Genomic DNA, 285877 nt, shown 5'->3' with positions numbered 1-285877 from the left:
CTTACCAGCAATTGGTATTTTCTGTTTGTGTGTTTGGTATTTAAGGCATATTGACATCTTATCATTTTGTTTTGTGTTTTACTTGGAACATTTATGTCAACGGCCTCATCTTAGCTCTTTGTATGTTGAAAGGGCTATGTCTGAGAAATGCAAAAAACCAGAATATCAAAAAGTAAAGAAACTGCACCTTCTCACAAAATGAGTAAAGGATGGTGTCTGAAATGGGGGCTATGCTGCTGCTCCTACATCAAGTTACAAACTAAGTATAATCTTCACTTAGGAACACAGAGATCTGTTCCCTCTTAGATTCTAGTAACATTGTATAAATGCCAGGAGGCTAACTAGTTGTTAGCAGAATGTCTATTAGATTAACAAGATAAGATGTCTCTATGGGTTTAAAAACCTCCAAGCATAAATCAAGCAAAGTCAAACAGTTCAAAGATAAATTAGCAGGCGGCTCCTCCTGGTGAGCAGAGTTTGGCAGTTCAGTTAGGTGATACCAATTTAAGAAGTTGTCATTAAAATCCTGGTACACTCCATTTCTTAAAATATGAACTCTAAGATCACCAGCCCAGGTGGGATGCATGAGACAAGTGCTCCGGCCTGGTGCACTGGGAAGACCCAGAGGAATCTGGTGAAGAGGGAGGTGGGAGGGGGGATCGGGATGGGGAATAAGTGTAAATCTATGGCTGATTCATATCAATGTATGACAAAACCCACTGAAATGTTGTGAAGTAATTAGCCTCCAACTAATAAAAAAATTAAAAAAAAAAAAATATGAACTCTAATCTTTGCACAGGAGCCCCAACAGAAGCAAGGAAGACACTATAATTTTTAGGGAAAAGAGATAACTAGAAATATTTACAGAACTTCGACATGAAAGTCAGTACCAGTAGTTATGAACTGGAAAAGATTACAGAGATTTGGGCTTGAAAAAGTAGGCTACAAAAGGGTATTTACACTCTTCATTGAAAAATAAAACATGCAAGCTGGGCTACGAATCTCAAGAGATCAAACGTTGGGAAAGAAAGCTGGCACTCTATGCTCCTCTTGCCTTGAGTCCTGTGGAAACACAGTTAAGATTTTTGGAAGGGAGATCAATGTATTTTTCATTCAAAATTTGTAGACGTTGGAGGAAGAAAAAAATGGCACAACATTTTGACACAAGAATTAGTCTTGGAAAGATGATTGTAGTTGCAGTGGAAGAAAACTATAAGAGACTTTTTTACATATACATGAATCTATTATTTTTCAAATTCTTTTTCCATTTAGGTTGTTGTATAAGTACTGAGCAGAGTTCCGCGTGCTATACAGCAGGTCCCAGATGGATATTCATTTTAAATACAGAAGCGTGTACATGTCAATCCCAAGCTTCCTAACTGCCCCTTCCACCCATTTCCATCCACCTTGCCTCCACAGTAGCCACACATTTGTCCTCTAAGTCTGTGAGTCTGTTTTGTAAATAAGTCCATTTCTATACTTTAAAAAAAAAAAAAAAATAAAGAGCTTAGTACAAACCAAGCAGCAAGAAAATTAGCTTTACTATAACTTATCCACATGCCTGGAACCAATCTAAGAATTTGTCTGGATAATTTAATCCTCACAAGCATCCTAAATGTTATACATGTTTCCCCCTTTTAGAGATGAAAAAACTAAGTCAAACACTATGCCCTGTATCTTACCTACTCTTCACAGCTTGGTAAACAAAAAGGCTCCCCAAAATGGCACAGTTAGGCATTATGATATGCTAAATTCTAATGCCCCAAAAGATTTTCGTAGATTAAACTATGAAAAGTAGAGGAAAATACAGATGAACAATTGAGTGACAAATGCATTGGTATCTAAACTGTGTTTCACTTTATTCCTGTCATTGAACCAGGTAGATACAGATCATAATCCATCTAACATTGAATATAATGCTTGTGTTAACATTCAAGTATTTTAGACATTAAAAATCTACAATTGAGTAGGAAAGACTGTGATTATCATATTGTTTCTTTTCTGAGAAAGCTTCTTTTTGTTTTAAGATAGCCTGATAGTTATAGTAATGGTATCTTATGATAGAAAAATATAGCCATCTAGAAAATAAGCTTTACAAATCTATTTAAATTATTGGTAATTTCATGCATGTATTTCCCACTCTGACATACAAGAAACTAGTGATCATTCAAGTACTGTAAAGACAATTGAATAATTATTTTATCTAACTTTTTTTTTTTTTTTTTTTTTTTTTATTAGTTGGAGGCTAATTACTTCACAACATTTCAATGGGTTTTGTCATACATTGATATGAATCAGCCATAGATTTACACGTATTCCCCATCCTGATCCCCCCTCCCACCTCCCTCTCCACCAGATTCCTCTGGGTCTTCCCAGTGCACCAGGCCCGAGCACTTGTCTCATGCATCCCACCTGGGCTGGTGATCTGTTTCACCATAGATAATATACATGCTGTTCTTTGGAAACATCCCACCCTCACCTTCTCCCACAGAGTTCAAAAGTCTGTTCTGTACTTCTGTGTCTCTTTTTCTGTTTTGCATATAGGGTTATCGTTACCATCTTTCTAAATTCAATATATATGTGTTAGTATGCTGTAATGTTCTTTATCTTTCTGGCTTACTTCACTCTGTATAAGGGGCTCCAGTTTCATCCATCTCATTAGGACTGATTCAAATGAATTCCTTTGACGGCTGAGTAAATTCCTGGTGTAATATTGTACCACAGCTTCCCCTTATCCATATATCTGCTGTGGGCATCTAGGTTGCTTCCATGTCCTTGCGCTACTATATTAAACAGGTGCTGCCGATGAACATTGGGGTACATGTGTCTCTTTCAATTCTGGTTTCCTCGGTGTGTTTGCCAAGCAGTGGGATTGCTGGGTTGTATGGCAGTTCTATTTCCAGTTTTTAAGGAATCTCCACACTGTTCTCCATAGTGGCTGTACTAGTTTGCATTCCCACCAACAGTGTAAGAGGGTTCCCTTTTCTCCACACCCTCTCCAGCATTTATTGCTTGTAGACTTTTGGATAGCAGCCATCCTGACTGGCGTGTAATGGTACCTCATTGTGGTTTTGATTTGCATTTCTCTGATAATGAGTGATGTTGAGCATCTTTTCATGTGTTTGTTAGCCATCTGTATGTCTTCTTTGGAGAAATGTCTGTTTAGTTCTTTGGCCCATTTTTTGATTGGGTCATTTATTTTTCTGGAATTGAGCTGCAGGAGTTGCTTGTATATTTTTGAGATTAATCCTTTGTCTGTTTCTTCATTTGCTATTATTTTCTCCCAATCTGAGGCTGTCTTTTCACCTTGCTTATAGTTTCCTTTGTAGTGCAAAAGCTTTTAAGTTTCATTAGGTCCCATTTGTTTATTTTTGCTTTTATTTCCAATATTCTGGGAGGTGGGTCATAGAGGATCCTGCTGTGATTTATGTCGGAGAGTGTTTTGCCTATGTTCTCCTCTAGGAGTTTTATAGTTTCTGGTCTTACATTTAGATCTTTAATCCATTTTGAGTTTATTTTTGTGTATGGTGTTAGAAAGTGTTCTAGTTTCATTCTTTTACAAGTGGTTGACCAGTTTTCCCAGCACCACTTGTTAAAGAGGTTGTCTTTTTTCCATTGTATATCCTTGCCTCCTTTGTCAAAGATAAGGTGTCCATAGGTTCGTGGATTTATCTCTGGGCTTTATATTCTGTTCCATTGATCTATATTTCTGTCTTTGTGCCAGTACCATACTGTCTTGATGACTGTGGCTTTGTAGTAGAGTCTGAAGTCAGGCAGGTTGATTCCTCCAGTTCCATTCTTCTCTTTCAAGATTACTTTGGCTATTCGAGGTTTTTTGTATTTCCATACAAATTGTGAAATTCTTTGGTCTAGTTCTGTGAAAAATACCGTTGGTAGCTTGATAGGGATTGCATTGAATCTATAGACTGCTTTGGGTAGAATAGCATTTTGACAATATTGATTCTTCCAATCCATGAACACGGTATGTTTCTCCATCTGTTTGTGTCCTCTTTGATTTCTTTCATCAGTGTTTTATAGTTTTCTATGTATATGTCTTTTGTTTCTTTAGGTAGATGTACTCCTAAGTATTTTATTCTTTTTGTTGCAATGGTGAATGGTATTGTTTCCTTAATTTCAATTTCTCTTTCTGTTTTTTCATTGTTAGTATATAGGAATGCAAAGGATTTCTGTGTGTTAATTTTATATCCTGCAACTTTACTATATTCATTGATTAGCTCTAATAATTTTCTGGTAGAGTCTTCAGGGTTTTCTATGTAGAGGATCATTCATCTGCAAACAGGAGAGTTTCACTTCTTCTTTTCCTATCTGGATTCCTTTTACTTCTTTTTCTGCTCTGATTGCTGTGGCCAAAACTTCCAACACTATGTTGAACAGTAGTGTTGAGAGTGGGCACCCTTGTCTTGTTCCTGATTTCAGGGGAAATGCTTTCAATTTTTCACCATTGAGGGTGATGCTTGCTGTGGGTTTGTCATATATAGCTTTTATTATGTTGAGGTATGTTCCTTCTATTCCTGCTTTTTGGAGAGTTTTAATCATAAATGAGTGTTGAATTTTGTCAAAGGCTTTCTTTGCATCTATTGAGATAATCATATGGTTTTTATCTTTCAATTTGTTAATGTGGTGTATTACATTGATTGATTTGCGGATATTGAAGAATCCTTGCATTCCTGGGATAAAGCCCACTTGATCGTGGTGTATGATTTTTTTAATATGTTGTTGGATTCTGTTTGCTAGAATTTTGTTAAGGATTTTTGCATCTATGTTCATCAGTGATATTGGCCTGTAGTTTTCTTTTTTTGTGGCATCTTTGTCAAGTTTTGGAATTAGGGTGATGGTGGCCTCAAGAATTGAGTTGAAGTTTACCTTCTTCTGCAATTTTCATGGAAGAGTTTGAAGTAAGGTAGGGTGTTTAGCTTCTTCTTCTAAATTTTTGGTAGAATTTAGCTGTGAAGCCATCTGGTCCTGGGCTTTTGTTTGCTGGAAGATTTTTGATACAGTTTCGATTTCCTATGGGCCTTGTGGGATGGTCTGTTAAGATCTATCTATTTTCCTGGTTCAGTTTTGGAAAGTTATACTTTTCTAAGAATTTGTCCATTTCTTCCAAGTTGTCCATTTTTATTGGCATAGAGGTGCTGGTAGTAGTCTCTTATGATCCTTTGTATTTCAGTGTTGTCTGTTGTGATCTCTCCATTTTCATTTCTAATTTTGTTAATTTGGTTCTTGTCTCTTTGTTTCTTAATGAGTCTTGCTAATGGTTTGTCAATTTTGTTTATTTTTTCAAAAAACCAGCTTTTAGCTTTGTTGATTTTTTGCTATGGTCTCTTTAGTTTCTTTTGCATTTATTTCTGCCCTAATTTTTAAGATTTCTTTCCTTCTACTAACCCTGGGGTTCTTCATTTCTTCCTTCTCTAGTTGCTTAGGTGTAGAGTTAGGTTATTTATTTGACTTTTCTCTTGTTTCTTGAGGTAGGCCTGTAATGCTATGAATCTTCCCCTTAGCACTGCTTTTACAGTGTCCCATAAGTTTTGGGTTGTTGTGTTTTCATTTTCATTCATTTCTATGCATATTTTGATTTCTTTTTTGATTTCTTCTATGATTTGTTGGTTATTCAGAAGCGTGTTTTAGCTCTCATATGTTTGAATTTTTAATAAATTTTTTCCTGTAATTCAGATCTAATCTTACTGCCCTGTGGTCAGAAAAGATGACTGGAATGATTTCAATATTTTTTTGAATTTTCCAAGACCAGATTTATGGCCCAGGATGTGATCTATTCTGGAGAAGGTTCCGTGTGCACTTGAGAAAAAGGTGAAGTTGATTGTTTTGGGGTGAAATGTCCTATAGATATCAATTAGGTCTAGCTGGTCCATTGTGTCATTTAAGGTTTGTGTTTCCTTGTTAATTTTCTGTTTAGTTGATCTATCCATAGTTGTGAGTGGGGTATTAAAGTCTCCCACTATTATTGTGTTACTATTAATTTCCTCTTTCATACTCGTTAGCGTTTGCCGTACATATTGTGGTGCTCCTATGTTGGGTGCATATATATTTATAATTGTTATATCTTCTTCTTGGAGTAATCCTTTGATCATTATGTAGTGTCCTTCTTTGTCTCTTTTCACAGCCTTTATTTGAAAGTCTATTTTATCTGATATAAGTATTGCGACTCCTGCTTTCTTTTGGTCTCCGTTCCTTCAAGGAGGAGCCAAGATGGCGGAGGAATAGGATGGGGAGACCACTTTCTCTTCTACAAATTCATCAAAAGAATATCTGAACGCAGAGCAAACTTCACAAAACAACTTCTGATCGCTAGCTGAGATCATCAGGCGCCCAGAAAAGCAGCCCATTGTCTTCGAAAGGAGGTAGGACAAAATATAAAAGATAAAAAGTGAGACAAAAGAGCTAAGGATGGAGATCCGTCCCGGGAAGGGAGTCTTTAGAGGACGTTTCCAGACACCGGGAAACCCTCGCACTGGCGGACCTGGGGGAAGTGTCTGAATCTAGGAGGGCAACCTGACTGGGAGGGAAGCAATAAATAAAACCCACAGATTACTGTGCCTAAAAGCAACTCTCAGCAGAAAAGTACCCCAGACACCCGCATCCGCCACCAGCAAGTGGGGGCCGCACGGAGAGGAGCTGGCAGCATTGCTTGGGGTAGGGTCCGGGCCTGAGTGCCCTGAGAACAATCAGGGAGCTTTTGTGAGTTGCCAACTTGAACTGTGGGATAGCGAGAGAGAGAGAAAATTAACCAGCCCGAACTCGCTGCCGGCTGTTCGCAGAACAAAGGGACCGAGAAAGTCCAAAGAAGAGCTCGCAGACTGCGGAAAGGCCCAGACCCGCCGGAGGCGGGAGCAGGTCGCGGCGAGACACAGGGCGCAGGCACCCAACCGGCGCGGGCGGGGACTGGGGCTGGGGACGCAGAGGGCAGAAGGCGCACGCACCCGACTGGCTCCGGCGGAAACCGAGATTGGGACCGTGGAAGGGAGTGGGCGCGCCGCACCCCAGGGAAAGTGCGCCTGTCAAGCCCCTGGCTGCCTGGACCGCTCTGACGGGGAAGGCACAAGAGCGGATGCAGCCTTTTGTTCCGCGCTTTTGTGGAACACCGGAGGGTTGGAGCTGCACGCAGCGTGGGGCGCGCTCTATACGGAGCAGCCAGGAGCCTGAGCAGCGCAGACAGAGAAAGCAGCGCCAGCCTCTCCCCGCAGCGCCAGCCCCTCCCCACAGCACCAGCCCGTCCCCGCAGCGCCAGCCCCTCGCCGCAGCGCGACAGAACTAGCTACCTGAATAAGAGTCCACCTCCGCCCGCCTGTGTCAGGGCGGAAATGAGGCTCTGAAGAAACCGGCAAATAGAAGCCAAATAAACAAAGGGAACCGCTTCAGAAGGGACCGGTGCAACAGATTAAAATCCCTAAGTGTAAGCTGGAACGAGGAGATATCTGAAACTGAGCCGAACCCACACTGACCGCAACAGCTCCAGAGAAATTCCTAGATATATTTTTACTTTTTTTTTTTAATTTTTTTTAAATTTTTTATTTATTTTTTATTTATTTATTTATTTTTTTTTAAGGAAGAAAAAAAAAATTTTTTTTATTTTTTCTTTTTTATTTTTTCTCTTTTATTTTCCTTTAAAATTCCCTATTACTCCCCCATTACTCCTTAACTTTCATTTTCATAGATTTTTACGATTTTTTTAATTAGGGAAAATTCTTTTTTTTTTCTTTTTTTTCTCCTTTTTCTCTTCTATTTTCTATTTTTCTTTTTCTCTTATTTCTTTTAAAGTCCTCTAGTACTCCTCTACTACTCCTTAATTTTCATTTTCAATACACTATAACCTTACCAAAAAAAAAAAAAGAAGAGAAGCCCTATTTTTAAACTGAACTTCATATATATTTTAAAAATTTTTTCTGTGTGTGTTTTGGTTTTTGTTTTTAATATAGTATTTTTAAGAGTCTAATCTCTACTCTAGATTTTTAATTTTTGTTTTTCAGTATATGATATAAATTGTGAACATTTAAGAATCCAATATTCAGTTCCCATTTTTATTCAGGAGTGTGTTGATTACTCTCTCCCACTTTTGACTCTCTGTTTTCTACCTCAGAACACCTCTATCTCCTCCTTTCCCCTTCTCCTCCCAATCCAATTCTGTGAATCTTTGTGGGTGTCTGGGCTACAGAGAACACTCTGGGAACAGACAACTGCATAGATCTGTCCCTCTCCTCTTGAGTCCCCCTTTTTCTCCTCCTGCTCATCACTATCTCCCGCCTCCCTCTCCTCTTCTTCATGTAACTCTGTGAACCTCTCTGGGCGTCCCTAACGTGGGAGAATCTTTTCACCATTAACCTAGAAGTTTTATTATCAGTGCTGTATAGTTGGAGAAGTCCTGAGACTACAGGAAGAATAAAACTAAAATCCAGAGGCAGGAGACTTAAGCCCAAAACCGGAGAACACCAGAAAACTCCTGACTACATGGAACTTTAAATAATAAGTGACCATCCAAAAGCCTCCATACCTACACTGAAACCAACCACCACCCAAGAGCCAATAAGTTTTAGAGCAAGACATACCACGCAAATTCTCCAGCAACGCAGGAACATAGCCCTAAACGTCAACATACAGGCTGCCCAAGGTGACACCTAACACATAGACCCATCTCAAAACTCATTACTGAGCACTCCATTGCTCTCCAGAGAGAAGAAATCAAGTTCCACGCACCAGAACACCAACACGAGCTTCCCTAACCAGGAAACCTTGACAAGCCAATCGTCCAACCCCACCCACTGGGTAAAACCTCCACAATAAAAAGGAACCACAGACCTCCAGAATACAGAAAGCCCAGTCCAGACACAGCAATCTAAACAAGATGAAAAGGCAGAGAAATACCCAACAGGTAAAGGAACATGAAAAATGCCCACCAAGTCAAACAAAAGAGGAGGAGATAGGGAATCTACCTGGAAAAGAATTTAGAATAATGATAATAAAAATGATCCAAAATCTTGAAAACAAAATGGAGTTACAGATAAATAGCCTGGAGACAAATATTGAAAAGATGCAAGAAATGTTTAATAAAGACCTAGAAGAAATAAAAAAGAGTCAATTAAAAATGAATAATGCAATGAATGAGATCAAAAACACTCTGGAGGGAACCAAGAGTAGAATAATGGAGAGAGAAGATAAGATAAGTGAGGTAGAAGATAAAATGGTGGAAATAAATGAAGCAGAGAGGAAAAAAGAAAAAAGATCAAAAGAAATGAGGACAACCTCAGGGACCTCTGGGACAATGTGAAATGCCCCAACATTCGAATCATAGGAGTCCCAGAAGAAGAAGACAAAAAGAAAGGCCATGAGAAAATACTCGAGGAGATAATAGCTTGAAAACTTCCCTAAATGGGGAAGGAAATAGCCACCCAAGTCCAAGAAACCCAGAGAGTCCCAAACAGGATAAACCCAAGGCGAAACACCCCAAGACACATATTAATCAAATTAACAAAGATCAAACACAAAGAACAAATATTAAAAGCAGCAAGGGAGAAACAACAAATAACACACAAAGGGATTCCCATAAGGATAACAGCTGATCTATCAATAGAAACCCTCCAGGCCAGAAGGGAATGGCAGGACATACTGAAAGTAATGAAAGAGAATAACCTACAACCTAGATTACTGTACCCAGCAAGGATCTCATTCAGATATGAAGGAGAATTCAAAAGCTTTACAGACAAGCAAAAGCTGAGAGAATTCAGCACCACCAAACCAGCTCTTCAACAAATGCTAAAGGATCTTCTCTAGACAGGAAACACAGAAAGGCTGTATAAACATGAACCCAAAACAACAAAGTAAATGGCAATGGGACCACACCTATCAATAATTACCTTAAATGTAAATGGGTTGAATGCCCCAACCAAAAGACAAAGACTGGCTGAATGGATACAAAAACAAGACCCCTATATAAGCTGTCTACAAGAGACCCACCTCAAAACAAGAGACACATACAGACTAAAAGTGAAGGGCTGGAAAAGAAAATGTTAAGAGAATGAAAAGTGGAGCCACAGAAAATGTTTGCCAAAGACACATCTGATAAAGGACTATTATCCAAAATATGCAAAGAACACAATGTTCAACAATAAAAAAATAAACAACCTGTTTAAAAAAATAGATAAAAAACCTGAACAGATACCTCACCAAAGAAAATATACAGATGGCAAGTAAGCATATGAAAGGATGTTCAACATCATATGTCGTTAGGAAGTTGCAAATTAAAACAACAGCAAGATACCACGACACACCTATTAGAATGTCCAAAATCCAAAACACTGATAAACACCAAATGCTGGCAAGGAGGTGTAGCAATAGCAACTCTCATTTACTGCTGATGGGAATACAGAATTGTACAGCCACTTTGAAAGTCAGTTTGTCAAATGTTTTTAGTTTAGTTTTAGTTTAGTTTACAAAAGTTTAGTTTTGGTTTAGTTTTAAAAACTAAACATACTCTAACCATGTGATCCAGTAATAGCCCCTCCTTGGTATTTACTCAAAGGAATTTAAAGTTTATGTTCATGCGAAAACCTGCATATGGAGGTTTATAACATCTACGTTCATAGTTGCCAAAACGTAAAACAACCAAGATGATCTTTAGTAAGCAAATGGATAAATAAACACTGGTACATTTAAACCGAGATGTTTATTTAGCACTAAAAAGAAATGAGCTATCAAATTGTGAAAAGTCATGCATATTACTAAGTGAAATAAGTTAATCTGAAAGGGCTACATATAGTAAAATTCCAACTATATAACATTCTGGAAAAGGTAGTAAAAAGATTCATTATTGTGGGGAGGTGGGGAAGGGAGGGATGAACAGGCAGAGCACAGAGAAGATTTAAGGCAGTGAAACTTCTTCTGCATGATACTGCAATGGTAGATACATGTCATTACACACTTGTCAAAACCCATAGAATGTTCATCAAGAGCAAACTACAGGGACTTTCCTGGTGGTGCAATGGCTAAGGCTCTGCACTCCCAATGCAGGGGACCCTGTTTCGATCCCTGGTTGGAGAACTAGATCCCACACTCTGCAATGAAGATCCCACTTGCTGCAACTAAGACCTGGCACAGCCTAATGAATAAATAAATTTTTAAAAATATTTTTTAAAAAAGGTAAACCACAGACTTTGGGTGATAATGATGAGTCAATATAGGTTCATCTATTGTAACAAATACACCATTTTGGTGTGGGATGTAGAGAGTAGGGAAGGCTATGAATGTGTGAGGAGAAGGGGTATATGGGGAAAACACATGTATATAATATAGCTTTCACAAATGGTAATCTACTTTTAAGAGGGGTGAAGTAGGAAAGAGGGAGCTACAGAATCAAGCAAATATAATGGGTATGAATCTTAGTTTGCTAAATTTATTTTCCTTAAGTCACCTTAATTATGACTCTAAGACTTCATCCTTCCTACAAAATCCATCTCGGACACTCTGGGGCCCCTCCCCCTGATGCAGAAAGCTCAGCTTCTTTGTGTTCTGGTGCCAAATTGAATCTCTGAGACAGAGTTTAGGATGAAGTAGAAAAGGATTCTTTTGTTGACTAAGATGGCTACTCTATTTCTTCTAAGGGATTCTTGCCCACAGTAGTAGATATAATGGTCATCTGAGTTTCCAGTCCATTTTAGTTCACTGATTCCTAAAATGTTGACATTCACTCTTGCCATCTCCTGTTTGACCACTTCCAATTTGCCTTGCTTCATGGACCTAACGTTCCAGGTTCCTATGTAATATTGCTCTTAACAGCATCAGACTTCACCTCTATCACCAATCACATCCACAACTGGGTGTTGATTTTGCTTTGGCTCCGTCTCATCATTCTTTCTGGAGTTATTTCTCCACTGATCTCCAGTAGCATATTGGGCACCTACCAACCTAGGGAGTTCATCTTTCAGTGTCCTGTCTTTTTGCCTTTTCATACTGTTCATGGGATTCTCAAGGCAAGAATACTGAACTGGTTTGCCATTCCTTTCTCCAGTGGACCACATTTTGTCAGAACTCCCCACTGTGACCTGTCCATCTTGGGTGGCCCTACACAGCATTGCTCATGGTTTCATTGAGTTAGACAAGGCTGTGGTCCATGTGATCAGATTGGTTAATTTTCTGTGATTGTGGTTTTCAATCTGTCTACCCTCTGATGGAGAAGGATAAGAGGCTTATGGAGCTTCCTGGTGGGAGAGACTGATTGAGGGGGAAACTGGATCTTGTTCTGATGGGTGAGGACATGCTCAATAAATCTTCAATCCAATTTTCTGTTGATGAGTGGGGCTGTGTTCCCTCCCTGTTATTTATCTGGGGCCAAAGTATGGTGGAGGTCATGAAGATAATGGCAACCTCCTTCAGAAGGACCCATGCATGGACTGCTACACTCCATGCCCTCAACCCTGCAGCAGGCCACCGCCAACCCACGTCTCTGCTAGAGACTCCTGGACACTCACGGGCAAGTCTGGGTCAGTCTCTTGTGGGGTCACTGCTCCTTTCTCCTGGGTCCTTGTACGCACAAAGTTCTGTTTGTACCCACCAAGAGTCTATTTCCCCAGACCTGTGTAAGTTCTGGTAGCTCTATGGTGGGGTTAATGGCGACCTCCTCCAAGACAGCTTATGCCATACCCAGGTCTATTGCACCCAACCATACCCGAGTCTGCTGCACCCAGAGTCTCTGCCCCTGCGGCAGTCTACTGCCGACCCGTATCTCCACAGGAGCCACTCAAACACAGCTCTGCCTCAGTCTCTGTGGGGTCTTTGTGTCCTGGTGTGCACAAGGTTTGTTTGAGCCCTTTGAATATCTCTGGCAGGATGGGGTTTGATTCTAAACATGATTTCACCCCTTCTACCATCTGCCTAGGGCTTCTCTGCCCTTGGACATGGGGTATCTCCTCACAGTCACTCCAGCACCATGCAGCTGTGCAAAGAATAGCAAGGAGAGATGAGAAAGCCTTCCTCAGTGATCAATGCAAAGACATAGAGGAAAAAAATAGAATGGGAAAGACTAGCGATCTCTTCAAGAAAATCAGAGATACCAAAGGAATATTTCATGCAAAGATGGGGGCAATAAAGGACAGAAATGGTATGGACCTAACAGAAGCAGAAGATATTAAGAAGAAGTGGCAAGAATACACAGAACTATACAAAAAAGATCTTTATGACCCAGATAATCATAATGGTATCTAGAGCTAGATATCCTGGAATGTGAAGTCAAGTAGTCCTTGGGAAGCATCACTATGAACAAAGCTAGTGGAGGTGATGGAATTCCAGTTGAGCTTATTTCAAATCCTAAAAGATGATGCTGTGAAAGTGCTGCATTCAATATGCCAGCATATTTGGAAAACCCAGCAGCGGCAACAGGACTGGAAAAGGTCCATTTTCATTCCAATCCCAAAGAAAGGCAATGCCAAAGAATGCTCAAACTACTGCATCTCACACGCTAGTAAAGTAATATTGAAAATTCTCCAAGCCAGGCTTCAACAGTATGTGAACCATGAACTTCCAGGTGTTCAAGCTGGATTTAGAAAAGGCAGAGGAACCAGAGATCAAATTGCCAACATCTGTTGGATCATCGAATTAGCAAGAGAGTTCCAGAAAACATCTATTTCTGCTTTATTGACTATGCCAAAGCCTTTGACTGTGTGGATCACAACAAACTACGGAAAATTCTGAAAGAGGTGGGAACACCAGACCACCTGACCTGCCTCTTGAGAAATCTGCATGCAGGTCAGGAAGCAGCAGTAGAACCCAACTTGGAACAACAGACTGATTCCAAATTGGGAAAGGAGTATGTCAAGCCTGTATATTGTCACCCTGCTTATTTAACTTATATGCAGTGTACATCATGAGAAATGCTGGGCTGGAGGAAGCACAAGCTGGAATCAAGATTGCCGGGAGAAATATCAATAACCTCAGATATGCAGATGACACCACCCTTTTGGCAGAAAGTGAAGAAGAACTAAAGAGCTTCTTGAAGAAAGTGAAAGAGGAGCGTGAAGAAGTTGGCTTAAAACTCAACATTCAGAAAAGTAAGATCATGGCATCTGGTCCCATCACTTCATGGCAAATAGATGGGGAAACAGTGGAAACAGTGACAGACTTTATTTTGGGGGGCTCCAAAATCACTGCAGATGGTGACTTCAGCCATGAAATTAAAAGATGCTCGCTCTTTGGAAGAAAAGTTATGACCAACCTAGACAGCATATTAAAAAGCAGAGACATTACTTTGCCAACAAAGGTCCATCTAATCAAAGTTTTTTTTTTCCAGTAGTCATGTATGGATGTGAGAGTTGGACTACAAAGAAAGCTGAGCACCAAATTATCAATGCTTTTGAACTGTGGTGTTGGAGAAGACTCTTGAGAGTCCCTTGGACTGCAAGGAGATCCAACCAGTCCATCCTAAAGGAAATCAGTCCTGAATATTCATTGGAAGGACTGATGCTGAAGCTGAAACTCCAGTACTTTGGCCACCTGATGCAGAGAGCTGACTCATTTGAAAAGACCCTGATGCTGGGAAAGATTGAAGGTGGGAGGAGAAGGGGACGACAGAGAATGAGATGGTTGGATGGCATCACTGACTCAATGGACATGGGTTCGGGTGAATTCTGGGAGTTGGTGATGGACAGGGAAGCCTGGCATGCTACAGTCCACAGGGTCGCAAAGAGTCAGATATGACTGAGCAACTGAACAATAACCAAGAGGGGGAACAACGTAGGGGGTGAGGTGGGGGGAAACACTACATTATCCATAAAGTGAGGCTTCCAGCTCTTGGTGGTGTTCTTATACAGCCATGGTCACACCACTTTCTAAGGCAGCATCCCCTTGATAAGACCGAATGTGACCCTTGGAGGTTAGCATTCCTCTTTTTTTAATCTAACTTCTGTACCTTCTAGGGGAGGTGGGCTGAGGAATGTGTGACTGGCTGTTCCCTCAACACTATGGAAAGAGTCATGGGAAATTAGGGGAAGTTGTCCTAGGACCTCTGTGTCCCTGTCATCCCAGCCAGCCACTTTTCCTCTATGGCTGCTACTGCAGGAAGGCTTGAGGAACTGCTGTATGGTGCCAGAGTTCTGGAGAGAAAAGTGGAACAGAGCTCTTCTGCTTTCCGATCTCTCAGATCTCCAAACTTACATCTCTTTCTGTCCTGCCCATACAGTAGCCACTAGCCACATGTGGGTTATTTAATTATAAATTCATTTACATAATGTAGAATCTGGGAGAAGGATAAATCAGGAGGTTGGGATTAACATATACACATTACTATATATAAATAGATAAACAACAAGGACCTACGTAAAGAGCACAGGGAACTGTATTCAATACTCTGTAAAACCCATATGGGAAAAGCATCTGAAAAAGAATAGATATATGTATATGTATAACTGAATCAATTTGCTGTATGCCTGAAACTAACACATTGTAAATCAACTATACACCAATATAAAATAAAAATTTTTAAATAAATTTTAAAAATTAAGTAAAATCTGAGACTTCCTAATGGTCCCATGGCTAAGACTCCACGCTCCCAAAACAGGGGGCCTGAGTTTGATCACTGGTCAGGGAGCTAGATCCCACATGCTGCACCTAAAGATCCCAAGCACCACAAATAAGGGGCCTCAGTGGTAAAGAATCTGCCTGCCAATGCAGGAGATGTGAGTTTGATCCCTGGGTGGGGAAGGTACCCTGCAGGAGAACATGGCAACCCATTCCAGTATTCTTACCTGGGTAATGCCCTGGACAGAGGAGCCTAGTGGGCTACAGTCCATGGGGTCGCAAAGAGTCGGACACGACTAAGCACAAGCATGGTATCTAAGACCTGGAGCAGCCAAATAAGTAAATATTTTTTAAAATGAAGTAAAATCTACAGCTCACTCCTCAGGTACACTAGCCACACTTCAGGGGGCTCAACAGTCACATGTGTCTAGTGGCCACTGCATTGGATAGTACAGAGATAGAATGTTCCCATCAGCACTAAGAGTCCCTCTAGACACCTCTAAAGTACTGTTTTCCATTTCATTTGGATCTGAGTCGGGTGAGAAACCACCAGTTCCCCTGCTTCCTCACTAGCTGTCTTCTATTCCACAGGCCAGGGAGAACTTTTTATCTCCTTTCATCTCCTGTCAAGAGCATGTGTGTGTGTGTGTGTGTGTGTGTGTGTGTGTGTGTTGCAGGGGGCACACATTGGTTAATGACAATACCCCTCTCCTCAGCTTTCCCATTCTTCTTTGTCCATTATTTCCTCAGTGATTCCTGTCATTAAATTGCTGACCTTTCCTCAGACTCATGAGAAGAGGAAGGAGTCGTCACATGGTGATTTATTAAAAGTGTCGTATCACAATGCAATTCCTTTTATTATAAAGGAAGCTATTAAAATAACTATTGATTACTACTCTTTATTGTTCGACATGAACATTAGACTTTATTGTTGTGTTGCATGCATTTCTTTTTACCATAACTGAGGTCTGTTAAAAAACAAGATTCTTGGATTGCTGATCTGGCCATTCATCCCATCCGAGTGGTTGTTTCAGAGGGAACACTGAAAACAAATGAATTGGTAAATATCTAGCAAATCAGGAGGAAGGTCTTGAGGAGGGAGGGAAGCGGGGGTTCTGCAGTTAGTTAATAAACCAAAATGCCCTGCTGTCAGCTGTGACTCTCAGACACAGAGTTTTATGAGATCATGTTATCATCCTGCTGCATGATTTTGCTCTCTCTCTCCTCTTGCACAAAGAGAAGAAAGATTCAAGGGAAACGAGAAGGGCAGAAATAGACCACTGCTCTCATCCCAGTGGACTGTAAATAGTTCAATGTCTGTGCCCCTGGAGGGAAATCAGGTCTTGAATGTAAGGCTCCAGAAGGAATTGTGAAGTCAAGCTTTCCTCCTGCTACTGAATGCTGGAGATGTGCATATTCCTTAAAATGTACCATGCATTTTCTTTTTTAAAAAATGTGTATTTATTTATTTTTGGCTGTGCTGGGTCTTCGTTGCTGCACAGGCTTTTCTCTAGTTGCAGTGAGTGAGGGCTACCCTCTAGTTGCAGTGCTTGGGCTTCTCATTGCCATGGCTTCTCTTGCTGTGGACCACGGGCTTAGGGTGCATGGGTTACAGTAGTTGCATTTCCTGGGCTCTAGAGCACAGGCTTGATAGTTTTGGCACATGGGCTTAGTTGTTTCTTGGCATGTGGGATCTTCCTGGACCAGGGACTGAACCCATGTCTCCTGCATTGGCAGGCAGATTCTTTACCACTGACTCACCAGGTAAGCCCCACATTTTCTTTTAGTTATGAAAGTCACATATGCTCAGTTTAGGAAACATGAAAAATATAAATAAATATGAAAAAGAAATGAAAAATTAGTCACGATGCAGAGATAAACACTAGTATGATTTCCTTCTGTTTCATTATACAGACACCCACACACCTTTTTTATTTGAACATAATTGGAATATACTATACATAATTTGGATCCTTTTTCTCTTTTTACTTTGCATCCTCTTTTCCCATTTCATCAAAAAATCATTTTAAAATGGCATTCATTTTTAATGACGACATAATATTCCATTCTGTAAACACACAAATCATTCTCCTGTTGTCAGACTTTTAAGGACTTTTTTTTCTTATAAATAGCATGGTGGGAATTCCCTGGTAGTTCAGTGGTTAGGACTTCACATTTTTATTGTCAAGGGCATGGACTCAATCTTTGAAAGGGGAATTAAGATCCTGCAAGCTGAAAGGTGCGACCCCCCCAAAAAAACCAAAACAAAACATGGGCAATGAACTTTTTTGTTTGTTTGTTTTGCATGTGCCTATTGTGAGTCTTCAGAAGCAAAAACTCTTCATCAAAGAACATGAATTTTTATATAGTTTTTGGTGCCTTCACAGTCAGGTACTCATCAGGCAGGTCTTCACCTGCCAAAATTACAATTTAGACAAATTTAAGCTGTTTTCTGGGCTTCCCTGATAGCTCAGTTGGTAAAGAATCCGCCTGCAATGCAGGAGACCCTGGTTTGATTCCTGGGTTGGAAAGATCCCCTGGAGAAGGGAAAGGCTATCCACTCCAATATTCTGGCTTGGAAAATTCCATGGACTGTATAGTCCATGGAGTTGCAGAGTCTGACATGACTGAGTTTCACTTTCACTTTCAAGCTGTTTCCTAAGGCAGTGTGCATGTATGCGTACGTGCTCAGTCATGTCTGACCCTTTGTGAGCCCATGGGCTACAGCTTGCCAGGCTCCTCTGTCCATGGAATTTTCCAGGCAAGAATACTGGAGTGGGTTGCCATTTCCTTCTCCAGGGGACCTTCCCAACCCAGGGATCAAACCCATGTCTCCTGCATCTTCTGCATTGGCAGGCAGATTCTTTACCACTGAAGTACCTGGGAATCCCAAGGCAACATGAGTTCCATGAAAATCAAAGGAAACTATTTTTTCCTGTCCTGAACATTCTAAAATTGTTACAGAGTATGCCAGTTATCAGTTGATTGCGTCTCAACTCCAAATTCACCCTTTTTGACTGCTCTCTGAAAATGAGGCTGGGACCTTGAAATATTTTTTTCCTTTCCCGACTGGCTGTAAAGCTTTGTCAGTAGAGGGTGCTGGAGAGACACTGCAGGAAGCTTTGCTTCCTCATTCCAGTGTGCCTGTCCAGCAGGTTCCTGCAGCAGGCATGGTGTCTCCAGCCCCAGGCTCTGCCAGCACGGAGGGGTGTAGCTTTCCCAGGCACCCTACCTCTGGTTATTTGTAGCAGAATTCCTCCTGTGTCACCTTCCAGAAGCAGCTTTCCCTAGTGCCCTAGACAGCTGATTCCCAGCAAGTTCTGCTGCTGCAGTATCCGCACCCCTGCCATCCTGTGCATCATGGCAGCCCTAGGGGTCGCAGCTGCTCCTTGTATCTATCTGCTACAGCTTTATTCCCTTTGCTTCTTACTAGCCAGTCCTTTGTTATTCCAATCCACTATTATAGTTAATAATTCTTTGCATTAAACCCTTCTTATTCAAATCACTCTGTGGGTTCTCTTTTCTTTAAGAATTAAAAAAATCTGGGGGGCTGTGCTGGGTCTTTATTGCTGTGCAAGGGCTTTCTCTAGTTGCAGCAAGTCAGGGCTACTGTCTAGTTGCGGTAAGCAGGCTTCTCATTCCAGTGGCTTCCCTTGTTGCAGAGCAGTAGTTGTAGCTCTCAGGCTCTACAGCACAGGCTCAGTATTGTGGTGCACTGGCAAAGATGCCCCATGACACGTGGGATCTTCCCCCATTACAGATCAAACCCAAGTCCCTTGCACTGGCAGGTGGATTCTTAACCACTGGACTACCAGCAAAGTCCAGTTTCTCTTTTCTAATCAGACCCTAACTGATCCTGGGGCTAGATTGCCCTGATCTCTCTCATGTGTGATACAGCCTTACTCCTCAGGCTTACTCCTCCTTACTCCTAGGCTCCAACCTAGATCTCAGCTCTGACCCAGACCCAAATATTCTGTGTTGCAGTATTAAATAATCAAAACACTGATTTAAAAGTCGACACGACTGAGCGACTTCACTTTCACTTTTTCACTTTCAGTTTAAGGATATATTAAGTATTATTGAATGTGTGCATGCTAAATCACTTCAGTTGTGTCTGACTCTTTGTGACCCCATGGAATGTAACCTACCAGGCTCCTCTGTCCATGGGATTTTCCAGGCAAGAGTACTGGAGTGGGTTGCCATTTCTTTCTCTAGGGGACCTTCCTGACCCAGGGATCAAACCCACATCTCCTGCTGGGGTGATGTTGTGTTGTGCTTAGTCGCTCGGTTGTGTCTGACTCTTTGCAACCCCATAGACTGTAGTCCACCAGGCTCCTCTGTCCATGGGGATTCTCCAGGCAAGAATACTGGAGTGGGTTGCCTTGTTCTCCTCCAGGGGATCTTCCTAACCCCAGGATTGAACCGTGTCTCTTATGTCTCCAGCATTGGCCTGCAGGTTCTTTACCACTAGCGCCATTTGGGAAGCTCTTAAATACTATTAAGTAATAATAAATTCCTCCTTCTCTGGCTTGCTGGAAATTGCACAGTCCTTCAAGATCCAAATCACATGTCACTGTTTTGTTACCTGAAACCTAGGTTTGTCTTTGATGAGTGTTGAGCCTAAAGACACAACCAAGCCAAAAAGCAGAAGGAAGGATTTATTACTTGCAGCAAGTAAGGAGAACCCCAAGGATCTTTCCCAAAGCAGGTCTCCTGGACAGCAAAACTGGAGGAGTTTTAAGGTAAGAGTACCTACATACTGAGGGAGGCTTGAGCAGCTGAGAATTCAGCATAGAATTGGGGCAAAGGTTGACAGAATCCAAGCTGTAGTTGACAGAAGTCACAATAGTCAGGAAAATGTCAAGTCATTATTCCTTAGATTCCAGTTGATCTGGTTGTTGAGCACTGGAGGGGGTTTTGCACTTGGGGAAACAGCTCAGGAAAACGCTTCAGGCTACTCTTTACTATTGAAACAGAACTGGGAGTCTTTAATGTATTACCTTTGCTTTCATTATTTCTCTTGCCTGAAAACAGTTGTTTGTTTCTGCATTCTTTTGTTCCTTTAAGATCACTAATTACTGAGACCTGTTTGAGAGTAAGCATTGTGACCAGGCTTAGACCCCAAATGGCTTCTCTTATGTCAAGAAAGTCATGCCTGGTTCTCTTCCTCTGGGACCTCTTACCCTACGTACTCACATTTCAGTGATGCTTTCTCTCAGTTTATCAGTGGGAATAAATTCCTTCTTTCCTCTGTGTCCTTAATATGTTTACCCCTTGGCTGTAGAGCAGATCATAGTATGTCGATGGTATGTTTGTCTTGATGGGAAATCAAGTTTCCCATCAGATTGTGAATTTCAACTGAGAAGTAACCATATCTTGTTCACTTCTGTGTTGACTCTTAAGTGCCTAGTTAATGAATACTATGTTGTTATATTAATGGGTAATAAAATTGATACTATGTGATCAACATTTAAGGACAAGAACAACTAGTATAAGATGCACTCTAGATAAGTGGTTCTCAAACTGTAGCTTGCATCAGAATCTTGGAGTGGAGGTGAGGTGGGATTAGGGTGAAGAAGGGAGGATTGTTAAAACACAGATTTCTGAGCCCTACCAATTTAGAGTTTCTAAATCAGTAGGTCTGAGTAGGGGTCCCCAGATCTGCATTTTCAACAAATTCCCAGGTGATGCTGAAGCTGCTGGTTTGGAACCACATTTTGAGAACCTCTATGAGACAAGAGGGCAGGGGGCAGGGCACAATCATTAAAAGAATGACATAGCCACTGAGAATTGGATTCACCAAAAACTGATTAGAAGTGATTAGGTGCAAGATGACAGAAGATTGACTTCCAGTGGATTTCAAGCCTCATTATACTCTCATTGTAACACATCAGCTAAATGACACAGTACAGGTCCATGATAGTTCCGAGACCCAGCAAAAGAGGCTAAAAATGGGCAGTGGCTAACTTCCTGGAAATCCATGCCCCTTCCCTGAAATCCTCCCATAATCCTCCCACTCATTAGCCTATGACATTAGCCAGCCCGTAAAAATGAACCACTCCCCAACACCTTGAGGTTCTCTCACCTTTTGAGATAGATCGCATTCAGCCTCTGGATTGTGTACCTCTGCTTTCACTTTACTGTGACTGCCTTTGAATTCTTTCCAGCTCACCTGGTTACCTGTCCCAGGAACTTGTCAGAGACCCAGGACACAACCATCCTCTCACACCCCATTTTCGTGTAACTTCTTTACAAAAGATATCAATAAATTTGCTTCTTACCTCTTACTTGACATCTTGCTGAATCCCTTCTGCATGGAGACTTAAAGAACCTGAGCTTCATTAAGTCCTGAGATGAGTTTTATAGTTTCAGATGGAAGATTGTGTGTTCGAGTCCCGTCTGAGTTGAGGTTTCAACTAGGTTAGCCCACCCCCATCTTTCTCAATCTTTCCTCCAAACGTGCTTCTGTCAGCCTCAATGAACCCCAGGTGTGAGAAGACTCCCAAAATGTGCTTTTCCCTAAAGCAGCACCTGTCATAGATTATTTTATTATTATTATTAATTTTAATAAATAAGCCACCTGGCTTGCTGGATCTTAGTTCCCCGACCAGGGATTGACTCCAAGCCCTTGGCAGTAGAATCACAGATGTTTGATACAGAAACTTCAATTAGAGGAAGTTCAAGGACTTCCCCGGTGGCTAAGATAGTTAAGAATCTGCCCTTAGTGTGTGAGACTTAGGTTCAGTCCCTGGGTGGGAAAGATCCCCTGGAGAAGGGAATGGCAACCCACTCCTGTTTTATTGCCTGGAAAAATCCCAGGGACAGAGGAGTGTGGTGGGCTGCAGTCCATGAAAACCTACTAGCATGAATACCAGACAAACCTAGCAACTTTCACTTTCAGAGTTTTCTATTAATTCCTATTTTGTATCCAATTCGGGAATCCTTTTGACTGTCAAGTGGTCCACTACACTTAAAATTTCACCTTCTGTAACAGTCTGTGGCCCTATTTCCCTCCAGTTCTGACACTCTCTGAGTTGGATCTCACGTGGCCGCTTCTGACTAGCTCCGGGAACCTCCCCTGTTTTGTTATTCTCACCCACCTATTCCCGATTCATTCTAGATCCTCCCAGGGCATAAGTGTTGGAGCGGTCCGGGTTTGAACTTGGGTTTCACTCAGGGACTTGACTGAATTGCCCTGCCTGGTGAAGAGCAGAGCTCCTCCTGAAGGCAAGCGGGGTCCTCACTGTCCTGCCCTTCCTCCCAACCCGGCCCGGTGACTTTTTTCGAGCCCTCCCCTCAGGCTCCCCTAGGGGGCGCACGCGCCCCAGGCCAGTCCCAGCGGTATCCCTTCTCAGGGAGCACAGTGCGGGCTTTCTATTAGCGAGACTGTCTTCATTGGAAGAGAAATTGGGTCCGCTTGGGCTTAGGAGTCAGATTGCTGGGTCCTGTCTGACCCTGTATTTTTGCGTGACCATGAACAAGTTATTCACCATTTCCGAAACCTTAGGAAACCTTGCAGGATTAGTGTGAGAAAAATACATTTAAAGCACTTGCCACTAGCCTGGTAGATAACGATATTGTAAAACACCTACTTCTGCTTCATTGACTATGCTAAAGCTTCTGACTGTATGGGTCACAACTAACTGTGGAAAATTCTGAAAGAGATGGGAATACCAGACCACCTTACCTGTCTTCTGAGAAATCTGTATGCAGGTCAAGAAGCAACAGTTAGAACCAGACATGGAACAATGGACTGGTTCCAAATTGGGAAAAGAGTACGTCAAGGCTGTATATTGTCACCCTGTTCATTTAACTTATACGCAGAGTACATCATGTGAAATGCTGGGCTGGATGAAGCACAAAGCTGGAGTCAAGATTGCTGGGAGAAATACCAATAACCTCAGATATGCAGATGACACCACCCTGATGGCAGAAAACGAAGAGGAACTAAAGAGCCTCTTGATGAAAGTGAAAGAGGGTGAAAAAGCTGGCTTAAAACTCAACATTCAAAAAAACTAAGATCATGGCATCTGGTCCCATCACTTCATGGCAAATAGATGGGGAAACAATGGAAACAGTGACAGACTTTATTTTCTTGGGCTCCAAAATCGTTGTAGATGGAGACTGCAGCCTTGAAATTATAAGACACTTGCTTCTTGGAAGAAAAGCTATGACCAACCTAGACAGCATATTAAAAAGCAGAGACATCGCTCTGATGGCAAAGGTCTGTCTAGTCAAAGCTACTGTTTCTCCAGTAGTCATGTATGGATGTAAGAGTTGGACCGTAAAGAGAGCTGAGCACCGAAGAATTGATGCTTTTGAAATGTGGTGTTGGAGAAGACTCTTGAGAGTTCCTTGGACTGCAAAGAGATCCAACTAGTCCATCCTAAAGGAGATTAGTCCTAGGTGTTCATTGGAAGGACTGATATTGAAGCTGAAACTCCAATACTTTGGCCACCTGATGCAAAGAGCTGACTCATTTGAAAAGACCCTAGTGCTGGGAAAGATTGAGGGCAGAAGGAGAAGGGGACAACAGAGGATAAGATGGCTGGATGGCATCACCAGCTCGATGGACATGAGTTTGAGCAAGCTCTAGGAGCTGGTGAAGGACAGGGAAACCTGGCATGTTGCAGTCCAAGGGGTTGCAAAGAGTTGGACACAACTGAACAACTGAACTGAAATGTTAGTGGTTATTAAGTTTAGGGGCTTCCCTTGTGACTCAGTGGTGAAGAACCTTCCTGCCAATGCAGGAGACGAGGGTTCAATCCCTGGGTCAGGAAAATCCCATGGAGAAGGAAATGGCAACCCACTCCAGTATTCTTGCCTGGGAAATCCCATGGACAGAGAAGCCTGGCAGCCTGCAGTCCATGATGATCACAAAAGAGTCGGACATGACATAGTGACTAAACAAGAAAAATTTATTTTAGTCACACATCTGTTTTCTCCATCTCCATATTCAGTGTAGACACATGACTCCAAAATAAAATACTCACTCCTGAATCTCTACTTTTCATTGAATAATCTTTCCATCTAGAAAGTTCTAGCTCTCTGCCCTACTCATTTTAATAGTAAATGGAATACCTAGTATTTATTGACAGCTTACTCTCTGCGAGATACTTTAGAAAAAAATCCTCTGAAGCATGAGCTCCTTTAGACTTCAGAACAACCCATGAGGTTGGAATTAATTTTGTCACTATTTTACAGATTTCTCTGCACTGAGTGTTGATCATGTTCTGAAAGTGTTAGTCGCTCAGTCGTGTCCAACTCTTTGCGACCCCATGGACTGTGAAGCCCTCCATGGAATTCTCCAGGTAAGAATACTGGAGTGGATAGCCATTCCCTTCTTCAGGGCATCTTCCCGATCCGGGGATCGAACCCAGGTCTCCTGCATTGAGGGCGGATTCTTTACAGTCTGAGCCATCAGGGAAGCCCAAATCACATTCTAAGCACATATTATCTTCAGCTCTGTTGTCTATTTCTGTTTATGTGCACTTGTCTTATCTGCCCTTCTCTGTTACCTACTGGCTTTTTTACTTTGGGCATGTTATTTATTTCCAAAGGCCTGATGTGAGGCTAAAATGGGATAATGCTTGTAAAGTGCATAGCACACCTCCTGGCATGCTAAGTGCTCAGTAAATGGTAGTTTTTTATCATTACATTATTAACAAGAGCAGGATCATAACCTCTAAGTGCTTTTGCCTCCTCATTGTCTCCCCAGCACCCAACCTTGCCTATTTTTAGTAACAATCTGCTCATTCACTAATATCACCTACACACTGGCTCATTTCATCACCTCTACAGTAGAGAGGGGATGACTGAGCTGTGGATGGCCTCCTGGCCCTGGGCCCGAGACTGGACTTTGCATGGAGCTGTTTTCAGAGGGCGGCTTTGTGGCTGGCTGTCACAAACCCAGGGCCCTGTATGCTTTGCTAACGTGACTGTGATTCCCACTCTGTGCCTTGCCAAGGATGCAGCAAGAGCCCAGCCTCCAGAGAACACGGAGAAAAACAAAGGCCGATCTCCCGGAATTTGGAAAGTACTTGCCTGTATCAGTTTCCTAGAACAGCTGTAACAAATTATCACAAACTTGGTGGCTTAAGACAACAGAAAGTTATTCTCAAGACTTCAGGCTAGAAGTCTGAAATCAAGGTGTGTGCAGGACTGGTTTTTGGAGGCACTGGGGGGCAGTGGGTTGGGGGGCCTCACTCATGCCTCTGTTCTAGCTTCTTTCTTTCAATATTCACTTTTAAATTTTACTTGTTTATTTGGCTGTACTGGGTCTCAGTGGCAGGAGGCAGGATCCTCGATCTTCACTGTTGAATGCCAGAACTATAGTTGCAGCATATGGGATCTAGTTCCCTGACCAGGGATTGACCCTGGGCCCCCTGCATGGGGAGCTTAGAGTCTCAGTCACTGGACCACCAGGAAGTCTCTGCCTTATCTTCCTATCGTGCCTGGCGATCGTTGGTATTCCTTGGCTTAGAGATGTATCATTCTCAACATCCCGGTCTCCATCATCACAGGGCCTTCTTCCCTGTGTGTGTCTGTGTGTCCTTGCGTCTTCACCTAAGGACAGCAGTTATCAGATTTAGGGCCCAGCCTAATCTGGTATAGCCTCACCTTAACCACTTACATCTACAAGACTCTATTTCCAAGTAAGGTCATATTTTGATTTCCCAGGGGGATATAAATCCTGGGGGACCATTAGTCATCCCACAGTATCCCCTCCCCTCCCCAACTCACCAGTGGGGTTGCTGCTGTTCCTAGGGTGCGGTCCTGGTCCCTCACAGAGAGAGGGTTACATGGTCTACAGAGCCGAGGCTGCACTCAAGTGCGTGTCTGCTCAGTCATGTTTGACTCTGCAACGCTATGGATGGTAGCCCACCAGGCTCCTCTGTCCACAGGATTTCCCAGGCAAGAATACTGGAATGGGTTGCCATTTCTTTCTCCAGGGAATCTTCTTGACCCAGGGATCAAACCTGAGTTTCCTGCACTGGACATAGTCCTGAAAGTAAAGAAAGAACAGGTCTCAGGAAGCAGCTCTAGGGAAGACTCCTAGGTGACTCAGGGAGCCTTTTGACCAACTGCCCCCCTCCCCCCTGCCCCCCCAAACCCCTCAAATGGATTTCTCCAGTGGCTTAGCAGTAAAGAATCTGCCTGCAATGCAGGAGACCCAGGTTTGATCTCTGGGTCAGCAAGATCCCCTGGAGGAGGGCATGACTGAAGTGACTGGGCACTCACGCACACCACCTCAAATGGGGAGAATGGGGGGAGGTCTGTGCGTGGTGGGGCATGCTGCCATGAGGAGATCCTTGGGGAAAGCAGAACAGAAAGTGAGATGGAGCCAGACTGTCTAAGGTCTGTACTAAGACAAAGGTTTCTAACCTTTTGGGGTGGGGGTGAGCAGGTGGAGGTGTCCGTGACAGTTCTGAGAGTCGTGGGAACTCTTTGGAACCACTCCCCAGATCGAAGCTCAAATGCACACATAAAACAATGTTTGCGGGCTACCCTAGTGGTTTGGTGGTAAAGAATCCACCTGCCAATGCCAGAGACTCACTTCAATCCCTGATCTGGGAAGATTCCACATGCCTCAAAGCAAGTAAGCCCATGTGCCACAACGACTGAGCCTGTGTTCTAGAGTCTGGGAGCCACAACTACTGAGCCCCTGTGCTGCAACTACTGAAGCCACGCTCCACGAGAAGAGAAGCAATGGCAGTGAGAAGCTCACACACCACAACTAGAGCAGAGCCCATGCAGCAGCAACGAACACCAGCACAGCCATAAATGAATCAGTAAAATTAAACAAATATCATTTTCACAGACTTTCTGGGGTCAACAGAAAACCTGTACTCTGGAAAAGAGAAACATTACACCAGCACCATCTCCCTGCCTCCCACATGGGCAGGCTCCCTGCTCCTGGGTTCCAGAATTCAGGCTGGAACACTCAGCTTGGAGGGGTCATCAGAGAAGCAGTGCTGTTCTGGATGGAGCGTCAGTTTCCATGGGGAAATGCAAGCCTGCCTCTGTAGAGGGCTTCTGAAGGGCTCTTGCAGCACGGCTGAGTTTGTCATTTGGGGCTTGGTTGTCCTGACGGTAATCCACTTTAATGAGCTCAACAGTAAGAACAGACAAAGCAGCCTTTTCACGTGGTCTGGCTCTGAGTTGAAACGCTTCCCAACTTCACATCCAAGTGTCCCACAAGCATCACTCTGCCATGCCTTGGCTAGCCAGCGCTCCTCACAATAGCGGGGCTCTGGGTGGATTAATTAGAGTTTATGGTAACAATTCAGCCACCTTCCATACAACCTGCTTCTGCCTGGAGAGCAAAAGAAAAGGCTTTAATTAATTCTGAATTAAAATAACTAGAAAGAAATCTCAGCAGTCTACCAATCAGAGAAGGCAAACTTAAAATTAAGCTAATCACAGAAGCCAGAATTTCACACACTCAGATAGCTCAAATTATGAGTGTTGGTCTTGTATTTGGAGGAACTGTTTCCAACTAAATCAATTAAAATATGAAAGTAAAAGATTTGTGTTGTTAAAATAATAGTACACAGTCATTGAAAGTAAAAAAATCAAATATCCAGAATAAATGTGTGTGTATATGTGTGTGGGGAGGTGGGTATATCCATTTAAAGTTATTATTTATGAAGAATTCCCTGGTGGTGCAGTGGTTAGGATTCTGTGCTTTCACTGCTGAAGGCCCAAGTTCAATCCCCAGTCAGGGAACTAAGATCCTGAAAGTCTTGAGATATGGCCAAAAAAAAAAAGTTATCATTTATGGACTTTCATTCTCCAGTTCAGGAAGATAGGTGCTGGTTGTGTCAAGTAACAGGAGAAACTTAAGAGTGCTTCCTTTGTGTCTACTCCCATATTTGCTTCATATATAGGGAAAGGAAAGGGAAGGGAAAGTGCTAGTCTCTCAGTATTGTCTGACCATTTACGACCCCATGGACTGCAGCCCACCAGACTCCTCTGTCCATGGAATTCTCCAGGCAAGAATACTGGAATGGGTTGCCATTTCCTTCTCCAGGGGATCTTCCCAACCCAGAGATTAAACCCTGGTCTCCTGCATTGCAGGCAGATTCTTTTACCCTCTGAGCCACCAGGGAAGCCCTATTATGAAGTCATATGTATAACTTAATTTAAATCTTGTAAATAATCCTGTGGGAGATCACCATTTTGTGGATAAGAAACTGAGTTTCTAAAAGCAAATGTTCAGATAGCTCAACATCATCATTATTGCTGTTGTTGTTTCTACTGAGGTAGACTCTTCTTTCCTGGATAGCCTAAGTGTTATGTTCCCTGAAAGTCAGGTGGATGAACCAGGTTTCCTCTGATCTGGAAATTCTCTACGTGTAGAATCTGCACAGTTCTCACTTGTGGAGTGAGCGCTGCTTGTTTTCCCGGATGTGTCAGCCAGGTGTTCTGGAATGATGGCATTGCAGGGAAGTGTGAACTTCCTTCACTTTTCTCAGCAGGACATTACCCTGAAAGCTAATCAACTCTCTCTGGGCTCTGGCCCAGAGGATCCTGGGCCTTTGGGAAAAGAGGGGTGTGCAGTGAGCTCAGTTCAGCCCTTGCCCAGCCCAGCTGTCTTAGTCCATTCAGGTTACTATGACAGAACACAGTAGGCTGGGTGGCTTAATCAACAAATGTTTATTTCTCGGAGTTCTGGAGGCTGGAAAGTCCAAGACCAAGATGCAGTTTCCATGTCTAGTGAGAACCCACTTCCTAGTTCATAGTCAGCAGTCACTTTGCTGTGCCCTCACTTGGCAGAAGGGGTGAGGTGGGCAACCTCTTTTTTCAGGGCACTAATCTCATTCATGAAGACTCTGCTCTTATGACCCAATCTTGTCCCAAAGGCCCCACATCCAATGGGGATTTTTTTTTTAGTCACATTTAAAAATTTTTTTTAATTGAAGGATAATTCCTTTACAATGATGTGTTGGTTTCTGCCATACAACAATGTGAATCAGCCATAAGTATGCATGTGTCCCCTCCCTCTTGAACCTCCTTCCCATCCCGCAACACAAGTTCCTACTAGCTATCTATTTTACACATGGTAATATACATGTTTCAAAGCTACTGTCTGTTTGCCCCACCCTCTCTCTCCTTCCCTCACTATGTCTACAAGTCTGTTCTCTATGTCTGAGTCTCTGTTCCTGCCAATGGGGATTATTAACATATGAATTTGTGACATGATGAGGGGAGGACACAAACATTCAGTCTATAGCACCAGCTTCGTGAAGTAGTAAATGAACCCCTTAGATGGTCTCACTGACCAGACTGTAACACTCTTGGAAACTGTTAACAGTCTTGAAAGATGTCAGAAAGCTAAAGAGGTTGGGTTGAAGTTGGGGATGGGGGAGAAGCAATCAGCTTCTCCTCTGAGTTTGATACAAGGGAATAGAGATTCTCTGTCTTCTGGAGCGGCTAACCTGGGAGGACAGAAATCTGGGGCTGCTGGACCATCTGTCTTCAGCCCTCTGTGTGGCTACCACCTCCACACAGACACAAATATCAGAGAGGCAGAGTGAGGGAAATACAGCTCTGGTAAACTTGGCATAGCCTGGGAGCTTGTCTAGTGTGTGTGTGTGTGTGTGTGTGTGTGTGTGTGTGTGTGTGTAATTGCTTTACAAGATTGGTTTCACTTCTGACGTACATCAACCTGAATTAGCTATAGGTGTACATATGTCCCCCTCTCTCTTGAATCTCCCTCCCTCCCACTTCCCACCCTAGTGTTTTTCATTCTATACTCATTCAACAAGTTTATACGTAATACCTGCCACATGCCTACCATTGGGTCATGAACCAAGGAGCCCAAAACCATGGATGGATAAACTAGGCCTATGTTCTCCAGAATTTCCCAATCTGCTAGGATTGAAGGATGTGTCATCAAATATAAGGCATCTCACTACCCCCTGCTATGTGTGAATGAAACTTCAGAAGAAACAAAGTAAGGAGCAGGTTTGCTCCAGTGTTTATGCGTGCTCAGTCATGTCCAGCTCCTTGTGACCCCATGGACTGTAGCCTGCCAGGCTCCTCTGTCCATGCTCAAGACAGGATGCTATATAATGTATAACAGTCAGGGTGATGAGAATAGGATCTTATTTGTGTGCCATAGAGAGACAGCCAGCAGTGGGGAAAGCAATATTAAAATCCACCTACAAGGGGGCATGTGCTGTGGATCGAAACTCCACTCTTCCATAGCTGAGCTGTGGGGAGTCTGGGCTGTGGGTGTGGGCAGCAGGGTGCTCAGAGAACCAGTACCTGGAGCTGGGTATGCCTGTAGTTGGCTATTGATGGATATCCTTCAGCATTCTGGTGTCCCCAGCAGTCAGAATATCTTTGATGGGAACTGGTGGCCCTTTGCACACCTTTTTGTCCCTATGTGATTTCATTTTCGTTTCCGTTCTAGGAATGAACAAACATCTCATGGGAATAATGGGAATCATGTTAAAGACTTTATGAGTCAGTTTCATTTGAGCCTCACAGCCTCACAGGTAAGCAGGGCAAAGATAATTTTCCCTACGTTCCATGTGGAAAACAAAAACCTGCGGCTCGAACAGGTAGTAATTTGTTCCAAGATCAATGGCTCACTTGTTGTGCAGGCAGAACTCTGGAAATTCTGACTTGCAGCACAGTCCACATTGCTTAATCGGCATTGCTTGTCTGGCATGTTATCTTATGAAGCATGCATTAGTAGCTTCACTTGTGTGGGATGAGTTCAGGGGCCCCATAGGTCCTATGGACCCTGAACCGTTACCCCCAAAGAACTTCCCTTCTTGCCCAAGTTGAAGTTTTTGTCTCCAAATACCTCTTTTTTAAAATGCTAGGCTCTTGGGACTTTCCTGGTGGTTCAGTGGTTAAGACTGGGCTTTCAATGCAGGGGGCTGGGGTTCAATCCCTGGTTGGAGCACTGGGATTGCACATGCCACACCACATGGAAAAAAAAAAATTTCAGGGTTCTTACCTTGAAGACCTTGAAGGTTGGGCTGTTATAACAGGAATACCATAGGCTGTGTGGCTTAATCCATAGGAATTTATTTCTCACAGTTCCAGAGGGGGGGAAGTCCAAGGTTAACGTGCCAACAAAATGGACAAATGTCCTTATTTTCTTGGAGCTTACATTTTAGTGATGATGCTAAACAAGAAAATTAAGTAAAAAGACAGTACACTGCAGCCGCCACCTCTTTAGGTCACCTGTAACTCATGTTTGCTGAAGGCAGCCTGGTCTAGAACAAAAAACATGGAAGGCTGTCCTGGGTCCCAGGGCTGCCCCTTGCTGGCTGGGTGACCTGGGGTCTCAACGGCCACATCTGTGATTCTGAATGTATAGGCTGTAGAGGTCAGGGGCAGGTGTAACCAACAAGATTACAACTCCCCAGCTGTAGGAACATTTAAACTATCATCAAACATTTCAGGCAGGGGTTTCCCTGGGGGTTCAGTGGTAAAGAATCTGCCTGCCAATGTAGGGGACAAGGGTTCAGTCTCCGGTCCAGGAAGATTCCACGTGCCGTGAGGCAAGTAAGCCTGTGCACCGGTTACTGAAGCCCCACACCCTAGAGCCCGTGTTCTGCAACAGGAGAAGCCATCGCAAAGAGAAGCCTACACACCGCAAGGAAGAGTTGTCCCCATTTGCCACAACTAGAGAAAGCCCACTGGCAGCAACGAAGGCCCAGCACAGCCAATAAATAAATAAAATTATAAAAAATACATTTCAGGCATACAAAATATATAGGGAGAATAGCAACATGAACACTTACGGAACTACCTACCAGCTTTAAGACATGAAACTGTACATTCAGGGTTGGCTTTGTAATGTGTCCCCTTGACTGGCCTAACTGAGTTTCCTGGAATTCCCTTCCCTGGATGTTTATGCTGAATTGGGCCACGAGAGACTTTTCCTGAGATTTGGAGAGGCGAACTGAAGCAGCAGTCATATTATTTCTCACATGTGGGAGGTCAGGACGGTTGCTTTTATTGCACACTCTTGCGTCTCACCTTGGTGACTGGGGCAGCCATCCAGGCCTGCACTGCTCCATCGGGTCCTGCTTTTTCCTTCAGTTTCTCTGACTGTTGAGCCAGGTGTGTGCTAAGCTCTGTGACAAAGGAGGTCAGCTTCTCCTGCAGGATTCCCTTCATCGGCGTTGGAGGTGATGAGTGACTGACATGGCTTTCTGCCCATCCTTGTGGGTTTCAGCTCAGGCCCATGGGTTCTACCTCATTCTCACTCTCCCCAACTTTATATCTGTCTTCCCTTCCTTAGCCCAATTTTCAGCTAGAGCATCATGTTATACACAAATAGGTAGCTGTGTTTTTTTATTTTTGTTACTTTTGGCTGTACTGAGTCTTTGTTGCAGCACAGGGCCTCCATCAGTTGAAGCACAGGGGCTTAGCTGCCCCCTTGGCATGTGCGATCTTAGTTCCCCAACCAGGAAGCGAACCCGTGTCCCCTGTTTTGGAAGGCAGATTCTTCTTTTCTTTTTTTTTTTGGAAGGCAGATTCTTAACCACTGGGCCACCAAGGAAGTCCCAAACAGGTAGATTTTTAAAAAATCAATTTACTGAGGTATAATTTCCACATAATAAAATTCATGTATTTTAAGTGTATGGTTGGTTGTATTTTTTTTATTTTTAAATTTTTAATTGGAGGATAATTACTTTACAATATTGTCTTAGTTTCTGCCCTACCTTAACATGAATCAACCATAGGTATACATATGTCCCCTCCCTCTTGAACCTCCCTCCCAGGTTGTATTTTTAAAACTGCATACACTAGGCTGCATCCATCACAATATATATAGAGAGAACATTTCTTTTTTTTTTTTCATTTATTTTTATTAGTTGGAGGCTAATTACTTTACAGTATTGTAGTGGGTTTTGTCATACATTGACAAGAATCAGCCATGGATTTACATGTATTCCCCATCCCGATCCCCCCCTCCCACCTCCTTCTCTACCTGATCCCTCTGGGTTTTCCCAGTGCACCAGGCCCAAGCACTTGTCTCATGCATCCAACCTGGGCTGGTGATCTGTTTCACCATAGATAATATACATGTTTCAATGCTCTTCTCTCGAAACATCCCACCCTCGCCTTCTCCCACGGAGTCCAAAAGTCTGTTCTGTACATCTGTGTCTCTTTTTCTGTTTTGCATATAGGGTTGTCGTTACCACCTTTCTAAATTCCATATATATATATGTGTGTGTTAGTATGCTGTAATGTTCTTTATTTTCCTGGCTTACTTCACTCTGTATAATAGGCTCCAGTTTCATCCATCTCATTAGAACTGATTCAAATGAATTCTTTTTAATGGCTGAGTAATATTCCATGGTGTATATGTACCACAGCTTCCTTATCCATTCGTCTGCTGATGGGCATCTAGGTTGCTTCCATGTCCTGGCTATTATAAACAGTGCTGCGATGAACATTGGGGTGCACGTGTCTCTTTCAGATCTGGTTTCCTCAGTGTGTATGCCCAGAAGTGGGATTGCTGGGTCATATGGCAGTTCTATTTCCAGTTTTTTAAGAAATCTCCACACTGTTCTCCATAGCAGCTGTACTAGTTTGCATTCCCACCAACAGTGTAAGAGGGTTCCCTTTTCTCCACACCCTCTCCAGCATTTATTGCTTGTAGACTTTTGGATAGCAGCCATCCTGACTGGCGTGTAATGGTACCTCATTGTGGTTTTGATTTGCATTTCTCTGATAATGAGTGATGTTGAGCATCTTTTCATGTGTTTGTTAGCCATCTGTATGTCTTCTTTGGAGAAATGTCTGTTTAGTTCTTTGGCCCATTTTTTGATTGGGTCATTTATTTTTCTGGAATTGAGCTGCAGGAGTTGCTTGTATATTTTTGAGATTAATCCTTTGTCTGTTGCCTCGTTTGCTATTATTTTCTCCCAATCTGAGGGCTGTCTTTTCACCTTGCTTGTAGTTTCCTTTGTTGTGCAAAAGCTTTTAAGTTTCATTAGGTCCCATTTGTTCATTTTTGCTTTTATTTCCAATATTCTGGGAGGTGGGTCATAGAGGATCTTGCTGTGGTTTATGTCGGAGAGTGTTTTGCCTATGTTCTCCTCTAGGAGTTTTATAGTTTCTGGTCTTACATTTAGATCTTTAATCCATTTTGAGTTTATTTTTGTGTATGGTGTTAGAAAGTGTTCTAGTTTCATTCTTTTACAAGTGGTTGACCAGTTTTCCCAGCACCACTTGTTAAAGAGGTTGTCTTTTTTCCATTGTATATCCTTGCCTCCTTTGTCAAGATAAGGTGTCCATAGGTTCGTGGATTTATCTCTGGGCTTTCTATTCTGTTCCATTGATCTATATTTCTGTCTTTGTGCCAGTACCATACTGTCTTGATGACTGTGGCTTTGTAGTAGAGTCTGAAGTCAGGCAGGTTGATTCCTCCAGTTCCATTCTTCTTTCTCAAGATTACTTTGGCTATTCGAGGTTTTTTGTATTTCCATACAAATTGTGAAATTATTTGTTCTAGTTCTGTGAAAAATACCGTTGGTAGCTTGATAGGGATTGCATTGAATCTATAGATTGCTTTGGGTAGAATAGCCATTTTGACAATATTGATTCTTCCAATCCATGAACACGGTATGTTTCTCCATCTGTTTGTGTCCTCTTTGATTTCTTTCATCAGTGTTTTATAGTTTTCTATGTATAGGTCTTTTGTTTCTTTAGGTAGATATACTCCTAAGTATTTTATTCTTTTTGTTGCAATGGTGAATGGTATTGTTTCCTTAATTTCTCTTTCTTTTTCTCATTGTTAGTGTATAGGAATGCAAGGGATTTCTGTGTGTTAATTTTATATCCTGTGACTTTACTATATTTGTTGATTAGCTCTAGTAATTTTCTGGAAGAGTCTTTAGGGTTTTTTATGTAGAGGATCATGTCATCTGCAAACAGCGAGAGTTTCACTTCTTCTTTTCCTATCTGGATTCCTTTTACTTCTTTTTCTGCTCTGATTGCTGTGGCCAAAACTTCCAAAACTATGTTGAATAGTAGTGGTGAGAGTGGGCACCCTTGTCTTGTTCCTGATTTCAGGGGAAATGCTTTCAATTTTTCACCATTGAGGGTAATGCTTGCTGTGGGTTTGTCATATATAGCTTTTATTATGTTGAGGTATGTTCCTTCTATTCCTGCTTTCTGTGAGTTTTAATCATAAATGGGTGTTGAATTTTGTCAAAGGCTTTCTCTGCATCTATTGAGATAATCATATGGTTTTTATCTTTCAATTTGTTAATGTGGTGTATTACATTGATTGATTTGTGGATATTAAAGAATCCTTGCATTCCTGGGATAAAGCCCACTTGGTTATGGTGTATGATTTTTTTAATATGTTGTTGGATTCTGTTTGCTAGAATTTTGTTAAGGATTTTTGCATCTATGTTCATCAGTGATATTGGCCTGTAGTTTTCTTTTTTTGTGGCATCTTTGTCTGGTTTTGGAATTAGGGTGATGGTGGCCTCATAGAATGAGTTTGGAAGTTTACCTTCCTCTGCAATTTTCTGGAAGAGTTTGAGTAAGATAGGTGTTAGCTCTTCTCTAAATTTTTGGTAGAATTCAGCTGTGAAGCCATCTGGTCCTGGGCTTTTGTTTGCTGGAAGATTTTTTATTACAGTTTCGATTTTCTTGCTTGTGATGGGTCTGTTAAGATCTTCTATTTCTTCCTGGTTCAGTTTTGGAAAGTTATACTTTTCTAAGAACTTGTCCATTTCTTCCAAGTTGTCCATTTTATTGGCATAGAGCTGCTGGTAGTAGTCTCTTATGATCCTTTGTATTTCAGTGTTGTCTGTGTGATCTCCCCATTTTCATTTCTAATTTTATTAATTTGGTTCTTCTCCCTTTGTTTCTTAATGAGTCTGGCTAATGGTTTGTCGATTTTGTTTATTTTTTCAAAAAACCAGCTTTTAGCTTTGTTGATTTTTGCTATGGTCTCTTTAGTTTCTTTTGCATTTATTTCTGCTCTAATTTTTAAGATTTCTTTCCTTCTACTAACCCTGGGGTTCTTCATTTCTTCCTTCTCTAGTTGCTTTAGGTGTAGAGTTAGGTTATTTATTTGACTTTTTCTTGTTTCTTGAGGTAAGCCTGTAATGCTATGAACCTTCCCCTTAGCACTGCTTTTACAGTGTCCCATAGGTTTTGGGTTGTTGTGTTTTCATTTTCATTCATTTCTATACATATTTTGATTTCTTTTTTGATTTCTTCTATGATTTGTTGGTTATTCAGAAGCGTGTTATTTAGCCTCCATATGTTTGAATTTTTAATAATTTTTTCCTGTAATTGAGATCTAATCTTACTGCACTGTGGTCAGAAAAGATGACTGGAATGATTTCAATTTTTTTGAATTTTCCAAGACTAGATTTATGGCCCAGGATGTGATCTATTCTGGAGAAGGTTCCGTGTGCACTTGAGAAAAAGGTGAAGTTGATTGTTTTGGGGTGAAATGTCCTATAGATATCAATTAGGTCTATCTGGTCCATTGTGTCATTTAAAATTTGTGTTTCCTTGTTAATTTTCTGTTTAGTTGCTCTATCCATAGTTGTGAGTGGAGTATTAAAGTCTCCCACTATTATTGTGTTACTATTAATTTCCTCTTTCATGCTCATTAGCGTTTGCCTTACATATTGTGGTGCTCCTACATTGGGTGCATATATATTTATAATTGTTATATCTTCTTCTTGGATTGATCCTTTGATCATTATGTAGTGTCCTTCTTTGTCTCTTTTCACAGCCTTTATTTGAAAGTCTATTTTATCTGATATGAGTATTGCAACTCCTGCTTTCTTTTGGTCTCCATTTGCGTGAAATATTTTTTTCCAGCCCTTCATTTTTAGTCTGTATGTGTCCCTTGTTTTGAGGTGGGTCTCTTGTAGACAGCTTATATAGGGGTCTTGTTTTTGTATCCATTCAGCCAGTCTTTGTCTTTTGGTTGGGGCATTCAACCCATTTACATTTAAGGTAATTATTGATAGGTGTGGTCCCATTGCCATTTACTTTGTTGTTTTGGGTTCATGTTTATACAACCTTTCTGTGTTTCCTGTCTAGAGAAGATCCTTTAGCATTTGTTGAAGAGCTGGTTTGGTGGTGCTGAATTCTCTCAGCTTTTGCTTGTCTGTAAAGCTTTTGAATTCTCCTTCATATCTGAATGAGATCCTTGCTGGGTACAGTAATCTAGGTTGTAGGTTATTCTCTTTCATTACTTGAAGTATGTCCTGCCATTCCCTTCTGGCCTGGAGGGTTTCTATTGATAGATCAGCTGTTATCCTTATGGGAATCCCTTTGTGTGTTATTTGTTGTTTCTCCCTTGCTGCTTTTAATATTTGTTCTTTGTGTTTGATCTTTGTTAATTTGATTAATATGTGTCTTGGGGTGTTTCGCCTTGGGTTTATCCTGTTTGGGACTCTCTGGGTTTCTTGGACTTGGGTGGCTATTTCCTTCCCCATTTTAGGGAAGTTTTCAGCTATTATCTCCTCGAGTACTTTCTCATGGCCTTTCTTTTTGTCTTCTTCTTCTGGGACTCCTATGATTTGAATGTTGGGGCATTTCACATTGTCCCAGAGGTCCTTGAGGTTGTCCTCATTTCTTTTGATCCTTTTTTCTTTTTTCCTCTCTGCTTCATTTATTTCCACCATTTTATCTTCTACCTCACTTATCTTATCTTCTCTCTCCATTATTCTTCTCTTGGTTCCCTCCAGAGTGTTTTTGATCTCATTCATTGCATTATTCATTTTTAATTGACTCTTTTTTTATTTCTTCTAGGTCTTTAATAAACATTTCTTGCATCTTCTCAATCTTTGTCTCCAGGCTATTTATCTGTAACTCCATTTTGTTTTCAAGATTTTGGATCATTTTTGTTATCATTATTCTAAATTCTTTTCCAGGTAGATTCCCTATCTCCTCCTCTTTTGTTTGACTTGGTGGGCATTTTTCATGTTCCTTTACCTGTTGGGTATTTCTCTGCCTTTTCATCTTGTTTAGATTGCTGTGTCTGGACTGGGCTTTCTGTATTCTGGAGGTCTGTGGTTCCTTTTTATTGTGGAGGTTTCACCCAGTGGGTAGGGTTGGACGATTGGCTTGTCAAGGTTTCCTGGTTAGGGAAGCTCGTGTTGGTGTTCTGGTGTGTGGAACTGGATTTCTTCTCTCTGGAGTGCAATGGAGTGTCCAGTAATGAGTTTTGAGATGGGTCTATGTGTTAGGTGTGACTTTGGGCAGCCTGTATGTTGACGCTCAGGGCTATGTTCCTGCGTTGCTGGAGAATTTGCATGGTATGTCTTGCTCTGGAACTTACTGGCTCTTGGGTGGTGGTCGGTTTCAGTGTAGGTATGGAGGCTTTTGGATGGTCTCTTATTACTTAATGTTCCGTGTAGTCAGGAGTTTTCTGGTGTTCTCAGGTTTTGGACTTAAGTCTCCTGCCTCTGGATTTCAGTTTTATTCTTCCAGTCATCTCAAGACTTCTCCAACTATACAGCACTGATAATAAAACTTCTAGGTTAATGGTGAAAAGATTCTCCACCGTGAGGGACACCCAGAGAGGTTCACAGAGTTACATGAAAAGGAGGAGAGGGAGGAGGGAGATAGAGAGGAGCAGGAGGAGAAAAAGGGGGACTCAAGAGGAGAGAGACAGATCTACGCAGTTGTCTGTTCCCAGAGTGTTCTCTGTAGCCCAGACACCCACAAAGATTCACAGAATTGGATTGGGAGTAGAAGGGGAAAGGAGGAGATAGAGGTGTTCTGAGGTAGAAAACAGAGAGTCAAAAGTGGGAGAGAGTAATCAACACACTCCTGAATAAAAATGGGAACTGAATATCAGATTCTTAAATGTCCAAAATTTATATGACATACTGAAAAACAAAGATTAAAAATCTAGAGTAGATGTTAGACTCTTAAAAATACAATATTGAAAACAAAAACAAAAACACAAAAAATTTTAGAAATATATATGAAGTTCAGTTTAAAAATAGGGCTTCTCTCTTTTTTTCTTTGCAAGGTTATAGTGAAATGAAAATGAAAATTAAGGAGTAGTAGAGGAGTAATAGAGGACTTTAAAAGGAAATAAGAGAAAAAGAAAAAAGAAAAAGAAAAGGAAAAGAAAAAAAAAACAAGGAAAAAAAATTTTTCCTAATTAAAAAAATCATAAAAATCTATGAAAATGAAAGTTAAGGAGTAATGGGGGAGTAATAGGGAATTTTAAAAGAAAATAAAAGAGAAAAAAGAAAAAAAATTTTTTTAATTAAAAAAAAAAGTAAAAATATATCTAGGAATTTCTCTGGAGCTGTTGTGGTCAGTGTGGGTTCGGTTCAGTTTCAGATAGCTCCTTGTTCCAGCTTACACTTCTCGATATCTATAGGCCCCTTCCAGTATAGTCGGTGTCATCTACAGGGATTTTAATCTGTTGCACCAGTCCCTTCTGAAGCGGTTCCCTTTGTTTATTTGGCTTCTGTTTGCTGGTCTCTTCAGTGCCTAATTTCCGCCCTGACACAGGCGGGCGGAGGTGGTCTCTTGTTCAGGTTCGCTAGTTCCCTTGCGCTGCGGGGAGGGAGGGGCAGTGCTTTCCCCATCTACGCTGCTCGGGTTCCGGCTGCTCTATATGGAGCATGCCCTGCGTTGCATGCAGTTCCAGTTTTCGGGTACTCCACAAAAGCGCGGACTCGGTTGCACCTGCGCTTTGTGCCTTCCCAGGCCCAAGCAGCTCAGGCAGCCAGGAGTTTGACAGGCGCACTCTCCCCGGGTGCGGCGCGCCTTCTCCCCTCCGCGGCCCCAGCCTCAGTTTCCGCCTGCGCTGGTCAAGTGCGTGCGCCTAGTGTTTAGCTGTGACCCTCCCAGCGGATGTCGACCATCCAGAATCTCAGGAAGTCTTTGGTTAGAAACTGGAGGCCTGTTTGCAGTGTGGTAGGGGGCGTGCCGTCTTTGGGGCCGAGTTTGTCCCTTTCCCCTCCCCCCTGCCTCCTGCCTCTGGCGGCGGGGCTGGGCCAGTCCACAGCTGGCTAGCTCCTCTGGACTTGCTCGGTCCCTTTGTTCTGCGAACGGCCGGCAGTGTGTTCGGACCGGTTAATTTTCTCTCTCTCTTTTGCTATCCCACAGTTTAAGTTGGTATCTCACAAAAGCTCCCTCCGATTGTCCTCAGGGCACTCAGGCCCAGTCCTTACCCCAAGCAATGCTGCCCGCTCCTCCATTCTGCCCCCACTTGCTGGTGGTGGATGCGGGCATCTGGGGTCCTTTTCTGCTGGGAGTTGCTTTTAGTCACGTAATCTGTGGGTTTTGTTTATTTTTCCTCCCAGTTAGGTTGCCCTCCGAGATTCGAAAACTTCCCCCAGACCCGCCAGTGTGAGGGTTTCCTGGTGTTTGGAAGCTTCCTCTATTAAGACTCCCTTCCCTGGACGGGTCTCTGTCCCTAGCTCTTTTGTCTCTCTTTTTATCTTTTATCCTATCTCCTTTCAAAGACAATGGGCTGCTTTTCTGGGTGCCTGATGTCCTCAGCTAGCAATCAGAAGTTGTTTTGTGAAGTTTGGTCTGCATTCAATTGTTCTTTCGATGAATTTGTAGGGGAGAAAGTGGTCTCCCCGTCCGATTCCTCCGCCATCTTGGCTCCTCCAGAGAGAACATTTCTATCATCTCAAAATTTCCTTCTGCTCTCCCCCAGTCTTCTCTCTCCACCCTATATAAATAGCAGTCTGCTTTCTGTCACTCTAGATTAGATTTGTCTTCCCTAGAGTTTTTTAAATAAACGAACAACCCTTTTGTTGTTGCCTTTTTAAATTTTTCTTAGCATAAAGTTTTTTTTGAGATTCATTCATGTTGTTGCATGTATCAGTAGATCCTGCCTTTTTACAACTGAGCAGTATTTCATTGTATGGAAACACCACATTTTGTTTATCCACCCACCCTGTGGATGGCCATTTACATTGTTTACATTTTTAGCAGTTACAAATAATGCTACTATGGCTCTGTGGTAAAGGATCTGCCTGCAATGCAGGAGACTGGGGTTAGACCCCTGGGTCAAGAAGTTCCTCTGGAGAATGGAATGGCTACCCACTTCAGTATTCTTGCCTAGGGAATCCTATGGTTGGAGGAGCCTGGCGGACTACAGTTCATGGGGTCACAAAGAGTTGGACACAACTGAGCAACTAAACACACACACATGCACAAGAACATTTGTGTACAAGTCTGTGTGATCATATGCTTTTATTTCTCCTAGGTAAAATATCCAGGAGGTAAATGTATATTGGGCCATTTGGTAAATACATATTTCTTTTTTTTTTGTAAAGACATGCATCTTCTAATATTTATGCATTGTATGTGTTTTAAAATACTTTATTTTATGAATGAAATTTTTAAAAAACATTTGGCATTTTATAAACTGCCAACATGTTTTCCAAAGTGGCTGTGTCATTTTTCATTCCCATCAACAATGTATGAATTCTACTTGCGCTTCCTGTTCATTAGCATTTGGTATTGTCATTCTTTTTCATTTTAGTTGTTCTCCTGGGTGGGTGGGCTATCTCATTGTGGGGTTTTTTTAATCATCATTTTTATTTTTGGCTGCCCTTGGTCTTCATTGCTTTGAGTGGCCTTTCTCTAGTTGTGGTGAGCAGGAGTTACTCTTTTTGCAGTGTGTAGGCTTCTTGTTGCAGTGGCTTCTCTTGCTGCGAAGCACAGGCTCTAGGTTCATGGGCTTCGGTAGCTGCAGCACGTGGGCTCAGCAGTTGCACCTTGCAGGCTGTAGAGCTCGGGCTCAGTAGTTGTGGTTCACTGGCTTAGTTGCTCTGTGGTATGCGAAATCTCCCCAGACCAGGGACCAAACCCATGTCCCTGGCAATGGCAGGCAGGTTCTTATCCACTAAACCATCGGGGAAGTCCTCATGTGGTTTTTTTTTTTTTTTTTTTCCCTCATGTGGTTTTAAATGGCCTTTCCTAGGCCCTATTTGTGTTTTTCTGGGGACTGTACCAGGCCTCAGTTTCAGCATGTGGGGTTTTGAGTTGTAGCAGGTGAACTCTTAGTTGGGGCACATGGGATCTAGTTCCTTGACCAGGGATCGAACCAGTGCTCCCTACATTGGGAGGCAGAGTCTTAGCCACTGGACCACTAGGGCAGTCCCCAGGCCCTGTTTCACGACCAACTCATGACGTATGTTCTACTACTATCACCCTCACTTTACATATGAGGAGACAGAGACCTAGGAAGGTTCGGTAGCTTGCCCAAGGTCATGATACACCTAGTAAGAGGCAGAACTAGGGTTCAATCCAGGGACTATTCCTCCAGAGATCAGACTCTTAACTCTTCTGCTACATTATTCTCCCAAGAAGTTTTGGGGTCCTATTACGGGTAGTCATTTATAAGGGGGGTGACAAGAGCACTCCGTCACCTGAAGGGAAGAGTGTGGCCCAAGGCAAAGCTTTACAGCCTAAAGATAGACTTCTGAAGAACCACATGCCAGGAGACAGAAGCTGCAGCTGCCGGTCCACAGTTGAGGGCTGGCCTGGGACGCGTGCCAAGGGCCCCTGGTCTCAATCTCTGCCTTTCCCTGCTGAGCTCTGCCAAACGGCAATGTGGCAGCTCTGCCTGCAATAGATAGTGCAAGATCATGCCTCATCCTCCCACTCCTGCTGCTTGAATCCTGTCGGCACCCAGGAAAGGGCCCCATCTGACTCAGTAACCGTTACAAGAGTCTGGGGGGATGCCAGGGGAAAAACTGTCTTGCGGCCTTGAATCCTTCTGGAAACAGGTGGGGTATAAATTATAAATCAATACATATGCTAGTTCTACAAGGGAAGATGGGAAAACAACAACAACAACAACAACCACAGAACCCTACAACAATGTCAAGTGTCCAATTATGCACCTCTTGAGTCCACGGTACCCAAGGACTAGGGCAGAGCAATGGCCCCTGGACGTTTGAATTTCAAGCAACAGTGACACTTGAAAAAAAAGAAAAAAGGAAGAAACTGAAGGGAATGACGTTAGTTTGGTAGTTTTTTACTTTGCCAGGAAGGACATTAATAAAATAACAACCACAAATTGCTATCACCATGATGTCATAAAAGAAAGGACATATTAGGAACCCCAAAGGTATAAAAGACAATCTCAGATTAAGAGATGGTCTTTTAGATGGCATGCATTAGCTTTATGAAAAGTGCACTATATTGTCTTGATATTTCTCACTGAAAATGCTATCATTGTCAATTTTTTTCATCACCTAAAAGTTCCTTCTTGCCCTTTTGCAGTCAATTGCCTTCCCCCATTCCTGGCATCTGGGAAACACTGATGTATTTTCTGTTACTCTGATAGTTTAAGCAGGAAGCTAGAATTTGCAGAGTCAAAGGTTTTGTCTTGACTAGAATTTCATATAAATGGATAAAAAATTAAAGTCTCTCTTTCCTATTTTCGACTTTAAAAATCCCAGGGGAGAACTTTGGCTCAGCTGATGTCCAGTGCTCACCCGTGGCCAGTCAAGGTAGCAAGGACCTGTGAAAAATGACACTTGAAGGACCAGACAATTAACACAACATTGTAAATTAGCTATAAACTTTAATTTAAAAAAAAAAGATTGGAGGATAGGGAAAATCACTCCTCGATGCAAAATGGATTGATCTTCTCAGAAGAAAGGGTACAGGGAAAAACAGAGTGTAAGTATCCACCTAAGTATCCATGGCAATAGCAATTCATGTGAGAAATAACTTAAAGCGAACCAGCTGATAGGGCTGTAAGAGATTCATTGTTACAAAGGCTCCATCTATTCCCCTGGCTTGAAGTTTTCCAGGGTCAAGGACGAACTGGAAGGAGTCTATGAAGGAGAGAGTTAATATATGTAACAGTTACCCTGAAAGAGATAGAAAGAAATAGAAAAGCAACTTTCTTCTCTGTGTTCTTTCCTCTCCCCTGCCTGTTTGTGCTGTTGAACATGTTTTTTTTCCCAACCCTTGAATGAAATCTGGTTGGTCCCACTAGCTTCAGGTAACAGAAAGATCTTCAGATATTCTAATCCCAAGAATAGTCTCATTTCATTAATGAAAATGTCCAGTTGTGTGCATCAGTCAAACCCAAGAATTCTATTTCTAGGAATAGGGGGCATCTTCAGGAGAGAAGGGCTTTCCTGGTGGCTCAGTTAAAGAACCCTCCTGCCAATGCAGGAGATGCAGGTTCAATCCCTGGGCCGGGAAGATCCCCTGAAGGAGGAATTGGCAAACCCACTCCAGTATTCTTGCCTGGAAAATCCCACAGACAGAGGAGCCTGGTGGGCTACAGTCCATGTGGTCACAAAAGAGCCGGACATGACTTAGCAACTAAACAACAAAACTAGGAGAGAAATAGCATGTGACCAGCTTCTCTAATTTCCAACCAAAAGTCTCTCTTTAAACTACAATATTCCTCCCGTATCCACCCCTCAACACCACTAGCAGCATTTTCTGACCTGGGTGTGGGGAGGGGATGGAGAAAATTCCTATTAGCTTGGTACTGTCCTGATCTGTCTAGCAGGCATTCCAAGCTTTTTCCTGTGGGGTTCTGTTTTCACCAGGCTTCTCCGGTGGCTCAGTGGTAAAGAATCCATTTATCAATGCAGGAGACATCCGTTTGATCCCTGATCCGGGAAGACCCCCTGGAGAAGTAAATGGCAACCCACTCCAGTATTCTTGCCCGGGAAATCCCATGGACAGAGGATCCTGGTGGGCTACAGTCCATGGGGTCACGAGGAGTCAGACATGACTTAGCAATTGAACAACAACAACTATGTTCACCATATTATCTTGAGTAAAGTACGATGAGGCTGGATCAGGAGGTAGAAAACAAAATGTTTTACAGTTTTGTTATACTCACAGTTCCCTGGACAGAGCACATCCTGCACATAGGGCTACTCGCTGTAAACATAGGGGTGGATGACACGGCAGACAGACAGAGGGAAACTGTGGTTTCCGTGGGAAGGAAAAAGCAAGGCAGGATAAACAGGTTTAGGACTAGCTAATTTGAATAATTTCGGTGGGCTCGAGGATATAGAAGCTGTCCCTGGCCATCTGGTACTTGGCCCTGGAGCGATAAGCTGGGTTATGGTGGCCTGTGCCAGAGTCTGATAAGGCAGGTGGTGGGGTGTGGACTTGCTTGGCTGCCGACGAAGGGGAACTGACTAGTCCCTGCTGGACCTCAAACCTGGGTCAAAACAGCGTTAAACAACAACAACTACTATTCTATTACAGGTATTTGATGGGTTCTTTGGTGGTTTAGATGCTAAGTTGTGTCCGACTCTGGTGACCCTGTGGACTGTAGCCTGTCAGGCTCCTCTGTCCATGGGATTTCCCAGCAAGAATACTGGAGTGGGCTACCATTTCCCTCCCCAGGGAATCTTCCCAACCCAGGGATCGAACTCAGGTCTGTTGCATTGCAGGCAGATTCTTCACTGACTGAGCCACCTGGGAAAGCCCATGCACTCTTTGGAGACCCCTTATTATAGAGAATGTCTTGTCTCCCGTTCCCTTATTGTGGGCCAAGTCTTTTTTCTGCCTGTATTGCACCCTTGCTGTCTCTCTGCTCCCTCTGAAGGAACATTTCAGCCTCTTTCTAAGGTCTGAGGTCTCCTCTCCTCTGCTAGGGAGCTGTCTTGGGCAAGTTTCCTTTAAAGAAGGCTTCAAGCTGGCTCTTTCCTGTGTCTCTGGCATCTGACACTGAATTATACATGACATCGCATCAGCAAAGAAGAGGCTCTCAGAAGGCACCATGGAGGCAGTGAGGAAAGCAGCAGCCAAGGGCAGGCGCAGTAGACAAAGGTTTTTCAAGCGCACATGGAACAATGTAACAGGGAGCACGTCTATAATAAGGGCCAGGGTGAGAAGGTTGAGGCACTTTTTCAGTGGCAAAATATAAGGGAGTGCCACAAGACGCAGTTATCAAGATAAATCACATTTTGTGCAATGTTTAAAAACAAAACAAACGCTATAGATGCACATTTTCCCGTTTGCTTAAGACTCCAAAATGGCTCCACAGGGCCCTGGCGCTAGGCAATACCAGCTTCTCTCTTCCTCCAGGGCCCTGGGAGCCACTTCGACACAGAGACGCTGGAGCAGCCTCCAGGAAAGGCTGTCCTTAGGAAATAACCCTTATCTGAGCCTTGAAGAAGGAGACAAGGCATGGGGAGTATAAACAGGGGAGAGGGGACAACGTGGTCTAAGTCCAAAATGCCTGAAGCAAAAAGGCCCGGAGAGGGGATCTGGGCCATGGTGGTAGCTGTGAGTTTGTAGGCAGAGACCAGATTTTGTAGGAACTCTTCAGAATTTTAACCTCGGGAGACACAGGCCCAGATTTGTTTCTTAGGCAGATAACGCCTTGTGAGGGACAATTGGAGAAGTCAGATGTGGATACAGCTAAGTCCCTTACGCGGCCAGCGCGGTATCCGGGCGAGGGATGGCTGTATTCTACTCAGAACAGGTGGACACAGGTTCCCAAAGTCCACGCCTCAGTTTCTCCCCCGGAGCACAGAGGGTGGGGAGGCCCCGGGGTCGCTGCCCTGCCCACTAGGCCACCGCAGGGTCCCCTTGTGAACGGCGGGGGCACCGGGGCGCGCGGAGGAACCGCCCGAATTTAGCCGGGGGACGCGGGGCCAGCGGGGCGGGGCGGGTCCCGCGGGTGCCCGAGCCGCTCGCCGCCCAATCGCCGCGGGCCCGCGGTGCCCCGGGGGGCTGGGGCCGCCGCCGGAACGTGCCGCGGCTGCGCCGACGCGCGAGCGCCGGGCAGGGCGGCGGGCGCGTTCAGTCTGGCGGCGGCGGCCGTGCGCGGACGGACGTGCCCGGAGCGCCGCAGCCGAGCCGCCCCGCGTCGCCGAGCCGCGCCCGCCCGGCCCCCGCCATGGTGGCATGGATCATCTCCAGGCTGGTGGTGTAAGTGGCCTCCTTCCCCGCGTCCCTTCCTTCCTTCCTTTCCCTCCTTCTCCGCCGCCGGCCCCGGGGGCTGCGGGCGCCCCTGCGGAACGCCGGCCCCGGTGGCTCCGGCTATTAATACCCGGCGGCCGCTAAATTTAGCAGGTACAGTAGCTGCCGAGGTCGCGGGCGATCTGGCGGCGCAGGACGCGGCTGCTGCCCTGCGGGGCAGGGCCTGGGGCGCGGGGGACCGGCGGGTGGGGCCGCGAGGGCTGGGGCGCACGGGGCTGCGCCGGGGGACGCGTGTCGCCGCGCCCGGCCGCTTTGTTTCCCCGCTTGATGGGCTTGGTAGAGGCCCCGAGTGGGCGCGCCGCGGGGACACGCGTCCCTCTCCTTGGGGGAGAAACGCTGGCCTGGGATCGCCCCGCCGCTACGCTTTGGTCGGGTGAAATTGACGGCAGAGCCTGGGCGCTGCCTGGAGGGGTAGTCGAGGAGAAGGGCAGAGAGGCAGAGGCGGGGCTCCCCAGGGGGTTGAAAAAGACTCCTTTTTAGGGTTTTCAAATTGACAGCGGCCAAGGGAAGTGGAACGGAGAAGGACACCTCTGAATCTCGCGTCCCCTTGTCTGAGTCCTTTGGCGGGGGGTTTGAAGGAGAGAGAGAGATAGACAGGTATCTCCGGGAAATTTCCAAGTGACAGACGGCCACCCTGACGGTGGCGATGACACCTCCCCGGCCTTGCAGGAGAGCGCAGAGTCATCCCGGGTGAGGCCTGCGTGAAGTCATCGCGGGTGGGCGTGGGGGGCGTTTTCTGCTCTGACAAGCCCCAGAGCTGACTAGACCTTTGAAGAGTTCCTTCTCTCGCGGATTTGCCCTCCTTTGGAGGTAGACATAGCCATCTATTCGAGTTCCTCCCCTTCGTTGACCAGCCTCTCCTGAGTCAGATTTGCCACCTGCTCGGGGAACCGGGGTGAAATTGGTCTGGGAACGGGGGCCAGGTGGTGCGATTCTGGTTTTTTCTTTGTCTGAGAAAGAGGGGCTCCCGACTCTGGTTGATTCTGCACCATCAACCTCCACGTTTGGAAACACCTCCCATCTCCTATCCTTCTTTCCTGATTTTCAAAGAAGCCGGTCAGGGGCCGCTTTCTGAAGCAGTACTTAGCATTGTCTCATGGCCACCATTCTGGGCTTTCCTCTGAAAGCCAGTGCATGTGCCTTTCAGCCCCCCGAGTTGCTCATTCCTTGCGGGCCTGTCCGCAGCTGTTGCCGCCTGCTGGGGGTTTGTCCTGTACCTAGAGGTGGCATGTTAAATATTTAGAAGATTTCTGCAGGCGGGGCTGGCATGAATAACCCAGGGAAGTGGCTGGCACAGCTGGCCCCACCTCATGCCCGATCAAGGCCTATCTTGCCTTCTGGGTGGTTTTATTTTTTTTTTTCTCTCTGTCCTGAAGTAGTGCTGTGATTGTCATATTTTCAAGTGGCTTCTGGGGGAACTTCAGGGTGGGGCCAGAGAGTTGAGCTGGCCAGGCTGGAGGGCTCACTCTCCAAAGGTCCTGCTGGGCTGGGGCTGGAACACTAAGGAGCCAGGCTTTCTGGGGTCCATGTGTCATAAGGGGTCCGTGTGACCATCTTTAATTTTATTAGCACCCTCAGCCTGTATATGAGGCCACTGAGAGGAGTGGAGAAGAGAGACATAGGTTTGGGTGGGGTCTTAAGGACTTGCTGTTATTTTTGAAAATAACCACACTTTCTAGAAGTGAACAGTTTCATTTCAGAGAATGTTTTGTTTATTTATTTATTTTTAATTGAAGGATAATTGCTTTGCAGTGTTACGTTGGTTTCTGCTGTGCAACAACATGAATCAGCCATAAGTGTACAAATATCCTCTCCCTCTGGAGCCTCCCTGCCCCCTCCCTTCCACACCTCTAGGTCATCACAGAGTACTGGCCTGAGCTCCCTGTGTAATACGGCAGCTTTCCAGTAGCTATTTTACATATGTGTGCTTAATCGCTTAGTCATATCTGACTCTTTGCAACCCCATGCACTGTAGCCCACCAGGCTTCTCGGTCCGTGTGGATTCTCCACGCAAGAATGCTGGAGTGGGTTGTCGTGCCCTCCTCCAGGGGATCTTCCCAACCCAGGGATGGAACCCAGGTCTCCTGCATTGCAGATTCTTTACCGTCTGAGCCATAGTAATATATATATATGTCTCTTCTACGCTCTCAATTCGTCCCACCCTCTCCTTCCCCAGCTGTTAAATGACCATGAGAACTGCTCCTTAGCCCAGGGCCCTCTACTCCAAGGGAGAGTTTTCAGAATTTGGGGTTGTTATTCCCACTGTCAACTCCAAAAGTTCAGAGATACCACCTATCCCTCCAGCCCCCAATTCTACAGAAACCCAATATGTGTCAGTTGTGAATTGTTAAAACCATTTTAATAAGCAGTACCTGTTTTGTATAAAAATGCCTATTCATTATAGGAAAATTAGAAAATATAGACCAGATAGACTATAAGTCATCTACATGGCTGCCATATGTGTGTGCATGCTAAGTCACTTCAATTGTGTATGACTCTTTTCTGCCCCAAGGACTGTAGCCCACTAGGCTCCTCTGTCCATGGGATTCTCCAGGCAAGAATACTGGAGTGGGTTGCCATGCCCTCCTCCAGGGGATCTTCCCTACCCACCCATTAAATCTGCCTCTCTTGTCTCCTGAATTGGCAGGCAGGTTCTTTACCACTAGCGCCACCTGGGAAGCCCAGCTAATGATAATTTTAAGAGGTGTATTTGTCAAGATGTGTTTTCCTAGGCATATATGCATGTATGTTTGTATTTACCATTCAAGGAGATTATTGATTCAGCCCACATTTCCACACACCCCTTAGCAAAGAGTAGAAATCCCATGTTTGGAGCCAGAAAATCGATTCAAAACCCAATTCTGCCTCTTGCCAACATCCCAGTTCACAGCTCAGATCCAAGGAGACACTAGTTCACAAGCACTAGTTGAACTTATGTTACTGTTGCAGATATTTCAATGATCCTTGACTGATAAATTGTCGGGCACCACAGAAAGCATTCAGTCAACGAGAATCCCCTCCTTCTATCCTCCAAGCGAGGGTGTACAAATTCTGGAAGGAGCTTTCAGATGTTATTCCTACAGATTTCAAACCGGCTGCCTTGGTGGCCACCTAGCGTTAGTGGGTTGGCTCTGGGCTTGCAGCCCTGACCCCTTTTCTTTGTTTTATATATTGAGGTTCTAGATCAAATGTAATTTGGAGACTATGTGGGTTTTCCTGCTAATAAAAATCGCTGAACCAGTCCTTCCCTCTGTAAAACTCTTAGTGGAGTGTGCCTTGCTTCAGGGCAGGAGGTGAGCTGGAGAAAAACATAGGCACTGTGCCTGTGCCTTTTCCACCTCTGCTGGCCCTTGACCTAAAATGATGTCTTTCAAGCTTTCGAGACTTCTAGTATGAAGTCCTGTGATTTTGTCCACAAGTCCCTTTTCCTGTAAGCAATCTTTTCATGATTCAGTAAGCCTCTGTCACATCAAAGAATGTGTAAGGAAGACCTATCACTGTGTTCTGAGAATGGGGAGGGAGTATCTTCCTTCCAACCAGAGGCATCAAGACAAGCTGATGGCGTCTGGGGACAGCCAGCTGTGTTTGTGGCTGTCTGTGTTGCCATGGACTGTGAGCATTTTGAGGGCAGTGGTGGTAGCTTTTCTTCCTCTTCCACCTCTTGCCCCTTCCCAAGGCTCTTTTGTGAAGTCCCTGGCACCTCAGTGCCCTCAGTAAATGTTGGTTGTGTTGAATGAGGTCAGAGGCCCTGGGATAAGCCAGGGAGCTGGTCAGGGATATTCTCTGGGGATGGAGGTTAGTGGGCACTGGGACAGACTTGTGTCCAATGGGCAAAGCTCTTGGAACAGGAACCAATTTGAGATTCTTCTCTCTTGCCAGCTGTCTTCCTCTTAACTCCCTTCACTTAGCTAGGAAGAATTAAGGAAGAAATATTAGTGCAGTAGCAAGGTAGCCCTTAGGGCTTCCTTGGTGGCTCAGTGGTAAAGAATCCTCTTGCAGTGCAGGAGATGCATGTTCCATTCCTGGGTCAGGAAGATCCCCTGAAGGAGAAAATGACAACCCACTCCAGTATTCTTGCCTGGAAAATCCCATGGACAGAGGAGTCTGGTGGGCTACAGTCTGTGGGGTCACAAAGAGCCAGATATGACTTAGCAACTAAATAGCAACAACAACAAAGTTGGCTTTGTTAAAACCTGGTTGATATCTGCGTGAAACTTGGAAGCTCATTTAGGCCTGGGCTGCCTGCCTTCTTTAAAATACTTTGTTTTCTTTCCAGACAACTCAAGGCCTAGGTGTGAAAGAATTTCACACTGTGGAGGGTAAATTCATGTGCACTGGAGGGAATTGGGGGCACACAGAGCGTGCTCTGTGCCTTCTTGGGAGAAAGCACTGTCTTGAAGCATTTATTCCAAGGAGCAGGTGTTGCCTTACTGTCTCTGGACAGACTTTTTTTGATATTGTACATTTGATTACCTGGTCTTAGTTGTGGCAAGTGGAATCTTTAGTTCAGCATGTGGGATCTAGTTCCCTGACTAGGGATCGAACCTGGGCCCTCTGCATTGGGAGCTCAGAGTCTTAGCCACTGGACCACTAAGAAAGTCCCTGGACAGAATTTTGTCTGAGACCCAGGATGTTGGCTAAATGGATCCAGAGCTTCCCACCACTTAACTGGGTTGTTGTTGTTTAGTCACTAAGTTGTGTCTGACTCTTATGTCTCCATGGACTGTAGCCTGCCAGGTTCCTCTGTCCATGGGATTTTCTAGGCAGGAATACTGGAGTGGGTTGCCATTTTCTCCTCTAGGGGATCTTTCTGACCCAGGGATTGAACCCTAGTCTCCTGCATTGGCAGATGGATTCTTTACCACTGAGCCACCAAGGAAGCCACTTACTGGGTTAGTAGACCACAACTCCAACTCACTGCAGGGGGAGGAAAGAGAGTCCTAATTCAACAATAATTTTAAATAACCAATAGCTATGCCAAAAAATGGGCTTTCCTTGTAGCTCAGCTGGTAAAGAATCCTCCTGCAATGCAGGAGACCCTGGATCAATTCCTGGGTCAGGAAGATCCCCTGGAGAAGGGTTAGGCTACCCACTCCAGTATTCTTGAGCTTTCTTGTTGGCTCAGATGGTAAGGAATCCACCTGCAATGCAGGAGACCTGGGTTCGATCCCTGGGTTCAGAAGATCCCCTGGAGGAGGGTGTGGCAATCCACTCCAGTATTCTTGCCTGGAGAAACCCCATGGACAGAGGAGCCTGGTGGGCTATAGTCCATGGGGTCACAAAGAGTCGGACATGACTGAGTGACTAAACACACACACATGTGCTGAAAAATGCCACTTTTCCACATTGCACATCTTTTAAAAAATGTTAATTTTTAGAAAGTGAAAGTCTGATGTTTAAAACAGAGTCTTGGATTGATAGCTGAAGATCTAGCTGAGTCCTAGGGTTGGGATTTGGAGTGTAAAATCTGTGTGCTCTGGGTCAAAGATGGACACATAGAGGAATCTGGAAGGAATGTGGGTTGTCCTTGAGATATTCCCCAACTATTGCAACATAAATGGAAAAAAGAAAAAAACCATACACTCTTAAATATAAGCTTGCTTTTCTTTGGGGCCTGCTCTGAAAAGTGGAATGCAGAAATGTGATCCTGTTAATGGAGGGTTCAGGTGGATTAATGATTTTGTTCCTGGCACTGGGTGTGGTACAGGGTAGGAGCCTGGTGAACGTTTCAGTTGAACTATTGAGAGGAAGGATGCCAGGTTCTAGTCCAAGTGCTGATCTGACCTGCCGGCAGAGTCCTAAGGGCAACTCATACCCGTGCTAGGGCCCTGCTTCCGGTCTGTTGTTGTTTAGTCACCAAGTCACGTCTGACTCTTTGCAATCCCATGGACTGTAGTCCACCAGGCTCCAGTGTCAATGGGATTTTCCAGGCAAGAGTACTGGAGTGGGTTGCCATGCCCTTCTCCAGCTCCCGGTCTATGAGACAAGATTTTTGACCAGCATCATTCTTGGTGACATTCCAAGAGCCATTGCTCCTCTGGGCCCCTTCTTTTCCCCAGATCCCCTAGCTGGCCCTTATGCACCATGTTTGTTTATAAACAGGGGCAAGTATCCGCAAAGAAGTGAAAAATATCAGCTTAGATTCACTGATGTTCTGTTGCCCTGATTTTTGTTTATTAATCCTGCCTGCCTGCCAGGAAGTAGCTTTTGTGCCCTTCTTCCTGCTGGGTCTTAATTTGAAGGGTAGCTGACAAGTGACGGTCTCACCAGGCTGTAATGGCTCAGTCCTCCCCTTCCTTTTAAAGCTAGCTGTCCTCTTTGGGGTATATATTATCTGCAGGGAGATTGAGCCCTGGGAAGAATGAGAGAAGGGAGGATCAGGCCCTCAAGTAGCCACCTGGAGAGGTTGTTATTTTGTATTGTGTATGTGTGTGTGTGTTGTCCAAGGGACTTCAAGAGGGTTGGAGGTGGGGTACACTTGACTGTGCAATAGCCTTTGGAAATTTTAGAAAATATTTATTTTTGTTTATTTATTTGGCAGTGCCAAGTCTTACCTTCAGCCTAGTGGGATCTAGTTCCCTGACCAGGGTTTGAACCTGGGTTCCCTGCTTTGGGAGCACAGAGTTTTAGCCTCTGGACCACCAGGGAAGTCCCTGGCATCTTTGGAATTTTATTGCCAACAAAGAGCCATGCACATGCCCAACTGGTGACCAGGATTCTTGGTGTCTATGGAAATTTTTCCGAGAACCAACAAGTGTTAAGAGAGTTTGCATTTGGGCCAAGAGAATATTTTCCTCTCACTTCTGGGCCTTGGGAAGACCCTGATGGGTTGGAAGTTGGATAGGTACATGCATATGGTTTGTTCTGAACTTTCACATCTCAGCCATCTTCACACAGAAGTGCATTGTTTTCCCTTTGGTTCATTTCAGTTGCCCTGGGGGCCTTTCCTTTGATTTATAGAGAAAAAGTAAATATGAAGAACCAAGTATCTGGTACACAGTAGGGGTGTCTGAAAGAATCTTGACAGGTAACCTGGTATAGTAGCTCTCAAGTGCGGTATGCATACCTCAACCAGGATGGCCGGTGGGTTTCATCTCTTATAATTGACAGGGGGTTGCTTGGGACCAGTCTTGAGATGGGGTATAAACCTGAGTTGGGCTCATTGGTGAAGGAGACCAATAAGTGATTCACGCAGGGAAGACGGTAATGGAGCTTACAGGTTAGTTCAGTGTTTGCTCTTCCAAACTTAGCCTGTTCCGCGTCACAGAAGGTCCATCCCACTGTTCCCTAAATTAGTAAACAGAGAGCAACATCCCTTATCTGACTTAACATCCCCTCCTCATATCCTGTCTCCACCAGGCTTTGAAAATTACATGGCAGTACTACACCCCGGGTGCCTCCTTGATACCAGTTTAGGGAGCTGTCCAGCCAGTGGCTCTGTAGTCTGCCTCTGTCCTCTTCGGCTGATCACACATATGCCACGTTTTCCTTTGTCTTTCACCGGTCTCAGCTCAGTTACGTTCTCCCTTGGCTTCTCTCATGTACTTGTACACTCATAGCCTTTCCACTACCTTTATGGATGTGGATGGTACTTTGGGCTTCAAAACATATATCCCATTCCCACTTGGTAACATACCCCATCCTACCTCCCTCCACTCCACTCCGCTGTGGACATGGGCAGTAACTCAGGCCTAGCTGCACATTTCCTTGGGCACAGAGATTGGTCCAGAGGTGGGTATGTGACCCTAATGGAACCCCTAGGCCCTTCCCCTGGGTTTCTTGATTTGAAGCTGAGAGAGAATAGACTTGCCTGGGGGACCCAGAACTGGAAAGATGTGAAGTTGGGACTGCTGGTGGCTACCTGGCACATGAAGAACGTGTAGAGACCGAAGAGGGTAATTATGGCAAAGCAGAGGTAAACAGGGATGAGATGCAGGAATAGAAGCAGGAAGCTGGCACCAGAGTCTTGATTCTGGTTTCTCAGGCTCTGGTTCCTGCAGCTCCTCTTTTGAGTCCTTGATCTATCCCATATCCTACAATGCAGGCCTTGAGTAGTGCTTGTAGGTTTTTTTGGCTGTGCCTTGCAGCATGTGAGATCTTAGTTCCTTGACCAGGAATCGAACCTGCATACTACATTGGGAACTCAGAGTGTTAACCACTGGACCACCAGGGAAGTCCCAAATAGTGCTTGTGTGAATTAAATATTTATTGTAGTGGTAAGGATGGGCTGGGTTATGCTGCAGCAACAACCCTTAAATCCCAGTGGCTAGAGACAGCAAAGATTTATTTCTTGTTTTATGCTGCCTGTTCACTGTGGGTTGGCAGAGGCACTCTGCTCATGGTCATCACCAGAGGCTCAGGGTGACTGAGCATTTTTTGTCTCCAGGTGCTATTATTACAACATAAGGCACCAGGATTCACTGGAGTAGGGAAAGAAAATGGAGAGTCATGTACCAGCTCTTAAGTACCTCTAACCAGAAGTGACATGTGTCATTTCTGCTCACATTTCATTGGCCAAAGATCATATGACTAAGCCTGAATTCAACTGGGTGGAGACTTCCAGTCTCACGAAATATCTGTAATCAGCTCCAGTGACCCCATATGTATTGAATGAATGAATCTTCACCAGCTTTGCAAACCTCTACATGGCCTTTTTTTGTTAAAGTTGGGGTAAGATGGGATTTTTTTTCCTTATTGCTACCAGGACAGTGCTAACATACTCCTTTACCTCTTCACAGTAGAAAAATCTTTCTCTCTCCTTCTGACCTACTTTCTTTATCCTGTTGGATAGTTTTAAAAGGAGGTCTTGGGACTTCCCTAGCAGTCCACTGGTTAAGACTCCATGCTTCCACTGCAGAGGGCACGGGTTTGTTCCCTGGTTTTGGAACTAAGATCCCACATATGGCACAATGTGGCCAAAAAATAAAACTTATATATATATATAAAAACAAGAACCTAGTGTATAGCACAGGAACTATATTCAGTATCCAGTAATAAACCATAATGAAAAAGAATATGAAAAAGAATACACACACATACATATAACACACACACATATATATTTATATAACTGAATCAGTTTGCCATAGACCAGAAACTAACACATTATTGTAAATCAACTATATTTCAATAGAGACTTCCTTGGTGGTCCAGTGGCTAAGACTCCATGCTCCTAAAGCAGGGGCCTGGGTTTGATCCCTGGTCAAGGAACTAGATCCCACATGCCACAACTAAGAGTTTGCATGCTCCAACTAAAGAGATCCCACTATAATTAAAATATGCTGTGTGCCACAACTAAGACCCTGTGCAGCCAAAAAAAAAAAAAAAAACCCACAAAGCTATACTTCAATAAATAAATATTATAAAGGAAATATTTTTTTCCTTTTTAAAAAATTATATATTCCTTGTTAAAATTAATTTTTATTGGAGTATACTTCATTTGGGGAAAAGATTTCAAAAAATAAAATAAAATAGATCTTAGCTTTCCCTACTGTTTAAAAACTGTCTAAAGATCTCCCATCACACAGAGAATAAAATTCAGACTCCTCACCATTCTCAACAAGACTCAGCAAGGCCTAGCCTTGCCCACTGCACCTACCTCACTGGTACTGCTCCCCCATTGCTCACTCAGTTCCATCATCTTCTTTATTCCTGGAGGGCGACAAGCTTGTCCCACCCAGAGGCCTTTGCACTTGCTGTGCCCTCTGCCCTGAACACCCTGGAGTGGATGGGCCGTGGCCCTGAACACACTGCCCTGGATCACGCATGGCCCTTTTCCTCTCTCTATTAGGTCTCTGCTTACATGTCATGTATTCAGGAGAGGCCTCTTTTGATCACCTTCTCCAAGATATCCCCCACCCACACCTCTGTGCTCTTGTCCCTCCCTGAAACTATGCTTTTAATTCTTTTCTTACTTGTTTCTGGTCTATCTCTCCAGAGGATATGATCTCCGTGGTTTGTTTTGAGACTTTTTTCTTGTTTTATCTTGTAGCTGTTTTTCGAGTGTCTAGAGCAGTTCTAAGCTCATAGTAGGTGTTTAAAAAATATCCAGGGACTTTCATGGTGGTCCAGTGGTTAAGACTCCTTGCTTCCACTGCGGGGGGTCATGGGTTTGATCCCTAGTAAGGGAGCTAAGATCCCATATGCCGCAAGGTCATAAATAAATAAATAGATAAAAATGTGAATGATGACTTTGTATTCCCTTCGGGGTTAGAAGATCTTTTTAAAAATTTTTTATGATGTCTTGATCCTCTTGATGTGTTGTCATGCCCTATCCACCATCTGCACGCCCCACAGAGAAGCTCCTGTCCCTAAGATTTGAGATCAGAATAAGTGATGTCAAAAGTGAAACTGTATAACTCAGATTGGGACTTGAACCCACAGTCTTTTAATTGAGGCTACACCTCATCTCAGGAGTTAATGAAGCTCGGGTTCTTGATATCTTATCATGGAAAGAATTCAGTGAGAGACAAAGTGATCGGTAAGAAGTGGATTTATTTAGAGAGAAACACGCCACAGACTCAATGTGGGCCATCCCAGGAGGTAAGAGCAGCTAGAAGATCCCTTTTTAAACCTAGGTTTGTAGAACCCTGATTTGTGACCATGACACATAGCTTAACCTCTCTAAGCCTCAATTTTTTTCATCTGTTAAGTGAAAGATTTGGCATCTACCTCTGGCAGTATAGAAAACTATATAGCTTGAAACTCCTCCCATAAGAAAACTGAATGAAACATTTTTCTAAAACTTTTGGATGAAATCTAAGTGATCCCCTAAAAACATAGCCAAACTTTTAAGTAAGTAAGAAATTTGCCAAGAGACAGGACAGAGAGAATTGTTTTGCTGGGCTGTAAACCAGTCCTGCAGCAGCCGCACAACAGTCTACCCTGAGATTTAGCTTCAAACAGCAGCCGTTTTGTTATCATCTCCTCTGGCTCTGTGTTCAGGAAGTTGGGCAGGACACGAACCACAAAACTCATTTCTGCCCCGTGATATCTGGGCATCAGCTGGGATGATGCAAATGGCAACGAGTGGCAAACTAGCCATCTCTCACTTTTCATGTGTTCCAAGACCTCTCCACTTGGTCTTTTTATGTGATTTCTCCAGCATGGAGGCCTTGGAATAGTCAAGTTTCTTACATGGTAGCTTGGAGCTGCAAAAGTGAGTGTCCAAGAGGGACTTCCCTAGTAGTCCAGTTGCTAAGAGTTTGGCTGGTCTTGGTGTAGTACAATGTGGGTTCAATCCCTGGTTGGGGAACTAAGATCCCACTTGCCATGGAGCAACTAAGCCTGCATGTTGCAACTACTGAGCCCACAACTGAGCCTGCACACTCTGAAGCTCGTGTTCCACATCTAGAGAGTCCCTGCACCACAGTGAAAGATCCCACATGATCCCACATGATACTGTCATACGGGATCTTTCCTTGTGGCTTGCAGACTTTATAGTTGTGCCACCCAGGCTTAACTGCTCCATCTCATTGGGGTTTTAATTCTCCCACCAGGGATCAAACCTGTGTTCCCTGCCTTGCAAGGTGAATTCTTAACCACTGGACCATCAAGGAAGCCCCCTGCAAAACTTTTCATCAGCTGGTCTCAGAAGTCCCAGGACAGTATTTCAGCTGCATTCTATTGGCCAAACAAGTCACTAAGGCCATCCTAGATTTGAGAGAGGGAGTTTACTCTCCCTCTCCATAGGATGGGGAGAAGTAATTTGCAGCCATCTTTAATATACCATCCTATAGCACTGGCCTAACTTGGTTTTAGTATCTCAGTAGAGAAAAGAGGGGCCTTGAGTCTGTGGGGGTAATAAGTCAGAGCTGAATGTTGAATACAGCTCAGACTTGAAGGGCATTTTGCAGCCTAGTCCTGAGTAAAAGCATAGACCCACTGGCAAAGGAAGATGACAGTGAAGTTTGTCTGTCTTGCCCAGGGTTCTTGGTGGGGGGAAACTCTCCCTTGGGAATTTGAAACCTTCTATGGCCCTGTCCTTATATGGATTTGGGGTTTAAATGAACACATTCTGCATGGTCTCTGTACCCTTAGCTGAGAGATTAACATAAACATTGGTCCTGGGACAGCATTACTCCTGCAGCATCTGATAGAAATTAATCCAGCCTCTTTCCTGGTGGCCTAGATGGTAAAGAATCTGTCTGCAATGTGGGAAAACAGGGTTCGATCCCTGGGTTGGGAAGATCCCCTGGAGATGGAAATGGCAACCCACTCTGGTATTCTTGCCTGGAGAATTCCATGGACAGGGGAGCCTGGCAGGCTACAGTCCATTGGGCCGCAAAGAGTTGGACACAGCCGAGCACAAGGACAATGGAAACAAAATTCAGCCCACCAAACTGCTGGTTCTGGTGCTGCTAAGCTGAGGGGAGTTAAGAATAGCCTAGAAAGGGACTTCCCTGGCAGTCCAGTGGTTAAGACTTCACCTTCTAATGCAGGGGGTGTGGGTTCCACACCTGTTTGGGGAACTAAGATCCCACATGTCTCGGCGCCAAAAAAACAAAACATAAAACAGAAGCAGTATTGTAACATTCAATAAAGACTTTTAAAATGGTCTACATAAAAAAAAGAATCTAAAAAAAGAATAATCTAAAGAAAGAACACTCTGATGTCCTTAGTTTGTGTCTATTTCCAGAGTTTCCGTGATTTGTAAGAGTTAATTATTGAGTCAGTAGAAAAGATTACAAAGAAGTGGTTAGGATACACATTAGTAATGGATAATAGATGAATGCTTCTTTACTCCCCAACCAGTTTAAGAAGTAGAAAATTACCTTCATTTTATCAATATATCACTGTTTACAGACATTTGGGGTCTTCCTAGATTTTTGTTTTTCTCTTTTGCTTGTGAAAAGAAAGGATTTCTGCAGTGGACATTCTTGTGTGTGTTTCCTGGTACACCGGTGCACAAATTTCTTTAAGAATGGAATGGCTGACACATAGGGTATATGTATCTTTCACTAGGCCAAATAACATAAATTAAGTTTCCTAGATGTATGGGTCTCTTTCTGGGCTTTTTATCCTATTTCATTAATCAACTTGTCTGACCCTGCACCAGGATCACACTGTCTTCAACACCATAACTTTTACGAAAATTCTTGGTATCTGGCCTGGCGAGTCTCCACATTTTTTCACTATAAATTGCTATCTGAAATGATTTTTCTCCAGCGAAATATATTATTTCAGTTGTGCCATATCTTTACCATCTCTTGCTATTGTCACACTTGGGAATTTTTGCCAGTCTGGTGGGTACAGAATGGAATCTCATTATAGGTTTTAATTTGCATTTCCCTGAATACTAATGAGGTTGAACATCTTTTCATATGTTTATTGCCCATTCATGTTCTCTTTTCTGTGAAGAGCCTGTTTAAGTCTTGCCAATTTTTCTCTTATCCTTATCCGACTGATTTGTAGGAGTTCTTTAAATATTTTAGATGCTAATCCTCTGTCACTATGCATTACACATGTTTTCTCCCAGTTTCTGGTTTATTTTTTCATTTTCTTCGTGGTGTGTTCTGATAAGCAGAAGTTCTTAATATGAGTGCAATTGATTTAGCAATTTTTTTCATTTACAATTTGTACTTTTTGTGTCCTAGGAAAACCATACTTACCTGAAATCATGACGCTATTCTCCTTTATTGTTACTATCGAGCAGTTTTATAGTTTTGTCATTCACATTAATTTCTTAATCCATTTTGAGATGATTTTGGTATATGATGTGGAACAGGACTACAGAACTTTTTTTTCTATTAAAAAAAAATCAATTGTCATAGCACTGTTTATTATAGAGTGTGTCCTGTCTGTCTACATCTGTGATTTCCAGCCTGTCATAAAGTAAGTTTCCATGATGTGTAAGTCTATTCTGGGCTCTTTATTCTGTTCCTTTGAACAGTTTGTCTGGCCCTGTACCAATACCACTGTTTTCATTACCATAATTTTATGAAAATTCTTGGAATCTGTCCTGGCAAGTCCCCCCCCGCCACCTTCAAAAGTGCCTTAGCCCTTTCTCTTCCATATACATGTTTTGAATTATCTTAAAATTATACGTTACAGCACAGATGTATACACACAGAGACATACACATACTCACTCAAAAATCTTTTGGGGGTTTGATTGTGGTAACATTGATGTTCTTGAGGTACTGAATGTTCCAATCTATTAAACTTGGTCTCTTTCTATGTTTATGATCTTTAGTGATTTTCAATATAATTCTATAATTTTTAATGTAAATATGTATCATTTTTTAGATTTATTCCCAGTTACTTTATGTTTGTTGATGCCTGTGTATTTGGTATCTTATTAAAATTTTCACCTTCCGGTTTGTTAAAATTCATCCTTGTCAAACTATAGATTCTTTTGGGCTTTCCAGATAGTCATGCCATCTGAGAAGAGCAGCGTTGTGTCTTTCCAATAATTATCCCTTTTTTCCCTACCCCTGACTATCCTGGTTAGGATCTCTAGTGCAAGATGAAAAGCAGTGATGAAGGCAAACCTTCTTGTCTTGTTCCTGATTTAAAAAGGAATGCTTCAACGTTTTCCCATAAAGTATTGTGCTTGCCATAGGGTTTTCAGAAAACGTTAAACAGTAAAGAAAACTTTAAAGACACTTTTAAAGAAAACTTTAAAGAAACTTTAAACGATAAAGAAAACTTTATCATTGTAAGTTTTGTTTTCATCCTAGTTTGCTGAGAGTTTTTTAATGAATGATATGGTATTTTATCTGATGCTTCCTTGGAGATGATAATGATTTTTTTAGCCTTTAATTTGTTAAGCGACAAATTAGTTTTACCTTTAATCAATTTTGCCTTCTTGGATAAAGGCAATTTGGTCATAAAGTTATTTTTCTTTTTTGTTGTTAGAACAACCTGAGATTCAGTTTATTAGTATTTAGTTTTTCTTTTTAAAATTGTATTTGGAGTGATATTAACTGTGTTATCTTGTCTGGTTTGGTTAAAAAGATTATGCTGGCCTTATAAACCAAGTGGAGGGCAGATATATCCTCCTTTTTATACTCTGGAATAATTTGTGTAATATTGAGTTTCTTTCTTGTGTGTAAGATAAGTGACCTTACCAGTAAAATTGTCAGGGCCAGGTGTATTATTCTATGGAAAAAACTTAACATACCTGTTTGATTTCTTTGATGATTTTAGATTTTCTCTATTTTCTTGAGTCAGTGTCAGTTTAGAGTTCATTCATTTTACTAATTTTTCAAATTTATTGATAGTTAGCAACACTGCTTCTGTCCCCCACTCCTGTTTTCCTCTTTTTTTTTTAAAGCAACATTTATGATTGGGATTAATGTCACTACTTCAATAAGCAAATTACCCCACTGGCGGAAAAAAGGGAATTAAAAAAAATTTTTTTTAACCTAGCTCTCATTAGATATATGGTAGGTGTTCTTACTCTGTCTTCCATATCTCTTCCATTTCTTATTTCTGATTCCTCTTTTCTCTTTACTACTAAAAAAAATTATTTATTTATTTGGCTGCATTGGGTCTTAGTTGCTGATCTTCCTTGTGTCATGAGAAATCTTTTCTTGTGGCCCATGGGCTTTAGTAGATGTGGTGCATGGGCTTAGTTGATCTACAGCAGGTGGGATCTTAGTTCCCCTACCAGGGATCGAATCCTGTGTCTCCCACATTGCAAGGTGGATTCTTAACTACTGGACCACCAGGGAAGTCCCTCTGCTGCTTTATGAATAATTTCTCCACGTCTGTCTCTAATTAGCTGCTTATTTCTGTTTGGTCATACTTTATGGCCTCTGTTCCCTCCACATATTTAAGGATTTTTTAAAAACATTTATTTAATTATTTGTTTATTTTTGGCTGTGCTGTCTTGGTTGCTCTGCGGGCTTTTTTCTAGTTGAGGTGAGTGGGGGCTATTTTCTAGTTTCGGTGTGTGGGCTTCTCATCTTCATGGCTTCTCTTGTTGTGGAGCACAGGCTCTAGGGTGCACAGTCTTCAGTAGTTGCAGTGTATCGGCTCAGTATTTGTGGCTTCCAAACTCTAGAGCACAGGCTCAATAGTTGTGGTGCATGGCCTTAGTTGCTCTGCTGCATGTGGGATCACACCCACGTCTCCTGCTTTGGCAGGCAGATTCTTTGCCACTGAGCCACCAGGGAAGCCCCCTTCCACATATTTTAAATTCATGGATCTTTTGTCCCTGCATTATTTGTAATGTCACACATGAATCATTTAGAAACTATTGTCTCACCAAGTTAAATGCAGATCTTCTAAATGTTGACAAATATATGATATCAAAAAATCACTTTCATTAATGTCACCATCAGTCTCATCAGAAAAGTCTTTTAAGTGTTAGGACACTGTCAAATTCATGGTAGGAGAGGAACATTTTCAAAAATTCTAGTCTTTGGTTGAAATATCAAATTTTATCATTGACAACAAACCTTATTTGTTTTTCTTGAAGAAATGGACTCATTTCCTAAAACATGCTTGCCAGATGAATAACCATGGTTTGTTAGTCAATCAAGTAGCCATAGTGTTCTCTGGAAAATAGTGGATAATCAACACATAACTCAATGACACAAGGGCTTTTCCTCATGACAGTGATCATACGTTGGCATGCAACAGTGCTTAATGCATACTTCCCTTTTCATCATGAAATATTAAGAACAACTGTACTCCAAGGTCAAGATTTAATAAAATCGATGATTTCTGCTTCATCATCAATGACATTCTTAAATGAAACAGGCATTTTTTTTTCCCTGCTGGGTCATGGTGAGGAATACAGTGACTACTGCCAAGGTTTAGTGCCATTGCCTTGATTCATGCAAAGGCCGTGGTTTTACCCTCTATTGTTTTTGCACCATCAGTGCAAATTCAACGCAGTGAAAAAGGCAGATGTCTTCGTATAATTATTAAAATTGTTTTGACCTCATGAACCCTCTGACAGGGTCCCAGAAACCCCTGGAAAGGGTTTGGGGGTCTCCCAGAAGTCTGTGGAGCCAGCTTGAGAACCATTCACTGTTCTATACAATCAACAATCATCTCCATACTTAAGAAAATCAACTGTCACTCCAGGGCTTCATCCAACATGTGGTCCATACTCAAATTAACCCCAGTTTTTAAGCAACTCTTTATTTTTTTTCTTGTTTCTATTTGGATCCAGTTAAAGCTCACACATGGAATCTGGCTATTGCATCTTTGACTAACCTAGAACAGTCCTCCCACGCATATGTGTTAAGTAACCTCAGTTGTGTCCAACTCTTTGCGCCACTGTAGACTGTAGCCTGCCAGGCTCCTCTGTCCATGGGATTCTCCAGGAAAGAATATTGGAGAGGGTTGCCATGCCCCTCTCCAGGGGTTTTCCTGACCCAGGGATTGAACTTGCATCTCTTCTATTTCCTGCATTGTCAGGTGGGTTCTTTACCACTAGCACCACCTGGAAGTCCCAGCAGTCTCCCCACTACCCCCCAAATTTATGGAGACTCTGACTGTGATATAGATGTTCTGGACTTGTCAGACGTGTCCTCATGGTTAGACTCAAGTCAAACATTGTACAGATGGTGAGATGCATTTCCCACTACCTTCTGTCAAGCGGACAGAATGTCAGGCTGTCCTGTGATTGATTATACCAAATTTGTCATCGTTGTTGTTGTTTAGTTGCAAAGTCATGTCCAACTCTTTGTAACCCCATAGACTGTAGCCCACCAGGCTCTGTCCATGGGATTTCTCAGGCCAGAACACTGGAGTGGGTTGCCATTTCCTTCTCCAGGGGATCTTCCCAATCCAAGAATCGAACCCACATCTCCTGCATTGGCAGGTGGATTCTTTACCACTGAGCCACTGAGGAAGCCCACCAAACTTGAGCACTTGGTAAAAAAAAAAAAAAAATTTACAGTTTCTTTAAATCCAGAATTTTTGGTTGTTTTCAATTGGCGGGTAATATCCAAATATCTTGTCTGATACCATTGGAAATAATGATATCCTTTTGAGTGTTCATTTTTGAGGTTCAGAGGTGTAGCAGATAGAATTCTTTTGGTTCCAAGAAAAAAAAAAATACAACTCATGGTGGCTCATATAACTTAAAAGTCTAGGGTGGGGCTGACTTCAGATGAGGCTTGATCCAGCAGCCCAGGGTCAGCACCAGAGTGGCAGGTTCTCTTGGTCTCTCCCCTGCACTGATGTTAGCTGGTTCCCGTTGTGGACATATGGTGATTGCCAGCAGCTTCTAGGGGGTTTGGGGTCCAGGAGGAAGAGGGCATCTCTGTGAGTATCTTCGTGGGACACAAGGAAGCTTCATCCTCAGAAGTTCCTAGCAAGCATCTCACTCTCCTGATTTTGGTTACACACCTGTCTGGTTAGATAGCATCACTGTCTCAATGGGCATGAGTTTGAGCAAACTCCAGGAGTGTGGGAGATAGTGGAGGACAGGGAAGCCTGTCATGCTGCAGTCCATGGGGTTGCAAAGAGTCGGACTCAACTGACAACTGAACAAGCCCAGGTGCTGTCTTTCCTGGCCTGGCTGGCTCAGCCCTGCCTACTTGCTCCCCCGACCTGTGCTTGCCTCATCTCAGGAGAGGTGGCCTCCAAACTCTGAGGTCAGCCCAGCCCTGCAGTCTCCTCCCAGTTGTGACTGAGGCTCAGCACTGCCCTAGGGGCAGCTCTTCGAGCTTAATGAGGCTCTGAGGGAGCAGATGCTTTCCCTGCAGGACATGGTGCCGGCCGGGGGCAGGGTGAGGTCAGCGGTGGTTGCAGCAGGCCTGTCACCGGGCTGGGTGAAGTCACTTGGAGTGGGAGCTCTGATCCTGGGAAGACAGTTTGGAGGCAGCTTTCCAGGTGGATGGACCATCCCACTCACCGTGGGGCAGTCCTTACTTTACCCCACAGTGTGTACATGCATGCGCAGTCGCTCAGTCGTGTCTGACTCTTTGAGACACCACGGACTGTAGCCCACCCATCTACATGAGACTCTGTCCATGGGATTCTCCAGGCAAGAATACTGGAGTGGTTGCTGTGCCCTCCTCCAGGGAATCTTCCCGACCCAGGGATTGAACCTGCTTCTCCTGCATTGGCAGGTGGATTCTTTACCACTGAGCCACCAGGGAAGCCCCTCTCGTTGGATACAGAGTCACAAACATGGTGGCTTGCAGGCTGAGACCAGCTCACCTGTGCTTATTTGCCTTGTGGTATTTGAAACTTGCGTCATTCACCACATTTAAAATTGAGAGCTGTGGCACCCACATCCAGATTTCTGTCTTCTCTGGAAGACTCGGACAGTCGAGGCCCCAGGGTGATTTGAGCAAGGCAGCATCAGCTGAGCTGAGCAGTGGCTGCCCCTGGGGCATGTGCCCCCGGGTCTACTCAGCCCCACAAGGTCCGGTTACTGAAGGCTGCTGGAGATTACCACTGCTCATCGTACACCTGGTCATTTCCCTCACCAGCCTGATGCAGTATTTCCAAAGCAACCTGGGCAGGTAGGCATTAGTATCCCTGTTTTAACAGTGAGGTAACCAAAGCCCAAACTGATTTCAACATTTGATGTAGGAAAATAGTCATGGCCCAATTCATTCGTGGCTCTGCTGCTTAACAGTTCTGTGAGCTTGGGTGAGTCACTTTGCCTGCCTGGGTCCCAGTCTCCCCATTCATAAAATGAAGGGCTGCTGCTGCTGCTGCTAAGTCACTTCAGTCGTATCTGACTCTGTGCGACCCCATAGACAGCAGCCCACCAGGCTCCACTGTCCGTGGGATTCTCCAGGCAAGAACACTGGAGTGGGTTGCCATTTCCTTCTCCAATGCGTGAAAGTGAAAAGTGAAAGTGAAGTCGCTCAGTCGTGTCTGACTCTTCACGACCCCATGGACTGCAGCCTACCAGGCTCCTCTGTCCATGAGATTTTCCAGGCAAGAGTACTGGAGTGGGTTGCCATTGCCCTCTCCAAAAATGAAGGGAGTGGCAGCTAAATGCTACAGGGTCCTAGACATATGCCACCTGATTAGTCTTTGGCTGTGTGCTGCTTGGTTCTGGAGGGACACATATGTGCCTTGGTCCCCAAATCTAAAGGCAAAACTTGGGTCCAACCTGCCTGCCAATGCAGGAGACATAAGAGATGTGGGTTTTGATCCCTGGGTTGGGAAGGTCCCCTAAAGAAGAAAATGGCAACTCACTCCAGTATTCTTGTCTGGAGAATTCCGTGAACAGAGGAGTCTGTTTGGCTCCAGTCCATAGGGTTGCAGTCTGTCTGCAGAGTCAGACACGACTGAGGCGACTTAGCACAGCACAGCCATGATATAAGCAAGTACTTTAAAAAATATATTTATTTATTTATTTGGCTGCACCAGGTCTTTGGCTACACCACCTCATGCAACTGCAGCGTGAGGATCTCTGATCTTTGTTGCAGCAAACAGGTTCTTTTAGTTTTAGTGTTTTTTTTGTTTTTTTTTTTTTAGTTATAGCATGCAAAATCTTTAGTTGTAGCATGCAGGATCTTTAGCTTTCGAACTCTTAGTCACTCTTTATTATAGCATATGGAATCTAATTCTCTGACCAGAGATCGAACCCAGGCCCCTGCATTGGCAGTGCAGAGTCTTAGCCACTGGACCACCAGGGAAGTCCTTTGAGTCACTTCTCATGCAGGATAACGGAACAGTTGCTTATGTGGCTGTTACTTTCTTGAACCAGCACGTAAGGATGGGAGTTACTCAGTGTCTGTGCTGATGTGAATAGAGTCTCCCCAAAGTTCATGTCTACCTGAGACCTCACATACAAAAGACACAAAGATGCGTGCATGCTCAGTCATGTCTGACTCTTTGTGATCCTATGGATTGTAGCTCGCCAGGCTCCTCTGTCCATGGAATTCTCCAGGCAAGAATATTCAAGGAATGGGTGGCCATTTCCCTCTCCAGGGGCTCTTCCCCACTCAGGGATTGAACCCACGTCTCCTGCATCTCCTGCACTGCAGGCAGATTCTTTACTGCTGAGCCATCAGGGAAACCCACCCGAGACCTCAGAATGTGACTTTATTTGGGAATAGAGTCTTTGCAAATGTAGTCAAGTTAGGATGAGTTCACACTGGATTAGGGTTGGCTCTAATCCAGTGACTGGTGTCCTTATAAGAAGGAAATTTGGACCCAGCCTGAGCCATGCAGGGGGAGGATACCATGTGACAGGTGAGGCATTTTACAGCGATGCCTCTGCAGTCCAAGGAACACCAGGGATTGCTGGCAACCTCCAGAAACTAGGAAAAGACAAGGAAGGATTCTCCCTTTAAGCCTTTGGAGACAGCGTGGCCCTGCCGATACCTTGGTTTCAGACGTCTCCCCTCTGGAACTGAGAGAATAAATTTCTATTTTAAGCCATAAAGTTTATGGAAATTTCTTATATCAAGTTTATGGGAACTTGTACTCATGACCGTGCAAAGCCCACAGTCCCCTGCTGGCCTCCCTGTTTTAAGAAGCAGCAGGGCTGCCTGGCCTGACTGTCCTCAGAACACCTGTTCAGGGTCCGGGTACTTGTTCTCGCTCCTTCCCAGTGCTCCTTTGTGTACTCAGTTGCTCTGTCGTGTCCAAGTCTTTGTGACCCCATGGACTGCAGCCCACCAGGCTCTTCTGTCCGTGGGATCTCCCATGCAAAAATACTGGAGCAGGTTGCCATTTCCTCCTCCAGGGGATCTTCCCGACCCAGAGATTGAATCTGTGTTTCCTGTGTTGACAGTGAATTCTTTACCACTGAGCCACCTGGGAAGCCCTTCCAGTGCTCACAGTCATTCAGTTATCCAGTCTAGATTTTGCAGTTGTTTAGGGCCCTCTTGATGTCCTTCTAAAGGACCATATGCACTGTTCCCTGTGACTATCCCTACATATGTCATGTGTTTTCTATGCTTTGACTTGAGTCCCTGCTACCCTATTCCTGAGGCCGCATCCCTACCTCCCCAAGCTGTATCCCACCCATCTTTAACATCTGCCCTTTCTTCCTGGGCCACTCTAGACCAAGGTGGATTCCGTGTCCTGCCCCCTCAAAGCACACTCTGCTTGCCAGCACCAGTCTTTGGGCAGTATTCTTCCCAGCCGTCTTGAGACATATCACCTGTTTTCTTCTTAACTCATATTTTGTTTTACTTCACCAATATTGTTGGCTTTTCGGTTGGGCTCAGGTCTCAGTCCTTGAAGGTAGACAGTCTATCTTTTGATCCTTTTTCTGCTCTGTACACTTTATACATTGTTAGTATTCAACAGAAATGTAGTGGAGTTTCTAAGCAAGGTAGGTGATAATTTCCTTTGCCTGGGAGAGATTAAAAAACAAGAAAGTTTGACTCAAAGGAAAGTCTTCTTGACGTTTAGGGTGGAAATCATACTCTGGCTCCAAGAAGGTGATGGTATGTCTGTATATATCTTTGGAGTACAAACTCTTTATCCTTCTCCCATTTTAAAAAATGTATTTACTTTTCACTGCACTGGGTCTTGGTTGCTGCACGTGGGCTTGCTCTAGTTGTAGCGAGTGGGGGCTATTCTCTAGTTGCAGTGCACGGACTTCTCACTGCGGTGGCTTCTCCTGTTGCAGAGCATCAGTTTGTGAATTCGGGCCAAGTAGCTGTGGTGCTCGGGCTAAGTTGCCCTGTAGCATGTGGAATCCTTCTGCACCAGGGATTGAACTTGTGGCCCTTGCACTGGCAGGTGGGTGCTCAACCACTGGACCACCGGGGAAGTCCATCCCCATTTAGCCAAAAAGCAACCACTAGGCATTGAACATCTTCTGTGTGCCTGTGTGCCTATGATGGGCTTGAGAAGTTGGTGGTAGATAAGGCAGAAATGACCTTTATCCTCCATGAATGCTTAGTTTTGTGGGAAATATTGACCAAGAGGAAATGAACAGTTCTTGACTTGCTGCTTTATAGCTTTTCATTCAGGTGACAGGGTAGAGATAGGACTGGGGAATCAATCCTGGCAGCCAGGATTGTGCTGGATGACCACATGACTCAAGACTGAATCAATTCTGTTTTCCCTCTCTTGGCAACAGAGAAGTGAGATTCAGAGGTAGCCAGTTGCCATGGACTGAATTGTGTCTTCCTCCAATTTATATAGGGGCTTTCTAGGTGATTCAGGGGTAAAGAACCTGCCTGCCAATGCAGGAGATGCAGATTTGATCCCTGGGTCAGGAAGATCCCCAGAGGAGGGATCCACTGCAATATTCTTGCCTGGGAAATCCCATGAACCAGAGGAGCCTGGTGGGTTATAGCCCATGGGATCACAGAGAGTCAGACACGACTGAGCATGCAGGCACAAATTTATATATTGAAGCCCTAACGTCCAATAAGAAGGTATTATATTTGGAGGTGGGACCTTTGGGAAGTAATTAGGTTTATTTATTAATAATTTTATTTATTTAGTTTTGGCTGTGCTGGCTTGTTACTGTACACGCTTTTCTCTAGTTTCGGTATCAGGGCTTCTCCCTTTGGCAGCTTCTCTTGTTACTGAGCTTGGGCTCTAGGGGGTGCGGGCTTCAGTAGTTGTGGCTCCCAGACTCTAGAGCACAGGCTCAATAGTTGTGGCATATGAGCTCAGTTGCTTCACATCATGTGGGATCTTGCTGGATCAGAGGTTGAACCTGCATCTCCTGTATTGGCAGGTGGATTCTTTACCACTGAGCCACCAAGGAAGCCCGGTAATTAGGTTCAGGTGAGGTCACAAGGATGGCACCCCCATGATGGGATTAGTGCTGTTGTAAGAAGAGGCACCGGAGAGCCCTCGCACCACCCCCTGTCTCTGTGATAGGAGGACCCAGAGAGAAAGCTGGCCATCTGTCAGTCCTCACCAGATCCCAGCCATGCCAGTGCTCTCGTCTTGGACTTTGAACCTCCAGAACTGTGGGAGAATAAATTTCTGTGATTTAAGCCCTCAGTCTGTAGTACGTCGTTATGATAGCCTGAGCTAAGACACCAATTATTTAAGAGGCAGGAGCCGTAATAAGTAAGCATGAGGAGGTGTGCAGGCTGTGTTCTGCCACAAAGAGCATGTGGAAGATGGGTTAGCAGAGAAGGAAGAGTGACAGAGATACTTGGCACAGAGGTGTCAGAAACACTGCCTGCTTTCCTAGGCTCTCCAGTTCCTGGTTCCAGATGCTCCCAGAGCCCAGCTGCCCTGGGGTTCTGACTTTACCCCAGTGTCTTCCCCACAGATTCCCTTTGTTGCTTATGCCAACTTGGTCAGTTTCTGTTACTTACAACCAAATGACTCTCTTCCAAGACCCTCCCATTTTACAGAGGAGGACAATAAGAGCCCAGAGGCTGACTAGTTCAGCTCTCCATTAGCGAGTGACAGAATCTGGGCTGCAGTTCTGGTCCTTAGACCAGCTGTCTGCAGTCCTGCCCTTCTGGGCTAGCGGGATGAACTTGTTAAGCAGACCTGGGAGGCTCTGAGACCCCGAGGAGAAATGCTGTTATTCTCTCACTGCCAGCAGTTTAAAACACGATCTGTGTTGGGTCATCCTTGAAAATGCCTTCCTAACATCACATGTGTTTTCTCCCCTTTTTCTGTAATCCTGTCCAATTGAGCAGCAGGGCTGTCACCACTCATGGTTTGTTTTTTTTTTTTTTTTGGCCTTTGAATCTTGCATCTAAAAGATTCTTAGCAGCGTGCACTTGGCTGACAACAAAGATCTCCCCAGTCCTTCCTGCCTTCTCTGCATTTGTCTGCCTTTTGTTCTCGTAATCAGATACATGTTTCTATCGAGAACAGGTGATTTTCTCCAAGCTATGTGATAGGGAACACCTGACGCCCATACCCCCATTTGGTTTCTATATTTATGTTAAGCTATGTTTTAAAAATGAGCTCATTGTTAGTTGGAAGATGTGTAAAAATAGAAAGGAAAAAAATATTACTATTTCCATGTTCCCACCGGGACTGCTGATAACATCATAGGGAATCTTTCTGGTCCTTTTCTTCTTATGAAGTTAATTTGTAAAAATATACAGTTGTACTTATACATAGTAACAATTTTGTGTGCTACTTTTCACCTGAAGATAATGTTCTAAACAGTTTTGTGCTGTTTCTGACATTTTGTAAATATCACTTTTAAGGGCTGTTATCCATTCTAGTAAATTGAGCACAATTAAGTGTATAGTAAATCCTTTTTGGCATGTGCTAAGTCACTTCAGCTGTGTCTGACTCTTTCCAATCCCATGGACTGTAGCTCACAGGCTCCCCTGTCCATAGGATTCTCCAGGCAAGAATACTGAAGTGGGTCACCGAGCCCTCCTCCAGGGGATCTTCCCCACCCAGGGATGGAACCCACATCTCCTGCATTGGCAAGCGGGTTCTCTACCACTAGCGCCACCTGGGGAGCATGAGTGACAATAAATAAATATATGAATGTGAAAGCCATGCTCATGTGAGATGTCTTGTTTGTTTCTGACTTTGTACATGTGTGTGACTATAGGGAATGGTATTGTTGGCCTTTGTTTTTCAGATGTTTTCCTTATACAGATAGAATTAGGGATAAACAGGTGTTAGTCTTTGAAAAGCTTTTGATGCGTGTCATCAAATGGCTTTCATACACAGAGCACTGATTCCCCTGCAACCAGGAGAGTGAGCGGCCCTGTCAGAATTTCCTGTATGGTTCTCTGCCCAAGACCCTGAGTGAGAACAAATAGCTGTTTCTATTAGCGTTCTTTGAGGTCTGTCCGGAGAACTCCCAGCCGCCCGTTTGTAGATCGCATGACCCTTAGCAAGAGGGAGGGACATACATTTTGTTCTTTCATTTGATAAAGTTACAGTAACTGTTTGTCTCCAGCATGTGGAAAAATGTTGCCAGTGTGATGCTGTAGATTGTTTTACATGAAAAGCCATCAGTCCTTTTTTTTTTATTTATTTATTTTTTTGATGAGTGGTTAAAGACTACCTAACAATGTAAGCCAATTGGAAGTATTTTATTATGATCACACTTTTTCAAGCAAAGGTGGGAAAATGGGAAACTAGATTATCTTTACTCAACTATTTTTGTATATTCTGCATTTCAGGAAGAGAGTCCTACAGTTTTGTTTTTTTTTTTATGAGGGTGGGTGGGAAATGTCTTAATTTAGAGTAGGAGCAGAGCACAGGGAACATCATGAGGACCCTGTGAGAACTCCTGTGGTGAGCTGGGCTTGGCTGGATCGGCCAGACTGCACACGTGTGTGTGTGTGTGTGTGTGTGTGTGTGTGTGCGCGCGCACGCGCTTAGTTATATCCAACTCTTTGGTGACCCCCTGGACTGTAGCCTGCCAGGCTTCTCTGTCCATGGAGTTTTCCAGGCAAGAATACTGGAGTAGGTTGCCATTTCCTCTTCCAAGGCATCTTCCTGACCCAGGGATTGAACCTGGGTCTCCCACATTGCAGGTAGATTCTTTAGCGTCTGAGCCACCAGAGAAGCCCCTGAACAAGGGCAGATGCCCTGTTTCTGTGGAAGGAAATAGGGCAGTGATCTTCAACCTGTGCGTCGGGCCAGCAGTAGCACCACCTGGGATCTTGCTAGAAAGGCAGGCTTGGGCCCTATGTTAGACCTACAGACTCAGACACTCTGGAGGTGGCCCAGCAGTCTGTGCTTTAACAAGCCTGCTGAGAAATTCTGATGTACCTCACATTTAAGAGCCCCTGACATAAGGAAATGGGGGTTGAGGGGAAGTATATGATCCAAGAGGAAATACTGACAGGATGTTGGAGATTGGAGGAGGAGGTGGAAGCTAGGGAGAGGGGTGGTGGGGCCGGTGTGATCACTGGCCTTGCCCGATCTGTGCACCCAGGAGTGTAAGGAGTGTTCTGCCTAGGCAGTTTTGTAGGTGTCTCAGTAAAACTCTGGTTGCAAGTAACAGAGTCCCTTGGACTGCAAGGACATCAATGCAGTCAATCCTAAAGGAAATCAGTCCTGAATATTCATTGGAAGGACTGATGCTAAAGCTGAAGCTCCAATACTTTGGCTACTTGATGTGAAGAACTGACTCATTGGAAAAGACTCTGATGCTGGGAAAGATTGAAGGCAGGAGGAGAAGGGGACGACAGAGGATGAGATGGTTGGATGGCATCACTGACTCAATGGACATGAGTTTGAGCAAAGTCCAGGAGAGACTGCAGGTGTGCTGCAGTCCATGGGGTCTCAAAGAGTCAGCTATGACGGAGCGACTGAACTGAACTGAACAGAGATGTGTTTCTGATCAGCTTCAGTGAGAGAGGACGTTTGTGGGAAGGATGTTGGGGTGGCTTCCGGAGTATGAGAGGACAGAGTCCACCTGGACTTCAGGAAGGACTGAAACCAGGAGCTGAGCATGGTGAGAACCCAGAGAGAATATGAGCTTAAAAAAAAGAGACTCAGCTCTGTCCTTATAGAGGATGTCTATCTGTTTCTTTTAGCATGAAATATTGTCTTTGCTTCTCTGTACTTCTTTCTGTCTCTGCAGACATCCTTTTTTGCTTTGGTGAGCATTTGGTCAGACATGGCTATTCAGTGTGTGTGTGCTCAGTTGTGTCTGACTCTGTGCCCCCGTGGACTGTAGCCTGCCAGGCTCCTCTGTCCACGAGGTTCTCCAGGCAAGAATACTGGAGTGAGTTGCCATTTCCTTCTCCAAGGAATCTTCCTGACCCAGGGATTGAACCTGTGTATCTCTTGCTTCTCCTGCACTGGCAGGTGGATTCTTTACCACTGTGCCTTCAGTCCTCCTTTTCAGTAACCTGCAGATCTCTCAGCTCTGATTCTAAATTCCTGGGGGTAAAAATCAGAGAGGTCCAGCTGGGGGCCAACAGTGGCGGAATCAGCTTTGGCTGGAGGCAGGGTCCTCTGTTCGTGCCTGGGGGTGGGGATGGGGGGTGGGGGGTGGTCCTTTTAAGAGAGGTGAATGGGCAGCATGGCTGTGCCAAACTCTGTTCCTCAATGCAGTGTTTTCATGGTTACTAGGGTGATCCACGGAGAAGGCAATGGCAACCCACTCCAGTACTCTTGCCTGGAAAATCCCATGGGCAGAGGAGCCTGGTGCAGTCCATGGGGTCACGAAGAATCGGACACAACTGAGCAACTTCACTTTCACTTTTCACTTTCGTGCATTGGAGAAGGAAATGGCAACCCACTCCAGTGTTCTTGCCTGGAGAATCCCAGGGATGGGGGAGCCTGGTGGGCTGCCGTCTATGGGGTCAGAGTCGGACACGACTGAAGCGACTTAGCAGCAGCAGCAGCAGTGTGATCCACTAGTATGGGGAAATGGTTTTTGTTTTCATTCATAATGAACTTAACAGCACACTCTTGCAACGCTGTGGGACCCCTTTGAGGGTTTGTGTGTACTAATTATTAGAAACACTTATTGTTGGTGGAGTCAGGAGGAGGGGATGGGAGGGGAGGAGCTTGTTGGTGCAGAGGGACTGACACAGTGATTCTTTTCCTTTCGGGGGCAGAGTGATAAGTTTTTAAAGCTGCTCTGCCTGAGAGTCTGTGATTACAAATGAAACAACGGAGTTTGGGCATCTAAGCCTGATGGAGGGGAGTGGAGGGAATGGCAGTGACTTGTGTGTTCCTTCTTGAGCACAGTAGACTCACCTTCATCTGGTTGGTGCTGTGGTGTGTTCAGGTCCATGCATCTTTCTTTCCCATGAAATCTAGGGCTTGGTTGCTAATGGTTTTACAAGAATTGTTCTTTTGTTTTATTGGAATATTTATAAGTTCTGGGAGACCATAGGGCATACGTGTGAATGGATCTCTACCCACTCTCCAAAGAGGGGAAACTCCAACTCACTGGTTTCCTTCACTGTCTTGGTTGTAAACTGCTTCTCTAACCGTCTCTCTGCCCCTGAGTCATTCATTCATTCATTCATGCATGCATTCACTCATTCCTTCACTCATTATTCATACCTTCTGTGTGCCAAGCACTGTGTAAAGAGATAGACTTTGTCCTACTTCAAGTGTGTTTTATTTAATTTTTGGCCACGCCCTTCAGCATGTGGAATCACAGTTCCCCACCAGAGTTCGAACCCACATCCCCTGCGTTAGAAGTGGGGGAGGTTCTCAACCCTTGGACCTCCAGGGAAGTCCCCTAGAGTTGTCCTGCTTCGTATTTTCGATCACCCGCCTTGGCACTTCCTTTTTAGTTTTCCCTCCTCTGCTCAGCCTTTGGAGGGACCCCCCCTGGCAGAATGTGCCCTGGAAAATGACAGCTCCCCCCAGTCCATATCCAGCTGGCCTGGTCCCAGCTTCCCTGAGCCCCTGGTAGCCCAAACCCACGATGCTCTCACTTGTTTCTGGGATTTCCTCATGTTTTCTCCCTTCCTAAAGTGTCCCCTTCTTCCTGCCAAATCTACCAAGCTCCTGCTCATCGTTCAACATCTGGAGCATCCCCTGCTAATTTAGCAGCCCAGCCTCAGCTCACAGAGCATGGCTGTGGGTGTGATGATCTGTCATTCAGCTAGACTTGAACTTGGTGATGTCTAGGACTGTCCCACTCATCTTTAGATCCTGACAATGATGGATAAAATGCTACTCTGGGCAATAGGATGAGGAAGAAAAGGAAAGGATAAAGAAGATAAAGTCACTCATAATTCCATTATGGAAATGCATTCTGGGGGATCCTTAAGGCTTTTTGAACACAAACATTTTGTGTGGTTGGAGTTACTGTGTATCTTGCTTTCCCATTAACATTAATATATTAATATATCCTTGTGTCCACAATATTTCTAAACAGAATTTTAGTGACCTTTTAAAATTGTACAGTCAGTTCCTTTTTTTAAATTTTTGGACAGCTGTATTATTTTCAGTTTCTTTTGTAATAAAAAGCCATGGGATGTGTTTGTGCCTTAATTTTTGTTTGCCTCCAATGATTTCTTTTGGGTGGGTTCTCAGGAGTACAGTTATTGGGTCAGAGGGTAGCAAAGCTGTAAAGATTTGAGAGATAAGGGCAACTTGCCTCCCAGAAAGATCATACCAATCTCTCCTCCCATCTGCAGTTCTGGATGATTGGGTTTGTAAATTCCTAAAAAAAAAAAAAAAATGGAGGCAGAAAAAAAAAAGAAGCACTGATAGCCTCTTTTTTAAAAATTTTAATTGAAGGATAATTGCTTTACAATGTTGTGTTAGTTTCTGCCATACTTCAACATGAATCAGCCTGATATCCTCTTAACTGGCTGTGACTTCCACCTGGAGGGGGCTTTCCAGGTGGCGCTAGTGGTAAAGAATCCAGCTGCCAATGCAAGAGACAAAGGAGATGCACGTTTGATCCCTGCAACGGGAAGATCCCCTGGAGAAGGAAATGGCAACCAGCTCCAATATTCTTGCCTGGAAAATCTGTCTGGAGGAAGTGGCAGCTTTTCCTGTGTTTGGAGCCCCTGTGTGGAGACAGGCTTGTTGCCTTGCAGTCCGGGGCTGGGAGCTTGGCCCTCAGTGACAAGGGCCAGGGCTCTCAGCATAGCTGCCCCTTCCATGACCCCAGAGCCTCCCAGAGAGACTCTGTGGCTTTCCGAAGTAGGGAGGGAAAGAAGCTGCTTGCTGACCTGTGGGTAGGGCGCTTCAGACAGCAATGCATTGGCTGAACATCCATCATTGAGGAACTCAAGCTTCAGCAAGCCCATCTGGCTTTATAAAATCTACCGGACATTAAAGGAAAATGGAATGAGGGTGAAGCATTCGTTGCTGTCATGGTGCAGGGAGGTCACTACTGTGCATTCATCCGCCTGGGGCTTCCTGGCCAGTTAAGCCCAGGAGCAAACAAAGATGGGTTTCCAAGAGGTCATTCATTTCCAGATAGGAAATTGAACCTGCCTGGAAGCTGAACTTGCACCCTGTTGCACGTATACATCTGTTGAAATATTAAGTATACTCTGCATTAAGCAATTCAGGAGACACAGAGATGTAGTTTCGATCCCTCGGTGGGGAAGATCCCGTGGAGGAGGAAATGGCAAACCACTCCAGTATCTGGCCTGAAAAATCCTATGGACAGAGAAGCCTGGTAGGCTGCAGTCCACAAGGTCTTAAAAAGTCAGACACAACTGAGTGACTAAGCACACAGAACCTGCAAATTCACTTTGAGGGGCACAATTGTAGCCCCCCAAAGGCAATAAGATCCACTTGCTTTTGGCACCCCTGTTTAAACCATGGTATTGCTTATTTTTGCTGATATACTTCTGGAATTGGTGCCATTTTGAGGATACTTAAAAAATAAAATGAACCCTAATCAAGTTTTTATTTTCCAGCTGAGGAGGATCTCACATAGATTATGTTTTTTAAATTGACATTATATTGTCACCTAGTAAACTGAAAAAAATTACTTAAAACATTTAATATGAATGGGCTTCCCAGGTAGCACTAGTGGTTAATAACCCTCCTGCCAATGCAGGAGACGTTAAGATGAGGATTTGATCCCTGGGTGGGGAAGATCTCCTGGAGGAGGAAATGGCAACCCAATCCAGTATTGTTGCCTGGAGAATTCCATGGACAGAGGAGCCTGACAGGCTACAGTCCATAGGGTCACCAAGAGTTAGACACAGCACACAGTACAAATTGAAAAAGTTAATTAAAACATTTAATATGAACAAAATCATGAAGTCAGTATATGGTAGAGATGAAATGCCCTTCTCGGTCTTTAGGGGGTGGTTTTTCTCCTGGCTCTGGCAGGAGCTGGACTAAAGAGGGTGGTAAGCCAGCTGCCATTACCTGGTCCTGGGAGGGACAGGGCTCTGTGCTCCTAGGAGAAAGCCTGCTGTGGTTTCTGCTGAGGATCTGCTCTGAGAGGAGCTTAGAGGCCCTTCAAAGGGAACCAGATGGAGAAGTTGGACAGCTCCCAGCTTCTCTGGCCTTTGACCTTCACTGTGGGTGCTTGTGTTTAGTTGGGGTGATCTGAATCCTTACACAAACATACACTCTGGGTGGGTACTGCTGTACTGAATTTCCAGCTCTCTCAGCCCAGGATCTAGAGCCTCACCTTTTGGTACCATCATAATGAGTTTGTCAGTAGTACTGCAGTGTGAATGGCTTAATGCACATGGGTGCATAATCTACCCTCAGGAGGCCTCAGTCAGCACCAGAGGATATGAGTTCAGGTTGGAGAGGAGAAAGTTAAGGGGTTCTGAGTTTTTAGGCATCAGTTGTCAGAGGCTTTGTCTTAGTCAAGTCTTCACCACCCCCACCCCCAACCCCCCACTGCTCCCTCTGCATGAACCAGGAGAGATAAAACCAACTGGACGATTTAGCATCATCCAAAAAGGGGAATTGGGGGCTTCCCCGGTGGTCCAGTGGTTAAGATTATGCTTCCACTTCAGGGGGTGGGACGCACAGGTTAGATCCTTGGTTGGGGAACTAAGATCCCACATGTTGAGTGGTGCAGCCAACAAGGAAAGAAAGTATGCATTCTGCTAATTCCTAAATCAGCAGAGTTTAAACTATTACTGGTACACATCCCTCCTCAGGGCTGCCCTGGTGGCTCAGTGGTAAAGAATCTGCCGGCCAGTGCAGGAGATGTGGGTTCGATCCCTGGGTCCGGAAGGTCCTCTGGAGAAGGAATTGGCAACCCACTTCAGTATTCTTGTCTGGCAAATCCTATGGACAGAGGAGCCTTAAGTCTAAACTATTCCTCAAACTTAACAACAAGAAACCAAAGCTTGCCGTAAGATTCAAACTCTGTAAATAATGGAAATAGGGGAAGAAGTAAAGTAAAAAAAAAAAAAAATTTTTTTTTAATTAAAAAAAACAAAAAACAAAAAGGGGAATTCTCTGTAAAGAGTTAGGGAGTTGCAGCTGGACTCGATGGGGTCCTAGAAACTAGGCTGGAAGCTATTGAAAAGCCTGCTGTTCTCACTTCCTCCCCCTCCCCAAGACCCTGGTCTCACATCTCTGCTTCGTTTTCTGTGTATATATGTGTATGTGTGTGTGTTCACTGTTCTCTTTCTGACTCTGACTCTCTCTCTAGACTTCAACTTTTCATGTGCGTGCATGCTAAGTGACTTCAATCATGTCTGACTCTTTGTGACCCCATGGGCTGTAGCCCACCAGGCTCCTCTGTCCATAGGATCTTCCAGGCAAGAATACTGAAATGGGTTGCCATTTCTTTCTCCAGGGGACCTTCCCGACTTAGGGATTGAACCCACATCTCCTGCACTGGACGGCAGATTCTTTACCACTGAGCCGCCAGGGAAGCCCTGAGGAGGGATGTGTACCAGTATTTTATTGGTATACCAGTATTAGAAGGACATATTTAGTATAACAATTTGTTTTAACTACTGTTGTTGGTGTATGGTGGGATTCTGGGTGATTTTTATTTTATTCTTTTTTTTTTCTTTTTTAAGGATCTTAGTTCCCTGACCTGGAATCAAATCTGTGTACCCTGCAGTGGAAGCACAGAGTCTTAACCACTGGACCACCAGGTCCAGGTCTTGTCCTTTTCTGTCTTAAAATTTTTTTCTACAATAAGCATAAACAAGTAACGTAGACAGGTTATGTTTATGTTAACAGTAAGCAAGTTAAACCCAGAGTTTCACTAGGCCAGTAGGTAATGAGTGGCTTGTAGAACAATAGGCTTGTAGATGAACAATGGGTGATCTCTGCCCTCAAGGAATTTATGGCCTGATGGGGAGGGTGATATAAACACATATAAATCAAGCTGAAAGGAAGCTATGTTAAATGCTAATAGGTTATTACAAAGCGTGTAAAAGCCATTTACACTTCTAAGAAGTTCAGGGAAGGGCTTCATGAAAAGAGTAGCACTGGATCTGAGTGTAGAATAGGGGTTCTCATCCAGGGGCTCTTTGGCCCCCAGAGGACATTTGCCAGTATCTAGAGGCATTTAAAAAAAAATTATGTATGTATTTAGCTGCACCAGATCTTAGTTGCAGTATGTGGCATCTAGTTCCCTGGCCAGGGATTGAACCTGGGCCCCCTGCATTGGGAGCACAGAGTCTTAGCTTCTGGACCACCTGGGAGGTCCTTCTCGAGGCATTTTTTTTCCTCTTTTTAATTTAAATTTATTTATTTTTAATTGGAGGATAATTACCTTATAGTATTATGTTGGTTTCTGCCATACATCAACATGAATCAGCCACAGGGATACGTATGTCCCCTCCCTCTTGAACTTCTCTCCCTCCTGGAGGCGTTTTTGATCCTCACAGATGGGGTGGAGGGAATGCTACTGGCATCTATTGGAGAGACCAGGCTTGCTGCTGAACATCCTTCAGTGCCCAGGACGGCCCCCTCCCTGACCAGCGAAGAATTACCTGGCTCCAGATTCAAGGCTTCTCATCCAGGGCACGGGGTTTTGGCAGACAGAGCCGGGAAAGAACCTTCCAGGCAAAGAGAATGATGGCAGAGCACAGTGGCAAAAACACCTGATGTGTGCCCAGGAGTTAGCGGAGGGCACACGAGGCTGGCGGGGTGGGCCCAGCTGGATGGTGGGGGCCCTCAATACCAAAGCAAGCAATTGGATGTGTTCTGCGGTCAGTTGGGAGCTGTGGAAGTTTTGCGTTTTTATTTATTTGGCCGTTCGGGGTCTTAATTGCAGTGTGGAGGGGGTTTGTTGCAGCATGCAGGATCTTTTAGTTGTGGCATGCAAACTCCTAGCTGTGGCACGTGGGATCTAGTTCCTGGACCAGGGATCAGACCCAGGTCCCCTGCATTGGGAGGGTGAAGTGTTAGCCACTGGGCCACCAGGGAAGTCACACCATGGAAGATTTTGGAGCAGTGGAATCACTCCATCAAGAAGGGTATCATTTCTCATCACCCCAGCTTTGCCTCATTGCTGGCTCGTCTGCACACCCACAGATCAATCACACCGTATGTTCCTGTTTTCCACCTCAGGCCGTCCATTCTTTGTTTTGCATGCATCCGAGGGAAAGCTGTGTCAGCATTCTGCCTTGCTGACCCGTGATTCCCATCTACTGGTGACATAGGGATACAGCAAAAACATGATCCCCCTTTGGACCGCTCTATTTCCTGCTACAGTTTCCCAGGAACCTACCCTGGCGAGGGGTAACTGTCCACATCTGTGCAGATGGCCTTGGAGCAGCTTTGCTTGTTTGCTCATCACCACTGTTTGGGTGTTTGCTGACATCCTCGTGCTCTCTCAGGATGCAGAGTGGGGCGGGGGTGGTGGCCAGGGGACAGTTCACACTCAGCAGTGTCCACACGGGGCAAGTGGCTAAGCAGAGGCCAGGACTGGAGCTGGGTCAGATTTCAGTCATCAGATGAAAGAATGCCTGAGCCAGGGGAAGGGGTACCCCAGAACTCAACAGGGTTCTATCCCCATCTGTTCACCGCTGGTTTGTCATCAGAGCAGTGCTGGACACTTGCTGGACCAGGTCAGTACAATAGGTACAATAGGTCAGTGGGTCAGTGATTTCTTTCTTTTTTTTTTTTTCTTCATATTTATTTATTTGGCTTCACTGGGTCTTAGGTGGGGCACTTGGGATCTTTGGTTGCTGCATGTTCACTGTTAATTGTGGCATGTGGGATCTAGTTCCCTGACCAGGGATTGAACCCAGGCCCCCTGCACTGGGAGCTCAGTGTCTTAGTCACTGGACCACCAGGGAAGTCCCAGTATGTCAGTGATTTCTGAATGAAAGGATGAGGAGAGGTTCCAGGAGGGATGGTGTGATGGCTCAAGATCATACTGCCAGTTGGGATCAGAGCTGAGTCTAGAACCGTGGTTCCTGACGCCCAGCTGGGAGCCGTCCTCCTGTGCTGCACCCCGTTCAGTGCATAGGGACCCAGAGATGCCACCCTAGGCCCTGACTGATGCAGAGCTTCCTGAAGACCAGGCCCCTGTACCCAGCACTCTGCGCCCTAGTCCCCTCCTGTTGAAGTCCACGGCTAACCAACTAACCAACCCACCCTAAAAAGTAACTTGCCTTCTCTACCTGAAAACGAGCCACAGAACCACCCCATACTACATCACAGGCTTGTGGTCCCTTTAGTTATCCCTCCCAGGATAGCATACCCCCAGGGACACCTCCAGGAGTGGTGCCTTGTTGTTTAGTTGCTCAGTCGCGTCCAACCCTTTGTGACCCCGTGGACTATAGCCCGCTAGGCTCCTCTGTCCATGGGGTTTCCCAGGCAAGAATACCTGGGAATGGCAAGTGGGTTGCCATTTCCTTCTTCAGGGAATCTAACCCACCGAGTGATTAAACCCACATCTCTTGCATTGGCAGGCAGGTTCTTTACCACTGAGCCCCCTGGGAAGCTAGCCTAGGCTTAATTCTTCACAGACCAGTCAGGGCTGGGGTTTGAGGAAAGATCCTATCAACGCCGAAGTTTGGGCCAAACTATACCATTCATGGACTTCCCAAGTGGCTCAGTGGTAAAGGGTCCATCTGCCAATGCAGGAGACATGGGTTCAGTACCTGGGTTGGGAAGATTTCCTGAAGCAGAAAGTGGTGACCCACTCCAATATTCTTGCTTGGGAAATCCCATGGACAGAGGAGCCTGGCAGGCTATGGTCCATGGGGTTGCAAAGAGCTGGACATGACACGTGAGCCCATGAGCACGTGTACCATTCATAGTAAAACCTTCTTGGTCAAATGCACGCAGGGAGAGGAGGCAGTGTGAACTTGTCCATCGTTTTCTCTGTTTTGGGATGGAGGCAGTATGAATACAGGTGTTCCTGATGCCCCCAGAACCTTCTGGGAAGAGGCATTTCCCTGCTGTCACGCAGCCAGAAGGAAGCAACGAATCAGGGTGGGATGCTTTTAAGAGTCCACTGGGACAGCAACACTCCTCCCTGTGCTCTGAAAACCATGCTCATTGGATGTTAGTGTCCACTAACCCCAGGGAGGGGCTTGCAGGCAGTGCTATCCCTGTTCTCCCAGCCACAAGGCATCCCTGGGTCTTATAGGCACAAGGGCTGGGCTCAGCCCCACCCAGGGCTCCTCAGGTATAACTCTCACGGTGGCTCCTGCTTCACCCTGCTGTTAGTGGGACACCATCATCCTTTGCTTGCAGCCTCCACCGTAGGGAAATAATGTCACAGGTCTGTGCAGCATTTCTTTTCAGTGTATTTTCTTGTTGTTGCTCCGTTGCTCAGTTGTGTCTGACTCTTTGTGACCCCATGGACTGTAGCATGCCAGGCTTCCTTGTCCTTAACAATCTCCCAGAGTTTGCTCAAACTCATGTCCACTGAGTCGATGATGCCATCTAATCATCTCATCCTCTGTCTCCCCTTTCTCCTCCTGCCATCAATCTTTCCCAATATCAGGGTCTTTTCCAGTGAGTTGGCTCTTCACATCAGGTGCCTAAAGTATTGGAACTTCAGCATCACTATTTTCTTGTATATCATCCATTGACAGGACTCCCAGCTCTGGTGGGGACACCCCGTTGTGTAGAGGACATAAACCCAGTGAGTCTCCTGGGTGCTTGTCCAAGGACTGTCACCCAGTGAGTGGTGCAGCACAGACCGGCACTGAGGTCCCTGACCTCCAAAGCCTCCCGTTTTGCTCACTCCTTCCATTGGCAGCTGTGGGTTCAAGCAGCTTTCTAGCCAGGTCACATCCCCCATTAACAGATACTGACCAGCTCTGTGGACAGCGAAACCTCTGGGCATCATGAAGATGAGAGGAGATGGAATGGGGGGTTTACAGTGCAGTGCTGGGCGCAGAGCAGGCAGTGGGTCTGCCTGGGAGAAGGGCATGCTGCACACACTCTCTGGGGAAGGTCGTGAGGCTGGGGGAGTAGACTCGCAATGCTGTGGGAGGTTCTCCCGAGCTTTTGTTTGATTTCAGCAGAAGCCAAGTTATGTTACAGTTTGATAGAGCCTTGGGAAGTGGGCTAATGTATTAGATAGGCTCATTTTAGATAAAACCAGCCTTCATGATGCCTTAACAGGATTTCCTCAGCAAAGCCTGAGGAATATCATAATATTTTACTGATTTTGTGCTGCCAAAAAAAGTCGGGACATCCGTTTAGCACCGAGGTCTTCAAATCTCACATTCTAGTTTCAGTTCTGACGTGGACTCCCTGTGTGACCTACAGTTCAGTTCAGTTGCTCAGTCATGTCTGACTCTTTGTGACCCCATTGACTGCAGCACATCAGGCTTCCCTGTCCATCACGAACTCCTGGAGCTTGCTTAAACTCTTGTCCATTGAATCAGTGATGCCATCCAACCATCTCATCCTCTGTGTGACCTTAGCCTGATAATTTAACTTCTCTGATCAACATCTTCAGTGTGAGAAATGGAGATGAGAATCATGCCTACTTCTTAGAGTGGTTGTACTTGCAAATGCACGTAGGGTGCTTAGGGCTGTGCTCAGTAACCAGCACCACTTATTATGGGATGTTAACTTTTTTTTATTTTCCAAAATGTGAAGCGTTTCTGCTTGCTGTTGGTTCCCAAGATAGCAGGCCATCCCTCACCAGGACTTGCCTGTCTGTCCGCCCTGTCTTCATGGCCATCTGGAGCTCACAACAAATGGAAAGAAAGCATACTGTTTTCATTCTGAATTGACAAAATTTCTTATTTCACCCTCCTCTAATCCAACTCTTTGTGTTCTGTGTTGGAACTGTTTTCTCCTTAGTGACCTAGCTTTATCCATTCTTTTCAGATCTGCAAAAGCAAATGGAACAGATGTTCCAAAGTAGTTCTCATTCTGTGTAGTTGAGAGGAATATCTTCTCTAAACAAAGCAAACTGTTTGATGTATTTCAGCTTGTTAACTCCCAAGCATCATTCTACCTCATCTGTTTTATAAAAAATAATTTTATTTATTTATTTTTGGCTGTGCTGGGTCTTCTTTGCTGCATGGGCTTTTCCCTAGCTGCAGCGAGCGGGGGCTGCTCTCCAGTTGTGGTGCACAGGCTTCTCACTGCGGTGGCTTCTCGTTGCAGAGCATGGGCTCTAGGGCCGTGGGCTTCAGTAATTGTGATCAGTGGTTGTGGTGAACGGGGCTTAGTTGCCAATGGCATGTGGGATCTTCCCAGACGAGGGATAGAACCTGTGTCCCCTGCATTGGCAGGCAGACCCCTACCCCCTGTTTAAAAAAACTTTTTTCCTTTTTGGCCGAGTGGCTTGCAGGATCTCAGTTCCCTGACCAGGGATTAAATCCAGGCCACGGCAGTGAAAACCCAGAATCCTAACCAGTAGCCAGTAGGGAACTCCCTCCTCCACACCTTTTAGAGCACTACCAAGGATTACCTTTTCAAGCGTCAAAATGTTGTTACCCAAACCAGGGCCTTGCCTTCCTCTCTGAGGTTCCATCTGCTCTTGATGGCTGGACCCCAGGAGTTGTAAGCAATCAGCACAGCTGGGAGGCTGGCACGCGCTGATCTTCTCCCAGGGGAGCCGTGGGCTTCCTTGCATCACCTGAAGCACAGGTGTTCTTGATGATGGATTGGCCCGCTCAGGAGCCCAGTTCACAAGGCCCAGCCAGATCCGTTCTGTAGCAGTCATTAGCTGCATTTTTTCCTTAACTGTCCCTCGTAATTAACAACTCCCTCACGATTGAGACATGTGCTGGAGAACCTCCTCTCAAATTGAAATTTCACTCACCAAAGAAAATCTGGCTGTTTTCCACTCTGCTTTTTCTTTTCTTGGGCTTTTGTGGTCTCATCAGGGAGGCGTTCTGGGCACTGGCCAGACAGCCCTGCTGCAGACAGTCTCCTTTCTTCCATGAGCAGGTGAGTCAGGCCTGGATGTGATTAGCCTTCCTCTAGCTCCTCCCACTTTGGGTAAGGTGACAGTGATTTTGTTGGCTGCCCAAGCCTTCCTGCAGACAAGCCCAGGGGCCTGGAATCGTGATAGTTTCTTATCCGTCACACGATTTATAACCAAGTCACCTCCAGATCTTTTCTGGAGGAAATCAAGGTGTATATGTCTATGTGTATATATATATATATATATATATATGACTTCCCTGGTGATCTTAGGTTAAGAATCCACTTGCCAATGCAGAGGACACAGGTTTGATCTCTGGTGCAAGAAGATCCCATGGGCCGCAGGGCAACTAAGCCCATTCACCACAACTACTGAGCCCGTGCTCTAGAGCTTGTGAGCCGCAACTACTGAAGCCCATGCACCCTAAAGCCTGTGCTCCGCAACAAGAGAAACCATTGCAATGAGAAGCCCGTGCACTGAAATAAAGAGTAGCTTCCACTCACTGCAACTAGAGAGAAAGCCTGTTCGCAGCAACGAAGACCCAGCACAGCCAAATATACATGTGCGGAGTGTGTGTGTATGTGTTTGTGTCCATGCTAAGTCAATTCAGTCGGGTCCGATTCTGTGCAACGCTGTGGACTGCAGCCTGCCAGGGTCCTCTGTCCATGTGATTCTCTGGGCAAGAGTACTGGAGTGGGTTGCCATGCTCTCCTCCAGGGGATCTTCCCGACCCAGGGAGTGAACCCAGGTCTCCAGAATTGCAGGCAGATTCTTTACCGTCTATCAATAGGAGGAACATACTTAGTAGTGAAACTTCTGGATATAACATAATATACAGGCTTTGCTTTTTCCTCTACAACCAGAACCATTTAAAAAATACGATTTTTGCATTGCTTGCTAATTTTCATTCATCTTAAATGTCATTATATCCTCTATAATGAATTGAGATGAGTTTACAATGCCATCTAAAATTGGTAAATTTTATTTTGTTAGACAATTTCAGTAAATTAAATAAATGACATTGTACCATGAAGCAGAACAGATGTAACTTGAAAAATTATAAATTCTGTTTTCCTCTAAGTTTGTTACAGTGAACCATTTATGGATTAAATGAGCTAATGGCCTGTACTCAATATATTCTGTTTCTATAAAATTACATATATATATATATAAATATATATTTATATATATATATGTATGTATGTATGTATGGGCTTCCCAGGTGGGTCAGTGGTAAAGAATCCATCTGCCAATGCAGGAGACATGGGCTTGATCCCTGGATGGAGAAAATCCCCTGGAGAAGGAAATGGTAACCCACTCCAGTATTCTTGCCTGGGAAAATCCCGTGGACAGAGGAGCCTGGTGGGCTACAGTCCATGGGATTGACACAATTTAGTGACTGAACAACAATAAAAATAAATATACATTGCATTTTGTTTCTCCTTTCATCTGTCATTGGACATTTAAGTTCCTTCCATCCCTTGGCTATTGTGAATCATGCTGCTATGAACATGGGTGTGCAAATATTTTTCTGTAATAGAATTGCTTTAAAATTGGAGCTGCATTCTACTGATAACTTGGCTGATTTTAACCATTAAGAAATCAGTAACTCCACCCACAAGACCAGCCTCACTTGGCTGTGTTTGTTCTTGTAGTATATGAGATTGTCCTCATGAAGGATGAATTCTTGGAGTCAGAGGGCTGCAGGGACCTGGGTTCATACCTGGGCAGGTGTGTCTTCACAAACACACACCCCTGCTGGAGGGAAGGCTGGAAAAGTGGACGTCAACCATTTTCCATTTCAGAAACATAATGTAAAATTTCCCTCTTTTGGGCATTGGGGGGGTCATTGCTGTGTGGGTAGCCAGAAGAATGATACAAGCTTGTTACACTGGCATCTAGGATTTTCACATCCTGTTAGGTCACAACTCTACCTGCCTTTAATGGCTTGATGTGCCTGAAGAGATCACACCATGACATCTGTGTCTGAGTAGTGAGCATAAGTGTTGGGACACCAGTTTCCTGATGCTCATGACATCACCGGGAACCATGAGAAACCCCTGAACTTGTGTCCATGCTGGTTCTGCTCCCTGGGTTGTCTTCCTTACCTCCTTCTGCTGGAACCAGGTCTTGCCTTTCTTTAGGGTCCCACTTGAGTCTTAATTCCTTGGGAACCCACCATTCTTCTCTTGATCTGTTCTTATACTTTTATTCAGGCATGGATCTAGGTTTAATAGATCTTGAAGCATTTACAGTGGAAGAAAGGCGCCTTCTCTGAAAAAGTCATAAAAAATTTGATGAGTACGCTTACTAGGACCCCTCCCAGGACCCATGCAGTTGAGGGGTCTTGAAATTTAAGCTTCTTTAGCTTCTCTGTAAATCTGCTTCTGCTTATATTCATTCTCTTTTTCTCTTTCTTCCCCCTTTAAAAAATTAGAGTATAATTTATATACAATGAAAGTTACCCTTTTTACCATGTAGTTCTATGAACTTTAACAGACGCATACAATCGTGTAACTGTTATCACAGTATATAGAACCATTCCATCACATTCAAAAATTTCCCCATACCCCTTTGAAGTCAACTTCTCTCGCATCCCCAGCCTCTGGCAGTGCTTTCTGTTTCTGTCTCTAATAGTTCTGTCTTTTTCAGAATGTCATATAAGTGGAGTCAAGCAGCACGTAGCCTTTTGAGTTTGGCTTCCCTGGTGGTTCAGAAGGTAAAGAATCTGCCTGCAATGTGGGACATCCAGGTTTGATCCCTGAATTGGGAAGATGCCCTGGAGAAGAGAATGGCTACCCATTCCAGTATTCTTGCCTGGAAAATTCCATGGACAGATGAGCAGGGCAGGCTATAATCCATGGGGTCGCAAAGAGTTGAACACAACTAAGCAACTAACACCTTCACCTTCTTTCACTTAGCATAACACATTTGAATTTCAGCATGTTATTGCATGTCTCACCCATTCTGTGCCCAGCACTGAAGATGAAAGGAGGGGAAAGTCCCAGTTCCTGCCATCAGAGAGCTCACAGTCTAATGGAGGAAGCTCTTGGGCCCACCTCCATAGGCTTTTCCATCAGTATTTAGCACATGCAGCTTTGCTCGGCTAACTATCTCATTCTCATACACTTGGCACTCCAGGTACTTCTGATGACCCTGAACATAAAACCTTTTACCTTCTTGAGGTATCATGTTGGACTGGAAAGAGCAAAGGGTTTGAAGCCAGGAAGTGATGGCACTTTGAATCCAGCTTACCCACCTGGCAGCTCTGTGACTTTGTGTTAGACTCAGAATTTGGCACAGTGTGCTGAATGAATATCTGATGAACGGATGTAAGAATGGAACCTCCTTAAGTACCGGGCCCTACCTGTTTATAAAGGGGATAATAGTCACGACTTCACCCGACTGCCGTGGGCATCAGTGAGCACCTGGCGGGCAGCAGTAAAGATCTGTCCTGTTCCCCTCTCTCCCCTGGAGCCCTTTGATACCCCCCTTGGACAGATGTGTGCACATTGTGTAGACCTCCAAGCTGGGCACGGCAACACCAGCACCTGCTCTGTGGGAATGGTGGGGGGCACAAGCTGAGCAGACAGGTTCCCAGAGAATCCCACAGGTACCCCACAGCTACCACCTCAAATCTAGCTCAGAGTACCCCTCAGGCTTATTCCCCTTCCCCCTCTCTCATGGTGCAGGTAGGAAGGTCCATCACTACTTTCCTCTCACCAAGTATATCCCTTGTGCGTGCATGCTCAATCACTTCAGTTGTGTCTAAATCTTTTCAACCCCATGGACTGTAGCCCGCCAGGCTCCTCTCTCCATGAGATTCTCCAGGCAAGAATACTAGAGTGGGTTGCCATGCCCTCCTCCAAGGGATCGTCCCAACCCAGGGATCGAATCCAGGTCTCCCTCATTGCAGGCAGATTCTTTACCCACTGAGCCACCTGGGAAGCCCCATATCCCTTGCAGGGTGCTTTAGAGATAAGTTCACCAGGAGGAGAGCCATAACCCTTTACGAGGGGGCCATCTGGCCGAGAATAACTTTTCTGGCTCTCAGACCCTGGGAGGGGTTGTGAGCTGGGAAGTGGGCAACCACAGGACCGTCATTGTAAAGGAAACCCATTCTCTCCTTCAAAACACACTCAGTGAGACTCAATGCAGCAGTTATCAGCCAACTATTTGTATAATTATCTGTTTGCTGGCTGCCTTCCCTACCAGAGGACCCAGGGTAGATAGTAGATGCTCAAGAAATAATGATTGGATGAAAACTATTTTGTGCCTAAACGAATTGGCATTTGAAGCCACTATTTCTGTAAATACAAGTGATCCTTTTATTTCTGTAGAAGGGAAGGAAACTAGTATTTGTCATCCTTCTACACTGCCTCTGAAATGTTAAATTCTCACCTACAGTCTCCTTGTTTAATATGTGCAGTGGCTATTGACCATAGGTGTTTTTCTTCTCTAGCCTCAAGGAAACTGGTCCAGAGGAGTTAAGAAACACACTCCCAGTCCCATAGGTAGTCAGTGATGAAACTGGATTCGGACTCAGGTCTGATGCCAGAGCTTGGCTTCTGGATTTCTTAAGAATAGAAATCTCAATCATATATATTTTTAAAAAAATACTCAGAGCGATACTTGAACAGGACTTGAGTGGGCTGGATTGCAGAGTTTAACACTTAACAGCATGAACTGAAATCTGCAGCATGTCTGTTCTGTTTTGTTTTTCTAAATTGGACTTTGGAGTATTTCTGTAATCCAATTTAAATTTGTATTTTTGCCACACACATTATACACCACTCTAAATAAGTAATAAACTCTTCTCTGTGCCAGGGCGATGGCTTCAGGATGGTTCTGGACTTCAGGGCAGGAGACCTGGGTTTGAGTCTTGTCAGATAAGGAAGGGGCCTTTGGTGGGTCTCTGAACCACTCTGAGCCTCAGTTTTTTATTGACTGTGAAAAGAACCCCAGTTGACTCAGAGGGTTGTGGTGTAGACCAAAGGAGCAAATAAAAGAATAAGGTGTTGGTTGGGGTGTTCCCCCAGGAACAGTTTTGTATGTTAGTCTCAAGTCTGCAGAGAGGAGTTGGACTTGAAGCACCCTGAAAAGAAAGTCTACGGGACTTCCCTGATGGTCTAGTGATTAAGACTCTGTGCTTCCAATGTGGCGGGGGGCAGCAGGGGGCATAGATTTGATCCCTGTTTGTAGAAGTTCTGCGTGCCTCCCAGTGAGACCAAGAGAAAGAGAGCAGGGTCTATAGGCAGGGGCTAGCAGAATCACATGCCACGTTGAGAAAGAAGGACATGGTTTGTTTATTTTTGGCTGAGATCAGCTTTGTTGTTGTTCAGTCACTAAGTCATGCCTGACTGTTTGTGACCCCATGGATTGCAGCACGCCAGGCTTCCCTGTCCTTCACTGTCCCCCAGAATTTGCTCAAACTCATGTCCATTGAGTCGGTAATGCCATCCAACCATCTCATCCTCTGTCACCCCCTTCTCCTCTTGCCTTCATTCTTTCCCATCCTCAGGGTCTTTTCCAAAGATTCTTTGCATCAGGCTAAAGGATTGGAGCTTCAGCTTCAGCATCAGTCCTTCCAGTGAATATTCAGAGTTGATTTCCTTTAGGATGGATTGATTTGATCTCCTTGTAGTCCAAGGGACTCTCAAGAGTCATTTCCAGTGCCACAGTTCAAAAGCATCAGTCCTTCAGTGCTCAGCCTTCTTTATGAGATTCCTTGTCTGTATTATAAGAAAAACAATTTCTCTCTCATAGGACATATGAAGATGAATAGTGATATTGCTTATAAAGAAGTTTGCACAGTCCCTGGTAACTAATGGATACTCAATAAATAAAGAGGAACTTATAAATCATAGTCATATAGTCTCCAAGGAGCCCAAATGCCCAGTGGGCCAGTTCTGCTGTTCTCCTGTTTTCTCCCTCTAGCCTTTTAGAAGGTCACAGTGGGTAAACAGAAGCAGGAGCCCAAGGGGTGGGACCCATGGCAACCAGAGCCCAGCTGGCTTGCCGTGCCATGGGAACCTTGAGCTCTGCACCCGGCCTGAGAAGCGGCCCAGCTTAGGCTTGTGGATAACCACTGTGAATAAGGACGTTCCCTACACAGCATGGTAAAGATCAGGCTTGCTCAGTTGCATGTAGCACCCAGGCCCATAGTGTGTCCAAGACAGTCCTTTCAGAGCTATAGTATTAACAGCCCCTAGAGGTATATTATGTTTTTTGCAAATCGTTGTTTTGTCACATTGGACCCTCCTATATCAGGAAGTTGTGTCGAGCTTGGAGGCTAATACCTGGCCAGCTTTATGCATTTTTGGACACTAATACACACACACACACACACATACACACACACACACACACACTTACACTTATGAGTGTGAATTCTTCCAGATGTTTTTTCTTTTTAAGGTCAGGTTTTTTTTTATTTTTTTTTATCGATTTAATCAGTTTTATTTTATCTATTTACTTTAAAATTTTTTGCCGGCATTGCGTGGCATGTGGCCACACATGGTTAGTTTTTCCCTGACCAGGAATTGAACCTGTACCCCCTGCCTTTGGAAACTTAGGTTCTTAGTCACTTGACTGCCCCAGGGAAATCCCAGTATGAGTGTTTTAAGTGTGAGTTTGAATTCTGAGTTTTGATAAATGGACAATTATGTAGCTACCACTGCAGTCAAGATACAAGAAGGTTCCATCATTTTCCATAATTCTTTCACTCTACTTTGTAGTCACCTCTCTCACCATCTCTAGTCCTTGCACAGCTACTGATTTTTTTTTTTATCCTTGTAAACTTTCCTTTTTCAGAATAGCATATAAATGGAATCATACAGTATATTGGTTTAGGGTTTGACTTTTTTCATGGAGTTGTAACGCATTTGGGACTCCAAATGCTTTTGATTGCAGCAAGTTGAGTGGTTCTGAGATCCACATGGAAAACCAATGGCATTCCTGTAGAACATTAAAAACCAAGAGAAAATCTAATTTTAAAAACTCATAATACCATAAAAAAACCTCTTGAAATATATACTTAAGAATAAAGAAAACAAAACAAGTCCAAGGTCTTTATAGAGAAATCTGCAGCATATCTTGAAAAGACGGTGAGGAAGACTCAGTGGAAGGGACCATGTTCATGAAAAGGAAACCTGATGGTGACTCTTCCCAAGCAAATCTGTAATTTCAGTGTACTCTCAATCAGAATAGATTAAGTTTTTCATGGAATTTGGCAAGCTGTCATGAAATTCATATAGAAAATCTAAGGGCAAGAATAGGCAAGACAACGTTAAGAATATCAGGATTTAGGGGACTTCCCTGGTGGTCCAGTGGCTAAGACACTGTGCTCCCAATGTAGGTTCGACCCCTGGTCAGGAAACTAGATCCCACATGCCACAACTAAGAGTTTGCATGCTGCAGCTAAATCCTGCATGCTGCAATAAAAACTGAAGATCCCATATGCTGCAACTAAGACCCAGTGCAGCCAAATAAATAAACATTTTTTAAAAAAGAATACCAGGATTTATTATAAAGCTATGGAAATTAATACCCTGTGGTATAGGTGCATGGTTGGTTGGTAGACCAGGGTAAGGGAATGAAGAACTGAAATAATATCTATACATATTAGAAAACATTACATGTGATGGTAGAATTGAAAATCAGTGGGAAAGAATTTGGTAATTGTTATTAGAACAGTTGGGATCCTTACAAAAAAGCATGAAGTTGAATCCCTAACTCATAACGTACATAAAGATAAGTTCCAGATGAATTAAAACCTAATAGTGAAAAAGTGAACCTGAAAAACTTTTATGAGAAGATATATGTGGCCAGGATTTCCTCAACAAGCTATAAAAAAGCAAGCTATAAAAGACTGATATATTTATCATTTAAAATTTAAAACTTCTGTACAGCAGAAGGGACCACAGCAAAGAAAGTTAAAAGGGCCTTTTATTGGGAAAAGATGTTTGCAATCCATATGTCCGAGGCATAATTTATACCCAGAATTCACAAAGAAGTCCTAAAAATCAGTAAGAAAAAGATAAAGAACTGAGTGGGGTGGGGGAGGGAAGCAATATAAATAATTCAGTTAAGGGGGCCGAATGGCCAAGAGGCATAAAATGTTAATCCACTTCACTTGCAATTGAGGAAATATGGATTAAAACAAACTTGAGATACTGTTTCACATCCTTCAGATTGGCAAAAAAATTTTAAACCTGACTGTATTAGTTTGGCAAGACTGGAGAATCCTGTGCTTTCCGACGCAGGGGAACAGGTTTGATCCCTGGTTCAGGAAGATCCCACATGGCACGGAGCAACTCGGCCCATGTACGGAGAACCTCGGCCCATGTGCCACAACTGCTGAGCCTGCATGCTTCTACTGAAGGCTGTGTGCCTGGAACCAGTGCTTTGTAACAAGACAAGCCACTGAAATGAGAAGCCCACTCACTGCAATGAAGAGTAGCCCCCTCCTCATTGTAACTAGAGAAAGCCCAAGTGAAGCATTGGAGACCTAGCGCAACCAAAAATAATAATAATAATGGAGAACATCAGAACTCATTTATACTGCAGGAAGGAGTAGAGACTGGTATAACCTCTCTGGGGAGTGGTTTGGCATTGTCTGGAAGAAGGTGCTGTGCCCTGCAACTCAGCAGTTCCACACTGTGTGTAAACCCTAGAGTAAGTCACATGTGCCCAGGGAGACTTGTATGAGAATGTTCATTCTGGCTCTGTTTGTAATAGTGACAACTTGGAAAGGACCTAAATATGCATCAATAGAATGGGTAAATAAGCTGTGATAAATTCACATAATGAAATGGTATACAGAGGTTTACAGTGAGCTAGAGTGACTTCCCTGGTGATCCAGTGGTTAAGAATCTGCCTTCCAGAAATAGATCGCCAGTCCAGGTTCAATGCATGAGACAGGGTGCTCAGGGCTGGTGCACTGGGATGACCTGTGGGATGGGGAGGGAGGTGGGAGAGAGGTTCAGGATGGGGAACACATGGACACCCATGGCTGATTCATGTCAATGTATGGCAAAAACCACTACAATACTGTAAAGTAATTAGCCTCCAATTAAAAGAAATTAATTAATTAAAAAAAAATGAATCTGCCTTACAGTGCAAGGGATGTGGGTTTGATCTCCTATCAGGGAACTAAGATCCCACACACTAACTAGAGAGCCTGTGTACGGCAATGAAGACCCAACACAACAACAAAAAAGATCTAGAAAGACAAGTCTCAGTATGGATCAAAATTTCAAAACCATAAGTTTGAATGAAGAAAGATTTCAATGGAATACATATAGTGTGATTCCATTTATATAATGTTTAAATAGAAATACATTTTTGTCTGTTTCAGCATGGCTTACAGAGTTAGTAAAATATTAGTGAGAAATAGAATGAGAAACACTGAATTCAGGAGGTTATTTGGGGGAAGGAAAGAAAGAAAAATATGAGAAAAGAGTACATATAGGAGACTTCAGGTCTCTCTCTCCTGTTTTAAGTTTTTTCCATCTTAAAAATTATAGCATATTTATTGAAATGCCAGTAGGCACTCTAGCACCAAGGAGGACCCTTGTGTGACAGCAGCAAGTAAAAATGGTCTTGGAAATTAATTCTCTTGGAAAGTAATCAAAACTGATTTGTAGGGACTTCCCTGGTGGTCCAGTGGCTAAGACTCCATGCTCCCAATCCAGGGGACCCAGGTTCAATCCCTGGTCAGGGATCTAGATTCCACGTGCTGCAACTAAGAGTTCTCATGCTGCAGCTAAAGATCCTGCATGCCACGACAAAGATCTAAGATCCTATGTGCTGCAACTGAGACCCAACACAGCCAAATAGATAGATAAAAATAAGTAAATATTTTAAAAAATTGATTCATAAACTTTCATAGAAAAACCTACATAGGACGATAATCAGAAATTGTATATTTTGCATCAATGCCAAGGGTGCATATTGCTGCCAGTGCTAGGGTCCCAGCAGGGCTGGGAAATGGTGAGGCGGCTGGAAGCAGAGCTGACTGAGTGTTGAGGGGGGAACCTGTGGACTTGGCCAAGATGAGATCAGGCATGGGCTCAACCTCTTGGACCCTCCACTGTTGTTTGGCTTGGTGAGCCCAGGGAGGGGCTCAGTGGGGCTCAGTCAGGCTTTCAACAGACCCCTTACCTCTCTTCTTGTGCAGTGCTAAGTCGCTTCAGTCGTGTCCAACTTTTTGTGACCCCATGGACGGGCCATGGCTACTAGAGTAGCCTGCCAGGCTCCTCTGTCCATGGGATTCTCCAGGCAAGAATACTGGAGTGAGTTGCCATGCTCTCCCCCAGGGGATTTTCCCAACCCAGGGATTGAACTTGAGTCTCTATGTCTCCTACATTGGCAGGTAGGTTCTTTACCACTAGTGCCACCTGGGAAGCCCTTTCTTCTTAGGAAATTTTAACTCCTTGGAAGTTAACTGGAGAAAGAAGAGAGGCCCCTGGGTCCTGCTCAAAGCAGTTATCTTATGTCATTTAAGCTGAAGGAAAGGAGCAGGGCCCAAGGATTGAAAAACAGCACCTAGACAAGGGTTTCTCCACCTTGGCACTTCTGATGTTGTGGACCCGATCAGGCTTTGGGGGGCTGTCCTGTGTGTTGTAGGATGTTGAACAGCATCCCAGGCCTCCCCCTACGAGATGCCAGTAGCGTTCTCTGAGTTGTGATGACCTGCATGTTTCCAGATGTTGCCCAGATGTCCCACTCCCAGTTGGGAACTGCTGTCTCAGAGGTTAGCGTTCACAGGAGGCACATTGCGGCGCCCACCCACCCCCTGCAGCTGGGGGAAAGCGAAGGAGGCAACCCAGATGAAGCTCCTAGTTTGGAGCAAGGGGAGGAATGAAGGGCAAGATAGCAGGGATGCGGCAAGCAGATACATGGAGGCAACAGGTTGGGTTGGGGGCTTCCGGGGAGCGGTAAATGGCCATGGGCAGAGGGTGGGTGGGTGCAGAGCTCTGTGGCTCTGGAGCGCCGGGTGGGACTCCGTTCACAGACAACCAGGTGGAGTGTGTGAGCACAGAGCCTCGTTTCCCCTCTACAGAAGGCACTCAAGCCTTCCTTCCCATGCTTGAGCCAACCTTAAGCACTTAAGTGGCTTTATTCCTCCTAAGCATTGTACAGCTTTTCTCTTGACCTTGTAGAGAGAGTTATGTGGATATGAAGTGGGCTGAAGTTCCTTGGAGAGAGGTTGCAGTTGTTTGATATTTATTCATCCATCAGACGTTCATCCAGCACCCACTTGGGCAGGGGCTGTGTCCGGTGCTGGGGACCCCACTAATCCCCTAGGCCTGGATGGTCTGACCCAGTCAGCACAGGCCGCCCTGGGAGAAGACAGTCAGCCTGTTGTCAGGCTGCCCGGGTCACATCCCAGCTTAGCTCCTGGCTGTTTGTCCCTGTAAGCCTCAGTGTCCTAGTCTGTAAAATGGAGTAGTAAGAATTCTTCCCTGTAGAGAGAAAGGGCAACCCACTCTGGTGGGTTGCCTGGAGAATTCCATGGACAGAGAGGAACCTGGCGGGCTACAGTCCATGGGGTCGCAAAGAGTCAGACACGACTAAGCACCTAAGCACAAGAATTCTTAGGGCTTCCCTGGTGGCTCAGATGAAAAAGAATCTGCCTGTAATGCAGGAAGCCTCGGTTTGATCCCTGGGTCAGGAAGATCCCCTGGAGAAGGGATTGACAACCCACTCCAGTATTCTTGCCTGGAGAATTCCGTGGACATAGGAGCCTGGTGGGCTACAGTCCATGGGGTCACAAAGAGTCGGACATGACTGAGCAACTAACACTACAAGAATTCTTATCCTGTTGATGTTGAGAGGACTGAGAGAATAGACAGCCTATAGAGCAGTGCTTGGCATGGGTGAACACTCAGTGATTTTAATATCATTATTTTTAATGTCTTATTATTAAAACATAAGAGCTGTAAGAGACTTAACACGTGTCAAGAAAATCCTGAGAGACAACAAATCAAAGACTCACACAAGTGGCTCTGTTGAGATGGTCTTAAAGGATTAGTGAGACTTGGGGGGGGTGGTGTTGGTAAGGTGTGGATTTGTGGGAAGGTCATGCACTAAGATGCAGGCAGAAGAGCAAGCTGGGGGACTTCCCTGGTGGTCCAGTGGCTAAGACTCCAAGCTCCCTTGGTCAGGGAACTAGCCACAGCTGAGTTCGAATGCTGCAAGTAAGACCTGACACAGCCAAATAAGTAAATTTTTAAAAAATTGAAGAAGAGGTAACCAATAGGAAGTCACACACGTTTTTTAAAAAGTTTATTTATTTTTATTCTTTTGGTTGTACTGGGTCTTAGTTGTGACATGCAGGAACTTCCATCTTTAGTTGCAGCATGCAAACTCTTTAGTTATGGCATGTGGGATCTAGTTCCCTGACTGTGGATAGAACCTGGGCCCCCTGCTATGAGAGCATGAAATCTTAGCCACTGGCCTACTGAAAGGTGGTTGCTGAGCCACGAAAGACGCTTCTTGGCCTCTGGAAGAGAAGAATTCAGTCCGGGGCCAGTGACGAAGACAAGTCTTGATCACTCAGAGCTTTTGTATAATAAAGTTTTATTAAACTATAAAAGAGATAGAGAAAGCTTCTGACATAGACATCACAAGGGGGTAGAAAGAGTGCCCCCCTGCTAGTCTTTAGCCAGATGTTATATAGCTATTGGCAAGCTGTTAATTATAGAAAGGAGATGTCTCAAAACTCAGAGTGGCACCAGGCCCCTCACCCACAATATTCATTTTGAGATAACATTGGCACTAGGTGAGTTATTCTGGGCCATAAAATTATTGACTTGAATCTTGAGGAAAGGCAGGTTTCCAAGTAAATATATAGTTTCATTAACATAGATTAGGAGAACAATGTATGTGTTAAATATACAGGTTTGAAAGACAGAGTCTAGGGTAAACTCATAGCTCATTAACATAGCTTAAGACAAACATTTCCATAAGAAAAGTGCATTGGTTAGCTCAAGGTTTGAGAAAAGTTAAGTTCAGGTAGAACCAGGTGTCATTATGGCAACACAGAATTTTAAGAGAAACCTTTTTAATATTTGTATAGAGAAGGGGAAAAAAATCTAACACTTGTTTGCTTCCTCCTGCTGCTTAAGAGAGAGAGAAAAAATATCTGACACTTGCAGCCTATTTCCTCCCTTTGGAGACCCCTGGCCTTCCTTCCTGTTACCCACTCATTACCAGGGAAGTCCCAGGAAGTGACACGTTGTAAGCCTGCAAGCATGGCTCAGTGGGGAACAGCCACTGGCCAGGAGGTTAGGGTTAGGTCTGGAGCTGAGGGAGGCGGGGAAAGAGAAGGGCCTGGCCAGGGGGACTTGCTCTGAATGGACATCAATCCCAAACCCCTTTGGCATGGACCTGCTTCATTTATTTTTTTTCTCCAAAATAGATTTAGGAGAACTTGCCCTTTTCATTCCATTCTCCTTCCTCTGGGCAGTGAAATACTGGGTCTAGTCCCTTACATGCCGGTGTTTCTGAGCTTTTGGAGACTGGAAAGCACAGGCACATTTGTCTTGCTGTCCCTGTGCTGTCAAACGGGGGGATGCTGGTAGCCATTCACACCTGAGTCCCCCAGGCAGATGGAGCACAGGCCTCCTTTGTCTTGGCCCTCGTGAGGCTTTCCACCTCTCTGTCCACTCGGGGGGTGTCACTGGCCTTTGGGGTTCACAGAAGAGCTGATCCATGGGTTGTCAGGTCAAGATGCACTTTCCACCTGTCTCCTGCAGCTCACACGCTGCCTCAAGGCAGGGGCTGGACACCCTCCTGGCCATTGCTGTTGTTCAGCCTTGCTTGTTGTTCAGTCGCATCTGACTCTTGGCGACCCCATGGACTGCAGCATTGCAGGCTTCTCTGTCCTGGCAGACGTGACTATTGACCAGGGCCTCTGTGCCAAAGGAGGGCGTGTTTGTTTCTCTGGGGCCTGTGACCTTGTGCTGGAGGCTTTGCTGAAGCAGCCTGGTGCTGTCCAGCATCTCCCCACTACTGAGACCTCAGCCCCAAAGTCATGAGCATTCCTTGGGTGGCTCTGACCCTTGCTTCACCACTTTCTGAAACTTCCCAGAGGCGACACATATTTACCAAGCACTTCCTCTGCCCAAGGGGTGTGGGTTAGACTCATAAGCAGACAACATCAAGTCAACTTTGTGGAACTTGTCTTGTGGGAGAGAGAGACATGGAAAAAACTGATGCAAGTGATATGGATCAGAGCTAAGAAAGGAGACCATCCAGGGTGTGGCAGTGAAGAACAGAACAGGAACCTAATCTTCAGGGGATGCTGAGGTCAGGAAAGGTCTCATGGATGAAGGGGGATTCTCCTGAGTATCTGAGAATATTGCTTAGGGGTGAAGTGGGGCTAGTGGCCGGGGGGAAGGGGGGAGGTTGGGGAAACCTCCTCCTCTGAGCTGACTTGTGACAGATCCCAGTGGACTTCTTTGGGCTGCCTGTGTCTTTGGCACTGTGGCCATCTTTTTTTTTTTTTTTTAATTAATTTTTTGACATTATATTTGGCTGCACCAGGTCTTAGTTGCAACACACAGGATCTTGGATCTTCACCGTGGCATGCAGGATTCTTTTTTAGTTGAGGCATTCGAACTCTTAGTTGCGGTATGTGGGATCCCTGACCAGGAATTGAACCTGGGCCCCCTGCGTTGGACTCAATGGACATGAGTTTGAGCAAACTTCAGGAGATGGTAAAGGACAGGGAAGCCTGGCGTGCTGCAGTCCATAGGGTTGCAAAGAGTCAGACATGACTGAATGACCAAACAACCCCTGCATTAGAAGTGCAGAGTCTTAGCCACCGGACAGTCAGTGGAGGTCACCCTCTCTTTTTGAATTTTCTTGTTTTCTTTCAGACTATGTTTTTGTCCCTTTGGCTGTCTTATCTAGCTCCTTAGATACAATTTCAGCCTTCCCAGGGCGTGGCCTTGCTCTCCAATGCGGTGGACAGTGTTGGTAAGGAGTCAGGCACAGAGGAGGCCAGTCTGGCTTCCCCTCCTTTATCCCTTACTGGTCATGGAACTAGGCAAGCTCGGACTAGCCGCTCCAGCCTTGGTGCCATGTCTATGGACGAGGTTCTTATTACCAAGGCTGTCTGAGCTCGTGTCTGCAGAGCATTTAGTGCAGGGCCTGTGTGAGTCAAGGTTACAAAACCCTTTCCCCTTCCCATTCAGCACCAGAAACAGACTTGGTTCAGTTAGCTTTCTGTTTTTCCATGGAAACCTGATGAATGTAGACTGTCAAGGTATTACCTGCCACAGCTTATTGTAAAACTAAGCCCTGCTTGATAAATAGCATCTGATGGGAGTCCTCTGTATGACAACCACCCCCCCCTCCACCGCCTCCTGGTGAACTAGCCATGGCTTTGGGCTTCCTGAGTGTGGTGTCCCCTTGCATGGCTCTGTCCATAGGGTTGTCACATGCGTTGCTGGCCCTTGTGGGGACAGAGCCAGGATGGTACAACAGCTGGCACCTGAATTGACACGTAGAGGTGACTTCACCTGTCAGGTGAAAGGATGAAACCCTTCCAGTGCCAGCATCCTGTCAATTCATTCATTTAAAAATATCTATTGAGGGGACTTCCCTGGTGGTCCAGTGGTTAAGAATCCACCTGCCAATGCAGGGGATATGAGTTCAATCCCTGGTCTGGGAAGATCCCACATGCCACAGGGCAACTAAGCACCACAGCTACTGAGCCTGTGCTCTAGAGCCTGCAAGCTGCAACTACTGAAGCCCGCACACCCTAGAGCCGACGCTCCACAGCAAGAAAAGCCACCACAATGAGAAGTCCAAGCACCACAACTAGAGTGTAGCCCCCACTCACCACAAGTAGAAAAGCCTATGCCCAGCAATGAAGACCCAGCACAGCCAAAAATAAATAACTGAATAAAATTAAAATAATAATTATTAAAGTATCTACTGAGTCTCCTATGTGGTAGGTGCTGGAAATACACTGTTGAACAAAACAGATCCATTCTGTGCCCTGAGGCACTTAGAGTCCAGTTGGGGGATGCTGTCAATCAAAACATCACATGCCCTGGTCAAATTGTGCATCATGCTTTGAGAGCGTAGTGGGAAGATTTAACTTAGGGGGAGAGGTCAGGGAAGGCTTCCAGGAAGAGGTCATATGGAGCTGGCATCTGATGAGTGAATAGGCACCAACCTGACAAAGAAGGAGGTGGGGGGGGTGTGATGCAGAGATTCCAGAAGGAAAGGACAGAACAGGCAAAGACTCGGCTGTTGGGGGTGGGGAAGGGACAAAGTAGAGAGAATGAGGGCAAGTGGAGCTGTGTTATGCAGAGTCTGATTATTTAATGACCTGGTGCAAGGCCCCAGGTGTGATGACTCAGTGAGAGCTGAAGCCCAAACAGTCACACTGGTGTCATTATTTTTGCTTCTACATCTTCAGAGCAGCGGGACGCAGGTTAATGCAAGGTGGGGATTTAGCTGTCTGGTGGGAGGAAGGGTTGGCTTGGTTGGATTTACAAACTGAACAGCTGATTCTGACTGCAGGATGCTGAAATCCAGTCTGAAGGGGGTGAAATTTGAAGAAACTTGGAGTGGTGTGGTTTTGGTAGAAAAGGAAGCCCAAGGTGTAGGTGGGCTTAAGAGAGCATCTGATGGGGACCAGCAGCAGGGAGGAACATCAGGCCTTTTAAAAACATCTGTATAATTATTAATTTGTAGCTTTGGCTGTGCTCCATCTTCGTGGCTGCAAGGACTCTTTCCTAGTTGCAGAGTGGGGGCTGCTCCTCCTTGCGGTACATGGGTTTCTCTTTGTGGGGGCTTCTCTTGCTTCGGAGCACAGGCTCTAGGTACACAGGCTTCACAAGTTTCAGTGTGCAGGTGTGGTTGCTCCACGGCAGGTGGGATCTTCTCAGACCAGGGATGGAATCTGTGTCCCCTGCATTGACAGGTGGATTCTTATCCACTGGACCAGCAGGGAAATCCACTGGGCCTCTAATTTCAGGGGTCTTGGCTGCTCAGCTTGGTTTCCCACCTCCAGAGCCCCTGATCCTCCCATTTTTGGCTTCCATGACCCCAAACCACCCTCCTGTGTTGCCAAATGACAGATGGAAGGAGGGTGGGTGTAGAGTTGTAACAGATCATAGAGGTTCCTAAGCATGTCCCAGCCATGAGCAGAAAAGCTTCAGGGTCTTCAGAAAAACAACCCAAGCCCCACAGAAGCATGTTCCGTAGCTCAGAGGATGCTCTGGCACTGAAGACAACATTTTCCACCAAACAGAATGAGTGAAAATCACATTTCTCACTTTTTCCCTCTTTCTCTTCCCTCCAGGCTAATATTTGGCACTCTTTACCCTGCGTATTATTCCTACAAGGCTGTGAAGTCAAAGGACATTAAAGAATATGTAAGTAGCACAATTTTTGAGTGGGTGGGGTGGGTGATGATGGGGTTAAGTGGGGGAGGCTGAGCGTGAAGTGGAGGCAGAGCAGATGCCCTCTTTGGTGGGTGCTGGGAGCAGCGTGGTACAGTGACCTGCCAGATATCACCCAGGAGTCCTCTCCTTTAACCTTGCTACCCTTTAGCAAGGTTAAAGGAGATTCCATACCCTTTTAAGAAGAGTCATGAGGTAAAGGCCATAGGAAAAGAGATGATTGCCTATTCACACAATTTTTTCATTGACTGGTGGTCATGACTGTGACATAATGAAGCATTATTTTAAACAAATGAACTACTATGCTGAGTAACAGCGATGTTACAAGTAGAGTGTGAAAGTGATGAGAGCAGGGAGGCCTGGCAAGAGGAAATGGTAGCTAGAGTTGGAGGCTGCCAGAGGCCACAGGCCACGGGCTTGTAAGTATGACTTCATCCTCTGAGTGTCAGTTTCCTTGTCTGGAGCGGAAGGCAATGTTACTGGGAAACAGTCTTGCACTGGGGGCAGGGACTCGGATCCTAATGTCCAACAGACCCGGTTCAGCAACTCTGAACCCCACTCCAGTTCTGTGGTTTGAGCACCCCACGATCTAAGCACTGTTGCTTTATAAACTTTTAGAGAACAGGAGCTACCATCCTCCTATGGCCGTACCATCCTCCACATATACCTCCTATACTATCTTCCACAACACCTGGCCAAGGGCTGGAAACACAGGTAGGGGATTAGGAAGACTTACTGGTGGGAGGATTGTGGCACTGTTGGGTGATCTGGGTGCCCCAGTCACAGCCCTAAGTGTTCTGGGCACCTCCAGGCAGGAGAAACCTCAGACTACCACTGATCGACAAAGGCCTGTGGGGAGTGGGGGGTGAGGGGTGTCCCTCCCCAGAGGGGACAGAATCCTCAGTCAGAGTACAAAGGATAGAGATTTTTGTCATCAAAAGACAAGTTAAGTCCTGGCTCCGATGTTTGATTGACAAAATACTAGATACGAACTTTAACTTCCAAGAGCCTTGATTTCCTCATCTGAGCAGTGGGTTGATATCAACAGTCCCAGCCCTTAGCATTGGGAGGGAAAAAGGATCTTTGCTCTCCTTTTACTCAGAAGAGGTCACTTGGCAAGTTAGGCACAGCTAAAGAAATCACTCAGAGCAGTAACCTGCCCTGAAGTTATTTTCTTGGCTTTCCCATGATGTCTTTAGGATGGAACCAGCCACCTCTAGATCAACTCAGCCAGACCTACCTCCACCCCCTCAGAGTTTCCCAGAACGGCTTGCCTGGCTTGCATTTGCTACCATGCAGGGGATCCAAATGGGGCATGTCCCCTCTGGAGGCTGGGTCCTGGATAAGCGTACGTGAAGGAATCTCAGAGTGTGAACTATAAATAGCAGTGAAGTTGCAAGCACAAAACTTCATGATTCCTAGTTGACTTGGCCTGGGGGACAGCACTGGGCAGCCTCCTCCACGTCTCCCTCCCTTTCTCTGACCCCTTCCAGCCAGGGACTTGGGGACGCTGTGCCCAGGAAGGAGGCGAAACTGGGGTCACCACAGTTCAAGGTCTCCTTGATCCTCCGCTTTGCAGGGGTACAAAACTCAATTCTGTCCACTCATCCGGGAGACAGTGAACCCCGGGGAATTGTTTTGCCCTGATTAAACTCAGGGGAACCTGGTGCAGGACTAGAATGGCAATTCATTAATTTAAACTGAAAAATATAACTGACAGGCAGAGCAGCTGTTTATGTTGGCTGTGCTGTTCTCAGGAGGGAAAGTTTGAGAGTTAAGATTAGCCAGTTTCTCGGTAAAAATGGAACTGCAAAGAAAGAGCCCAGTGGTATTAAGGGAGACTCCTTCCTTTTTCTGGGATCTCTCACATGCCTTCAACTCACACACTTGCATGCACACTTACACATTCTCTCACACTCAGACTCACACTCACTTCTTTCCTTCCTTTTGACCAACAGACCCCTTTGTCCGAGAGAGAAACCTGAAAACTTCTTTTGACTCCTGCCTCTCCTCACCACCCATCCCCACCCACACACCCGGCTGGTAACTATGACCCTCCCTCTCTATCGTCCCAATAATCTTTCAAACCAGGTCTCTCCTTTTGTGCTGCCCTCTCTCTTCAATGAGATCTTCCCTGGTGGCTCAGACAGTAAAGAAACCACCTGCAGTGCAGGAGACCCGGGTTCAATCCCTGGATGGGGAAGAACCATTGGAGAAGGGAATGGCCTCCCACTCTAGTACTCTTGCCTGGAGAATTCCAAGGACAGAGGAGTGTGACAGGCCACGGTCCATGGGGTCTCAAAGACTCGTCAGACATGACTGAGAGACTAATACTTTCTCTTCAATGAGGCTCTCATCATTGTTCACCTGAATATCCCAGTGTCTTCCTATATCCTTTTTTTTTTTTTTTTTTTTTGCCCCTGTAACAAATTACCATGAGCTTTGTGGCTTGAAAGAACACAAATGCAGGCATCCCCTGGTGGTCCAGTGTTTAGGACTCCATGCTTCCATTGCAAGGGCAGAAATTTGATCCCTGGTCGGGGAACAAAGGTACCACAAGCCCTATGTACAGTTGCCCCACACCCCTGCCAAAAAAAGACTAAAAGCAACCAAACCAAAAAAGCAAAAATGTGCTATCTCACAGTTATAGAGGTCAAGTCAGATGGGTGTCCCTGGTTGAAATCAAGCCTCCATTTGGAGGCTGAAGGGGAGAGCCCACTTCCTCGCATTTTCCAGTTCCTGGAGGCCACCTGCGTGTCTTGGCTTAAGCCTCTTCCTGCACCTTCAGGGTCACCAGTGTTGCGTATCTGACACACAGTACACACAGTGTTGTGTATTCTTCTGTAATCCCGTCTCCCTCTGGCTGGGAAGGGTTCTCCACTTGCAAGGATTCCTGTGATTACATTGGGCCTGCCTGGTTAATCCAGGATAATCTTTCCATCTGAAAGCCCTTAACTTAATAACTGCAAAGTCCCTTTCATCATATAATGTGACATATGCACAGGTTCTGGGGATGCAGAAGAGGACATCTGGGGGTGGAGGCTGTTGTTCTGCCCCCTGGATCCCTCCCTGCTTCCTCCGCCTCCTGTCTTCTCAGGCTCTGTTGTCTACATCACGTCTACAAGCCCTCGAGAAATGGAAATCTATTCATCTCACTCCCCCGGGTCCTTTCATGGCTGCTTATCCCCTGCAGGATCAAGTCCGAACTCCATTAGATAGTGTTGAACCTTGTTGATCTTGCGCCTTCCTACTCTCTAGCCACTTCTATACAAGCATTCAGCACTCCTGAGTTCAGCACCCAAGGAGTGGTCTGTGGACTGGCATTATCCCACATCATCTGGGAGCTTGTTAGAACTTGGAATCTCAAGCCCTACCTAAACCTCTGAAATAAAAATTGGCATTTAAAAAAGTTATCATTTAAATTTATTTTTATTGTATTTATTTACTTTCAGTTTTTTAATATTTATTGGCGTATAGTTGATTTACAGTGTTAGTTTCAGGTGTACTTACCTGTACTCTGCTCAAAAATCGGCATTTTTGACAAGATCCTTAATTTGAGAGACACTGCTCTCGACAGTCATAGCTTTTTATGTCTTTCCAAACTTACTACACTAGTCAAGGTTTGATGGGCAAATGCTTAAACAGAAAGGAATTTATAGGGCTTCCCTGGTGGCTCAGACGATAAAGAATCTGCATGCAGTGCAGGAGATCTGGGTTTGATCCTCGGGTTGGGAGGATCCCTGGAAGAGGAAATGGCAACCCACTCCAGTATTCTCACCTAGAGTATTACACAGATAGAGAGGCCTGGCAAGCTATAGTCCACTGGGTCAAAAAGAGACACGACTGAACGACTAACACTTTCATAGAATTAACTAGAAGGCTAGGGAAAGATACTCAGAAATTGGGGAAGGTCTGAGAAGGCTGGATGATGGCCAAGCTTGTGCTGCAGGAAGGGTCTGGTTAGGAATCTGCTGCCCAGGTCACCACTACCAAATTGGCTGCCAACTGCCCATGCCTTTGGAACATTCTTGCCTTTGGAACATCCCATGAAGATTCAAAACCCTGGATAGGGACATTTGATTTTTCCAACTCTGGGTAATAGACTTTGCCTTCCATAAAGACCCACATTCTGGGAGATGCCCTCCAGATTAGAATGCTTTGGATGCTAGTAGTTCATAATTTTTTTTTTGGCACACCATGAGGCATGCAGGATCTTAGTCCCTTGACTAGGGATTGAACATGTGTCCCTGCAGTGCAACCCAGGAGACTGCCAGGGAAGTCCCTGGATGCTAGGAGTTTTAAAAATACACACACACACACACCCTACACCTCAGAGATACTGCCTGTTTGATTTCAGACTACAACAATAAAATGAGTATCACCAAAAAGCAAGTCACATGCACTTTTTATTTTCCTAGAGCATACAGAACTTGTGTTTACACTATGCTATAGTCTATTAGGTGTGTAATAACATTATGTCTAAGAAACTATATACACCCTTATTCAAAAATAACACTGTTGGGAAAATGGTGCCAGTATATCTGCTTAACTACAAATTTTCAATTTGTGAAAAAACTCAGTGTCTGCAAAGAGCATTTAAAAAAAATAAAAGGAGATATGCCTGTATATTATATATATGAAACTATATAGTGATCTATATTACAGTTATTTCTTGGGCTGCACAACATCTGCATCCACTCCTTTACCTAGGTTTCGGCTTTTTAAAAAAATCCTTCCAGAACAAGTGGAGGATAGAACACCCTTGATGAAGTATTCTTCAGAGAAGATCAGGAGACCACTGGAGGCCAGAATAAAACTCCTCACCGGTTCTTTCCAGGTTGGGACACACAGTTTTGAGAGGCACAATCCCACTGTGTCCCCCTTTGCCTTGCAAAGCAACAAAGCTATTTTTTTCTGCTTCACCCCAAAACAAAACAAATTCTTCCAATAAGAATTGTATACCATATACTTGCCAAATCCAAATTTCTTCATTTGAGTCCAGCTTCAGATCCATATCTCTGGCAAAGTCCTCTCTCTTCTGGCTCTGACAGGATCTAACCTTAATAGTCAACACTCTAAAAATTAAATTGTCAAGTGAACCATCACTGGCAGAGCCCATATACTATGTTAAGGGGAGAAGGAGAATAAATAAAAATAAAATTAGTTAAAATATGTAAATCTATACATGACATAGAATGAAAGAAAATATGAATAGAAGCTAGAGTCCTTATTTAAGTCAGTGGTCATGACTTCATACTTATATGTATGTCTTTTATTAATATGCCAGCAAATTTGGAAAACTCAGCAGTGGTCACAGGACTGGAAAAATTCAGTTTTCATTCCAATCCCAAAGAGAGGCAGTGCCAAAGAATGCTGAAACTACCGCACAATTGCACTCATCTCACACACTAGTAAAGTAATGCTCAAAATTCTCCAAGCCAGGCTTCAACAGTACGTGAACCATGAACTTCCAGATGTTCAAGCTGGATTTAGAAAAGGCAGAGGAACCAGAGATCAAATTGCCAACATCTGCTGGATCATCGAAAAAGCAAGAGAGTTCCAGAAAAACATCTACTTCTTCTTTATTGACTATGCCAAAGCCTTTGACTGTGTGGATCACAACAAACTGTGGAAGATTCTGAAAGAGATGGGAATACCAGACCACCTGACCTACCTCTTGAGAAAGCTATATGCAGGTCAGGAAGCAACAGTTAGAACTGGACATAGAACAACATTCTGGTTCCAAATTGGGAAAGGAGCACATCAAGGCTGTTTATTGTCACCCTGCTCGTTTAACTTATATGCAGAGTACATCATGAGAAATGATGGGCTGGATGAAGCACAAGCTGGAATCAAGATTGCCAGGAGAAAAATCAATAACCTCAGATATGCAGATGACACCACCCTTATGGCAGAAAGCAAAGAAGAACTAAAGAACCTCTTAAAGAAAGTGAAAGAGGAGAGTGAAAAGGTTGGCTTAAAACTCAACATTCAGAAAACTAAGATCATAGCATCCGATCCCATCACTTCATGGCAAAAAGATGGGGAAATGGTGGAAACAGTGACAGACCTTATTTTCTTGGGCTCCAAAATCATTGCAGATGGTGACTGCAGCCATGAAATTAAAAGATGCTTGCTCCTTGGAAGAAAATTTATGACAAACCTAGACAGCATATTAAAAAGCAGAGACATTACTTTGCCAACAAAGGTCCATCTAGTCAAAGCTGTTGTTTTCCAGTAGTCATGTATGGATGTGAGAGTTGGACTATAAAGAAAGCTGAGTGCAAAAGAACTGATGCCTTTGAACTGTGGTGTTGGAGAAGTCTCTTGAGAGTCCCTTGGACTGCAAGGAGATCCAACCAGTCCATCCTAAAGGAAATCAGTCCTGAATGTTCATTGGAAGGACCAATATTGAAGCTGAAACTCCAATACTTTGGCCACTGGATGTGAAGAGCTGACTCATTTGAAAAGACCCTGATGCTGGGAAAGATTGAAGGCAGGAGGAGAAGGGGATGACAGAGGATGAGATGGTTGGATGGCATCACCAACTCAGTGGACATGAGTTTGAGTAAACTGGCAGTTGGTGATGGACAGAGAGGCCTGGCGTGCTGCAGTCCCTGGGGTCGCGAAGAGTCGGACACGACTGAGCGACTGAACTGACTGAATTAAAAAAAAATAAGGGGTGAAATCATGATTCTTATACAAATATAAAATTAACACATGTTGAAAATTTTACTTAACTCATTGAGTAATGTGGGAACCAATAAGGTGTTAAAAAAGAAAACAGTCCAAAGGAGACTCCAAAGAACAGATACATATGTAAGCAATGAGGTATGATGAAATGTTTGTTCATAGATATTCAACTGATTTCTTGGGAAATGTGATCATTGGACCCAGTTGTATCTCCACTGGACAAAATTATTGTTCACCTCTATAGACTAAATTATCTGCATTGCAGTCAGCTTTTGGTCACTCACAAAGTTGGAAAATAACTCAAAGATATTGTAAAACAGCACACCTGCAGAGTTAAAATAATTCAGGAGGCTGCTCTGGTTAGCACCTAGCAGTCCACAGGACACCCATTCCGAAGTCTTTCACAGAGTTTCCTATTACTTTTCCTTTTCTACCATCCAGTCCATGCTCCCTGTGCCTTCAACTTTAGTGAGTGTGGTTTCTTCTCCAAGTGTTAGTGTTAGTGGCTCAGTTGTGTTGGACTCTTTGCAACCGCATGGACAGTAGCCTGCCAGGCTCCTCTGTCCATGGGAATTCTCAGGCAAGAATCCTGGAGTGGGTTGCAATTTCCTTCTCTAGGGGATCTTCCCAACCCCGGATTGAACCCAGGTCCCCTGCATTGCAGGCAGATTCTTTACCATCTGAGTCACCAGGGAAGCCCTCTTCTCTTCTCCAAGGTTGTGGCCTAAATCTTCATTCCTGGGGAATCTGAGGCCTTAGTGGTCTTGTCTCTGGAGGCTTGTGGTAATGATCCATTGACTTTTACCTCTGAACAAAACGATGCTTGCAGATCCCCTAGAGCAGAGGTTCCCAACCCCCAGGCCACAAACCTGTATTCATGGCCTGTTAGGAACCAGGCCACACAGCAGGATTTTGGTAGTGGGCAAGCGAGTGAAGCTTCATCTGTATTTACAGCTGCTCCCCATCTCTCACATTACCGCCTGAACTCCACCTCCTATCAGATTAGCAGTGGCTTTAGATTCTCATAAGAGCACGAACCCTACTGTACTTGAACCATCCTGAAACCACCCGCCAACCCCCATCCATGGAAAAATTGTCTTCCAAGAAATTGATACTGGTCCCTTCTGTCAAAAAGGTTGGGGATGGCTGCCCTAAAGGATTCTTAACCTCCATCCAACCTCCTTCCCACCACATGGTATAATAGCAACTCTAGTTCCCCTTCATAAGCAGTATCAGTTACCCTACAAAAGCCCTGTTCTGTTCAGTTCAGTTCAGTCACTCAGCTGTGTCTGACTCTTTGCGACCCCATGGACTGCAGCATGCCAGGCCTCCCTGTCCATCACCAACTCCCAGGGTTTACTCAAACTCGTATCCATTGAGTTGGTGATGCCATCCAGCCATCTCATCCTCTGTTGTCCCCTTCTCCTCCCACCTTCAATCTTGAAAAGACCAGCATCAGAGTCTTTTCAAATGAGTCAGCTCTTTGTATCAGGTGGCCAAAGTATTGGAGTTTCAGCTTCAGCATCAGTCCTTCCAATGAATATTCAGGACTGATTTCCTTTAGGATGGACTGATTGGATCTTCTTGCAGTCCATAAGCCCTTTACTATCTGTTTCCTAGTGACATAGTGGTCTTGAAATGGCCAGGTGACCTTCTAGTCTCTGCTTCTACTTCATCAGAACCATTTTATATCCCTGGTGGAAGCATCCATCCTTCAAGTACTAAAATTATTAAAAACCAGAGCTCAGAAGCTTGAGGGTGAGAATTGAAGTGTTTTGAGTGGGTTAGACCAGTGATTCTCAAACTTTAACATGCGTATGAATAAGCAGAGAGTTTTATTAAAATGTAGAACTGATCCATTAGCTCTGGAGTGGGACCTGAAACGCTACACTTCTAACAAACTGATTCTACATTTCTGACAAACTCCTTGGGGATTCCAGTGTTGCAATCTCATGAACCGTATTTTGAATTGCAGGGAGCTAGCATTAGGCCTAATTCTAAGAAACACCACCCTCATTTCCTTGGTTCCTGAACCTTTAGATTCTGGCTAAGATGTAGTACCATGTGTTGGTCACTAGTTCAGAGAGGAAACTACATTGTCTAGGAGAGCATAGCAACTTCCCAGAATGCTAATTACCACCTGGCTCTTTTCTGGCACTCTCCGAAGCTCCTGCAGCATTATATAAGGCCAGCTGCTTCTGGGCATTGGGATACATGATTAGACCAGAGATTCCCCAAAACATCAGCCTATTGTTGCATTTCTTTGGCTGTAAAAGAGGTCCCTTGGTCAGAGGCAGTGTTGGGTATGTGTGTGTGTGCTCAGTCGTGTCTGACTCTTTATGACACCACGGACCTGCCAGGCTCCTCTCATGGGAATGTTGGGTGGAATACATCAAAATGAGAAGGATATTCAATGGAGTTCACAGTTTCTTGTGTGGATGCCAGAAACATGGCAGTGGGGAAAGCAAGCCCATATGCCCAATAAATGAATATTCCAGAAAGACTCTGTGCTACCCTTACTATGAAGGAAGGGGCTTGGTAAGATGGCCTGCTCCCAGGAGGCTGGCTGGTGCCTTGAGTTATGGTACCATCCTGGAGATGCTTAGTCACTGCTGTTGGCAACTTGCTGTCTGAGCAGTGGTCATGGCCAGGTCATCCTTGGTGAGAGAAATGCACATTGCTGAGCTAGTGTGTTTCCTCTGTCCACATGACCACTGCTACATAAGCCCATTGATCAAGCAATATCATGCCTGAAGTAAAAGGCTCACAGACATCGACAGAACTGGTCATCTCATCCACCTGATTACCAAGAGCCTCCTCTGCCATTGGGACCTTCTGGTGAGCATTAGCATGAGCCACAAATATCTGCATTCTATGGACCCATCCACATAATTTCTAAACCACCTCAACACCAAATTCTCAGTCTTGCCCCTTCCAAGCACCTCATCATCTATCCAGATTCTTACCTGGTGTTTTAAAATGTATCCCATATTTGTTCTAATCAGCTATGGTAAGGCATGCAGACACAGAAGTGACTCATGGAGGAAGAAGTTTTTACTCACAGTTCCTTGGAAGTAGGAGGTTCAGCACATCATGCAGGGCCAGTGGAGAAGCACCAGGGTCAGTTAGGAGTTAGAGGGAGAGCAAGGGGAAAACATGGGCATTGACCTTTATTACAGTTTCTGTGGGGAATTCAAGGCAAAGCAGAGTGAGCAATCTTATGACTGGCTAGTTTGAATAATTTTAGCAGGCTCTGGGGTATGGGATCTGCTTCCAGTTATCTGGCAGCTGACCCCACAAGATTAGGGCTGGGAAATATTAGCTCATCCTGTGAGAGCTGCATAAAGGAGGTGGTTTGTAGTATGGACCCCAGATTGCTCAGTTTGCAGATTTGCTCTGGGATAAGAAATTTACCATTGCTATGAATTAGCTAGTCATAGGAGAGGCAGACTCTCCAGTCAGCAAGACCCCAGATGTTACAACATCAAGAACACAGAAAATGGGACTTCCCTGGTGGTCCAGTGGTTAAGACTTCTTCCAATGCAGGGAATGCAAGTTCAGTTCCTGGTTGGGGAGCTAAGATCCCACATGCCTTGTGGCCAAAATACCTTGCAGTCATAAACAGAAACAATATTGTAACAAATTCAGTAAAGACTTTAAAAATGATTCACATCCAGAAAAATCTAAAAATAAGAATACAGAAAATATGAAAATATAGTTAATATACATGGTGACAGTATAAATGCCTTACCTCAGGACAGTTCTTCTTCTGAACTGAGAGCACTGCTCAAAGTTCTGCCTACAGGGAATTTCCCTCCCTACTCTCTCTGGGCCACCTCTGACTATACGGTTGTCCCCTGTGAGCTTGTACCAGCAGATGGTGCCAACTCATCTGTCAACCAGGCTCAGATATTTCCTTCCTCATTCATTTGTCAGAGAGGGTTCCCTGTGAGACTGAAGCAGTGTTGGGGTCCTTTAATGGACTGGAACCTGGTGGTACGGAGTCGACAATAAAAAAGTAAAAGAGAGAAAGAGAGAGAGAGACAAAAAAAGACCCAGGGACCTAAGCTCTGATGGAGCAAAGGTGCTTTAATGATTTTTCTATGAGTATATATAGGCTGTGGTACAAGAAACTTCTTTCGGGAATGATAGAGATCAGAAAACCAAATGTACAGCAACCGTTACCAAGGGAAAAAGGGGTAATGTTAGTCACAAGGTCAGGAGACAATCCATATCTCAAGAAAGGGGAACGAGACTAAGCAGTTTTGTCCTAAAGAGAATGTTTACTAAAGGAGACCCAAGCCTGCCTCACACAATGACCTCAGTCCCTGGGAGCAGCGTGCTGTTCCGCTTGAAGAGGGACAAAGGACTCATGAGAGACAGCACGTAGGAATCCTCCCATCAAACATTCCCTGACAAAGCAGAGCTCAGATGTGGAAGGGAGTTTGAGAGGCTTAAGGAATATTAGTGTGACTGGTGTGGGAGAGGGTCCACAGGTGAGGTGAGGCTAAGAGTTGACTGAAACTGCTGCCTCCAGAGTTCATGGAGGAGGCCTTTCACAGGCTCCCAGGAGCCCTGGGGGCAGGATCTGATGGGTCCTGGGGTCTCAGCCCATTCTGTGACTCATGGAAGGTCACCAAAATCTGCTTCGCACCCTCTTGTTGTGACCTAGGGTCATTGCTCCTCTCCTATCTCCTCATTCCTGTGCTTGACCAGTCCAGAGGGAGTTCCCAGTTGTGCTGTCAACTGTCCACTCCAGAGTTGCCCCTGACAATAACGTCACAAATCAACAATAACTTCCTCTCTCTATTCTGGGTGCTGGCCCACCCACACTCCCACTCACCTTGCAGGGAGTTTGGGGTAGAATCCCTCTAACCTGGCAAGTTCTATTTCAAATCTTGGAAAAACAGCTTCCATTTGGTTTCTCTGAGGAGTGGTCGGGAGACCATTTCCAGATATTTATTTATGGTTTCCATGTCTGAGTCACCAGTATTTCATTTACCTTGTTAGGCTCAGTGAGTCATTCTCAGATCCTTCTTTCTACATGAAAGTATTTTAAGGTGAAGGAGTACATGACAGAAAATCCTTTAGGCTATCCCTTCCAGCCTCCTCTCTGCCATGGCTTCCTCATCTTTGTCTTCAGTCTTCAGTCCCAGTCTCTTTCCTGAGATTTAGTTTTGCCTCTCCAGAGCCCCATTGGGCATTTTTCTTAGAGGTCCTCCGAGACCCTCAGATTGTCCTCAGCCTCACAGAGCTCAGCTTCTTCTCCCTAATTTGGCTTTTTTTTTTAAAAAAAAACTTCTTAAAAAAAAAAAAAAAAACTTCTTGTTAATGTGAGTGGTTCCATAACTATCAGTCACTCATGCCCTGACTTCAGCAGGTCCCTTCCCTCCCATGTATACCCAGCCATCCTTCTCTTGGGGAGCATTTCTTGCCTTGCAAGCTTTCTAATCCCATCTTCCCAAAAACACACTTAGTCCAGTATTCTCTGAAGTGCAGCATCTTAACTATTGGACCTCCAGGGAAGTCCCTAGAACATGGTTTGAACACTGAAAAGGAAAAACTTCCAGAGAGGGAATTCAGGCTCCTTGCATTGTATATGGATACCAGTGTTGGGAATTCTTAGATCCTGGGCCCCCATATGCCATGGAGTTTACAGCTAGATAAGATTGTTGGCTGCCTGCTAAGGAGCCCATTCTGCTGCAGATAACCTTGGAAGTATCTAGTGTCACAGATAAGTTTCTTTTGATGGACTAAGCCAGCCTTGTTCCCAAGGGATTATTCTGTTTTTCTAAATAGAGAAGGCCTCTAATTGATCTACTTTGCCACATGTTTCAGTGTCACAAAGGCAATGAGATTCACCAGAACTGCCTTTGGTTTTTGAAAGATATTTTTGCTGGGTATAGAATTATAGGTTGGCACTATTTGTGTGTGTGTGTATGGCACTTTAAAGATGTTATTCATTTTCTTCTGGTATTCATTGTTTCTGATAAAAAGTCAACTGTAATTCTTACTGTCGTATGTAATGTCTTCCCCCCGCCCCAACTTAAGATTTTCTCTTTGTTTTTTAGTGGTTTTACTATGATGTAGCTAGATGTGGTTTTCTTCATATTTATCTTGCTTCAAATCACTGGGTTTTGTGGGTTTGATATGTTGGTCAAATTTTGGAAAACTTTAGGCAGTATTTCTTCAAATAATTTTTCTGTCCAATTCTCTTTTTTCTCTTCTCTCAACTTCCTATTCCATGTATATTTGACTGCTTGATGCCTGTTCCTCAGGTATTGAGACTCTTCATCCCCCACCTCATCCCCTAACCTGGGCTTTGGTCTGCTTGACTCTGTTGTCTTGTCTTCAAGTTCACAGATCTTTTGTTGTCCAAACTGCTATAAATTCCATTCAATAATTAAAAGCATTTTTTCCCCCCAGATATTGTGTTTTTCAGTTCTAGGTTGTCATTTAGTTCTTTTTAAAGATTTTCCTTCTTACTCTTGAAATCTCCCATCTCTTCACTCATTATATCTACCTTTTCCTATAGATTTTTTTAACATATTTATACTTAAGAAAAATAATACTGAACCCATCCTTTTCCTCCTAGGATAAGTGTCTTGTTAAGTGGTGGTAAAAAAAAAAAAAAATCTTATAACAAAATATCCGTTATTAAGTTGCTATATATCTTCTTTGGTGAGATATATGTTCAGATTTTTTGCCATTTTTAAAATTGGGTTGTTATTTTTGTTGTTGTTGTTGAGTTTTAAGTATTCTTTGAATATTTTGGATACAAGTCCCTTTTCAGATATACGTATTGCAAATATTTTCTCCCAGTCTGTGGCTTGTCTTTTCATTCTCTTAACAATATCTTTTTTTTTTTAAAAATATCTTTTGCAGAGCAGAAATTTTTCATTTTAATGAGCTCTGGCTTATCATTTTTTTTCTTCTGTGGGTCATGGTGGTGTGTTAAAAGACTAATTACTAAATTCCAGATCACCTAGGTTTTCTCTTGTGTTATCTTCTAGAAATTTTATAGTTTTAGTTAATTTTTGTGAAAGATGTAAGATCAGTGCCTACATCTATTTGTTTTTTGAATGTAAATATCCAATTGTTCCCAGCACCGCTTATTGAAAAAACTATCTTTTCTCCATCAAATTGCCTTTGTTCCTTTGTCAAGGATCAGTTGATTGTATTTGTGCAGTCTGTTTGGAGGCTGTCTATTCTATTTGTCTAGTCTATTTGATATATTTGTTATTTCACTAATACCACACTCTCCTGATTATTGTAGCTTTATAGTAAGTCTTAAAATTAGACAGTATCAGTTCTCTGACTTTGTTTCTCTTCTTCAGTATCATATTGGCTATTCAGGTCTTTTATCATAAATGGGTGTTGGATTAATTACTGATTCATTTTCTAAAAGATATGGGCCTTTGACACATTTTAAATTGGGTTATTTGTCTTTTTATTGGGACTTCCCTAGTAGCTCAGTTGGTAAAGAATCTGCCTGCAGTGCAGGAGACCTGGGTTTGATCTTTTTATTGTTGTGCTATATAAGTTCTTCATTATTTCAATACAAATACTTTGTCAGATACAAATTTGCAAATATTTCCCCCATTTTGTGGGTTGTCTTTTCACTTTCTTGATGATATCTTTTGAAGAACAAAAATATTAAATTTTTACAAGGTCTAATATATCTATTTTCTTTTTTTGTTGGTTGTGTTTTTGGTGTCACATCTAAGAAAACATTTTTTAACCCAAGGCGGCAAAAATTTACTCCTGTGTTTTCTTGTAAGGTTATTACATTTAAGTCTCTGATCCATTTTGAGTTCACTTTTTGTATATAGTGTGAGGTAGAAGTCCATCTTCATTCTTTTACGTGTGAATATTTAGTTGTCTCAATATACATTTATACTTTTTAACATCTTTGCTAATTGTAACATCTAAGTCAAATACAGATCTGTTTCTATTGACTAGTTTTTCTCTTAACCATGGAGTATATTTTCCTGTTTCTTTATATATATATATACACACATATATATACACCTTTTTTGTTTGTTGGAATTTTTATGTATACTTGATCATAGGAATTCCAGATCTGTGTTATCTTCTTGTGAAGAATGTTAGTTTTTATTCTAGCAGGCAGTTAACTTCTGACAGATCATCTTGATCTTGTGGTAGTTAAGTTTTACATTTTCTTGGGGCAGGTGTATTTCAGTTTTACTCTTAATCCTAGAGCTAATCTCTTAAATCCTAGGTTGTAATTTTTATTCCTGAAGTATGACCTTTTAGATGTTCCCCTGGAAATTCCCAAATGTTTACCAACCTCCTCTAATTAGGCAAAACTTGAACTCCAAACTCTGTTTCTCCTGTAGTGGGCAGAAACTGAATCTCTGCTCAACTCTTCACTTCCTAGCTGTATTTTACTCAGCCACCTTGGAATAGTACCTGATTCTGTACAATTCAGGAGCCAGCTAAGAAATTGAAAGGAATTTATATGTGAGTTTGGTTTATGACTTATGCTTCCCTTTTACTGAGGATTTTTCCTTTTCATTTTCCAGCACCTTTGACAGTCTAAAACTCTTATTTTCCACTTCCTCAGGCAAATTTGGCTATGGGTTTCTTCTGGAGTTCTATCTACCCCATGATTTGCTGGCCGGGTGGTTTCTTTAGCTGCATCCACGTGGATTTACTCTGTGTGGTCCCCACATTTCAAGAGTTGGATCCTTTCCAGTTTCTGCCAGCTTTTGATAGCTTTTCTAGCCTTCAGACAGTTATTTTAAAATACTTTGTTTAGGGAATTCCCTGGCAGCCAAATGGTTAGGACTCTGTGCTTTTGATGCTGAGGGTGTAGGTTCAATCTCTGGTGAGGGAACTAAGATTTCCCACATGCCACATGGTGTGGCCAAAGATAGATAGAATAAAATAAAACATTTTGTTCTGAGTTTATTATCATTATTGGCAAGTGGATTAGTCCAATGCAAACTACCCCACCATTTCAAAAAAACAGGAGGAGCAGACTAAAGACTTGGGACTTTATTCTGCAGGCTGGAAGATTTTAAATGGAAGGTTAGTAGGATGAGCTCATGCTTTGTGGGGGATTAGTGTGGGGATAGTTTGTAAGATGGATTGTTAAGAGAAAGTCAAGGGGCAGGGAAGTAGTTAGGAGACTCTTACAGTAGTTGAAGAGAGCAGGAGTGGGGGGCGGGGAGGGGGAAACCAAGGCTTCTACTGGGGAAGAGAAACAGTAGAAATGGAAAAGGATGGTCACATGGGGGAGATTAAAAGACAAGATCCAGTTTCTGTGAGGGCTTTCCCACATGAAAGAGTTTTTTGTTTGCTTGTTTTGCTCTACCTCAGCATGTGGAATCTTAGTTCCCGACCAGGGATCTAACTTGTGCCCCCTGCGGTGGAAGCTCTGAGTCCTAACCACTGGACCACCAGGAAAGTCCTCAGAAGTGTTTTTAAGTGACCAGTGAGGATTACCATTATTCTATCTCAGAGAATATGGCCAGGTTAAAGTTCATCCCAGAGTATGTCTCTGTGGAAGCTCAGAAACTTTATTCACCTGATGTTAGTCCTGGCAAAATGACCTGACTGAATCCTGAGTCACTGCTGGTCTTCAGGTCTCACTGGCTCACCTGAGGGCTAGTGAAGGCCACCTAAAGTCTACTTTGAGCTTGATCCTGGGTCAGTTGTGGAAATGGCCTATTTGCTTGCAGTCCCAGGGTCTGGAGTGGAACTGGACTAACCTGGGGAAGGATAGGAGAAGGAATGACCAGAGTAGGCCAGGCTGCCTGGACCCATCTCAACATCTGCTGTTGGAGCCTGTTCTCTTGAAGTTGGCAACCATTCATCCTTGACCTTTTCTGCTAGCTTTGTTGCTTTTTCTTTCAACAGGTCAAATGGATGATGTACTGGATTATATTTGCACTATTCACCACAGCAGAGACATTCACCGACATCTTCCTTTGTTGGTAAGTACTCCAGGAATTGGGACTTTTCCAGGAAAGATGTTGTCTAGTCTCAAGGGAGAGGTGGAAAAGGTCTGACAACAGTCTTAAACCTAATCAGCAGAGAAGCAGGTGCAAGGATGTTCACTGGAACATTTCAAATCAACTAGTCTATGAAGTTGTTCTTCAAGTAAATATTTATTGAATGCCCTTATCAGAGCAGGTATTGTTCCTATAATGATGGGCAAGATAAACAAAATTCTTCAATTAATGGAGTTGGTAAAGAAGCATTCATATGTTAAAAAATTAAAAGGAAAATAAGAAACAATACACAAAAGTGTGCAATAAAACTAAATTTCTCCCCGGCACCATTCACTCTCACCATTGCTGCTTTTCACAGTTGTATACAATTTTTAAAAATGTGTGCGTGTGTATATGCACACACACTTTTGTTGTTCAGTTGCTAAGTTGTGTCCGACTCTTGGAGACTCCATGGACTATAGCACACTTGTCCTGACTATCTCTCAGAATTTACTCAAATTTATGTTTACTGTGTTGATAATGCCATCCAACCATCTCATCCTCTGCCATCCCCTTCTACTTTTGCCTTAAATCTTTCCCAGCATCAGGGTCTTTTCCAATGACTGGCTCTTCACATCAGGTAGCCAGAATATTGGAGCTTCAGCAAAAGTCCTTCCAATGAATATTCAGGGGTACACACATATACACATACTTTTCCTTTTTTTTTAAGGATGTACCAAATGCTTTGGACTTCCCTGGTAGCTCAGACAAAGAGTCTGCCTGCAATGCAGGAGACCTGGGTTCGATCCCTGGGTTGGGAAGATCCCCTGGAGGAGGGCATGGGAACCCACTCCAGTACTCTTGCCTGGAGAATCCCATGGACAGAGGAGCCTGGTGGGCTACAGTCCGTGGGGTCACGAAGAGTTGAACATGACTGAGCGACTAAGTACAACGTACAGCACTGTATGCTTCAGCATTATGCAAACCGAGAACTTCCAGATGTCTAAACTGGGTTTAGAAAAGGAAGAGGAGCTAGAGATCAAACTGCAAACATTCACTGGATTATAGAGAAAGCAAGGGAATTTCAGAAAAACATCTATCTCTGTTTCATTGACTATGCTAAAGCCTTTCACTCTGTGGATTATGACAAACTGTGGAAAGCTCCTAGAGAGATTGGAATACCAGACCATCTTACCTGTCTCTTGAGAAATCTGTATGCAGGTCAAGAAGCAACAGTTAGAACCCTGTCTGGAACAAGTGATTGGTTCAAGATCGAGAAATAATACAACAGGGCTGTCTACTGTCACCCTGTTTGTTTAACCTATACACTGAGCACATCATGAGAAATGCTTGACTGGATGAGTTACAAGCTGGAATCAAGATAGGCAGGGGAAACATCAACAACCTCAGATATGCAGATGATATCTCTTTAATGGCAGAAAGTGAAGGGGAACTAAAGAGCCCCTTGATGAGGGTGAAGGAGTAGAGTGAAAGAGCTGACTTAAGACTAAATATTAAAAAAACTAAGATCATGGCATCCGGCCCCATTACTATATGGCAAATAGAAGGGGGAAAGGTGGAACTAGTGACAGATTTCCTCTCCTTGGGCTCCAGAATCACTGCAGATGGTGACTGCAGCCATGAAACCAGAAGATGATTGCTTCTTGGCAGGAAAACGATGACAAACCTAGACAGTGTGTTGGAAAGCAGAGACATTACTCTGCCAACAAAGGTCCATATAGTCAAGGCTATGGTCTTCCCAGTGGTCATGTGTGGTTGTGAGAGTTGGACTGTAAAGAAGGCAGAACACCAAAGAATTGATGCCTTCAAACTGTGGTGCTGGAGAAGACCCTTGAAAGTTCCTTGGACAGCAAGGAGATCAAACCAGTCAATGTTAAGGGAGATCTACCCTGAATATTCACTGGGCGGATTGATGCTGAAGCTGAAGCTCCAGTATTTTGGTCATCTGATGTGAACAGATGCTTATTGGAAAAGTCCCTGATGCTGGGAAAGGTTGAGAGCTGAAGGAGAAGAGGGCATCAGAGGATGAGATGGCTGGACGGCATCATCAATGCAATTTACATAAACGAGCAAACTCTGGGAGATGGTGAGGGATAGGGAGACTTGGCGTGCTGCAGTTCATGGGGCCTTGAAGAGCTGGACATGACTGGGAAACTGAACAACTCTAGTATACCTAATAGGTCTTACTTTGTTTTTTAAATTTATTTTTTAAAATACTTTCATGAAAGCATAAACAGATCTACTTACTTTTTTTTAAAGGCCACATAGAATTTCATTCAGAGAAGGCAGTGGCACCCCACTCCAGTACTCTTGCCTGGAAAATCCCATGGATGGAGGAGCCTGGTAGGCTGCGGTCCATGGGGTGGTTAAAAGTCGGACACGATTGAGTGACTTCACTTTCACTTTTCACTTTCATGCATTGGAGAAGGAAATGGCAACCCACTCCAGTGTTCTTGCCTGGAGAATCCCAGGGATGGGGGAGCCTGGTGGGCTGCCGTCTATGGGGTCGCACAGAGTCGGACACGACTGAAGCGACTTAGCAGCAGCAGCAGCAGCAGAATTTTATGGTATAGATGGACTGTTACTTATTTAATCTATTCCCTTTTGACGGACAGCTTTTTTTCTCTTATGACCAGTACAGTTATAGCAGTGAATCAAGTGAAAATCATGAGCTATGTGTTTGTACTGATATATTGTGTCTTAGCTAAAAGAGGTTGTAAATAATATATAGCATCCTGTTTATATCTAAAGCATCTGAGTTTATGCACATGTGAATGTATACTAAAATAGTGTGGAAAATATTCATCACTTAACTAGGGTTATTTCTGCAGTTTGGGATCATGAGGTCAGTTTCACATTTGCTGTGTTTTATGCATGTTTTACCGTGATCAAATATCATCAGAAAAAATAATAAGGATATTTCCATTTTGGAGAAAAAAGTTCTCATCCAAAAAAGGATTCATCTGGACTTACCCTTTGGGGTGTCCTGGGTCAAAGACATCCACTTCTCTGAACACTACTTCACTGACTCCTGTCTTGGCTCAGAGTGTATATAGTTTTTCCACTGAAGGAGCCTGGCTTTCATCTCCACTGGGAGAGATAGATGTCTCAGCTATTATGACCTCAAGCTGGAAGGAAGGAATCTGGATTACCTAATTTAATATGCTTGTGCCATCCGGCCCTGTTCTGTGCCCAGGTAAACAACAGACTGGAGATGGGCTGAGTCTCTAGGAGTAGAGACAGAACTCTGCTGAGCCATTTTTTTTCCTTCCCCAGGCCCCATGAGCTGGCACTAGGAGGCAAACCACATTTTGATCAGAGCTTCAGTGGGGAGGCTCCTGTCTGTCTTGTGGAGATGAGGAGAATAGGCTGGACCTAGTGAGGACTGTATAATCGATTAAGGATCATAGCCACCATATGACCCAGCAGTCTCATTACTGTGCATATACTCTGAGAAAATCACAATTCAAAAAGACACATGTTACCCCAGTGTTCACTGCAGCACTATTTACAGTAGCCAGGGTATGGAAACAACCTACATGTCCATCAACAGATGAATGGATAAAGAAGTTGTGGTATATATATACAATGGAATATCACTCAGCCATAAAAAATGAATTTGAGTCAATTCTAGTGAGGTGGATAAACCTGGAGCCTTTTATACAGAGTGAAGTAAGTCAGAAAGAGGAAAACAAATATAGTATATTAAAGCATATATATGGAATCTAGAAAGATGGTACTGATGAACCTAATTGCAGGGAAGGAATGGAGACACAGATGTAGAGAATAGACTTGTGGACACAGTGGGGGAACGAAAGGGTGGGATGAATTCATAGAGTAGCATTGACATATGTACACTATCATGTGTAAAGTCGATAGCTAGTGGGAAGGCGCTAGTACATTAATAACACAGGGAGCCCAGCCTGGTGCTCTGTGATGAACTAGAGGGGTGGAATGGGGGCAGGAAGGGAGGCCCAAGAGGAAGGGGATGTAAATATGTAGTTATGACTGATTTGCAGTGTTGTACAGCAGAAACCAACGCAACACTGTAAAGCAATTGTCCTGCAATTAAAAAAAGAGAGAGAGAGCATGGCCAGCACTTCTTGTGGTCCAGTCTTCTGTCTTACTGCCCTCCTTTTGGCTGGCACTGGTGGCCTCCTGCTGTCCTCTCATCCTTTATCATGAACACTAGGGGGAAGAATGTTAGTCTCATGAGCTCTTTCCTGGGGGTCCTGGCATTTCAACCACTTTGCTGTGTGGAAATCCTACCTAATGATGGATGTGCTGCTCCCTAATAGCTGGGATATGTTTAACCCATGGTCCTGGAATTTCAGTCTCATGCCTAATAAATAGACTTCCCAGGTGGCACTAGTGGTAAAGAATCTGCCTGCCAATGCAGGAGACATAAAGAGACCCAGGTTCAATCCTTAGGTCAGGAAGATGCCTTGGAGGAGGGCATGGCAACGCAAGTGTCAACAACTATTTCCGGGGTTGATTTAATTTTGATTTGGGGGAGGTGTATTACTTTTCTATTGCTGCCATAACAGATTACTAAAAATTTAGCATCCTTAAACAGAACAAATTTATAATTTCATAGTTTCTGTGAATTAGAAGTTCAAGTAGAGTCAACTGGTCCTCTGCTGAGAAGCTCATGAGACCAAAACCAGGGTGTGGGTCAGCCCGGGCTCTTATCTGGAGGCTCTGGGGAGATTCCACTTCCAGGTTCATTCAGGTTATTGACAGAGTCAATTCCTTGGGGCTGTAGGACTGAGGTCCCCACTCCCTTGACATGTGACATCCTGTCATCTTCAAGCCAACAATGGCATGTCATTTCTGTCCTCTTCTGTTACCAGCCAGAGAATGGTCTCTGCCTTTTTGTTTAAGTTATCATGTAATTAGATTAAGCCCACCCCAATAATCCAATATAATCTCCCTATCTTATTGACTTGAACCTTGAAATTTTCCTGTGTTCAGTTTTCTTTTCTTTTCTTTTTCTTTTTTGGCCATGCTGAGTCTTCACTGTGGCATGTGGGCTCAATAGTTGCAGTGCACAGGTTTAGTCTCCCGATCCGGGATTGAACCTGCATCCCTTGCATTGGAAGGCAGATTCTTAACCACTGGACCATCAGGAAAGTCCCAATCTCCCTAACTGAAAGTCAGCAGATTAATTACCTTAATTACATCTGTAGAATCCCTTATGCCATGTGAGGTAACATATTGGTGGATAACATGGGGAGGAAGTTTATAGGATCAAAATGCTGCCTGTCACAGGAAGGCATCTGATAGCTGGTGTATTTGGAGTGTGTGTGCAGTGTGGGCAGAACCCCACTCTCTTCCTGACCCATATAGAGGCGTCATCTGGTCCCTCCTTGGTCCCTCTGAGCTCGCACCATCCAGGCAGTTTGTGGGTGGAAAGTGAGGGTCCCTTGCCTGTCTCCTGGCACCTTGGGCTCCGCTTCTGCAGGGAAGGGCTCATAGGATCCTTCCCTACCTGCCTTACTTCCCTGGTGCCTCAGTTGGTAAAGAATCCACCTGCAATGCAGGAGACCCAGGTTTGATCCATAGTTCGGGAAGATCCCCTGGAGAAGGAAATGGCAGCCCACTTCAGCATTTTTGCCTGGGAAATCCCATGGACAGAGGAACCTGGTGGGCTATAGTCCATGTCGTTGCAAGAGTCAGACACGATTTGCCGCTGAACCACTACCACCTGTACCTGTCTCAGCTTGCAGTCTGGACATGCCTCAGCCTGCTCTGTCTTTTCCTGACAATCTCCAGGTATCACAGATCCTGGTCTCCTTCTGGGATAGTCCTCCCTCTCCATCCTTGCTTTCACCCTGGGATTGGACACAGAACAGGCCTATCAGACAGACAGAGCCTCTTTCCCTTCCAGGGAATGGACCCCAATTCAGCAGCTCTAAGTTCTTTTTATAATTAAAAAAGTGGGGAGGTAGTTCTACACCTTCTGGCATCCTAGAAGCATCTTTCACTTTTCACTTCCTGGACTGGAAATCACCCCTCATGTTTATACTTTTCCTCTCACTCTTCATGCATCCATCCCCACCCTGCTCTCTCCACCTCACCCTTAGAACAGTTCTCTCTTCATAGGTAACTTTTAAAAGCTTTCTATCTTGATGAAAATAGCAGTTGTGTATGGTCACAGAAGTGATAGGATGGTGGTTTGTTTCACAATTTATGTAGATTATTTCATTTAATTTTTTAAAAATTATATAATACTACATGCACATGGCAAAATTAAATTGAAACAATACACTAAAAAGTAAGTCTCTCCTCCCCCAGGCCCTTGGCTCTCTCCCCAGAGGTTAGCATGGTCAAAGTCAGTTGTGTTTTCTTCCAGAAATTTTCTATACACATTAATTGCTTGTATTTTTGACAGTTTCATCACTTGCCCAACCCTCTTTGAAAACTCTTAGAAGTTCCCTGGCAGTCCAGTGGTTAGGGCGCAGAGCTTTCAGTGTTGAGGCTTTGGTTTGATCCCTGGTTGGGGAACTGAGATTCGGCAGGCCACCCGGCATGACTGAGAAAAAAAGAAAACTCTTACCCTCTTGAGTGTGATGCTATTATATTGGGAGCATAGAAATGCACCTGAGTGCTGTACAGATGCCTTGGATATGATGGGTTCATCCGGCCTTTTCTCCTCAAATACATCCTAATTCTCAAGGTCAGGGCAATTCAAGGGCTTATCCTCATAGAATTTTGTTGTTGTCCAGTAACCAAGTTGTGTCTGACTCCCTGCGACTCCATGGACTGCAGCACGCCGGGCTTCCCTGTCCTTCACCCTCTCCCAGAGTTTGCTCAAACTTGTGTCCATTGAGTCTGTGTTGCCATTCAACCATCTCATCCTCTATTGCCCCCTTCTCCTCCTTCCTTCAATCTTTCCCAGCATCAGGGTCTTTTCCAATGAGTTGGCTTTTTGCATCAGGTGACCAAAATGCCAGAGCTTCAGCTTCAGCATCAGTCCTTCCAATGAATATTCAGGGTTGATTTCCTTTAGGATTGACTTGTTTGATCTCCTTGCTGTCCAAGGGACTCTAAAGAGTCTTCTCCAGCACCACAACTTGAAAGCATCACTTCTTTGGTGCTCAGCCTTCTTTATGGTCCAACCCTCACATCCATACATGACCACTGGAAAAACCATAGCTTTGACTATATGGACCTTTGGCCAGATGCATAGTAAGATTATGAGGTGCATGTTTGTGAGCAATGGATGATGATTCGGAGAGAAGCAAAGCCCTTGAGCCTCACTGAGACATTGTTCCATTACTCACTGCACATTACAGGATTACCTGTTGGTCTTGCTGTCTTGCTAGATGACAAACCACTAAGGGCGAGGATGTTTCTACCCCAGCTTTGGTTTCCATGAACTGCTTAGCCTAGGCCCCTTACCTCACAGCTTTTCAGTTGAATTTTCCCAACTGAATGAATCACTCAATAAGCCAGCAGTTGTCTTTGAATAGAAAGTGGGGCAGGAAAAAAGCTTGAGGAAAAAAATTGAAAGAACATGTAGTGATTGCTAAGAGTAGCACCCGCTCACCACAACTAGAGAAAGCCGATGTACAGCAATGAACCTGGAGAAAGAAATGTAAACCCACTCCAGTATTCTTGCCTGGAGAATCCCCATGGACAGAGGAACCTGGTGGGCTACAGTCCATGAAGTCACAAATAGTCAGATATGACTGAGTGACTAACACAGCAATGAAGACCCAGTGCAACTAAAAATAAAAATTTTTTAAGTCATATTAATGTGGATGGGGTGCACAGGAAAGATCTGGAAGAACAAGGAGGCTTAGTAGCAGGCTGACCAGAGAATACAGGGGCTCTGGCAGCTCAGAAGAACTGCTCAGGATCTAATGCCCATCCTCCCCCCTCACTCCCACCCCGCCAATCCTCATCACCTGGGGCAGGCTCTTACACTGTCCTACACTGTGAGCATGAGGCTGGGGGAAACCAGGCTTTTGTACCCGTGCTTGCACAAAAGTGAAGCTTCTATCTATAAATCAGATACCTGCAGAAATTTCACTTCTGAGCATTTTCTTAAAGGTACATTAGCATCAGGACATAAAGAAGCATACTCCAGGAGATTCACGCAGCTCTGTTGTAGTAGCTAAAGGTTGTGACCTTCATAAATATCCATCTGTGGGGGGCTGGGTAGATGCTCATGCCCCCTATACAGCCATTAAGAAGGGTAAGGCCTGGGGAACTCCCTGGTGGTCCAGTGGTTAGGACTCAGTGCTTTCACTGCCCTGGGCCCAGGTTCAATCCTTGGCCAGGGAACTAAGATCCGGCAAGTCACATGGAGCAGCCAAAAAAAAATAAATAAATAAAAGAGAGAGAGAGAGAGAGAAACCACTCTTCATGTACTGGTATGAGAAAATTTCCAGTTCATTTCAGTTCAGTCACTCAGTCATGTCCGACTCTTTGCGACCCCATGAACCGCAGCACGCCAGGCCTCCCTGTCCATCACCAACTCCTGGAGTCCACCCAAACCCATGTCCATTGCCATCCAACCATCTCATCCTCCATCGTCCCCTTCTCCTCCTGCCCCCAATCACTCCCAGAATCAGGGTCTTTTCCAATGAGTCAGCTCTTCGCATGAGGTGGCCAAAGTATTGGAGTTTCAGCTTCAACATCAGTCCTTCCAATGAACACCCAGGACTGATCTCCTTTGGGATTGACTGGTTGGATCTCCTTGCAGTCCAAGGGACTCTCAAGAGTCTTCTTCAACACCACTGTTCAAAAGCATCAATTCTTCAGCACTCAGCTTTCTTTATAGCCCAACTCTCACATCCATACATGACCATTGGAAAAACCATAGCCTTGACTAGATGGACCTTTGTTGACAAAGTAGTGTCTTTGCTTTTTAATATGCTATCAAGGTTGGTTATAACTTTTCTTCCAAGAAGTAAAGGAAGGAAATTTAATTTTAATTTCATGGCTGCAATCACCATCTGCAGTAATTTTGGAGCCAAAAAATATAAAGTCAGTCACTGTTTCCACTGTTACCCCATCTATTTGCCATGAAGTGATGGGACCAGATGCCATGATCTTACTTTTCTGAATGTTGAGCTTTAAGCCAACCTTTTCACTCTCCTCTTTCACTTTCATCAAGAGGCCCTTTAGTTCTTCTTCACTTTCTGCCATAAGGGTGGTGTCATCTGCATATCTGAGGTTATTGATATTTCTCCCAGCGATCTTGATTCCAGCTTGTGCTTCTTCCAGCCCCAGCATTTCTCATGATGTACTCTGCATATAAGTTAAATAAGCAGGGTGACAATATACAACCTTGATGTACTCCTTTTCCTATTTGGAACCAGTCTGTTGTTCCATGTCCAGTTCTAACTGTTGCTTCCTGACCTGCATATAGCTTTCTCAAGAGGCAGGTCAGGTGGTCTGGTATTCCCATCTCTTGAAGAATTTCCCACAGTTTGTTGTGATCCACACAGTCAAAGGCTTTGGCATAGTCAGTAAAGCAGAAATAGATGTTTTTCTGAAACTCTCTTGCTTTTTCAATGATCCAGTGGATGTTGGCAATTTGATCTCTGGTTCCTCTGCCTTTTCTAAAACCATCTTGAACATCTGGAAGTTCACGGTTCACATATTGCTGAAGCCACCAGAGTGTACTGTTAATTGTATGTGTGGTGGGGAAAGTAAGGTGTGATGTGAAGGGGAGCAGAGAATACCACCAAGTGAGTGTAGGGAGCATTGCAGGTGTCCTACATACCCACATGATTGTACATCTTAGCCCTAGTCCACTTCTGGAAGGATCTGCAGGAAACCGATGATGCTTTTGTGCTTTTGGAAAAGGGTCCAAGATGGGAAAGAGACTCTGTTATGTCCCCTTTTGGACTTCTAAAATCTTTTAAACTATGTGCACACACAACCTATTAAAAACACACACACACACATCTCTTACATAATAAACAAAACAGCCACAGTGTGACAGATTCCCCCTAGGATTATCTGTGTATCTTGGATTGGTGCCTGAGCTTGCCAGGTTCATTTGCCCCTTGAGGCTGACAAATACTTGTTTTCAAGACCAAATTTCCTCCATTGTTAATCACCAGAGTGTTCAAATACGAGGGGATCACATCTCTGTTCCTTCAGCTCCTTCTCTTTTCTGGCTGTGAAGCATTAAATGACCTTGACATGAAAGTGTCCTTTAGTTGCTAGGGGAATGTTCAGGAAGGGCCTGCCAGGAGCAGAAGGCAGTGGACTAAGATGGGGAAAGAAGGGGTGGGTGGAGCTGCTGTCTGGAGTGATGTGAGAGTTAAAGACCTCTGATATGTCTTCTTAGAAATTACTGTTTGTGTTTGCTGTCTTATCACGAGGATGGCCTAGAAGGGCTTTACTTTTCCTATGCCTCAAACCTGCCCAGGTGTCATGTTCCCTCACAGCATCATGTTTGAATGGTACCCAGGATTTGTTTTTAAGTCTGGTAAGGCATGCAGAGGGGCTTCCCTGGTGGCTCAGTTGGTAAGGAATCCTCCTGCAATGCAGGAGGCCCTGGTTTGATTCCTGGGTTGGTCAGTTCCCCTAGAGAATGGATAGTCTACCCACCTCAGTATTCTTGGGCTTCCCTGGTGGCTCAGATGGTAAAGAATCTGCCTGAAGTGCAGGAGACCTGGGTTTGATCCATGGGTTGGGAAGATCTCCTGGAGGAGGGTGTGGCAACCCACTCCAGTATTCTTGCCTGGAGAATCCCCATGGACAGAGGACCCTGGCGTGCTACAGTCCATGGCGTCACAAAGAGTTGGACACGACTGAGTGGCTAAGCACAGCATAGCACAAGACATACAGACACAGAAATGACTGTCATGAAGGAGTAAGTTTGTTAACTTCACAGATCCCAAGGGACTTCCCTGGTGATCCAGTGGCTAAGAGTCCACACTCTCAGGGCGGGGATCCTGGGTTCAATCCCTGGTCAGGCAACTACATCCCACATGCCACAACTAAGAGTCAACATGCTGCAACTGAAGATCCTGTGTGCCACAGTGAAGACCCAATACAGTCAAATATATAATAAATAAATACATATTTTTAAAAAGATACACAGATCCCTAGAGGCACAGTGTGCCATGCAGAGTCACACAGGGCAGATCAGGAAGCAGAGGAAGGAAGGGGGGCAGGAGCCTGTATTGTGGTGTCCATGAGAGAGGCAGCCTTTCCATCAGCAAGGTCCCAAGATGGCAAAGCAGCAGAATACAGAAAATAAAAATACCTGATTAATACCCATTTGACCTGCCAAGAATGGTTGCACAGGTCATTAATAGCACAAGATACCTGGCCAGTGGAGCTGAAATTCAGATGAAGCCCTGTTTGCAAGTCATATGCTCACAGGACTGCATCCAGTCGAAGGGCTAGGCTTTTTCTTACATGTGCAGAAGTACCACATGGGTTAACAGAGACCCTTGATGGTGCTTGTCTAGGATGTTTTTCTATACTAATTGTCTTGATTTGAGCAATCTCTGTTTCCTTGACTGGACTGTCAGTCCCAAGGATGCCAGAACCTTGTCTGTGTTTCCTGGTAGACTGGAAGCTCCAAGAGAACAGGGCTCAGGTCTTCTTTGTTCCCCAGTGTCCTCTTGGTGCCCAGCACCAACTGCCACATATGGGTGCTGGCGAAGTGTTCATGGGATACATCAGTGAGTAGTACCCAGGACTTTAAAATTCAGAGTTACATTTTATCTATACCTTGAACTCTTCTTTCTTTTGGCACCAAAATGACCAAAACCTTTTTGCCTGCTGTTGGTTTTTAAAATTTAGGTTTTTTTTCTATTGAAGTATAGGTGGCGGTAGTGGTAAAGAACCCACCTGCCAAAGTAGGAGATATATGAGACAAGGGTTTGATCCCTGGGTTGGGAAGATCCCCTGGAGGAGGGCATGGGAACCCAGTCCAGTATTCTTGCCTAGAGAACCCCATGGAAAGAGGAGCCTGCCAGACTAGAGTCCATGGGGTGACAAAGAATCGGACATGACTGAAATGACTTAGCATGCACGCATAGTTGATTTACAATGATGTGTTAGTGTTGGGTGTACTGCTGAGTCACTTTGTTGTATACCTGAAACTATGTATATGTTCAGTTCAGTCGCTCAGTTGTGTCTGACTCTTTGCAATCCCATGGACGGTAGCACTCCAGGCTTCCCTGTCCATCATCAACTCCCGGAGCTTACTCCAGCTCATGTCCATCGAGTCGGTGATGCCATCCAATCATCTTATCCTCTGTTGTCCCCTTCTCCTTCTGCCTTCAATCTTTCCCAGCATCAGGGTCTTTTCAAATGAGTCAGTTCTTCACATCAGGTGGCCAAAATATTGGAGTTTCAGTTTCAGCATCAGTCCTTCCAATGAATATTCAGGACTGATTTCCTTTAGGATGGACTGGTTTGGTGTCCTTGCTGTCCAAGGGATTCTCAAGGAGTATATATATACATACATGTATATATATAAGTATATAAATATATATAAGTATATGTATATAAAGCAGTTATATATATTATACTTGTTCAGTTGCTTAGTCGTGTCCAACTCTTTGTGACCCCATGGACTGCGGCATGCCAGGCTTTCCTGTATTTTACTATTTATATTCTATTCCCTGCCCCTTCCCCCAAGTCTGCTGTTGGTTTGAGCACGGTAAGTAGCATCCTCTTTCCTGCACGAGTTGGGCTCCTGTCCAGCTTGTTTGGGGACTAAGAAGACAGCCAAGGAACAGAGGCTTTATTCTAAGTGGAGATTCTTTGTCAGCTCTGCCCTGCTGTGAATCCTCCAGGTGTTTGTCCCTTCTTGGCCTCCAGGAAAGAGTGAATGACTGGGAACTCAGGCAAGGGTGGCTGCGGCATCTGGGCCTGCAGGAGCTCAGGTTCCAGCCAAAGTGAACAGAGCCTGGCAGAAAGCACCAGTTGTTGTCAGGCACAGTCATAGAGTGACTGCTGAGAGACCCTGGGCCCCTAGCATGTTTGACAACAAAAGAAAACGTGAACGGGCTTTGCGAACTCCCTGCTGGTGCCATAGATAGGACGCTGTGCTTTCACTGCTAGGTGCCTGGGTTCAACTCCTGGTCAGGAAACTAAGATCTTACAAGCCTCATATTGAGGTCACACACACACAGAAAAGGAACTGGTTTTCAAAAGAGGCCCTGGACTTGTACCTTGGATGTGCGTGTGTGCACACACGCTCATGGGAATCCAAGGACCAGGCTGTGTGCAGGCAGGAGAGCTATCTGTGCTCCCAGGTTCTGTCTTTTGTAGACTCAGGGCAGAGTTGCTGAAAACCTAATGGAATGTGTATTTTTCTCATCTCTCTCCAGGTTTCCATTCTATTATGAACTAAAAATAGCATTTGTAGCCTGGCTGCTGTCTCCCTACACAAAAGGCTCCAGCCTCCTCTACAGGAAGTTTGTACATCCCACGCTGTCTTCAAAAGAAAAGGTAATTTGTGTTGTTTCACCTTTCACTCCTTCCAATGAGTGAAAAAAATTTTTTAAGTGATTCTTTTTTAAAGGCATATGATTTTATTGAAGGAGACTCTTGATTGACTTATTTGCCCCCTACCCGAAAATTGTTCTTTCTAATCTTTCTCTTTTAAGTCTATTTTTATGACCTGGTGCAATTCTCAAAAGCATATTATTCTTCACTATTATTGTAAAACATTTCCATGCATCGAAACAAAAGACAGAAAAAAATTCACTTATAATTCAACTCCCCAAACTGAATTTCTTTCCTTTTATCAGGCTCAGTGCCTGTCCTTTTGCAGATGGAATTTTTATATATACTACTAAAAAATACTTTAAAAACTTAGTACAGGGCTTCCCTGCTGGCTCAGTAGTAAAGACTCTGCCTGCCAGTGCAGGAGACACAGGTTTGATCCCTGGTCTGGGAGGATCCTATATACTGAGGAGCAGCTAAGCCCATGCACCACAACTACTGAGCTTGTGCTCTCGAGCCCAGGAGCCACAACTACTGAGCTCGCGCGCCGCAGTCATCGAAGCCTGCTCGCCCTAGAGCTCACGCTCTACAGCACGAGACGCCACTGCGGTGGGAAGCCCACAAGCCACGACTGCAGAGTAGCCCCCGCTGTCTGCAACTAGAGAAAAGCCTGAGCAGCAACCAAGACTCAGCACAGACAAAAACATAAAAATAACAAATTTTAAAGGTACAAATAATAAATTTTTAAAAACCTAACATAAACAGGAAAGTTGAAGCCTAGAGAGATGAAAAGACTTGAATTTGTGCCTGGATAGCTACAACAGAGACTGGAATATAATAAATTTTTAGTACATTTGCATTATTGATCAATGATAAAATGTATGCTACAAATGAAATACCTACTCTTTTTATACTTTATAAGTTATCAGTTGATAAGTGTGTTAGTGAGAATAGACATAGTAATTTATTTCATGCTATTTACCTTTTGTGTTTTGCTTCAAAGTTTTGCTTCACATACATCCTTGAAATGAAAATGTAGATTTGTCTAATGTCAGACATGGAAAAAATAAGATAGGGAGAAATTGCAGGAAGGAGTCAACAGTAACTAAGGATTCAAGGAGGAATTACAATGTACACCTCTTGAAAAGAAATTTAAGCTACTTTTAAGATAATGTCACTGTCTATAAAATTACTTTTTGTTTAACATCTCCACTGAACCCAATTTGCCAGATTTGTTTTCAATGGATTGTTCCATGGTTTTGTTGAGATTTCATACAATAAGAGACATGCACACGCTAAGTTGCCAAGTCATGTCCTACTGTAGCCTGCCATGCTCCTCTGTCCATGGGATTTCCCAGGCAAGGATATTGGAGTGGGTTGCCATTTCCTCCTCCAGAGGATCTTTCCAATCCAGGGATCAAACCCACATCTCCTGTGTCTCCTGCATTGGCAGGTGGATTCTTTACCACTGAGACATTAGGGGAAATAATAGATGCAGAGACCATTAAAATAAATGACCTCTGTCTTATTAATTTGTTTGGTAGTTCCTTTTTTCATTCAATCCAATCTATGTAATGTTTCCTTAAAATAAAATATTAAGCATACACATACATACACCAAAAAACCAAATCAAAACCAAAAAGCAATAACTACAAAAAACTGAACAGATGCATTACTTGTCTTCTGAAATCTTAAACATGTTTGCATACCATCTTTTCTACTTGTTCTTCATAAGGACCCACAAACATCACCACACATAGTATACAGTCAACTTCTATTGACTACTTGTCTTAGAATAAATTCTTGAGAGTGGGATTATTGGGTCCAGCATTCTATAGTTCGTTAATGATATTATATGACTTTCCGAACTGGTTGTGTAGTGAGATTCTACCATATGAATTAAGAGTGCTATCAGTTCAGTTCAGTTCATTTGCTCAGTCGTGTCCAATTCTTTGAGACCCCGTGGACTGCAGCACACCAGGCCTCCCTGTCCATCACCAACTCCCAGAGTTTACTCAGACTAATGTCTATTGAGTCAGTGATGCCATCCAACCATCTCATCCTCCATCGTCCCTGTCTTCTCTCGCCTTCAATCTTTCCCAGCATCAGAGTCTTTTCAAATGAGTCAGCTCTTCGCATCAGGTGGCCAAAGTATTGGAGTTTCAGCTTCAATGTCAGTCCTTCCAATGAACATTCAGAACTGATTTCCTTTAGGATGGACTGGTTGGATCTCCTTGCAGTCCAAGAGACTCTCAAGAGTCTTCTTCAATACTACAGTTCAAAAGCATCAATTCTTTGGCACTCAGCTTTCTTTATAGTCCAACTCTCACATCCATACATGACCACTGGAAAAACCATAGCCTTGACTAGATGGACTGTTGTTGACAAAATAATGTCTCTGCTTTTTAATATGCTGTCTAGGTTTGTCATAACTTTTGTTCCAAGGAGCAAGCATCTTTTTATTTCATGGCTGCAGTCACCATCTGCAGCAATTTTGGAGCCCCAAAAAATAAAGTCCACTGTTTCTCCATCTATTTGCCATGAATTGATGTGACCAGATGCCATGATCTTAGTTTTCTGAATGTTGAGCTTTAAGCCAACTTTTTCACTATAGGCGGCTTGATATATTCGTTTCTGTTGCTTCTGAAAGTTGGACACTTTGGATTTCCAGGGCAAGGCTTTGAGTACATCAGTTGGAGGTACTCCAGTACAGGTTACTGTAGCCATTTCTGAGATGCCCTTTAGGAACTAGGACACAACATTTACTGTCTCAGAGGGTAAAATTTGAGAAACAGTAATCCCTACCTCCACCTCATTATCAAATCTCTACTCTTCCTACTTCCCTTTCTCTAAACACTGGACTTAACCCTGAAGCCGCTAATGTCATTTCCATTGACACGAATGTGACTGACTCTTAAGAGCTGCCAAGAATCACATCCAGAGTCAGCCAGGGGTCACAATGGAAACTAAGTGTTGTGACTTCCTGAGGAATTTTAAACAAGGACCAGGCAGGGGGTCGAATGCCCACCTGTGTGCCTCAAAGTGAAGGAAGTGCACCAATGTGCTGAACTTCAGATGAGACAGAGGCCAAGTGTCATTGACTGAACTCTGCTCCTATGATTATAGAGTGGCTGTTTTCTTAAAACAATGACAACAGCAACCCAAACACAACAAAAAGAATGAGCCAGTATTGACCCAAATTTTAACTAAACCAATCTTTTACTTGTTCTTGGTCCCTAAGTAGACCTCAGTCCTCTCTCCCACCTCACCTTTACCTTGTAGTTGACTTCTGATTTCTGTTTTTATTTAATTATCTGTAAAATGATCTCCTCTATCAACAAAAATATCCCCTGTCTCTTTCTGCATTCTGATTTCTCCCATCGATATACACATGAGGAGGCATTTGGATATTGTCTGAAATTGCTATGAAATAATAGAATTTCAGAGATCCTGGGGCTTTACCTACTTGAGATAAGGAAGATGACAATGGTTCTTGGTTTTTGAAACCAACCACTGTTCAGGTGCTTTCCTGGAATGAACGCATGTAGTCCTTGTCGTGGGGTTTCCGCGGTGGCTCAGCAGTAAAGAATATGCCTGCCAATGCAGGAGATACAGGTTCGATCCCTGGGTTGGGACAATCTCCTGGAGAAAGAAATGGCAACCCACTCCAGTATTCTTGCCTGGGAAATCCTATGGACAGAGGAGCCTGGTGGGCTACAGTCCTTGGGGTCACAAGAGTCAGAGAGGACTTAGTAACTAAACAACAACAATGAGTTCTCATCATGCTCCACAGGTTAGGTGCCACCACTGTCCTCATTTCTCAGAAGACAGAACCATGTGTAGAGGCTAAGCACTCACCCAGCTCTGACAATTAGTGGCAGTGCCAGCGAGAATCAGTGATGGAGCAAGCTGCCAAGCTCAGCGCTCAGGAGAGGGGAGAAAGAAAAGAGGTTTATTTGGGCCTTCCAACTCAGAGTGTCTGCTTTCCTTTGACAGGAAATTGATGATTGCCTGGTCCAAGCGAAAGACCGAAGTTACGATGCCCTTGTGCACTTTGGGAAGCGAGGCTTGAACGTGGCGGCCACGGCAGCGGTGATGGCTGCTTCCAAGGTACCGTGCCAGGACCTGACCACCATGGCTGTAACTCATCCCAACAGGCTAAGTATAGCTGGGGTACCCTTGAAAATCTGAGGGGATAAAGGGTGAATATTACCCTCAGAAAACTGCATGCTTGTGCACACACACACATGCAAATGATCTATGCAATACCGGGAGGTTCCCAGAGCCCCTGAAGCTCACCTGTGGTTCTCATGTTAAGAATTTCTAAGTTACTTGAAGCATAAACCTTGGACACAGAGAAGAGGGGAGGGGAGGCGACGGGGCACTTCTTTGCAATTTCCCAGCATGCACTGGGAGAGTCACCTAAATAGACAGGTGCAGAGACTTACCTGAGTGAGCAGGTGCACTCCAGGCTCACATGACCCTGAAGATCCAGGGGAAGGAACCCAGGGTCCTAGAATAAGTTGAGTGGTTTAAATGTGGAGGACAATATGTGTAGTAGCAGTAACTAGAGTAGAAGAGTGTTTAAAAAAAATTTTTTTTTACAGTGTTGTGTTGGTTTCTGCCATACAACTTGAATCAGCCATGATTATACATATATTCCCTTCCTCTAGAGCCTGCCTCCCCTCTCCCCATCTCACCCTTATAGGTCATCGTGCACCAGACTGGGCTCCCTACGTTATACAGTGACTTCTCACCAGCTATCCATTTTACACATGATAGTGTGTGTGTGTATATATATATTGATGCTACCTTCTCCATTCATCCTACTCTTTCCCTACCCCTCTGTGTCCACAAGTCCATTCTCTGCATCTTCATCTCCATTTCTTCCTTGTAAATCAGTTCATCAATACCATTTTTCTAGATTTCATATATATTCATTATGACCCAGCAACCCCACTACTGGGCATATACCCTGAAAAAACCACAATTCTAAAAGATACATGTACTCCAGTGTTCATCGTAGTACTGTTTACAATGGCCAGGACATGGATGCAACCTAGATGTCCATCAACAGATGAACGGATAAAGAAGATGTGGTGGATATATACAGGGGAATATTACTCGGCCATAAAAAATGAATTTGAGTCAGTTGTAGTGAGGTGGGTGAACCTAGATCCTGTTATATAGAGTGAAGTAAGTCAGAAAGAGAAAAACAAATGTCATACAGTAGAGGAGGTTTGAAATAAACACAAATCTGTGGGATATTGTGATGTAAGTCATTACTTCCTTCTCTTTTCCACCCAGCCCTGTTCAAAGGCCCTCTGTGTTCCTTCCCAGCTTCTTCTTCCATCACATTCTCTTTGTCGTTGTGTCAGTTTCTTATCATGTGCTCAACCCTGAAAAATGTAATTAGTAGACGTTTACTTGTAGAGCAAATTCAGCAGATGGCCCATGTAAAAATCACTTCCCCCAAACTCGGATGTAGAGTAGGGGTCTACAGTTGGAGGATGGAGAAAAAATAGTTATGCTTATGTCTGGGGAGACCCCGTGGTTGGGAGGTGAGTTGTATTTGCAAAGAGAAGCTATGAGTCCTAGATGGTGATGTGAGAGTTTCGGGGAAGGAGAGGGTAGAGCTTTGAAAGGATTTGGAAAAGGACTTTGAATACTGATCTTAGTGCTCCATGAGCTTCCAGTGGATGGTGGAATGGAGTGTGTGGACAGTGAGTTGGGTCAAGGGACTGAGCTGGGTTTTCTAGGCCCAGGGAGAAGCACTTTAGGAGCATTTCTGGGAGAAAGATATAGCACACGGGGCTGAGTGTGTGAAAAGTACCATCCACATAAAGTCAGGGAGTTCTGAAGACATAGGTTGGCAGGGAGATAAGAGAACCAAAAGGGAATGATTCCTGTTTCAGAGAAGGACCACTGCTTATGTAATACAGAATCGTAGTGAAGTGTCTCGCTGCTTCTACAGCTGGTACCTGGAGGGTCCCTGTCTACCTTACTACAATAGTTGCTGGCAAAGCAGCGAATCCCAGGGAGTATCTTTAGAGGGGAAATTCTGCTGCTTTATCTTCAGATATATCAGAATTTACAAAGAGCAGTGAATTCCAAGATCATTCTATTTGAGATACAATTGTTTTATGCTTTTGTGTTTAAGCTGAAAGAAAAGAGAACTCGGAATTGCTAAATTCTGAATTGATCAGGCCAGCTTGGCCACTTGAGGTTTATAGAAGCCTTCTTCCAGGCCCCCTCCTCCACCCCATCTTCTCTGCTTCTTCACCTAAAGGACTGATTACTGCTCTTTCCTCAGCTCAAACATAGAGCATCAGTGTGGTATGTTTATCAGAGTGGCTCAGTGCAGGCCGCGCGGCCACTCAGCCGTGTGTGTAAATTATATTCTGATGGTAATTCTGTAGGGCCATCCTTTTCCAGGTCCCTGTCCAGCCGGAGTCTCCTGAGTCTTGATACCATCTTGGCTGGTCACCATCAGCCCCTCTGACCACCGGGGAAGCCCGTGAGCCCAAGCCTCCAGCCGGGTACCTTACAGCTAACCTGAAGGATGCTCCAGACAGTCTGAAACTTGCTTCAGAAAATAACTGCTCACTGGTTCTTGTCTTGCTAAAGTAGTGAGGGACGCCTGCTTTCTGCTGAATTTGGTTTCAGACTAGAAATTTTTCTGCCTCTTAGGAGCTTTGCTTTTCCTCTCTAAATGTCTTAACAGAGAAAATACTCTTCTCTCCCTAAAATAATGTCCTCTATTTTTTAAACAGATGTGTACTTAAAAAAAAAATAGGAAAATTCAGTCTGGCTGAGGGGTAGATCAGTGGTTTCCATAGCAACAAGGGACCACTCCAGCCAGCGGTTGAAGAATGATGACTCATCAGTGGGTTCAAATCTGGCTTCAATGTTCAAACCACCTGGGAAGCTTTGTTTCTCGTTTTTAAATAGATTCTCAGATGTGCTGAATCAGAATTTCAGGCCATGGGCCCTTGCATCTCTATTTTTAACAAGTTCCCCAGGTGATTTTCAAACAGCGAGCTCATTACGGGTCACTGCCTGACACCCCATGTAGAGCCATAAACCACAGGTGATTAGGGTTAAAACAATTAACTTCTTTAACATTCCTGGGATGCAGATTTAGCCCCTTAGAAGCATTAACCTTGAGAATGAGAAAGCTGAGTCCAGAACAACCTTGTCAATGACCCCAGGGCAACAGTCAAACCAATTTTGTGGGGGGAAAAAAAAAGACACCATGTCAAGTCCCGGAGGCTAGGGTGACCATATAATATAATATGCAGACAGGACACATCTGAGAGTGAAAGGGTGCTCTAATTATTATGCTAGGACAACAGGCATAAACTAGGTCTGTTCCAAGCAAACTGGAATTTATGGTTGCATTGCTCGTGGCCCCATTTTACATCTCCTGGACCCTGCCTGTCTCCTTTACGAAAACACCTTCAACTGACAAATCAATTCTCACTCTAAATACCTACTGCATTTAGCTCAACAGATGCAGAACACAGGGTGAGGTGCCTGAGAGCCTCTCTGAGTTCAGACAGATTGAAGAGGGCCTGGGCCCAGGTGACCAGGTGAGGAGGGCGCTTCTTCCTCATCTGATATCTTTTCCATCCTTTGATGCTTCTCCAAGAGGAACTGCAGAGCTTAACTGGAGGAATGAAAAGTCTTTTACCTACACTTTTAGTTCATTCTTTTTCCTTGTAACTTTGAGCCCTGAGCCGTTTCTCAAAAAAAAAAAAAAATGTTTGCAGGGTTTTTGCAAATAATCATGAAGTGTGAAGAAGGTTTGTAAACCATTTGTTCAGTTGCTCAGTCATGTCCAACTCTTTGAGACCCCATGGACTGCAGCACACCCGGCTTCCCTGTCCAGTTTCCAGGAGTTTGCTCCAGCTCATTGAGTCAGTGATGCCATCCAGCCATCTCATCCTCTGTTGCCCGGTTCTCCTCCTGCCTTCAATCTTTCCCAGCATCAGGGTCTTTTTCCAGTGAGTCAGCTCTTCATATCAGGTGGCCAAAGTATTGGAGCTTCAGCATTCGTCCTTCCAATGAATATTCAGGGTTGATTTCTTTTAGGATTGACCGGTTTGATCTCCTTGCAGTCCAAGGGACTCTCAAGAGTCTTCTCCAGCACCACAGTTTGAAAGCAGCAATTCTTTGGCCCTCACCCTTTGTCGTGGTCCAACTCTCACATCCGTACATGACTACTGGAAAAACCATAGCTTTGACTATATGGACCTTTGTCAGAAAGGTGGTGTCTTTGCTTTTTAATATGCTGTCTAGGTTTGTCATAGCTTTTCTTCCAAGAAGCAAGCGAATTTTAATTTCATGGCTACAGTCACTGTCAGCAGTGATTTTGGAGCCCAAGAAAATAGGGCCTGTCACTGTACGAATTTAAGTTGCTATTGATGTTTTACCTTAGAACTAGAAAATCTAAAATAAAAATATTGCACATTGGAAATGTCTCTCCAGACCTATTAACCCCAACACATCCCCCAGTTTTCCCTAAGGTTTAGTCCTTGTTCCTGGGAAGTAGCAGTGCATCTTTGCTTTCAATGACAGCTGCTCTCTCTCCTTCCTGGGAACACACTTCTCTAGTACCTTCTTTCTAAGTGTCCCTCGTCTCCTGGTTGGTTCTGAACTTAGATGTTAGCTATTAATATTTCCCAGTCAGTAATTCCACCTGGAGGGAATATTGAGCCCCACATCTTTTTAAGACTAGAATTGGAAAGCTCTCTTTTTAAAAATAATTCTCTAGAAATTCATTGGGTTTCCCTGGTATGCTGAGACAGCAAAGAATCTGCCTGCAACGTGAAAGACCTGGGTTTGATTCCTGGGTCAGGAAGATCCCCTGGAAAAGGGAATGGAGAAATTAATTAGTTAAGCAAAATACATTCTCACATGAGGAGAAACCATCGTGAGAAAAAAACATTGAGTAAGAGTTTTAGTGACTCTCTCTGGCTCTGCCCATGTGTCTATCCACACGAACTGTAGTCTTTTCCTCCTAATAAACACTTTTCACTAAAAAAAAAAAAAATTTAAGACTGTGAGATATCCAGGCCCCCTCACTCCCCTTGACATTTGAACTATACCCTCCGTCTCTTCCACCTGCCCGGTTCTCTGGCCTGGTAAACCAATCTTGTTTTTTACTTGTCTCATAACTTGGAAAATAATGTCATTTTACTTCCTCTGGAAATCCTATCCTAGAACAGTTCCAGCAGTGCCAATAATGTTATTAGAGTCAGCTGTTCAAGTCAGCTACCCTCAGTAAAGCTGGCACTCTGCGTGAGGGATGCTTCTGTCCCAGATTGCCTGTGGATTCTTTGCTCCCTAGAATCGGATATTTCCTGTTAGTTTGTGAGCTCCTGGTGATGAGTGGCTCTGGTTTCTTTTCCCTTGTTCCTCATTTAGGAAAAAACCAACACTGCCATCTTGTTTGTTGTTTTACACTCATTAAATCGATCTGAAGAATAAACTTTTTGAGACCTCCAATCCTCTGTTCAAAATGGTAGCCACTTGCCACATGTGGCTACTTAGATTATTTGAAATTATTAAGTTTTAATATTCAATTCCTCAGCCTTTACTAACCCCCTTTTAAGTCCTCAGCAGCCAGTGTGGCTAGTAACTGACACAGGTATAGGATGTTCCACCGTCACAGGAAGTTCTCCTGGACAGCACTGCACCAAGACCTCTGTTATGCCTCTTGGGTTCTCCTTTGCCTTATTTCCATCTTCTTACCTACAGTGCTCTGCTTTAACCAAGGCCTCTCCCTCCCTCACCTGCTCAGCCCTTTGGGCTTTTGTATGTGAGGTGTACCAGGAAAAGAAGGGCATGGAGACTCAGCCTACAGCATTGCCCATGGTGGAACTTTTGCTTCTTCACCTTCTCCCCTGGTCCAGCCCTGCTTTTACACTTTGCTGACTTGTCAGGCAAAGCTCAGGCACTTTGCCTGCAATTATGGTCAGCGGCCACCAGGGTATAGCCAAGCCTTGGCTATAGCCCTAGTATCCAAATAGCCAGGCACAGTCACAGAGAGATAAATTACAGTGTCTTCCCATTCATTGGAAAAAAAAAAAAAAATTCCCCTTCTTTTTTGCTTTAAAAATAAACTCTATGGAACAATTCACCATAATTTTTTTTTAAAGTTGTCTGCCTCCGATCCTTATTTTTTATCCATCATTGCTTTCTCTGAAAATCTTGCTTGAATAAAATGCTGCTTTCAAATGACCATGGAACTTTATTTTTGGAGCCAGAAGCTAATTCTGGAAAGTTCATAAGCCTAGTGATTTGAGATTTCTGACCAGACTGGAGTTGTTTGCCTTTGTTTTTTTTCTAGCAAAAACCCAAAAGACAAAAAAAAAAAAAAAAACCTACCTGTTTATAATCTGTCAGATTAATTACAGTTAATCAGATTTAATTATATTTAACCCATTTAATTAATTATATCAATTAAATATTGATTCTCTTTTTATAACATCTCCCTATATCCACTCATGCTTGGAAGGCATGCTTTCCAAGGAAGAAGAAAAGACTGCTGGCCCCTCCAGGTTCCCGTGTCTCCCTTGCATGGCTTCACACCCTTGTGTCTGCCGAACCCAGGGACTCCAGGAAGCTTCGTGCTTGTCCCTTCACCCCTCAGAGCAACATTTCCCAGCCTCTGTGCTCACTTACGTCAGGTTAGCCCTCTTTCTGTTTCAGCCAAGGACTGTGTGACATAAAATTAATGTTTAGAATTCACTATGGCAACCGTTTAAACACCAAGATTATCTAAACCATATGGACAACCCACTGAAAAAATTTGGAAGTATTCCCTGCCCTCTAGTCTCCCCAACAAATCAGCCTGCACTGGAGCTTGTTGCCAAAAAAACAAGCTGAAACAGAACCAAGTAAACCTTGTTCACTGTGGTTCTGCCATGCTCGCCTTTGTTACCCAATGCCCTTTCTCTCCGGATTTCTGTTTGGAATCCACTCCTGGTGGATTAAAACAAGGAAGAGACCCAGCCTCACAAGTCAGTGGAAGGGCCGGCACTCCACAGTAACAGAAAGAGTTACTGATCTGATGTCACTTGCCCCACCTCTGCTCCAAGTTGGCCTGTGGGGGTGATGGTGCTGGATGCACCAAGGGTGGCAGTGGAAGAAGAGATGCCCATGTGCCTGCCTGGCCTCTGAGGACCACTCTGAGCGTGGTTGAACCTAGGAGGTCTGAGAAACCACTTTTAGGATCACCATGAGTGGCTGTGGGGATGGCACCACAGCCTCCATGGAGGAGGATGGTCGCCTCGTCCTCCTTGACTCATGTCTCTACCATCTCCCTCACCTGCTCAGCCCTTTGAGGCCTTTGTATATAACGTTCACCAGGAAAACAGGGGTATAGAGACTCAACTTACAGCACTGCCCATGATGGAGCTTTTGCTTCTTCATCTTCTCCCCTGGTTCAGGCCTGCTTTCACACTTTGCTGACTTGCCAGCCAAAGCTCAGGCAATTTGCCTGCAATTATGATCAGTGGCCATATGTCTCTCCCTGCCCCCTCCCCTAACTCCCTTGTGTTTGGATTCTCCAGGACCCCAGCTTGCTCCTTTGCCCCTCCAGGGCCAACTCATCCTTTCCTCGCCTTCAGTTGTCACCTGATGCTCCTGGCTCCCAAATCAGCTCCTCTCCCAGGTCTCAAGTCCAGCATTACTGGTTCTCTGAACATCTCCCTCTTTCCTGGGCCATTAGTACCAGGTTCCTAACTCCAAATCTGCCCCTCCTCTTGTGTCCCAGCTTTCTGATGATAATGAAATCACCATCCTCTCTGGTCCCCAAGCTCTAAATCTTAGCCATCTTTGATGCTCTTCCTCTGACTTTCTCTTCAAGACCTGCCCATCTGACATCCCTTCCTTCCTTCCTCCCTTCCTTCCCCTCTTCCCATCAGCCTCCCTTCTAGCTTGGACTACCGCAGTAGCTACTCAAGTGTTACTGCCACTCTCCCTGTTTGAGGCCTGTGCTTTCCGGTACTGATCCCTGCCTCCCTGTCTAGTTGCTCCTGGCTCTTGTACTGTATTTACAGCGCCACCTCCCGTGCTTATCTAGCAACAGCGACTCCATATGGTGTTGCCTGGTGATTCAGATGGTAAAGAACCTGCCTATGATGCGGGAGATCTGGGCTTGATCCCTGGGTTGGGAAGGTCCCCTGGAGAAGGGAATGGCTACCCTTTCCAGTGTTCTTGCCTGGAGAATTCCATGGACAGAGGAGTCCGGCGGGCTACAGTTCATGGAGTTGCAAAGAGTCGGACATGACTGAGTGACTAACATGCTATTTCCAGAGTTTTCTCTTTCCTACCTCTTCTGATGCTGATTCTTCATCTGCCTCTGTCCCAACTGCTTGAAATCCTATCCACCCTTCAAAATCAAGAGCCACATCCTCCACAGCTGCCTCCTCACATTCCTGGTGAAACCAGTCTCTCGATTCATGGTCCCCCAGTGGCCCTCTTGCCGTAGTTATAGCCATGTCTTGTCTGCATCCCTACTAGTTACACAATAAATAGTAAGGAATGAAGGACGGTTGTACCTGTTTTTAGCTGTCACAGCCAGAAGAACAATGCTTAGTATCAAGTGTGGGCTTTGAAAATGAGCAGGCCCAGGTTAGAAATCCCAGCTCCAAGACTTCGCTTGTGGTCCAGTGGTTAGGATTCCTTGCTTCTGATACAGGGAGTGTGTGTTCGATCCCTGGTCAGGGGACTAATATCCCACATGCTGTGAGGCAAAAAAAACCTCCAACAAACCTCAGTTCCTCCGCTTGCTATTGCATCTCTGTAAGCCTCAGTCTCTTCACTTGCAAAATGTGCATGATGATGGTTTCTGCCACAAAATAGTCATGAGGCGATGTCCAGAGACTTCTTAGGATGCAGAGCTCATGTGGAGGCTGCCTGTCGGTCACTCCTCCTGTGTCCATTTACACCCTGAGGTTGATTATGATCTTCACTCACTGATGAATCAAATAAAAGAAACAAGTCTGACGCTGGCATCACAGTGTGATTTACAATCCCGTCTTTTCTCTGGGTGTGGTGGCGTGAGCTGGGCGTTGCCCGTGCTCTGTCCACCTTGCCTGTGCTGAGTGGCCTGCGAGAGACACTCCCCCACCCTGGGCTTCAGGTCCCTCTTAACTCTGGGCTCGACTTCTGCCACCTGTTCAGCTTTGAGGCGGGCAGTGCCTGGGCAGCAGCTTCTGTATAACACGTGAGCCCCTGCCCCCATGCCCCCACCGAGAGAGAGAGAGAGAGAGAGAGAGAGAAGAATGTCACCCTGTGAGTGACTAGAACAAGAGCCTTAGATGCCGCCATCTGTAGCCCCTCACTGCACAGGGGAGGAGACAGAGATCCTAGGGCCGAGCAGCTGCCGAGGGTCACACAGCTGTTAGATGCCCAGCTAGGCTGAGAGTGAGACTCTAGTTGCCAGTCACTTGTTCCTGCATCACTCCAGACACCCCCACAGCCCCCTCCCCTCCACACACCCCAGACCAATGCTTCCTTAACCACATTCTGCTTGGATCTCACCCCCTGGCCAGGAGGACCCAGGACTGAGGGCCTGAGAGATGCCAGTCTGCCACTGAGAATTCTAGAACCAACCCTGGGTACTTTTAAGGTTGTCTGTCAGTTTTTCAGGCAAGGCTTGGGGCTACACTTAAATCCTGGGCAGTAGGTCACAAGTTACCTTAAGACATTAAAGGTAGGGACTTTTCTGGTGGTCCAGTGGTTAAGCGTTCACCAGCCAGTGCAGGGGACATGGGTTCAAATCCTTGGTCCAGTAGGATCCCACGTACCGCAAGGCAACTGAGCATGCCTGCCACCACTACTGGGGATCATGTGCATAGAGCCTGTGCTCTGCAACAAGAGAGGCCGTCACAATAAGAAGCCTGAGTACCGCAACTCGAGAGTAGCCCTGACTAGCCACAACTAGAGAAAGCCCAAGTGCAGCAATGACGACCCAGCTCAGCCAAAGAGAAATGAATTAATTAACTTTTTAAAAAGATACTGAAGATAGATTCTCTAAAGCTTTATCACTGTGTCCTAATTGGTTTTTCAGTCGCTAAGTCATGTTCAACTCTGCGACCTCATCGTCTGCAGCACACCAGGCTTTCCCTGTCCTTCGCTATCTCCGGAGTTTGCTCAAACTCATGTCCATTGAGTCAATGATGCCATTCTGTTGCCCCTTTCTCCTCCTTCCCTCAGTCTTCGCCAGCATCAGAGTCTTTTCCAATGAGTCAGCTCTTCCCATCAAGTGGCCAACATATTAGAGCTTCAGCATCAGTCCTTCCAATGAATATTCAGGATTGATTTCCTTTAGGGTGGACTGATTTGATCTCCTGCTGTCCAAGGGACTTCAAGAGTCTTCTCCAGCACCACAGTGTCCTAATATTACATTGTAAATCAACTATACTTCAATAAAAAAACAGAAAAAAGAAATTAGATCCTGGAACAGGGATCTGCCTCACACAAAGCTCCTTCAGGGTCTGATCTCTCCAAGGACCAAACAGGGCTTCTGGATGGGTCTCAATGGTGGCCTTCTGCATGTGAGGGCTGGGACAGCTGGAGTCCTTCCTGGTGACCCTGAAAGCCCACCACCTGGGTGCTGGCCTGGCTCAGAGGACCAGGCCCAGCTCTGGTTTATAGGGACTCTGCTCATTCGTGCACTGTCATTGTCCTGCATAATGTCCTCATTTCCCATCCCTCTCCTCATCTCCTCAGCAGCTATTGTGGGCACCTCAGATCCAGCCAGTGCTCCAAACCAGCCTTCCGTCACCAGAGCTAATGTTCATTTTGCACTTCATCTCCCCTTAAGGGCACTGCTAGTCCCTTTTTTTTTTTTTTTTCCTGATGTGGACCATTTTTTAAAGTTTTTATTGAATTTGTTACAATATTTCTGTACAATTTGTTACAAAATGTTTCTGTTTTATGTTTCGGTTTCTTGGCCATGAGGTATGTGGGATCTTAGCTATCAGACTACAGATGGAACCTGCATCCCCGGCTGTAGAAGCTTGGAGTCTTAACCTTTGGACCACCAGGGAAGTCCCGCACTTCAGTCTTTCCTGCAGACATCCATGTGCCTGGATCCAACTTGAGAAAGAAAGACAGAGCACACACCAGGGGCCATTCTCCCTGGGGGCACACAGTATATCTGGAATATTCACATGACTCTTAAGTGTTAGTCACTCAGTCATGTCTGACTCTTTGTGACCCTTTGGACTGTAGCCTACCAGGCTCCTCTGCACATGGGGATTCTCCAGGCAAGAATACTGGAGTGGGTTGCCATTCCCTTCCCCAGGGGATCTTTCCAACCCAGGGATCAAACTCGTGTCTCCTGCATTGCAGGCAGATTCTTTACCATCTGAGCCACCATGGAAGTGACTCTAAAATCCCACTTATTCACTTGGATCACCACTCAGAAACCGTCAGTGGCACTCTCATCGAAGTCCAGGTTTAGACAAAGCACAGTTTTTCCAGACTTACCTCCTGCTGCTCACCAGGCACCTGAGCCCCTTCTCTGATCGGTTCAATCTCAGTTTCCCAAATCCAGGTTTTCCTCTCTCACACCTTGGCTCCGACAACTCTCCGGCCACAATATCCCTCCTCTCTCTGATGCTGCATCCCTCCTCTCTGTGATGCTGCAGCCCTCATCTCTAACTCAAGTTTGAACTCTTGGACGAAGCCTCTCTGGGTGTTCCTGCCCACACTGCTCTCTTTCTCTCTGTGCCTTGAACGTCTGTCATGTGTTTTGTCATCTGTCCTTTGCTGTCTTGTTTGCGTTTGTGTCTTGATGCCTGGCCAGACTGTGAGGCCCTTAGAAGCAGGAAAGTGTTAGTTGCTCAACTGTGTCTGACTCTTTGTGACCCCATGGACTATAGCTCGCCAGGCTCCTCTGTCCATGGGATTCTCCAGGCAAGAATAGTGGAAGCAGGAACCGTGTCTTGATTCATATTCATTTCTGTTTTCTTCCACCGGGCTTCCCTCAGAGCTTCTGGAACACTATCAGCATTGGTGGTGAATGAAGGAATGAAGACATGAGTGAATGAGTGAGTCTGAGGCCAGGGCAACAGAATGGTGCCCTTCAACCCATTTCATAGGCTTGGTGCCCATGGCTTTTTTTTCTTTTCCCCTTTATCAGGTGGCTCGACTTTTTCCTTTTGTCTCCTCTTTGGACCTCAGAGAAGGGCAGGTAACCCCGTTGAGAGGTGTGACTAACTTCGAACTGATCCAGTCGGGGAGAGAGGCCAGTAGCCACCTCTGCCTACCAGCCATGGTCTGGATCCAAGCCCGGTGTCTCTCCTGCCGACACCCGTGTGTGTCCATGTGCGTTAATCCCAGAGCCGGGGTCAGCCTCCGCCCAGAGCCTCTTATTGTGTTAACGTGGTGGCATCTAACATGCGATTAACTTATTTGTTTTTGTTTGTTTGTTTGTTTCATGCCTGGAGAGTGAATTGGATTTGATGATTGATGCTACCGTTGATGCTATGGTGGGAAGGATTCTTTCTCTTTTGTTTGATAACCCACTTCTGTGGCACAAACGCAGGCCCCTGCCTTCATCCAGCATGCCGAGAAGGAGCCTGCTCGGGCTTGGTGTGGAGCATGTGTAGCTGTAGAGGCTAACTGTGTCAATGAGGTGCGTACCCCATGGGAATCTAGAAGGAAGCACTCACGCTCTTTGAATTGCCAGTGGGAATTGTGGTTACTGCTGGCGGCTTTGTTGTCAACTGACTGACTCACTGCAGCCTTCTGACTTCATTCTCATTGTCATCAGTCACAGGCCTTAGATATGGTGTGAGGTGAGGTGTGCTAAACTTTATGCCCTGCTAGAGCCCCCTCCATGGGAGTCCTGGTGTCCCTTCCCCACTGTGTCCCTCCAGAAAAGAGGACCTCCTCAAGGGCCTGCAGCCAGACTTAGTGACTATGTTAAATCGGGGCTCTCTGGGCTGTAATGGCAGGTGTTCTATTAGTGGTCAATTTTTTACCTAGAATATCAGATTACTAGAGGTCTGGTGGGTTTTCCCAGGAACACACTTGCTCCCCCGACTAAGAAAAGCATTAAAACATAGAGAATTTGGTGTGTGTTGGCTACATGGATTTCTTATTCCTTACAAATTAGGGAAAGAATTAGGAATTAAAGATCTCAGATTTCCAACACTGTAAATCAATCATACTCCAGTAAAAAATAATTATAAAAAAGTCTTTTAAAATTAAAAAAAAAAAATTACAGTACGTGTTAGGTATAAATATGTATGTGAAAGTACTTGTAAGCACCTAAGGTTTATATCTTGAATCCATCTACAAAATTAGAAAAATGTAGTAATGAAGTACAAATGGAGGGACTTCTCTGGTGGTCCAGTGGTTAAGAATCCGCCTTGCAATGCAGGGGACTTGGGTTCGATCCCTGATTGGGTAACTAAGATCCCACATGCCACAGGGCAACTAAGCCGGCGCACCACGACTAGAGTTCAAGTGCTGCGGTGGAAGATCCAGAATGACCCAAGGAAGATCCCACGTGCCGCAAATGAGATTGGACACAGTCAAATAAGTAAATTAAATAAATTAAAAAATACAAATGGAAAAAGTACATCAATAAAATTGAAACACACACACACAAAAATAAAGATCTCAGATTAATAGAAAATTCAGTGACACAGTTTACCTCTTAAAGTTCAGTTTTCTGAGTTTTAGCCAGGAAAAAAAAAAAATTTAAATAATCAGGAATAGATTTCCCTTCCTCGCCCCCAAGATACTTATGTGGGATTTCTGGTGTTTTAAGGAGCTGAGAGAGCCACTGGGCCACATGCTATCAACATGCCAGGAAAAACGTAAGGTTGAGTCTGTTCAGACAAACAGCGTGTGAACAAGCAGCTGCAACAAGACCGGGTAGAGCATGCTTATAATACGGTGGGAAATAAAGAGCTCCAAGTAGGACAGAATACAAATAGGAGACTCGTTTTCATGGAAGGCCGACTACGTCTCCCTTTCTGGTCCCATGATATTGGGCCACGGGGAGGTTCTTCCAGGCGTGAGATGCTGAAGGCAGTGCAGACCTGTGGTGTGACAATCCTGGGGCAGGTGCTCGCAATGTGCCTGAAGTAGGCTGACCTTGGCTCATGAAAGGGCTCCAGACTTCCCAGCTTTTCCTATGGTTCATATTCTAAACTTGGTGTTGGCTGGGAAGGAAATTGATACAAGAATTTAAAGACACCCACCCTAGAATTTTATTTACCTTTCCTCAGAAGTACCTTGGGAGGCCCAACGTTTATTCTAGAGATTTTCAAATTACTCTGGAAAGTCTCAGGGTTGCGATCAGAGCCACATAATCAACTGTAGAGGAGAAGGCCATAGATTCTTGAAGTTAAAATTTTCCAGTTGGGAACTCCAGAAGGGAATCTTACTCAACCCTTTAACTTCCCAATGAGGTTGCAAGGCTGAGCAGGACCAAGTTGATGGGTTGGGGTCCCCCAAGCAAGAGTTGAGACCAGGCTCTCAAGGCTGGAGGGTGAGTACATGGCAATTTCTGGAGAAACCACTTCTTCCTCCTTTTTTCTCATTTGTTTTAAATAATTCCATGTTGTTTTTTCAGTCTAGATGGCATTTGTCAGCATCATGCAAGACTCATATTCACAGATTGGGGTCCGCAGGGTGGTCATGGAAGAGTGCTGTGGGTGTTACTGGAAATGCAACTGTAATGATTTATTATGTGAAAGGTGATACATGTTCATTGTACACAATTCTAAAAGTACAAAAGAGGGCATCAGGTGAAAAGTCAGTCCTACTCCTCTGCCCCCGCCCTCCTCTGGCACTGTTTTGTTTTGTTTTTAAGATTTATTTATTTTATTTTTTGGCTGCGGTGGGTCGTCATTGCAGTGCTTGGGCTTTCTGTAGTTGCAGTGAGTGGGGGTTACTCTTCACTTGTTGGGTGTGGGCTCCTTGTTGCTGAGCACAGGCTCTAGGTACACCGGCTTCAGTCGTTGCAGTGTGTGAGCTCAGTAGCTGTGACACACAGTCTTAGTTGCATGTGGGATCTTCCCAGACCAGGGGTGGAACCAGTGTCCCTTGAATTGCAAGGTCGATTCTTAACCACCAAACCACTGGGGAACCCTGACACAGTTGTTTTAAAAGAAATCCTGTAATGGGACTTACCTGTGATTAAATGATCCAGTGGTTAAGAATCCACCTTCCAATGCAGGGAATTCGAGTTCAGTTCCTGGTGGGGGAACTAAGATCACGGATGCCACGGGGTAACTAAGTCCCTGTGTCACAACTACTGAGAAGCTCACAGGCTGCAACTAAGACCTGATGCAGCCCAAAATAATAAATAAATACATAATTTTAAAATCAATAAGTAAAAGAAACCCTGTAACCTTTCAGCAGGCACTTTCACAAATGTAACTATTTGGCCATTAACATGGTATAACTGGGGCTTCCCGGGTGGCTTATTCAGTAAAGAATCTGCCCACAGTGTGGGAGACCCAGGTTTGACCTCTGGGTCGGGGAGATCCCCGGAGAAGGGAATGGCAACCCACTCCCGTATTCTTGCCTGGAGAACCCCATGGACAGAGGAGCCTGGTGGGCTACAGTCCATGGGGTTGCAAAGAGTCGGACACGACTGAGTGGCTGACACACACACCAGGGAACTCCTCTACTTCTTCTTATTAAAACGGCTTTCTTGGAGTCTTTAGATTTCTTCTGTGTGTCACTTGCATACATGCAGTAAAGGGAAGCTATAGACACAATAAATTGGTTGAAGTCTTTCTAAGATTCTTTTGAACCACTTATCAGTATCCGTATATGATGAAGCCACATCACTTTCTGTGCTCTCTCGAGTACTAGTGATGCAGATATTTTGTCTCTGAGATGTTCATCCATGTTGCTGTTTCCCATTCTGCCACTTCCTGCATCTTACTAGAAGGTGTCAATGGAATGTGTTTTAAACAACCTGGGCTCATAATCCTTCTTCCAGTAGGTCTTGGTTTGTTAACAGTGAACAGTCTAGAGTTTCCTTTGTCTGGTCCTGCCTTCGGGAATAACGACCGAGTGCATTCGTGTGTAAGCAGTGACGACAAGAATAAGGCAAGCGATCGTACGACTCACCCTAATTTCAGAGGTGAAAAAAATATATGTCTTATAATTGATGCACATCATTCAAAAGACGTCTAGGAGTAAGTGGACACTCAGTATCCCCGTGTCTTAGTGATGCCAAGGCTCCGGGTGAATGTCTTGGTGAGTCTTTTTGTCACAAAATGGCAGTTCCCACACTCAGAGGCAGAAAGCAGGGAGCAGGGTCAGGCCTTTCTCCTTCTGCATGTCAGAGAGAGAAAATATCTCTCCCAGAAATCCCTTAGCAGGTTCCCCCTTACCTCCCATTGTCCAGAACTGCATCACATGGCCATGCATAGTAGGTAGGAGGGAGTTTGGGAAATCTGTTTTTTCTCACCATTTTGAGAATGGGATTGAGGATGGCTTTTGGATGGTCAGTTAACAGTCTATCTCACTGTGGTCAAATGCATTTGGAGTTTTCTCATTTTTAAAAAATTTATATTTTATTTATTAATTTGTTTTTGGCCACACTGTGTGGCATGTGGGATTTTGGTTCCCCGACCAGGGATTGAACCCACACTCCCTGTATGAGAAGCATAGACTCTTAACCATTGGACCACCAGGGAAGTACCTGATCTTTCTGTTTTTTATTTTAGGAGCAACTTGTTTGTCTCAGGTAGCTAGAGTAATATGTTAACCATCATCATAGTTGACGTTTTGGGACCACTTACTACACGCTGGGCTCTGTCATGGACGGTTTATGCCATCATCCCATTTACTCCTCCCACCCACCTGCCACATGGATGCTGTTGTACAGATGATAGGCTCAGGTCACCCAGCTGTAAGTGATAGGACTGAATCCAGGTCTGACTCTAGAGCTGTGGTTTATTCATTTATTATTGGAGTATAATTGCTCTACAATATCATGTTAGTTTCTGCTGTACAGCGAAGTGAATCTGCTACATGAATACATACATGCCCTCATTCTTGCACCTACCTTCCACCTGACCCCCATCCCACCCCTCCAGGTTGTCACAGAGCACCAAACTGAGCTCCCTCGGCCACACAGCAGGTCCCCACTGGCTATCTACTTACACGTGTAGTGTCAGTCACATAGTTGTGTCCAGTTCTTTGGGACCCCGTGGACTGTAGCCCACCAGGCTCCTGTGTCCATGGGATGCTCCAGGCAAGAATACTGGAGTGGGTAGCCATTCCCTTCTCCAGGTGATGTTCCCGACCCAGGGATCAAACCTGGGTCTCCTGCATTGTGGGCAGATTCTTCACCGTCTGAGCTCCCAGAGAATATACACATGGTACTGTCTATATGGGAGAAGGCAATGGCACCCTACTCCAGACCTCTTGCCTGGAAAATCCCATGGACGGAAGAGCCTGGTAGGCTGCAGTCCATGGGGTCGTGAAGAGTCAGACACAACTGAATGACTTCACTTTCACTTTTCACTTTCATGCGTTGGAGAAGGAAATGACAACCCACCCCAGTGTTCTTGCCTGGAGAATCCCAGGGACGGGGGAGCCTGGTGGGCTGCCGTCTATGGGGTCGCACAGTCAGACACGACTGAAGTGACTTAGCAGCAGCAGCAGCAGTGTATATATGGCAATCCCAATCTCCCAATTTGTCCCACCCTCCCCTTCCCCCGCTGTGTTCCTATGTCCATTCTCTACTGTGTGGTTCTTAATCTTCAGTTTCTGTAGCTTCTGGTATGGCACTTCTAAATGGTTATTTGTCCATTTGTCTATTTACATTTTGTCAGAAATCAAGCTGTATTTTTGGTACTTCCTAGTAACACCTAGCACAGTGTCTTGCCCATAGCCAATCCTTGATAAATCTTTGTGAAATAGATAAAGGAATAAATGGAAGAATGAATGAAAGAGCAAATTTATAAGTAGTTTTCCTGAATGCTAACCTAATATTGAATTAGTCCATTATAATTATCAGAATATTTCCTCCCTCTTTTCAGGATCAGTTTTTGTTCTTTAGTCTCATTTCTTCTAAATTCTAGATGTCATTGTGAATGTTTCTGAGTAGAAATATCATGGGTCATTAACTGATAGATTTGGAGAGGTTTATACTGGGCAGCCGGTCCTACCCTCATTTTCTTGGCAAAGACTACCAAGTCATCATATCTGGTAGGTTAAGCCTCAAACCCCTTGCCCACCATCATCCCAGGGCAATATCTGAGGCAACCAGGACAATTTCTGCCTTTTTCATACGTGCATGCATGCTAAGTTGTTTCAGTCATGTCCGACTCTTTGCAAATCTATGGACCATAGCCCACCAGACTCCTTTGTCCATGGGATTCTCCAAGCAAAAATATTCCAGTGGGTTGCCATGCCCTCCTCCAGGGTATCTTCCCAACCCAGAGCAAATCCATATGTCTTATGTCTCCTGCATTGGCAGGTGGGTTCTTTACCACTAGAGCTACGTAGAAAGCCCACCTTTTTCATATAATGCCCTCCAAACACCCTTTGCCTGGATTTCATATTCTAATTGTGTATGTATCTGATTACTTAAATAGTTTTCTTTGTGTTGTTGTTAGTTTCCAGGAGACATTGCATCACACGGGATCTTTCTTTGTGGCACATGGACTCTCTAGTTCTTGCACACAGACTAGTTGCTGTTGCTGGGGCTTAGTTGCTCCGCCATGTATAGAATCTTAGTTCCCCCACCAGTGATGGAACCCGCATTACAAGGCAGATTCTTAATCAAACCACCAGGGAAGTCTGCCTGTCATGTCTTGTTTCAGGTCCCAACCCAATCCTCAATAACCCCAGTCTCCTACCAGCCCCTCCCACCTCAGGTTTCCTTTTCTGCAAACAGGAGTCTGTCCTCCAGCCCCCCAGGTGCACCTAAGACGCCATTGTCCCTGTGCCTGCCTTACAATCCTTTTCACAATGACAGAGTCTCTCATCCAGACAACAAGGCCCTTCCCTTTCATAAGTATAATGGATCGATCTTGCTTTCCTAAACAAAAGAACAGTTTCTGCCTGAGATGATGTCTGTGGCTCCCTCAGGACAGTAAAGGGCTTCCCTGGTGGCTAAGTGATAAAGAATCCACCTTTGATGCAGAAGACGCAGGAGAGGCAGGCTCGATCCCTGGGTTGGGAAGATCCCTGGAGGAGGGCATGGCAACCCACTCCAGTTCTTGCCTGGAGAATCCCAAGGACAGAGGAGCCTGGCAGTCTAGGGTCCACAATGTTGCAAAGAGTCGGATACAACTGAAGCCACTGAGCAGGCAAGACAGAAATGGTTACAGTCAGCAGGGTTTTGTTGCATGTATGTTACTATTTTTTTAATAGCATCTTTTTCCTTCCTGATTCATTACCTTTGGCTATTTTATGAAGCTCAGATGCACCAGTGGCAGTCAGTCTGACTCATGGACAGTCACATGAGTAGATAAAAGAAATTGCTGTTGTCATACATTTAAAAAATATTGTCTGCATTTGATTTCCTTTGAAAAGACTAAGGACTGAGCACATACAGATTATTAAGTTCTGATCTTCTGGTCAGATTCCTGTGTCCTGATGATTGAGAAAAATGTAGCTATATAAGGATTTTTATTTCTGTAAAGCTGGAGAAGCCACAGAGAAGCCCTGGAGAGTAGGGACTGAAGGCAATGGTAGTGTCCTCCACCCTGGGCCTGGCTGAGACCCTGCTTTATTGTGGGGGCATCTGAAGGAGAGGAGAGTCAGGAGGCAGAGACACAATGGCTGAGCCTATAGGAGGCCCTGGGACATTCTGGGCCTGGTTCCCCTCTGTGTTTCCCAAAAGTACGCAGGGAAACTGCCTGTGCGGAGTCCTTCCAGGGGCTTGGTCTCTCCTGTGCTCACTGTCAGAATCCCCTGCAGCTCCCCCTGGCTTGTGGGGCAGGCCTCTGATGGGTGCCCCCTCTGTGTGTGTCCCCCACGCTGCCCCTGGCCCATGGGGCAGGCCTCTGACAGGTGTCCCTCCTGTGTTGTGTCCAGGGACAAGGTGCCTTATCGGAGCGACTCCGGAGCTTCAGCATGCAGGATCTCTCCACCATCAGGGGAGACGGCGCCCCTGCTCCCTCGGGCCCACCTCCACCGGGCCCTGGGCGGGCCAGCGGCAAGCACGGCCAGCCTAAGATGTCCAGGAGTGCTTCTGAGAGCGCTGGCAGCTCAGGTAAGTATCACTTCACTTCCCTTCTTTCCCACCTCCTAGGCCTTGCTTCCCTAGTGAGAGGCCCAGGCCACCCTAGCACCCTTTCCCCAAGGACTCAGCACTCACACAGACGCCCATCAGGCCATTCAGGTCAGCCAAGGGACTGAGTGCCACTCAGGCCAGGATGGGAAGCTGGCCTTAGGTACTCTGATGGGGGCAGAGTTAGGTCACCTACACCGAGGGTCCTGCTTCCTCCATCTGATTATCTGGGTTGGGAGGGTGTTGAGGGTGGTTGAATAGTGGTACACAGACAAAGCCTAGAGGTGACTGGCCCAGCTGCCCTCAGCCAAGGCAGCTTTCTCTCTTTCCTTCCTCTGTCCGCATGCTCCCAGGAGGGCTCACCTGTCATGAGCACCTGAGTGTCTCCCCCCCACACCCAGGGCTTACGGCTCCCATGGTCCCTTTTCTTGACATGGTGTTTCCTGTCCTCTCATTCTACCATCTCTTCCTTCCTTGTGCCCCCACCATAAACCTCACCATGGGCCACCACGTGCCAAGGCCACACTAGCCCTGAGATCTAATTCCTGTGGAGGCCAGGGTTGTATGAAACCATACCTCTGCCTCCGTGTCTGCCTGGTAGAGAGGGGTCCCTGTGCCAGAATTGACATGGGACCTTATTATTAAATATGTAGAGTCCTGGGCCCACCCCCAGGGGATTCAGTTTGTTGAGGATGAAACCCTGATACTTGATGCTGTCAAGGTGCAGCCACATTTGGGACCCACCGACTTCTGATCCATCAATGGGTTTCTGGTTTGTGGAGGCTGGGGTCGGGGACTGGAGGGTTAGGGAACCGGCCAGGACTTCTGGCTCCCCAGACTCTTCCTAGGGGAGGTTACAGGGCTGAGCACTCCTGCTGCCAGCTGAGGGTTGATGGGGAGGGGGCGGGCTGCAGGGCATGGTTCTGAATCTCCACCTCCGCCCCTCTCGCTTGATGGGACATTGAGCCTGGGGGTGGATGTGGGGCCACTGTGGCAATCTCTGGCTGTGATGTGTGCCAGGTGGCTCACCTGCCCTTAAATGTATAAACAGGGATGTCCAGGTCACTTAGACCTGGGTCGTGTGCTGTGAGATGCAGCCTGCAGGGGGCATCTTAGAGTCCTGAGCATGGGGTCCTTCCAGGCCCACACAACTTGAGGGTCTAAGACATGGATGGGAAAGAGGAGCTTCATGGCTGCCCTGGGAATGACAGCGTGTGCTCCCTGCCCAGAAAAGGAGACCAGCTCAGAGCCAGGCCTGGCATCCTCCAGTTTCCTCCCCTCTCGGGAATGTCCCCTCTACCTAGGATTGAAGATTGTGGCTTTTCTGTTGGAAGAGAGATGTTTTAGCCCTACGAGGGTTGGGGAGATGGAGGCTTGGCCATGGGGGTGAGATCCACCTCGGGTAGGGAAACCCTGTCCCTGAGCCAGGAGAACTTAGTATGGAATCCCTAAAGGCCAGGCAGGAAGGGATCTTGGGGATCACTCAATCTCACCCTCTGATTTTACCAATGAAGAGACAAAGGCCCAGGGAAGGTAGCTGTCATCAGGTTTGCGCCTGCTGGTGACATTCTCCTGTGGCCCCCGACTCCCGGGTCAGCACCTTCTATCCACTCATCCACTGGCCATCAGGTTTCCTTGAGCATCTTTGGCCTCTGACCTCCTGGGCTCCTAGACATGCAAGCCTCCACCCTTGATCAGTTTCTGGGCTACAGAGCCTCAAATGAAAGCTATCACTTTGACTTGATAAAGGGTCCCGATTCTGTGAGGCTCAGTGGGCAGAGCTAAAACCAGTAGGGTAGAGTTCTGAGGGGGCAGCCGTTTACCAGCTGTGTGGCCAGGGCAAGCGCTTTATCCTCTCTGCACCACAGTGTCCTTATCTGAACACACGGAATGACTAGCCCCATGTGCAGAGTTGTCATGAGGATTCAAATGAAATAATCCACGTGAAGATGCCTAGGTTCATGTCTGGCACTCTAAGTAGTAGCTGCTATTACTGTTCTTGTTGCTGTCTAACTTACCTAGAAAAGCACTTTAATATTAAAGTGTCCAGGATGGAAATGGGTTGCCTTGTGAAGTATTGAGATCCCTGACATTGGAAGGGCCCAAACCAGAGTTATCATGTACCAAGTTCCTGCGTTGGCCAGGAAGTGAGTCTAGGTGGCCCTGCAGTCCCTTTCTCTCTCTGTTGTCACTATAGAGGCAAACTTAGCAGAGGAAGTAGGCTCAGAGAGGTCACATACTGTGCCAAGGCCACACAGGACCAGAATCCAGGCCTCCTGCCTACTCCTCCCTTTGGCGGATTATTTGCAGCAGCTTCAAAATTGGGAAAAAGAGAGGTCTGGTAGGATCTAAAATGAGATGGATGTTGCTCAGTCATAAAAAGGAATGAAATTTTGCCATTTGCAGCAACATGGATGGACCTGGATGGTATTATGCTTATTGAAATAAGTCAGAGAAAGACAAATACTGTATATATTTACTTATATGTGGAATCTAAAAAATAAATGAGTATAATGAAATAGAAACAGATTCATAGGTACTGAGAAGAGACTGCTGGTGGCCAGAGAGGAGAAGGTTGGGGGAGGGTAAAGTGGGTGAGGAGAATTAAGAGCTACAAACTGCTGCATATAAAATAGGTTACAAGGATGCCGTGTACAGTGCAGGAATGTAGCCAATATTATGTGAGATTTTTCTTTTCCTTTTTGGTCACCCTACGTGGCATGTGGGATCTTAATTCCCTGACCAGGATCGAATCCATGTCCAGTGCAGTGGACGCACAGAGTCTTATCCGCTAGACCACCAATAGTCTTACCAATGTTACTTATAACATCTTTATATGGAGTATGATCTATAAAAAATATTGAATCACTGTGTTGTACACCTGAAACTAAATATTATAAGTCAACTGTACTTCAGTTAAAAAAGAGAAGGCGATGGGGGCATCCCCTGGGCTTTGAACATTTTCCCAGGCCAGCACTCGATGGAAATGGACTTGGGCTGATTTGTCTTCCTGGCCCTGCCCTCCTCCATGCTCCATGATGCCCCGGAAAGCAGGGGAGCACTCTGGTTGTAGGTCTGCAGGCTGAGCAAGTGGTGTTCACGGAGAACCAGAGAGCCTGCTGCACTGCAACAAAATGCACTCTCCTCACTGCCTGCCCTTGGCCGTGGCACCCATGATTTCAGGGCCAACAAGTGGGGTGTTGACCTAGCAGGAAGGACAGGGACCATTGATTTGCCTTCACCCTAGCTGTTCTGGGCCTAAAATAAAAGGCAGCTCAGAAAGAAAGACAGGTGAAAGATGGCCCAGGGCCTGGGTCGAGGGTAGAAGCACCCAGGTCAGAGGCTCTGGAGTTGTCATAACCCCGGAGGGGAGGGTCAGGGTGCCTAGGAGGAAGTCTGCCAAAGGAGGCCCAGCTGGTGTGCCCTTCCCAGCCCTGGCCTCGGACACCAGGCATGGTTTGGTCTGGGAAATGGCCCCGAGTCTGGGCTTCTGTCCTGACTGAGTGACCCTGGGCCTGGGCAGAGATGGCAATGCAGCGAGGTTGATGTCACCAAGCAGTCACCACTCTCATTCCCACCGAGCCTATATCCAATCTCAGAACCTTCCTGAGAGTGATTCCGTGGGCAGTCACTATCAGAGGATTTGTCCTTGGACCAGGAAAGGAGCCCAGTTTGCTTCAGCCTTTGCCTTTGAAGGTGAGATACCAGAATCCCTATTTGGCCTCCATCTCGGGATTGTGAGGAGAGCAGTTGAGGTATTAATAATTGCCAGTCCTGGACCAGAGGCCACTGTTGGAGACAGACTGGGTAGGAGGCGGTGGCTGCACACCCCAGGGAGTTGTGTGCGGCTGTTGGAAGCAACAGTCTCAATACACATTTAGGTAGAGTTTGAAAACATGAGGCCTAGTGAAAAAAGTACAAAATGGAATAAGAGATTAGGTAATAATTTATGTAAAATAAAAATATACATGCCCGTTGGTATAAAATAACACCATGCAATTTCTGTGACCCACCCTGCAGAATAAATGGCCTGAGAAGTATTTTGTCAGACATCATTTATTGCAAGTCTGGCATTGAACCCAGGGAAGGGTACAAAGGGAATTGAAAGAATGATCTTTGCCCTCCATGAATTTGGAGACAGCCTGTATTTAGTGAGCAACTACTGTATACCAAGGGCTTCCCACGTGGCTCAATGGTAAAGAATCTCCCTGCCAATGCAGGAGATGTGGGTTTGATCCCTGGGTTAGGAAGTTCCCCTGGAGAAGGAAATGGCAACCCGCTCCAGTATTCTTGCCTGGAGAATCCCATAGACAGAGGAAGCTGGCTGGCTACAGTCAATGGGGTCACAAAGATCAGACATAGCTGAGCGTGCATACACACACATACACACTGTATATACCAAGGCCCAGATATGCACCAAGACCAGTGGAGTGTGTAAGGTAGCAGCCAGTTAGCCACTGGGGCCAAATGGCCAGACACAGAGCCCTTTGTGGGTTCAGAGGTCAGTGTGAGCAGCTGCAGTCCATGCCGAATTGGGAGAGAGAGAGAAAGGGCAGTTGGAGTTATTTCTCAGAGGAAACTTGGACTTCATCCTCTCCCGTCCCTCGAGCTGCAGGTCACAAGGACTGGCCTCTGTGCGCCAGACAAGGGCATTTTCTAGCACCTGTGAGGAAGCGGAATCTGGAGTGATCCCCTCTCCCACCTTGGTGTCTCTACAGAGACCCACATTACTGGGACCCCTGTAGTGAACACATGGGGATGCCCACACCTCCCTGGGGCCTCCCTCTTGGCCTGGGGCTGGTTCCTGTCCAGGTGAGGGGTATCACTGATGATGCCCCCGTCCCCACAGTGTGTACCTGCTGCTCCACCTGCAGGACCCGGAAAGGTGAGTACACAGCCAGCCTCCCTGCAGCGTGCGAGACCTGCCTTGGGAGGAGGCTCTAACCGTGAGCTGGTGTCTGACCTTGGGGCTCCCTTTCAGCTGCAGGGTCAGGGGGTGGGGTGGGGTGAGGAGGTTAACTCCTTAAAATAGCAAGTGTGTATTATCTTGCAGCAAATTCAGGCTAGAATTTGGGAGCAGCTTAATTGGGTGTCTGTGGCTCAGGCACTCTCAAGAGTTATGGCCTGGGTGTCAGTCAGGGCCACAGCTGTCTGAAGGCTCGACTGAAAATGGCCATCTTGTGGCTCTTGGCTGGAGGCCTCAGCTCCTTTCCACGTGCCTCTCTGGGGGCTGCTTGAGCATCCTTACCACACGGTGGCTTCACCCAGGGTGAGTGATGCAGGAGAGAGAAGCCAGGTGGGAAGCCACAGCACCTTTTAGGACCTGGTCTTAGAAGGCACAAAACCACCACTTCTGCCTTGTTCTGTTTGTTGGAAGTGAGTCATTAAGTCCAGCCCATCCTCACGGGGAGGGGAATTCATCTCCACCTCTTGGAGCGAGGAGTAACAAGGAATATGGAGATACTTTAAAACCATCACAAAGTCATAGTGCCCTGTGCTCTTGGTGATAGGAGTGCAGACCCTTACCCAGGTCCCCAGAAGTGATGGAGCCCTGCAGTTCTGGGGGTTTCGGTCCTTGTGCAGCCAAGGGAGCCCTGGTCCTGCTTTGCCACTTACCAGCTGTGTAATTATGTGCAAATCACCTAACCACCATAAACCTGGGTTTCCTTCCAATAGAGGTAAAGCTCCCTGCTTCCCCACCTCACTGTGCAGCTATGACAATATCTGTGAAAGGGCTTTTTGAAGAATGATGATGGTAACGATGCTGACCGTGATGGCTAGAAGGCCACAGGGAGATGGGACTGGGCTCTCCCAGGCCTGGGCAAGGTGCCTGCTGCCAGCCTCCCTGGGTGAGGGAGATGTCTGGGCTGTGTTGCTGTCTTCTGACCTGCTCCTGCTCTTTCCTTGATCTTAACATGTGAGGGACAGGAGACTGTGCTGGGCTAACCCAAGTCCCCTGTACAACCCCTTGAAGGAGTTTCCTTTGGCTCAGAAGGCAAGAGGGGCCACGCCTGGCCTGCGGCTGCTGGCGGGTGTGGGGGGTGGGGGAGGAGGGAGACAAGCCCAGTGCCACTGTTGCCTGCACCCCCAGCCCTGTTGCCGCCGAGACATGGTCCATGCTTCCCACAGAAGTGGCGAGCAGGAAGGCATGGAGCTGTGTTCTAAGAAGGATCCTCTCGTCCCTTTATTTCTTCAGTTTTAAGATGTTTCCTTCTTTTTTTGGCCACACCACACCACATGGGGGATTTTAGTTCCCAGACCTGGGATTGAACCCGTGCGCCCTGCGGTGGAAATGCAGAGTCTTAACCACTGGACTGCCAGGGGAGTCCCTTAGACCAGTGGTCCCCAACCTTTCTGGCACCAGGGACTGGTTTCATGGAAGACAGTTTTCCATGGACTGGGGTTGTGGGTGGATGCTTTCAAGATGATTCAAGCACAATACATTTATTGTGCACTTTATTTCTATTATTATTACATCAGTTTCCCCTCAGATCATCAGGCATTAGATCCCAGAGGTTAGGAACCCCTGCCTTAGACATTTCAGCTCTTGGATTTTTAAAGGTCTATACAAGACCTGGGGGTTTCAGAGGCCATGAGCCTAATGAGAATGGATGGTCTAAAGATTCCTGAGCAGGAGGCTGAGGGGACCATCGTCCTGCTGGAACAGAGGAGTGTACATATGCTCAACAAGGATGAAACAAACCCGGGGGCTGCACACAGCTGTGTCCAGCACTAGCACATAATACTCGGGTCTGCTGGACGCTGCTGCTGCTAAGTCGTTTCAGTCATGTCCAACTTTTTGTGACCCTATAGACCATAGCCCACCGGCTCCTCTGTCCATTACATTTCCCAGGCAAGAATACTGGAGTGAGTTGCCATGCCCTTTCCCAGGAGATCTTCCCAACCCGGGGATCAAACCCACATCTCTTACGTCTCCTGCATTGGCTGGTGGGTTCTTTACCACTGGTTCCACCTGGGAAGCCCGTTGGACACACTAGTTCGAGGAAAACAACCATCCCAGTGACCTCAGGCAGTTATGTTTATTTCTATCTAATCACCCTACAATTTGGAGCTTGTAAATACCTTAAGCCACTCAGAAAGCCTTTCCCTATGGGATCCTGTCATCTTGGGGACCTGGGGGAGGAGAGAAGCAGGTGAGCCTGCTCCATGCTGCCCTCTGGGAAGTCCCCCTCCCCCGCCACCCCCGTGACACCTGGTGATTTCATCATCAAAGCCTGCCTTTCTAGGACAGAATAGAAGTTAAAATAGAATTATTGCTGATGGTGAGTGTTGAGTAGAGTCTGGCCTTCCCGGGAGCTGTGGGGATGGGGATTGTTGGGGATGGGGCCGCAGGTAGGGCTCGGTGGAGGCCTCAGGCTGGGGTGGACCTGCTCAGAGTCATGATCTGGGAGCCTCTGCCCCAGCCCTGCCTTTCTCAGCCTTCTGAACATCCAAGGCCCTGGAGTTCTACTCCATCTCCCTAAAGTCTGCTTGCAAGGAAAAAGCTAGTGAGTCACCTGCACCATTTCCCTCTGTGATGGTGGGAAAGCCCCTTGACTCTCCAGGCCTTAGTCGCCTCCTCTGTAAAATAGGGTGAGGGATTAAACTCTAGGCTCCCGGGACCCTTCCAGCTCTGAAGGGTGCTGGCTGTGAAGCGTCAGCAGATGGTGTTGGGGGAGGTGTGTCTCACATCTGGGGCTGGGGCACCGATGCTGCAGATCACAGATGCTCTGGTCAGAGGGGCCCTCCTGGTCCCCTGAAATGATTAAATGATTTTCATCCATGCCTCTCATGTCCCAAGAGAACTTTCTGCTCCATTCCTGCCTGTCAGCTGTCTCCTGTTGTTTCCTGCACATCTGTCTCTCTTTTTCTGTACTTCTATTATTATCTCTGTCTCCCACCCCTACTGCACTTTCTCCCCACTTTTCTCTCTGCCTGCCTTGATGTTATATAGAACTGAAGACTGAATTCTGTCACTGCTTGAAATAAGTCATAGAGGTGGGTCCCTCCCCCCCCCCCCCGCTTTTTTAAATCAAGTAGATGGGACATATTTTTAAAAGCAGAATCATCCCTTTTTATCCTATTAAAAGAGAGAGAGAATTGCATTTTTTCATGAGAGGGGCCCTGGGGCAGTTTCTTCCCTCAGTAGCAGGAGCTGTCAGAGGTTTGGAGTGTGGGCAGTGAGTGAGTGTGTGTGTGTGTGTGTGTGTATGTGTGTGTGTGCATGAACACTCACACACATGTGTGAGTTTCATCCCCAAAGGTCCTTCCTTAACAGGATATTCTTTCCTTTCTCTTCGGTGGCTGTTGGGGACTCAAATGTAAGTGGTCCAGATAGGCGTGCTCTCCTCAAATGTGTTTGCTGACTTTGATTAATGGCTCCCACTAATGTGTGCTGTGTGGAAGTGTTCCCTAACCTGGAGTGTTTGCTGCACTGGGGGAGGGGTGTGGGGAGGCCTGGGGCTCCTGCAGATGGATCAGCTCAGCCTTGAAGGGCTGGGAGTTTCTCCCTCCTTGCACTCCCCACAGAGAGAAGAGGTGCTGCCACTTTCCAGCCTTCTCTACGCACATTTGCTAACACAGAAAGTAAGCCAAGGCCACACATTCATTCCCCCACTGAGGAAAATAAGAGTGACCCCTGTCTTTTCCTGGAGACCGCCCAGCCCTGGCCACCGTGGTCAGCTCTGTGGGCTCAAGGGCTTGGCCGCCATCCCCTGAGGTTTGCAGGTGGCTGTGGCCATGACCTTGCATGAGACGTTCCCCTCATACAAGTTGTCTTCAGGAGCCATCAGATTATTACGATGTAGACAGAGGCACCTTTTGGGGTGAGGACCTGGTGGATCACAAATTCTGTTTGGATGTACAGCAAGAGGAGCGCTGAGGAGGCCCGGTGCCACAGTTCTGCTCAGCCACTGATTTTCATCTGATTGCCCATAAAGACGGGACCATGTTCATGGGGTTTATTTCTTCACTGATACTCCTCCCTGTGCCCTAAAGGATTTAAGTCTGCTTGTGGAAATACAGATGATAGGTCAAACCAAATAAGAAAAATGAAGCTTGGAGGGGAAGGGAGGAGGCAGGTAAGATGGAGTCAGAACGAGAAGAAAAATATAGGTGCTTGTCACAAAGTCATAGACAGTCTGAGATGCTGGGCTTCCTTGCAGCCAGCGCAAAGAGGGAAATTCAGTTAAGCAGTTCATTGTCCAACTTCCCAGTGGTGGTCCAGTGGTTAAGGATATGCATGCTAATGCAGAGGACACGGGTTCAATCCCTGGTCTGGGTAGATCCCACATGTCACGGGACAGCTAAGCTTGTATGCCACAACTACTGAGTCTGCGCTCTAGAGTCTGGAACCTGCAACTACTGAGCCCATGTGTTGCAACTATTGAAGCCCGCATGCCCGAGAGCCCATGATCTGCAACAAGAGAAACCATCGAAATGAGAAGCCCGTGTGCTGCAACTGGAGAAAGGCCATGTGCAGCAACAAAGATCCAGCGCAGCCAAAAATAAATAAGAGATTCATTGTCACAGCACAGAAGACATCTGGAGACTCAGAGGCTCAGCTTGTCTACAGTGTTTCGTCTCCTGGGTCCCGAGAGTCAAGCAGAATATTACAAACAACATTCTCAGTGAAAACTCGCCACGAACACAGTGACCGGTAGGATTCTTCTCCTTTCAACAGGTTCTCTCTGTGTCTTCTATTAGGATACTCCCGGTCCCCAATCTGCCCACACTGACTTCCTCACTCCCCACCTCTGCTGAGTTGAAACCTTGTTTCCCATTCTTGCCTAGATCTCTGGACTTCCCTTGATCCGTCACTCCTAGTGGCCCTTCTTTTCTACCATTTAGTCCATGCTCAAGGATTCAGTGGAGAACTAACTCAAAGCATTTTGCTTCTTCTTGAGATGGCACTTGTTGTCGTTGTTATTATTGTTACTCTGACTGTGTGTGAGTTCACTGCTCAGTCCCAGTGAGTCCGGACTGGGTGAGCAGCCTGAACTGTGCCATGCCTGAGGATCTTTTGGTGACTCTGGGCTGCCTTCTAAACCCCAGAGTGAAATGTTGAGGGAAAGCCTTGGCCCTGAATTTAGAGGGACCCTCATGGGCAGAAGCACAGACTCAAACCCTAGTCTGCTTTCAAGATGGGGGATTTTGTGCTGGGGCAGACCTGAGCAGGTTGCTTCTGCCCTGGTCTTTCGGTCCTAGGCAGGCCCGCCTCTTTGTTGTCCTGTTAGGTGTTCAGAGGAATGTCCTTGTGATGGGTATTGAGTTCTGTTTGGGACAAGGGTGGAGCCCTCTGAGATGATGTCAGGACTCCACCTCTTTTAGTGGATGGTGGCCACTGTGGGCGCAGTCCTGGATCAGCTGCTCAGAGGGACCAAGGAGAATTAGCCATAGCTCAGGACACTTTCTTTGAAGCTGAGGCAGAAACTGATGGACAGGAGAACTAGGGCTCGAGGCACAAGCCATGTGGTACACATCCCAAGACCTTTTGGGTGAGTTGATAGGCTGGGGAAGACCAGAGCATTCAAGGAGGGCCAGACTGACCAGTTTTCACATTTATCCATTTAACGATGCAGCTGACTTGGGCAGGGGAAGGGACCAGAGAGAGCCTAAACCCAGAGGTAACAGGTTGGGGGATGCACAGGAGCAAAAAATGCAAAGGAGGGTTAACAATCTCAGGCTTGGCTCTATCCTGTCTCAGCTGGTCACTCCCAGTCTACAATTCAGCTTTGAGATTCTTGGCTAAGACAACTGTGTTCCCATGCTGCCCCCTGCTGTTTGTTTGGAGTATAGCAGCAATGACTGGGAAAGCGGCTCAAGACTAGGCTTCCGCTGTTAGTTTTATGAAGTCCACACTGGATGCTGTCATACCCCCTTTGATGGGGAGAACACATTTGGTGGCTGAACGTGTTTTTAGGAGAAGTAGCAGGGCATCCCAGAAAGAGCTCTGGTTTCTGTCTGCAGGCCTCAGGTGGTCAGATCAGGTGATCTGAGGGCCCCCTGGCTCTGCCTTCTGTGGTTCTAGGTAAAAACAATATATGAAGCCTAGGAAGATATGTCTCTGAGTGTCAGATAGATTGGGACAGGAAGTATTTTATATCTCGACTGAGATAGGTTCACGTGGCGAGATGACATGGAATATGCTCTACATTCGATGTTGCAGAAATACTCAGTGACGTGAAGCTGAAGCTCCAATATTCTGGCCACCTGATTCGAAGAGCCAATTCATTGGAAAAGACCCTGATGCTGGGAAAGATTGAAGGTGGGAGGAGAAGGGGGTGACAGAGGATGAGATGGTGGGATGGCATCACTGACTCAATGGATGTGAGTTTGAGCAAACTCCAGGAGATGGTGAAGGACAGGAAAGCCTGGCATGCTGCAGTCCACGGGGTCACAAAGAGTCAGACACGACTGAGTGAACAACAGCAACAGTGACGCAAATAAGTTCTGGAGTTTTCCACGTGCATTAGTCATGGCAGACCAAAACAGGAATCCCGCTGCTGCTTTTTGAGGGGAAGACTGCTGCTAGATTCTCTTTCCACCGGTCTCCTTTGCTTCTCTATCTAGCACTTGGCCTTTGAAATGAAAAATCTACATTGCTTAAGGTTCTCTCTGAAGGCTTCCTGGCATTTTACATCCTCTCTGTTAAGGACAGCTCGCAGCTGTATATGCAAGTATAATTAAGGCACCATCCACTTGTATGTATCACGCAGAAAACTGTCACTCCCCTCCTGAAATTACTGCCACCATCCTTTCCAGAGGATATTCTTTCCCCCTGGTGTTCTTCTGGTGTGGCCTCTCAGCTCTAAGCTGTAGGGTGTGATCCATCTGTTAAGACAGAGGTACCCCCAGCTGGACCCCCACCTCCCCCTGGTGGCTTGTCAGTAGATTCTGAAGCCTGCACTTGTTCCTGTGCATAGCGTCTCACCGTTGCAGTGATCCTGGATCCCCTGCAGGGTTCCGGGAAGATGTCGGGGCCTCGGTTCTCCTAACTGGCCTGGCTTGCCGTGCTGCGTGCCTAACCTCGGCCTGCCTGTCTTCGCTCCTTTCTTCACTGATCCCACCTTGCTGTACTTTGTCTCCCCTGCGTAGATTGTAAATGGCCATTCAGTGGTTGAGGGCGATGTGGATGAGGGTGGTGTAAAGGCCTGGGGGCCCCACCAGGTCCAAAACCCATTGGCGTTTTCTGATGAGGAGGAGGAAGACCTGCTGGACTTCATGTACAAGTTTAAAGCACCTCGAAAGACGGAGTTCCCCCTGGAGGTACACGGTATCGGGGGCTGCGGGGTGGAGCGTGTGTTTTCACAGAGGGCTTTGCCCTGGAGATCTGGGGCTCCTGGGAGTGGCATCTCTTGGGATACCCAGCAGCTCCTGAGTGCCTGAGGAGGGGAGACCTCCCTCCATCAAACAGGCAGGAGCAGCCACTAGGTAGCATCTAGCTACTTGCCAAGGGGTGAAAAAGACTCTACCACTTTTATTTGGGAATAGAGGAAATGAGATCATGTCTAGGGATTAAACATAACAAACAAAACACCCAGCTACCAACTGAAGATGATGTGTGAATGAAAAGCAACCCAAATGAGTGTTTTGGGGGAGACAAAAATTCAGAATGTCTTACGACCTGTCTTTATAAATAGAGCTTGTTCATCTCTCTATCTCCATGTCACAACATAGTGACGATACAAAATATTGGGTTAGCCAAAAAGTTTGGTCGAGTTTGGAAACACCCAGATGAACTTGTTGGCCAACCCAGTAGATGTTCATAAAATGTTATTAAAAGGGCACGGCCAAATGAGCAAAACAATACACTTGATATACGTATTCTAGCCAAGTGCAGACATAGATGGAATTTTGGCAGCAGGAGGCCAAGCCTAGAGCCTCAGGTCGTTGCTCTGGGAAGGGTCACAGCCTTGGGCTTGGATGCAGGGCCTGCAAAATTGGGGGACCCCAGAGTCTTCCTCTCTGTTTCATCAGGTCTCCCCTCCTTCCCCTTCTGCTGAACGCTGCAACCTGAGAGTCCAACTGAGGCAAGTTGGGAGCCCCCCTGCCCTCAGTGCAGAGACCCTTGTGAGACTCAGGTGAGGCAGTGTGTGGACAAGCTGCCCTTCTCCAACACAGCGGCCTGGTGGCCTGTTCCCACCAGGGTCACAGCTGTTCCACCGCAGAGCGCATGTGTTCATCAGATTCCTTCCCAAAGTGGGGCACGCAGGGGTCCATTTTGAACTGAGAGGTTTTGGTAGAAGATATTCTGGGTTTGGACTCTGTCCAAGGAGTCCTTTACAGCCCAGCCAGCCCCATGATGGGGAGAGGGGCCCAGCCCGGAGGGCATGCAAGGTGCTAGAACCATTCTAGGTCTGGAGGGTTTGTGCCTCTTTTTTTTTTTTTAATGTGGACCATTTTAAAAGTCTTTGTTCAGTTTCTTACAATATTGCTTCTGTTTTGTGGCTTTATGTTTTGGTTTTTCAGCCACGGGGCATGCAGGATCTTAACTCCCTGACCAGGGATCAAACCCACTCCCCCTGCATGGGAAGGTGAAGTCTTACCCACTGGACTGCCAGGAAAGTCCCTGGTTTTGTTTTTTAAAACTGCCCACGTTGCTTTACTGTTTTTGGTTAAACTGCCCGAGGCAGGTCACTGATTCTTCCCTCCTTCTGTCCAGAGGTGGCTGGTAAACATTCCCACCATTCAGGTGTGGTGGGAGGACTCAGTATATGGAAGGCCAGAGCCTTCTGTTTGTGCTTGTTTTCCTCCCACCTCCCTTCCGTGCACCCACTGGGCACGAAGCTCCTTGCTGGGAGATGGTGGTGCATTTCCTGCCCCCAGGAAGGCACGGCGTGGCCGAGGAAGACTCCCCCGTGGGAGCGTGGGCATCCGTCTCTGATGCCCTGCCATCTGCTAAACAGTGTGAGAACCAAGGAGTTGATCCTGGCTGTGACTGGGCCGTGGGGGTGGGTCTCAGGAGTGACTCTGGAGCTTGTTCCTAAGAGGACTAGAAATAACCAGACAGAGAAGGGAGAAAAGGCCTCTGGTCAGAAGGGATGGAGATGTGAAAGGAGAGTGTAGAAATCGAAGCTGAGTACGGAGAAGTGGACAGATGGGGGTTGAGGGTAGGTCAGGGCCAGTGGTGAATCCCCTTGAGGGCGCTATGCCAGGAGAAAGTATTCCCCTTTTCTTTAATCATGACAGTAGCATCCCCTGTGATCTGCGTCCCATGGGAGGAGGGGTCCCTTGATAGCCATTGGTAGGGGAGATGAAGTAGAACTCTTCGTGCCTAAAGCCAGTGTTTCCTGTGTTGTTTGGTTTGCTTGTGCATGAGAGGATTTCACATCTGGGAGGAGGACTGGAAATTCAGTGATGGAAATTTTAAGCATGTACCAAGAAAGGCGAGGCCAGTTCCCAAAGGAAATAACAAAGACCAGGGAAGTGACGGGGAGGCCTTTCTGTCTGCTGAGTCACTTGTTAAGATCATTTCGCTCCCAAGGCAGAAACAAGTTGTGTCATTCTTCCATGCAACTATGCACTCGGGAGGTGCAGGGACTTAGGAGACCATGAAGACGGGGGCACTGGGCTCCTCCACTGGCTCAGTTCTATGGGGATGCTTGGGAGGCCACTCTGATTGCTGTGGTGGAGACCCCAAGGGGGTCCCCAGTCCCACCAGCCTGCTCACACACATGGACATTTGACCCGAGGAGCTGAAGTCCCAACACAAACCCATCCAGGTACTGTCCTCAAACGCATTCGTGTTTATACCAAACAGAGGGGTCAGTCCTGTTTCTGTTTTCTCTGCCAGGCACCGCCTAGAATCCTTCGATCTCGCTTCAGGAAGAAAAGTACCTCATCCTCGGCCACTGAAACCACGTGAGTGAGATGAGCCAACAGCACCGGATCCACAGAATGTTTCTTCTCTGCCTTAAAGAGCTATTTATTCACTAACCACATAGAAAACCGCAAGCTGGTGTGCCCTGTGACAGCCTCGGACGTGGCCTTTCCTCTCTCCCCTCTAAGAGCCCCCCCTTTCCTTTTATTTTGTTGGGGAGAGGATAAGGAAAGGTAGTGTGTGGGGGGTGTGATCTTAGGTCTTCTGAGGTTAGTCATTTCCCACCATTGGATTGGCATACAGACAGCAGTGTTTTTAGAAGAGAATCCCCCCACCAAGCTGCTGAGATGTACATTTGTAACTTATTTGTTGCATACTTTGTTTTTAGTCCTATATATGCAAACAAAGCAATTTTTTAAAAACTTCTTTTTTTTTGGTTCTTGATACTAATACTTTGGACTATGATGTACATATTTGTGGCTTTTGGCTTGATACCGTGGACTTGCAAAGGCTGCCAGAGGTTCTGATGTATAAGTAAACTGCAAAAACAGAAGCGTAAAAGATTAACTCTGGAGGGTGTCTCAGATGTGCTTACGAAGCTTCCAAACACACCTCAAGGACATCCGTTTTTCCTGTAGGGCGATGCTCCGTATTCTTCAGTCAGTATACCAGAGAAGTTTAGAATGGAGACATGATATTTCAGTACCAGAGGTGGGTATGAAGTCAGGGGAACATCCTAGCATAAGGGAAAAGTCACAGGAAGCTTGTCTCCCCCATGGGCACAGGATTAGGAGCTTCTGAGTCCTTCCAGGGTGGGGACTTCTCATTGCCTTAGGCAGGTTGGCTCACCTTTGGTAGAAATGTTCGGGGATGTAAACTCCTGGGATTGTTGTGACAAATCATTGAGTGTTGATTTCTCCTTCATAGTACCCTGCGCTGTGACTGGCAAAAACGAACCAATCCACCCAAACAAAACCAACCCTAGAACCACGCTTTGTTTCAGATGTTCCGTGAAGCACATCTGAGACATCTGGGTAACGATCCCAACCCTGGGTTCTAGAAGGTTGTAGAGGGTGCATCTTCATGAATGTGACCTGCTGCTCAGCTCCACGGGCAGCGGTGGCTCGCGCCCTCTGTTTGCTTCCTGGCTTGTGTGGAGTGTGAGCCAGAGAGAAGTGGCACGTTCACGGGCACTTGTATTTCATACAGGCCTACTTCTTTTAGGAAGAGAACAAAGCGCCGTCTGAGGCGACTCCCTAATTAGACTGAGAATTTTATCTGAAATGAAGAATCTGGCTGAAGTAGCATCTTGGTCAGAGGCAGCTGCTCCCCACTGGGAGCGCCGAGCCTAAATGTAGGACTCGTCTACTTGTGCTTAGAATTGATGTTTCCTTTCAGTGTGATGCATGCAGTGGTCACGACCCAGTTACTTACTATACTTGGATTGTGTTTGTTCATAGATAGGCCCTGAACACTAGAGAATTAGTGTCACGTACCACATAGAACCTACTGTCAGTCAGCTATAAGCAGGCCCAGTTAGAGACAGGAGCATGACTGAGCTACACAAACCTACATCAGTCTTTCCTGATGACACATTGGCTGGATCTTAGCCACATCGGAAAGGGTTTTACTTGAAGTTGTTAGCAGATTGCAAATTTAAATCCCTTTTCCTCATAATGCCTCTGAAGGTGACTTGGTAATTTACAAAAGGATTTAGGAAAATAAACCTAAAAGCAAATGTGGGGTTCAGGAGGGCAAACAGAGGCTGGCTGTTTAATGTTTGTGCCCCATACCCATCAATACCTAAATCTGTTAGTGAAGACAGAAAACCTGTTTTCTTCAAGCTCACAGAGTAGTTTCAGACAGAGGAAAAATATATGCTTTAAAATGTATTTACCTGTTATTGGGAGTACCCAGAATTATCAGAAACAAATGCAAAAAAAAAAAAAAGCTTACTAAGCAGCTTTTTAGCAACTTTTTTTTTCTTTCCTGGCCAAAATAATAAATGCCTTTAGCAGCAGAGATTAAAATCCTATTGTAAACAAGCTATATTTTCACCATTTTACAGTGGAGAGTTTTAACAAGTATGGGCTCTCAAGTTTGCACTCAACGATGCCAAAAACGAGTTTGAAGCACTCTACTCTCAGACAAGCTGTATTACTTCTCATTTAAGATTTTAAAAAATAGAAAGGTACCCAAACTGCTGTCTTAATGTAACTATTTTTCCTTCAGGTGTTGCTTAGGGAGTTGGTTTCTTTCTTAAAAACACTCACTGTACCACTGAGAGCAGCTGTCGTATTTCTGGCAAAACGTGTTTACTTACCCAACAAGCTGTATATTTGTGTGGACTGACGTAAAAATGTGAATGCCTCCAAGTGTACACATAGTGGTGTGGAGTTCTGTCGAGACGATAAAGCTGAATGTTTTTAATTTGCTGATTTACAGACACGGGCTGTTTACAAAATGCTAATGGAAAGTCTGTACCTTTCACATAGTAAATTTTTCTTTGCTTTTGAGCACCTGTTCTGTTTCTGAGGAGACGAGAGAGGGTGTTGTACTTACAAACTGGAGAGTTAGGCATAATCCCTCCTGGCTTTGTGTGAATAGCTTGCTCACTTTGCTGGCCTCTGAATTGTGTGTTCTCTGTAGTAAACTGTCCGTGTGTCTGTGATAACAGTGCTTGTCAACCACGACCACCATTGAGTACCTTCCTAGTTGTTCATCTTGCACAGCACTGGAAATGGTAAAGGATGTGCTTCATTCGTGAACGGCAGGCACCAGAAGGCTGGCGTTCTGGACGGTGACTGTGCACACTCCCCCTTAGTTTATCTCTGTAATCCTATAGGACGATCTGTAATCAAATAGTATACTGGACTGTGCATCAAAGGGATGTAAAATTACAGTATTCCAAAGGTTGAAGTTCTGTTTTGTTATAATGCCTGATCTATATCTTGAATAAAGTCTTAACATGTTTCTTTTAAAAGATATCTTTGTAAATATTGGGCTTATGAAGAAAGAGAACATCCTTTTAAAAAAATGTATTTGGGCTTCCCTGGTGATCCAGTGGTTGAGTCTGCTTTGCAATGCAAGGGACACTGGTTTGATCCCTGATCCAGGAAGATCCCACATGTCGCGGAGCAGCTAAGCCTGTGTGCCACAACTACTGAGCCTGTGCTCTGGAGCCCACATACCTAGATCCCGTGCTCTTCAAGAAAAAGCACTGCACTGAGAAGTCTGTGTACTGAAACTAAAGAATGCTCGCTGCAACCAGAGAAAGCCTGCGTGCAGCCATGATGACTCACCACAGCCAACAAATAAACAAATATCTAAAAAAAAAAAAAATGTATTCATGAGCAAGGATTAGAAGCTGAATGTGCAGTCACTAACGGGCCTGGTGTCTGGGCTCTGTGCATACTGCATAGAATTGTTGCAGAGAGAAAATAGTAAATGCTATCAGTGCTTTGAAAACCAGTTGATCACATAAACATTCATCTGGCAGTATGTTTGTTTTACATTTTTAAAGATCACCAGTGGAAACTAGGTAGCTGTGAAAGCAGAGCAGTTCGGCTGGAAGGCAGTTTCAATTGTGCAGATAGACCTTTGGTCTGCTACGTTCCTTTTTGGAACCTGCTCTCTTATCTGCAAATGTGGGAGAACGTGTGCAGGTCAGAAGAGGGCATTGCACACACAAGGAGATGCACCGGCTGGTGTGGAGTCCCTTAATGCCACTACAGCCCTCACCTTAAGACAGAAACGGGTACATATACGCTTCAGTGGGTGGTCACAAAGACTTAGAAACTCAGAAACATCACAATGAAACATGCTTTTTCTTTGCTTTTGTAGTCCTAAACATTTGACACGAGGACTGTAAAGCATAGGCTCAGCAGGTAAAGATGATGATTCCGAGATGGACAGAAGAGATCAAAGGAAGGCTGAAAATCCACTCATTCATTCATTTACTGAGTCAAGTCCATGGTCAATGGAAATGCGATTAACCAGGTTAAGATAACGTAACAGAAAAGCAAAGTTATCAAATTTAAAAGCTGACTTGGTTCAGTATCATGAGGAAGTGTTTAGTATTCACGGTGCTAGATTTCAGTCACTTGTGGATTTCAGTGTGAATTTTCAATGTTGTTGCAAGACTTGGAAATACACAAGGTTCCAAGGAGACAACCTGGGTTCTGGGACTCACTTGCTGTACTTTGGGTAATGTGTTTCCCTTCTGTGAATTTCAGTTTCTGCACATCTAAACTAGGGATGGATAGTGTCACCCTCTTTCTTGGAAGGGTGATAGGAGGGTTTGCTGTTTTGTGGCTACATGTTGAGACATACTAGGTGCTTAATAAATTACACTTTTACATATACTTGAATGTCACTTATATAGACCTTTAATAAGATATCTTGTTGTCAAACTACAAAATTAGTGTCTGATAAGCATGCTACCCACAAAACAAAAATTATATATGTGAAAATTCCTTTTCCTAAATCCAGTTAGCCCTTCAACTTCAGTCCATCTCTGGCTGCTGGGCCCATCCTTGTCTCTACCTCTCCTGTCACTGGCCTAGAGGGGAACCAAGGTGCTCTGAGTCCCCAAGACCTGTTTGTGCACACTGCATTAAGAAGTCACAGAGGCATGGGAAAGGCTCTGTAGGGCACCAGCTGTATCCCGCTTCCAGGGGTGAGCGGAAGAGGTAAGGAGCCAGGCCAGTGAGAAATGATGGGGAGCCGTTGTGAGGGATGGGAAGCAGGTGGAAATGAAAACTCATCAGAACAGAAAGCCATCCCATGCTTCAGGCTCTTGAGATTCTCATCTCAAATCAAATGTCTGTTCTTTTTCAATTGGTCCCATAAATAGACATACACTTGGTGGTGGTGGTGATGGTGAAGTTGCTAAGTCGTAAGCGACTCTTGAGATCCCGAGGACTGCAGCCCACCAGGCTCCCCTGTCCATGGGATTCTCCAGGCAAGAATGCTGCAGTGGGCTGCCGTTTGCTTCTCCAGAGGATCTTTCTGACCCAGGGATCAAACCCGTGTCTCTTGCGTCACAGGGTGGTGTCTTGCATTGTGGGTGGATTCTTCACTGCTGAGCCACCAGTGAAACCGGACACACATTTGGCCTTGCAGTTTTAAAACACTCTGTTGTCACCCTTTTTCCTTTTAATGAACACACTAGTTTCAAGGAATTCCTCCAATAACCCTAGTCTGATATGCCACAGAATGTCAATTTGGTTATATTTTAATTTATTTGAACTACATCTTATCATCATCAACTATTAAAGGATCTGAAGCAGTAACTGAAACATAATCGTATTTAATAACGGTTTTCAGCCAGGCAAAATGCTGTTGTTTCAACATGCTTCCCAGATGATTCTGCTGGGAGAGCTGAGAACCACTGCCCTAGACTGTAACCATCCTGAAAAACAGAATTTTCCTCAGTGCTGCTTACCTGGTCCTCTTCAAGTGAATAATGCATCATGTATCATTTCTAAAAATGATTGAAATTATCTTTTCCCCTTTACATTCTACAATGTGGAAAATTTTGGAAAACATTTACCCTCACAGTTAAAAATGTGAAACCTCAAGGGGATAAATTAACTTTCATGAAATATAGTATCTTTTAATTCTTGGTTAAGTTTTTGTCTCCATTTATATAGCCTCTTTATTTCATGAATGGGCAAATTGAAAGGCTATTTCATCTATGTTCTCTCAACAAAAAATCCTGTTCCAGTAAACTCAGTGATAACTGTTTATGTGGTATACTAAGTGTGTGTTATTACCCCAGGCTCACCTGAGGGAAGCTGCTCACATAACTATCTTTGGCTCTACGTGAACCTCGAGCATAATCAAATAAGCCAGTGTGGGCTCCTGACCTAAGAAAAGTCAGTCCTTACATTGATTGGTCAGTGACCCATGATGAAACCTAATATAAAAAGACAAACTGGTCCTATTAGAGTCTCTTGGTAATTAGAGACGGGAGACTGGAGCTGAGGGTCATGATGTAGAAAAGAACCTCAAAGCTGCAAGCTAGCATTATTATGAGGCAGCAGACACTAGAATAAACAGCAGCTGTGAATCAGAGGAGATGGAGAGGAGAGTATGGAGCCAGTGATGTAAAAAGAATTTAGTCACATGCATGGCAGACCACCCAAGCCTAAAGAGCCACTGTTTCTGCCGCTGGGGCCCCTAGAGGTGCCTTGGACCCAGGATCACCCTGTAATTTCTACTCTCCCTGAGGCCTGGGGGTTAGTTCTGGGTGGTGTGAGGTATTCCTGCATTTCTGACACATGTCCTTAAAATAAAGTCACACTGCTTGAACTAACTTGTTAGCTTTACAGTCTTTTCATGTCTGTCCCAACTGGAGATGCCTTGCAACTAAATAAGCCTAATTGGAACAACTAGTTAAGTCATTGCCATTTATTAAAAATAGTCAATAATTTAAAATTTATATTTCCCCAAACAAATCTGGGAATGTTTAATCCATTAAGTTTTAAAACATTGTTAAGTTTAATGTTGGTACCCCATGTTTCAAGTATCAGTTGGTACAATTTACATCATGTCTGATACCACTTCATCTTTGCAAAGACACCGTACACACACAAATACACAGTTAACAACTGAGAAATCATAGATCTTCTGATCTATACTTTCAAGTTTGTTCGATCGTGATACATCTGATAAGGATCATCAGCATACCAGTTTCGCCTCTTCCAGAAAGACGTTGTCATTTTATCTAAGAGCTTACTCTGGGTTTTACTGCAGAAGACAAATTCCCTCAAGCGTCTTTTTCTTGCAACCGTCTTTTTCCATAATTTTTTCTTATAACCAGCCTGTTAAGATAATATTACAGAGACATTTACAACATTATATTATATAGAAAAAAACAGATTATCTTCACTACTTATGGTTTATAGGCCCACTGGGAACAAAGACTAAACTTTCATAGGGGCTGGTATGTTTTTTCAGAAAAATAGAATTCTCAATGTAGGGTAGGCAGAGAAAGCATGCATAGTTTGTAAAACAAATATTAATAACTTCAACGGTTTTAAACAGATTATTTAAAGTCACAGAAAATAAAGCTAAATAAATTGTGGCTTGTGAAGTACTGGGTAATGATACACAATTTTAACAGCTAACTTTATATGCATTACTTTATTATCTCTTGAACAGCAGTGTGCTATTATTCTGATTTTACAGATAAAAGAGAAACAATTAGAGCAATTAAGTAGCAGACTGAGGTCCCAGAACTATTTAGAGTTCTTAACCGCTACACTACTCTCTTGCAAATGTCAAGGATAATGCAGTACTAGCTAACTGGTGACACTTATGTTCATTTATGGGAGCTAAGTATTACAAGGGCTGAGAAGCAGAGTTCTCAAGTATACTATGTCATTTATCCTTTTCACACATGGGGACTAGTTTCTATAATAAGTACTCTTCTGAGGAATAATGACTACAGGAAAACTATTAGGAAGAGTGCTGAAGGAATAGTTACTCCATATGTTTAATCCAGAACTGCCATATATATCATCCATACATTATTAATTTTGAAGAATTTCTGAAGAAACAGATAATGAGATTGAATATAAAAACTATAATCATAGCCTATTTATTTTCTTTTTTCTTTTTTATTTTTTTTGCCTTGTGGCTTGTAGAATTCCCCAGCCAGGGATTGAACCTGGGCTCTTGGCAGTGAAAACATGAAGTCCTAAGCACTGGACCTCCAAGAAACTCCCAATCATAGCCTATTTAAAGTAGAAGAGACCTTAGGTGCCATCCAGGTTAATGCTTGGCTAAAATCATACAGTAATTTACAGGGAAGGTGAGACTAGAACCCAAGCCATTGGTAAGAGCCAAGGGCTCCTTTAGGGCAGCATGCTAAGTGAACAAAACCACAGCTCTCTGACGGGAAGGTGCTGTGGGTTTCACATGCCTTAGTGTCATCGTGTGGTTAGCAACTTCTAGAGTACAGTGATGCTTAGAAAGAAGGAAGGATTATTTCAGAGTTTTGACTTTACAATGCCAGAGATTAGGTGGTTACTTCTCATTACTTACAACTTTAAGTTGAAAGATTCAAAGCAAAATCCCCCTATCTGTTTAACAGGTTTTCTAGTTTGCAAGCCAAACTGGGTCCCTGTGGATCTGACAGCTAGCTAGCTAGCTTACTGTCCTGCCCGTCACCAACAGAATTATCTCCTTCAAAGATTATTCTGTGGAATGTGGCCACTGAGAAAGCGCTTGAGACTTCTTAGACAGTCTCTAGGGTCAGAAATGGAAGGAGGGAGTAAAGACTAATTAGGAACACTTGGCTGAAACTGCTGCAGAAAATAAGTTGTTTTTATACAAGTGTTTTTATGTTTGTATTTTTTATATATAAATATATATATTATATTTTATATTTACACTATTTATACTAACTTATATAAACATTTATACAAATGTTTCTACTAATGTTTTTATACATTAGTGTAAATTAACCCATCCGGATTTTTTTGTTTTCTTCTTAAAATCAGATTTTGATGAAGCAGGCTGTTCTGTATATGGAATACTTTGGGAGGTCTTGAGCAGGGGCTAGATATTATGACTGGGGAGCTTGCCCAGGTCATTTATAATAGTGAGAAGGTTTCAGAGCCCAATAAAAGGGATTGTGGAAAGGAACGCAAGGAAGACCAGCCATTTCGTTTTGTCTTGGGTCACATGTGGACCTGGAAATAATTACTAACAAAGGGGAAGGAATGTTTCCAATGGCACAGAATTCACAACTATCTGCTAATTACTTAGTCCAGGTACTTAACGGATTACATGAGCTTCTACTGACTAGTGTAAGAAATTAACTACCACAGGATTGTTCCAATGGAGAAATGAGCTGAGAGTGCCAGTCAACTTATTTGTCTACAAATTTAGGATAGTTTGTAAGACAGAAGATAATCCTTTCAACCCTTCAAATAGTGAGACCATCCTACCAATTATTTTATTTTCACAGGGAAACAAATTTTGACCTTTAAAGAATTGCTTGTTAACTTCCAAATAGTAAAAGGGAATTAGGATTTTAATAGTTATCAAAAGTGTCCTTGAAAACTCAGGTCTTCAGCTGCTTTCTAATTACTACCCATTCTGCTTCCATGAATATTTAAGGACATGAATGAAAAAGCCCACATTCACTTTTACCACCTGTTGCTGCAGGAGAAGACAGAACAGGAATACTCTGTAATCTGTCAGAGTCCTCCTCTAGAGGCTGTGGTCCCTGGTCAGAATTAAGAACTAAGAGTTCTGTCTGATACGGTTGCCAGTCATACACACCAACAGACAAAAACTTGTAAAGTTAAAAAAAAAGAAGGGGGGGCGCTTATGAGGGGCTACTATTCTGTCATAAAGATTAAGTCACCTTGAGAACCTAATCCAAGGTCAGCTGGAAGTGCTTCAGTCCCAAACCTCGCCATGGGGCTAAGCCCTTGAAGTCCCCTCTGCTGTTTCAATGCTTGGAGCTTAAACAGAGCCTCCCTACAAGATACTGCACATCAGGAGCCTCAAAGGGATTCTAGTAATCTTTAGGTAAGCCAGATGTGTAACAGACCTGAGATGAACCTGTTTTGCAGTATAGACTTCTGCCATTGTGAATAATATTTTGTTATATGAATGCTAAAACATGTTTTTTTCACATGGATTCGCTTACATGAAGAGATGCCCACAAAGCTGGGACTCAAGCACAGCACTGTAAGAGCTACTGCTAAGATGTGGGGAAGATGTGTCAAGGAACAGGCTAACTGAATTTTGCTTCAGTTTCATCTAACCTCACACTCCTTTTCTAAACAAGTCACTGTGTGAAGACTCACCTTCCTCCTTAGCCACAGGCCACTATGAAGTCGAAGAAACCTATAGATGACAGCTTTCACAGTCTTCCTCTTGCCTTTTCTTGAACTGTAGTATGTTACAGTTCTGACTGGTGGCTTCAGGACGTTTGGGAGCAAGAGGGCCATTCTAAAACACATTTAAAAAATTTAAACTCAGCAGCAAGACATTAAAGGATAAAATCCACTTCGTAGAAATGAAAGAAGCAACTCCACTGGAATAAAGCTGACTTTCAATATACACTGCTACTTCAAATGATCCATGATGCTACCCATAAGAATAGCAATTATCATCAACTTGCAAGCCCTCCATAATCTACTCCCTTAATCCCTGCAGAAGAATTTATGCAGGTATAGCTTAATCACCTGATTTCTTACCCACCTGCCCACTAGATTATAAACTGCTTGAGGGGGACTTCTCTGGTGATCAAGTGGTTAAGAATCCGCCTTCCAATATAGGGGACGTGGATTCGATCCCTGGTGGGGGAACTAAGATCCCACATGCCATGGGGCAGCTCCTGAGCCAGACTACTCTAGAACCTGTACCCTGCAATCAGAGAAGCCCACATGATACAACTAAGACCTGATGCAGTCAAATAAATAAATAAAAATTAAAAAACCTTCCTTGAGGGCCTCAACTTTTTTTATCCTTGTATGGTTTCTGCCGAGTATGGTGCTGGCACCCAGGAGTGCTTAAACTAAACCTTGGCTGAGTGAATGAGCACCATGTGCAGCCCAGCCTTGTTAAGTTGAGCATTTTATCCAGCTTCTCCTTTGGCTGACAGCTTCCACCCAGGAAACCATATCTAGAACATCAGAAGTGGGTCCTGGTTGTTGTCGCTGCTAACATGCATATTCTCCAATCTTATCAAGCGAAGTCTATATAATCAACTGTTGGTAGGCACAGAATCTCATCTACTCCTAAGATATTGTGGTAGGCATGAAGATTTTAGAATTTTTGTCCAAGAGTCATGTCTACTGAAATATAATACTCAACCTATTGAGGACTGTGGCAGTCTGCCCACATGTCAGGTTTCTGACAGATGTGATCAGTCTGGGAGCAGAGGACACAACTGGTGTCTGAATATGACTGAAATGTCGGGAGGACAGTACAGAATTAAGACAGGCATTTTTGGTGCAGTTTCGATAGGCTGAAGATGCCAAAATGTTCAGGGGCCGTAAAATTCCTGCAGAGAAAGAAAAGCATATACACTTAATATGACACTCCAAAATATGCATCCAGGGAATTCCCTGGCAGTCCAGTTGTTGGGACTTGGTGCTTTCACTGCTGGGGCCTGAGTTCAATCCCTGATTGGGAAACTAAGATTCTGCAAGCCAAGGGGCACAGCCAAAACACACACACACACATCCAGATATTTAAAATGAAGTAACATCAAAGCAACCAAGTGTTCTAATTAATTAATGGATCCTGAGCATCAGACTCACACGTGGAGCTTTTTATCCTTATTGAGACATAGTTTATACACTACAAAATTACCCATTTGTGTACAAGTCAATTATTTTTTAAGTTAGAGAGTTATGCTACCACCACCACAATCCAGTCTGATATGTCCTAGTTCTATGGTCAACAGTAGATGACAAAGTATATGTACAGTTAATTCCCACCACCAGATCTTACACTGTGATGACACAGAACTCCCACACAGAGGAAACAGCATGGCAGAGACATGAAAGCTCCACAGCTCCTTGGAGAGACAGCAGAGCAGCAGAAAAAGGATTCATAAAGATAACATAAGAGGTACTTGAGCTTCCCTCTCGAAAATGAACAGGCCACAAGAGGAGGAGGCATAGACTCTAGGTAGGATAACACATGCAAAGGTGAGGAAGTTGAGACAAATCCTTGTTGGGAGCAGGGACCAGACCTAACATGGAGGAGTGGTGGCAGCTCAGAAGGCAGATCATGGAGGGTCTAGGTGTCTTCTCTATCAATCTTTCACACAATCACCAGACTCAGAGTCCATAGCTGCAAAGCAGAATCACTCACAGAGCTCGGGCTCCACTTGCAGATTCTGACACTAGTGAGGGACTCAAGAATGTGCACGTTAAAAGAAACAGAGTCACAGATGAAGAACACAATCTTATGGTTACCAGGGGAGAAGGATAAACTAGGAGATTAGGACTGATATATACACACTACTATATATATAATAGATAACTAATAAGGACCTACTGGAACTCTACATACTCTGTAATGACCTATATGGGAAAAGAATCTAAAAGAGAGTGGATATATGTATATGTGTATGTATGATCCACTTTGCTATACAGCAGAAAGTAACACAACATTGTAAATCAACTATATTCCAATAAAAATTAGAAGTAATAATAATAAAGAGTGTGCATATTGATAAAACTCCACAGAATGATGGAAATGTTCGACAACTGGATGGACCATAGCCCACCAGGTTCCTTTGTCCGTGGGACTCTCTAAAACCGTATCTGAATGATCTCTAACCTTTGCAAAAGTCTTCAGAGTGAAGGCAATCCTTCACTCCTGTCTCTCTTAGGACCCCTTGTAGCGGGACTGAGGGAACCAAACAGGCTCATCCCCTGCACACTCACTGAATCTCATACATACACCACGTCCCAGATAGTACACAAGGAACTTTCCGTGGATGCTGTTAGCCCTATTTTAGAGTCGTAGCCTCTTAAGTTCAAAGATATTAAGTAACACCTCAAGGTCAAAGGTTGAGAATGACGGATCCTGGCCTTGGTGGAACTTTTCTGTCTTCCTCGCAACCCCCTACCACAACCCTCGTCCTTCGGGATTGTTTTCTAGGGAACGCGGAATGGCTACGAGCCGGTAAGGAAGAGGAAACCGGGGGAAACCCCAGGTCCGTGAGGGTCCAAGAATTTCGGGGCTCTCTCGAGCTGAGATCGAATATCGAATACAGGCCACTCCGGAGAAAATTCGGAACAAGCTTCTGTCCTCAATAACGACCACCTCTCCTTTTTTTTCCTTTCCTGTTAACCCCCACCCACGTTAAACGTCCACTCCATCCCACGCCAGTCCCCGCTTCTATGAAGGCATAAACCAAGCGCGTCGCTTCTCACTGACCGGAGCCTGCTCTCACCGCACCGGCGAACACGGAGACCGCCATCTTGCAACGCTGCCGTACGGCAGCCGCGTTGGGTCTAAAAGCCTCAGGACTAGAGGTACTTTAGGAAAACTAACCTGGGCGGAGTCAAGAAAGGGAGTTAGAAAAATGAATAAAAGGACGGTCAGCTCTGCCTTTGTTCAATGTCTTCTATATGCCAGACTGTCCTCCAGCGCTGTAAAACAAGTGCCTATAGTATCAGTTCAGTTCAGTTCAGTCGCTCAGTTGTGTGTGTGCCTGGCATATAGCAGGCTCTCAATAAATTCTTACTGAGCATTTGATTGAATGATGTATTTTAGTACCAACACATTTGAAACATTTTCTTTTTGCTCATTTCATTCAATTTATTTGAGAATACAGTGTATCCTCCCAAAGCTGGTATATGTTAGGTTAAAGGGATAGGAAGTAGAGACACTATTAGAAATTTTTAAAAATTGAATTCCAACTCTAATAAAAACAATGTAAATATCCAGAGGACATCATACACACACACACTCTTTTTTCTCTAATCAATAGCACTGTCGCTTGGTAGAACAGCATCTCAACTCTTTCTGAACAATTTACATTCCTTATCTTATTCCTGAGAATTATTGATCACACATTAAAAAAAAAAAAGGTTCATTCAAACAGAAAATAAACAACTCTCTCCCATCCTCATTGTCTAAGATACTTGAGGCATATACAATATATGGCACTATTTACAGGCTTCCCCCCCGGGGCTCAATGGTAAAGAATCTACCTGCAATGCAGGAGACAGGGGTTCAATCCCTGGGTGGGGAAGATCCCCTGGAGAAGGAAATGGCACCCACTCCAGTATTCTTGCCTGGAGGATCCCATGGACAGAGGAGCCTGGCAGGCTATAGTCCATGGGGTCATAAAAGTCAGACACGACTTACTAAAGAACAGATCAAAAATACATGGCAGATAACTGACTCACAGGGCATTCAAAGTTAAGGAAAGAAGGCTTTTGGTTGAGGTGATCAGGGACAAGGAGATGGAATATAATATGGATCTTAAAAAATGGTGAGGATTTTAACAAGAGCAAGGTCACTATTGGTGGTAAGAACACCAGGAGCTAAGGTGAAAAGAGAGGGAGCCAAGAGAGAGACACACAGAGTTTATTTAGAGCAGTGGCTCTCAAACTTTTCGGTCTTAGAACCTCTTCACATGCTTAAAAATTGAGGACCCCAAAGAGCTTATAATTATATGGATTATATCTATTAATATGTATTACATTGGAAAGTAAAACAGAAACTATTTATTTTACTAGTTTCTTAATGCTGTTATAACAAGTTAACTCAAATTTGGTGGATTAAAGCAACACAAGTTTATTGTCTTACTGTTCTGTAGGTCAGAAGTCCAACATGGGTTTCACAATGCTAAAATCAAGGTATCCAGGGCTGTGTTTCTTCTAGAGGTTCTAGAGAAATTTGTTTCATTGCCTTTTCCAGGTTTTAGAGGCTTACTGCCTCCTTCCATCTTAAAGCGACATCACTCTGACTTCTGCTTTCATTGTCATACTTCCTTTTCAGACTCACCCTCCTGCTTCCCTCTTTCATTCCTAAGGACCCCTGTGTGGACATTTGGTCCATACATACATTTCAGAATTATCTCAATCCCCATCTGAAGATTCTTAGCTTAATCACACCTGCAAAATTCTTTTTTTGCCATGTAAGGTAACATATTCACAGGCTCCAGGGATTAGGAGAACATAGACCTGTTGGGAGATAAGTATTCTGCCCGTTGGTCTTACTATTTTATTACAAAACAATTATAGGGATTTTCCCATCAGTCCAGTGGTTAAGAATCTGTTTCCACTGCAGAAGACAGGTTAGATCCCTGGTTCAGTTCAGTTCAGTTGCTCAGTCATGGCCGACTCTGCGACCCCATGGACTGCAGCATGTCAGGCTTCCCTGTACATCACCAACTACTGGAGCTTACTCAATTTCATGTCCATTGAGTCAGTGATGCCACCCAACCATCTCATCCTCTGTTGTCCCCTTTCCTCCCGCCCTCAATCTTTCCCAGCATCAGAGTCTTTTCAAATGAGTCAGGTCTTCACATTAGGTGGCCAAAGTATTGGAGTTTCAGCTTCAGTATCAGTCCTTCCACTGAATATTCAAGACTGATTTCCTTTAGGGTGGTCTGGTTGGATCTCCTGGTAGTCTAAGGGGCTCTCAAGAGTCTTCTCCAACAGCACAGTTTGAAAGCATCAATTCTTTGGTGCTCAGCTTTCTTTATAGTCCAACTCTCACATCCATACATGACTACTGGGAAAACCACAGCTTTAACTAGATGGACCTTTGCTACCAAAGTAATGTCTCTGCTTTTTAATATGCTGTCTAGGTTGGTCATAACTTTTCTTCCAAGGAGCAAGTGTCTTTTAATTTCATGGCTGCAGTCACCATCTGCAGTGATTTGGGAGCCCCCCAAAATAAAGTCTGTCACTGTTTCCCCATCTATTTGCCATGAAGTGATGGGACCAATGCCATGATCTTAGTTTTCTGAATGTTAAGTTTTAAGCCAACTTTTTCGCTCTCCTCTTTCACTTTCATCAAGAGGCTCTTTAGTTCTTCGCTTTCTGCCATAAGGGTGGTGTCATCTGCATATTGGAGAAGAAAATGGCAACCCACTCCAGCATTCTTGCCTGGAGAATCCTATGGACAGAGGAGCCTGGTGGGCTGTTTTCATGGGATCGCACAGAGTCAGATACAACTGAAGCGACTTAGCATGCATGCATGCATTGGAGAAGGAAATGGCAACAAACCCCCGTATTCTTGCCTGGAGAATCCCAGGGACAGAGGAGCCTGATGGACTGTCATCTATGGGGTCTCACAGAGTTCGACACTACTGAAGCAACTTAGCAGCAGCAGCAGCAGCAGCAGCATCTGCATATCTGAGGTTATTGATATTTCTCCCGACAATTTTGATTCCAGTTTGTGCATCATCCAGTCCGGCGTTTTTCACGATATACTCTGCATATAAGTTAAATAAAAAGGGTGACAACATACAGCCTTGACATACTCCTTTCCCGATTTGGAACCAGTCTGTTGTTCCATGTCTAGTTCTAACTGTTGCTTCTTGACCTGCATACCAGATCCCTGGTAGGGAAACTGATATTCTACATGCTGATGTGGTGCAGAAAAAAATTATAAGCCTGTTACATATTAACAAATATTTTAGGAAAAATTATTTCAAAATTAAAAATTAATGAAGGCTTCCCTGGTGATCCAATGGCTAAGACTCTGTGCTCCCAAGGCAGGGGGCCTGGGTTCGATCCCTGGTTAGGGAACTGGATCCCACACGCCACAACTAAAAAACCCTGGTTACAACTAAGACCTGACACAAACAAAAAGTAAATTAAAAGAAAATTAATGAGAAGAGTGGCATTGTTTAACCTCTTTTCAAGTCTCTGCAAGGTCTGGTTTAATAGAAAACTGGATTCTGCAATTTGCTTATGCATTCAATTTGTTGTGGTATCACCTGTTACCTAGTGTCTGGGAAAATGCTACAAATATGAATAATGAGTTAAAAAACAGCAAATATCTAAAATTATGAAGGTTGCTTTGATTTTATGGACCCTCTTTAACGCTTTCAGGTTCACCAGGAGTCCCAGGCTACACTTTGAGAACCACTGAGTTGGTTATATTTCAGTTTCTCTGGGTTTTAGGGTAGACAAGAGGCTGATGAGCTTGAATTGCTATTGTTGCTATCTTGACCTCCGACCTACAGTGACCACTTTGAGCCATAAAACATGAACACAGGCTGGAAAAGTACTCTGAGACATTTCTTAAGGATCTTTGAATTGGCAGTGGGAGTCGCCTAAAGTTTTCAACGAGGGAACGAATTACATTTCTAAGTTACTTTAGGAGAGTCCATTTTAAAGCAAAAATAAAAAATCTTACATTGCACGTGGAAGATGAGGATTAAGGACTTGGTTAAACTAGAGGTTAGGAAACTACAGAAATTGACAGTAGTGGGCAGGGATGGGATGGAGGGGTTGTGACGACAGTTCAAGAATAAAATTAATTTAAAAAATGGGATCTGCTCTGGAAGCTGTTAAGTGATAGCAGTATGAAATAGTGTAATATAACTACAAAAGTACTCTGAAAAGCAATGAACCTATACAAACATAAGAAATTACCTGATTTTAGATAATTTTCAAATCTATTTCTCTACTTTATAAATTGGATTTGGTAGCATTAAGACTTGAAAGTCCTTTGCAAATGCAACAGATACACAAGTTTAGTTTCCACTATACTGTGATGGTAAGATCATTATTACTATTAATAGTATTAAATATGTTGCTTAATATTTAACGTGTTAAATGATTTTCATACTGTTTTTCATACTTGAAATCATACTGATTTTCATACTGTTCATGGGGTTCTCAGCTAAGATCAAGTGGCTCAGATGGTAAAGCATCTGCCTGCAATGCAGGAGACCGGGGTTAGATCCCTGGGTGGGGAAGATCCCCTGGAGAAGGAAATGGCAACCTATTCCAGTACTCCTGCCTGGAAAATCCCATGGTCAGAGGAGCCTGATAGGTTACAGTCCATGGGTCGCAGAGTCAGACATGACTCAGCGACTTCACTTTCACTTTCATGGGGTTCTCAAGGCAAGAATACTGAAGTGGTTTGCATTCCCTTTTCCAGTGGACCATGTTTTGTCAGAACTCTCCACCATGACCCGTATGCTTGGGTAGTCCTACACATCATGGCTCATAGTTTCATTGAGTTAGACAAGGCTGTGGTCCATGTGATCAGACTGGTTAGTTTTCTGGAATGCAAAAGTAGGAAGTCAAGAATTACCCAGAGTAACAGGCAAATTTGGCCTTGGAGTACAGAATGGAGCAGGGCAACAGCTAATAGAGTTCTGCCAAGAGAACACACTGGTCATAGCAAACACCCTCTTCCAAAAACACAAGAGAAGACTCTATGCATGGACATCACCAGATGGTCAATACCAAAATCAGATTGATTATATTCTTTGCAGCCAAAGATGGAGAAGCTCTATACAGTCAGCAAAAAGAAGACCAGGAACTGACTGTGGCTCAGATCATGAACTCCTTATTGCCAAATTCAGACTTAAACTGAAGAAAGTAGGGAAAATCACTAGACCATTCAGATATGACATAAATCAGATCCCTTACGATTATACAGTGGAAGTTACAAATAGATTCAAGGGATTAGATCTGATAGACAGAGTGCCTGAGGAACTATGGACAGAGGTTTGTGACATTGTACAGGAGGCAGTGATCAAGACCATCCCCGAGAAAAAGAAATACAAAAAGGCAAAATGGTTGTCTGAGGAGGCCTTACAAATAGCTGAGAAAAGAGAAGTGAAAGGCAAAGGAGAAAAGGAAAGATATACCCACTTGAATGCAGAGTTTCAAAGAATAGCAAGGAGAGATAAGAAAGCCTTCCTCAGTGATCAATGCAAAGAAATAGAGGAAAACAATAGAATGGGAAAGACTAGAGATCTCTTCAAGAAAATTAGAGATGCCAAGGGAACATTTCATGCAAAGATGGGCACAATAAAGGACAGAAATGGTATGGACCTAACAGAAGCATAAGATATTAAGAAACGGTGGCAGGAATACTCAGAAGAACTGTAGAGAAAAGATCTTCACGACCCAGATAATCACGAGGGTGTGATCACTCACCTAGAGCCAGACATCCTGGAATGTGAAGTCAAGTGGGCCTTAGGAAGCATCACTATGAACAAAGCTAGTGGAGGTGATGGAATTCCCGTTGAGCTATTTCAAATCCTAAAAGATGATGCTGTGAAAGTGCTGCACTCAATATGTCAGCAAATTTGGAAAACTCAGCAGTGGCCAAAAGACGAAAAGGTCAGTTCTCATTCCAATCCCAAAGAAAAGCAATGCCAAAGAATGCTCAAACTACTGCACAATTGCACTCATCTCACATGCTAGTAATGTAATGCTCAAAATTCTCCAAGCCGGGCTTCAGCAATACATGAACCGAGAAATTCCAGATGTTCAAGCTGGTTTTAGAAAAGGCAGAGGAACCAGAGATCAAATTGCCAACATCCATTGGATCATCGAAAAAGCAAGAGAGTTCCAGAAAAACATCTATTTCTGCTTTATTGACTATGCCAAAGCCTTTGACTGTATGGATCACCATAAACTGTGGAAAATTCTGAAAGAGATGGGAATAGCAGACCATCTGACCTGCCTCTTGAGAAACCTGTATGCAGGTCAGCAAGCAACAGTTAGAACTGGACATGGAGCAAGACTGGTTCCAAATAGGAAAAGGAGTATGTCAAAAATGTATATCACCCTGCTTATTTAACCTATATGCAGAGTACATCATGAGAAATGCTGGGCTGGAAGAAGCACAAGCTGGACTCAAGACTGGTTGGAGAAATATCAATAACCTCAGATATGCAGATGACACCACCCTTATGGCAGAAAGTGAAGAACTAAAGAGCCTCTTGAAGAAAGTGAAAGAGGAGAGTGAAAAAGTTGGCTTAAAGCTCAACATTCAGAAAACTAAGATCATGGCAGCCGTCCCGTCGCTTCATGGCAAATAGATGGGTAAACAGTGGAAACAGTGGCTGACTTTTATTTTTTGGGGCTCCAAAATGACTGCATATGGTGACTGCAGCCATGAAATTAAAAGATGCTTACTCCTTAGAAGGAAAGTTATGACCAACCTAGACAGCATATTAAACAGCAGACATTACTTTGCCAACAAAGGTCTGTCTAGTCAAGGCTATGGTTTTTCCAGTAGTCATGTATGGATGTGAGAGTTGGACTGTAACGAAAGCTGATCCCCGAAGAATTGATGCTTTTGAACTGTGGTGTTGGGGAAGACTCTTGAGAGTCCCTTGGACTTCAGGGAGATCCAACCAGTCCATCTTTAAGGAGATCAGTCCTGGGTGTTCATTGGTAGGACTGATGTTAAAGCTGAAACTCCAGTACTTTGGTCACTTGATGCGAAGAGGTGACTCATCTGAAAAGATCTTGATGCCAGGAAAGCTTGAGGGCAGAAGGAGAAGGGGACGACAGAGTATCAGATGGTTGGATAGCATCACCGACTCAAGGGACTTGAGTTTGAGCGAACTCCCGGACTTGGTGAAGAACAGGGAATCCTGTTGTGTTGCAGTCCATGGGGTTGCAAAAAACTGGACACGACTGAGCAACTGAAGTGAACTGAACTGAACCTCCCTTAAGCAGGATGACTCCCTGAAGGGCTGTGAAACGAAAGGAACGCGCAAACGGAGACCAAGTGTGGCAATGGTCTTTTGGCAAATCCATTTCTTTCTACGAAATACCCAGCCGACAGAAATGGCTGAGATAGTTTCTTGCTTTAATTATCGACGAGTCACACCTGCTCGGTTCCTGGGCGACCAAAGCCCGAGTTTCATATCCACTGCCAACGCTCGCGTTTACCTGGTAACCTACACTTCGGGTAACAGAGGCTACCCCTCAGCGCGACCCGGAAGGAGAGACCGCCCTTTCCGCCTGGAAAGGGCCCACCCTCTTCGAATGGCCGGGACAGGAGCGAGACGGGGCTGCGCGTGCGCAGTGGCGTTGGCTGCCCTTCCGGTACGCCCGGCGCGGACAGGCGGCGCGGACGCAGGCACGCACGGACGCACCGTCTCCCCTACACGCGCCGCCGCCCTAGCTCACTCTTACACCCGAAGCGGCGTCAACGCAGCAGAGATGCTGCGAGCCTGTCAGTTATCCGGCGTGACCTCCACCGCCCAGGTGAGGACGGGGGCGCCGGGAGACAGCGCATGGTGAACTGACTCTCGGCAACCAGCGGAAAATAAGGGAGGGCTTGGCTTTGCCTAGGCCCCAGGACAGAGGCGTGTCTCCGGGCCGCCCTTATCGCGAGAGTCCTGGGTGGGCCCGTGAGGCAGTTAATTCGGGAGTTCGGTGGACGGGAATGACTGGAGGGTTATTGCTGAAACGGGATGGGGCGTGGAGGAGAGAAGGTGGCGGGGAGGCGGGCGTAGGACGGGAGGCACGGCTTTGGGGACGTGCCATCCAATCAGCCCCTCGCTGCCTCAGTCTAGGACCAATCGAGGCTGCTGGCGCCCGGGTCGCTGGTTGGGCGCGTGAGAGGTTTCGCGGATCCAGTGGTTGAAGGTCGACGGGGGGGAAACTACAGTTCCCAGCGGGACACGCATATCCTTGGCTGGTTGCACTTTAAGGTGCCTGGACTGCTGGAGACCGCGTTTTAGGGGTCAAGGTTGTAATTATCCAGGAAGGACTGCCTTTCTTTTCATAACTGAGCACGCCTCTTGAGTTATTCTTACTTTGAATAAAAACAGTAAGAGCTCGAGCTTCTAGAACTCGAGGAAGGTTAAGCGCCTGACCTTGTGCTCGTTTCTGAGATTAGCCTGAGGATCTCGGTCTCTAGGTGCTGGGACAACTTTGGCAGACGTCCAAGGAGTTACTTGTATTTCTGCATAATTATCACAGTAATTTTGGAGAAGGACATGGCAATCCACCCCAGTAGTCTTGCCTGCAGAATCTCATGGACAGAGAAGCCTGGAAGGCTACAGTCCATGGGGTCACAAAGAGTCGGACAGGACTGAACGACTAAGCACACACATTAAAGTAATTTACTGAAATTTAAAGTAGTAAACCTGCTTCCATTGCTCACAATTGAAAGAGAATTGGTATTTTGGCAAAATGTGGAATTTACCAAACAGGTTCTGTGACTCAAGCCATTGAGCAAAGTCCCTGGACACAGTCAGTTAGAAAAGTCAGATTTTTTTTTTCTCCCCACGTTTGCTTATCTTCCATCTCCCCTTTCGTTTCCAGGGTAAAAGAAGCAGGCTCTTCCATAGTAAAGTGGAGTGTGTATTAGTTTCCTATTGCTGTGTGTACATAGCAGGTACCACAGATGGAGCAGCTTAAAACAACACCCATTTATTACCTTACTGTTTCTAGAGGTGAATGGTTAGGGTTATCTGCTTGCTCTCATACAGGGGTGCAGTCAGAGTGTGTCCCTGCTGTGATTCGCATTTGGAGCTCAGGGTCCTCTTCTAAGCTCCTTCCGTTTGTTAGCAGAATTCAGTCCCTTGCAGCTGTAGGGCTGAAGTGCCTGTTTTCTTGCTAGCCCTCACCTCACCTACCTGGGGGCTGCCTGAAATTCTTTGCCACAAGATTCTTAGAAGCAGTTTATAGCAAAGATGTTTACTTTGTTGCAGGTTACCAGGAGCTTGTCTCTCAGACTTTAATATCTCTTCCCTGTTTCTGATTTCCAGACCTAGGTTTAAAAGGCTTATGTGATTAGGGCAAACCCACCTGGATAAATCCCTTTTGATAAATCAGGTCAACTGATTAGAAACCTCATTACATCTGTAAAATCCCTTTTGCCTGTACAACTCTGATCATGGGCTTAACCACTGGGGACAGAGATCGTGGGAGCCATCTTAGAATCTGGGCTACCAAAGTGCCCAAGTGGGCCTGGGAGGATGCACGAAGCAGAGCAACCTTTCAGGGCAAAACTGTTGAGGTGTACCTTTGGGGCCCTGCTTTCAGGCCCACTCCTCATTATTCTGCCCAAAGGTTACAGCATGGTTGTCACTGAGCTGTCTCCTCTGTCTACCCTAGGGTCAGTTCTTTACCTCGTTGTTAACAAAGGCCTTTAAAAAAGCACACAGACTGGACCATGCCATGCCCTCCAGTGACATCCCATCATATCAGAATAAAATCTAAACTCTTTACCACATCCACAGGGCTCTTTGTGATCTGGCTCTTTGCATATCTTATTTTTTTTCACTCTGCTTCATTCTGTTCTTCTGATTGCCTTTTCAGTTGCTATTTGCCCTGAAGTCCTCCCACACATCTTTGCTTAGCTCACTCCCTTCATTCAGATGTTTTCTTAGATATCACTTTTCTTTCAGAGAGGCCTTCCCTATCTAAGACACGTCTGCTCGCTCTCTCCTTTGCATCCCTCTGGAACCTACCCTTACCCTCCTTGGTTTTACTTTGTAGCTCTTACACCACCTGACATGCTGTGTATTTATTATGTGTTTACCACATTAAAATGGAAGCTCCTCAAAGGGACTGTATTTACATCAGTACTCATAATAGTCCCTAGCTCCTAATAGATGCTCAGTAAATAAACATGTCACAAGTGTGACATGTTTGAATGAAAGATTAATGTGTTCTGTGAATTTTTCTTAATTTCCATGAGAAGATGTGACCTCCCTTAAACCTCCATAGGTTTTAGAACTTCTCTAGAGAAACTTGGCTCAGGTGGTAAAGAATCTGCCTGCAGTGCCGGAGACCTGGGTCCAATACTTGTTGGGAAGATCCACTGGAGAAGGGAATGGCAACCCAGTCCAGTATTCTTGCCTGGAAAATTCCATGGACAGAGGACGATGGTGGGCTATAGCCCATGGGGTTGCAGAGAGTCAGACACAACTGAGTGACTAACACACAAAGAGAAATAGAAACAATAGGATGCGTATATAGATAGACTTATTATAAAGAATTGACCCATGCAGTTGTGGAGACGGTCAAGTCCAATATCTGTAATGGAGGCTGGCAGGCTTGATATGCACATACTCAGAAGAGATGGTACATTTTCATTCTGAAGGCTGGCAAGCTAGAGACCCAGGAGAGCTGATGGTGCAGTTTTGGTTGAAGGCATTCTGCTAGAGAATTGCCTCTTGCTTGGGCAGGCTGGTCTTTTTGTTCTATTGAGGCCTTCAGTTGGTTGGATGAGGCCCACCCACATTGTGGAAGGCAACCCACTTTACTTGTAGTTCACTGATTTAAATGTTGATCTCGTCCAAAAACACCTATTTTGACATATAAAATTAACCACCTCAGCTGACATCTAATTGATTCTCAGTGTCTGGACTTAGTCATCCATGTGGGTATTCAGCAGGAATGAATTGCTCTTTCTTTCCCAGAAATGAGCTTCAGAGCTCTGATTCTTCCTCACTTGCCAGACCTGACACCATCCATCTTCTCTTAGTCCCAGGACTGCATGGCCAGGCCCAACCGTTTTTGAGGTGGATCCAGGGTTTGGAGGACCTGGGCTTTCAGTCTAGCCTGACCCTCTCCCAGACTATAAATTTGGGAGTAGTCACTGCATATGCATTGATCTTAAAAGAGAAGGAGACATCATTATTCTTGAGGATTGACTAAGCTAATTTGTTTAACTAAGACCAAGTTTGATAGCAGGGCTAGTTTAAGACTGAACTTGTCTTGTGAATATTTTTAGCTATCATCTTTTAGAATTCTTTCTTTTCACTAGGATAATAAAATACTGTTGCTCAGTAATAGATGTAGGTAGCAAGATGTACCTGGTAGAAAGTAGTTTAATATATGATGCAGCCTGTTTATTTCTATGGATATTAGAATCTTTTTTTTATTCTTTATTTTTATTTCTCTAGATGAGTTGCTTTCAAACCATTTTGAAATACATTTTATGTCATGACGTAGAACACAGATTGAGAATATATAAGTAATATATATCCACACATAGATGCAGAGAAAACTAGGGAAATGTCACCTTCCTGCTTTTGCCATGCTGATGAATATCTGCCATTTCTTTATCATAATTAAAGAGCCCTTTTTCTCCTAGATCTAGAATATGAATTTACTGAGAAATAATACTGCTTTCATGTCAAATTTACTGTATTTTTGTGTGTGATAGATTTTTAACCTTAATGCATGATTCCTATAAAATATTTTTAGTTAACTATAGAAAAAGTTGTTGCATATTAATCTGTATTTCAAATGTAGAACTGACCGTTAATGTCTGGATGTCTTTTGTTTGTGTGGGAGGAATTCTTCTGACAGAATTCAAAAATATCAGTTACAACTACCCCCTAGTCTAGAAAGGAAACCTGCAACCTCTAGATAGGGTTTATATGAGGGGCCTTGTATTACAGTCTCTGTTTCCAGGATTGTGGTTTCTTTTTCTGTGTTCACTTTAGTTTGGTAGGGCTAAGGAATTAGTGGTTTGTACCAAAACATCACATGGAAATTGTGTTTTGTTTTGTTTTTAAAGATTTTGCACAGGTTTATCAGCTTTCCACATTGTGCAGGTTACATACAATACAATACCAACCTTATTCCTAACAGATCCTAAAAAGATTATTTCAAGGCCTAGCTGTAAACTACAGTACTTTATATCTATACTCTTAATAAAAATAAAATTCACAAATCTTAAAAAGGAATTTTAAATGCAGGGCTATATTGAATCGGTAAACTGCAACACAAACTGGCGCAACAGAGGTAACTGAATACCACTCTCACTCTATGTGATGCAAGCATGCTACTTTCCCACTAATTTAAAGTACTTTCAATCACTATGAGCCAGAATGCATGCCTGAACCTTAAACTGCACTTTAAAAAGAACAATATCTTGGCCTAGAAATTAAATCTAATGATGTACAACCATCAAATGGAAATTGTGTGTTTTATCTCTCCTTTTGTTTGTTTTGTTTGCTAAAATCACATTTTTATAGGTTGGAGGCAGCACTAACCTTAACAACATTTATTACAAAGTTATATGTCAAGACAAATTGTTTTGAAACAGTAATGTCTCTTCTGTATTGTTGTTTATTATTATTAAAAGGTATTCCAGAATTAAGAGGTGTCCAGTATCTTTTGTGTTAAAGTTAGGATATTTAGTTTGTATGAATAAACAGAGAGTTTAGTCTGGTGCTTAAGAAAGAGTTTTGGAGGTAGACCTTGGATTTGGCAGTGGTTTCTTAACACAGGACACCAAAAGACATAAGATAAATTTGATTTCACAAAATTAAAAAAATTTTTGCATCAAATGACACAAGAATGAAAAGAATAGGAGGGACTATTTTCAAATCATATAACTGATGAAGTTCTAGTATCTGTAATATGTAAAGATCTCCTACAACTTAGGAACAAGAAGACAACCCAAATAAAATATGGGCTAAGGACTTAACTAGACATTTATCCAGGGAAGGTGTATAAATGGCCAACAAGCACTAGAAAAGAGCTCAAAATCCTTTGACATTAAGGAAATGTAAATCAAAATCACAGTGAAATAGCCACTTTGTAGCCAACAGGATGGTTCTGATAAAAACAGAAAATAACAAGTGAGGATGTGGAGAAATTGGAACCCTCATACTTCATTGTGGGAATGTAAAATGTTGCAGAGTTAAACACAGAATTAACCTTATGACCCTGCAGTTCCCCCCCAAAGAACTGAAAACAGGTATTCAAACAAAAACTTGTAGGTGAATGTTGATAGCAAAAGATAGAGACAATTCAGATGTTCAGCTGATGTCTAGATAAACAAAATATGGTATATCTATACAACAAACTAGTTCATTCAGTTTGAACTAGGGTTTGGCAGTTCAAACTGAATGAACTAGTTTCATACTAATTTCACAAAAAGGAATCAAGTATGAGTTACATACATGATACGTGTGACAACATAGAAGGACCTTAAAAACAAGCCACAGAAAGCAACGTATTGCATTATTCCATTTATAGGAAAAGTTCAGAACAGGCTCTGTAGAGCCAAGGTAGATAATTGCTGCCAGGAGCTAGGGAGAAGGGAATGTGGGGAGACCTGATGGTACAGGAATTTATTTTTGGAGTGATGAAACTGTTCTGGAACTAAATAGTGGTGATGGTTGTATAGCATTGTGCATGTACTAAATGGCACTGACATGTGCACTTTAAATGGTGACTTTTATAAGTGAAATTTACCATGCAGAGAAAAAGCACCAGGTAGTTGGAAATGACCTGATATATGAAGTGTGTGCATGCATGCTCAATCATGTCCAACTCTTTGCGACCTTATGGACTGTAGCCTACCAGGCTACTCTGTCTATGGGATTCTCCAGGCAAGAATACTGGAGTGGGTTGTTGTACCCTCCTCCAGGGGATCTTTCTGACCCAGGGATCCAACCCACGTCCCTTACATCTCCTGCATTGGTGGTGGTTTAGTCACTAAGTCATGTCTGACTCTTGCGACCCCATGGACTGTAGCCTGCCAGTCTCCTCTGTCTGTGGGATCCTCCAGGCAAGAATACTGGAGTGGGTTTCTATTTCCTTCTCCAGGGGATTTTCCTGACCCAGGGATCGAACCTGGGTCTCTTGTGCTGCAGGCAGATTCTTTACCAACTGAGCTACAAGGGAAGCCCTTCTGCATTGGTAGGCAGGTTCTTTATTACTAGCACCACCTGGGAAGCCCTCCAGGTAGATATCTAAAGATAGATAAATAGATGTGTGTGTGTATGTAATATTAAAGAAATATAACACATAATAAACTTGAAGTAGTATCCATTGACCAAAGTTGGGACAATTTGAGTTTTCAAACAGATAATAATTGCAGCTGGTTTAAATACATCAAAAGTATTTAAATCTATGAGTTGATAAAGATCCTGTTTTAGTTTGTGGTAACTACATAAGGCACCTTGAGCTTGGGGTAAAAGATTATTGCCTCACTCAGTTCTGGGGGTTTCCTGGTCTCAGGTGGCCAGTTTGGTCAGCATCCCTTGTGAGGCTGTAGTCAGGCAGTGGCTAGGGCTAGAGTCATCTCAAAGGCTTCCTCAGTCCCATGTCTGGCAGTTGATACTGGTGGCAGCTGAGACCTCTGCTGGCGCTGTTGGCTGGAACACCTGCATGTGGGGTTTTACATGTCTGGGCTTCCTCACTGTTTGGTGGCTGGGTTCCAAGAGCAAGTGTGATGAGAGGCAGAGCCAGGCAGAAACTGTGTTCCCTTTATGTCCTGGTCCCATATGTCACATAGTATCACTTTCACTGCCCTTATTAGTAAATTGATAACTTAGGCCTGTCCTGGTTCCAGGGAATGGTGCATAGATGTCAGTTTGATGGAAGATAGCGAGTTGCTGGAAGAAATATCACAGGAAGTATTACTGTAGTCATATGGTCTGTCCTGTAGCCACAGCAACTCGCATCCCTCCCATATGCAGATGTGTTCACAGTCTTCCTTAGAACCCTCCAGAACCTCATCCCATCACAGCATCAGACTTAGACTAACAGACCAGGGTCTTGTCATCAAATCAGTTACCTTTGCACACAAAACATCTTGCACTTGGGTGCAGTTTCTTAAGTGCTTTTCCTTTCAGTCTAAAGACCTGTGAACTAAAGAGACAAGTTATCTGTTCCCCATGTGTCCTATGTACAATAAAGTGTGACACTCCCATCCCAAAAGGCAGAAAAGAAAGACACAGCAGTCACTGTTCATAACAAATGTCAGGTCTATCTGGCATGAGTTGCTGCTTGCCTAATTAGGACTTAGTCCTTCTGCTTGGGAATGTTTCTCCTTAACTTGGTTCTACCCTCTGGGCTTCAGGTTTCACTCCTTAAATTATCCTTCCTATTCTAGAAACGTAGCCTGTTGGCAGCTACGTTTTCTCAGGCTGATGTCTGTCTGCAGACGTTCTGGAGTCCAGAAACTTCAATTCATTTTGTACTCTTTCCCCTTTAATCCAGGCTGGCCTGTTTTTCATCTTAATGACTTTGTGGGTTTCTTGTGGGTCTTTCTGGGGTTTTCTCCATTAGACAAAAGCCACACCCATAAATCGGACCAAGATAAGCTATTCTCCATTTTAGGCTTCCTGTGAGGCTGCTGTGGTCTAAAACCCCTAAGATTCTCAGCAGTCCTGTTGTTTAATGAAAGGAATATGGGTTGCATACTCTTAATGTTGTCCTTAGTGAGCCTATTCTCAGTGTAAAAAGTTCTATGAGGAGCACCTCCTGAGATCCTTCTGAGGTCTTAAAGGATCTTTGCTAACTGGAGAGGCTGAGAATGAGAAACAGTCTCATTTTTTAACCCACCAAATACTGGGTCCTTTATATTTCCTTCAAATTTTGCTTGCAAGCTAAACAGTTTTTTTGGCTTATGGTTTTAGAAGCTTGACTCTATCCTTATTATACTCTGCTGAAAGGAACCATTTGGCACTTGTGAACATTCTGCTTGATACTCTGTCTAGCTAAATCCATCAGTTCATTAGATAGTGTGTACTAAGTCGCTTCAGTCATGTCCGACTCTTTGCAACTCCATGAACTGTAGCCTGCCAGGCTCCTCTGTTCATGGAATTCTCTAGGCAAGAATACTGGAGTGGGTTGCCATGCCCTCCTCCAGGGGATCTTCCCAACCCAGGGATCAAACTCGTGTCTCCAGCACCTCTTGGATTGGCAGGTGGATTCTTTACCACTAGTGCCACCTGGGAAGCCCCTTTCATTATGTACAGTGATGCCTACTTTTCTGTTTTCCACATCTTACCATCGTGAGAGTTTTGATGAACGTCTACCACCACATACAAAGATTCCTTTCTCCTCCAGATTCCCAAAATATTTTTCATGCTTTTCTTAAGCCCTCACCAAAACAGCTTCCGTGAAGATCATTAGGCTTCTGCTAACAGTCTCCTCAAGGCCCTTCCAACATTCAGTTCCACCCCCCAGTCCCATCCCAAAGTCATTACCATGTTTTTCATGTTTTATAGTAGCACCCCATTTCCAGGTGCAAGCATATGGTTGGTTATAGCTGTATAACAGATCACCCCAAACCTAGTGGTATTAATTAACCATAACATTATTTGTTCTTTCACAGTAAATTATATTTTTTATTATACAGATAAAAATTACATTGTATTATATATACATATGGTTCCCAGGTGGCGCTGGTGGTAGAGCCTGTCTGCCAGTGCAGGAAATGCTAAGAGATGTGGGTTGGATCCCTGGGTTGGGAAGATCCCCTGGAGGAGGGCATGGCCATCCACTCCAGTATTCTTGACTAGAAAATCCCATGAACAGAGAAGCCTGGCCAGCTATAGTCCGTGGACTCAAAAGAGTCAGACACGACTGAAGTGACTTAGCACACACGCATGCATATATACATACAAGGAAATAATATATAAGTAAGTATTTACCTTTCATTTCTGAGGAGGTTACATTAGGAGGTTCTTGGGATAGTATAAGCTTGCAGGGTTCTGGGGAGGTGGCAAGGTTCTAGAAAAGCATGTGAAATGGGGCAAGTTTTGGAAAATACAGTCTGTCAACAATAAATGAAAATCAAAAAACCCTGTAATTGTTCCTCATGAGAGGATAACTGGATAAAAGGATAAAAAGAATAAACCATTTATTCTTCTTTTCCTCTTTAAACTCTACTGCTGAGTAGCTAAATTGTAGATGAGGGTAAGCATCTCTTTAATGAATATATCAAATTATAAATGAAAAATAGAATCAGAGTCCACTTTTGGCAACTTCCAATAAATGAATGGATCTAGACATTGTAAATCAGCAGTTGATAACATTACAAAAAGAGAGACAGGCAGGCATTGTGTGCCTCCATAGTGAAAGAAGACACTACCATGTAAAGTCTTGCCAAAGAGAGTAAACCTGAGTCTGGTCAAGTGTCTGGTTTCTGCTCCAGGTTGCAGGAAATACAGAGGACTGGCATGTTTTAAGTTGCACCTTGAACAGAATCCAGTCTGTGGAAAATTCTGCAGATCAAACAAGCAGATTCTTCCAACAGAATAATTATTGGAGGAAACATCTATAGAGTAAAAGACTTGAGGATTAAGAGACTTAGAAGATACAGGTATATATATATTTAATAGGCAAGATTAAACTTTGTATCTAGGGATTCATACTTATATGATAAAACTGTAAAAAGCTTCAATTTCCTGACTTTTAAAGCTCTATTTGGAATAAAATTTATTACAGACTATGCAGGTAGCCAATTTTTAAAATCAGGAGCCACTGTTTCAGATTTAAAAAACCCATTAATTTGAGTCAAGATACAGTCAGGTTTTTTTTTTTGTATAGAGGTATGAAACTTACTGCTACTGTTTTTTGGTCATAAAAGGTAATTTTTTCCCCACATTTAATCTCTTCTTAAATCAGGGTGCATATTACAGCTGTTATAGTTGTTTAATTGAAAGCTCGGCTTTCAAAACAACAACAAAAGCAAGAAAATCCAGAAAAATTTTGAAAAAAAAAAAGTACTAGAAGAGAGGACTAGCTCTACCAGGTTAAAACCTAATTGTAAGATGCAGTCGTTAAAACATTGTGTTATTTGTCTATGAATAGAAGTGTGTGAATAGGGTGGATCAGTGGAACAAATTAGGAAATCTAAATGCATCAAGAAATTGAGTATTTTTTAGGGTGGCATTTCAAATTGTTGGAAGAAATGTATTATTCAGTTTGTGATTTAGGGACAACTGAATAGACATTTAGGAAAAAATAGTTAATCCATACCATATACTTTACACTGGATTCAAAGATTTAAACGTAAAAAAATGAAACCATCAGAGTAAAATCATGCAAGGATTATTTTATAATCAGTGTGCTAAGTGAAATAAGTCAAAGACAAGTACTATATGATATCACTTACATGAACAACAGGACACTTGTGTACAAGTTTTTAAAAATTGCAGCATTACTCTTAGAAGCCCTGTGTGAACCTTCTCAATTGCATCCTCCTTTTCTCTCCAGAAAAAAGCTACAGCTTCCCTTGTAGCTCAGTTGGTAAAGAATCTGCCTGCAGTGCAGGAGGCCTAGGTTCGATCCCTGGGTTGGGAAGATCCCCTGGAGAAGGAAATGGCAACCCACTCCAGTATCCTCGCCTGGAAAATCTCATGGACAGAGGAGCCTGGTGGGCTGCAGTCCATGGGGTCGCAAAGAGTCAGGTACGACTGAGCGACTAACACTCACTTACTTACAATAAAAAGAAGCAGACTCACAGATAAAGAGAGCAGACTAGTGGGTTACCAGTGGAGAGAGAACCAGGAGAGGTAAGGTAAGGGTAGGGGACTAAGAGGTGTAAACTTCTGTGTGTAAAATAATAAGAGGTGTAAACTTCTGTGTGTAAAATAATAAGCTACAAGGGGATATTGTACAACACAGGGAATATAGCCAATATTTTATAATAACTATGAATGAAATATAACCTTTAAAAATTTGTGAACACTGTTTTGTAAACCAGAAAGATAATATTGTACATCAACTATGTTGTTGTTGTTGTTATTTAGTCACTAAGCTGTGTCTGATTCTTTTGCTACCCCATGGACTGCAGCCCATCAGTCTCCTCTGTCCATGGGATTTCCCAGACAAGAATACTGGAGTAGGTTGCCGTTTCCTTCTCCCAGGAACTGAACCTGTGTCTCCTGTATTGATTGACGAATTCTTTACCACTGAACCACCAGGGAAGCCCACATCAACTATATACTTCAATTAAAAAAAAAAAAAAAGTGGTCTGGAGAATTCCGTGGTGGTCCAGTGGTTAGGACTCCATGCTTCTACTGCCAGGAGCCCAGATTCAGTCCTTGGTCGGGAAACTAAGATCCCACAAACTGCATGGTGCAGTCAGTGGGGGAGGAGGGGAGAGTGGTTTCATAGTCTCTTTTTTTGAAATCTTGAAAATAGCCCCTTTTTTTTTGAAATCTTAAAAGTAAATTTTATATGAGTCTTGGGATACAGGAAATATCACTGGTTTTAAGGATCTGTAAATATGTTTCATGGTAAGTTGGTTTATGAAAGTAAAATTTTAAGAAAGGCATTTATATTTGTAGTAAAAGGATTTACTTCCCGACCCTGAAAGCCTTCTAGGTTCCTGTACTATTGGTTGTAATGTTTTCTCCTTCCCCTCTAGAGTTGTCTGTGTGGGAAATTTGTCCTCCGTCCCTTGCGACCATGCCGCAGATACTCCACTTCAGGCAGTTCTCGGTATGTAGCACATCTCCCTGTAAACAGACTTTTAACTGTGTGCTGAAGTGTGTGTGTGTGTATTCATTCCTTGAATATGGGAATATCTGCTTAAAATCTTGATTTTTAAAGGGTAGAAACACTGGAGTTTTCTCATAATACCTTGGGAGCATATGTATTTGTAGGTGAAAATTTGTTAATGGTGCTCTTTTTGGCTCTGGTGGTTGGATGTCATCCAAGATAGACATCCCCCTCCCCCTGTGCTGGCTTCCATTATATGACAAATAGATTTATATCTAGAACTCAGCACACTGGAACTTAAAAAGTATTTGTTAGCTCTTCTTAATATTTATTTCATTGTATTTACAGAAATGCTTAATTAAGGGAGAGGAGCTTTGAAAATTAGTGATACTTGTTTTTGGGGTTCAAAGGAAGCCTCATGAGTGTGAACATGCTAAGTTTTAAGTATGAAAGGGCCAGTTGCTTCATTCTTCCTATCCTAGATATTACTGTATTAAGGAAAAGTTATCCATAAATGTTATTTTTTATTTTGGACATGTTAAACAACAAACCAGAGGAAGGTGATGTGCAGCGTGTGGAGATACACTGGGCTGCTGTGATCTGAATCAGTGGCAGAGAAGTGGAGCTTAAAGGTCTTTGAGACTTAGGCTGGTCTAGGAAAGAAGATTTAGGAGAGTCAAAAAAAAAACAAACCTGTGTTTCCTGTTTCTTTCACTTAGGTTGTCTGCTAGCAAAATTGCTGGAGCTGGCATTTTGTTTGTTGGCGGCGGTATTGGTGGCACCATCCTGTATGCCAAATGGGATTCCCATTTCCGGAAGAATGTAGAGAAAACCATACCTTACTCAGATAAACTCTTTGAGATGGTCCTTGGTTCCCCACCTTACACTGTTCCATTGCCAAAGAAACCGGTGAGAGTTTTAAACAGTTTCAGTTTATCCTGTGGAATACTTTGAAAAGCAGGTTGTTTTCATCTTGAAAATGTTTTGCCAGCATTGTTTGTCATTTTTCTTTAACTTGAATTAATGTTTTGTAGAGCAGGATTTTTATCCCTTTGGAGTCCCGTAAGTGCCCTCATTTAGTCCACATCACATAGAAAATAATTATGTGGCCCATAGGTTAAATGGAAGGGCAGCTTGGGCAGACGTAACCCTGGCTGCCCTGCAGACCCAGGGGTTCCGTGTCAGCCTCCAGCACTGCAGCTCTCAGACTCTTAGAACGGTAAAAGCGTAAACGAAGAATGGCCATGACACCAGGATCCCCATGTTATAGTTAGTCATGGCTCCTTTTAGATCACAAAGCAGTCACAGAAATTTCAGCTACATACTGATTCAGTGATGGGAGTATCTTCCAGTATTCCTGGAACTTTGTGCATTTTCTTCAGTTTCATCTTTCTTTTCTCCATGAGGCTTACAATTTTTTTTTTTTTTTAACATTGGACGTATTCCTTCTTTCAAACAGGTGCTTGAAAAAAAGATTGATGAAAGAGAGCATGAATTTTGCTGATTTGGTGTTGAGTATTTCCTTAGTCTGTGAGGTTGAACATGGCTGACCAGTTCTTTGTTAGAAACTGGGTAGAGGTCTTTTCTCCAGTATGTAGCAAGGTCTCGAGACCAGACCTGTGATACAGTTACTATGTGGAAAAGCAGGTGTCCTTTGACTTCTCCTGCCCCTACCCCAAATGATACAAAATGTTCTTAGTTTTCTACATGGTTTATTCATCCCTGTGAACTTTAAAGTGTTTATGCTGGCTCAGGAAGATAGAGTTGCAGCTTCAGTAGGAGCAGAATCCTGTGGCTTCATTCTAAAGTCCTGAGTCTGTTTTGAGCTAACGTGACCTGGGAGAAATAGCTGGAAGCATCCAGGAGCATAGAGTCAGGCTACACAGTTCAGAGTAGTAGTCTTTTCTCCCTGGACATGACTTCCAAGTGTCATTCTCAATAGCCTTGACCTCTTCTTGCTCCACTTTTGCTAACCTGCTGATAAAGGTCAGAAATAGGGTAAGAATGGTGTCAAGAAAAAGAATAAATATTAGAGGTTAAACAAGAGAGGATAGCAAGCAAAATATGGGCAATTGTGAAGGTGAATCCAAGAATTCTAACCTAGCTACCTGATAGCATGGTACAATCATTAATATATTTTTAAAAAAGCAAATTAAGAAGAGTGCAAAAAAATAAAAGAGTGCAAAGGCTTCTCTGATGGCTCAGTGGTAAAGAATCCGCCTGCCAATGCAGGAGACACAGGTTTGATCCCTGATCTGGGAAGATCTCACATGCTGTGGAGCTACTCAGCTCATGTGCCACGACTATTGAGCCTGTGCTCTAGAGCCCAGGAGCCACAACTGTTGAGCTCACGTGCCGCAATAAGAGAAACTGCCACAATGAGAAGCCCACACACTGCAGCAAAGAGTAGCCCCTGCTCACCGCAGCTAGAGAAAAGCCCATGCAGCAATGAAGACCCAGTACAACTAAAAATAAATAAAGTTATTAAAAAATAAGAAATTTAAAAAAGACTGCAAATTGTGAGGTGGTGTAATGCAGACATGCAGAGCTGACAGGTGGAAGTGCTCAGCAGGTCAGCAGTGCTGTTCCTCCCTACACACAGCGTTTCTTTCCCACCTCCAGGCTCCGCCCCCCAGTCACTCTTAACATCATCTAGGCTATCCCTTTATCAGTTTTAGAGAATCTTCTAGAATAAGTGTTGTGATGTTTTCATGATATTTTCACTGTATCACTTAATCAGGGACTTTGATTCCTATTGTTTTAAAGACAGAATATAAAAGCAAGTAAGGCTTTGAGATTGTCTCATGGTATGAATAAGGAAAGTGAAACCAAGAGTGGTTAAATGTTAGCCTGGGAGCTGACGATTGGTTCCTTTATTTCTGTGGTTTATGGTTTTTGCTGGTTCTTTGGTTGACACTCAGTACCCTTGGCAGTGTGGCTCTTGCTTACACTTCTGTCCGTATCTCTGTATGGTCCTGCACATAAATCTGTGCTCTCATACTTGTTTACCTTATGGATATGCCTGTACTTTTCATTCATTCATTTACTCAAATGTCAGTCAAGTGATTATTATGTACCAGGCATTGTTCCAAGGTCCTTGGTAAAGCAGAAGACTAAACAGAGATCCTTTCTATTTGTATACCTCTTCCCATGGTCGTCTTCTACCCAGAATGACTTCCTTTCTTTTGTCTTCTATTGTTTTCTTCAAGACCGGCTTTCTTCACTACACAGACCAAAGTCAGTTTTCTGTCACCTCTGAATTCCAGTAGCAGTGTTTTTATTTTTATTTTGTCCCATTTATTGAGTACTCTCAGTTGTTGTGCACTGTTACAAACTTGTCGATTTTAGAAACTATGCATTTCATTTGATGGTAACCCTTTTAGTGTCAACATGGTTATTTATGCATAGTCAGTAAATACTGAGAGAAGATAATCCTAAAATGTTTTTCACATGGTTAGTTTATTGTCTCATTATAGATACAAGTGCTGTATCTGAATTTAGTTTTTTTCTTGTTTCTTTTAATCAGAGAATAATTGCTTTACAATGTTGTGTTGGTTTCTGCTGTACAATAATGTGAATTAGCCTTAAGTATACATATACTCCCTCCCTCCTGAACCTCCTTCCCACCCCTCCACCCCGATCCCACACCTCCAGGTCCTCACAGAGCGCTGGGTTGAGCTCCCTGTGTTATATATAACTTCCCACTAGCTCTCTGTTTTACATATGGTAATGTATATGTTTTAATACTGCTCTCTCAGTTTGTTCCACCCCCTCCTTCCCCTGCTGAAATCTTTTTGATGAACGTAGACGATAACTTCCCTAAATGGTGACAAATGTTATGTACCTGGATAGAATATAGTACTATAGAAATGTCATTTTTCTTAAAATATATGTTTCTCTCAAATCTCTTAAATATGTATGTGAGAGAAGTAATATTTTTATGATGTGTATGTGTGTTTACATAAATACACACACAGATCTAATAAAATTTCTAATTGATTTTTCCAGAGGGTGAAGAATTAGACAAGATTTAAAGTTCACATGGAAGAATAAGGAATGTACAAGGCTGGTCAAGGACATTTTGAAAGTGTTGGGTTAGGGAGTCAGACGACACTTGCCTTTCCAGATACTGACTTTGTTATAATCCTACTGTTATAAACAAGAAGATTTTGATATAGGAATAGAAATTAGAGAAATAGAACAACTAAGTCTACAGATAGATCATATTTGTACACATACATGTTCATTGTGAGAGTGTGAGTTGCTAGAATCTCATGTGAAAGTGATAATATCTTAAAAATATACAAGCCCTCTGACCCAGTGTTTCTTGGGGCAAACTACCCTGCAGACATCATACTCTAGTGCTTTTCAGTTGTCTGTGGACAAGAATGCTTAACAAAGAACAAGAAACAGTTTGAATGTCCATAAATAGTGGAATAAGAGACCCAGATTACGGAATTTGAAACTCCATTAGGATATACAATTAAATTGGGATATTATTCAACTAAAAAGAATTTCTTAACCTGGAAGCAAATGAGTTGTTGTTAAATGAAAAAAATATATTAATGTGTTGCTAAATGAAAAAAAGCAAGTTATATGATAATTAGTATAATATAGAATTACCTATTTTAGATTGTTTAATGAAATGAAAAACTGCATATATGTATATATCTGAGCTCATGGGTGGAAGGATAGATTTCAGGGCATTAGTAGTGGCTCTCTGAGAAGGCTGGAAGGAGCAATGAAGAGGCTAAATAAAACAATACTTTATCTTGATACTATTTTGCTTGTTATAATGAGCATGCATTTCATGAGATAAAAATAATAAAATTTTAATAAGAAAATGGGTATATTTCTGATTTCTGGTAGTGACAAAATTCAGAACCATTTCTATTATGGTTGAGTAGTCATCTTAGGATATCCAAGTCCCAACGCCAAGTTCTTGCAAAAAGAGAGACCACATAGACAGTAAATGAAAATATTTCTGTTACTCAGTAGTTTTCTCTGGCATATCATTTGACAATCCTGTTCATGAATGGTGCTTTAAACTTAAAGCATGTGGTTATTAAGAAAGAGGAAAGCAGGCATTACAATTGCATCATATATCTTGGAAGTGCAGGTGCATGAATCTTGGAGATTAAAGAAAGGAAAACGAATTTTTATTTTTACTCAGAGCTTTTAAAAAAAAATGTTTGTTTCTAACTGAATGTATTTAGAAGACACCATAATTGGATTTAGAAAGTGAATGGAAATAGCCTTCTCAGTGTTGTACACATAAAAGTAATGGTATTTAAAGGGAAGGTCATATATCAAGTACATTAGTTACCCTAGGAGTAGTTTTTGTTATTATTAAAATATGGACTACTTTTGGACTGCATTTTCCTAGTATGATGGGTTCTTTTACTGTGGTTAATAAAATACATTATTGTGAATTATTGATAACTCCCATGTTAAAAGCTTGAAAAACTTGACTTTTTAAATAATACAAGTTACTGTATGCTGCCTTTTTAAAAAACACTATTATGTCTGAAACCTTAAATGTTTTTCGTTTCCAAGATTCAGTCTGGTCCACTGAAAATCTCTAGTGTATCAGAGGTAATGAAAGAATCAAAACAGCCTGCCTCACAACCTCAAAAACAAAAGGGAGATACTTCAGCTTCAACAACAGGTACCTATATTCAGAATCCTTCTTTTAAAATTGTGGGTAAATAAATTGTTTTAATGTATTTGTACCCATGGTCAAGGGTGAGGGAGTCTGTCCCCATGAAGGAGTCTTCCCTCACCCTGGGGAAGGAATATTCTCTTGTGTCTTCTTGGGGTTGAGTGGGATATGGAATGGGGCTTTTGTTTTTGAACAGCTACTGAGTACTGGTAAGAACAAGAATCGGCCTTGCCTGAAACAGTTACTTTTTTCCTTTTCTCTGACTCCTAGTTTTCCCTCTCTTTAGATTTTAAGATTTGCTCTCTTTCCCCACTTCTTTTTTCTATTTGTTCACTAATTCGTTCTCCTCTCTTCTGTCTTAGTGATTGAAGTGTCTTGATCTAGGTTTTGATATGCAGGTATTTTTTTGTCTTCATGATTTATAAGTAATCCCACACCAATTTACAGCATTTACCCATCCTAACCTGTTCAGCGGAGAAGGCAATGGCACCCCACTCCAGTACTCTTGCCTGGAAAATCCCGTGGACGGAGGAGACTGGTAGGCTGCAGCCCATGGGATCATGAAGTCGGACATGACTGAGCGACTTCACTTTCACTTTTCACTTTCATGCATTGGAGAAGGAAATGGCAACCCACTCCAGTGTTCTTGCCTGGAGAATCCCAGGGACGGCGGAGCCTGGTGGGCTGCTGTCCATGGGGTCGCAAAGAGTCGGACACAACTGAAGCGACTTAGCAGCAGCAACCTGTTCAGCATACATTTGAATTTATTGTTTGTCTGTAGTCACTTCTGCCTTGATGAAATCACCTTTCATTCAGTAAATACTGAGTATCTCTTTTGTGCCAAGTGGTGCATGTCTTCTAGGCACTGAGGTTATAGCCATGAACAAAATAGTAAAAACAAGCATACAAAAGCTATGCATATTTCTTAGTGGGATGAGGGGAGGGAAATTGTATATAAATGCACAAGTAATTTATGTATAGGATGGCATAAAATGGTAAATGTGGGAGGGAATATTGCAGTTTTAAATGGAGTGGGCAGGAAAAGTTTCCTCTGGAAGGCAAAGACCAGAAAGAGATGAGTGAGTCAGTCATGTAAAAGACTGGTGGGGAAGAGCATCCAGGTGGAAGGATTAGCTAGTACAAAGAGTTGGCATGTTCTAGCAAGGAGTTAATGAAACTGGGCTGGCTGGAGTAAGCGGAGAACAGCAAATGAGGTCAAAGAGGGAGCAGAAAGCCAGCATGTCAGTTCTTGGTGACCATCGTAAGAGTTTTGCTTTCTAGTCTGAGTAAGGTGGGAAGCTGTTGGGAGGGTTATGGGTCAGGGGATTGATATCTTTTATTTTAATAAGAGTATTGGCACTGGCTATTGTGGGCTTCCCTGGTGGCTCAGATGGTAAAGAATACACCTGCAATGTAGGAGACCTGGGTTTGATCTTAGGGTCAGGAAGATACCTTGGAGAAGGGAATGGCTACTCACTGCAATATTCTTGCCTGGAAAATCCCATGGACAGAGGAACTTAGCAGGCTATAGTTCATAGGGTCACAAAGAGTCAGGCATGACCAAGCAACTAAGCACATATGCCGACTGGCTATTGTGGAGGACAGATAAAGGAAACAAGGACAGAGCGAGGAGACCAGGTAGCGGGCTTTGTGATAATCCAACTATAATTCTTAAGTGGAACCTTCAATTTATTTAAGAAACTTTTTTCTCCATTTTATTGTCCCCTGCATCTATTCTGTCTTCAGAATTAATCACTTTCCTTTCCATCAACACTTTTATTTATAATTTATAGGCTCTTGATTTTTAAACCTTCCTTTCTTTAAAAATATGTCTATGGCATAAGTTTTTTGACTGAGTTCTGTAACTCACCATCTAAGCTGTGAACCTTTTTTCTCTGTGTTTAAACTTGCCATCTTGTTTTTCTTCACACCTCTTCATTCATCTCTGCCATTTTTCAAAGCAGTTAAAAAATGGTTTTTGGTTACTTTTTTTTGCTTACTTTCTTCGTCATAGGCTCCTTTTCCCCCCTTTGTTATTATTTTCACATGTTATGTAAATCTTATGCCCCCTTCTCATGTTAAGTATTAGTACCATTTAGTACTATTACTAGACGCCTTGCCTGAGAATAATGGTTAGAATACATATGGATGCTGACCAGATTCCTTTCTCTTGTGCTTTCCCAACCATTGTTCATTGCTTGTGGATTCATGCAGTGGACAGAGCCCCTGACTAATTTGTGTGTTTGAGTAGTGGCATCACAAGCATTTGTGTCTTCAAGGAGTCAGATGTGACGTGGCAGTAGTAGTAGTAGATTCCTGTGTGTTCTCTGTTAACCCAGGAAACTATATACCATGTGTGACATATATTTATAGCACCTACAGAGGCAGCTCAAATTATCTCCGCAGCAGGTGAAGCACTGTCGGTCCCAGCCCCTGTGGTTCAGCATGAGGAACCTGTAAAAACCGATCACCCTGAAACTGGTGAAGGAAAACCCAAGCCTGCAACTTCAGGTAGTTAAATTCTCTGTACATGTGGTTTTATAAATGATGTGTTCATCAAACTATGTACTGTCTAGGCAATTGCTAGACACTCTTAAGTGCATATTTATACTGGCTTTAGGTCTGCAGTCTTGCTTAGCTAATTTTTGATATTTCAGAGAATAAATCTTTGAAAACAAGGGACTTTAGAGCTGACCCTGTATTTCTTCATGTTGGAATCATTCAGTCATGATGTGGTTTTATAATCTTTATCACAAAAATGCCCTCAAGTTGATATAGCTGGCAAATACAAATGATGGTATTTTTATGTCCCCATTAGCTGTTGAAATTCTGTGCTGAAATTTGATTTCCTCTTATTTACTTTTGCTGCAAGAGGAAGCATCCTCAACTTCTGTAAGGGAGCGGCCACCTGAAGAAGTTGCAGCACGGCTTGCCCAACAAGAGAAGCAAGAACAAGTTAAGATTGAGTGTATGTAACCGGATGCTTTCTAAGCACTTGGGTCATGTCTCTCAGTTGCTTTCTTCTTCAACCTTCGCGCAAGTTTCTCATCTGTCAGCTGTTTGTGGTTTCTTTAGTGGCATTGCTCTTACTCACCTTTATTTCATCATTTGTGTTCTTTCCATCTACACTTTTACCCAGGTGACAAGGGGTTATTCTTAGTGTAAAATTGGTGTAAATTCCAAGTGATACATGTACTTCCTTCATTTGTTTTTAGTATGGTTAGTGCTGAAGATTCTATATACTTTGCAGAAGGGGAATAATTTATGTTTTGGCAACTTGCCTAAGAGTCTTCTAATTGTTACACTTACACATTTATTTGTGCAGGTTGGAAATGGCTCCTTCTCTAGTTTGTTACCTGGCCTCTGGACTCAGTGTCATTGTCCTCTTATATGACATTGTTGAGAGATGGAATGTTCCACACACTGCTGGTTTCCACCCAACTGAGGCTTATTCCTTTTTAGGTTTCAGTTTTATATTTGGTTTTTTGATGGTTTAAAGAAAAAAGATAAGAGTTATCTAAAAATGTATTTTCCTGCCTTAAGGCACATGGAAGGAACATAGTTTATTGTATAATGCTGCAGTATATTGATGTCCCTGGAGGTAGTGTGCATGTAGTTTTTTGCTGGACTGAAATTTGTTAGTTTTAAACTCTTATGACAGCTGTTTGTAGGTGGTTTTTTTGTTTTTTTTGTCTTCTCTCCATTTATTTCTGTTTGTCTTTCTGCCTTTAGTGGTTCTTGGTTTCCTTCAATTTGCTAGTTCTGTCTTATTCCTAGGAAGCTAGTTTGTTAAAGTTGTGTAAAGAGTAGATGGGCCGGTATAAGCACATTTGTTGGGCTTGTTTTGTGTGCAATTATGTAGTCTATCCTAGAGAATGTTCCATGCATGCTTGAGAACAATGTGTATTCTGATTTTTTGGATGTGATGTCCTATTGATATCAATTAAGTCTGTTTTACTGTGTCATTTACAGTGTCCGTTGCCTTACTGATTTTCTGTCTGTAGGATTCTGTTCATTAATGGCAGTGAGGTGTTATAGTCTCCTGCTGTTAGTGTACTTGCATCAGATTCTCCCTTTATGTATGTTAGTATTTCTTTTATATATTTAGGTTTTCCTGTATTGAGTGCATATATATTAATGAGTATAATATCCTCTTTTTCTATTGATCCTTTTATCATTAGATAGTGTCCATCTTTGTCCTTCTTTATGGCCTTTGTTTTAAAGTTTGTTTCATCTGATATGAATATTGCTACTGTTGCTTTCTTGTTTCCATTCACATGAAATGAAAATATCTTTTTCCATTCCCGTCCCTTCACTTTCGGTCTGTGTGTATCTTTCACCCTGAAGTGGGTCTTTATAGGCAGCATATTGTAGATTCTTGTTTTAATATCCAATCTATAACTCTTTTTTTTTTTGGCTATGCTGGGTCTTTTTTTTTTTTTTTAATTTATTTAATTTTAATTGAAGGATAATTGCTTTAAAATAATGCATTGGTTCCTACCAAACATCAGTATGAATCAGCCATAGGTTTGCCCATGTCCCCTCCCACTTGAACATCCCTCCTCCCCTCCCTCCCCATCCCACCCCTCTAGGTGCTGGGCCTTTGTTGCTGCATGTGGGCTATTCTCTAGTTGTGGTGAGCAGAATTCTCATTGTACTGCCACTCTCTGTTTTTGTTTTGTTTTTTTTTTTCACTCTCTGTTTTTGTTAGGATTAGTCAGTCTGTTGACACTTAATGTAATTACTGATGTATATGTATTTATCTCCATGTTAAACCTTATTTTCCAGTTAATGTACTGTTTCTTTCTTCCTTTGTTCTCTTTTGTGTTTTGATGGTTTTTATTTGTATTATGCTTGAATTCCTTTTTTTTTTTTTGGTGTTTGTGAATCTGTGGCGTGTTTTTTTGATTTTTGGTTACCAAGATTTTCAAGTATGTTAGCCCATTACTATATGTACTTGTGTTAGGCTGATAGTGATATAAGCTCAAACACATTCTAAAAGACCTGTTTTCTTACTCCCCTCCCCCACATTTGTTGATTTTGACATCCTGTTTTATATCTTCATGTTTATCCTTTTGCTGTTCATTGTAGTTATAATTGCTTTCACAGAATTTTTTGGATTATTTTCTAAACTATGTACTAACTTATTTAAGTGACTTTCAATCCTTTCATACATTTGTCTTTCCTGTTGTGATTTTCCCTTGTGTATAGAAAACCCCAGACATGTTTTATTTTGGAAAAATTCAGATATACATAAAGGTAAAAATAGTATAATAACCCCCATAGGTTGATCATCTAGATTCAATAAATTTTTTAAGAAAATTTATTTGGCTACACTGGGTCTTAGTTGCAGCATGTGGGATCTAGTTCCCTGACCAGGGATCGAACCTGTGCCCCCTCCATTGGACTACCAGGGAAGTCCCTGGATTCAATAATTTTATCATACTTTTAAGTGTAACTTTGATTCTCTAAAACTGTATTTTGTTTGTTCATTTTGGGGGGAAATGTGACACAGGACTCCACAGGTAAAGAGGGGAAAGATTAAAGTAATTGGTGGGGAAGGATCTGGTCTTTAACTTTTTTTTTTTTAACTTCAGCATTAGCTAAGAGCTTAGAAGATGCTCTGAGCCAGACCGCCTGCATCACTCAGCAGGCTATTGTGGCTCAGAATGCTGCGGTGCAGGCTGTCACTGCCCACGCGAACATACTGAAAGCAGCCATGGATGATTCTGAGGTGGGCCAAGAATGTTATACGTGATTCTTCTCCTAGGTTGGGCTTTCTCTCACTAAGTGAAAGCAAACTAGAATGATTGTCGTTTTAGAAAAACAAAGCAAAATGAAAAAAGAAAAGAAAACTTGAAATGTTCTTTTTAATGAATTTTATATATGGTGCTTTATCTCACAACCATGATGTGGTGTAACATGAGAATGTTTTAATACTGCTTGAATGTATTTGTTGTTTGGGTTTTTTGTGTGTGTGCTTTAAAATTGCCAACCATTTTTTAAAATATACTTTTTTGTGAGATACTTTGAGATAGATACACAGTTGTAAGAAGTAATACAGAGATCCCAGGGTTCCCAAAACACTAGCTACTTTAAATGCTTATGCTGATTATTTACTTTACATTGTACACTTCAAAGAATAAAGTAACACTAATTAAAATGTAATACTGAGACTTAGTAAATTTCCTTTATTACATTTAGTTATTCAATGTATAAAAGTGCATCTTGACATCAAGTCATTTAAAGAATAAAATAAAGTAGAGAACCTAATAAATCTCAGGGATCGGGATTCTGCATCATCAGTAAAGTTCTTTTGCCACCATGACTGAGGTTTTTTTAAAAAGTTAAATACACTTTACAGTGCTTTAGGCATATGCACATACATCGCAAAGCAGTTAAATTATACTTCTGATGCAAACAGCCAAGTAACTACAACCTTGGAAAAATTAAAAGAAGATTCTATTTTATTTAAAGTCCAAGAAGAAAGCTTAAATCTTAGAGTTCATTCTAAGAAACCACACAGGGAATATTTAATATACTGATTTTACACATGTGAGAAAGCTTGAAGTTGCATGATATCAGGAAATTGAGTTTGAACCCAAGTGAGTTCTTTTAGAAGGACAGTGATTAGAAGCTTTAAAATGTCCATGATACTACTTTGGTGGAAGGCTATACATAAGAGGGTATTTCCTCTCCCCACTGAACATATAACATGTGGTGCATGTGGTTTGAACAGTACAAAATCTATTATAATTAAGATTTTACAACTAAAGGATACCTTATAGTAGAAGTTAACCAGAATAGGCATAGTTAGCTGGTGTTAACAAAATAATCCAGAAAAATGTATGAGCACAAGTTTTGGAATGTTAAAAATTGATGCCAACTCTGTTTCTTCTAGTAAAAAGCTGTAGGTGCATGTGGGCTCACTCTATAATATATACTGAGTTACTTTCTAAAAGGCAGTGCCTGTAAACAGTTGGACCAGGGGATCGTGGGGGAATCTGGTGTCTATTTTATAGGACAGCTTATCTTTGGATCTCTACAAGTAGAGGGAGACACATTTTGGCCCCCAGATATGTCATTGACACTTACATGATTCATGAGTCTATTTGGGTTAGTTATGAAGAGTTATCCTAATATAATGTCAAGGTCTTGTAACAGTATACAGTAAGGTCTTGTAAAATTTTTTGCACATGACAAGATACTGACATGGCCCAAACCAGCATCCTTTCTTTTTTTTTTTTTGGTAATTGAAAAAATTTATCTATTTTTGGCTGTGCTAGGTCTTCCTTGCTGTGCGGGCTTTTCTCTAGTTGTGGCAAGCAGGGCCTGCACTATAGTTGTGGTGTGTGGGCTTCTCTTGTCGTAGATCCTGGGCTCTAGGGCGTGTGGGCTTCAGTAGTTACAGCACCAGGGGCTCAGTAGTTGGTAGCTCCTGGGCTCTGGAGCACAGGCTCAGTAGTTGTGGCTCACGGGCTTACTTGTTCCAAGGCATGTGAGATCTTCCCAGACCAGGGATCGAACCTGTGTCCCTGCATTGGCAGGTGGATTCTTAACCACTGGACCACCAGGGAAGCCCCAGCATGCTTTCTTGATATATTTTATTTTGCAGGATGGCTAGAGTGGTAGTTTACCTAAACCTCAACTTGATTATTTGCACCATGAAATACTTTGTTTTGTTACTTTACCACAATCTATGTAAAACATAAAAAGTTCAAAAGTGTGATAAAAAGGTAAAAAAGAAAGTACCAAGTATTTCTTCTAAAAGTTCTTAACCTCAGGTCAAGTCTGTGGGTAGAATTCAGGGGCTCATTAAACTTGGATGGAAAATATCTTTATTTTCTCTAGCCTCAGAAGCTTTTCCTTCATTTATGAATATTGACAACAAGAGCCGTAGTGTTAGTAGCAGTCATAACTTTATTAGCAAGAGAGAGCACAAGGATTTTCCTGTCACATTGTGGTACTTACAGACTGTTGAAATATCATTTATGCCCATCACTACTTCTAGATTAGGGTATTTATTAGTCCTGCCACTAGACCTTGGTTTGTGTGTCACAGAATTTAAAAATACATATTTTTTTTAAATCAAATTTCAGTGTAATTGGGCTCCTCTGTAATCTTGTAGTTTCATTTTAAGCATTTAAAAATGTTATTCAGAGAGGCTTCCTCAGACTGCCACAATGGTCCAGTGGCAAGGTTAACCCTCCATAAGGAACTTGGTTGTTTAAACTTTCTGTTGATAACGAATGTACCTTTAAAATCAAGATCACACTTAATGTCAGGGGGAACATAAGGTTGAGAATTGCTTGTGAATGATCCAAAGCAGAGACATTACTGAGTCCTCTTCCCCTTCAAGTAGCATGCCTAGGGCTGCAGAGGCAAAACCACTTGTGTTTCTGACAGGGGAAAATACAGGTTGGTTATCCAAGGCCCATGACACCTAATTCAGAGGGCACTCATGTTTTGGGTGTGCAGCAGCCCTTGCAGTCACTCTCTTTGGTGACTTGTGAACTATAATTACTGGACTACTGTAGTCATTTTTTTCCTTGACAATAAATATTTTATTTTCGGTAATTTAATATGTTCCTGTTTTTCACCAAGGTCCTGGTATAGTGTATAGTCACCTGTCAGTATGTACAGGGGATTGGGTCCAGTATCTGCCAGGGATACCACAATTAAGGGATGCTCAAGTCCCATAATTGGCCCTTCCGCATCTGAGGATTGAGCCAGCTATGGACTGTGTAGTACTCTGCTAAAAAAAGATCTTCGTATAAGTGGTCCCATGCAGTTTAGACCTGTGTTGTTAAAGGGTCAGCTGTACTTTGAAGGTAAGCCCTAAGGTGGTTTTTTTTTCGTATCTACACATAATATACTACTTTAAGCTATATCTACTTGGCAAAAGGAAAGGGAGAAAGAAAGGTCATTTAAAATAAGTATTAACTAATTTTAAAAGTAGTTTTAAAGAGTTGAAACAGTTGCAAATAGCATTCTGCTCATTGTTTATATGATGCAGAGTGGGGGGCAGGATGGAAGCTGGACTCATCTGTGCCATGCCTTCAGTTGCAAGGGTTCTCACACATCTCTTGTGTGAGCATCTTGCTGCACAGAGTGTGATTATTCTGCTAGAGATGGTTTTTGTTTTTGGTATGATATATGCTCTAAATAGGAGCCAGCTCTGAAGAAGGTGGCAGTCAGTTCCAATGCTAGAGCAAAAAATGTTGAACCTGCGCAAGGAATTTCCAAGGGAGACATTTACATAAAGTCCACATTGTGTAAAACCAACTCAAGGTGGAGTGGGGTTCTTGACAAGACTTGATTTTCTTCTTAAAGATTATGGAGAGTCATTCTTTGGGGTAGTGTTTTGGAGGAGTAGAGATCCCACAAGTGTGTAAACGTTCTATTATTAATATTTCAGTAGACCTGCAAGTAAGAAAATTTTAAGTACTGGTGCTTCGTTGAAGAAAGGTTTAATCAGCAGAGAGTTCATGACAAGTTGTTGTTCTTATTCATCTTTTCTGCTTCATATCTCCTTTTGAGAATCGAGTAAAAATATTATCTATCCTTAGAGCATGTTTGTGCACTGGAACACACTCTTACAGTTTTGGTGGGTTGGTTGATGGGAGATGATTCATGGACTTCTTTGAACCTCTCATGAGCATTAGATTAAGAGTTCCTGTTTGGGAGAAATGTTATATATACTTTTTTAACCTTTGACTTTCTGTATTTAGTCATGTTATTGTGACAGTACCAGTAGTTATTCATGTGTTCGTAACTAAAGCTTTTTGTTTAGGTTGCAGGTGACAAGAAGTCAGCTCAGTGGCGCACCGTGGAGGGCGCGTTGAAGGAGCGCAGAAAGGCAGTAGATGAGGCTGCTGATGCCCTTCTCAAAGCCAAGTAATTACTCATGGACTTTGACAAGTAATTGGGGCCTCCTGCTGGCTTTCTTTTGGCTCTGTTTTCTTTGTACTGTCTACATAGAAAGAGGAGGCAGAGAAACCCTTCCCTTCTCTACCTGCACTGTAGTTTGGTATTAGGAACATGAAAATTTAAAAGGAAGAGAGAGAATAAAATATATAATCTGGCCAAAATAAATTTTGGAAGAAACTTAACGTAAACAATCTTGTTGTATAAAAAGCAGTTTTTCTCTGCAGTATTACTTAGGTGATATGTCTCTGTAGTTTACAGAGATTCTGCCATTATTTCAAGGTTTTTCTGGGATGGCTTGAGCAGTTTTAACAGAATTTAAGGAGTGTGTCACACTCTCTTTGCCTTAACTACCAAAGTAGTTAGCATATAATAGGTCTAGTTTTATGCTACCTTGACCTTGATTCCTGAAAGTTGGCTAAAACTAGAATCAAGCAAGCAAACCAAATATAAGTTCAATCTCTGTCAATAGGAACCTGTATTTGAAAAGGGGTTCTCATCAACATTGTGGAATTGTTATGATTGAAAAATTTGTTGTCTTAATGTAATATTTATAACTGATAGAGAAAGGGAAGCTTTCTGATAAAGCCAGCATGTCTTTTAGGAGATTGACAGCATGATGTTCATCACATCAGTAGACCATGAGTCAGGGCTCTGAGTTCTGTGTTGGTGGTTCGTAGACTATAGTCTATCCAGCCTCAATCGAGAGGGCTCCTGAAGACCCAGCTCTCTGCTCAGTGAGCTCTGCGACTTGCTCCCTTGCCTTTGTCTTCCTCAAGCTCTCATTGGCAAGGGAATCAACCTAATCCTTGCAAAAGCTACCGTTTATTGAGTGCTCTCGATGTAGCAGATACTGTGCAAAGTACTGCTCATGAATTACTTCTAATCCCTATGCCAGGGTGAGCAACAAAGGACAGGCTGGTCTGGGAGCTAAATCCAGGTCTGCCTGGTTCTGAAGCCTATGTCTTTTCCTGTATACCGTGCTACTCATCTGGTCCACTCTTTAAATCTAGCTTGAGGTGCTAAAAAACCGAGGTGTTTTCAGTTGTTGGTGAGGAAAACTTCTCTGCCTGTTGAGTGTGAAAAAGCATTGAGTAGTTGTTTCAAATTAAATGTTTCATAGACTTAATTGTAACTTGTATTGATTTCAGTTTTTTTAATCAAGTTGACAAGGATTAATACTAAACCTTTGTTTTATTGGTTTCCAGAGAAGAGTTAGAGAAGATGAAAAGTGTAATTGAAAATGCAAAGAAAGAAGAGGTTGCTGGGGCCAAATCTCATATAACCGCTGCAGAGGGGAAGCTTCACAACATGATAGTTGATCTGGATAATGTGGTCCAAAAGGTGTGTTTTTCAGGTCTTTTATAAGTATTTTTTATTTTTTGATATAGTTGTTTTGTCAAGGGGTTTTTAAGAATTCAGGAAAATACTAAGAGTCCTGTCATCTTTCTTCCTTCCCCTGGAAAAGAATATTAGTTGTTACTAATTTTAGAAACTTGCTTTGGCCATGAAGTGGATTGTTCAGTATTGTTGATACATTTTATAATAGGTAAGTGTTTGCTTATGGTCATTACTGCGTATGGAAATTTCCATTTTGTAGCGTCTCTTTTGTCTGCACTTCTGATCTGTGTGGTTAGTTTTTCCGTGACCCAGAGAAAGAGGGACAGTGGCCTAAGAAGATGGGAAAGGGCTTATCCATGGCATTTGAACAGAATTAGACGGAAACAAAGACAAGACTTACATTCCTTTCTCTGACCTTTGGATTTCTTTCTGTGTATTACTTATATAGTCACAACCAAATGTAAATAAATACATGAATATGACTTATATTTTTTGGAATGTTTATGGTATTTTTTGTTCATTTTAACCACATACCCCTTGTATTTGTTCAGGTTCAGGCAGCTCAATCTGAGGCTAAGGTCGTGTCTCAGTATCATGAGCTCGTGGTCCAAGCCCGGGACGACTTTAAACGAGAGCTGGACAGTATTACTCCAGAAGTCTTGCCGGGGTGGAAGGGGATGAGTAAGTGCAACTGAAGTGCTGGTATTTTACTTTTTCAGGTTTTTTTTAAAACAACTGATCATCTGATCTAAACTTGTCAGCTCCATTCTCTAGTCTAACCCCCTCTGACATGCATTATTTTATCTCGTGTGCAGTGTAGTGTTTTCAGCATTTTATTTCAGTCATACCTGTGACAGGTGACACACCCAGTTTAGCAATGGTGAACACAAATTCCACCCAGTGTAATTTGGAATCTTAGGGAGTGAAGTGACATTTTAACCTTGACTCTATTTGCCTATTATATATAAAATTATTGAAAACCCTTGGCACTTTAAAAATATTCATAATGAATTACATAAGGCATACCTTGTGACTGCTCTGTGACAAGCCTAATTGAGAACTCACCTGGGATGTTAGGTGAAAAGGGAATTTCAGGTTGTGTGGCCTTCAGCTTGCAAATAGCTCAGATTACAGGGAATTTGGTGGCTAAACAATTACACATCTTAACTGCAGGGAGTAGTCACACCTGCATGAAGAGCTGCGCGCCTGAAATCACAGAGATCTGGAGTCTCAACAAGATCAAAATAGTACTCCCTAAATGCCAGCATCTTTTAGAAACTGAACGTCAGGTAGCATTTGAAGAACTAGTGATACAGGCCTCTCTGGGGTGAAGGTGTCGAAGTTGCATCACAGAACCAAGGCTGGTCTGAGTAGCTCAGGTAATAGCCAGTGCAGGGATTTTAACAGCTTCAGGGCCAACCAGGACGATTTAATGCCACGAAGTAGAATCAAGGCTGTCAAAAAATAACTCAGACATGAAGTTAGTTTTTTTTCATGTGGTTGACTCACTTAAGAGGGAGATAGATAGCAGTTTCTCGTCAAAGCAGAAAATAAAATCAGGATTTGTATGAAAGGATTAAGTGGAGAAATACACAGAGTTCAGTCTGGTTATAGGTTGAGACAATTATTTACCTTGTCCATCTTTGCCCGTTCTTCCTGCAGCATTGGGTCAGCTCCCTATTTCTTTGGTTGAGAACCAGATTAAGTGGTTGACTTAATGGACTGTGACTTCCTGAAATAGCCTGCGAGCTAATGTGAAGTGGGGGAATAAACGAGAATTGTAGTTTCCGTGTAAAAATATAGTTGATTGCTTTACAAAAAGAGATGAGTCCCCAGAAACCAAAACTACTTTGAATGTCATTGACTCTGATTTTCTGAAATGTTAGAATTTACCTTGATTTATATTGTTTTATGATCCTTTAAAAGTTTTTTTAGGAAATACACTCATCATTTTGCTTTTCAATACTAAAATGTGCTTTTTCTATTACTGGCTTCTGGTTCCTTCTTGTTTTCTTTTGGATATTTCTGTGCAATGATTAATAACTGATACATGTACTTTCTTTTTCTCAAACCGTTGTTCTTTTCCTTTGTAGGTATTTCTGATCTAGGTGAGTAGTTACATGTATTTTATGTTTAAAGACTTGTGTTTTAAGTCTTAAAAAGGCTCAAGTCTTTATTTTGCCTGTGATTCTCATACTAAACTATCAAAATTAATATAAAGTAGAATTATGTTGCATGCCATAAATCTAATTTGGATAATTTTGTCATCCATATGTTCTCAGGAACAAAAATGTTTTTACCATGTGATTGGCAACCTGTAGATGTGATATATGTGAAGATATATATTTTAAATTTTTATTTTATAAAATTTCAAACATTAAAAACTAAGAAGAAAATTGTAATGAACTCCTGTGGACCTGTCTCCCAACTTTGGCCATTACCAACACCTGGCTGGTTTTGTCTCATTTATTCCCCCAGCTTATGTTGAAGCAAATCCTATTCTTTCACTTGTAAAAACTTTCTGTACTTTTTAATGTTATCACCAAACCATTGTCACGCTCAATAGCAGTTCTTTGTGTTATCAAATGTTGCTTCAGAGTTCAGATATCCCCACTTTATAGAATGAGGTTTTTTTTAGTTCTTTTTGATCAAATCAATATCTAAAGGAGCTACACATATTGAAATTGGTCTATAAATCTCTTATTCTTTTTTTGCTTTTTGATCTACTTAATTGTGGAATTGCGTCATTTGTCATATGGTATTTCCCATATTCTTTATTTTGCTGTTATAGCCGTAATTCTTATCCTGTGGTAATATCTCAGAACACTTATGGAGTGTGAGATTGGGAAAGAAAAAAAAATGAGAGTCCGAATCTTTGAGTATGATTATTTTGAAAAGCTCTAAAAATGATTCTGATGGACAGCTCTGGCTGCAGATGACTGTTCTGGATTATATTACCTGTGTAAGAAAAAGTACAAAGCTCTGATTAGGGAAAAGTCTGAGAGAATTTGAATTTGAGTCAAGTTTTAGCAGAAAAGAATCTTTATTTGGATTCCTGTTATGCTTGGAAGAAAATGATTGTGTATGTAAGCTTGTCCTGAGAGACAAAATTATATTGAGTTATAAAACCAGTTTATTATTAGGTTAGATTGGAAGTACTACTAATTTGGGTTACTGGAAAAAAAGTGATTCTACACTTGAAGGCCTCCCTGAACAGTTTTGCTTCGAATTGAAAATATCTAGTTGTTGGCCATGAGCTGTGCATTTCTGATTATACTGCAGCCTCTGTATCTCTTATGAAATGTCAGCTCCTCTTGCCTTTTCTTTCTAGCTGTGGAAATTAAATTGCAGACAGTTGAGGCAAGTTACTTGGATGTATGATTTGGGTGACATCATTGACATTTTCATGTGGTTTGGTTTAGCTGACAAGCTGTCTGCCGATGACCTGAACGCCCTGATTGCTCATGCGCATCGCCGCATTGACCAGCTGAACAGAGCACTGGCCGAACAGAAAGCCACAGAGAAGCAGCACATCGCCTTAGCCTTGGAGAAACAGAAGCTGGAGGAAAAGCGGGCGTTTGACTCTGCAGTGGCAAAAGCATTAGAGCATCACAGAAGTGAGATACAGGCTGAACAGGACAGAAAGGTGAAGAAATGAGTGCAGTTAACCATATTTATGTGAATCTAGCTTGATCACCTACTTCGAAAAAATAATAGCAGCAGTCACTGACTTCAGAATACTAGCTGTCAATTAGGCCAGCCCACCTTTGAGTGGAGCTTCTGCCCTTGCCCTTGTCAGAACTTCTAGGGAAGGACGGGTCTCACAGCGAGCCTTTATGTGGAGCAGATGTGGAAGTGCCAGAAAGCAGCGAGGTGCGAGCATCCAGGGTTATCTAGCTTGTCTTTTCCCAGTGGAGCCTTTCAGCCCCTTAATCAGTGTTGAAAGAGTTTCTGTGGTTTAGTCACTCAGTTGTGTCCGGTTCTTGTGACTATATATTGTCCCAGGGACTATATATAGCCTGCCAGGCTCCACTGTCCATGGGTTTTCCCAGGCAAGAATACTGGAGTGGGTTGCCATTTCTTTCTTTAGGGGATATTCCCGATCCAGGGATTGAACCCATGTCTCGTGCATTGGCAGGCCAGTTCTTTACCACTGAGCCACCTGGGAAGCCCAGGAGTCCCTGTTGGACTTTGAGAATATTTTTCTCTGTGAGTGTTTCTGAGTGGTTGGTAGTTAAGCGTGGATGAAATAGCTGTGGTCTTCTGCCTGTGCACATTGTGTATTAAAGAGGTGTCTGCTGACTGATTAGGATCCTCGCTACTCATTCTACCTTCGGGTGTTCTCAGCTGCACAGCTGACCACTTACTCCTAAAAGTGCTTTCTTCCTTAGACTCCCAGATACCACACTCTGCCGGCCCTTCCCCCACCTTGCTGACACTCTTTGGCCTCTGTTGCTCAGCCTATCAAATATCTGCATGCATTCGCATTGTCCTAAAACCTTTTATCCATCTTGCTACTTCCAGGTGCTCTTAGCTAGTCCTGTGGCCAATGTCACTGACATTTATTTTGCAGGCTCTGACCTCTGCCTTGGTTTCTTGGGCTGACTTGATGATTCCAGCTGGATTTTCAGTAGTCATTTCAGGTTCAAAATGAATTTCTTGATTCTGTGCAACCTGTTTTCCAGCCCCTCAGCTTGTTTCTCTCTAAATAAATCTCCGTGCACTCAGTTGATCAAGCTAGAAATCGTGCTCAGTTAGTTGTTCCTCCATCAACTTTCGCATTCAGGCCATTGAGAGTCTACCAAGCTCTGCAGCAAGAGTAAATCCCTGGAGAAGGAAATGGCAACCCATTCCAGTATCCTTGCCTGGAGAATCCCATGGACAGAGGAGCCTGGTGGGCTACAGTCCACGGGGCCGCAAAGAGTCGGATACCACAGAGCGACTTCACTTTCACTTTCAACCCTCAGCTGAGAAGACTTTCAGCTCTTGTGTTTGCTATTGATTGTTTCCTTGAGTTCTCAATACCTGTGACCATATTTTTTTTTAAGTTGCCTGTTTTCTAATTGCATCACTTTACACACTGTTGTCTAATGATATGTGGTATTTAGAATGCCGCCTTAGTTATTTTGAGCAGCCATTGCCTGTATTTTCTTAGCACCTCCTTGGTTTTCTTACGTGAATTCATCTGACAGGGAAATGCAGCTTTTTTGTTTGCCCTCTCTGCATACTGGACCGTCTGAGTCAGTGTTCTAACTAATCCCTGATGGTCTCTGAGCTACTGTTCTACAAGACTCAGTAGTTATCTGCTTCAGGAAATTTTCAGTAGAATTGGTTCTATTAGGAGACTCTTGGTGTCACCTTTGTTTTTTTTTTTTTTCACCTTTGTTATCTTAAAAGCTGGTCCCTTCGCTGAGGCTCTTAATTTTTTGAAAACTTGATGCTATTTCAGCTGAAAAAAATTGGCAAGGCTATTTAAAATATTGAGGGAAGCCATTTAAGAAATTGAAGAGTAATCGCAAACAACATTGGGTAGTTGTGACTTTCAGTTCTGTATCAGTTGAATTTTTGTGCTCTTTTCCCTGTGTATGTGGTGGTTCTATTTTTCTCCAGTAAAACTTTTTATTTAAAAAAAAAAAAGTAAATCCCCAATCTCTCCACTAGTCTCAGTGACCACTACCTTAGTCCACATTGTCTTCTTGACAGGTTCCCTGTTTGCATACCCATCTTTCTTTGTTTACACAGGCAGGTGGTCTTTATTTATAAAATATATTCTCAATCAGACACTGTGCTGCTGAAAATTCTCCACAGACTGCCCACTGCATTTAATATAAAATCCAAATTTGTAACTTATACCTGAAAAGCCCTTGATCTCAGTCTTGTTTGCTGTGAGCCAGGCTTCCCTTATTTGTTTTATTTCACAGGTTTCCTGAGTTTTTTTGTTGATGTTGTTTTGGTGCCTTGACTACATCTTTTTGAAGGCAGAAGGAGAAGAGGGTAGTAGAGGATGAGATGGTTGGATGGCATCACCAACTTAATGGACATGAGTTTGAGCAAACCCTGTGAGTTGGTGATGGACAGGGAGGCCTGGCGTGCTGCAGTCCATGGGGTTGCAAAGAGTTGGACATAACTGAGCAACTGACCAACAGCCTCCCGTTCCTATTCCCTTCCCTCTAAAGTAGAGCATCTGTATTACTTTTTTGTCTGTTGCCCTATTTATTTTCTTAAAAACAAGTATCACAGTCTGAGATGTCACTCATTCCTCTCTTGAAATGTATACCTTGGCAATAGTGCAAGAAGTTTGTCTGCCTTGAGCACCATTTCATTCACACTTATAGCGGGCAGTACCTGGCACAGGACTGGCACTTTATAAATATTTACACATTGACTGAATGGATTCATTAACTATATTGTTTCTGAGAAAAATTAAGTTATGAATTCCAGGTAATTAGTGTTAAGTAATTTGTAGCATGAGCGATGTCCAATTGTTAAACCAGACTTGATAGACTTTTCAGTTTTGCCATGATTTGGCCTGTGTGAATCTAAATTCATATGAAAACCAGCAGTTTCAGAGCAGCTTTCTTTGTTGAGTGGAGAAGGAAATGGCAACCCACTCCAGTATCCTTGCCTGGAAAATCTCATGGACACAGGGGCCTGGTGGGCTGCAGTCCATGGGGTCGCAAAGAGTTGGGCATGACTGAGTGACTAACACTTACACTTCTTTGTTGAGAGAGATTGTGTTCAGTAACTGCCAGATATTAGTTAATTTTCTTAACACTTCTGCATGGTAGGCATTATTATTCACAGAGGAGAAAATGGAGACAGAAGATGAATAATTTCCTTGAGGGCACACGGATGGTTGTAGTGACTGTGTTTGATCTCAAATCTTTATAGTTCTTTTTTCTATGAGCTTGGATTTCTTAATTCCCAAGGGAGTTTGTGATTCAAGAAATGACAGTGTTTGTTTAGGAGGCAGCCTGGTGATATGGAAGAAACACAAGTTTGAGGGGGAGGGGTCAAAGAAGCCCCTGTTTGAATCTGATCTTGCCATAGCCATGTGACATAGCTGTGTGACCTTATTTGAGTCGCTTTCCAACACTTAGCTTTCTGATTCATATTAGCATTCGAAGTAAACAGTGTGTTCACGTTCACTGCCTATCATAGGGGTTCCAGACCAAGAGGCTGCCATCATCGTTGTTACTAGTCTTTCTCGTTTGCTTAAGCATCTGTGCAGATTTGAGAACTCCTCATTACTGTGCTTGGCTTCACAGGTAGAGGAAGTCAGAGACGCCATGGAGAATGAAATGAGAACCCAGCTTCGCCGGCAGGCTGCTGCCCACACGGATCACTTACGAGACGTCCTTAGGGTCCAAGAGCAGGAACTGAAGTTTGAGTTTGAGCAGGTGAGGACCTGTTGTAAAGCATCGTTTCCTCTTCAGCCTTCTTTTCCCATTTATGTTATAAACAGTCTCTGCTTTCATCTCACGTGCTCCACGTCCTTTCATATGAGGTGTGGAAGCATGGGGAAAAGTTTCTAACGGTACCCATCGTGGAGTGCAGGGGAGGGGGGAGCTTTTTTGTCTTGTAAATATTCATTGATTTGACTGCGTTGGGTCTTAGTTGCGGCATGTGGGATCTTTGTGAGGCTCACAGACTCTAGTTGTGGTGTGCAGGCTCAGCAGTTGTGGCGAGCGGACTTAGTTGCTCCTTAGTTGCTAAGATCCCGCATGTGGGATCTTAGTTCCCCAACCAGGGATCAAACCCTAGTGCCCAGCATTGCAAGGCAGATTCTTAACCACTGGACCACCAGGGAAGTCCTGGTTGAGGGGTGGGTGCGTGAAGTGGTGGGCTTTTGTATATTTGCAAATCTGCTCCTTTTTACATTAAGGTGTACCTGCGTGTTACTGATCAGATATATGTTTTATATCTATGTCCTAGTCATTTGGAGACTTCAAAGCTTTAAGGAGTATTGGTACAGGAGTTTCAGGTATGTAGGTGATGATACTTGACACATGTATTTCCTGCTTTATCTCCACAAACTGTGGATTACGTAGTAGTTCTCAGATTCTTATGTCTGAGGAAACATCCCAGAGAGGTGAAGTTTGGAAATACAGCAAATCATGAGGATACCTTTCATAATTAGTTTCTATTCAGGCCGTTTATAATACATTAACTTGTTATCTTGTCTCACAAGAAGGGAATGAGGTTTTCTAAGTAAGGAAAGCTTCTGGAAAATTGAGATTTATGCCAATAGGAAAAGGTGTATTACTTTAAATTCTATTAGTTGAGTATTTTTCTGAGAAAAAAATGAACTCAAAGTAGAAAATACTGAATTCATTGTAAATATGGGTAGCTATGTAGTTACTTTATTTTCTAAAGTTGTCATTTTCTCATTTTAGTAGACTTCTTCTTTCTGGTCTTCTTCCTCTAATATTAGGTTCCACCAGTCAATTTGTAGAAGATTAAGGTTAAACATCAGATATAAGCTTTAAGAAATTTTTGAAACTGGACACACAGTGTAGGAGTTTCATGCCATCTGTTTTGAGATAAAGGCCCTCTTTGCTTTTGAACGTAGCAGTTGTTGGAAGACTTAGTGGCCCAGTAAGTGACACACGTGGAGGAAGCGTCACTTTTTTGTCAACTGTTTATAATTTCAGGACCTGTCTGAGAAGCTTGCTGAACAAGAGTTACAGTTTCGTCGGCTCAGTCAGGAGCAGGTTGACAACTTCACTCTGGATATAAACACTGCCTATGCCAGACTGAGAGGAATCGAGCAGGCCGTTCAGAGTAAGCATGTGGAACCTCTTACAGCTGACTTCATTCAGCCCTACTTCTTAGAGTAAATTCTCGTTACGAGGATAATGGTGTACCTGCATTGACATTAGGGAATGAAGATGACAAAATCACTCTAATAAGTTTTATCAATTTCTTAGAAAATTAGCCTCAGGTTTGGTTAAGTTTGGATTACAGAGTTGTGAGAGGAAACTTAAAGGAATCTAAAAGTTACAGTGTTGGTCACTGAGTCGTGTCCAACCCTTTGTGACCCCATGGCCTGTAGCCTACCAGGCTTATCTGTCCATGGATTCTCCAGGCAAGAATACTGGAGTGGGTTGCCATGCCCTCCTCCAGGCGATCTTCCTGACCCAGGGATCGAACCCAGGTTTCCCGCATTGCAGGCAGATTCTTTACCATCCGAGCCACCAGGGAAGCCTAAAACTTAAGGAATCTAAAACTTAAACCTAAATACCTTGCAGTTATACTCATTATGTGACCAGCATGAGGTCACCATTTACGTGGCAGTTTACCCTACACACGTTGGTTGTGTCCCATGCGCTGAGTGGAGAGAAGGTCAGTGTTGTGGCCTCAAGGCTCTGCTGACCCATCTCCAGCCCTGCAGTCATAGGGTTAGCTGGGGGTGACTTGCTGTTCCACCCACCAGACGGACAGTAGTTACACTGAAGCCCCCATGGGCCACACTGAGAGGGAAATGTCCTGACAGTAAGATATTAATGAAATGGGCTTCTTTGGGGTGTGATGGACCTTGTTTTGTCAGATTAGTAGAACAAACTGAGTACTCATGAAATTTCAGGATCCAGTAGCCTTCCGTTCCTTTGCAGGAAGTTTCTGATGGCCTTAATAGACGTCTTAGCCTAGATTAAGAGTTACGTTTTTTTCTCAAACATTTCTGGAGATAAACATATCTGAATTAGATACCATGCATTGTCCCAGATGTTACAGGGAGAGGGAAGGGAGACTCACTTGTGTACCTCCATCTGCCCTGCTTCCTCCAGGGCTGTAGTCAAAACAAGTCCTCAACCACTGATGGACATTGGGTTGTTTCCAGTGATTACAAATAAAATTGTGATGAAAATTTGTACAAAAAAACCACCACCACGTCCTCAGCCAAGTATGTCTTGCCTCGTGGCCTCAGGTGAAGAGGCCAGCTAGGAAAGACTGCACCAGAAGCAAGAGGCTCTGTCCAGCCCCATCTTCCCCTTTTGTGGACTCAGCTTGTTGAAGGTGCATCAGTTCTCTGCATGTATGAGGACATGTAGTCAGGTGGAGAAAACAGTCTCTTGTCTTTTTCTGTAGGTCATGCAGTTGCTGAGGAGGAGGCCCGAAAAGTGCACCAGCTCTGGCTCTCAGTGGAAGCCTTGAGGTACCGCATGAAGACGGCGTCTGCAGACCTGCCCACGGTTCCCCTGGGCAGTGCAGTTGAGGCCATCCGAGTCAGCTGCTCCGATAGTGAATTTGCCCAGGCGCTAACCGCGGCCCTCCCTCCAGAGTCCCTGACCCGTGGGGTATACAGTGAAGAGACCCTTAGAGTCCGTTTCTATGCTGTCCAGAAACTGGCCCGCAGGGTAGCCATGATCGATGAGACCAGAAATAGCTTATACCAGTACTTCCTCTCCTACTTACAGTCCCTGCTCCTGTTCCCACCTCAGCAGCTGAAGCCACCAGCAGAGCTCTGCCCCGAGGATACAAATACATTTAAGCTACTGTCATATGCCTCCTATTGCATTGAGCACGGTGACCTGGAGCTGGCAGCAAAGTTTGTCAATCAGCTGAAAGGGGAGTCTAGACGAGTGGCCCAGGACTGGCTGAAGGAAGCCCGAATGACCCTAGAAACTAAGCAGATAGTGGAGATCCTGACAGCATATGCCAGTGCTGTAGGGATAGGAACCACTCAAGTGCAACAGGAGTAAGGCCTAGGAAGAGTCCCGTAAAGTCATGTTATATATCAGAGGAAATCAGCAGTAATACCTGAAGGGTTTGCAACAGGGTCTTAGAATTGTCTAGAAGTGAGAAAGTTACAAGTACTGTTCCAAATGTTAACACCTGTTGCATTTATATTATTTCCACTTGCTATCATGTCAGTCAACTCCAGGAGTATTTTATTTGCAACTTGTGTAACATTTTCTGTTTTTCAGGTTTTACTGATCAGGCTGGTGAGCCAGTCAAAATAATGTTTGTGATCACTATTACTATTGATTTTGCCCTTGGAGCAAACTGAATAAAATAAAAAGATGACAACTGAGTAGCTCATCGTGTTTCAAACAGTACCATTTCTGGTTTGTTGTGTACATAAAACATTTCCTTAAGCAGCAGCAACAGCAGAAGTAGGAACTCCTTGGGTGCTCAGTTTCTAGGCTGTGAGTTGGGTTATATAGATAAGCCAAAATGGCAATATATTTATAATTAGAAATATATCATTCCAGTGATTCGAAGGCACTAGAAACAGTATGTATCCCAAACTTTGATTGCTTCCACAGGGAAAAACTGTGTTTCACACTGGGGCGCAATACATTCACACACACCCTTATGTGCATGTATACCTGAAACAGTTTCTGGAACCACTGCTTCTTTTTTATTGTTAGCATCATTTATTTGGCTGCGCCAGGTCTTGGTTGTGACATGTGGGATCTTTAGTTGTGTCACACAAACTCTTAGTTGGGGCATGTGGGATCTTATTCCTTGACCCAGGATCGAACCCGGGTTCCCTGCGTTGGGAACGTGGCGTCTTAGGCACTGGACCACCAGGGAAGTCCCTCTTTTCTACTGTGATGTACTCTGTTCTGGTCTGTGGTATTAGAGAAATGTGGGTCTCTTCTCTACCCACAAAGTAATGGCACAGCCCTCAGAAGAGTTCCTGGCTCTGAGTTCTGACACTCTGGTAGCTACCCTTGCTCCTGTCTGGTGTGTAGACTGTGAATCTCTCCAATGAAGTGGGGTGGTGAGCCTGGAATCTTAAAGGGATTTGAACTGGATTGCTGTAAAACCCGGAGAACTTGCTTACCTTGCTTCTCTGAAGACCAGAACAATTTGCTAGTCGATAAGCATTAACAAATGTTTTATCTTTTATTTTTCATTTCATGAAATTACTGTCAACATTTTTTCCAAAATCATAATTTTGTGGAGGCTTGTTTTCATAAACAGATTATTGAAGAGGCATTTTAATCTGAGCAACATACCTGGAAATCATGAAAAAAGGAGACAGTTGATTATATATTTCTGCAGGAGTATACCAGCTGATGATTGTTACATGAACAGTATGAAAAGGCAAAAAGGTATGACACTGAAAGATGAACTCCCCAGGTCAGTAGGTGTCCAGTATGCTACTGGAGAAGAATGGAGAAATAACTCCAGAAAGAATGAAGAGGGAGCCAAAGCAAAAACAACACTCAGTTGTTTATGTAACGGGGTGATGGAAGTAAAGTTCAATGCTGTGAAGAGCAATATTGCATAGGAACCTGGAATGTTCGGTCCATGAATCAAGGCAAATTGGAAGTGGTCAAACAGGAGATGGCAAGAGTGAACATCAACATTTTAGGAATCAGTGAACTAAAATGGAATGGAATGGGTGAATTTAACTCAGATGACCATTGTATCTACTACTGTGGGCAAGAAGAAATGGAGTAGACCTCATAGTCAACAAGAGTCCAAAATGCAGTACTTGGATGCAGTCTCAAAAATGACAGAATGATCTCTCTTCGTTTCCAAGGCAAACCATTCAATATCACAGTAATCCAAGTCTGTGCCCAGACCAGTAATGTTGAAGAAGTTGAAGTTGAATGGTTCTGTGAAGACCTACAAGACCTTCTAGAACTAACACCCAAAAAAGATGTCCTCTTCATTACAGGAACTGGAATGCAAAAGTAAGAAAAAATACCTGGAGTAACAGGCAGATTTGGCCTTGGGGTACAAAATGAAGCAGGTCAAAGGCTAACAGTTTTGCCAAGAGAACACACTGGTCATAGCAAACACCCTCTTCCAACAACACAAGAGACTTTACACATGGACATCACCATCACCAGATGGTCAATAGCAAAATCAGATTGATTATATTCTTTGCAGCCAATGATGGAGAACCTCTATATAGTCAGCAAAAACAAGACCAGGAACTGACTGTGGCTCAGATGATGAACTCCTCCTTATTGCCAAATTCAGACTTAGATTGAAGAAAGTAGGGAAAACCACTAGACCATTCAGGTATGACCTTAAATTCCTTCTGATTATCCAGTGGAAGTGACAAATAGATTCAAGGGATTAGATCAGATAGAATGTGTGAAGAACTATGGACAGAGGTTCATGACATTGTACAGAAGGCAGTGATCAAGACCGTCCCCAAGAAAAAGAAATGCAAAAAGGTCATCTGATGAGGCCTTACAAATAGCTAAGAAAAGAAGAGAAGTGAAAGGCAAAGGAGAAAAGGAAAGATATACCTATTTGAATGCAGAGTTCCAAAGAATAGCAAGGAGAAATAAAGCCTTCCTCGTGATCAGTGCGAAGAAATAGAGGAAAACAACAGAATGGGAAAGACTAGACATCTCTTCAAGAAAATCAGAGATACCAAGGGAACATTTCATGCAAAGATGAGCACAATAAAGAACAGAAATGGTATGGACCTATCAGAAGCAGAAGATATTAAACAGAGGAGGCAAGAGTACAGAGAAGAACTATACAAAAAAGATCTTTAGGACCCAGATAACCACGATGGTCTGATCACTCATCTAGAGCCAGACATTCTGGAATGCGAAGTCAAGTGGGCCTTAGGAAGCATCACTATGAACAAAGCTAGTGGAGGTGATAGAATTCCAGTTGAGCTGTTTCAAATCCTAAATGATGCTGGCTGCTGTGAAAATGCTCAAAATGCCAGCAAATTTGGAAAACTCAGCAGTGGCCACAAGATGAGTTTTCATTCCAATCCCAAAGGCAATGCCAAAGAATGTTCAAACTACCACACAGTTGCACTCATCTCACATGCTAGCAAAGAAATGCTCAAAATTCCACAAGCCAGGCTTCAATAGTATGTGAACAGTGAACTTCCAGATGTTCAAGCTGGATTTAGAAAAGGCAGAGGAATCAGATATCAAATTGCCAACATCTGCTGGATTATTGAAAAAGCAAGACAGTTCCAGAAAAACATCTACTTTTGCTTCATTTATTTAACTTATATGCAGGGTACATCATGAGAAACTGGGCTAGATGAAGCACAAGAAGATTGCCGGGAGAAATATCAATAACCTCAGATATGCAGATGACACCACCCTTATGGCAGAAAGTGAAGAAGAACTAAAGAGCCTTTTTATGAAAGGGGAGAGTGAAAAAGTTGGCTTAAAGCTCAACATTCAGAAAACTAAGATCATGGCATCTGGACCCATCACTTTATGGCAGACAGATGGGTAAACAGTAGAAACAATGGCAGACTTTGTTTTTAGGGGCTCCAAAATTACTGCAGATGGTGACTGCAGCCATGAAATTAAAAGATGCTTACTCCTTGGCAGGAAAGTTATGACCAACCTAGACAGCATATTAAAAAGCAGAGACATTACTTTGCCAACAAAGGTCCGTCTAATCAAGGCTATGGTTTTTCCAGTAGTCAAGTATGGATGTGAGAGTTGGACTATAAAGAAAGCTCAGTGCCTAATAACTGGTGTTGAAGACTCTTGAGATTCCCTTGAACTGCAAGGAGATCCAACCAGTCCATCCTAAAAGAGATCAGTCCTGAGTGTTCACTGGAAGGACTGTTGAAACTCCAACACTTTGCCCACCTGATGCGAAGAGCTGACTCATCTGAAAAGACTGATGCTGGGAAAGATTGAAGGTAGGAGAAGGGGATGACAGAGGATGAAATGGTTGGATGGCATTTCCGATTCAGTGGACGGGAGTTTGGGTAAACTCTGAGAGTTGGTGATGGACAGGGAGGCCTGGTGTGCTGCAGTCCATGCCGTTGCAGAGTTGGACACGACTGAGCAACTGAACTGAATTTGCTTTGTTGATTATGCCAAAGCCTTTGACTGTGTGAATTAGAACAAATTGTGGAAACTTCTTAAGAGATGGGAATACCAGATCACCTTACCTGTCTTCTGAGAAATCTGTATGCAGGTCAAGAATCAACAGTTAGAATTGGCCATGGAGCAACAGACTGGTTCTAAATTGAGAAAAGGAGTATGTCAAGGCTATATATTGTCACCCTGCTTATTTAACTTAAATGCAGAGTACATCATGCAAAATGGTGGGCTGGTGAAGCACAAACTGGAAGATTGCCAGGAGAAATATCTATAACCTCAGATATGCAGGTGACACCACCCTTATGGTAGAAAGTGAAGAAGAACTAAAGAGCCTTTTTATGAAAGGGGAGAGTGAAAAAGTTGGCTTAAAGCTCAACATTCAGAAAACTAAGATCATGGCATCTGGTCTCATCACTTCATGGCAAATAGATGGGGTAAAAAATGGAACTGTTGAGAGACTTTATTTTTTTTTTGGCTCCACAATCACTGTAGATGGTGACTGCAGCCATGAAATTAAGATGCTTGCTCCTTGGAAGAAAAGCTATGACCAACTCAGCATATTAAAAAGCAGAGACATTCCTTTACCAACAAAGGTCTCAGCCTAGTCAAGGCTATGGTTTTTCCAGTAGTCATGTATGGATGTGAGAGTTGGACTATAAAGCAAGCTGAGCACCGAAGAATTGATGCTTTTGAACTGTGGTGTTGGAGAAGACTCTTTGAGAGTCGCTTGGACTCAAGGAGATCTAACCAGTGCATCCTGAAGGACATCAGTCCTGAATATTTTTTGGAAGGACTGATGATGAAGCTGAAACTCCAAGACTTTGGCCACCTGATGCGAAGACCTGACTCACTGGAAAAGACCCTGATGCTGGGAAAGATTGAAGGCAGAAGGGGACAGAGGATGAAATGTTGGATGGCATCACCGACGCGATGGACAGGAGTTTGAGTGGGCTCCAGAAGTTGGTGATGGACAGGGAAACCTGGTGTGCTGCAGTCCATGGCATGCTGCAAAGAGTTGAACACGACTGAGAGACTGAACTCGTAACAGCTAATGATTGTTACATTCAAGTCTGCGTGGCATCCAGTGTCCTTTGATTTGGGAATCCAATAGACTGTTTTGGCCTGGGTTGGGGTTAATTTTGGGGTGTGCTAGTTCTTCGTTGCTGCTGGAGGTTTTCTCTAGTTGTGGAGAGCAGCGGCTACTCTCTAGCTCCAGCTCACAGGCTCAGTATGTGGTGCACAGGCTTAGTTGCTCAGCTGCATGTGGAATCTTCCTGGACCAGGGATCAAACCCACGTCCTCTGCATTGGCAGGTGGATTCTTATTCACTCTACCACCAGGGAAGTCCCTCAAGTCTTTCTCAGCTCTATAAAACTGTTCTTGGGTTTGACCTTCTTTCTAAAATCTTTAAGCCCATGGTTGTGCAGATCAGCTAGATGACATTCTTTTACAGGTTAGTCTCTTTCCTGGGCCAAGCTGGAGACTCCTTCACCACCTCCCACCCTCTGCCCCTTTGTGTACCTTTTATTTCAGCATCCCATGCCCTAGCACACTGCCTTATCTCAAAGAAATAAGCCCATTTCTCTGGTATACTGCCACTCCACCACTAAGATCTAAGTGATTCTGTAAACCTTGCCTTACCTCTCTACACTAATGACTGCTCTCTTATAGCAGGTCCTGTTATCAGCAGTAAAACAGCTTTACTTCATGACCAGGTACACTTACATGATGATATGATTACCAGCAACAGGCAATCATGTCAAGGAAACACTTCAGTCCTCTCATCAGAAGCCTTCATTCAGATCACTGGAAGTACAGCCCACCTGAAGAAGGTGCCAGCACTCACAGAGAAAGGGACAGAGGACACACTTGTGTAAGCCCCAAGCCCACTGCGAGACTGGGGTATACAAAAAGAAGGCCAACTCACACATACATACCTTAGTTACAATATTTATTTACAGCCTTCCTCTTCCCAGCTGTGCAGCCTAAAGTCCTGTAATTGTTCAGTTCTCAGATGCACCATGTTCCACATACAAACATCCCTGAACTTGGGATACTACTGACCCAGTATCAGTGTGATGAAACTGCACAAACACTTCCTTTAGACCCTTTCTCTGAATTGGGGGAAGTGTCACTGTCACAGCATCAGGCAACAAAGGGTACAGTCCACAACAAGGGAGGGCAAACGGCACTGACATCAGCTGACGAGGCCTGGGGCAGGTGTGCGGAGCTCAGATGAGACGCATCCCTCACCAAGTGTCCAAAGAAACGAGGACAGTGGTGCTTCTGCTCACATGGTAACCCTCACACGGAGGCTTAGCCTAGGAATCTAACCTAAATAAGCCAGTGTGTATCAACTGTATTTCAAGCTTCACCAAATCTGTACCCTGTTTTCTTCAGATACCAACATCTCAGGTGTCCGGTGTAATCACAGCTGTGCTTGGTCACAGCTGCTCCTGATTCACCCACTTCTTATTTGCCTTCGCTGATATCGCTATCACTGTCGCTGTCACTGTCACTGGTCACTGTGGTGAGGTCTCCCAGGGCTTCCCTGTAAGAAAAATAAACAGGAGGGTCACACTGAAATGCAGGCTTGGGGGCTGGGGGTCTCTACAGCTCCACTATAGCAACAGAGGACAAGATCCATTAGGTCAACATATAGGCCTCCCTGACTTGTATGACGAAAAAGATCACTAAGCCAACACATCCTGACTTTCTGCAAAGAAAGGGAATTTAGGGGTAGAAAGCTACAGACATGTGAATGGGGAGATAGATGGTCTGCTCCATCTCTCTTAACTTTTCTTCAAGGTGATGACACAAAGCCCAAGAGCCCACTCACTTCTGTTCTTGGCTGAGGCTGAAGTCAGCAATTAACCTCTGGGTGAGACCTTCACAAATAGGCAAGCTGAAGGAATTTGCCAGGTTAACGACCTCAATGGCCTGGGCAGGGCTGCCGGATGCTTTGGCACTATCCATAAACTCATTCAGCAACTCATTCCTGTAAAAGGCAAAACGTCAACATCTGCCAACTACACCCCTCAGATTTACATACAGAATCTAGTTCTTACAAAGATCAGTCAGTAGCTTTGGAGAGAGTTACATGAAGTTTAACTTTAAAGGGCTAATGAGATAATGAATACTGTTAATTCAACATGCCTTCATCCTCAACATCTTCAGCATCAAATTTACCATCTTCAACATGATTCAGCATGCCTTCATGTGGATCTATCCACAGTGTATTAACAACATGTTGTGATCACTGAGCACAGACTAAGAAAACTGCACTTGCCTCAGGATGCCTTAGATGGTGGGAGTGACTGTCCATTTGCTTGCCTAACAGAAAAGTGCCCAACTGCTACCACTGAGGTACATGAGAAAATTCCACACCGCCCCCCACCCCGTAAGAGTGAAACCCACATGGCTAATCTAGGATGTATGCACGCAGGCCGGTTAACTTGAACTTACCTGGGGATCTTATTATGTTTCCTGAAAAGCCCCAGCATTTTCCTGTTCAAGATGAGATAGGAAAGAGATTAGGAATAGTAACAGAACAGATGGAAATAGAGTGACCAGAGCTATTCTCCCGGATGCAGACACTAAGTGTCCTTCCACCTACAGCGGAAGCTCCTAAAGACGTACGTCTGTAAGCTCTACCACCTCCCAGCCCCATGTCTACATGAGAATCACTCCAGGTGCCTCAACCCTCTTCTCCAACTTCATGTGTGAACATTACACACTGCCCAGGCAAATGTGTTTTGTTACGAGCGTTGAGAATTGCTGGGGTCCACCCTCCTCTAGAGGATCGCTTCAGTATCCCCAAGGAGGGAATGTATCATGTGGGCAGTGGGAAAGGAGGCTGGCAAATAATGTACAATCTCTTCTGTCTTTCGTGATCCAGTGTGTGACTCCAGTGTGTCTTAAACTGATGTTATCAAGAGCAGGCTCAGATTAAGGCACAAGTCTCATGTAGGTGCTCACCAGCATCCTGCCACATGCAGGATGAAGGAGAAGCACATACACTCAGCTCCCATCATCAGCTGAGGTCCGTACCCCTGCGCCAATCATCACAGCCTGATTCACAACAAGAACGTGTCAACCTGCCCGAGTCAACGACTCCGAGCACCACAGGTCGGCACTGTGCAGCGGGCTGTGTGATTCACCACCAGTCAAGACCAGTTGAGGCAGCAAAGCCTCCACCAGCTTTTCCTAGAGAGAGTGAACACCCACACCTTGGACTGACAGTCATATGTTCAAAATAAGGTCCTCTCTTGGGAACAACCATACACAGCTACCCCCTCACTGGCCCTCAAAACTAACATTTACATCTAAAATAACACATAGTGGAACCACGCAACTATGACCACCCCAACCAAGTACTCCTTTGTTGACTTCTCTGCTTTTGGAAAAATGAATATGCATAAGGTCTCCATTCACAATTAAACACTAGAAATGAGTATGAGAACGAAGTGCCAACACGAACACACAGAAGCAGAATACAGTGGCACAAACCAAAGATAGGTTCTAGTCAAGGCTAGGTTTAGTCGTTACTGGTAAACGCCACTTTCCTCAAGTCCCAGTATACAGCCCACATTTTAAGCTGGGGCTGTGGGTGTGGGAAACCATCCATAAATGAGATACCAATGCCCAAAACACTCTCAAAATTAAGATTCTCTGGTCACTGTGTTCTATTTAGGTGAACAGAGATACAGAAAATGAAAATAAAGAGACTGAGCCCACTGAACCACATCCTCTCTTAAACATGCACACTGATTCTTCTTTCCCAAGTTTGCTTTTTAGTTAGTATTTGGACGTTCCCATAGAAAACTGATTACAGGGTTTCCCTGGTGGCTCAGTGGTAAAGAATCTGCCTGCCAATGCAGGAGACATGGGTTCAATCCCTGGTCTGGGAAGATTCCACATGCCGTGCATCACAACTACTGAACTTGTGCTCTAGAGCCCAGAAGCCACAACTACTGAAGCCCGAGAGCCCACACTCCGCGACGAGAAGCCACTGCAGTGAGAAGTCTGCGCACCACGAGAGGAGCCCCACTTTCTGCAACTAGAGAAAAGCGGGTGCAGCAACGAAGACCCAGCATAGCCAAAATTTAAAAAAACAAAACCAAAAAAACAACTCATTATGTAGAAACTCGACTGTCTCCTGAGAAACCACACATCACAGACATATTAGAGATGCTTCCAGTGACACGTGTGGTGTTTCATGTACTCACCAGGCTTCCTGGGTTCTCCCAGCCCTTAAGAAGAGGATGGCTATGTAGTTCAGAGAACTGGCCGGCCACTCTGGGGCAGTCTGTCTGGCATCCTGGCTTTCGTAAGTCGATTTGATGTCTGCAGCACAGTCAGCAAATGCCGCCTGCAGCTGAGAGGCCCCGAGAGTCAGAACTGCCTCACTTGTTTTATGTCAATTTAAGAACAGGAGACTCCCCAGGACCATTAAAATTTCTGACATTGCATTTTACCATTTGAACACATCGCATGTACAGCACATAGTAATACATATTAACAACAACAAAAAAAGGCAAAGCACCCGGCCTTGATGTGATTGTTTAGCCATGTATTTCAAATCCAACCATGGGTTTTCTCTTTAAAGATAAAAAAGGAAAGAAAAAGGAAGGAAAGGTATTCTAATTGGTTATGTTGAGATGTGTCTTTTTTATGTTTTCAGCCACACCACACACATCCAATATCTTAACTTGGGCCCCCTGTTATGGAAGTGCGGAGTCTTAACCACTGGACTGCCAGGGAAGTCAGATGCGTAGATTTAAATCTGGGTTTAGATAGCAGAATTCTCCACCGAAATGAAACCATGGGAACTGCCCTGCCCAGGTCCTCAGTATTAGAGGATACGCTGGCTAGTGTATATCTAACAATGAGAGCAAAACAAGCCTACCTCTGGTGGGTGCTGATCCCTTGCCATGAGCATCAGAATCTCTTCTTTTAGGTCACTGCGATAAGTATGCCCATATTCTTTACTATCTTGAAACAAAAAGGAACAGGATGAGAAGTGATCACCATCATGTAAAACCAACATTCTTTGACCTTTGTCCACTGTCAGCAGTCATCCCTACTGGGGCGGAGGAAGGGAGAAGAAAATAAGAAAATTCATTGCTGACATGTATTCCAGGGTTCTAGAAACCAGCATGATTCACGGTAGGAAAAGGACAAGAGAGTAGTGAAAGCCAGCGCCAGTAACTGGCTCCCGGGCAATTGCTAACAGCATGCGGGCCACACTCAAGCAGACCCCCGCTCCCCATGGTTTTACAGCACATGGGTATCGTCAGTGGTCCTCGTACATTATCATCAGAGCAGTCCTGTAAGGCAGGACGGCAGGGCTATGGTCTCAGTGTCTCACGTCAACTTGAGGCAAATAGGAACGCGCTTTACGATCACAGTCACCTAGAGGGTGAGCTACAGCATCTTCTGCAGTCAGTTTACATGCATAAACCACACACACACAAACCCAGTCATGGCTGTTCCTCAGAAACCATACTATCACCAATATCACTGTTAGCTACTGAAACACAGAGATGCATCACAGTCCAGAGGAATGAATGGCACAGGCTTTTCAGGTTGAGATTTTGGGTGACCCATGTAACTAACACAAGTGCACAAAACCCAGCCTCTTCTGGTCACAAAGGAACCAACTGAAGTCATGCAATCCAATATGAAACACGAGCAAGTCACCCTAAAGGTGACTTCAACTACAGAGTTTAATTTAGTGAAAAAATGGAAGCTTTCTGCCCTAACCACATTAACACACTTGTGAATCAAAACCTAAGACAACAGAGTAAGATGGGTTGGGACACACAAACTGAAACTGACCTTTCCAGATCTGAGGAATCATTTCTAGCCGATTGGCTACGTCTAATGCTTGGAGAAGATCTATTAACGTTTGGGAATGGGGAAAGAAGACCTGGTTAAAAAAAATACAAATACATTTTTAAAGTATTACTCAGCAAAGACACCCACAAACATCTACAATGATAAATGTTAAGTCATGAATCATCTTACCGAAGGTATCAGGTCCTTATACCACTTCAAGGTGACATCAATTTGTTCCATTAGACAAAGCAAACTAAAGAACTTGGAACTGTGATGGAGAAAGAAAACACGTTTAATCTGAAATCCCTGCCTAGTAGGGGAATGATTACATTACAGCACAGTCATATAATGACATATTACACAGAATTTAAAGACAATTTATAAGTTACAATTTCAAGTGACACAGGTCAATGTATGACCCAGGAGATGCTGCTAACTGTGCTATCTGGACTTTCCAGTTTGACACTTTCTTATCTTCAACTCGTCACTGGTATCTTCAACTGGTCTATACACTCTCAGCTCATGGTGGAGAGGAGTGAGGATACTACTCAACAAGTGTTCAATGTGAAGAGAGGATTTGAACACATGGAAGAGAACCACCACACACCTATCAACAGGCTGCCTCCTTACATTCTTGTTTTTATCTGCCTAAAAGCAAACCCATGTAAGAAGTCTCCTTGGGCTCTAACATCTTTAAAAACAAAAGAGGCTAAGATGAAAACTTTAGGGATTCACCCTGCTATGAATTTGAAAATATAAAATAGGAGGGTGTGGGTTCCTGAGTAGCTCAGCTGGTAAAGATTCCACCTGCAATGCAGGAAACCCCATTTCGACTCCTGGATTGGGAACATCCCCTTGAGAAGGGTTAGGCTACCTACTCCAGTATTCTTGGACTTCCCTGGTGGCTCAGAGGGTAAAGAATCCACCTGCAATGCAGAAGACCTGGTTCAATCCTGGGTTGGAAAACCAGATCCCCTGGAGGAGGGCATGGCAACCCATTCCAGTATTTGGCCTGGAGAACCCTCATGGAGAGGAGCCCTGCAGGCTACAATCCATGGGGTCACAAAGAGTCTGACAGGACTGAGGAAATAAGCATAGAACAGCACAAGGAAAAGATACATGGATTTAAAGTTATAAGTAGCTTAAAAGATACACAGTGGACACCTCAGTCTGACAAATCAGTTTTATCACTGTTTGAATCTACCAAGTGTTGACAAATCAGTTTTACCACTGAACCTTCCAAGTTTTCAACTAACTCATATTGTTAAGTCAGGATCACGCTATCTAAAATAAGGCTGCCAAGTCTCCCACCTGCAGAACTGACTACTGGCTGCATACAGGTGCTCCGTTAATGCAAAGGATACATTTCCAATACACTTACTAATAAAAATTACGCCGAGGATCAGGGCCAATGAATTTCCGGTTGTCTCCAGTGTTTAAAAGGCCATGGACCTGGTAAGCAAGCTCTAGATCTCTGAGAGAAGAGCACTGAAAATGTAAAAGTAGTAATAACCATCACTCAGTGATCCTTATCAGCCAAAGGTGACTCATTACATAAAGCAAAAAGGTAGATACCTGGGGAAACACGAATACTGATTTAACGTATTACTGATTGACAGCAAATGAATTATAAGAAATTAGGGGTGGGGATCAAATCACCAAGTTCAGTGAAATTTAAAACAAAATAATGATCATCTAGTAATTACACCTGTATTTAGTATTAGACAAAAACACTTGGGATGCCATGCACAAGACAGATGGAGTGCTATCTCTAGCATCACTATACTGGCAAAAATCCCCATGAAATAACTCCAAAACCCACCCAACGAGAAGTCATTCTCTTCTATGAAATACTATACTGCCATCAACAAACAAGATACCATGGAAGTGAGTGTGGACATGCATGTCTGAATACCCAGAGGAAAGAACATGGAAAGATACACACTAAGTTGTAAAGCAATTATCCTCAGGGAATAAGACTGCTAAATTCATTCTGAAACTGCTTGAAAATTTTTCCTATGATTAGCATGATAAGCTGAAAAAACAAAATTAGACATAACCATCAATCTAATAAGTTAGCAACAGGCAAATATAAAATACTCTGAAACCTTATCTGAAGAAAGGTATGAAAAAGACAACAAACACAATCAACACAGGGTAGGAATGCTGTGATTTTGTAGAGATTTTAGAGGAATAAAAAATTAAGGCTAATGACATGAAAACAAGTTAACAGTTAGGAAGTCAAAGAATCAGGGAGAGTCCTCCCAACCACCAATGATGAATTTAGGAAATGGATAAAAGAGGGGAAAAAAAAAGTTTTAAGCAAGAAATGGTACTTACAACCCTCATGGCTGACTGAAAAAACATATCTGAAAAATCAAAGTTCAGAAGAGCCTTGGTTACTATGCATAAAGTATGTTTTCAGGTCAGTAACATTAATTAAAAATCCTGTCAACGAAACTGGTAAGGTGTAGGACAAACCTAAAAAATGAAAACACAAGGAGAAGCAACATACAGCACAAGCCACTGACACTCTGCTTTCTCAGAATAATCACCCAAAGATGACTAAACTAAATCAAACCTCATCCTCATCATAAGGCTCTATAACCCAGCAGTCAGGGAAAGAGGCTGTCTGTCTTAGGCCAGCAATTTCTGCACGTACCGTCATCGGGGTCCTGTGGAGAAAACTTCTTTCCCATTATTTCATCCATGATATCATAGATGATGAGGGATGATCCTTTTGAAGGGCTTTCTGCAGAAAAAAAAGGCAATGGTGTTTTCTGAGGAGCCCACTTCCTGCACAACCATGGGGCAGGCAGAACTAGCCCTAAGGCCGCCTGTCTCATTCCTCCACCCAAGCCATGGAGCTGGCCAGGCACAGCCCCGTGAGAGGAATGAGTGCACCCTCTGCTGAATGCAGTTCTCCCCAAGGCCTGGGTCAGGTACAGTGCTCCCAACAGACTCGGCCCCTCCTTCTTAGTCTCCTCACAAGGCGGACCTGAACTGAAATGGGAGACAGACGGACACCTTCACCAAGCCTGCATACTTAGAAAAGAAATATGTTTTCTGCTAATAAACATTTGTGCTCCTTTTAAATACAACCAGGATGAGAGCCAAGAAACAGAAAACTATAGAATTAAAATCCATCGATGACATTTCCAATTAAACGTTTCACATTATTTATCCATATTCCCTTCCCCACCTATCCACCTGCAAGTGATAATATAGTTTCAGTGACAGCATAGATGTACTTGTGAAGTTCTTCAAGGATGTTTACATTTGTTACAGTTCTAATTATTCTACTATCCTAATAACCTATTTTATATGTATCATCTCTTCATTATTTTAGGCTTTTTCCTTTAGGTAAATTCCTAGCAATTATTACAGACAGTCAATTTATATCCCTAAGTCACACTGACACTCCTACCCCTGTGACCCTGGGTGTTACTTAGGAAGCACAAGCACCAGGGACTTTAGTTAGCCAAGGTGATGTGTGATGTTGCAATGGAATAGGCTTTAGGGTGAGAATTACTTAGTTATAGTACAATACCACCGAAGTTAAGCAAAATTTTAGATGACAAAATTACTGTGGAAACAGTTCACCTGTTTTCAAGATAAAGTAATTTAACTGCTCCTACTGTGCTCGCTTTGGCAGCATATATATTAACTGCTCCTACTTCCCTATGTGTGAGATTGTGAATTTTGCAAAACTACCCTTCCAAAATAAAGGTTTTCTATTATTTTCACACAAAAAGCCCATTACAGGAGAGAAAGACTGGAACTGCCATTTTTAAACCCAGGGATGTTTCTCAGGTTGGGGCAAATGACTAAGAACCTACAGACTGTGAGTGCTTACTACATGCCTTCCAAGCATGAACAGGACACTACACATAATCCATTTCATCATTACATTGTGACGGCATCACTCAGGTAAGATATCCAGTCCCTTCCCACACATCTGGTAAATGGTAGAGATAAAATTTCAACTCAGGTGTGCCTTGCTCCAAAATCCGTTCAACAGAGCACAGCTGACCTAAAATTAGGTAACAAATGGAGCCTTGAAGTCCTCCCATGAGGCTTCAAAATAATGTTAAGGTTTACTGTGGAGCAGCACTATCCAACAGCTTCCTGCAAAGACGGAAATGTTCTATAATTGCCTCACTGACGATGCAGTCAGCAGTCACAAGTGGCTACTGAGCACTAATGCTAGGAAGGAATTTAGTTAAATAGCCGTGTGTGGCTAAGTGGCTATTGTATTAGACAGCACAGTTTTGCAGGGCAAAAGGAATCCCAAACTCAAGTACCTTCTGGCCAAAACCATACACTGCCCCTGTTAGTACATTTAATGGTCTTCCTCCACTCCGACTTAAGTTTTACATCACAAAAAGAGGACACTACCCTCAAGAATAACTTTTTGCTCAGGCTGTAGACAATGCTATTATGTGAACTATCCAATCTTAATTCATTAGCAGTGAAGTTAGCCTAATCTCTACATAAATAACATAATGACATACATACCATGTTGATAAAACAGCTGAATAATATAATGGTATGTTGCAAGCGAGGGTTCTTATGTTACCAGGTACATAGAAAAAAGAAAAAAAAAGTCAAACACAGCTATACGAAATACAGCTTACTGAGGTATAGTGAATAAAAACATTAATGGTGTTACTTAAGTAGAAGATGCATTCTGTTCTTCTGAACAAAGACATTTCCCAGCTGATATGATTACTCTAAAGGTGGAAAGGTGTCATAGAGATCAAATTCCTCTTAGAAAGTCCAGACACCTATTACTAAAACATTACAGTCAATATTCTGTGAGTTTCATTTAAGAACACTAAAGGCTACTGAAGTGAACTGATTCAATAACATAAATACTGAAAAACACACAACATACTAGCACATAATTGGGTTCAAATACTTAATTATGCCAGAAAATGCCAAGAGATTTTAAAACCAGCCAACTGTAAGTGAACAATTCTCCCTAGAATCAAGAAATCCATTAAAAAGTATCTGAAATCCTAAGAGTGTAATTTGCTATAAACAGCAAAAGGATGATAGAGCTCCCATTATACTAAATATACATAATTAAAAAGTGTGCTTACTGGTGGAAAGGAAATTCCTACCATATTATGTAAACAGCACAGGAAAGTTTAGTCTCTCTTCTGATTGCCTGGACCTCAGGTCAGCACTGCCTTCAGAGAGGGACATGAGGACACACCCTCACCTATCCCGACGGCTTTCATTTCCCGGAAGGTCTGTAAGGCTGGCAATTTTCCAAATGCATAAAATCTTCGGAGACATTTGAGAATAGTGTTAAAAGTCTGTAGATTGGGCTTCACGTTCTGTGCAACCATTTGTTTCAGTAGGTCCTGGTTGAATCAAAAGCAAGAGTATTATTTTCTTTTTAATGCCTGGTGGGTAATTTGTCCAATAAACTAACAGAACACACTAAAAGAATTGGGCTCTCTGCCTGTGTTTAAAGCAGATTAATAAATAAGCCCCCCATTTAAGAATTATCTAGTGCCCCTGAGAGAACAAGGCCTTTACAACTGTCACTCTAATCCCCACGTGATGTCGGTATCCAACTGTCTTTAGCGGCCTGGGGAGTCTAAGATTGAAACAAAACAAGAGACTAGAACAGGCTGGTTTTTTCCTTTTTACATGAGCAGTATGGTATGGTATGCACTTCCCTGGTGGCTCAGTGGTAAAGAACCCAGCTGCCAATGTAGGACATGTGGGTTTGATCCCTGGGTCGGGACGATTCCCTGGAGAAAGAAATGGCAACCCACTCTAGTATTCTGGCCTGGAGAATCCCATGGACAGAGGAGAATGGTGGGCTACAGTACATGAGGCTGCAACGAGTTAGACACAACTGAGTGACTGGACAACAATGAATGGTACAGTGTGGTTTCTATTTCTGTTACTTTGTTCCTGTGATTTCAATTTTTAAAAACTTTCCTAGTAGTTTTCTTCAATACATGTCTTATTTTAATGGGGAAAAAAACCCCAATACGATTATAAGGAAATAAATGAATATAATATAGCAAACTGGTCTTCCTGGATTCTAGCTGTATGCTTGGGTCACATGTCAGGTACAGCTACTCAAACTAAGGGTTGCTAGAAGGGCGTGAACAGGTCACCACAAGTGGAGTGCCCAGTAGTGACCACCACAAAGATGCTCAGTGAATGCTCTCTCTATCCCATATACTCCTAGCAAAGGATGGTGGGTGGTGGTGGTGTAGCAGGTAAGTCATGTACAACTCTTGCAACCCCATGGATTGTAGCCCACCAGACTCCCCTGTTCATAGCATTTCCCAGCCAAGAACACTAGAGTGGTTGCCATTTTCTTCTCCAGGAGATCTTCCCGACCCAGGGATCGAACTCGCATCTCCTGCATTTCAGGACTCCTAGCAAAGGATATTTTGGCCTATTAGTAGCCGAAGTGAGGGTTCCTCCTTACCAATATATTATTCCACTTTTCTTCAAATTTCTCATTCACCACCAATGCTGTTGCTTCAATCAATGAATTGAAGGTGTGCACATCAGCTACAAAAGAAGAAAACTACTTTTAACAAAATTTGGGGTTGGTGATTAAAGGCCAAGTGGTCATGCACATGAGCCCACAAAAGTAGAAAACCATTCTTTTCTCTGGCTCTGGGCTCTCGCTTCAATCACCAACATCACAGGGAAAGATTAAGAATGAGCAAATCATTAAGGTAAAATCCTGTGATTTTACAGACTGCTGATATAATGGTGCAGAGGTAAGAATGCAGAGGTAATGCAGAGGTAAAGAATTCACCAGCCAATGCAGGAGATGCGGGTTCAATCCCTGGGTTGGGAAGATCCCCTGGAGATGGAAATGGCAACCAATTTCAGTATTCTTGCCTGGGAAATCCCATTGACAGAGGAGCCTGGCAAGCTACAGTCCATGGGGTCGCAGAGCTGGGACATGACTGAGCACGCACACACACTCACACAAGAGAAGGAAAGGAAGGACAGAGGGGAATTCTCCAAACACAACTCACCACGGAGTCTGTTGTTTAATAGTTCAGTGTATAAGCTTAATGCCTGTGTATGAGCTCGGTGCTAGAAGAGGGAAAGGATGAAAATTAAACACCATATTGGATACATGAGACAAGTGCTCGAGCCTGGTGCACTGGGAAGACCCAGAGGGATCGGATAGATAGGGAGGTGGGAGGGGGGATCAGGATGGGGAATACATGTAAATCCATGGCTGATTCATGTCAATGTATGACAAAACCCACTACAATATTGTAAAGTAATTAGCTTCCAACTAATAAAAATAAATGAAAAAAACAAAAAGAAAATTAAACACCATAAAAGTTGTCTTTAATAAATATTTGCATATCTACTGTTCTCAGAAGTAAAAGGATAGACCAGAATGGATAGTGTTTTTCCTTTTTACACGAGCAGTGTGGTATAATACAATTTCTATTCCTGTTACTTCAACCCAGTGATTTCAATTTTTAAAAACTTTCCTAGTAATTTTTTTCAATAAGTTTATCTTATTTTAATGAAAAAAACAACTCTGAGAATTACATTGTGAGAACTGGGGGATGGGAGGATGAATAACTGACATGAAGTGGGTAGAGGCAGTTCCCAAACATCCTTCAAAGCTCTGGAAACCCCCGATGACAACAAACTATGTGGCCCAGATGTGAAGGGTTCTGAGGCTGAGAAACCCCGATTCAGTAGAAATTAAAGACAAAAACATAAAACTATCCAGAACAAATGTTACCTTCACCATTCCTCGAATCATTGTGCAGTAAGAATGTGCATTTTTCTCAGGCATCAGAGCAAAGATTCTCTCAGCATGGTTTTTGGCTCTAGACACAAGAGAGTAAATGTGAACCAGCAGAAACAGACAAAACCAGTAACGGCTACCACATGGAGTATTTGCAATGTTCCAAGCATTTTCTGCATATAATTTCAAGGAATTCTTCCCACCCAGAGAGGGAGATCTGGTTACTATCATTTTAAAAATGGGAAAAACTGAGGCTCAAAGACCTTAAGTTTAAGTTGTCCAAAAATTTACTGGTTAAGTGGCAGAAGCAGGACTTGAAAGGTATAATATATACTCAGCATTGTAAACAAAAAGCAAACTGCACAGCAGGGTACACAGTGAAGCTCCTCCACCCTCTTTCAACTGGATATAATTAACCAGAGGCAACCACAGACATGTGGTGTCCTGCAAGCCTTTGTTCTATTCTAGCTTATATAATCTGGCTCTTTCAGTCAGTCAGTCAATGTGCTCTGTTGTACAAATCATGCTGTACCTTCATTTTCTCTGTTACCAACACATCTTAGAAAATAGAGCCTGGATTTGGGCCAAAATGGTACTCACAAGTCCCTGCTCTTAACCTCTATAAGAAATTATTAGTATCTACTGAAGGAAGTTTAATTTTTCATTCTATTCATTTTGATATTAACAGTAGTTTTCCTTTTCCAGATACCCTTATTAAATACCTTTCTTTTAGATAGTTTTACTCAGTTAATTTGAATTCTGAATCATTACATAAATGATATTTATCTTTTGTTCAGTAGTGAATACTTGTTTGTTAGCCAGCAGTCTTAATTTAGAAGTACACTCTAGCATGCATGTATTCTAACATAATTTTAAAAATTCTGAACCTTTTTAGAATTAGAGGTATATAGTGCAAGGTCGACATTACTTTGCCAACAAAGGTCCGCCTGGTCAAGGCTATTGTTTTTCCAGTGGTCATGTATGGATGTGAGAGTTGGACTGTGAAGAAAGCTGAGTGCCGAAAAATTGATGCTTTTGAACTATGGTGTTGGAGAAGACTCTTCAGAGTCCCTTGGACTGCAAGGAGATCCAACCAGTCCATCCTAAAGGAGATCAGTCCTGGGTGTTCATTGGAAGGACTGATGCTGAAGCTGAAACTCCAGTACTTTGGCCACCTCACGTGAAGAGTTGACTCATTGGAAAAGACCCTGATGTTGGGATGGACTGGGGGCAGGAGGAGAAGGGGACGACAGAGGATGAGATGGTTGGATGGCATCACTGACTCGATGGACATGGGTTTGAGTAAACTCCAGGAGTTGGTGATGGACAGGGAGTCCTGGCGTGCTGTGATTCATGGGGTTGCAGAGAGTCCGACACGACTGAGCAACTGAACTGAACTGAGTGCAAGGTAGGACCACTAACAAAACTACCAAAAGAACCATACCATGATGGTTACATGGAGTTAGGTGGGGAAGGGGGGAAGAGAAATCAACACCAGTCCTGTACCTCTAGCTGGTTGGAGGTAAAGATCTAACAAAAAATGCTCCAAACACATATGAAAACCAACTGTGACATTTACATTGCACACAAAAAACAAATTGCATTTTAGAGTACTACAGGGTTGTATCCTCTTCAGGGGGTGATGGAGAACATTCCACAACCCTACAGATCCATAAAAGTTCTAATTATACTGTAACATACCTCCAAGTAACTCTAAGCTGATGACCAGCTGCCTTCTTAGACTTCACGTTATCTCCCTCTTCGGCGGCCTCTTCCTGAAATGAGCCATCACCAACAGATATAAAACAGAATACGACAACAGAAAGCATTCTCCGAGTTATACTACTCAAAACCAGTAAGGCAGAGGAAATTTCGGAAAAGCAAAGGAAATAAAGATTCGGCAGAAGGTAAAAAGAAAACCCAGTGTTTATTAAGAAATATTAATTTCTAGAGTATGCTCATTTCTCTCTGCCTACATTTGCGTGAATTTTCAAGAGGGCTGGGCCACGGGTTTTCCCCTCTGTCCCATGCACAACATATTGTCACTTTAAGGAACAACAACAAAGGGGCCCGTCCAAACATTTCTGGTCACTGGTTTCTGCATGTGGCAGCTAAGGTCAAAATACATTTAAGGAGGGAACCAGGGTAAAACAATTGTTAAAATACATCTCTTCCTCCACATCACCTTTTGTCCAGGCTACATACTGTGCTACATCACACCTCAGCACAAATCTCTACCCTAAGGCATAAGAACTCGCCTTGGAATGAGAAAGAATTACTACCAAAAGAAACTTAAAAACATCATTACCAACTCTTCTGATTGTTCCTGTTGTTGGAAATTATAATTAGTGGAGGGTTCTTGGTTACCATAGTAACACAACAAATCCAAGAGACTGTTAGTTGTTTCCAGAGATACAGTGGTTCCTGTGGGTGGGGAAAAAAAAGGGTTGGGGGGGGAGGGAAACATTGAAACATCAAAGAACTAAAGCCTACTGGATTAAAAGTCTTCACCCTTCCTATGAGGTGTGGCCCTCCACATCAACTTAAACATCTGGAGTGATGCAGAAAGCACACAATCCCTAACAGTGCTGTTTGATAGAAGAGATAAAATACAAGAGCCAAGTTTGACCCTGGGTTCATTTATTCTATGTACTCATACCCCCAGAGAAACTCTCTCATAGTTCTACCTATCATCTCTGAACTGAATGCTCTGGAAATGATTGCCATGTAGTCCCCCAGGGCCCAGTTCCATCTCCACAAACGCAATCGAACTCTTTCGCTTGGATCTAGGCCCTCGCTGAAATACATGCCTAGAGATAGTAGCCTTTAAAAATGACTGTTCTGAACATTATGTTCCCATCTTGACACTTATCAAGAAGGAGAAAAGGGAACAGGAAGAAGTATGAAATATAACTTAGTGCTTTAAAAAGAAAAGTAACTGCATTTTTCTTAAGAAAATATACTGATAATACAAATGCCCATCAGGAAACTTAAAAGCCTAAAAAAGACAAAATGGCAGAGTGGAGAGGAAACAGGTGATGAAGTGTAACTTGATTGCCTCATAGCATCTCAGAGCTGTGTGACCCTGAAGATTACTTGAAGTCAGTCAGCTTCCTTTATAAATGACTACCAGCACACCAACTCATAAGGTGTTATAGAATTAAATGCCTACAAAGTGCTTGGCACTTATTAGGGCCTTGATAGTAAACTTTTCTGTATTTCCTCTCCTAGTATGTCAACTCATTCCACTACTCTGAATGAGTTGAGTGTTATAGCTCTGACCCTGTCTGTAGTAAGGTTCACTTAACAGCTGCATGCACCTACACCACACAGTGTGTAAAGCAGAGGAAGACAAGTCTTAATATAATGATGTTTATCATATTCAACAAGCAGAGGGAAAAGCCTCCCTAAATGACAATCTGCATTAGCAATTCATTTGTATACCTGATGCTTTAACAGGCTACACACCAAAATTCTTAAAGTTTTCTGCAAATGTTTCTTGACATATTCAACATTGAGTGATTCAGTCCAGTTTCTATCTCTTGTATGTCTGGCTGATTTTTATCCTAAACCACTGACCGGCACTCCAGATTCCAGAACTTAAGCAATGCTGCTGCCTTCCATGCTGCCATAGGTATATTCTCATCTCATGGTAGCTTACAAGCCCTGCCACCTATACCCCTGGAGGTTCATCCACATCAAATTCATATAGCCACAGGATCTGAGAGACAGAAGGATTAAAGGAGTTGAGTTTTTCAAGGCTACAGTGCTAATCAGTGCCAGAACCTACCCAAGCTTCTGAATCCTGCAGCTTAGTGCTCTTTCCTTTTTAAGTAGTTCTTTCTAGTCTGTTTTATGCCTCTCAAACACACTTAAAGAATATAAGAAACGTGAATACAGCACGAACAAACCTGATGTTAAAAACAGAAGCTAAGGAAGAATGGCTGTAAGATTTCTCTACCTGCACAAGAGGACAACACACCAGCAAGGACAACTCTATCCTACCCACAATTTAAGAATGACACTAAAGCAGAACTTGAAACCGGACTTCTTGAACTATAAAAAATATAAACACAGCTACCAAGCAGAGGAAGTAGCATAGCACTTGTAACTCGTACTCACAACTATCTAGATCACGTGCACAACCGTGGCCTACTGCCACACCCATGTTCCCAGGGCAGTCTCACATGAACGTGGGGACTTCAAATGAACTTAGTCACCTGCTTGCAAAAGCTGATCAAATATGTCCACAGAAGCTTTGACTTTTTTGAGCTTGATTCGTTCCTGCAGAGCAGCCTCACTTATTTCTTCAATCTGAGGTTCAAAGTACTCAGGCATTAAACACTAGAAAATAAGATGGTTAAAGTTAGTGGAAACAGGTCAATGGGAAAGCACAACAGAATAAGACAAGATTTTGATTAACACACCATAATATTCATGCTTCATGTATTAGATACTACCTATCATTTTAACATGAATGCCTCTTTAGGTAATCTAACTTTACCTCTCCAATCACCAAAATAAGATTACTTAGAGATCTCCTAAATAGGGGCAGAAAATTTAAAAGCTCCTAATTACAAATGTTTAGTCTGTATTTGAAGAATCCTATATTGAACTAAATTCCCCAATTTCAAGCTTAACTTACTATTTTCCCCTTGCTAAATTAACCATCCTTCCTACTTTCCTCTCAATCCTGGTTGAAGATTCCCCAGTGTACCTAGTTTGTAAAGATGGAAACCTTCCATCCCTGATAACTTCTTTTACTGTAAACATTCAGTATTACCAAGGTATGTTGATTTTACCTCACTCACCAAATTACTCAAATACTTAGGGACCCAGGGAAAGCTTCAAGCAGAAGTGAACTAAACACAGAAGAGTAACTACTAGTCAGAAACGTACAAGGGAGAGGGCAGGCCCAACAAATGGTCATTCCACTGCGTCACTGTCTTAGTTCAGGATTTCAGTGTCTTTATGGACACAATCACACTGACGTCCTAATTTGTCCCCAAGACCTGCTGCCTGAAAAGCACAAGGGGTGTCTGGGTGGCTGGGTATGTGTGCTTAGAAAGCAGCGAGATGTGAGAGGAAGCAGTTTTAGACACGGTGAGTCTGAGTTACTATTTCCGCTACTTAACTCAGAGACAGGGCCCACGTTCGGCTGCCCACTGTGTGACACACGAGGCACAGTGCCGAGCACCCAGCGGGCGCGCCACACTCACTCCTCACGACTACAGAACAGAGCGCGCTGCAAAACACGCGTCTGGACTCCCAAGGAGAGACATCGAGGCCAACATGCAAGAATGCCAAATGGAGTACAAGAGTTATTGAAGCAGGAAGATTCTAGTCAGAAAAAAAAGAGAGTGACCAAGTATGGAATCCGGAGAAAAAGACACCAAGGTTTGAGGAGTGGATGGAAAACCAACTAAGGGAACCAGAAAAGGAAGCCAGAGGTGAAGATCTGAGAGCCTGGTGTTGCAGAAGCCAAATGAAGAAAATAAAATAAAGCGCAAATACATGTAGTTTTAAAAATGATAATAAAGGTTAGTGCTGTGAGCAATGGTAACCATAAAACATTAAAAGACTTTTCACCCAAATACTATAAACATTCAAATGGCTACTTAAACGTTAGCTGTGACAGCTTAGTTTATATTTACATAGTATTATCTAAAAATTGCAATTACCTCTCCTTACCGGTATATGAGGCTCAGCTATGTCTTTCTGAAAATATTTGGGATATGAATTAATAATAAATTTTGCTGCATTCTCTCCAGACTTCTTTGCCAACAAAAATGAATGCTGTAAAAGAAAAAGATTTAGATGTAAATTGGTATTACATATAATTTAGATCAAAGTTACACCCTCAGCAAGAATTATTCTGCCCTCCCCCGCCTGCCCAAAGAACACTGTAATACAAAGAATTCCAATTAGAAGTTAAACTACCTAATTATTATTTATCCACCTCTACTGAATGTGACATAATATCAGGTTGGATCCTACATACAGCTTGAGGTGTGTAAAAACAACACATTTAAATTAAGTGAACTGCTCTATAGTGGGCAAGATCTCTAAGTACTAAAAATCCAACCCAAATACCTTCTCCATAGCCAATCTCTAAAACTCTTTGATAAAAGTAGTAAAAGAATCAGAAAATCTACCAATTTATCTATCAGCCTCTATGAACTTTTCAAAGGTGTCTACAAGTAAAATAAGCCCTATGTGTAAGTCCTGTCACCCAAACCAACAAGGTAAAACATGATACTAGCTGAGTTATATAAAAATACTCACAGATTCCACAGAGGATGTCGGTATGAGGTAAGGATCATCCTGAAATGCATAAGGTGCAGCTGTGGTATCCTGTGGAGAAGACAAACAAGTCTCTTTAGCTAGGTTTTTATTAAGAGGACCTTGTGGAAGTTTTAACTATGCATGTATCACAGAAGCAGAAATATGTATGTTGGTAGACACTAATACTACGCTGTACCCTAGGCTCTGGGAGACTTGGTTATAGTTATGCACAATTTAAAGAAAACAATGGCTCAAATCCCCATGACTGGTTTTAACTAGGGGCTTCTATCAGCAGGGAAATCACTGTTTTAAATGCAAAGTCAAGAGCCTCTGAATCAACCAGCCTGGGCACCAGTTTCCTGAACTAGGGTGTCCCTTCGACACATGGCACTAACCACCCAAGAGGCGCCTTCAAATGAAGGATACTATTTACAGGGCCCTCTCAGGAAGTGGGAACAGCAGCAGTGTCTCCCATGTTCTGTTTCCCAAAGTTCCAAACTTCTTTAAGTTCTTTCAGGTAGAACCCTGAACAACATTAACTCTTTGGCACCAGCAGTCTCTCTTAGAAGGGCCCCCAAATTACTTCCTCTATTCTCTCCTCTCCCCGAATTACTTCCTCTATTCCTCCTCTCTCCCTCACAGCCCCCTTCTTTGCGCCTTCTGGCAACTTTGTTTCACAGAAAAAACTCAACCTACATCCCAAATCTCTTCTGACAGTCCCCTTGCCACCCTGCACCCTGAAGTATACACCTGGACTCTCTGGGGGAGAGCGTCCCTGTGGTTCTTAACAGAGTGATGATCTGACCTAGGGCCTGGAAGCAGTACTTTTTGGGGCCCTCACTTCCTGACACCACTTTCAAATCCTGTATTCCCTTTACATTCCTGAGGCTCACTTCATCTGGTTCACAGGTGATCTCTGGGCTTCACAGGTGGCGACAGTGGTAAAGAACCCACCTGCCAATGCAGGAGAAGTAAGAGACACAGGTTTGATCCCTGGGTTGAGAAGATCCCTTGGAGGAGGGTATAGCAGTGTTCTTGCCTGGGAAATTCTATGGACAGAGGAGCCTAGTAAGCTACAGTCCATAGGATCAGAGTTGGACACGACTGAAACAACTTAGCACGCATGCATCCACCCTCTACCAAGATGTGACAGGTATGAAGGACAACTCAGAGGAAGCAGTTCTAGGATGGCTTCCGTGGACCATTACTTCATGATTCCCAACTGCTGCCTGGTTCTGTCCTGTCCACCATCTTTACCAAATACCTGTTTGGGCCTCTAGTTTTGGGTCAAATGCTGGACCTCTCTCACTTATTTATTCTTATTTGTTCCCCACATTATCCCCCCTCAGTGATTTCCAAGCCGTTAATGGTTTCTGAGAAACTACTCCTCGACTCTGGCCCTGTAGCTCAGATGCCTCACACCAAATCTACCCCCGACTGTACTTCTCTGACAGAGCCACCTCCCCTCTTATTGTCTCCATTTCAGTGAAGGATACCAGGCACTCTGCAACCCCAATCAAAGGCCCTCTCCCGTTACTTCCATTCAACCAAGCTGTCATCAGTTGTGGCGGACTCCAGTTCCTTAAATCCTCTACCTACTCCACCGTCCCTTTCCCCAGCCACCATTGGCTTAGTGCCTGCCTTATTCACTCATTCAGTATTTACTGAGCACCTCATACGTGCCAGGGAGACAACAGAATCCTATCCTCCACAGAACTCAAAACCTATTGGGCAATAAAATCTCCAGAAAACAAAGCAAATAAAACATATAGTAAATTTAAAGGATATAACTCCTATGGAAAAGGAAGGGAGGGAGGACAAACTGTCAGAGAAAATAAACATGCAATTCTATATGGTGTGGTCCGGGAAGACCCCAAGGAAAAGACGTAAAGAGATAAAGGCAGAAATTTATAACAAATGAGAAGTCATTTGAGTTCTGAGTAGAAAAGTGATGTCAGTCAACATTTTAGCAGGGTTGCTATGGCTGCTTAACGTGTGGAGGAAGTCAAGAGAACAGAGGCTGCTGTAATTAATCCAACATAGTAAGAGATGATGGTGGCTTGGATGACCTGGTAAGCACCATTAAGGGTAGAATGTGTGGTTCCTGAATGAATGAATAATTGTCCCCTGGATTTTACGAGCCCAAGCCCAAACCAGACAAGTGTGCACATAATTCCACAACTTCTTTGACTTAAATGCGCCTTGGGTCAATCTCACTGAAAAACTGACAACAATCTTTAGGGTCTATTTCCCGAGTTTACATTTCAAGTGCCTATTTATGGATATGTGAAAATCTAAGTATCTTGCTAGTATGGAGATACAGTATTTTAAAAACAATCTCAGAAACTTCCAGGATGTATTTGGCCCACAAGTTTAACACCTACAATCGAAGAACAGTTCTGGAAATCCGTGACAACCGCCTCAAGGAGGGTGAGAATCCACATAGATATTGTGGTTAAAAAAAGAGAGAACTTGAAAGTTCTATTTCTGAGGCATATACTATGGTTTCAGTTTATCTATCAAGACTACAGACCCTACTCTTGAATTGTGAAGGGAGGAATTTATTCACAAATAAATCGGATAGCTGGAGCATAATAAAACAGCCAGCATTTACTAAGCATGTCCTTTGTGCCAGGTGATGTCCTAAGCCCTTTCACGTGTACTAACTTATTTCTCACCTGAAACCTCAATGTTTGGTGCTCTAAGTAAACACCCATTTTACAGATAAGGAAACAGATTATAAACCAGCTGTATTTTTCTAAAGTAAGTTTGATATAACATTTGTAATATAAGCCATTAAAAAAAAAAAAGAAAACATGTAGGCAATTTTACATGTCAAAACTAACTCCCTGATGTATCAAAAGAAAAGGTAGCTTTGTGATAAAGATGAAACACAGTATTTGTCCTCAAGACCCAGATTCTTAATCACTGAATTTCTTTCAGTATGGTGGGTACACTGTTCTCAAAGTGGTTCTACAGGTCACTTGCATTAGAGTATCACACCCAACCATTCCCTAGGAACATGCATTTCAACAAGCTCTTCAGGAGGTTAAAAATCACTGGCATAATATAAAAACAAAGAATATGGAGGGAAAAAACCATGGCACCAAGTCAAGGTTTTAATATACTAAAAGCTTTAGATTTCTCCTTTGTCTCATGAAGAGTCTGGACTAGATGGTGCTATGAAACTCTCTAGATTCACAACAGTTAAATTGTGAATAAAGAAGAGGTATGAACATTAAGTTTATTATTAGCTAAATTAGATACAAAAACCTGAAATTCCTACTTACCCTGTGCACCGTGGATGCAAGTGCTTGAAGAACAGCCACTTTATCCCTAAGAATGAGAATCACAAGTTAACCCTCATCAGGGCTTCTCACACTCACAACGTGAACAAGTGACTCTACTCTCAGAATGGACTGGCCATTATCAAAGATCACGTCCCAAGTAAAGCCAGTTCTGATCTCTAGAATAATGTCACTAGAATAGTAAGTTAGAAAATAAGAAAACTGTTCAACTCTTTTGACCAAAGGTGGTGAGCACATGTTCCTACTATGGTTTGCTACCCTCTCTGGCCTGGTCTCCATAAAACTGTTACCCCGGACTAGCAATTTCCACCTTCACCTCATAAAACTTTCTTAACCCTGAATCTTACGTCCTATCCATTTTCCTCTGCATTCTTACTGCAGCTTTCTGTAATATTCCTGCCTTTATTATCTAAATTGGTGACTCCCAATTCAGCTATATATGGGAATAGACATATGAAAAAAAGAGAAAACATCTACAAAACTTTACATGTCAAGACTAATTCCCTGATGTATACAATATCTATTGGATTTTCTAAAATAGCAGTTAATGTAATTTTAGCAAGAGAAAGACATTCTTTTCTCAGTATTCCCTAACTCTTTCATTAGCATATTTAAGTCTTATCAAGTGAGTAATCTTCATAACATACTCAACAAATCCAAGTGAAAACACTAAGAACATTCAAATCAGTCACCAGTTTCTTAAAGGGTTATTTTAAAAATAATCTCAATGAGTACATTATACTGAAAAAAAAAATTGGCAGAAAACAACCAAATTCTGTAAGGCAATTATCCTTCAATTAAAAAATAAATTAAAAAAAAAACTAGACTATTCTATCTGATGTTATTTTGTGACCCCCTGCCCCCACTCTACTGTAGGTTTAGTGTTTATATTTCCAGAACTTTAGAGGGTACTTTTGCACACACACCACCATAAAAAACAAAACAAAAAGCATGTCATCATTCTGGGTATGTGTTCCATTAAGTTTGCATTACCCATGTTACTATGTGCCAATCTAATTAATTTCTTTAAATGTTATATTATATGATAACCATTTTTTAATCATCTCCTTACTGTGGGCATTGGGGCCATTTCACTGTGTTATTCCCAAGTTGTAAAGAGCACTCTCACCCATGTCTCTTTGGGTATATTTGCAAGTATTCCTCCAGAATGGCTAACCAATTAGGTATTTCACATTTTAAAATGTGGTTCTGCCAAATTTCTCTCCAGTGTGTTGTTCCAGTTGACTGCTCTATCAACAAATGTATTTGAGTATCCATTTTCCACCTCTTCTTGCCAGTGTGGTAAACTTTAACATCCATTTCTTTAATGAGTCCAGTCACCTATGCACTGATCACAATTGGGCTCCAGGCCCTCCCTAAAGTAACTACACAATACTGATTAACGTGCTCAAAATACTCTATCCTGTCACAGTTGTATGTGAAAACTCAGAATAACCCTCTACAATTTGTTAAAATCTTCTACAACACTTGTGATCTGGGAACTCATAGCCTTAAAAGATGCTTCATCTTTCAAATACGGCAAGAGGAACTTACAGTCTTTTTTTTTTTTTTTAACTTACAGTCTTTATAGTTTCTTTTCGCTCTAAAAGCACAAATTCCTGAGCCTGGAAAGCAGAGGCTCTCTATTAGAGATCCTCTATCAATCACTTTGTCTCTAAGGGGACAGACAGTAAATATTTTGGGTTTTATGGGCCATAAGGATTCTGTTACAACTACTCAGCTCTGCCTTTGGAGCATAAAAGTAGCCACAGATAGTAAGTTATTAAGTGACTGAGGTTGTGTTCTAAACAAGAAAAAAAAAATTTAATTGACACCGAAATTTGTGTTATGAAATAAGTCTTCTTTTAAACCTTTACTTAATGGGCTATAAATAAACAGGCCTCAATCTGTTAACCAAGGCTCTATATCAACCACCCTATTTCTCCTATTCTAAGAGCATTTTTTAGAGGCTGGCCTGCATGGTCTCCCACCACCAGTTAGGTCATGATCACACCCCACCCTGCCTTACTGTTTTCCAGATTTGTGGGGCTTATACAGAAGAATTACCTGCAGGAACATGTATTTTAAACAAAATTCCCAGGTGATTCTGATGCCAATAAAATCATCTGACCCATTTTAAGGTACAGTTAAACAGCATTTTCAATAAAGAAAAGTCAAAGTCACTCAGTTGTGTCTGACTCTTTAGGTTGGAATTCTCCAGGCCAGAATACTGGAGTGGGTAGCCTTCCCCATCTCCAGGGGATCTTCTTAATCCAGAGATCGAACCCAGGTCTCCGGCACTGCAGGTGGATTTTTTACCAGTTGAGCCACCAAGGAAGCAATAAAGTATAAAATATGCACTCTAACTAGACTGTAGGCCATCTGAACACACCCTCAATACACTTCCTCTCTTGTATTCCCCGTGGGACCTTTGTCAGAAGGGAAAGAGGCACAATGAGTTGGTAAAGCACGCTGGACAGGAATGCCCTTCAAGAAATGCCTCATTCAAGCTTATGTATATTCCTATTCTGATCTTGGCTCTGATTCTCTGGCCCGCGTTTTAGTCACTGGGTCATATCAGACTCTTTGCTACCCCGTGGACTATAGACCACCAGGCTCCTCTGTCTATGGGATTTCCCAGGCAAGAATACTGGAGTGGGTTGCCATTTCCTTCTCGAGGGGATCTTCCCGACCTAGGGCTTGAACCCACATCTCTTGCATTGGCAGGCAGATTCTTTACCACTGAGCCACTAGGGAAGGTAAAAATGAATCTGAATATATCCATACAATAAAATACTATGTAATCATTCAAAATTAAAATCAGAGTACAGAACAGTACGTCCAACAAATCACTACTAAACTAAATGTCCACATACAACTTATATATAAAAGGTTATACGGCAGAACTTTAAAATAATAGCTGCCATCTACTGAGATCTGATTATGTGGCAGTAACTGTTGAAATGCTCATGTAGTCCTCTGAGGCAGGTAGTATACTACCCACATTCTACTATGGCAAAGACAGATTAAGCAACTTGCCTTTGAATACAGTGATTGGTGGTAATTTTATTTCCTTTTTGCATGTTCAATTTATCCCACTCCCCTTTTGGCAATAATCATTAATTTAAGAGAGCTTTTTCTTTTTTTTAAATGAGTCTGAATTTTCAAGTCATACTCAAAAAAGACCTAGTTTTTTGAAGGATCTTTCAATGCATTCAGTAATATCATTACTCTATGAATTTTTGTAAGTTTTAATTCTTACATATTCAACAAATGTTGACAAATAAGGCAATTTGTTCCAGGATCTATCAAGTGGGTTAAAAAAGCTAAATTTTGAGGGTACACCATTTACCTACTAAGGACCATAAAGATAATTCTTTTTTAGGTCTCCTAACAATGTGAAACCTCCTTAAGAAAGAAAAACAGAAATTATTCTAATAATGATACTCATGACTGACCATCACTACATAAATATTAACCCAAACTTAGTTCAGATAGGTCTTTTAACTCTTAAGTAAATCTCACTCCCCATTCACTCACTACTCTCTACCTCCAATTGCTATTCCTGTCACTGGCTTCTTAGCTAACAATGATTCTCATAAGCACTTAACCATGTTTTGAATGAACGCTGAATACTCACCAAGTTTTCTTTTTTGGAATAACTACTTCTTCAGTCCCTTAATTCAAAAAATAAAACAAAAGCAAATCAGTTTCCAATACTACTATTATAAAGAAGTATAATGCATTAACATAAAAATGGAGTTATTTCAATACATTTTTATATACCTGCTATATCAGCTCCTTCAACCTTTGGGACAGCTGCACTTCCAGAATAAAATCTGTAATAAATAAATAAATAAAAGCTCTAAAGCTAATACTCATTAATGAACTTTCCAGCTCACCCCCAACTATGTGCAACTGAGCCAAAATTTTCCAGTTACCATGGATCAAACTGATTGGATAATTCATGTCAAGGTATGCTGAGACGACATGGCCTCAATGGCAAGTTCAAAACCATTTCAAAATAAGTACAAAATACAGATATAATAGGGCCAACAATTTTTAAAATCAGGCAGTCTCATTAAATAAAATCATAGGAAAAAAAAGAAAAATTTAGTAGTACTTTAACATTTTAACAGCTGACCTGAAATATGAAGGACTTTCAACTCTGAAGACCTAAAACACTGGGGCTAAAAGAAATGATTCAATGGGCTCCTGATTATACATGGATGATGATCTAATGATAATAAAAGACAAAAGCCATTTAAAGCAAATTATGAAACTAAGATCACCATGGTTTTTCATTCCACTTCCTTCAACACTCAGGAATGTACCAAATACCTGTATCCTAATATAAACTTGGAACTGTTATTCTTTTTTTAACCCAAAATATAGAACCACTGACCCCTGAATGAGTTTTAAAATGTTATCACGTTAAAAAAAAATAAAGTCAACATACCACACAGATCACATATACTATCTTGTAAGTATTTTCCTCCTAAACAGCACTGATACCCTTCAGAAAACTGTCAAGATGTGACTAAGATAGAAAATTACTTCCTTTACTGGTTTTGGTATCCAGTGTCCTCTTAAATCATCCCCTCTCTGCACTACCTGGTGGAGCGTTTTCTCTTTTGTGAGCCGAGTTGAGGGAAGGCCTTAATATAAAATGTATACTGTAAATTACACAACTCACGTATTCCTCACTGTTTTTCCATGGCTGCTACTAGCTCCAGTCTACACATAAGGAATTTGTCTACTATCACCTAGCAAAGGAAACGTAAACATCCAATCTAAAATTAGGTTACTTCCAACTTTAAGAAGCAATTGCTGGCTTTTATACTTCCACAACGCTATTGCTTGTGGAACAAGCAAACACAAATGATACATGTGCCAAGTTTTAACAATCACAGCGATTTCATTCAGATTGTGTTCACATCTTTTGGGCTTTCCTGTTTTTAAGAACACTTGGAAAATTTCTTCCGTCAAACATCCCCAAAACAAACAGGGGAACTCGTAAACTGCCTTTAATTTGGGAAAACCTGATTTTCCCCCGTTCCTCCCGTGTGGGAGAAAACGAGTAAGGGCGGATAAAGTTTTCCTTTTTTAAAAAATACGTGGAACGGGGTGATTAATAGCCACACTTATTAGAATGCAGGATCCCCAACAGAAGAATCCTAATCTTCCCAAAAGTTTAAACCCCGGGGTAGGCCAGCCAAGTAAGAAATCTCCACCCCAAAAAAGCGCGTTTGGAGCCCTTGCTCAAAAACGTGCCGCACCGCGTGCTGGCTTGCCGGGTCGCGCGGCCACAAGCGCGCGCATTCCGCTCCACCGCATCTAGTTTCCCAGCACTAAGGGGGAAAGGGGATACAAAGAGCCAAGGTAATCCCGGTTCTTTCTCATGGGTTCTCCAAGCTCCTCTTACCTGCTACTAGGGGTCCGTCCACAGAGACCTGCCCGCCGAGCCGTCAGCGGTACGCAAAGCCCACAGCTGACCCTCAGCCACCTTGCGGACGCCACGGACGCCATATTTGGCGTCTTCGCATAGTATGCTGGGAAAGCACGCCCTCCACTTTAAGGCGGGAGGTGGCAGGTGGGCGGGGAATAGCTCGGCTGTTGGCTGAGACGGAACAACAAGAAATCAATCATAAAATAGGTTACAAGCTCATGGTTTGAAAGACTTTGCTTCAGAAGTTAAAGGCTCAGTAGGCCTCATTTCCCTCGAAGGTCTTTCCTAAAATATTATGTTAATTTCTTATATGTGTTCGATTATTTTCAAAATACAGGGGCGCGCGAGAGTCGTGAAATTATTTTCTACCCCCCCCCCCTCCGAGCGGAAATGATATGGTCCCTGTAAATCTCCTTAAGGCGAGCCTTTCTCGCGCGCAAGCGCAGTTTAAAATCACATGGTGGCCGACAGGAGGTTGTGTGAAAAGTACAACAGTGGTGACTGGGCCGTTTCTCTGGCTGTAGGAGCTCGGAACTGACCTGGAGGATGTTGGGCTCAAAGAACATGCCCTGGCGGCGGCTGCAGGGCATTTCCTTCGGGATGTATTCGGCCGAAGAACTCAAGTAAGGAGTTGGTGGGAAGCATGCAAGAGCCTCTTGGGGTCGGGGCCGTAAACTACTGTTACCAGCAGGTCATGCGCCCAGTTTCTCCTCAGAGTCCATTGCTGTGTAGCGCATGGCCTGCTGGGACCTATAGTTCGGGGAACGTCTGGGGCTAGTGAGCAATGCCTAGAGTGGCTGGTTTGCATTTGGGTAAGTGGAGGTTCCCAGGTGGAAGCGTTGTCGTCCGCCAGTCTCCTCGTTAAATCAGCCTGGTTTGTGGAGTTACTGTAATGTCTCTGACGTAGTTTATTAAGCGCACGATGAGTCTTACAAACAAACTCTTGTTTGTAAGATGCTTATGCCTCAAGACTCAGTTCATGGGACAACTTCTTGGTTGGACCGGCTATATTCTCTGCCTAGTTACTAATACTAAATCAAAAAGACCCTCTTAAGTCCTCATTTTCGTCACCGTAGCGTTTGACAGAACTTTATTGTTTTCAGGTTCTTCTATTTCTGTGACATGTATTGTTTCCTTCCTGACTCAGTTTATCAACCCACTAACATTTATTGATCATCCAGTTTTTGCCAGGCACTAAGCTAGGTGTTCATGAAAAGTGAAAATGTTAGTCTCTCAGTCCTGTTCAACTCATTGCCACCATGTGAACTGTAGCCCGCCAGGCTCCTCTGCCCATGGAATTCTCCAGGCAAGAATACTGGGGTGGGTTGCCCTTCCCTTCACTTGAGGATCTTCCCGACCTAGGGATCGAACCCAGGTCTCTTACATTGCAGGTAGATTCTTTACCGTCTGAGCCGCATTCCTGACGCACTGGTGGACAGGGTCCTTGCATTCAGTGGCTTATATTCGAATTCATCTCAGTCTCTTTAGCTGATTCCTCTTTTCCTTAAATTTTGCTGTTCCTTGAAATTCTATTCTATTCAAATAGCTTTTCTTTTCCAAAATGTCCTCCCTAGACAGTTTCACCACTTTCATGATCTGTACTCTCAAATTTAAATCTCCAACCCAAATTTCTTTCCCTGTTTTTCAGACTTGTTTTTTTCAGCTGCAGTTGGACATCTCTATTTGAATTTCACACTGAGATCTTAAACTCAAATATCAAAAACTCAACAGCTATCCCTACAGGGAGAGAGAACTTGCCCCTCCAAAATGGTATACCTTAATCTAGTGCAAAATGTTCACTATTTTGTGACAGGGCTGTAATTTTAGACCCATTTCTCCTGACATCGCATTTGCTTATTGGGTTCTTATTGTGTGTCATCTATAATTTCTTTGTTCTCTACCCTCCTTTTCTTCAGACTGTATCTCTTGTTTGAATTGTCTTTTTCTTCTGTCTCCCTGCCCTTACACCACTCCAGCGCATCGTCTACCTTGCTGTTAAAATTATTCTTCCAAAGTGCAAATGTGATGATGCCCCTATTCTCCTTAAAATTCTCCAAAGGCTTTCCATTTCCCTCAGGTAAATGATACTTTCTTAGCTTAGCCTACAGGTTTACCCATGATCAGGCCAGTGCTGATTTTAGGTATAACATCATCCCTTCTTTTGCCCTACTAAACCACTTGCACATTCCATAAACTGCCATCAGGTTTCATTATCTGTGCCTTTCTTCAAGCTGTTTCCTCCACGTGCATTATCCTGTCTACCAGAGGGATCTACTTCCCTGCTCTTACCCCACCGCCCCTCCTTGGAGGCACCTGGAGAGCATCTCTTACAGTGAAAGCGCAGCTCAACTTCCCTCATTTCTGAGATCTTTCCGCAACTAGTACAGTTGTGTCATGGTTCCTTGATTACTTTTTGTGCTTATTTGTATTTTTGTCTCTCTCCACTGGCCTTTCTTTTATCCTCAACTCTCATGACTGACTGGATGAATAAACTGAGCTACAACAGTATGCTGCTCCTGAAATTTCAACTGTATCATCACTAGCCATAAATTGATACTATTTCATTCAAAAGCAATAGAATTGATTTTTTTTAGAAGTGAATTGTGGAGTTTTCAGAGAACTGCGTGAGTAAATTTATACCCATTACTAACATTTGATCTATTTGAGTCTAGGGTTGATAAATTTCAGTAATTATGCTACCTTTTGTTGTGCTAGATTCTAGTAACTTCCTAGCTCACTTGGAGTAAGAGCCAGGTCCTTAAAATGGCCTAGAAAGGTCATTCTGGCCTCTGGTATTTCTCTGAACTTACCTCTGTACTCACCCTGGCCTCCTAGCTGTTCCCAGAGTGCCATAGGCACACATCTATCTCAGGACCTTTGCACTCCCTGCTTCTCCCTCCTGTGAGGGTGACCTCCTGTGATGGCCGGATCCGTCATCTTCAGGCCTTTGTTCAAGTATAAGCTTCTCAGTACGGACTCGCCCCAGTCATTGGCCCACTCTATCATCCTCCCCCTTTTCTGCTTACTTTTCTTCATAGCATTTTCTTCCATCTAATAAACTATGTGCTTACTAATTTTTGTTTTTGTCTTCCTGCTTTCAATAGGATGTAAAGCCCATGAGCGCAGGGACTCTTGTCTGTTTTCCCAGCATCTAAAAGTGTGTCTGGCACTTTAAAAGCATTATTTGTTAAGTGCGTGCATGGGTGGGCGGAGGAGCTATCTCTTCAGCTCTTGGGCCTCTCCATTTTTACTACAACCATTTGTGAGGGTGACTCTAGTTATAGGAGAGGAAATTCCTTTCCAGAGAATAAGGTGACTCTAGGAGGCAGCAAAGGTCATACTGAAACCCAAGTTTGTTAGCCTTAAACTCTGTTCTCTCCGGTGGAATTCTTGCTGGTTGCCCTTCCTCTACATTCCATTCCTGCAATAATTAGAGGAATTTTCTCCTTTTCCTCAGCTAGAGAGAGGAGCTTTGTTCCTTAACATGGAAAGACTGAGGATGAAGCCAAAAACATACATTCAGTTTTGGATATGAGCTCTTTGTGTAGTCTTTACAAGCACAGGACACAATTCTGCCAATTGGCACAGGTCTGTGCTGGACCCACCTGCCTACTCTTTTTCTATCATTATAGGCTCCAGGCAAGGGAAGTGAAGTACCAACTTAGGGAACATGATAGATAGAGGATCTAGTGGTAAAAGCTTTGCACCCAGACCTAATTAGTGTTTGCCTTATTCTAATTAGTTTGTGTTTGCCTGATGCAGTAAATATTTTTCTTATTTATAATTCCAGTTAAGTTTTAGAGCTCCAAGTAAAATGAGAGACAAAAATGTAGATGAATATTTCTCCAAGTCTAGTGAAGAATGATTTAGCCTAAAGGTAGTGGGAGAAAATAGTAATAGTAGTGAGTTTAAATCATTAAAAAATTTTAAACTATGCAAACAATATCATCAAGAAAGTGAAAAGACAGGACTCAGACAAAGTATGTGCAAATCATATGTCTGATAAAACACACATGTTCAGAATATATAAAGCAGTCTTGCAACTCAGTAATAAAAAAGCAAATAACCCAGTTAAAAAATAGGTAAAGAATTTGAATAAACATTTCTCCAAAGAGAGTATACCAGTGGCCAATAGGTACATGGAGAGATGCTCACCATCATTAGTCATCAAAACCACAGTGAGATACTACCTCATACCTGCTAAGATGACTGGAAACAGAAAGGTCACAAAATATGCTGGCAAGAATTTGGAGAAATTAGAGCCTTGCTGTGGAGAAGGCAATGGCAACCCACTCCAGTACTCTTGCCTGGAAAATTCCATGGATGGAGGAGCCTGGTAGGCTACAGTCCATGGGGTTGCAAAGAGTCGGACACGACTGAGTGACTTCACTTTCTTTCTATAGTTCCTTTTGGAGAAGGAAATGGCAACTCACTCCAGTGTTCTTGCCTGGAGAATGCCATGGACGGAGGGGTCTGGTGGGTTGCAGTCTATGGTGTTGCAAGGAGTCGGACGCGACTAAGCAACTAACACACACACGCAGAGCCTCGGTGTATTGCTGCTGGGAATATAAAATGGTGCAGCCGCTTTGGAAAACAGTCTGTCAGTGTCTCAAAAAAGTTAAACATAGAGTTACCATGTAACTCAGCACTTCCATTCCTTGGTATATATCCATGAGAAATAGACAAAATATATTCACACAGCAACTTGTATGCAGAAGTTTCTGTCAACATTATTTATAATAGCCAAAGTGTAAAAGTAAGCCAATAAAAGTGGTATAGCCATACAGTGAAATATGGTGTGTACGTCCTCAGTCTCTCAGTCATGTCCAACTCCTTGCAGCCACATGGACTGTAGCCCGCCAGGCTCCTCTGCCCGTGGGGTTCTCTAGGCAAGAATACTGGAGTGGGTTGCCATTTCCTACTCCAGGAAACCTTCCCGATCCAGGAATCGAACCCTAATATGTTATATCTCTTGCGTTGGCAGGCAAATTCTTTACCACTAACGCCACCTGAGAAGCCCAAAATGGAATATTATTTGGCTATTAAAAAAAAAAAAGAAAAGTATAGATACAGGCTATGACGTGGATGAGCCTTAAAAATATGCAAGGAATTCCCTGGTGGTCCAGTGACCAAGACTTTGTGCTACCAGTGCAGGGGGCCTGGGTTCAGTCAGGGAGTTAGGTCCTGTGTGGTACAACTAAGAGTAGCATAGCCAAAATAAATAAAAATAAATATTTTTAAAATGCATGCAAATAATAAGCCAGCTATAAGAGACCACATATCACATGATTTCATTTATGTGAAATGTCTAGATGGGCAAGTCTCTGGAGACAAAAAGTAAATAAGTTACTGCCTAGGACTAATGGAGGGAGGTAGAGATGGGTGGAGAGTGACTGCTAATGTGTATACGATTTCTTTTAGAGTACGAAATGACTACCCACCCAGTATTCTTGCCTGGGAAATCCCATGGACAGGGGAGCCAGGCAGGCTATACTCCATGGGATTGCAAAGAGCCGGGCACGACTGAGTGCTAACACTTGCCCTTTTTTGAACTGTGTGGGCTTTGGCATTAGGTCTGGTCTACATCTTTCTCCTACCTTCAACACCACCTCTGCCATTCTGGGCTTTGTCACCTGGATTAAATCACCTGACCACTCTAAGCCTTTGTTCCTCTGAAAAACGGGTATTATAATGCCTGTCTCACACATGCACCCCAGTGTTCATCACAGCACTGTTTATAATAGCCAGGACATGGAAGCAACCTAGATGCCCATCAGCAGACGAATGGATAAGGAAGCTATGGTACATATACACAATGGAATATTACTCAGCCATTAAAAAGAATTCACTTGAATCAGTTCTCATGAGATGGGTGAAACTGGAGCCCATTATACAGAGTGAAGTAAGCCAGAAAGATAAACACCAATACAGTATACTAACGCATATATATGGAATTTAGAAAGATGGTAACGATAACCCTATATGCAAAACAGAAAAAGAGACACAGATGTACAGAACAGACTTTTGGACTCTATGGGAGAAGGCGAGGGTGGGATGTTCTGAGAGAAGAGCACTGAAACAAGTATACTATCAAGGGTGAAACAGATCACCAGCCCAGGTTGGATGCATGAGACAAGTGCTCAGGGCTGGTGCACAGGGGAGACCCAGAGGGATCGGGTAGAGAGGGAGGCGGGAGCGGGGATCAGGATGGGGAATACATGTAAATCCATGGCTGATTCATGTCAATGAATGATAAAAACCACTACAATATTGTAAAGTAATTAGCCTCCAACTGATAAAAATAAATGAAAAAAATATATATAATGCCTGTCTCGGAGGGTTAAAGTCACACACATGCGTGCATGCTCAGTCATGTCAGACTCTTTTGTGACCCCATGGACTATAGCCCCCCAGGCTCCTCTGTCCATGGAATTTTCCAGGCAAGAGTACTGGAAAATCCTGGGTAGCTTGCTGCTTATAGAGCATTTGCTATGTAGTGAGTACCTAAGTCCTTCGTATGAAGCCTTCCAGTGTGCTCTGTTAGTGCAAGATGTGTACTAAATCTGGCTTTCAGAGACGTTACCACTCACTCTTCTTCATTCAGCCCCTGCTGTATGCAGGCTCTGTGCTAAGTGCTGAGCTGCAGTGAGGAGCAAGGCAGACACCAAGTCTGCCCTCTGGAGCTGTCAGTGCAGCTAAGGATCCAGATGTTAAATCACGAATTTGTAAGTGCTGAAGAGGAGACATCTGAGAAGTTGGGTAACCTTAGTCTTCCCTGGTGGTTTTTATCTCCTTAGGAAATTAAGCGTGAAGTCCATTACGAACCCTCGGTACCTGGATAGCCTGGGGAACCCCTCAGTGAATGGCCTGTATGATTTAGCTCTGGGCCCCGCCGACTCCAAAGAGGTGTGCTCTACCTGCGTGCAGGACTTCACCAACTGCTCTGGGCACCTGGGCCACATCGAGCTCCCGCTCACCGTGTACAACCCTCTCCTCTTCGATGTAAGTCTTGACCCGGCCACCCAGGCCACGTGGGTCTCAGGGCTGCGGGTGGGACTCGTGAGTGCCGGCCCGCTCCTCAGGGCAGGTGTCTCAGGAGGAGGTTAGCTCCAGACACTCTGAGTGAAAGTGCTCTTTACTTTGAGATTTAAAACCTGGAGGAGCCAGGTTAGCCTCTAGCCCTGCCTAGACGAACTTTCAGTCTGATTCTTGTTGAGAATCGCCAAAGCTGGGTTATCTTTATGTAAAGCTAGGGGGAGGGAACGGAGGAAGAGGGACGAGGGGAGCAGTGTTCAGATCCATCCCCTTTTGTTTCAGAGGCTTTTTGCCTTTCAGAAATGTGGATGAGGCTTCCCTGGCAATAGAGCAAGAGTCCCTAACCCCCCTAACCTAACCTGATGATCTGAAGTAGAGCTGATGTAATAATAATAGAAATTAACTGCACAATAAATGTAATATGCTTGAATCATACAGAAACCATCCCCTCCCACCCCATCATCTGTGGAAAAATTGTCTTCCATGAAACCATTCCCTGGTGCCAAAAAGGTTGGGGACCACTGCCATAGACGACTTTGGAATTCTCTAGGCCTCCCTGAGGCCTTCAGGCAGATTTGTAGGCTCTTGCTTAGTGACAGGAGAAACAGAGCACCAGAAGGCCCTGCGCTGAGTTGAGAATGATGACCGTCCAGTCCTACTTAGACACTTCCAGCTTCTTAACATCGGTTAACTCAGCCTCCGGGATTCACTTTAAGCTACTCAGATTAGTGTACATGGACGTGATTTTTGTCTTAATTGTATTAGGGGAAGAGGAATGTCTTGTTAAATACTAAGTATTTTAAACGTTAAATATTTAAATAATTTTCAATATTTAAATAAGTATTAAATTTAGTATTTCAATAAAATAAAGGTAGTTCCCTACCTCAGATCCAAAGTAAAGTTCTAATGTTAATGGGTTAAAATAAAACTGTGAGTGAAAAATACAGAAGAATATCTGTTAAGTTCTTAAGGCGAAGAAGGACTTTCCAGGTACATAGGATGAGATGGAATTCTTTTTCTTTTCCCCCCATACGCCAGCCCCAGCAACCCAGGGCTGCCCTGTCGCTCATGGTTAAAAAAGGGCAGCCACTGAGGGGGCTGATGACCCCAGTTATGCTCCATCACACATGCTCTGGTATTGTAGCCTGCCACGCCCAGGCAAGGTGGGGGCTCAAAGGCAACAGGTCAAAGTGGAATTCTTAAAGAGGTAAACTGCTCACATAGAAACAAAAATTGTAAGTATGTATGTTGAAAATCAGTTTGACTGCTAACATCACTTTCTGATATCCTGTCTCTGTTTATTCCCTCTCTTCAGAAACTCTACCTATTGCTCCGGGGCTCCTGTTTAAACTGTCACATGCTGACCTGCCCCCGGGCTGTGGTTCACCTCTTACTCTGCCAACTGAGAGTCCTGGAAGTTGGGGCCCTGCAAGCAGTGTATGAGCTGGAGAGAATTCTCTACAGGGTAGGTGATGTGACTGTCCTGGGAACCAGACAAGCCGGAGCAGAGGGCACAAGAGCTGTTTGTGTGTGAATAGTCCCCTGAGAATAGTCACCAGGGCCTTCCCTGGTGGTCCAGTGGTAATGCAGCGTTCAGTCCCTGGTCTGGGAAGATTCCACATGCCTTGGAACAGCTAAGCCTGTGTGCCACAACTGCTGAACCCACACTCTAGAGCCTAAGCTCTGCAACAAGAGAAGCCACTGCAATGAGAAGCCCCGAGCACCGCAACTAGAGAGGAGCCCCCACTCGCTGCCCCCACATGCACAGCAACCAAAACGCTATGCAACCAAAAAGAAAGGTCCCCAGAATTCTGGAGCTTTAAGTCTTGTGACTGGGTACAAATAACTAGGCTTGAAAACATGAAGCTGTAAGAGTAATTAAAGAAATGTTTGTGAAAGCAACATACAAATACAATTTTACCCATCAGTGAGCTTTTTTCTCCCCAAACCCAGGATCCAACCAAAGATCATGCATCGCTTTGGATGATTATATCTCTTTGGTCTGCTTTCATGTAAGATATTTTAATACAGGGAATTCCTTTGCTTGACAATGACTTTTTTGAAGACATAAGACTAGTTGTCTTGTGGACTTCTCACATTCTGGATTTGTCTGATTATTTCCTCATGAGATTCACATTTCGGTAAGATTATACCTACCTGATGTAGGATCCTTTGTATTGCATTATTTTAGGAGGCACCTGCTGTCCAGTTGTTGTGCTACTGGTAACGCAGGGTTTGGTGATTTGGAGTGGATGGTGACCACCAGATCTCTATGTTGTAAAGAGATATTCTCTTCGTGATTAATAATAACCTGGTGCTATTATAAATATCTTATTCATGATTAATAATTAATAACCTGGTAAAAAGTGAAAGTGTCAAGTCACTCAGTTGTGTCCGACTCTTTGCAACCCTATGGACTGTAGCCCACCAGACTCCTCTGTCCATGAATTCTCCAGGCAAGAATACTGGAGTCGGTTGCCATTTCCTTCTCCAGGGAATCTTCCCAACCCAGGATTGAACCCAAGTCTCCTATGTTGCAGGCTGATTCTTTACTGTCTAAGCGACCAGGGATAACCTGGTGTTATTATAAATATCTTATTTAAAGTTCATTTCCAGTTGGTAGATCAAAATATTACTCACTTTTGTATGAAATAACCTGGTTAAAGGGTTTCATCAATTCTGATAATATATTTGTAGATTTTTTTTCAGATTTTTAACACACTCATATTACTTGTGAATAATAGCAATTGTATTTCTTTTCAGCCTTTAAATGTTTCATTTTTTGTTCAGACCTTGTTAGGTGGCTAGGACCTACATGACTTTGTTCAAGGGGCAGCATGCATCCTTGTCTTGTTTCTTATCACAAAGGGAAACCCTTCACCTTTCCTCTTCCCCTCCCCTTTCCTGAATAATTCAATCTTAATGACATTAGGTGAGCAGAGCAGGTAGGCTTCCACACAGAGATGTGACCTGGTGTGGGTTGTCAGAGCCCAAATGAGGTGAGGAAAGCATTCAAAAAAAGACCATATGTGTGTGTGCACGTGGCTAAAAAACTAATCTCAGGTCAGATTTCTCCAAGAGAGAGCTTGTGTGAGAGAGAGAAAAGGGTTTTCTTAAACCTTTACTCAGAGTAAATTATACTTTTTTTAGGAATCCCAGGTGGCCCTAGTGGTAAAAAAAAAAAAACCCCACCTGCCAGGGCAGGAGACATGAGATGTGGGTTCCATCCTGGGTCGAGAAAATCCCTTAAGAAGGAAATGGCAACCCACTCCAGTATTCTTGCCTGGGACAAGAAGTATTCTTGTCCCTTGGACAGAGGAGCCTGGCGGGCTATGGTCCATAGGGTTGCACAGAGTTGGACACGACTGAAACAACTTATCATGCAGGAATTTGTCCATTTTGTCTAAAGTGTCAAATCTGTTGGCATAAAATTATTCAGGATGCCCACTACCTTAAAATATTTTGGGGTGAAGTATACACACAGAAATGCATTAACTATACCCACAGTCAGAGTTTTAAAGTAACCATCACTGGTATGAGCACCTTCAACATCAAACTATAGTCCTTATTTCCAGAAACTTCTTCTCTTTCTCCTCCTGGTGTGCTTATCTTTGACAGTTTGTCATTGTACTTGCTTCCCTGGTGGCTCAGTGGTAAAGAATTTGCCTGCCAATGTAGGAGATGTGGTTTCAATCCCTGGGTCAGGAAGGTCTCCTGGGGAAGGAAATGGCAACCCACTCCAGCATTCTTGCCTGGGAAATCCCATGGACAGAGACGTCTGATAGGCTACAGTCCATGGGGTCACATAGAGTCTCACACAACTTAGCAACAATACTGTACTTAGCAAATTCTTTGTAGAAATAATTTGAGGTCTAGGATGCTGCCCCTTTTCTCCAGAGAGGCTTCCTATTGCTTCTGCCCTGTGCTTGGTGACCTGGGACCATCAGAGTCCACAGTCAAGGCTGAAGACTCCCTGGACTGCAGGCCATGGGTATCCAGGTGTTCTGTTCCAAGGCTCATCTAGTTCCTAGGGACACAGCACTTAGGGTCCCCAGCTTCCCATGTTTGTGGGATGGGATGTGGCAGGAAGATACTTTGTTTGATACCGGTCCTTTCACTAACTCTAGGCTTTGATTTCTGTCCCATTCATCATTTAAGACCTTCAGAATGAAAAGTTCAAAATAACTCGATTGTAAAATGTTTCTGAGGCCACGCTGCCATGTTGTACAGCTCCAAGGAGCATCCCACATCTGTCAGCATCTTCCCCAGAGGGACATAGCTACGCTGAAGGCTGCCCCAGAGCTGGGCAGTGCGGCAGCCCTTGGCCCCTGGGCTCTTTGACCTGAATCCCCATTTTCCCTTTATTATGGCCTGGTTATCCCTCTCAGTTCTGACAACTCTTCAGAACTTTACATTTAAAAAAATATTTTATCCTGTTTTTTTTTTTTTTTTTACTTCTTCATTTGGTCTTAATAATCTGTGTGCTGTGCTGTGCTTAGTCACTCAGTCATGTCTGACTCTTTGCAGTCCCATGGACTGTAGCCCACCAGACTGCTCTGTCCGTTGGGATTCTCCAGGCAAGAATACTGGAATGGGTTGCAATGCCCTCCTCCAGGGGATCTTCCCGACCCAGAGATTGCACCCAGGTCTCCAGCATTGCAGGCAGATTCTTTACTGTCTGAGCCACCAGGGAAGCCTTAATAATCTAGCCCACTACCATTGGAAGCTGAATAGTCTCATTTATATATGTTTATTTATTTATTTGGTCATGCTGTGTCTGGTGTGGCAGGTGGGATCTTCAGTCTTCGTTGTGACATGTGGACTCTTGGTTGTGGTATGTGGGATCTAGTTCCCTGACCAGGGATCGAACCTGGGTCCCCTGCATTGGGAACTTGGAGTCTTAGTCACAGGACCACCAGCGAAGTCCCAGGACATTCTCAATTTAGATTTGTTTTTTTTTTTTTTTAACCAGCAACATGACCAAACTGTTTTGAAAAGGCACCACAGCAGCCCTGAGGTTTCTCCTTTCTCTCCCCTCAGATAAAGCTTTCCCTGCCTTGGAGAGGCGGCCCCTGGTGCTGCTCGTCACGCACTTGCTTTACTTTGATCACATGGTTTTTCTCTTGTTTTTCAGTTTCTGGAAGAAAATGCTGATCCTACTGCCTGTGAAATTCAGGAAGAGCTAGAACAATATACAATCAAAATCCTGCAGAACAACCTCCTGGGATCCCAGGGTGCACAAGTGAGTTTTCCCATCTCTCTGTTCCCTGAGCACTTGGTTTTTAGCATAGTTATCACAATTCCCGCTGCACTGTCTTCAAGTTATCCCTTGGCTCAAATGATAAAGAATCCCCCTGCCATGCAGGAGACCCAGGTTTGATCCCTCAGTCGGAAAGATACCCTGGAGCAGGAAATGGCAACCACTCCAGTATTCTTGCCTGGAGAATCCCATGGACAGAGAAGCCTGGCGGGCTACAGTTCATAGGGTTGCAAAGAGTCAAACACTTTTTTTTTTTTTTGGCTTCCCAAAGCAGACCTGGGTCAGCTTTGAATCCCAGCTCTGCCTCTCGTGAAGTCTGTGACCTTGTAAGTTACATAACTGTCCCCAAGCCACTTGTTCCTCATCTTTGATGCCTGCCTGTAGAATTGAGGAGAAGGTTAGAAGAAATTAGGTGCTTTGGGTACAGTGTCCAGTGAGGTTCTGGTTTACGTCTCACTTGGAGAATGAGGCGCATGTCCTGTTCTTGTCTCTCTTTCCAATGCTAAGTGACCACTGCCTCCCCATTCCCCCATAGCATCTGTGTAAGTGTTAATTTGTTCAGCGAATGAATGGTGTAGGTAATCAACCTGCAAGGCTAATCTTGAGATCTGGTTCACCTAATGCCCAAGTTTCACACCAGAGATTATGACTTAATTGGTCTGGGTTGGGGCCCACAGAGGGTGGGTACAAAAGCCCCCAGAGTGGGTCTCGTTTGCAGAACTAGCTCCGAGCCACTAGTGTTGCTTAACTGTGGATGTGCCTTCCCTCAGAGCCCTGAGGTCCATCCAGGGGAGATAGCAGCTGCTGTCTCAGGTTTAATTTAAAATTAAAGTAGCATTTATTGATCCTTGCTGTCTTCCAAGCCTACCACTGCCTTCATGATCTCTTCATCTTAGTAACAGCTTGGTAGGTTTCCCCTATTATGAATGAGGAAACTTGAAAGAAGTCAATTAGTGATTGACAGTGTTTGGTTATGTTAGAGTTTTGTGGAGAATTTTAAGAAATGGGGTGGCTTCCTCTGATTTTTCAATAAAAGGTGAAAACTACAAAATGTATTCCTACTAGATTCTCTTCAGGATCGCACTCAGGTTTTTTGACTTTTTTTAACAGGTGAAAAATGTCTGTGAGAGCAGGAGCAAACTCATCTCTGTCTTCTGGAAGGTACATATGACCGCTAAGAGATGTCCCCACTGCAAGTGAGTCCTAGGCACTTCCCCTCTGACTTTTTAAAATTTTATTTTATGGATGTATAGTTGATTTACTATTTTGTGTTAATTTCTGCTATATAGCAAAGTTATTTGGTTGTATACATATATATGTATTCTTTTTCATATTTTTTCATTATGGTTATTGTAGGATATTGAATATCATTCTCTGTGCCGTTTATCCATTTTATATATAATAGTTTGCATCTGCTAATCCAAAATTCCCAATTCTTCCCTCACCTACCTGCCCTCTCCCTTGGCAACCACAGGTCTCTTCTTTAAATCTGTGAGTCTGTTTTTGTTTCTTAGGTATGTTCATTTGTATCATATCTTAGATTTTACATTGTTGGGGTTTTTTTTTTCTCTCCTCACAACTGTCCTCATGTCTAGAACTGGGCGGTCAGTGGTCCGAAAGGAGCACAATAGCAAACTGACCATCACATATCCAGCCATGGTGCACAGGAGAGCTGACCAGAAGGACACCGAACCCCAGGGTAAGCAGGCCCTGGGCGGCCCTTGGTGTGTTTTTCACATGTGACCATCAGACGTGTCCCAAGACTTGGGGATCCCTTGTCCTCTGTACCACATGCTTCTTGGCTGCGTGTTTGTGGTGGGCCAGCAGAGATGGTGGGTGTCCAGGGTCTTAGGAGCAATGGGCATCCTGGTGCATGCTCAGTCCTGGCCGCTAGTGTAGAACCGCTAGGCTACAGTGCGAGGCAGTGCCCCACAGCCTGAAGGAGGCACCTCTTGCCACAGGTGGTCAGTGTTCTGAAAGATTTTTGAGGAAGAAGTTAAGAAATTTACTTGGTAAATAGTTCAAACCATTTGGTTGTCAAACAAGTGTGGATATATTTTGAACTAAAATGTAGGTGAGGGACGTTTTCCTTGGTGGTCCAGTGGTTAAGAATCTACCTTCCAAAAAAAAAAAAGAATCTACCTTCCAATGCAGAGGACGCTGATTCCATCCCTGGTCCAGGAGATAAGATCCCACATGCCTCGGGACAACTCAGCCTGCGTGCCACAACTATAAAGCCCGTGCACCACAACAAAGACCTAGCGCAGCCAAAATAAAAATATATATATATTTAAAAATAAAAAATGTAGGTGAATTAAAAAAAAAACTGTGAGCATCTAAAGAACATTAGCGCCTCCTGCAGGCTGCTCCTAGCTGTCCTCTCAGATCGCTGGAGTAGAGTGTCTCCCCCTCAGCTCTGCTCTCCCCTTAGGGGTACCTGGGAAGAAATTTGAGAGACTTAGTACTCCTGCTTTTTCATTTTTGTAGTTTTAAGTTTGTTTAACAATGCTTTCTGGTTTTTCTTCTGAAGTAGTACAGATTAAATAAGATTTTCCATTTGAAATATTGAGCCCAGTGCCTGCTATGTTGAATATGCTATGTAGATACTGGCCATTCATTTTTGATTATAATGAGTCAGTGTGCCAGGGAAGAAAAAACATCACCTGTTTTGGACACCTTGTGCCTACGTGCATGCCAAGTCGCCTCAGTTGTGCCTGACTCTTTTCAGCCCCATGGACTGTAGCTTACCAGGCCCAGGCTCCTCTGTCCATGGGATTCTCCAGGCAAGAATACTGGAGTTGGTTGCCATGCCCTCTTCCAGGGGATCTTCCCGACCCAGGGATCGAACCCAAGTCTCTTGCATCTGCACTGGCAGGTATATTCTTTACCAGTGATCCACCAGGGAAGCCCTTTCAACACATGAATCTTGAGGAAATATAAACATTTAGACCATAGTATAGCAAACTTATTTATTACTTTAAAATAAATCTTCTATTTTAGACTAATTTTTAGATGTATAGAAGAATTGCAGACATGTTGCAGAAATTCCTATGTGTTTTTTTCTCAGTTTGCCCTGATGAAACATCTCAGATCACCATGGTGCATTTATCAAAACTAAGAAATTAACATTGGTATACTACTGTTAACTGACCCGCAAACTTTGTTTGACCGTCACCAGTTTATCCAGTGTGTGCTTGGTTGGTCAGTCATGTCTGACTCTTTGTGACCCCATGGACTGTAACCTGCATTGGCAGGTGGATTCTTTACCTTCTGAGCCATTGGGAAGCCCGGTTTATCCAGTAATGTCCTCCTTCTGTTCCAGGATCCAGTCCAGGATACTACACTGCATTTAGAAAGTCTTTTTAATGCTTAACCATTAACAGACACAAGGATGGATTTTTCTACACTATACATAGCCCTTAAAACAATTTTTAAGGTTGGAAACTGCTACTCTAGACTTCAGGGCACTTTAGGGAATATTCATAGATTGAGAAGAAGGGTGGTCAGAATTCTAGAGGATAACTATTTGGGGCAAATATCTAACAGTTAGGCAGCCTTTAAGCGCCTTTGCCAAACCAATTCTTTGGAGTAATTGTCACTGCAACTACGAGAATATGATGGTGCCAACCAGAATCCTGTGCCTCAGAAACAAGTCAGCAGAGGTCTTGGATGGTTTTTGGATTGGATTGGTAGTATTTAGCAGGCATTTATTTGTTGGGTGCTCAGCCTTATGCCCAGGAACATCCTGTGGCTGAGCCCAGTGCCAAGCTGGGGACCTGACCTTGTGGCCTCCATTCTCAGGGAAGGCTGCGGGTGAGGCAGGTCAGTTACTGGGAGAGGTGATGCAGAGGCAGGTAGGCGTTTGGATAAATGATCTGGCCACACCCCTAGTATCTAATGGGGCCACGCAGTCAGGCCTGTGCTCGGTGGTCCCCACGTACTCCTGATCTAACTAGGAGTGCTGTTAGCTTGTGAAATTCACACACGACCAGTGTGCTATTCAAGTCCCATTATGCCTGCTAGCGTTTTCAAGTGTGACATCTTAACAGCCAAGGTGCTTCGCCCAGCATAATCCAATCTTCCCCACTGTTTGACTTCCCAACTTTTTTTTCCTTTCATACAGGAGCTCTTAGAGCTAAACTAAATACACGTTACAGCTGTTCTGAAGTCCTATGGAAGCAGATTTCATTTTTTTTTTTAAACAAGGTCAGCGGATAGTATTTTTTTCTTAATATTCATTTTTATTCATTTATTTGGCGGTACCAGGTCTTAGTTGTGGTATGCGAACTCTTGGCTGTGGCATGTGGGATCTAGTTCCCTGACTAGGGATGGAACCCGGGCCCCCTGCATTGGGAGCACAGAGTCTTAGCCACTGCACCACCAGGGAAGTTCCTGGGGCAAATAGCATTTTTGCAGGCTCAGAAAGTGCCTGGTTAGGAAGGGTGCAGTCCATGTGAGGAGGTGGCATTCTGCAAGTCTCTTCTGACTCAAACCCAGTGAATGAATGACCTCCATCTGCCTTAATAGGGGTTAAACTGTGCTGGGGCCACTTCCTGCAATAGCAGCTCTGAGTCAGGAGCTGAAGAGAGCTACCAGATGCCGCTCATCAAGCCAGCTTAGTGAGAAAGAAGTTTCCAGAAATGCCCACAAAATTGTCCTTTAGGTTAATGGGGTCTTTTCTCCAGACCCCACTGAACACCCATAGCTTCCTATGTCTGGTTTATCCCCAAAGGTCAGAGCGTCTCTCCATTGCATTCCCCACACTTCCTTCAACTGCATTAACTGGTTGAAATGTTTTGTTTGCTTTTATAAGAATCAAAATTTTAAATGTGTTAACTCTTGACCTAGCAGTCCCGCTTTTATGATCTTATCCTAAGAATTATGCGTGCCCACAGTATTAAGTAGTTTTGAATTGGAAACAGCTTAAATGCCTGTTAATAGAGACTAATTAAATAAATTATGGTACATCTTATTAATTGTTTTCTAAGTTACAGATTTCTATAAAAACTTTCCATGATATATCTTCTACAGTTGGTAAAGAAACCAAGTAGAGAATTAGAGGTAAATGAAGCTGGGTTTTACAAGTAAGAGTGGGGTTTTAAAATATAGATTATCTTATAGTATTTTGAACATGTGTATTTAAGCCAGTGAAAACTTAGTATCTGCTGCGTCCTAGATGCTGTTAATTGTTAGGAACACAGGCAAGACACAGTTTCTACCCTGATAAGTGCATTTAAAAAAAAAATATTGAGTGATTTTATGGGGAGAGGTAGGGTGCTGAGCCACAGGGCTTGTGAGATCTTAGTTCCCTGACCAGGGGTCAAAGCCAGGCCCTCGGCAGTGAGACCACTGAGTCCTAATCACTAGACTGGCAGGAAATTCCCAAGCAGTATATAATATGAATGAATGTGTTCCAAAAGAGGTTGATAGTTTTGACAGGAGGGGATACTCACCACTATACCAAGGCTGAAGTTGATAGTCTTGAACCTGGAGGTCACATTACTCACTTTCTTAATCATCTGAATGCTTGGGGCCACACTTCCTGAATGTGACTTACTCTGGGAGTGGCTGATAAAAGAGTATCTCAAAGTGATCTTGCTTAATCTGAGAAATCAAGAATCATCTACTTATCACCAGCATGATAGTTGTAAGAAGAAACTGAATATACATTTACCCGTAAAAATGTTCATCTTCATTTATCCATAATTCTCCTGCTGTGAACCTTTCTGGTAAAAGCCATGTGCATAAAGCTATTTATCACAGTGTGACTTATAATAGTAAAAAAAAATTGGGGTCAGCTCAGATGTCCAACTATTAGAGTGTGGTTAAGTCATTTACAAAACATCCTCTCAGGAATATCATGCTGCAATTAAAAATGATGGTGAGGGACTTTGATGGTGGTCCAGTGGTTAAGAATCCACCTTGTAGTGCAGGGGATGTGGGTTCAATCCCTGATTGGGCACGAAGATCCCA

General features: G+C 43.6%; 5 protein-coding genes and 2 non-coding genes across 19 annotated transcripts in view; 3 read left to right on the top strand and 4 right to left on the bottom strand.

Annotated features, from left to right (window-relative positions):
• Positions 1-47148: 47148 nt before the first annotated feature.
• On the top strand, positions 47149-176572 carry REEP1 (receptor accessory protein 1). Of its 11 annotated transcripts, none has more exons than XM_043468739.1 (10): positions 47149-47409; positions 104315-104387; positions 120993-121069; positions 134407-134527; positions 138521-138634; positions 158573-158750; positions 163618-163653; positions 170884-171035; positions 171747-171850; positions 173563-176572. In XM_043468739.1, the coding sequence occupies exons 1-10, from the start codon at positions 47378-47380 to the stop codon at positions 173636-173638; spliced, it is 963 nt and encodes a 320-aa protein (XP_043324674.1). In that variant the 5' UTR covers positions 47149-47377; the 3' UTR covers positions 173639-176572. The 11 variants fall into 11 exon arrangements, 8 of the variants coding, with proteins under 8 accessions (XP_043324674.1, XP_043324680.1, XP_043324678.1 ...); XM_043468743.1 differs by lacking the exon at positions 47149-47409 and adding an exon at positions 47497-47553; XR_006269437.1 differs by lacking the exons at positions 47149-47409; positions 171747-171850 and adding exons at positions 47901-48150; positions 150687-150871.
• LOC122442777 lies at positions 78419-78557 on the bottom strand. The gene has a single exon (XR_006269764.1). It is a non-coding gene; the product is annotated as a small nucleolar RNA SNORA68 (small nucleolar RNA).
• Positions 176573-180069: 3497 nt separating the features above from the next.
• MRPL35 (mitochondrial ribosomal protein L35) lies at positions 180070-186639 on the bottom strand. Its single transcript, XM_043468746.1, has 4 exons — positions 186514-186639; positions 184432-184621; positions 183420-183564; positions 180070-180416 (listed from the first exon to the last, which is right to left on the bottom strand). Exons 1-4 carry the CDS (start codon positions 186554-186556, stop codon positions 180228-180230), a joined length of 567 nt encoding a protein of 188 aa, XP_043324681.1. The 5' UTR covers positions 186557-186639; the 3' UTR covers positions 180070-180227.
• A 7412-nt stretch (positions 186640-194051) lies between these two features.
• On the top strand, positions 194052-234213 carry IMMT (inner membrane mitochondrial protein). 3 transcript variants are annotated; one of them, XM_043468737.1, is made up of 15 exons: positions 194052-194288; positions 206167-206240; positions 206960-207149; positions 211797-211908; positions 214312-214413; positions 214775-214870; positions 217500-217636; positions 221696-221799; positions 223038-223173; positions 223722-223851; positions 225264-225278; positions 226593-226816; positions 230439-230570; positions 231825-231954; positions 233260-234213. In XM_043468737.1, exons 1-15 carry the CDS (start codon positions 194067-194069, stop codon positions 233871-233873), a joined length of 2418 nt encoding a protein of 805 aa, XP_043324672.1. In that variant the 5' UTR covers positions 194052-194066; the 3' UTR covers positions 233874-234213. The 3 variants fall into 3 exon arrangements, with proteins under 3 accessions (XP_043324672.1, XP_043324671.1, XP_043324669.1); XM_043468736.1 differs by having other exon boundaries at positions 214309-214413; XM_043468734.1 differs by having other exon boundaries at positions 214276-214413.
• A 5680-nt stretch (positions 234214-239893) lies between these two features.
• PTCD3 (pentatricopeptide repeat domain 3) lies at positions 239894-267705 on the bottom strand. The gene is made up of 24 exons (XM_043468733.1): positions 267586-267705; positions 265947-265999; positions 265801-265837; positions 262143-262188; positions 258853-258921; positions 258259-258363; positions 256788-256911; positions 254876-254991; positions 254269-254342; positions 252562-252649; positions 251828-251888; positions 251263-251348; positions 250027-250171; positions 249318-249368; positions 247462-247551; positions 247140-247168; positions 246181-246287; positions 244989-245067; positions 244800-244890; positions 243868-243953; positions 243188-243336; positions 241425-241466; positions 240799-240957; positions 239894-240510 (listed from the first exon to the last, which is right to left on the bottom strand). Exons 1-24 carry the CDS (start codon positions 267687-267689, stop codon positions 240432-240434), a joined length of 2070 nt encoding a protein of 689 aa, XP_043324668.1. The 5' UTR covers positions 267690-267705; the 3' UTR covers positions 239894-240431.
• Positions 241898-242033, bottom strand: LOC122442798. The gene has a single exon (XR_006269783.1). It is a non-coding gene; the product is annotated as a small nucleolar RNA SNORD94 (small nucleolar RNA).
• A 337-nt stretch (positions 267706-268042) lies between the features above and the next one.
• Positions 268043-285877, top strand: part of POLR1A (RNA polymerase I subunit A) — an 84220-nt gene continuing 66385 nt past the window's right edge. The window contains exons 1-6 of the mRNA XM_043470349.1: positions 268043-268232; positions 274407-274611; positions 275960-276109; positions 279779-279886; positions 281015-281100; positions 281500-281603. Coding sequence (XP_043326284.1) covers positions 268156-268232; positions 274407-274611; positions 275960-276109; positions 279779-279886; positions 281015-281100; positions 281500-281603 — 730 coding nt within the window. The 5' untranslated portion in view covers positions 268043-268155. The remainder of the gene's footprint in view (positions 268233-274406; positions 274612-275959; positions 276110-279778; positions 279887-281014; positions 281101-281499; positions 281604-285877) is intronic.

Source organism: Cervus canadensis, chromosome 5, assembly GCF_019320065.1.
Source record: "Cervus canadensis isolate Bull #8, Minnesota chromosome 5, ASM1932006v1, whole genome shotgun sequence".
NCBI classification, from domain to species: domain Eukaryota; kingdom Metazoa; phylum Chordata; class Mammalia; order Artiodactyla; family Cervidae; genus Cervus; species Cervus canadensis.
The sequence above is the reverse complement of the archived record's forward strand: the minus strand, read 5'-3'. Positions and strand labels throughout refer to the sequence as shown.

What these genes read in the sequence shown, in the direction of transcription:
- MRPL35 (XM_043468746.1), bottom strand. Translation starts at nt 186,556, where the DNA reads ATGGCGGTCTCCGTGTTCGCCGGTGCGGTGAGAGCAGGCTCCG. An exon ending in TGCGGTGAGAGCAGGCTCCG is followed by an intron (nt 184,622 to 186,513) that starts GTCAGTGAGAAG and finishes CTTTCTCTGCAG; the next exon opens with GAATTTTACGGCCCCTGAAC. An exon ending in GCCTGTGGCTAAGGAGGAAG is followed by an intron (nt 180,417 to 183,419) that starts GTGAGTCTTCAC and finishes TTATCTTAACAG; the next exon opens with GCTGGTTATAAGAAAAAATT.
- PTCD3 (XM_043468733.1), bottom strand. Translation starts at nt 267,689, where the DNA reads ATGGCGTCCGTGGCGTCCGCAAGGTGGCTGAGGGTCAGCTGTGGGCTT. An exon ending in TTGCATCCACGGTGCACAGG is followed by an intron (nt 258,922 to 262,142) that starts GTAAGTAGGAAT and finishes TCTTCTCCACAG; the next exon opens with GATACCACAGCTGCACCTTA. An exon ending in AGGAACAATCAGAAGAGTTG is followed by an intron (nt 254,343 to 254,875) that starts GTAATGATGTTT and finishes GGCTCATTTCAG; the next exon opens with GAAGAGGCCGCCGAAGAGGG.
- REEP1 (XM_043468738.1), top strand. Translation starts at nt 48,107, where the DNA reads ATGACACCTCCCCGGCCTTGCAGGAGAGCGCAGAGTCATCCCGG. An exon ending in ACCGACATCTTCCTTTGTTG is followed by an intron (nt 121,070 to 134,406) that starts GTAAGTACTCCA and finishes ATCTCTCTCCAG; the next exon opens with GTTTCCATTCTATTATGAAC. An exon ending in CGCTGTCTTCAAAAGAAAAG is followed by an intron (nt 134,528 to 138,520) that starts GTAATTTGTGTT and finishes TTCCTTTGACAG; the next exon opens with GAAATTGATGATTGCCTGGT.
- IMMT (XM_043468734.1), top strand. Translation starts at nt 194,067, where the DNA reads ATGGCCGGGACAGGAGCGAGACGGGGCTGCGCGTGCGCAGTGGCGTTG. An exon ending in CAGCCATGGATGATTCTGAG is followed by an intron (nt 217,637 to 221,695) that starts GTGGGCCAAGAA and finishes CTTTTTGTTTAG; the next exon opens with GTTGCAGGTGACAAGAAGTC. An exon ending in AATCGAGCAGGCCGTTCAGA is followed by an intron (nt 231,955 to 233,259) that starts GTAAGCATGTGG and finishes CTTTTTCTGTAG; the next exon opens with GTCATGCAGTTGCTGAGGAG.